General features: G+C 45.7%; 2 protein-coding genes across 6 annotated transcripts; both read right to left on the bottom strand.

Moving 5' to 3' along the window:
* Nucleotides 1-13196: 13196 nt before the first annotated feature.
* TUBGCP6 (tubulin gamma complex component 6) lies at nucleotides 13197-87080 on the bottom strand. 4 transcript variants are annotated; one of them, XM_069764932.1, is made up of 26 exons: nucleotides 86993-87080; nucleotides 82269-83092; nucleotides 78318-78481; nucleotides 77351-77561; nucleotides 76929-77102; nucleotides 71866-71987; nucleotides 68981-69056; nucleotides 63962-64071; nucleotides 61085-61176; nucleotides 60852-60991; nucleotides 60609-60758; nucleotides 55647-55728; nucleotides 55467-55555; nucleotides 55106-55221; nucleotides 49130-49268; nucleotides 48931-49038; nucleotides 47322-48516; nucleotides 41243-41301; nucleotides 39807-39996; nucleotides 35758-35926; nucleotides 35441-35582; nucleotides 33008-33202; nucleotides 32761-32893; nucleotides 30293-30506; nucleotides 19836-20035; nucleotides 13197-13361 (listed from the first exon to the last, which is right to left on the bottom strand). In XM_069764932.1, exons 2-26 carry the CDS (start codon nucleotides 83013-83015, stop codon nucleotides 13270-13272), a joined length of 5109 nt encoding a protein of 1702 aa, XP_069621033.1. In that variant the 5' UTR covers nucleotides 83016-83092; nucleotides 86993-87080; the 3' UTR covers nucleotides 13197-13269. The 4 variants fall into 4 exon arrangements, with proteins under 4 accessions (XP_069621033.1, XP_069621032.1, XP_069621035.1 ...); XM_069764931.1 differs by having other exon boundaries at nucleotides 41243-41316; nucleotides 86993-87071; XM_069764934.1 differs by having other exon boundaries at nucleotides 41243-41298; nucleotides 86993-87071.
* A 16162-nt stretch (nucleotides 87081-103242) lies between these two features.
* Nucleotides 103243-249991, bottom strand: HDAC10 (histone deacetylase 10). 2 transcript variants are annotated; one of them, XM_069764929.1, is made up of 21 exons: nucleotides 249835-249991; nucleotides 239657-239723; nucleotides 239359-239493; nucleotides 236690-236786; nucleotides 234289-234386; nucleotides 232612-232716; nucleotides 226826-226894; nucleotides 185219-185345; nucleotides 183771-183836; nucleotides 183550-183609; nucleotides 183368-183457; nucleotides 178559-178665; nucleotides 177742-177809; nucleotides 161883-162117; nucleotides 160963-161035; nucleotides 156308-156393; nucleotides 145856-145912; nucleotides 144527-144620; nucleotides 138929-139120; nucleotides 133699-133858; nucleotides 103243-103532 (listed from the first exon to the last, which is right to left on the bottom strand). In XM_069764929.1, exons 2-21 carry the CDS (start codon nucleotides 239719-239721, stop codon nucleotides 103525-103527), a joined length of 1992 nt encoding a protein of 663 aa, XP_069621030.1. In that variant the 5' UTR covers nucleotides 239722-239723; nucleotides 249835-249991; the 3' UTR covers nucleotides 103243-103524. The 2 variants fall into 2 exon arrangements, with proteins under 2 accessions (XP_069621030.1, XP_069621031.1); XM_069764930.1 differs by having other exon boundaries at nucleotides 144536-144620.
* Nucleotides 249992-271011: the final 21020 nt, after the last annotated feature.

The following is a 271011-nucleotide window of genomic DNA, read 5'->3' as shown; positions in this document are numbered from 1 at the left end:
TATGTCGCATTTGGAGAGCCCCTGATGTGCCTAAACAGTGGAACCCCCCCCCCACCACCACCAATAACCCCATTTTCGAAACTAGACCTCTCAAGATGTGTGGTGAGCACCTTGAACCCTCAAGGGCTTCACAGAATTTTATAATGGCGAGCTGTGAAATTTAAACACATTTTTCCCACAACAAAGTTATTTTAGCCCCAAATTTTATTTCCACATGGGTAAACAGGAGAAAATGGATGCTAAAATTTGTTGTGCAATAGTTCCTGAGTACACAGATACCCCATATTTGTTGGAAAACAACTGCTTGGGCTTCGGGCTGGGAAGGAAATGACTGCTATTTTGGCTGGAATAGGTTGCGGATACCATGTCACATTTGAAGAGCCTTTGACATGCCAAAACAGCAAAAAAAAAAAACACAGCTGAACCCATTTTGAACACTATACCTCTCAAGGAATTCATCTAGGGGAGTAGTGAGAATTTTCAACCCTCGGGCAATTCACAAACTTGTATACACTAAAATTTTGCTGACACTTTGAGAATCCGAGCCTGCATTGGGTCGCTCGAATAGTGATTGCACAGGGAGAGAAAAAAATAGAATATCTGTTAGTGTAGGGATTTTTTAACCCCTTAGTGACCGAGTCAATTTTTGCAATTCTGACCACTGTAATTTTATAAGGTTATAACTCTGGAACGCTTCAACGGATCCCGCTGATTCTGAGAGTTTTTTTCGTGACATTGTACTTCATGTTAGTGGTAACATTTCTTCGATATTACTTGCGATTATTTATGAAAAAAACGGGAATATGGCAAATTTTTAAAATGTTGCAATTTTCAAACTTTGTATTTTTATGCCCTTAAATCAGAGAGATATGTCACAAAAAATAGTTAATAAATAACATTTCCCACATGTCTACTTTACATCAGCGCAATTTTGGAGTTATAAGGGTTAAAAGTTGACCAGCAATTTCTCATTTTTACAACACTTTTTTTTAGGGACCACATCACATTTGAAGTCATTTTGAGGGGTCTATATGATAGAAAATAACGAAGTGTGACACCATTCTAAAAACTACACCCCTCAAGGTTCTCAAAACCACATTCAAGAAGTTTATTAACCCTTTACGTGCTTCACAGGAACTGAAACAATGTGGAAGGAAAAAATGAACATTTAACTTTTTTTTGCAAACATTTTAATTCAGAACCATTTTTTTTATTTTCACAAGTGTAAAAACAGAAATGTAATCATAAATTTTGTTATGCAATTTCTCCTGAATACACCAATACCCCATATGTGGGGGTAAACCACTGTTTGGGCGCACCGCAGAACTTAGAAGTGAAGGAGCGCCGCTTGACTTTTTCAATGCAGAATTGGCTGGAATTGAGATCGGACGCCATGTCACGTTTAGAGAGCCCCTGATGTGCCTAAACAGTAGAAACCCCCCACAAGTGACACCATTTTGTAAACTAGACCCCTTAAGGAACTTATCTAGTTGTGTGGTGAGCACTTTGAACCCCCAAGAGCTTCACAGAACTTTATAACGTAGAGCCGTAAAAATAAAAAATCGCATTTATTTACACAAAAATGATCTTTTCGCCCACAAATTCTTATTTTCACAAGGGTAACAGGAGAAATTAGACCACAAAAGTTGTTGTGCGATTTCTCCTGAATACGTCGATAGCCCATATGTGAGGGTAAACCACTGTCACCGCAGAGCTTGGAAGTTACTTTTTCAATGTAGAATTGGCAGGAATTGAGATTGGACGCCATGTCGCGTTTGGAGAGCCCCTGATGTGCCTAAACAGTGGAAACCCCCCACAAGTGACACCATTTTGGAAACTAGACCCCTTAAGGAACTTATCTAGATGTGTGGTGAGCACTTTGAACCCCCATGTGCTTCTCAGAAGTTTATAACGTTGAGCCGTGAAAATAAAAAAAAAAAAAAAATCGCATTTTTTCTACAAAAAACAGGATTTTTGGTTGCTTACCGTAAAATCTGTTTCTTGGAGCCTCCATTGGGGGACACCGGAACCATGGGTGTATGCTGCTGCCACTAGGAGGCTGACACTATGCAAATAAAAAAGTTAGCTCCTCCTCTGCAGTGTACACCCCACCGACTGGCATTATACTCTTCAGTTAGTGAGAAAGCAGTAGGAGAAAAGAACAAGGTTGAAAAACCATAAACACAAACTTGAGAACTGTAAACGTAAGAACAGTCATAGAACAGATAACAGAAACATTGGGAGGGAGCTGTGTCCCCCAATGGAGGCTCCAAGAAACAGATTTTACGGTAAGCAACCAAAAATCCTGTTTTCTTTATCGCCTCTCATTGGGGGGACACAGGAACCATGGGACGTCCCAAATCAGTCCCTAGGGCGGGAAAACCAGACTTCCATCAGGTCAGAGGACTCACCACTGCCACCTGCAAGATCCTTCTGCCTAGGCTGGCGTCCGCCGAAGCGTAGGTATGGACCTTGTAAAATTTGACAAATGTGTGGATGGAAGACCAAGTTGCCGCTTTGCAAAGCTGTAGGGCGGAAGCCCTGTGGTGCACCGCCCAGGAGACGCCGACTGCCCGGGTAGAGTGAGCCTTAATCCCAGGAGGGGGCACTCTGTTCTTGACCTGGTAAGCCTCCAAAATTGCCATTCTGATCCAGCGAGCAATAGTCGCTTTAGAAGCCGGTTGGCCTCTGCGCGTGCCATCAGGAGTGACGAAAAAAGAATCCGTCTTCCGGAAAGTGGACGTTCTGTCCAGATAGATCCTCACTGCCCTGACAAGGTCCAGCTTGTTCAACGATCGCTCCAGAGGATGAGTTGGAGCTGGACAAAAGGAAGGTAGAACGATGTCCTCGTTGAGGTGGAAGGTGGAAACCACCTTAGGAAGAAAAGAAGGTGGGGGCCGGAAGACCACCTTGTCCTGGTGAATGACCAAAAACGGAGGACGGCAAGACAGGGCCGCCAACTCGGAAACGCAGCGAATAGACGTGATGGCCACAAGAAAGGTCACCTTCCAAGATAAAACTGATAGAGGAATCTCCCTAAGAGGTTCAAAGGGGGAAACCCTCAGAATGTCCAGTACCAGGTTTAAGTCCCATGCGTCCACAGGGGCCCTGTACGGCGGGACAGCGTGGGCTACTCCTTGAAAGAAGGTCTTAACCTGTGGCCGAGAGGCCAAGGTCTTCTGAAAGAGGATGGAAAGTGCAGAGACCTGACCCTTCAGGGAGCTAAGAGCCAGGCCCGAATCCAGTCCTGCCTGAAGGAAGGCCAAAAGAGAAGGCAGGGAAAAAACCATAGGCGGAACGCGGTTGGATTCGCACCAACAGAAGTAAGCCTTCCAGGTACGGTAGTAGATCCTGGAAGACGAAGGCTTCCGAGCCTGAATCATGGTGTGAATCACCCGGTCCGAAAGGCCGGACGCTCTTAGAACCGCGGTCTCAACAGCCACGCCGTTAAACTGAGCGACCGAAAATTCGGGTGGCAGATCGGACCCTGGGACAGCAGATCGGGCCTGTCTGGAAGGCGCCAGGGAGCGTCCGCGAGAAGGTTGACGAGCTCCACGAACCAAGCTCTCCTGGGCCAATCCGGGGCGATCAGGATTACCGGCACCCCTTCCGCTTTGATCTTCAACAGTTTGGGAAGTAATGGAAGGGGTGGGAACAGGTAGGGCAGCTCGAACTGTGACCAAGGAATGGCCAGAGCATCGACGCCCACTGCGAGAGGATCGCGCGACCTGGAGACGAACTGCGGAACCTTCCTGTTGATTCGAGACGCCGTGAGATCCACGTCCGGAGTCCCCCATCGAAGATAAAACTGATGGAAGACCTCCGGATGCAAGGACCATTCCCCTGCCGCGAGGCCCTCGCGGCTGAGGAAGTCGGCGGCCCAGTTGTCCACGCCGGGGATATGCACCGCGGATATCACCAGAACCGTTGCCTCTGCCCAAAGGAGGATCTTGGATACCTCGGCAAGGGCCAAGGAGCTCCGGGTCCCCCCCTGATGGTTGACATATGCCACAGCCGTGGCGTTGTCCGTCTGGATCCGGACTGTAAGGCCCCTGAGGATCCTTTCCCAGTGGCAGAGGGACAGGAAGATGGCCTGAATTTCGAGGACATTGATTGGCAGAGATGACTCCTGCCACAACCAACGGCCCTGAACCGTCAGGTGGCGAAAAACCGCACCCCAGCCGATCAGGCTGGCGTCCGTTGTCACCACCTGCCAGTGAACTGGAAGGAAGGACCTGCCCTGGGAGATGAGAGGTGACGTCAGCCACCAGTTGAGAGACCGCTTGACCCGAGAAGAGAGTCTGATCGGCCGATCCACGGAGAAGACAGACCTGTCCCACTGAGACAGAATGGCTTGCTGAAGGGGTCGCGAATGAAATTGGGTGAAGGGAATCGCTTCCAGTGTAGCTACCATCCTCCCCAGAACCTTCATGGCCGATCGGAGGGAGGGAGGCCGAGGACCCTGGAGCAAGCGTATGTCCCGGCAAATAGAGAATCTCTTGTCTTTGGGAAGGAAGACTCTGCTCTGACGAGTGTCGAAAAGCATGCCCAGAAAGATGATGCGCTGAGAAGGAATAAGGCAGGACTTCCGGTTGACCAGCCACCCGAAACGGGCTAAGGTGTCGAGAACAATGGACAGGCTTTCGTGAGCCTGAGAAAAGGACGGAGCCTTGATGAGGATGTCATCGAGATATGGAAATAGGACCAGGCCTCTGACTCTCAAGATGGCCATCAGAGCTGCCATGATCTTCGTGAACACCCTTGGAGCGGTTGCGAGACCGAACGGCAGGGCGACGAATTGAAAGTGTTCCCGTTGCACTGCGAAGCGCAGGAAACGGTGATGTCCGGGAAATATCGGGACATGGAGGTAGGCGTCCTGGATATCTATTGAGCATAGAAATTCCTGAGCCTCCATGGAAGCAATTACTGAACGAAGGGATTCATTCCTGAAATGTCCCAGTCGAACTCTCCTGTTCAGCAATTTGAGGTCCAGAATGGGGCGAACCTTGCCGTCTTTTTTCGGTACCACAAAAAGGTTTGAGTAGAAACCAGTGAACCGTTCTTTTTCTGGGACGGGAACGATTAACCCGGATTTGAGCAGAGAAGCGATGGCTGCGAAGAAGCCCGGAACTAGAGCGGGATCTCTTGGAGGACGGGATTGGAAGAAACGATCCCGGGGTCGGGAAGCGAACTCTATCTTGTATCCCGAGGATACAACTTCCTTGACCCAAGCGTCCTCTACTGCGGAAATCCAGACGTCCCTGAAAAGGAGAAGACGGCCGCCCAATCTGGGAGTTGGGCTGGAGTCTTGCCGAGAGTCATGCGGAGGTGGATCTTCCAGTCCTGGGCCTGGAGGATCTACTCTGGGAGTAGCGAGGACGCCAGGACGGAGTGGGCCTAAAGGACACCGCCTTCTTCTCTTGACGTGCCTGTGGCCTCTGGTGCTGCTGGGAAAAGGAGTTTGCCGCAGCGAAGCGATGAAAAGAGCGAAACTGCCGTCTAGGAGGAGGGCGACGAGGCTTAGCCTGGGGGAGAAGAGAACTTGTACCCCCGGTGGCGTCCTTAATGATTTTGGGCCAGCTGGGAACCAAAGAGACGAGAGCCCTGGAAGGGCAGACTAGTGAGGGACTTTATGGAAGACAAGTCCGCCTGCCAGGCCTTGAGCCAAACGGTACGGTGGATGGCAACGGCATTGCTGGAAGCCTGAGCCGCACAAGACGCGACATCCAGGGAGGCGGAGACCAGGTATTCACCAGCGTGTGGTTGGCAAGTTCCGTTAATTGCGCGGGAGGCGCCCCGTCCAGGATACCTCGCCGTAGATCCTTGGCCCATTTTGAGATGGATTTTGAGGCCCAAGTGGAAGCAAAAACTGGACATAGAGCCGCTGAAGCTGCTTCAAAGGCAGATTTCACGAAGGATTCTATAACTCTATCGTTAGAATCCTTCAGAGATGCTCCGCTGGATAGTGGAAGCACCGTGTTGGTGGACAGCCTGGAAACAGGGGGATCCACCGAGGGAGAGACCGTCCAATTGGCGGTAAGTTCTGGAGAAAAGGGATATAACACACCCAGGCGTTTTCCCCTCTGAAAACGTCTGGTCAGATTCTCTCTCTGGACAAGATTTCCTCGAATTCAGGATGAGGAGCGAAAAATTTAGAAGGTGGTTTGGCCCGTCTAAACGAAACCGCCTGATCTGCAGGTTCCGTAGAGGGATCCTTGATGCCACAGGTTTGGTTTATTGCCCCAATGAGATTCTGGACCATCTCCCTCATGGTGGCGATTTGGTGAGGATCCAGCTCCAAAATATCCTCCGAGGGCGCATCAGATAATGCCTCGCCTGACTCGGGAGGAGGATCGGGGGGACACCGACCGCAGGGGAGGGCCGTGTGGCGAGATGGAGCGAGAAGAGGACTCAGACCGACGTTCTTGTCTGGACCTTTTGTGGCTAATCAAGGAGGGCTCAGACGGCGGAAGAGGAAAAGGGGGCGGAGTCCGGAGGCCGGGGCCTAAATTAGAAATAGGTGCCGGAGAAGGCCGCGACATCTGGGGGAAGAAACGGAGCGGCGCGGCAGCTGAGACGCCGCACACCGCGGCAGACGCAAAGCGGTGTGGCGGCCTGCAAGCCGCTGTGCAAAGGTGGGCTGGACGGCCGCATACAGCGGCCGGGGACAGCGCATCTGCAGGGACCCGCAGTGGTGCGGCGGCTTAGCAGAGCTGCCGCACTGAAATTAATGAACGGCCGCTTACAGCGGCCGGAGCCGGACAGCCGCAGGCAGTGCAGCGGCGGAGAAGGCCGCGCTAGTGGCAAGGACGCCGTTGAGAGCGGCCGGGACAGAGTGGGGGGCACAGGGGCAAGGCGGCCGCCGCCACAGAAGCAGTGCGGCGGCTGAAAGAGATGGGGCCCAGCTCGGGAAAGGACCCCTTACCTCTGCCCAGCAGGGAAGGTGACTGCACCTGAAACCCCTAAATAAGGCACCTCCTTTGGGACCGTTAGGGAAAATACTCACCTTAGACATCCCACGCCGGTATTAACCTGGAAGGTATCAGACGTCCAGGGGCTGATAAGACATCTTCGTCTCCGCAACCGACAGGCTCTGGTAGGCGAGTGGGTGGGGGATGGAGCCAGGACCAGACTTCTGAGCACGCTTGTGTGCTAGGATCTTGGTCCTGGAGAGGGATCTATGAGGATACGGGGTGGCAGTACACACCGTACTCATAGTCCGCATTGTGGGAGTACAGGTGTGACTGTTCACCCTGTATCCCTCCGGAAAACCTGAAAAGGAACGACGCACATTGAGGTAGATAAGGGTCTAATGAAAGACCCGTGTCCACCTCCTACTGACACGAAGCTAAACTGGAGTATAATGCCAGTCGGTGGGGTGTACACTGCAGAGGAGGAGCTAACTTTTTTATTTGCATAGTGTCAGCCTCCTAATGGCAGCAGCATACACCCATGGTTCCTGTGTCCCCCAATGAGAGGCGATAAAGAAATGATCTTTTTGCCCCCAAATTTTTATTTTCACAAGGGTAACAGGAGAAATTGCACTACAACTTTTGTGGTCTAATTTCTCCTGAGTACGTCGATACCCAATATGTGGGGGTAAACCACTGTTTGGGCGCACCGCAGAGCTTGGAAGAGAAGGAGTGCCGTTTTACTTTTTCAATGTAGAATTGTCTGGAATTGAGATCGGACGCCATGTCGCGTTTGGAGAGCCCATGATGTGCCTAAACAGTGGAAACCCCCCACAAGTGACCCCATTTTAGAAACTAGACCCCCCATGGAACTTATCTAGATGTGTGGTGAGAACTTTGAATGCCCAAGTGCTTCACAGAAGTTTAGAATGCAGAGTCGTGAAAATAAAAAATATTTTTTTTTTCCACAAAAAAGATATTGTAGCCCTCAAGTTTTTATTTTCACAAGGGTAACAGGAGAAATTGGACCGCAATAGTTGTTGTCCAATTTATCCCGAGTACACTGATGTGCCATATGTGGGGGTAAACCACTGTTTGGGTGCACGGCAGAGCTCAGAAGGGAAGGAGCGCTGTTTTGGAATGCAGAGTTTGATAGAATGGTCTGTGGGCATTATGTTGCGATTGCAGAGCCCCTGATGTACCTAAACAGTAGTATCCCCCCACAAGTGACCCCATTTTGGAAACTAGACCCCCCAAGGAACTTATCTAGATGTGTGGTGAGAACTTTGAATGCCCAAGTGCTTCACAGAAGTTTAGACTGCAGAGTCGTGAAAATAAAAAAAATATTTTTTTTTCCACAAAAAAGATTTTGTAGCCCCCAAGTTTTTATTTTCACAAGGTTAACAGGAGAAATTGGACCCCAAAAGTTGTTGTCCAATTTATCCCGAGTACGCTGATGCCCCATATGTGGGGGTAAACGACTGTTTGGGCGCACGGCAGAGCTCAGAAGGGAGGGAGCACCATTTGACTTTTTGAGCGCAAAATTGGCTGTCGAGTTTGGAGACCCCCTGATGTAACTAAACAGTGGAAACCCCCCAATTCTAGCTCCAACCCTAACCCCAACACACCCCTAACCCTAATCCCAACCCGATCCATAATACTAATCACTAACCCTAACGATTATCACAACCCTTACCCCAAAACAACCCTAATGTCAACCCTAACCATAACCGTAATCAAAACCCTAAATGCAACACACCCCTAATCCTAATCTCAACCCTAACCTCAAACCTAACCCTAATCACAATACACCCCTAATCACAACCCTAACCTTAACCCTAATCCCAAACCTAACCCTAATCCCAAGCGTAACCCTAATGCCAACCCTAACCCTAATACCAACTCTAATCCAAACCCTAACCCCAAATCTAACCCTAACTTTAGCCCCAACCCTAAGGCTACTTTCACACTTGCGTCGTTTGGCATCCGTCGCAATCCGTCGTTTTGGACAAAAAACGGATCCTCCAAATGTGCCCGCAGGATGAGTTTTTTTGCCCATAGACTTGTATTGCCGACGGATCGTGACGGATGGCCACACGTCGCGTCTGTCGTGCACTGGATCAGTTGCGTTTTGGCGGACCGTCGGCACAAAAAACGTTCAATGTAACGTTTTTTTGTACGTCGCGTCCGCCATTTCTGACCGCGCATGCGTGGCCGTAACTCCGCCCCCTCCTCCCCAGGACATAGATTTAGCAGCGGATGCGTTGAAAAACTACATCCGCTGCCCACGTTGTGCACAATTTTCACAACGTGCGTCGGTATGTCGGGCCGACGCATTGTGACGGCCCCGTACCGACGTAAGTGTGAAAGAACCCTAACCCTGAATTTAGCCCCAACCCTAATCCTAAATTTAGCCCCAGCCCTAACCCTAGCTCTAACCCTAATTTTAGCCCCAACTGCTCTTCTCCTGTCGGCCGGCAGATGGCGATAGATTTTCTTTTCCCCGGCAGCCAGGAGGAGCAGCAGGAGGATCCAGGGACACCGGTAAGTATAATAGGGTCCCCGAATCCCCCTATTTCTCTGTCCTCTGATGTGCGATCACATCAGAGGACAGAGAATTACACTTTGATTTTTTTTTTTGCGGTCGCCGGTAAACAGTTAATTACCGGCGATCGCAAAACAGGGGTCGGTAAAACCGACCCCGATCATGTTCTTTGGGGTCTCGGCTACCCCCGGCAGCCGAGACCCCAAAGATTCTCCCGGTGCCGGCCGGCGGGCGCACTGCGCATGCGCCCGCCATTTTGAAGATGGCGGCACCCACGAGGAGCACCGGGGGAGATAGGTGAGTATCGGGGGGCTATCTGGGACCGCTTTTCTCTGTTCTCAGATGTGCTATCACATCGGAGGACAGAGAAATTAAAGAGATCGCGTTTTTTTTTTTTTTGCGATCGCCGGTAAACGGTTAATTACCGGCGATCGCAAATGCGGGGTCGGTAAAAAAAACCCCGAATCATGTTCTCTGGGGTCTCGACTACCCCCGGCAGCCGAGACCCCGGAGAAAATCCAACTCTGGGGGGCGCTATTTACTTTTTCCACAGCGCCGTTAATTAACGGCGCTGTGGTTTAAGTACCCTTAGCGGCCGCCGTTAAAAGGCGTATCGGCGGTCGCTAAGGGGTTAATGCAGGTGTAATAGAAATACGTTTAGATTATGGATGAAATTCACTGTGACTTTGGACCACCCTACTCCAAAGGCGCCCAAGTGGGACACCCTCCCAAAACACATGTATATTAGCAGGACAAACGTCATCAGACCTCATTCCTATTTTGTGAAGAAACTGAGGGGTTCTACACACCCGATGCAATATAACTAACAGTGACTTGCAAATCTGCCTTGTTTATGATACGCTGGAACTTGGCTTTGAAAAGCTTCATTGATACAGTTGTGTGGATTACATGTATTTTCAATGCGTTTCCTCATTTGCATCTTACCTGCGGATTTTCTGCATCTCATACAATTCTCTGAAACAATCTGCCTATAAAACTCAGCATAAATGCAAGCAAAAACCGATAGTTTGGGGATTTAAAACGCACCGCAGGTATATTTAGGCTCCATTAAAAAATGAAAGCGCAGCAGGTCTGAGATTTCTATGAGCCCAATCCACATTGCTGGAGCTAAGTAATGGTGTTTTTTGTGTAGGCAGCATTAGAGCTTAACTTAATGGTGTGTCAGAAACTTGGCGAGGATACTCTTGCTGTTACCCCTAATAATTGCTCTTTTGAAGCTGAAATAAAAATGAAAAAAGTGATACTTGTCGCATTAGCAGGTTTCTGCTAATAACCAAGAAAAATTATCTTTCACAATTGGTGCAGAATCCAACCAGAGGAGCAGCACTTTTAGACCTAATACTATCTAATAGAACTGACAGAATAACAAATCTGCAGGTGGTCGGGCATCTAGGAAATAGCGACCACAATATTGTACAGTTTCACCTGTCTTTCACTAGGGGGACTTGTCAGGGAGTCACAAAAACACTGAACTTTAGGAAGGCAAAGTTTGACCAGCTTAGAGATGCCCTTAATCTGGTAGACTGGGACAATATCCTCAGAAATAAGAATACAGATAATAAATGGGAAATGTTTAAGAACATCCTAAATAGGCAGTGTAAGCGGTTTATACCTTGTGGGAATAAAAGGACTAGAAATAGGAAAAACCCAATGTGGCTAAACAAAGAAGTAAGACAGGCAATTAACAGTAAAAAGAAAGCATTTGCACTACTAAAGCAGGATGGCACCATTGAAGCTCTAAAAAACTATAGGGAGAAAAATACTTTATCTAAAAAACTAATTAAAGCTGCCAAAAAGGAAACAGAGAAGCACATTGCTAAGGAGAGTAAAACTAATCCCAAACGGTTCTTCAACTATATCAATAGTAAAAGAATAAAAACTGAAAATGTAGGCCCCTTAAAAAATAGTGAGGAAAGAATGGTTGTAGATGACGAGGAAAAAGCTAACATATTAAACACCTTCTTCTCCACGGTATTCACGGTGGAAAATGAAATGCTAGGGGAAATCCCAAGAAACAATGAAAACCCTATATTAAGGGTCACCAATCTAACCCAAGAAGAGGTGCGAAACCGGCTAAATAAGATTAAAATAGATAAATCTCCGGGTCCGGATGGCATACACCCACGAGTACTAAGAGAACTAAGTAATGTAATAGATAAACCATTATTTCTTATTTTTAGGGACTCTATAGCAACAGGGTCTGTTCCGCAGGACTGGCGCATAGCAAATGTGGTGCCAATATTCAAAAAGGGCTCTAAAAGTGAACCTGGAAATTATAGGCCAGTAAGTCTAACCTCTATTGTTGGTAAAATATTTGAAGGGTTTCTGAGGGATGTTATTCTGGATTATCTCAATGAGAATAACTGTTTAACTCCATGTCAGCATGGGTTTATGAGAAATCGCTCCTGTCAAACCAATCTAATCAGTTTTTATGAAGAGGTAAGCTATAGGCTGGACCACGGTGAGTCATTGGACGTGGTATATCTCGATTTTTCCAAAGCGTTTGATACCGTGCCGCACAAGAGGCTGGTACACAAAATGAGAATGCTTGGTCTGGGGGAAAATGTGTGTAAATGGGTTAGTAACTGGCTTAGTGATAGAAAGCAGAGGGTGGTTATAAATGGTATAGTCTCTAACTGGGTCGCTGTGACCAGTGGGGTACCGCAGGGGTCAGTATTGGGACCTGTTCTCTTCAACATATTCATTAATGATCTGGTAGAAGGTTTACACAGTAAAATATCGATATTTGCAGATGATACAAAACTATGTAAAGCAGTTAATACAAGAGAAGATAGTATTCTGCTACAGATGGATCTGGATAAGTTGGAAACTTGGGCTGAAAGGTGGCAGATGAGGTTTAACAATGATAAATGTAAGGTTATACACATGGGAAGAAGGAATCAATATCACCATTACACACTGAATGGGAAACCACTGGGTAAATCTGACAGGGAGAAGGACTTGGGGATCCTAGTTAATGATAAACTTACCTGGAGCAGCCAGTGCCAGGCAGCAGCTGCCAAGGCAAACAGGATCATGGGGTGCATTAAAAGAGGTCTGGATACACATGATGAGAGCATTATACTGCCTCTGTACAAATCCCTAGTTAGACCGCACATGGAGTACTGTGTCCAGTTTTGGGCACCGGTGCTCAGGAAGGATATAATGGAACTAGAGAGAGTACAAAGGAGGGCAACAAAATTAATAAAGGGGATGGGAGAACTACAATACCCAGATAGGTTAGCGAAATTAGGATTATTTAGTCTAGAAAAAAGACGACTGAGGGGCGATCTAATAACCATGTATAAGTATATAAGGGGACAATACAAATATCTCGCTGAGGATCTGTTTATACCAAGGAAGGTGACGGGCACAAGGGGGCATTCTTTGCGTCTGGAGGAGAGAAGGTTTTTCCACCAACATAGAAGAGGATTCTTTACTGTTAGGGCAGTGAGAATCTGGAATTGCTTGCCTGAGGAGGTGGTGATGGCGAACTCAGTCGAGGGGTTCAAGAGAGGCCTGGATGTCTTCCTGGAGCAGAACAATATTGTATCATACAATTATTAGGTTCTGTAGAAGGACGTAGATCTGGGTATTTATTATGATGGAATATAGGCTGAACTGGATGGACAAATGTCTTTTTTCGGCCTTATTAACTATGTTACTATGTTATGTAATTGTTCTGACCTGATATGAAGAGATTCAACGAAAACATTAGATTTTATGAAAATCTTAAATCTTTATTTTACATTTATATATTGCACATATTACAGGGAAGCGTCCGTGTTCTACTCACTTCTCTTTATAATAACTATTAAAATTAATCCGCAGTAAGAAGTCTTCCAGATGTGGTTGATAGCCTCGATTTACAAGCTTGGTCACCACTGGAAAACAAAAAGCAAGTTAGCATTGTACCACGGGACCACAAATATTAGCAACAGGTTTTTTCGGTGTGAATAGCCCTCAATTAGTGACTGATTTTGCAGTTTTTTTAACCCCTTCACACTCCATGATTTTTTTTTTTAACAAATGTACTCCATTCCTCCCCCTGTAGTTTTTTTGGTGTATATTTTTGCAGAACATGCAACTTTTTGTTCTAACAAAGTCAGACAAAAATAAAGACCTTTTCAGTAAAATAAATCGAGTGCTCCATCTTGAATGATTTTGCACAAAATATGGATTTTTGTGTGTACTCACCGTAAAATCCTTTTCTCCGAGCCACTCATTGGGGGACACAGGACCATGGGTGTTATGCTGCTGTCACTAGGAGGCTGACACTAAGCTGAGACAAAAAAAGGTTAGCTCCTCCCCTGCAGTATACACCCTCATGCTGGCTTCCAGAGACCCAGTTCAGTGCAAAAGCAGTAGGAGAATAATAATAATATATCAAGTAACATTAGAGTATAACATGTCAAAAAAACAACAGTCAAAAACTGAAAAAGGTAACAAGCCAAATTGGGGGACACAGGACCATGGGACGTCCAAAAGCAGTCCCTGGGAGGGAAACAATACAACCGAATAACTCCGTGTACCATCTGACTACAAATGCGCAACGGCCGCTTGCAGAATATGTCTGCCAAGGGCCGCGTCCGCCGAGGAGTGAATGTGGACATTGTAGTGCTTTGTGAAAGTATGCAGGCTGGACCACGTTGCGGCCTTGCAAACCTGCTCCGCTGTTGCCTGGTGCCGGATGGCCCAGGAAGCACCCATCGACCGAGTGGAGTGTGCCCTAATCCCCGCCGGGATAGGTCTGCCCCTGACCCGATAGGATTCCTGGATAGCAGATCGAATCCATCTGGCTATCGTGGCTTTAGACGCCGCCAAACCCTTTCTGTGACCCTCCGGGAGAACAAAGAGAGAATCCGATTTCCTGAAAGGAGCCGTTCTGGAAATGTACCTCCTAAGGGCCCGTACCACGTCCAGGGTGTGAAGGGCTCTTTCAACCCTGTGTTTTGGCTGCGGGCAAAAAGAAGGAAGAATGATGTCCTCATTAAGGTAAAAAGTTGAGACCACCTTAGGAAGAAAGGCCAGAGATGGGCGAAGGACCACTTTGTCCCGGTGGAAGGCAAGAAAAGGAGCCCGGCAGGACAAAGCGGCCAAATCCGATACTCGTCTGATGGACGTCACAGCTACAAGGAAGGCAACCTTCCAGGAGAGGACAGAAAGTGGAACGTCCTGGAGAGGCTCAAACGGAGGTTCCTGAAGAACCCCCAGGACCAAGTTGAGATCCCAGGTCTCCAACAGCATTCTGTAGGGGGGTACCACATGGGAGACCCCCTGAATGAAAGTCTTGACTTGAAGGTTGGCAGCGATCCTACGTTGGAATAACACGGATAAAGCTGAGATCTGACCTTTGAGGGAACTCAGTGCCAAGCCGGAATCCAAACCGGACTGAAGGAAATCCAAAATACAAGGGATTGAGAAAACGAGTGGAGGACGACCACGGAGTCTGCACCATGAGAAGAAGGCTTTCCAGGTGCGGTGGTAGATAGAAGCGGAAGACGCCTTGCGAGCGCTTATCATGGTGGGTATGACCTGCTGAGAGAAACCAGCTCGGGTTAGAACCCAGGTTTCAACAGCCACGCCGTTAAACGTAGGGCACCTGAGCTCTGGTGGCAGATCGGCCCTTGGTGAAGCAGATCTGGGCGGTCTGGTAACCGCCAGGGGACGTCTGCTACAAGCTGAACGAGCTCCGCGTACCAAGCGCGACGAGGCCAATCCAGAGCGACCAGAATGACCGGAACCCCCTCTGTCTTGATTTTCCGGATCACCTTCGGCAGTAAGGGAAGCGGAGGAAACACGTATGGGAGTTGGAACTGATGCCACGGGGATATCAGCGCGTCCACTCCGATAGCCTGGGGGTCCCGAGAACGAGCGATGAAATTGTGAACCTTGGCATTCAATCTGGACGCCATCAGATCCACGTCCAGGGTCCCCCAGCGAAGGCAGATCTGCTGAAAAATCTCTGGATGGAGTTCCCACTCCCCCGAGGCAAGGCCCTGACGGCTCAGAAACTCCGCCGCCCAGTTTTCGACGCCCGGAATGTGCACCGCGGAAATGGTGGAATGGTTGGCTTCGGCCCAGCGAAGAATGTGGGAGACTTCCTGCATCGCCGCCCTGCTGCGGGTACCCCCTTGGTGGTTTATGTATGCCACCGCTGTGACATTGTCCGATTGGACTCGGATTGAGTGACCCGCGAGCAGGGAGTGAAAGCGTCTCAGGGCGAGGCTGATCGCACGAATCTCCAGGATGTTGATAGGAAGCCTCGCCCCGCACTGTCCAACGACCTTGGGCAGAGTGGTGAAGGAACACCGCACCCCAGCCGAGGAGACTGGAGTCGGTCGTTACCACTAACCAGTGGATCGGGAGAAAAGACTTCCCCTGGAGGAGAGATGGACCCAGGGTCCACCATACAAGAGATTGTCTGATCCGCGGAGACAAAGGGCAAGGACGATCGAGGGAGAAGGGACTCCTGTCCCAGTTGTCCAGCAGAGCCCGTTGTAGGGGGCGGAGGTGGAGTTGAGCAAAGGGGACCGCTTCTATTGCGGCTACCATGTTTCCCAGGATCTTCATGGCGAACCGAATGGGTCGCGGGCGAGGATGGCAGAGCTTCCGGACTCCTTGCTGAAGTTCTTGGGCCTTGGACCGAGGAAGCAAGACCCGTCCCCTTGAGGTGTCCAGGATCATTCCCAGAAAGGAGATCCGACGGGCAGGAACGGGGGAGGACTTGTCCAAGTTGATCAACCAGCCCAGGCGCGAAAGGAGAATCCAAGGTAATGCGGACGCTTGCCTCGCAGGCCTGAAAAGACGGACCCTTGATGATGAGGTCGTCTAAGTAAGGTAGCACGACCACTCCTCGAGAGTGAAGAATGGCCATAACGGCCGCCATGACTTTCGTGAATACCCTGGGCGCCGTGGCAAGATCGAAGGGTAAGGCCGCGAATTGGAAATGGTCCTCTAGGATGGCAAAGCGGAGGAACCTTTGATGTGGCGGGAATATTGGAATGTGAAGATAGGCATCCTTGATGTCTATCGATGCCAGGTATTCCCCTCTCTCCAACGAGGAGATGACCGACCGGAGCGATTCCATCCTGAAGTGCCGAACTTTTACGCACTTGTTCAGGAGCTTCAGGTCCAAAATGGGGCGCACTTTCCCGTCCTTTTTGGGCACGACGAAGAGGTTTGAGTAAAACCTCTCGTGTTCCGGGACCGGAACAATGACCCCGCTCTGGCGGAGGGAACGAATGGCGCAAAGAAGGGCGCGAGACTGAGCCCCCGAATTTGGGAGACGAGAGGGAAAAAACCGAGCTGGAGGGGAGGCAGAGAACTCTATTTTGTAGCCAGACGATACCAGATCCAGATCCCTGACCCATTCGTCGTGGATGACGGAGAGCCAGACGTGCTGAAAAAGAAGTAGGCGTCCGCCTACTTTGGTGGTATCGACTGGAAAAGTTCCCGAGTCATTGTGAAGGGAATCTGGCAGGCCTGGACCCTCTGGTTCTGGGTTGCCTAGGCTTTCCTCGCCAGGACTGATTCGGCCTGAAAGAGGGACGAACGTCTCTGTCTGAGCGAGCGGATCGGTCCGATCTGGAAGAGGCGGCAGGACTGGACCAAGCTGGACTGCTACGAAAGGGCCGAAAGCGAAAATACGGTTGGCGCTGGAAAGCAGCCTTGGGCCTCTGTTGGGGAAGGAACTTGCTCTTTCCCCCTGTAGCGTCAGAAATAAGCTGGTCTAGCTTTTCTCCAAAAAGACGCCCGCTCTGAAAAGGAAGGGAAATCAGAGACTTTTTAGAGGAGGAATCTGCGCGCCACTCTCTGAGCCAAATGGCTCTTCTGATGGTAATGGCGTTTGAAGCCGCCGTTGCTGCACAGTTTGCTGCATCGAGGGATGCGTACATCACATAATCACCAGCCATTGCAATCTGTTTGGCAATGTCCGCCACCTCTGATGGAAGATCCTGCTCCCGAACCGATTTTGCTAGGGCATCTGCCCAGTAAACCATCGCCTTGGCCACCCAAGCTGCGGCGAAGGAGGGAGAAAGGGAAGAACCCGAGGCTTCGTACACTGAGCGAGCTAGGGAATCTAGCTGGCGTTCTGTGGGGTTCTTAATTGAAGCGCCCTCTGGAACGGATAAGAGAGTTTTGGAGGCAAGGCGCGAAACCGGAGGATCTACCAAAGGGGACTCCGTCCAGTCTTTAACGAGATCTGCGGAAAAGGGATACTTCGATTCCAGGGGCTTTTTGCCCGTGAAACGCTTATCCGGACGCTCCCTGTGTCGCCTGACAATATCCAGGAAAGCTGGGTGAAAGGCGAACGTCTTATGAGAACGCTTGGCTCTAGTAAAAGAGACTGAGTGGTCCGGAGCCGAATTAGGGTCATCGTCCACCTTGAGGGCGTGATTGACTGCCTCAATGAGGGAGTCCACTGTAGATCTAAACTCCGGAGCATCCGGGTCTAAGGATACATCAGACTCATATTCAGAGTAGTGAACGCTACGAGCCCCCAAAGAGGGTGAGCGAGAGGTGGAACTGTCAGAAGCTGACTGACGTGGTGAGCGCTCAGGAGAGGTAGTGCGGATCCGTTTTCTGGATGACAGTGCCTCTTTCCGGAGAGAGCGGCCCCTGCTGGCCGACGATTCCCCTGTTACGGAGGGATCTCTTAACACTTGCAAAGGATTGCCCCGCTCCCCAGGCGGGTTCTGAATGGATTTGATGGCATTGGCTAAAAAATCCACGGACTGCGAAAGTGAAGCGACCCACGCGGGGGGACTAGATACGCCAGGGTCGGTGGCGGTGGAGGGCTCCTGGGCACATGGGGCATCGCAGGCTGAGCAGAGGGGGGAACTTTGAGGCCGAGAAAGTGGAGCCTGGCAGGTGGTACACGCAAAAAAAAAGGTCGTATGCACCTTAGAGGATTTTTTAGTCTTTGACTGGGACATGTTGTACACTAATGCAAGATAGACCCCAGGGTCTATAACCTAAGGAAGCGAGGGCAGCGCTGCGGGGGAGAGCTGACATGGTCTCCTTACCCGTGGTCCTGTGTCCCGCAGAGGAAGAGGGAGACGGCAGGTGGAGTAGGCGACAGCCGGCGTGCACAGCGCTGCACGTGGAGGAAGCTGCGGCTGGGAGAGCTGGAGCTGCGGCGTGCAGTGAAGAATCCAAGATGGCCACCGAGATCAGGGGGAGAGATCTCGCACACAGCGAGAAGCGCCAGGACCTGGGGGCGGCGCCGCAAGATGACGCGAAAAAGGGGGCGGAGCCTAACTGGATGCGGCCTGCAGCTGGGCCGAAGCCGGGGACTAAATTTGCGGCTTCGGCCGGCACGCAGCCGCTGAGTAACGAAAGCTATGGGGCCCAGAGAAAGATGTGCCGCTGCTAAAAGGGAGCCCTCCGGACCGCCAAACGCCTGACCGCCCCCCCCTCCGAGGCACTTACCCCGATAGAGGGTAGAACCGAGCCGCGCATGGGGCAGAAGCTGCTGCACCCAAGGATCCTGGTGAGGTGTGCCTGGAGTGAAAAGGACGGTGCAGGGGTTGGGGAGCCTCCATCCACCATCCCCTGAAAGGGGGGTGGAGAGGAACCGTCCACCACCTGCCATCAGCCGCATATTCAGTGGTGATGCAGTGGGGGCTGCACGGACGCCACAACGTAAAGTGCCTCTGATCAGCCAAGGGTAAACCTGGTGGGCAGGGCAAATGTCCGGCAATAGGCCTGGCTGCAGAAGAGGATACGTGGAGGACCTCCATGTGCTCGTCTGTAAGGGGGGTGGGGGAGATCGGTCCCTAGAAAAGGCCCGTCGCCCCCAAAAAACAGCTCAGGCAGTGGCTTCCCACGTCGCAGGAGAGGGTACGGAGAGGAGAACTCCCGTGCTCGCCTGTTGTTGGTTCGGGGAGATCGGAGCCTTGAAAGGTTCCGTCGCCCCATTCGTCCGATAGAAAAAAGGGAAAGGATTAATTCCAGTGTGCCTCCTACAGACACTAAGCTTGAACTGTGTCTCTGGAAGCCAGCATGAGGGTGTATACTGCAGGGGAGGAGCTAACCTTTTTTTGTCTCAGCTTAGTGTCAGCCTCCTAGTGACAGCAGCATAACACCCATGGTCCTGTGTCCCCCAATGTGGCGAAGGAGAAAACAGGAATTAAGAAAAATGCAAATAATAAATAAGGGCCACAATGTGTTTTGTTGTTTTTCTTTTTTGCGAAAACCAAAACCGGAGTTGGATTAAAAAAAAAAAAAAAAAAAAAAAAAGATACGACTCTTCGCTATAAGAATCTTCAATTTAGATGCTGTATGAAACAAGGAAGTCAAACTGCTTGTCAAAGCGAAAAAAAAAACAATGGGGAATAACTACTAAGACTTACCTTCAAATAGAAAATCAGAGTAATACTTGAAGGTGTCATAGGATTGCTGCATAAGTCCATAGTTGGGATGACAGGCCATCTGCTTTTCCTTGTCACACGTCCACGACTGAGATATTAACTGTGTGCGAAATTTCAGAATAAGGCTGAAGATGCTGTGGATGACGTTCATCAATGGGGCAGCTTTCTCGGTCAGCAATCCCCTGCAAAACAAGCAGATGACCAGAATAAACCAGCTTTTGTAATTTGTTGCAGATTTTGCCTAAAAAAAGCTGCCATAACAGAAGTACATTTAAAAAAAAAAAAAAAAAGGGGACTTCTGTGTACTCACCGTAAACTCCTTTTCTCCGAGCCATTCATTGGGGACACAGACCGTGGGTGTATGCTGCTGCCACTAGGAGGTTGACACTAAGTGATACAAAGAAAGTTAGCTCCTCCTCTGCAGTATACACCCTCCTGCTGGCTCTCAGCTAACCAGTTCGGTGCAAAAGCAGTAGGAGATCAATAACAACATATGAGCATATAGCATCTCACATTATATATATATATATATATATATATATATATATATATATATATATATATTAGAGTATAGCATGTCAAATTATAAAACAAGCACAAGCTAATAGGGTGGGAGCTGTGTCCCTCAATGAATGGCTCGGAGGAAAGGATTTTACGGTGAGTACACAAAAATCCCTATTTCTCCTACGCCTCATTGGGGGACACAGACCGTGGGACGTCCCAAAGCAGTCCCTGGGTGGGGACAACATCAGATCAGGTCCTGTGTAACCACTACTTACAAGTGCGACACCGCGGCCTGCAGAGTCCGCCTGCCCAGACTCACATCTGTGAAAGTCTGAGAATTATAGTGCTTCAAGAATGCATGCGGACTGGACAAACCCGCAAGCTTGCAGTCGTGCTGTGCCGACGCCTGGTGCCTAGAATCCAAGAAACCTCGATAGACAGGGAGATAGGCTGACATTAACACAGAAGGATTCCTGGATGGTGTATCAAATCCACCAAGCTAATATGGCCGATGAAACGGCTAAACCGTTCCTGTAACCGTCAGGAAGCAGTCCTCTTACAGTGAGGTAGCCCAAATAAAGTGTCCAACCTTCAGAAGAACGCTGTCCTCGAGACGTACCTACTCAGAGCACTCGCCACGTCCAAAATATGGGGAACCCATTCCGTTACGTGGACTGGTGCCGAAAGAGATGAGGGAAGATCGATGCCCTCATAACTGTGGGAATACAATACCACCTTGGTAACAAGGGACAGGGATGGCTTGAGGGCAACCTTGCCTTGATGGTAACAAGGGAAAAAAATCTGAAAGAACAGAGCGGCTAGCTCAGAAGACTCGTCAGGATGAAGAGATCGCAGAGAAAATAGGGAGAGCTTCCCTGATAGTAAAGTCTGTCCGGATCAAAAGGAGTCTACTGTAAGACTCCCAGGACCATTAAGGTCCCAAAGATCTAACGGTATGCGATAGGGAAGAACCACATGTGAAGACTCCCTGCGAGGAAGTCCATATTTGCAGTTTTGTTGCAATAAGACGGAAAAATACTAGTTCCGCAAATGAGAAAACATGACATGGTCAGTGCGGATCTCCCAGGATCACTGGGGCCCTTCCTGCTTCCGAAAAGATCTCGGAAGTAGTGGAAGAGGGGTTAAGAAAACTGGTACCATGGAAGAACCAGAGAAAGCACTGCGATGACTTTTGGACCTCGAGGCCGAACCATGAACATAGACTACATTGGCGTTCAGAAAAAGAGGAAGGAGCAGCATCCATACCAGGTGAATAGTGTCCAAAACGGTCTTTATTCTGCCATCAGGAAAATACAACGTTTCGGCCAGGTTGGCCTTTGTCAAGTATATACATTGGCGTTCAGTCTGGATGCCATCCAACCTACATCTGGAGCGCTCCAGAGAAGACAGATCTGATGGAAGACTTCTGGGCGAAGTTCCCACTCACATGAGGCGGGACCCTGACGGCGTCCGCCGCCCAGCATTCTACACCTGAGATGTGTAGTGCCGAGATCACCAAATGATAGATCATGGCCCAACAGAAAATGTGAGGTACCTCGGCCATGACGCCTGACCGTGGGTACCTGCTAAATTATTGACGTATGGCACAGACGTGGGATTGTCCGATTGAATCGGATGGGGTGACCCGCCAGAAGGCAGTGGACCTGCTGTAGAACTAGCTGTACTGTTCGGATCCCCAGAATAATGATCATGAGGAGAGGACTGGCATCGGTAGTCACTAATAACCGGGAGAAAGGATCTTCACTAGATGAGGAAGGAGCTCAGAGACTACCCTCTGAAAGCCTGATTGACCTGCAGAAAACGAGAGGAGCGAAGGAAACCGCTTCCATTGTCGTCACCAATTTTCCTCAGAACACTCCTAGCAAATCGAATGGAATGAGAGGATGAGTGAACAAGTGCGCGAGCTCCCTGTTGAAGGGCCAAGGCCTTGTCTCAAGGGAGAATCACCAAACTTCTGGAAGATTCCAGGGTCATCCTCAAAAAAGGATATCTGCTGGGCTGGAAATGAGGAAAAACTTGTCTAAATTTAGCTGCCAGCCCAGGAGAGAGAGGGTATCGCAAGAGATATAGACGACTCAGCGCCGGTCTGAAGGAGCGGCTAGAAAGTCGACCAAATAAGGCAGGACAACCATGCCTCTAGGGTGCAAGAGGAACATGACAGCCCTATAACCCTTGCGAACACTCTGGGTGCGGTAGCAAGGCCGAAGGACAAGGTCGTGATTTGAAAATGCACTTCGCGAAAGGGAAAGCGAAGGAATTTTTGAAGAGGGAAAAAACATAGGAATGTGAAGGTAAGCATCCCGAATGTCGGTGGATGCCAGAAACTCCACCTTTTTCTGTTGAAGTAATGGCTGAGCGGGGGAACTCCATCCGAAGAAGGGGCACCTTGTCAAGCTTGGTAGAAGTTTGAGGTTCAGGGTCGGTCTTACTTTTCGGTCCCCATTTTGGAACCAAGATACCTTAGATCTAGACCGTCCTGGACAACTGATCCACTGCTGGTTGGGTCTATAGGAAATCAAAATAGTTAAGGTCTCTGACCAAGAGACCATTGCTCTAGCAACACATGCGGCGGCTAAGGGAGGGTAACAGGGAAGTGGAAACAGGGAAGTGGAAAGGGATCGTCCGCCTTCTTGCATCATCTGCTAAATAGTGGAGATGCAGAGGGGGTGTTCGGATGCCAAAAAAGGGAGCCTCTGTACATCCACAAAGTTAAGGTCCCTGGGTGGACAGGGCTGGTTGTCCGGCGTTAGGCCTGGCTGTAGAAGAGGATACATGGAGGCGACACTCCATGTGCTCGTCTATTGCTGGTGTGGAGAGATCGGTGTCCTTTGAAAGGACCCGTTGCCCTTAAGAATCAGACCAGGCATGGCATCTCACGTCTTAGGTGGGAATACGTGGAGGGAACAACCCGCGTGTTTGCATATTGGCTAAAAAAGGATACCGCGCTTGCAGAGGTGTCTGTCCAGTGGATCGCTTATCGGGACGCTCCCTGTCCGGGTGAATGGCAGATGCTCTGCGAGGGAGTTTAGTTTCCTCATGAGGGACACTGCGTAATCTGGAGTAGAACCGAAGTCCCCGTCAATCTACAGAGATTGGTTAATGATATAAATAGGCAAATCCATCCTTTTCTGAAGTTCTGGTGATTCGAGAGCCAAGGCAATATCCGATCCATGTTCAGACTTGTTCTCAGCAAATCATTGGTGAGGGATCAGGAAATGAAACTTTCGTTTTTTAGGCGTGTCTACATTTCTAGAATACTTGCGGCCCCTGCTAGCCTGAAGGAAGAGACAATCTACAGTTGTGGCCAAAAGTATTGACACCCCTGCAATTCTGTCAGATAATACTCATTTTCTTCCTGAAAATGATTGCAAACACAAATTCTTTGGTATTATCTTCATTTAATTTGTCTTAAATAAAAAAACACAAAAAGAATTGTCCTAAAGCCAAATTGGATATAATTCCACACCAAACGTGGACAAAAGTATTGGCACTGTTCGAAAAATCATGTGATGCTTCTCTAATTTGTGTAATTAACAGCACCTGTAACTTACCTGTGGCACCTAACAGGTGTTGGCAATAACTAAATCACACTTGCAGCCAGCTGACATGGATTAAAGTTGACTCAACCTCTGTCCTGTGTCCTTGTGTGTACCACATTGTGCATGGAGAAAAGAAAGAAGACCAAAGAACTGTCTGAGGACTTGAGAAACCAAATTGTGAGGAAGCATGAGCAATCTCAAGGCTATAAGTCCATCTCCAAAGACCTGAATGTTCCTGTGTCTACCGTGCGCAGTGTCATCAAGGAGATTAAAGCCCATGGCACTGTGGCTAACCTCCCTAGATGTGGACGGAAAAGAAAAATTGACAAGAGATTTCAACGCAAGATTGTGTGGATGTTGGATAAAGAACCTCGACTAACATCCAAACAAGTTCAAGCTGCCCTGCAGTCTAAGGGTACAACAGTGTCAACCCGTACTATCTGTAGGCATCTGAATGAAAAGGGACTGTATGGTAGGAGACCCAGGAAGACCCCACTTCTTACCCCGAGACATAAAAAAGCCAGGCTGGAGTTTGCCAAAACTTACCTGAAAAAGCCTAAAACATTTTGGAAGACTGTTCTCTGGTCAGATGAGACAAAAGTAGCGCTTTTTGGGCAAAGGCATCAACATAGAGTTTACAGGAGAAAAAAAGAGGCATTCAAAGAAAAGAACATGGTCCCTACAGTCAAACATAGCGGAGGTTCCCTGATGTTTTGGGGTTGTTTTGCTGCCTCTGGCACTGGACTGCTTGACCATGTGCATGGCATTATGAAGTCTGAAGACTACCAACAAATTTTGCAGCATAAGGTAGGGCCCAGTGTGAGAAAGCTGGGTCTCCCTCAGAGGTCATGGGTCTTCCAGCAGGACAATGACCCAAAACACACTTCAAAAAGCACTAGAAAATGGTTTGAGAGAAAGCACTGGAGACTTCTAAGGTGGCCAGCAATGAGTCCAGACCTGAATCCCATAGAACACCTGTGGAGAGATCTAAAAATGGCAGTTTGGAGAAGGCACTATTCAAATATCAGGGACCTGGAGCAGTTTGCCAAAGAAGAATGGTCTAAAACTCCAGCAGAGCATTGTAAGAAACTCATTGATGGTTACCGGAAGCGGTTGGTCGCAGTTATTTTGGCTAAAGGTTGTGCAACCAAGTATTAGGCTGAGGGTGCCAATACTTTTATCTAGCCCATTTTTGGAGTTTTGTGTGAAATGATCAATGTTTTGCTTTTTGCTTCATTCTCTTTTGTGTTGTTTCATTGAAGACAAATTAAATGAAGATAATAATACCAAAGAATTTGTGATTGCAATCATTTTCAGGAAGAAACTGAGTATTATCTGACAAAATTGCAGGGGTGTCAATACTTTTGGCCACAACTGTATATTGGTCCTGCGAGCACTCCGAGCCACAGAGGGTTCACGGAGGTATTCAGTCTCTTGTCAGAGAATCCATGGGTTGCGGCAGTGACGAAACCCACTTAGGGAACTAGGTACTCTGGGATAAGCTGGGATTGGCGGCGGAGGACTCTTGAGCTCATTTAGGGTGACCGGCTTCGGACTGGTCATATGCCCTTAAGACCAGGGAATGCTGGTCATGTTCCCTTAAGACCAGGGAATGCTGGTCATATGCCTTTAAGACCAGGAATACTGGTCATGTGCCTTTAAGACCAGGGAATGCTGGTCCAGGGAATGCTGGTCATATGCCTTTAAGACCAGGTAATACTGGTCATGCGCCTTGAAGACCAGGTAATACTGGTCATGTGCTTTTAAAACCAGGGAATACTGGTCATGTGTCTTTAAGACTAGGGAATACTGGTCATGTGCCTTTAAGACCAGGGAGAAATACTGGTCATGTTAAGTACAGGGGGAAGGAAAGAGTGAAGTACTTCCTTACCCGAATGCAGAGTCGTTTAATATAAGACCATAGCCCCTGTGTGTGTGTGTGCCGGCAGGATGGACCAAGATGGCCACCAGGAGTTGCAGAAGTGGTAAACTCTTGCAGAGAGCAAGAGGCGCCAATTCGGGGGAGGGGCACAGACGTGATGTGGGCGGAGCCTTGTGACGTACATGAATAGGCCCAAGCTGAGGCCTAAATTTCTGCAGCTGGAGTGAGCAATACCAGCGTTGCCGAGGGAAGCGATCGCTCGCGTGCCAGGGAAGAAGCGCCAGAAAAGGTGGGCGGAGCCGCCTTAGCGCGCCATAGTGCGGGCGCGGCTTCCGGAATGCAGCCTACACATCGGCCAAAGCCGGGGGATATATTTTTGCAGCTAGCTGGAGCATTACCTCAGGGAGGTGGGCCACAGGGAAGCTGAGGCTGCCTGTCAGCATGTGAATATTCCACTGCAGAGGCCCATCGCTGACTGGATCCACTCACCATCGGTGCACGTCCCGGCATGGAGCCGCCGCGATGACTGGATTTCACACTCTACTGTTCTTCAGGTATTGCAGCGTGGACGGTGCAGGGATAGAGGGATAAACCTCAATCCATCATCCGTTTGTTAGGGAGGTGGAGAGGAACCGTCCGCCTCCTTGTGCCATCCGCTTTCACAGCGGTGGTGCAGTGGGGGCAGCTCAGACGCCTTAGAGAGGGGCCTCTGTACATCCATGGAGTTCAGTCCCGGGTGGACAGGGCCAGTTGTCCGGCTATAGGCCTGGCTCCAGGAGAGGATACATGGAGGTGACACTCCATGTGGTCGCCTGCTGCTGGTGTGGGGAGATCGGGACCATGAAAGGAACCGTCGCCCCTGAAGTGAGCTCAGGCATGGCTTCCCACGTCGCAGGAGAGGGTACGGGGAGGTATACTCCGCGTTCTCGCCTGTTGATGGTTCGGGGAAGATCGGAACCTTGAAAGGATCCGCCGCCCCCTTCACTCCGGTAATTAAAAATTTACAGAAAAGTAAAGAATAAAATAAAAACATTGGGGTCTGAACCAGACCCATGTGCCTCCTACAGACACTAAGCAAGAACTAGTTAGCTGAGAGCCAGCAGGAGGGTGTATACTGCAGGGGAGGAGCTGAGAGCCAGCAGGAGGGTGTATACTGCAGGGGAGGAGCTGAGAGCCAGCAGGAGGGTGTATACTGCTGCAGGGGAGGAGCCGAGAGCCAGCAGGAGGGTGTATACTGCAGGGGAGGAGCTGAGAGCCAGCAGGAGGGTGTATACTGCAGGGGAGGAGCTGAGAGCCAGCAGGAGGGTGTATACTGCAGGGGAGGAGCTAACTTTCTTTGTATCACTTAGTGTCAGCCTCCTAGTGGCAGCAGCATACACCCACGGTCTGTGTCCCCCAATGAGGAGTAGGAGAAAAAAAAATAGATTCCAGAGAAGGCTGCATATCGTTATATTTCACCATCAGTTTACCAATGCTATTTTGGAAACAAAAAAGTAATGATTTTTTTCAAATTAGTTTCTCTGGGCACTGCTTTCCATGAAATAGCTTTATTAATTAGGCAGCAGGTATATATAGCAAATTTGATAAGATCACCCCATTTATAATTCAGCTGTACCCTAGGTTTATACACATCTTTCTGTATGTTCATATGCACATCCCCCAATATGGGGAATTACAAGAGCAAATTTGTTTTCTATAAGTAATTTTTCAATGGAAAATCTAATATGAATATGTAGAACTTACTAATTTTCTTGAATTAACAAAAGGCATCTTGATCTTATTAGTACTGTCCTAGAAGCTCCACTTCTGGCTTCTGCTTGACATAGGACAGTCTGTCTTATTTACACGCTGCCCCATGTCAAGCAGAAGCCAAAAGTGGAGGTTCTAGGACAGCACTGATAACACCAAAAGCAAACATGTGGAGGGGGAATGGCAGAAAAAGAATAGTTAACTAAATTGGCCAGCCCCCTTTGCACCCAACTCCTTTAACAAGTACAATCTAGAAGTGGATTACTTGATGCCTGGAGATTAGAGCACCTTTACTAATACAAGTCATTAGTAGTTCTGTAGATTTATATTAGGAACACAGTTGAACATAGTTTTTCCATCTTTCATAAATTTGAAAAGATATGGGGTCCATGGCTTGACACCTCTGCTATGCCAAATCCAATTCTTGCATTTGAAACAATGTTTGAGGCCATGGAAAATTTAACATATTATAGATCCTATACATTAATGATCCTAGAGTTTACCAGTCACATTTGATATGAATTAGTCTGTTGGTTATACAGAGTGTCTGAGGGTTTGCATCGTAGGGGCAGAAGATGTCTGAATAGCATTATACAATATTAGGTATGTGTTGGACTGGATTTTGATTAAAATGTCCTTTATCTGTTACATGCAAATTTTGTACGTTCTCAATAAGAATTATCTGCTTTTAAAAAAAAAAAATATATATATATATATATATATATATATATATATATATATATATATATATATATATATATATATATATATATATATATACATACACAGTTAGGGCCAGAAATATTTGGACAGTGACACAAGTTATGTTATTTTAGCTGTTTACAAAAACATGTTCAGAAATACAATTATATATATAATATGGGCTGAAAGTGCACACTCCCAGCTGCAATATGATAGTTTCCACATCCAAATCGGAGAAAGGGTTTAGGAATCATAGCTCTGTAATGCATAACGTCCTCTTTTTCAAGGGACCAAAAGTAATTGGACAATGGACTCTAAGGGCTGCAATTAACTCTGAAGGCGTCTCCCTCGTTAACCTGTAATCAATGAAGTAGTTAAAAGGTCAGGGGTGGATTCCAGGTGTGTGGTTTTGCATTTGGAAGCTGTTGCTGTGAGCAGACAACATGCGGTCAAAGGAACTCTCAATTGAGGTGAAGCAGAACATCCTGAGGCTGAAAAAAAAGAAAAAATCCATCAGAGAGATAGCAGACATGCTTGGAGTAGCAAAATCAACAGTTGGGTACATTCTGAGAAAAAAGGAATTGACTGGTGAGCTTGGGAACTCAAAAAGGCCTGGGCGTCCACGGATGACAACAGTGGTGGATGATCGCCGCATACTTAATTTGGTGAAGAAGAACCCGTTCACAACATCAACTGAAGTCCAGAACACTCTCAGTGAAGTAGGTGTATCTGTCTCTAAGTCAACAGTAAAGAGAAGACTCCATGACAGTAAATACAAAGGGTTCACATCTAGATGCAAACCATTCATCAATACCAAAAATAGACAGGCCAGAGTTAAATTTGCAGAAAAACACCTCAAGAAGCCAGCTCAGTTCTGGAAAAGTATTCTATGGACAGATGAGACAAAGATCAACCTGTACCAGAATGATGGGAAGAAAAAAGTTTGGAGAAGAAAGGGAACGGCACATGATCCAAGGCACACCACATCCTCTGTAAAACATGGTGGAGGCAACGTGATGGCATGGGCATGCATGGCTTTCAATGGCACTGGGTCACTTGTGTTTATTGATGACATAAGAGCAGACAAGAGTAGCCGGATGAATTCTGAAGTGTACCGGGATATACTTTCAGCCCAGATTCAGCCAAATGCTGCAAAGTTGATTGGACGGCGCTTCATAGTACAGATGGACAATGACCCCAAGCATACAGCCAAAGCTACCCAGGAGTTCATGAGTGCCAAAAAGTGGAACATTCTGCAATAACCAAGTCAATCTCCAGATCTAAACCCAATTGAGCATGCATTTCACTTGCTGAAATCCAGACTTAAGACGGAAAGACCCACAAACAAGCAAGACCTGAAGGCTGCGGCTGTAAAGGCCTGGCAAAGCATTAAGAAGGAGGAAACCCAGCGTTTGGTGATGTCCATGGGTTCCAGACTTAAGGCAGTGATTGCCTCCAAAGGATTTGCAACAAAATATTGAAAATAAAAATATTTTGTTTGGGTTATGTTTATTTGTCCAATTACTTTTGACCTCCTAAAATGTGGAGTGTTTGTAAAGAAATGTGTACAATTCCTACATTTTCTATCAGATATTTTTGTTCAACCCTTCAAATTAAACGTTACAATCTGCACTTGAATTCTGTTGTAGAGGTTTCATTTCAAATCCAATGTGGTGGCATGCAGAGCCCAACTCGCGAAAATTGTGTCACTGTCCAAATATTTCTGGCCCTAACTGTGTGTATATATATATATATATATATATATATATATATATATATATATATATATATATATATATATATATATATATATATATATATATATATATATATATATATAATTTAAAAAAATTATATATATATGTGTTTTTCCAACTGAACAATCTCTGAAGTTTACTACTGCTGTGATGCACATAAATCTGACAGATTATATGAAGGCAGATATCACTGTAACCAGATCGTCCTACAAGACAGACGGTTTAGGATTATTTACAGTAATTAGGCTACACGGAACCCTTTCAGTTGATCACATTGGTTACTACCTGAACAGTGCCTTATTGAGGTATTCTGTGTGCGTCTTGCGAATTTCCTCCAGGTTACTGACGGTGTGAAGTTTGTTCTTGAATTCACTCCAAGTGACGTGCAGAATCTGGTTAGCGATGTAACCCTGGATAACCTTCACAAAGTGCTGCATTTCATGGCGGTAAAGCTGAAGCTGCCGATACTGGGAAGAATTAGATGCTTGGTTCACTAGAGCTGTAGACAAAACAAAAATAGCATAGATTAGGAGTCTGCTTACCCATCTCTCACATGTAAAGAGTAACTATTGATTTATGGAAAATAAATAAGACGGTACACATGAAAATATAGCAATCTGAGTCCTTAATATGCAAATCTGTGGTTAATTTGCCTCTGAGCTTTCTGGACGTATGTGTCAAGAATATTAATGAGATGTTTATTCCAACAGAATGGCAGAATCTATAAGACTGGTGTTACTGGATTCTTTTTAAAGAGGTAGTCACGTCTTTTGGTCACTGGTTCCTGCTGCTAAGTGTCGTTCCAAGAGGATATACATTTTCTTTGATAGACCATAGTAGTCAATAGACGACTGTAGCACTATCTGTAAAGATAATCATTTCTAGCCATGAGAACAATTGCACCCCCTTTGCCAGCTGCTCTTTGTCCTCTAAGGCCTCTTGGTCAAGGGGTGCGAGGTAATTATACATATACAAACAGCCCCATTCTATATTGGATCTTAAAGAATTGAATTCCTGACCATAAAAGTCGCTAAACGTTTTGAGTGGAGGAGCTCCTAGTGGGGGCCGAAAAGAGCTCTTGGTTCGGAGACCTAGGCCACTAGAGATAATCAGTGCTGATTGGTAGTGAGTGAAGTAGAGGGGACAGCATTAAAGAAATGAGCCTTTGAGCGCAAGTTCCTCCAGCTCCAGATTGAAAGTGCTACATTTATACACTGGGCAGAAGGACAAACCTTTCTGCAGCAGAGACAACTGTGAGATACTGACATTTAGATATATATTGACAGATGATTTACATGGGAATGAGTAATTCTCAGTCTCCAGTCTCCTCTTACATTGGCCTCCTCATTGGGTCTTCTCTGTTGTCTTCTTGCTGGTCTCTTTCCTATTGAATTACGGACCAGGATTCTACTTGTGCATCTATCCCCAGAAGGGCCGTGGTTTTTAATTATGGACTTGTCTCTGGTGTGTGCTCCGATGCTGAGCCCGCATCTTTCCCCCATATGACAGCGGATTTGATCAGCTGTCATGTGCCTTTAACAGGCGCAGGAGGAGCAGTGCTCAGCCCGTAGCTATTAACCTGTTAATTGCCGCTCAGAACTTGACATGTGTCAGCGGGGCAAGCGTCATTCCACTCTTCCATTGGCGAACACGTAACGTGATCACAAGGCGCTGATTGGTTGTCATGACAACTGGAGGCATGCTGAAGACCCCAGTGTTTGTTATTACAATACTCCTGCGAATGCCAGCTCGCGGCTAGAGTTCATAGAAGTTTGTGATTTTTGCTATACATAGCACAGGTAATAACTGGATGATCGAAGCTTCAAGTCTCCTAGGGGAACTATTAAATAAAGTGGAAAAAAGAAGTTTTCAAAAAATATGAAGAAAAAAAAAAAACAGGTTCGAAACACCCCCTTTTTGCCCCATTGAAAATAAAACAATATTTTTAAAAAGATATTTGGTATCACAGACTTCAGAAATGTTCAATCGATCAAATCAAAATATAAAATAAATGCGGTGCGGTGATGTAACATGTGGTGCCTGGCACCCAATCAGCGCTGGGGTCACTGTCCCCACGGATTGAACATAGAGGAAGTCTGGGCTGCCGCTGATCCATGTGAAGGAAGAGAGAGTGACGCCAGGCACCATGTGTTACAACAGCGCACGAGTGCGGACACCGCTGGAACGGGGCTAACATGAGAGGTGAGTATAGCTTTTTTGTTTTTTATTTTATCAGGGCCAAACATTTAGTTCAAGAAGGGGTTGTCCTAATAATGGACAACCCCGTTAAGACTTCACACTTGGTTAAAAAGGGTACACCAGAACAACTGGTGGATGAACCAGAGCCTTTAATGAGAAAAGGAAAATTGGTCCCAGTAAACACTTGTGTATACGGCTGATTTTCTCATATGAGTGCCATCTGCCGTTTTCATGGATAGTATTTGTACCTATGATATTCTATGGGGCTGTGCACATATTTGGGTCCGTGAAAAAATATCAGACCACACTTGTGTAACAAAGATTTTCAAGGACTGACAGAATGGAGAAGGAAGAATGTTCTAGAACTAAAACACAATCACTCCACAGGGATGGCTGGCCCCTCAGACCGGACATGGATATGAAATTAGTGTACTCACGCATTTTTTTTAACCAAGTACGAAGTCTTAATATTTCTTGCGATAAGATCTGTCTTTTACGATTACTCATGAGCCTGTGCACTTCTCTGAGGGAATTCTGTTTTAATGTCGTTTTACCTGTGCGTTTTAAGTGGAACCAAACATCCCTGAGAGTCCAGACCATGTGTTTCAGTTGTAGGAGAAAAGAGAAAATCTTATTGTACTTGTTGATGCAGTTATCCGTGATGACGATGTTGAGCGGCCAATCAACCTGCAGAAGATGGAAAACATCATTTAATCACTTCATACAAGTTGTAATAGATCATTTCTCTCCAAAGCATATTTATTATCACACCCACCAGGTACAGTATATAGATTATTTTACCTTATATCTTAATTCCAAGCAACTTAACGTATCAGGAGCTGTAGCCGAGAACACTGCTGGGATGTACTTTAGTGCAAAAGAAAGATTGGATGCCAGATGAGAGTCGCCATGTAGGCTGTACTGCAGAGCTTTGTTCAATATGGAATTCAGAACCAAGGGAGTGAACAGCTCGCGGAGGGCCTGACCGGACACCAGCTAGGAAACAAATGGGGCAAGGTCAGCGGACGCTACACACAGGCAGGTAACACGCGCATGCGCTTCTTAGGGCACAGTACATACGTTTCTTATTGGCTTGGTCACGTTACTTTGTAGTCCATGGAAATTTGTACAATAGTGTGAAATACAGTATAGTCACAATGCAGGATCTTTAGTATGTTAAAATCATGGCATACTATAGAATAAGTTAAAAAAACAAAAACATAGTTTTTCTATGCAGTACCTTAAAGAGAATGTCACCAGATTTCAGCTACCTCATCTAAGAGCAGCCTAATGTAGAGAAAGAGACCCTGAATCCAACGATGTGTCACTTAGATTACTGGGTGCAGCGGATCTTAGATTTAGAATGCTGCAGAGCTGAGAACACTGATCCTGCCCACACCAAGCTCTGAAAGGCAGTGAGCTGCTTATCACAGGAGGCGGCTGAGTTTGACTTACAGGCATTGGTTGCTGTAGCTGCTGTAGTCCAAGCAACGGAATTTCGGGGGCCCATACTGGCAACATTTTCAGGCCCCCTTGAGACTCCACCCAGGTTCCACCCCAGCTCCGCCTTCACCCCTCAAACCTTCCATAACCCTACCGCCCATTCTTCTTCTGCACCACATTCTCACCAGTCACACATTAACAGTTCCCATCGAATATTAGATCACATGCATAGTAGCTTTTGTTTTGGCCAAAAAAATGTTTGTAAGCTGCTGCCACAACAAGGAAGACCCTTGGCAGCACCCTACTCTACTCTAACCTATTAAAATTACCTTAACATATCCAATACTCTTTTCAAGTATATTTTTCTTTATTTTTCTTTAACCCCTTAACAACCGCCGATAAGCATTAAAACATTGGCCGCTATGGGACCTCATTCCCTCATTGCAGTTTTAAACTGGTGATAGGGAATAAGAGAATAGCTCCGCACAGAGTTGGAAAATCTCTGAAGTTTCAGGTAGCAGGAGTAGCTGAGACCCTGGAGAACACGATCAGGGCCATTGTTCCCAGTCTCCGATCATGTGATCCCGTTATTCAATGAATAGAGGCGATCATAAAAGTTATTTCTCTCTCCTCTGACACGATATAACATGTCAGAGGAGAAATTATGTCCCCAGGTCCCCCACAGTACCTTGGTACCCCTGGTCCTCGGCCCTCCTCTTCCTTCTCCTGAAGCAAAATGGCAGGAGCATGCGCAGCCGAGATCTGCCTCCCTGCACTTGGCAACCGCAGGGATGGTTCCTATTTGTTGCTGATTTTTTTTATCACTCACATAGGGTCTATCACATTGCTCAAAAATCCAATAATTATTAATTAGGACAGCACTTGGGCTGCGCATCACTGTGCACCCCCTTTGACCAACCACTTTGTGTTGTCCACTTAGATTACTTTTTTTTATTTTAGAATTATTTCTTTCATTCTTTGCAGCTATGGTTAGGCCCCATACACCAGTAATGCCTTGATGGCAGCCCTGCCAGGCAATGACGTTCAGTGTAAGGAAACGACAGCACACAGCCTGACACATCGTTGAATTCTGTGCTTCATGCTGTCCTCAGAATACATAGCACAAACCTGCTGACAGGATGCAGTTTCCATTGAAGAAAAAGAAATTCTAGGAATATTTTCTAGAACAGCATCTTAAAAAGCTAAAATGATGGACTTTGTAACCCTTCCGTGTCACTGATGGACAGCTTTCTCCTGGACTCTGCATAGGCAGAAAACTTCCAATTAGTGGTGGAGGGCAGAGTTAGACACAGCTCAAAAATATTGAGAACTCATAACTAAAAGGAATAGCAGAGCTGCAGCAGATAGAACAATGTTTTCTCAAAACTACAGCAAGAAGCCCAGTAAGTGACACACAACTGGAATCAGTGTGTCTGTCCCTTGGCTATTTTATGCTGTCCTCGAATGGGGGTGCACAAAATCTGAAGACAGAGTGTAACATTCAATTTTGCCAGCATTTTCCAGATGCAATTATGGAGTATTCTATTTAGCACCCTGAGTGTTTGACTTTTAGGCCAGGGTGTAATTGTAACTACATCAAAAGACCCTGAGGCGGATCAGGAAAATCATGGCCCATAGCCAGACTGTGACACTCTGACCTCTGAATTCTGCCTTAGAAAAACACAACTATGACTTTCTCAATTTTATCAAAAAAGAGACAAAAAAAAAACAAAACAACAAAACCTGCATTTTAGGTGCTGAGCGGCAGAAAATCTATGAAAAATGGTTCACCTTTTCAAAGAGCAGATCACTGAGTGACTGGGCAAATTCTCCATCTTCCATTAGCAGGAAATGTCGGATTGCTGCAAAATGTTTTTCCATATTCAGCTCCACAAAATAGTAATCCACCACAGCTTTGTTCACTAGGGAAACACTAGGAACCAATGCAGAGTCAGTGAGCGGTGATCTGGAAACCATCAATAGTTATACAGAACTAGTAAAGCGGCTGGCCACCCAGGACACCATGTCTTGTGTTTCAGGAGGACATTTTAGCACATTTTTAGCCCCAACAATACATCACTGTGACAGGTAGCATGTGCAGAACTGACCTGGATACAATCGGAGCCGTCACAGAATATTTCATCAGCACTGGTAGGGAGAGAAGCTCAATGAGCTGGACGGCTGTCTCGTCAGTAGCGGACTCTATGTCCCGGTCCAGCGGAAAGGAGAACTCTCGTGGCATCACATGGCTGAGCATGTGGGGAACCGGAGGCTTTGCTGGAGGCCCAAAACAAAGTGCATCATGGAAGTAGAAACATTTTATGGAACTTGTATCAAGAGATCGTTATACAAAGGTACGTAAGTCAAGAACGGAGAAGAGTGGGGGAGGGAAAGTAATAGTGGAGAAAAGAGGACACTTTTCAGTGTCTGCAAAGCCTTTTCCCATGGGCAGCACCAAGCTTCAGTCTATGAAATGTCCACAAATGGAAGATCGGGCGATGCAACCCATGCATGAGCAACTCCCATTCATACACACGGTCCATGCTAGCTTCCTGCACAAGATCAACGTTTGCTGCTAATAGGGTCATATACGGTCATCTGTGCTTGCAGAGCTCCAGATCATCTAAGCACCTTGTACATGCCCAATGTTTCAATGGAGGTTGTTAATCAACTTGTTGCATCACATCACACCATCTCCAGTGAGCGGCATGATGTCAGGGGCTTCATACGGACTATAAGGGTGCAGTAAGATGGCTGTATAAATCAGAGAGAGATCGGAACACAATGCGTGGACTGGCTGTCAGCTCTCCCGACCCGAGCGTGACAGCTACATAGAAGTGCATGAAGTTGTCACGCTTGGGTCAGGAGAGCGGGCGGCCAAGTCCACACACTGCGTTGCGATCTCTCTCTGATTTATATGGCCAGTATATATTAGTCAGTTGTAAAGATTCTACCTAAAGATGTCGACCCCAGTAAATAGAACCTGTCAGCTGCACATACCTGTATTCTCCATGAAATAACAATGCTGGATCAGGTCTTTTTACAATTCTACATTGTGCATTTCTTCTGATATTCCCCCAGAAATGTTTGATTAAATTGGCAACTGGGTGTTACCAGCTGAGAGGTGTTGTCCCTACAGTGTCAAAATGGGAAGTGATGGAAGCAGGGGCTAGGGATAGAGCTGCCAAAGGTACGGAACCAGTAGGTACCACTGGGGGATTACCATATGAGTGAGCTTTATTAATGCTATGCGTTTCAGAGCTGATCTAGCTCCTTCTTCATGCATGATATACAGTGAAGGAAATAATTATTTGATCCCGTGGTGATTTTGTAAGTTTGCCCACTGAGAAAGACATGAACAGTCTATAATTTTAAGGGTAGGATAATTTTAACATTGAGAGATAGAATATCAAAAATAAAATCCAGAAAATCACATTGTATAAGTTATATAAATTTATTTGCATTTTGCAGTGAGAAATAAGTATTTGATCCCCTACCAACCATTAAGAGTTCTGGCTCCTACAGACCAGTTAGACCAGGGGTGGGCAATTAATTTTGCCATGGGGCCGCATGAGAAATTGGGATGGTTTTAGAGGGCCGGACTAATATAATTAACTCATTTTTACCCAATAGTATACATATGTCATATGCGATCTTTTCATAAACAAACAGTATGTTAAACTCCCCCTCTCCCCAGTATGTGATATCCCCCACTTTAGGTAGTATTCTCCATGTAGCCTCCAATATGTAGTATCCCTTAATGTAGCCATCCCCTGTAGGTGATCCCCACTGATAGCAATCCCCCTGCCCTGCCACCCCCAGAATGTGATATCCCCCACTTTAGGTAGTATTCTCCATGTAGGTCTAAAGGTACCGTCACACTAAGCGACGCTGCAGCGATACCGACAACGATGTCGATCGCTGCAGCGTCGCTGTTTGGTCGCTGGAGAGCTGTCACACAGACAGCTCTCCAGCGACCAACGATCCCGAAGTCCCCGGGTAACCAGGGTAAACATCGGGTTACTAAGCGCAGGGCCGCGCTTAGTAACCCAATGTTTGCCCTGGTTACCGTTGTAAATGTAAAAAAACAAACACTACATACTTACATTCCCGGTGTCTGGTCATGTCCCTCGCCTTCAGCTTCCCGCACTGACTGAGCGCCGACTGTAAAGTACAGCGGTGACGTCACCGCTGTGCTGTGCTTTACGGCTGGCCGGCGCTCACCAGTCAGTGCGGGAAGCTGACAGCGAGGGACATGACCAGACACCGGGAATGTAAGTATGTAGTGTTTGTTTTTTCACATTTACAACGGTAACCAGGGTAAACATCGGGTTACTAAGCACGGCCCTGTGCTTAGTAACCCTATATTTACCCTGGTTACCAGTGAAGACATCGCTGGATCGGTGTCACACACGCCGATCCAGCGGTGTCAGCGGGAGATCCAGCGACAAAATAAAGTGCTGGACTTTCCCCAGCAACCAACGATCTCCCAGCAGGGGCCTGATCGTTGGTCGCTGTCACACATAACGATTTCATTAACGATATCGTTGCTACGTCACAAATAGCAACGATATTGTTAACGATATCGTTATGTGTGACGGTACCCTAACTGTTAGACGCTCCTAATCAGTTCGTTACCTGCATTAAAGACAGCTGTCTTACTTAGTCACCTTTTTAAACGTCTCCTGTCCACAGACTCATTCAGTCAGACTCTAACCTCTACAACATGGGCAAGACCAAAGAGCTGTCTAAGGCTATCAGGGCCAAGATCATACAACTGCACAAAGCTAGAATGGGCTACAAAAACATACATAAGACGCTGGGTGAGAAGGAGACAACTGTTGGTGCAATAGTAAGAAATACAATTTAACGGTCAATCGACATAGATCTGGGGCACCATGCAAAATGTCACCTCGTGGGGTATCCTTGATCATGAGGCAGGTGAGAGATCAGCCTAAAACTGAACGGGGGGAACTTGTTAATGATCTCAAGGCAGCTGGGACCAGAGTCACCAAGAAAACGATTGGTAACACATTACGCTGTAAAGGTTTAAAATCCTGCAGTGCCCGCAAGGTCCCCCTGCTCAAGAAGACACATGTGCAGGCATGTCTGAAGTTTGCCAATGAACATCTGGATGATTCTGTGAGTGACTGGGAGAAGGTGCTATGGTCAGATGAGTCAAAGATTGAGGTATTTGGCATTAAATCGCCAAGTTTGGAGGAAGAGAAATGCTGCCTATGACACAAAGAACACCATCCCCACTGTCAAGCATGGAGGTGGAAACATTATGTTTTGGGGGTGTTTCTCTGCTAAAGGCACAGGACTACTTCAATGGGAGAATGGATGGAGCTATGTACCGTAAAATGCTGAGTGACAATCTCCTTCCCTCCGCCAGGACATTAAAAATGGGTCATTGCTGGGTCTTCCAGCAAGACAATGACCCAAAACATACATCCAAGGCAACAAAGGAGTGGCTCACAAAGAAGCACATTAAGATCATGGAGTGGCCTAGCCAGTCTCCAGACCTTAATCCCATAGAAAACTTATGGAGGGAGTTGAAGCTTCGAGTTGCCAAACGACAGCCTCAAAATCTTAATGATTTAGAGATGATCTGCAAAGAGTGGATCAAAATTCCTCCTGACACGTGCGAAAACCTCATCATCAACTACAAAAACCGTCTGACTGCTGTGCGTGCCAAAAAGGGTTTTGCCACCAAGTATTAAGTCTTGTTTGCCAGAGGGATCAAATACTTATTTCTCACTGCAAAATGCAAATACATTTATATAATTTATACAATGTAATTTTCTGGATTTTATTTTTTATATTCTATCTCTCAATGTTAAAATTAACCTACCCTTACAATTATAGACTGTTCATGTCTTTGTCAGTGGGCAAAATTACAAAGTCAGCAAGGGATCAAATACTTATTTCCTTCACTGTACATGCCTGAAGAAGGAGCTAGATCAGCTCTGAAACAAGTAGCATTTTAAGAGGAATCACTGACAAACATAATTCAGAGTTATATAACAAAAAAAGCTATGATTCAGTATCAGTAGTTCATGGGGTATATCGGCATATAGCGGGAGGAAAAGCCAAGAGAGCTGGCAGGAAATACGGAAAGTTTGTTGCCGTTTTACACTTTTCTGAAGTAGCTTACACATGATCTCATAGGTATCTTGATATTTTTCAAGGCAATAGCTGTCTGCCAGTGTCTGTAGATAAGTCTGCTGTTTCTTCCAGGCGCCACCATTGATGTCGTCCTCTCCTTCAGGGTGATCATCACTTGCGCCCCCTGTGTTTTCTGTCTCGTCACCAGATACTGCTCCCATACACTGTAGAGAGTCGATCTGAAGAAAACAAAAAACATTTTAACGGTTTACCGTATTTGCAAATTTTGCTGCATGATCCAATTTTTCAGACTTCACACATATTTCAGCATAAAGGACATACAAAAACTGTATCAAAACAGTAACTTGTGAACAGAACTTACAGAGCACAGGCCTAGTATACAGAAAAAAAGCTATGAAAGATTATTCCCTTAAGAACTACACCAACTTTATATTGTGATTTTTTTTTTTTAAATGACAAAATTTCTCTGAGATTAGCGATTTATTGGCTTATTTCCTTATTGACTTCAACTGGGAAAATTATAAGCACCATATTTCTACTAAAACCAACTGATTGGGAACCTTCCCATACAAAGCTCACCTTAAAGGGGATGTCCACTGCTCAGACATCGCCTTCTCAATACCCGTTTTTTCCAGTAGAATACCATTTATGCTCACCTCGGTACTGGCGCTGCCCTGGCAGTATCTATTCTCACTCTTCCCGGACTTGCATGACATTTTTATGTCACACAATCCCTGTGGCTGATTACAGATGCTGGCTTCACTAACCACTCCTTTGGACAAATCAAACATGTTGAGGAATTGAGTGCTGCGGCCTCACTTCCTCCGAATGTCTGATTTGTGAGAAAGAGGGGTGGGGGGGTCAGTAAAGCCAGCTCTAATTGGTCACAGGGATCGTAGGACATAAAAATGTCACGCAAGTCTGGGGAGAGAGAGCCGACACTGCCAAAATGGTTCCGGCATCAGAGGTGAGTATAAGTGTTCTTATTCTACTGGAACAAACAGGGATTGAGAAGGGGTTGTCTGAGCATTGGACATCCCCTTTAATTTACAGAAAACGCTACAATATTTCACTTTTTTGAGGACGTAGGTGATCTTTATAGTCTTTGTGTTGTTTTGTCATTTTCTTACTGAAATTCACCATGTTCCGATCTCACTGCAGGGAGCCAATCGATAGAGGGAGTGATCTCTGTCAATCTGCTTACATGCCATGGTCGCTATGAACTAAGGCATGAAAAGGGTTAATTGAACAGCTGCAGATTGCGGACATCTATCATTCACCATTGCTATGTCTGTGCTGTTTGTTAGAAGTGAAGATTCAGTTTTTTCATGTCCTTATGGAAATCCACTCGTTCTATTAGGATGTGAAAAGGCAGCAGTGTGATGGGAGCTGGTTAATCTGGATAATAACCACCTTACACAATGAGTAAAGAAACCATATCATTCTTAGAGGAGGAGCTCTTACCTGTACATCAGCTTTGGTTTCTGGAGGAAGCGACTTCGTGTCTTCAGATATGTTTTCTGCTATGAGAAACAAATCTGAAATTATTACTATAGAGTACTGAATGTTTCTGCATTACTATGTAGAGGCAAAAAGGATTACTGTACTAGAGAAACAGTGAACAAAAAATGTAAAATATAAAATGAAAAATATCCTGCCAATTCCTCCTACTTTTCTCAGATTCAATTTAATCTCATCTTATATTTAAAACCAAAGGAAAAAAAAATTATATATGTACAATATATCTATATCTCTCATATATATATATATATATATATATATATATATATATATATATATATATATATATATATATATATATATATATACACACACACACACACACACACATATATATATATATATACACACACATATATATACTAGCTGAAGAGCCCGGCGTTGCCTGGGCATAGTAAATATCTGTGGTTAGTTATAGCACCTCACTTCTCTTATTTTCCCATCACGCCTCTCATTTTCCCAATCACATCTTTCATTTTCCCCCTCACATCTCTCATTTTCTCCCTCACTCCTCTCATTTTCTCCCTCACTCCTCTCATTCCCCTCTAACACTTGTCATTTCAACCTCACATCTGTCATTTTCTGATCACTCCACTATTTTTCCTCACTCCTCTCATTTTGCACTCACACCTTTTCATTTTCACCTCACACCTCTCATTTTCACCTCATCACCTCAGTATATACATGTTTGTCATCTCCCTTATATATAGTATACATCTGTATGTCATCTCCTGTATATAGTATATACCTGTATGTCATCTCCCCTGTATATAGTATATACCTGCTGTGTGTCATCTTCCCTATATATAGTATATACCTGAATGTCATCTCCTTCTATATATAGTATATACCTGTATGTCATCTCCTCCTGTATATAGTATATACCTGTGTGTCATCTCCTCCTGCATATAGTATATACTTGCATGTCATCTTCTATATATAGGATATACCTGTATGTCTTCTCCTCCTGTATATAGTATATACCTGTATGTCATCTCCTCCTGTATATAGTATATACCTGTGTGTCATCTCCCCTGTATATAGTATATACCTGTGTGTCATCTCCTCCTGTATTAGACCTCGTTCACACGTTATTTGCTCAGTATTTTTACCTCAGTATTTGTAAGCTAAATTGGCAGCCTGATAAATCCCCAGCCAACAGGAAGCCCTCCCCCTGGCAGTATATATTAGCTCACACATACACATAATAGACAGGTCATGTGACTGACAGCTGCTGTATTTCCTATATGGTGCAATTGTTGTAGTTTGTCTGCTTATTAATCAGATTTTTATTTTTGAAGGATAATACCAGACTTGTGTGTGTTTTAGGGCGAGTTTCGTTTGTCAAGTTGTGTGTGTTGAGTTGCGTGTGGCGACATGCATGTAGCGACTTTTGTGAGATGAGTTTTGTGTAGCAACATGCGTGTAGCAACTTTTTGTGTGTCGAGTTGCATGTGACAGGTTAGTGTAGCAAGTTGTGTGCAGCAAGTTTTGCGCATGGCGAGTTTTGCGCGTTGCGAGTATTATGTGTGGTGCCTTTTGAGTATGTGCAAGTTTTGTGTGAGGCAACTTTTGCATGTGTTGCAACTTTTGTGCATGTGGCAATTTTTCCGCGTGTGCAAGTTTTGCGTGTGGCGAGTTTTTCATGAGGAGAATTTTGCACTTGTGGCAAGTTTTGCAAGAGCCTAGTTTTTGCATGTGGCGAGTTCTGCGCGTGGCGAGTTTTGAGTGGCGACTTTTGTGTTTTGACTTTTATGTGGCGAGGTTGGTGTATTTGTGGTGAAATGTGTGCTGAGGGTAATATGTGTTCAAGCACATGGTAGTGTGTGGCGCATTTTGTGTGTGTTCATATCCCCGTGTGTGGTGAGTATCCCATGTCGAGGCCCCACCTTAGCAACTGTACGGTATATACTCTTTGGCGCCATCGCTCTCATTCTTTAAGTCCCCCTTGTTCACATCTGGCAGCTGTCAATTTGCCTCCTACACTTTTCCTTTCATTTTTTCCCATTATGTAGATAGGGGAAAAATTGTTTGGTGAATTGGAAAGCGCGGGGTTAAAATTTCACCTCAACATAGCCTATGATGCTCTCAGGGACCAGACGTGTGACTGTGCAAAATTTTGTTGCTGTAGCTGCGACGCTTCCAACACTTTTCCTTTCACGTTTTCCCCATTATGTAGATAGGGGCAAAATTGTTTGGTGAATTGGAAAGCGCGGGGTTAATATTTCACCTCACAACATAGCCTATGACGCTCTCGGGGTCCAGACATGTGACTGTGCAAAATTTTGTTGCTGTAGCTGCGACGCTTCCAACACTTTTCCTTTCACTTTTTTCCCCATTATGTAGATAGGGGCAAAATTGTTTGGTGAATTGGAACGCGCGGGGTTAAAATTTCGCCTCACAATATAGCCTATGACGCTCTCGGGGTCCAGACGTGTGACTGTGCAAAATTTTGTGGCTGTAGCTGCGACGGTGCAGATGCCAATCCCAGACATACACACACACACACTCAGCTTTATATAGTAGAGATATATATATATATATATATATATATACACATACACATATATATATACATACACTGTATATACTCGAGTATAAGCCGAGACTTTCAGCCCAAATTTTTGGGCTGAAAGTGCCCCTCTCGGCTTATACTCAAGTCAAGGTGGGTGGCAGGGTCGGCGGGTGAGGGGGAGAGGGCGCTGAGGCATACTTACCTGCTTCCAGCGATCCTGGCGCTCCCCCTGCCGTCCCACGGTCTTCTGTGCTGCAGCTTCTTCCTCTATCAGCGGTCACGTGGGACCGCTCATTAGAGAAATGAATAGGCGGCTCCACCTCCCATAGGGGTGAAGCCGCCTATTCATTTCTCTAATCAGCGGTAACGGTGACCGCTGATAGAGGATGAAGCTGCGGCACCGAAGACAGCTGTGCGGGGGAAGGAGCCGGACGCCAGGACCAGGTAAGTATCGCATATTCACCTGTCCACGTTCCAGCCGCCGGGCGCCGCTCCATCTTCCCGGCGTCTATCAGCGCTCTGACTGTTCAGGTCAGAGGGCGCGATGACGCATATAGTGTGCGCAGCGCCCACTGCCGGATCAGTCAGAGCAGAGAGACGCCGGGACCGGACGCTGGGAGCTGCAAGCAAGAGAGGTGAGTATGTGTTTTTTTTTTTTTTTTTACTGCAGCAGCAGCAGCGACAATGGCAGAGCTTTCTATGGGGAAATATGAACGGTGCAGAGCACTATATGGGGCACAGCTATAGGGCAATAATGAACGGTGCAGAGCACTATATGGGGCACAGCTATGGGGCAATAATGAACGGTGCAGAGCACTATATGGCACAGCTATGGGGAAATATGAACGGTGCAGAGCACTATATGGGGCACAGCTATAGGGCAATAATGAACGGTGCAGAGCACTATATGGGGCACAGCTATAGGGCAATAATGAACGGTGCAGAGCACTATATGGGGCACAGCTATAGGGCAATAATGAACGGTGCAGAGCACTATATGGGGCACAGCTATGGGGAAATAATGAACGGCGCAGAGCACTATATGGGGCAGAGCTATAGGGCAATAATGAACGGTGCAGAGCACTATATGGGGCACAGCTATAGGGCAATAATGAACGGTGCAGAGCATATATGGGGCACAGCTATAGGGCAATAATGAACGGTGCAGAGCACTATATGGGGCACAGCTATAGGGCAATAATGAACGGTGCAGAGCACTATATGGGGCACAGCTATAGGGCTATAATGAACGGTGCAGAGCACTATATGGGGCACAGCTATAGGGCTATAATGAACGGTGCAGAGCACTATATGGGGCACAGCTATAGGGCAATAATGAACGGTGCAGAGCACTATATGGGGCACAGCTATAGGGCAATAATGAACGGTGCAGAGCACTATATGGGGCACAGCTATGGGGAAATAATGAACGGTGCAGTGCACTATATGGGGCAGAGCTATAGGGCAATAATGAACGGTGCAGAGCACTGTATGGGACACAGCTATAGGGCAATAATGAACGGTGCAGAGCACTGTATGGGGCACAGCTATAGGGCAATAATGAACGGTGCAGAGCACTATATGGGGCAGAGCTATAGGGCAATAATGAACGGTGCAGAGCACTATATGGGGCACAGCTATAGGGCAATAATGAACGGTGCAGAGCACTATATGGGGCACAGCTATAGGGCAATAATGAACGGTGCAGAGCACTATATGGGGCACAGCTATAGGGCAATAATGAACGGTGCAGAGCACTATATGGGGCACAGCTATAGGGCAATAATGAACGGTGCAGAGCACTATATGGGGCACAGCTATAGGGCAATAATGAACGGTGCAGAGCATATATGGGGCACAGCTATAGGGCAATAATGAACGGTGCAGAGCACTATATGGGGCACAGCTATAGGGCAATAATGAACGGTGCAGAGCACTATATGGGGCACAGCTATAGGGCTATAATGAACGGTGCAGAGCACTATATGGGGCACAGCTATAGGGCAATAATGAACGGTGCAGAGCACTATATGGGGCACAGCTATAGGGCAATAATGAACGGTGCAGAGCACTATATGGGGCACAGCTATAGGGCAATAATGAACGGTGCAGAGCACTATATGGGGCACAGCTATGGGGAAATAATGAACGGTGCAGAGCACTATATGGGGCAGAGCTATAGGGCAATAATGAACGGTGCAGAGCACTATATGGGGCACAGCTATAGGGCAATAATGAACGGCACAGAGCACTATATGGGGCACAGCTATAGGGCAATAATGAACGGCGCAGAGCACTATATGGGGCAGAGCTATAGGGCAATAATGAACGGCGCAGAGCACTATATGGGGCAGAGCTATAGGGCAATAATGAACGGCGCAGAGCACTATATGGGGCACAGCTATGGGGAAATAATGAACGGTGCAGAGCACTATATGGGGCAATAATGAACAGTGCAGAGCACTATATGGCACAGCTATGGGGAAATAATGAACGGTGCAGAGCACTACATGGCACAGCTATGTGGAAATAATGATCTATTTTTATTATTGAAATTCACCGGTAGCTGCTGCATTTCCACCCTAGGCTTATACTCGAGTCAATAGATTTTCCCAGTTTTTTGTGGCAAAATTAGGGGGGTCAGCTTATACTCGGGTCAGCTTATACTCGAGTATATACGGTATTTTTTTTTCTTTTTTCTGAGTGTCTGGCTGGAAAGGCACTAGCTGAAGCAGAAGCCTCCCTGCTGTGCCCTGCGGAGTGACAGAGGATCACTAAGCCCCACCCACTAAGAAAAGAGGGCGTGGCTTCAGCTAGTCACCGGCTGAAGATGGAATTGATTAACCCCTTTGTTTTCTGCAAGATTTCTATAAAACTTATTGTTTCAGGATCATGAAGAAATTGCTGCAGACTAACAGGGCAGCTAGGTTTCTTATTTTATTTAAAGATTAATTTTTAGGCCACTTAATATATTTGATAGCGTGCTACCATGAACAATAAAATATGTAACTGGCGGCTTTACAACATCTTGCACAGGGAAATTATAAATATATTGTAAAGGGCATTTCTGCCTATTAAAAACTAATCAGCAGGGGTCCAACTACTTGGACACCGTCTGACCTTATACAGAATCTGTCACCCCCTGGAACGTATATAACCTATCACTATTGTGTGACGACACAGCACTTCATTTTAATTATATCAGATGTCCATTTTTAGTAGGCCAGGAGACACAGGCTATTGGCTAAACGTTGACTACTAAATTCATGTGTTTTTCTTCGGTTGGTCAAGAATCAGACTATTGTTCATATGAATATTAACTCTTCTTGTAGGTTGATTTGATGTTTGTGAATTGCTGAATGGCTGCTGGTTACCTCTTATAACCCCAAATTTGCAGAAAGATCCTTTTATGTTAATATTTCAGATTGAGAAGCTGAACATACCTATATGGTGTTGTTATATACTTAATTCTAGATGTAATAGCCAAGTAAGGTATTTAATAATTACCTTCTTTCATGTTTTCTTCATTTTCTTTCCCACTTGGTGGTGTCAATACAGCAGCAGTGTCAGAGGAAACTGTATTTTTAGAAGAAAGACCTTCTGTTTCCGAGGTTTCAGAAGTCAATCTATCACCATACAACACATTCTGAACTGTAGAATCAGAGGAATGGCCGAGTCCTGATTTCAGATGTGGAGACACACTAGTTTCCACGGTGGGAGACCATTCTCCGATTTTAATGCTTGAATGTGAGGCATGGCCAAAAGGACTCCAGCGAGGTTTTGTCTGCTCAGCGTCGGACACGAGCTCTCCAAGTTGTATATGGGATTGTGAAGCATGTCCATGTATATTCGACCTAGGTCGGGAGGATAAAACATCAGACACGTTCTCTCCAAACCTAATATTCACATCAGATACATGGCCATGGTGATTCCACCGGGGTCTAGAAAGTGTGACGTCAGACACATTTTCACCAATCTTGATATTGGCCTGAGATACATGGCCATGGACACTGTGCCTTGGTTTTGAATCCTCTATATCAGAAGTATACTCTCCTACTTTTATATGGCCTTCTGAGACATGGCCATGAATATTCCATCGAGGTGGAGCAGTCTTGATTTCAGACATGTATTCACCAATATTTATGTGGGAATCAGAAGCATGGCCATGTTGGCTAGCTTGCGGTTTGGGCAGAACAGTATCAGGAACATATTCTCCAACTTTGATACTGGCATCTGATGCATGCCCATGGATATTCCAACGCGGCCTTCTAGGTTGTTCATTAGATACATACTCTCCAATCTGAAGGTGTCCCTGAGAGACGTGTGCAAATGCCCCTGGCTTCAAAACTGTGTTAAAGTCATACTCACTTACAGGATTAACACTTGATGCATTTGTAGAGTCCAAGTTTTCTGCGGATTTTGGCAGATCAGAACCTATAACTTGTAAAGCATCGTCAATGTGACCCTGATCTACAGTTAGCAGTGTGTCCTGGCTCACCGTGGATGGTATAGGAAGGAAATCGTCAAATTCCAGAGCAGGTGTGTCCACATTTGTGCCATCTACTGCTTGGTCTGGAGCATTTATGGAGTCTGTTTTCTTTTCAGGGGTTGTAATTACAGTCTTTTGCACACACATAAAACTCTCATGTCTCAGTTTTTCAGTTTTCATATTGCCCGAAGACATATTTTCTAATGCAAGCATCTATAGAACAGAATATATGGATAATTAAAGAAAATACTGTTATTACCACATACACAGTAATACATGAACTGATTCAAGTTAATTACCCGACTTCCTGTTATATGACAAATGAAACAAAGGAAAAATGAAGACAATCTTTTAAAACGTGAACCACTGGAAGTGTCAGTGCTGCTAATACATTCAGTCCCCAGAGATATTCATTATTTCTCAGGGATCGGAGAACCTCGGCTCCTATTATACAACACATCACATATTAAATGTGGCAAAAGGGGGCGTCTCATCAAGTTAATTCCTCTCCCCCTTGAGGTACATGCATGCCACGGAGCAGCAATGTAGATGTACATTTACCATAAAAATGTTCTAAATGTAAAAAAAAAAAAAAAACCCTGACAAATATAAAATTGCATGTCATACCATATTTACTTGATCTTTTAATGGGTTATATGATTCAGGTGCAGGATCAGAGGTTTCGGGAAGTATCTGTTGTGTAGATGAACCCACTGGATTCTGTTCAAGCAATTCCTAAGTGAAGGAGCATAATGAGCATCAAGACACATCAGAGAAAGACTCCTCGGTAGTTTACTAATCCACAATGACAGCAGGAACCAAATACCTGTAAGTGGTTTTCATCATCCACAAAAAATTTCAGGCGAGCAGTCTCTAATTTATGACGCTGCAGCTTCCATAGAGCTCTCTGTTCTTTCCGAGTGGCCTCTTCGGATAATCGACTGTAATGCTGAACCAGTTCTTGTCTGTTATCAAATGAGTAAGAGAACTTTTTTTTTAAAAAAAAATAAGCATTTATTATAATCCAATACAACAGATTCCTTATGCTGAATCCAGCATAATCCTCCTTTTCTTCCTACTTTCTGTTCTGTAATGATCTAGAAAAATTATATACCAACCGGTATGTGAAAAGAAAATAATGCAGCTATAGCAATAGAAAAAAAAACTGGAGATGAACTGGAATATAAGATGGTATGCATGCAGCATGTAGGCGCATGTTCAGACTGGCCACTAAGCAGACAAAACCCGAGATTAAATCAAAATGATGAAAAATACCCAGCAGTAAATAAATAGCAATAGTGTATGAAAACAACAAAGAGACTGAGAGCAGAGCCCAATGTAGCAACAACATGCTGGTGGTTAAGGACAAGAGGGATGTCCTTTTCTTGACCACCAGATATGGTGATGGCAGCACCCCAACCGCTGTATGAGGTTCCTCTACACGGGTTCCCAAACCAGACTGTGTGCTGGGATACAATAATAACAAGAGGGGAGTTGATCTCTCTGACCAAGTCCCCTAGCCCTGCAATGCCATGTAGAAAGTTGTCCTTCCCTTCATAAAACAAAATCTCAGGTGTACCCTGAGGTACTCTCGCACAGTTAGTACATTTTAATTCCGTACCTGGCCCTCTTTCTAGGCAGGTATTGCCTGAATTTTTTGCCTCACCTTGCGGTGTATTAGGCTACTTTCACATTTCCGTCGGTACGGGCCCGTCGCAATGTGTCGGGCCGACGTACGTTGTGAAATAACTGCAAGACGTGGGCAGCGGATGCAGTTTTTCAACGCATCCGCTGCCCATTCTGCAGTCCGGGGTGGAGTGGGCGGAGTTTCGGCCGCGCATGCGCGATCGAAAATGGCAGACGCGTCGCACAAAAAAAGTTACATTGAACTTTTTTTGTGCGTCGCGTCCGCCAAAACACGACGGATGCGACATGTTCCCCTCCGTCGCGATCCGTCGCTAATACAAGTGTATGGGCAAAAAACGCATCCTGCAAGCATATTTGCAGGATCCGGTTTTTGCCCATAACGACGGAGGACAAAAGACGGAAGTGTGGAAGCCTTAGAGACTCATCTACGCAGATGTCCCTTGGGGAATGTACTCTTCAGGAAATTAGTTGCTGAAGTGATCAATGACCAGCCTAACTTTGAAAAGTCGGTCAAAGTTGGAGTCATCTAGGCGTGGACACTGTGTATTATTGTTGTAATTAAAAAAATTGAGAATGGCCTCAAGGCGTGCCTAGGACATAGCCATGTGGAAAACTAAGAGTGTTCTATAAAACACTACAGTCCAGAGCGACTAGGATCACTGGAACTGGAATTCCTTCAGTCTTGATCTTCCTGATGACCCTCGGGAGTAACGGAAGTGGGGGAAACGCATACAGAAGACGAAACTGATGCCATGGAAGGACCAATGCATCCACCCCAACAACCTCTGGATCCTGGGACCGAGCTATGAATTCTGGCACGTTGGCGTTTAATCTTGATGCCATCAGATCCACATCCGAAGTCCCCAGCGGTAACAGATCTCTTGGATGTCCTCCGGATGGAGTGACCACTCTCCTGCGGCGAGACCCTGACAGCTGAGGAAGTTTTCCGCCCAGTTTTCTACGCCCGGAAAATGTGCACTGCTGAGATGACTGAGTGGTTCCTCTTGGCCCAGCGGAGCATGTGGTCCATCTCGCGCGTTGCCGCCCTGCTGCACGAGCCCCCTTAGTGGTTGATATATGCCACAGCCGTGGCGTTGTCCGATTGTACTTAGATGGGACGACCCCCGCCAGGAGGTGAGGGAACCGCCGCAGGGACAACCGAATCACCTGGATTTCCAGCACGTTGATCGGAAGGCGTGATTCTCGAGGTGACCAGCGCCCCTGGGCAGTGTGATGGCAGAAGACAGCTCCCCAGCCGAGAAGACTGGCGTCGGTGGTGACCACCAGCTAATTGGACCGGGAGAAAGGATTTCCCTTGGGTGAAGAAGACCGTAACGTCTACCACCTGAGGCCTGCTTGACCCGCAGAGACAAGCGGAACAACCAGTCCAGGGAGAACAGGTTCCCGTCCCAGGCTGCCAGAAGCGCATGCTGGAGAGGACAGAGGTGTAGCTGGGCGAAGGGAACAGTTTCCATCGCTGCCACCATCTTGCCCAGGAACCCCATGCTGAATCGGATGAAGTGAGGATATAGGTGACAAAGTGCCCGGCTCCCTGTTGAAGGGCTAGGACCTTGTCTCGAGGGAGAATTACCAACCCTCGGGAGGTGTCCATGGTCATTCCTAAAAAGGATATCTGCTGAGCTGAGGATGGGAAGATTTGTTAAGGTTTATCAGCCAGCCCAGGTGAGAAAATGTAACCAAAGTGATACGAATGCACTCCGTGCAGGCTTGGAAAGACGGGCCCCTGATTAGGAGGTTATCTAAGTATGGCAAAATAACCACACAAGAGAGTGCAGAATGAACATGACGGCCGCTATGACCTTTGTGAACACTCTGGGAGCGGTGGCGAGCCCGAAGGGCAAGGCTGTGAACTGGAATTATTCCTTGCAGACAGGGAAGCGCAGGAACTTCTGGTGAGGGAGAAAAATGGAGATAAGCATCTCGGATGTCGTTGAATGCTAGGAACTCCTCCTTCTCCAGCGAGGTGATGATAAAACGGAGGGACTCCATCCTGAAGTGCCGGACTTTGACTTGTTTAGGAGTTTCAGGTCCAGAATGGGCCGCACCATTCCGTCCTTCTTCGGAACCACGAATAGGTTCAAGTAGAACCCCCCGAACCTCTCGTTTTCTGGGACCGGACCAGGTCTGGTTGGTCCTGTATGAAACGTCGGGGCCCTGTCCCCAAGGGGGGAGCGCCCCAATCCAGAAGAGATGGTTGTAGTGGACCAACTGGGATTGCAGCGAAAGGACCAGAAACGTGCCTGATGTTGACAGAGGAAGGGTTGCCTAGTCTTCTGCTGCGGAAGGAATTTACTCTTCTCTCCTGTGGAGTCAGAGATAAGCTTATCCAGCTTCTCTCCAAATAAACGCCTGCTCTGGTAAGGCAACGATGTAAGGGACTTTTTGGACACAGAGTCTGATTTCCATTCCCTGAGCTACAGTGCCCATCTGATGGCGATAGTGTTTGAGGCTGCAAGTGCAGCACAGTTAGCCACATCCAGAGAAGCCTGCACCAAATAGTCTCCGGCCAGAGAGATCCGATTGGCCAGATCCGCTGCCTCGTGGGGAAGGTTACTATCCTGAATGGTTCTGGTCAGGATAACTGCCCAAGAAACTATAGCTTTAGCTACCCACATCGTGGCAAAAGAGGGAGAGAGTGCCGAGCCCGAGGCTTCAAAAACTGAGCGGGCAAGATTCTCTATGTTATGGTCTGTGGGTTCTTTAGTGAAGGATCCATCTGGTAAGGAAAGGAGTGTTTTGGTGGCCTGGTGAGACACAGGTGGATCAACTGGAGGGGATTCGGCCCATTCCTTCGGCAGATCTGATGAAAAAGGGGTATCTCGCCTCAAGAGGTTTCTGACCTGTGAAGCGTTTGTCCGGTCACTCCCTATGCCGCCGAACTATGTCCTGAAACTCAGGATGGTTGGAGAAAACCCTATGAGGGCGTTTGGTCCTCTTGAAGGACACCGTGTGTTCCCAGGCAGAAAAAGAGTCCTCGTCAACCTTCAGAGTCTGGTTGACAGCCTCAATGAGAGATCCGGTGAGTCTAGGTCGAGGAGCACGTCAGACTCACTCAGAGCCCTGGTCGCTGCGAACCCCTGGTGATGGGGAGCGAGAAAAGGAGCTCACAGATGCCGAGGTGCGAGAAGGCCCCAGAGACATGCTATGGGTCCGTTTTCTAGATGCCCGAGTATTTTTTTACTGTGAACGGCCCTTGCTGACCTACGGTTCCCATGAAGTAGAGAAACCCTTTAAGATAGGCAGATGAATGCCCCGACCCGTGGAGGGACTTAATCGTTTTAGCTAGTGAAGCCATGGACTGCAACAGTGACGAAGCCTACTCAGGGCGACTAGGTACACTGGAGTCAGTAGTGGCGGAGGGCTCCTGAGCGCATTCGGGATCACAGGCCTTGCAGAGTGCCGTATTCTGTCCCCATGGCAACGAAGTCTGGCAGGTGACACATGAGATGAAAAACACTGTTTTGTTAGCCTTTCTGGATGTCTTAGAGAGTGACATGGTGTACCCCAGTATGTCCCTGATCCTGCTAATATACCCCAATAGGGGGGCTCGTGGCTACTAAGCCTCAGTGATTATTTCTGAGAGGAGCTAATGGGTGTATCGCAGCTCAGATCTTACCCAGGTCCTGTTGGCCCTGTGAGACGGTCCTCCCGGTGTTTTTTGCTCTTCTGAACAGGCCACTTGAGTAGGAATCCGGCCATAAGATAAGATGTCCGCCAGGAGTCTGCAGGTGTGAGATGCAGCCCAGTGGAGAATCCCCGTGTGCAGTGGGAAGCTGCACGTGTAGAGAGGCGGCCGGTAGGAAAAAAAATGGCCACTGGGATTACCAGAAGGTGGTCTCTCGGAGTGAGAGGCACCAAGCGTGGGCAGAGCCGCAGGCATGACGCAATCAAGCGGGTGGAGTTTCCGGGTTGCGGTCTAGAATAGGCCGAAGCCGGGGCCTAATTTTTTTGGCGCCGTCCGGAGCGCGCCTGGGGAGAGAGGAATCGCCCTGGGGGATAGAGGGTACGGGCTACAGGAGCCCTCCTGCCGATTGTGACCTGGGCCCCCACTTACCCACGGTGCCCGTTGTGAAACCATCAGAGAAGAAGAAGCACAGGGCCTGGATTGTCCTGCCTGCAGGTCAGCTGCTGTAGCGTGGACAGTGCAGGGTGCCCTCCATCCACCCTCCCATTGGTCGCGAGTTGGAGAGGGACCGTCCGCCTCCTTCCATCGCCACTGTTTATCAGTGCTGATGCAGTGGGGGCCCCAAGGACTCCATAAGTGCCTCTGAACATCCTAGGGGTTAACCCCCCCAGGAAGGAACAAGACCGTTGGTTCGGCTGTATTAAGCCTAGCTGCAGAAGGAGGTACATGGAGGCGACGACACTCCATGTTCCCCTCTGTTGATGGTTTGGGGAAAGCGGTGCCCTGAAGAGACCCGTCGCCCCTAAAAGAGAGCTCAGGCATACCATAGTCAACGGTGCAGGAGGGGGTAAGTGGAAACGACACTCCACGTTCCTGCCTGTTGTTGGTTTGGGGAGATCAGAAACCTGAAAGGATCAGTCACCCCCTGTAATACTTGAAAAAGATTAAGAATAAAAAATTGTGGTCTGAAGACCAGACCCATGTGCCTCCTACAGACACTAAGCATGAACTGGTTCGCCTGGAGCCAGTGTGAGGGTGTATACTGCAGAGGAGGAGCTAATCTTTTGGTGTTTACTTAGTGTCAGCCTCCTAGTGGCAGCAGCATAACAGCCATGCTCCTGTGTCCCCCAATGAGGCGAAGGAGAAAGTCGGCTCTTTTACCAATTTGATGAATTATATATTAAAGCTCAACCCCATTTAATTTAATGTGGCTTAATAATTGTTTATTGCATTTTCTAACAGAAATAAGCTTTCTTGATAACATATCTCTGAATTGTGAGTAGTGTAACATGTCTCATCTGTTCTAGAGATTGGCTGAGGACAAGAAAGTGGAAAAGACATTGATCTCATATTTTAAGCATATCCCATCAATATATTATTGGCGCACCAAACCTTGAAAAATAAAACAAGCAAAACCCCGCATTCTGGTGGTAGATAAAAATGACTTGCTAGATGACAGAATTTATACAAAAGCAAAGTATGCACATCAATGGTACAATGAAAGTCTACCTTGCTTTCCATTCTAGTTCCTCTTCCAATGCCTTTAATCTTTTCTCACGATCACGTAGCTCCCGAGCATAGCTGAAGTCATCATCAGTCTCTTCCTGTTTGGCTGCAAGACGTCTCTTTGTTCAAAATTGAAAAGTTGCAATAAATTTTACAAATAATAATGGAATCATTACCAATCTCTAGTTCATGCAGTACATCTCTTTATTTTAGTGATCGCTGGTGGTCACAAGGATGGATGCCCAAAGCACCTGATAACAAATCTATTTAAGTGGTAACAAAACCATGTTAATCTGCTAGGGAGAAAAATGAGGCACGTTATATGATCCTTTCTACAAGAAGCACTGCCGCAAATTAATCTAACCTTTTGATCTTTCTCAAATTGTTCCTTCAGCTTCAGAAACAATTCCCTCTTTCTCGAGTCTGAAGATATTCTCACTGCCATCTGTTGATCTAAAATAAAAGCAGCAAAGTTAAAAAAAAAAAAAGGAAAAAAATAAAAAAATACTAAAAAAAATGGCTTTGATGGGCTCAAGTATCAAACCTTTATAGTCTTCTAGAAGTTTTTCTGATGTTTCACGAGCCTGAATAATTAAGTCCTGCTTTGCAATTTCCGCTTGTAACTCCTACAATACAGCAACATAACTACAATTACTGTAAGTATTCTACATGAAAGCTAAAGTTTAATATTTTTATTTTGAAGCAATACATTTTTATGGTACAAAACCACTCTACAATTTACCACCTTTTAGCTTTTTGGGGTAACACAGTACAAAAGGACAACAATACGCAACATATAGGTTCCCTATTCTAAGACCAGTGCTAGGCCATGAAATGCCCATGTGTAAATTGACTTGCCAAAGATTAATAAATCCAAAGAGTCCACTCAGGGCTGATCACCGACTGTCTGTTGCGCTTGTGACTTGATGTCAGCTTTGTAGCCAATTTATTTCCTTCTTATCTACTATATAATTTGTCTAAGGGTCACTTCCGTCTTTCTGTCCTTCTGTCTGTCTGTCACGTATATTCATTGGTCGCGGCCTCTGTCTGTCATGGAATCCAAGTCGCTGATTGGTCTCGCCAGCTGCCTGTCATGGCTGCCGCGACCAATCAGCGATGGTCACAGTCCGATTAGTCCCTCCCTACTCCCCTGCAGTCGGCGCCCGCTCCATTCTCCCCGCAGTCACCGCTCACAAAGGGTTAATGCCAGCGGTAACGGACCGCGTTATGCCGCGGGCAACTCACTCCGTTACCGCCGCTATTAACCCTGTGTGACCAAGTTTTTACTATCGATGCTGCCTATGCAGCGTCAATAGTAAAAACATCTAATGTTAAAAATTATTTAAAAAAATAAAAAATCATTATATATACTCACCTTCTGGTGCCTTTCCCGCTCCTGGCTACGGTCCGGTGACCGCTCCATGCAAGCGGCAATTCCGGTGGTATGGGAGAAGGACCTGCCATGACGTCACGGTCATGTGACCGCGACGTCATCACAGGCCCTGCGCGACAAGGACCTGCCATGACGTCACGGTCATGTGATCGAACTACAACTGGCCCTTGAAAGGTGAGTATATTTTGTTTGTTTTTTAACCTGTGACTTACGTGGATGGGCAATATACTACGTAGCTGGGCAATATACTACGTGACTGGGCAATATACTACGTGGCTCTGTGCTGTATACTACGTGGCTCTGTGCTGTATACTACGTGACTGGGCAATATAATACGTGGCTGGGCAATATACTACGTGGCTCTGTGCTGTATACTACGTCGCTGTGAAATATACTACGTGGCTGGGCAATATACTACATGGCTGGGCAATATACTACGTGACTGGGCAATATACTACGTGACTGGGAAATATACTACGTGGCTGGGCAATATACTACGTGACTGGGCAATATACTACGTGACTGGGCAATATACTACGTGGCTGGGCAATATACTACGTGGCTGGGCAATATACTACGTGGCTGGGCAATATACTACGTGGCTGGGCAATATACTACGTGGCTGGGCAATATACTACGTGGCTGGGCAATATACTGCATGGCTGGGCAATATACTACGTGGCTGGGAAATATACTACGTGGCTGGGCAATATACTACGTGACTGGGCAATATACTACGTGACTGGGAAATATACTACGTGGCTGGGCAATATACTACGTGGCTGAGCAATATACTACGTGGCTGGGCAATATACTACGTGGCTGGGCAATGTACTACGTGGGCTGGGCAATATACTACATGGCTGGGCAATATACTACGTGGACATGCATATTCTAGAATACCCGATGCGTTAGAATCGGGCCACCATCTAGTTTTATACATAATTTTCTATTGCATTTTTTCATTTTATGCAGGAAGCAGCCAGACCCTTTTTTGTTGGTTGGGTTTACTGGGGTGTCTGTCCTTGTGGGGTGCACTTCTATAGTGCTGGGTAGCCCGCCTGATCTAATAGTATGGGCGTCCTCAATAGGCTGTAAGCCAGACACTGTGCATCACACGTACCTGTTTGACTGGCACCTTATACAAGCCTTATCTGTGTGCATTTTTAATACTACACAGCCACCGCCTCCTTGAATTGGTAGGTTTGTGAGTGGTTGCTCCATCAGGATTTTGCACCTTTGCTGCCCCGTCTTTATCACAGGGGTCTACTGCATCCTGCAAGTGCATTTGTAATCTGACCTGGTGTTGGTAAGGCGGTTTCTTTTCTGTGATGTTTTTTTTACCAAACTGGACTAAGTTAAGGCAAGGACAGTGTGGTTTGTTTCTTTAGAATATTAACCTACACCTGGGAAAATGGTACTTACTGGTAAATGGATTTTCTAGCACCATAGAAAGACAGGATCCAACCCCAAGGACAGGAAACCTATAGCTTTAAAAGCCAGTTCTTATACTTTGCACTGATGAGGGCCAGTAGGCTGAAACACTGTATGCAAATTGAGATTCTGATTTGGCTATCCCAAGTCGTATTGCAATACTCATTAAAGGGTCGATAGTGACTTGTAGGATCGCTACTTCCAACAGGTGGCGCTATAGATAGAGTTTCTTTTCCTCTTCCTCTCCGAAGAGGCAATTTTGCATATAGGAATTTCCTGTTCTTTCTCAATGGTTGAAAGAGTTTTTTGAACTTCGGAACGCTGGTTAGTGGGAACTCATTTTTTGAACCTGTGGCCTTTTCCAAGATTTCAACCAGTCTTGAACCGAAGAGGAACTCACAGTCACATGAGATACCACAGAGCCCGGATTTTGAATGAATATCTGCCATTCAGTTCTTAAGCTAAAAAGCCATTCCGTCCAAGTTCGAAAATGAGCATGTGCGAGCTGCAAGCCTAATTGCATCAGCAGATGTGTCTGCCAGGAAATCTACTGACTTTGCGATAGTTGTGAGGCCTGCAAGCAATAGGTCCCTTGGACACATGTTCCTAATCTGGGATTCTAGTTAAGATCTTGCTGTGCAAGTGGCCGCTGTGTTGGGCTTAAGAGGATGCTACTTCCAATTCCCAGGCCTTCTTTAGAAAACTTTGTGCTCTCCTATCTAAAGGGTCCTTCAAAAGACCTGCATCATCAAAGGGAAGTGCAGCATTGCGGGATACTTTAGAGACTGCAACGTCAATTTTAGTGACCTTATCCCATATCTCTGAGACCTCCGGATCAAAAGGGATATTTCCTTTTAATTTCTCTTGAGATAAAAATGTTCTGGTTTTTTCCATTCTTTCTTAATGTGAGAAGCTTTGTTTTTTGTGGACGAGAAATCATTTATACTTACAAATTTCTAGGGCCCCAAACATTAAGTCTTGCATGGAATTTGGTTCTTTTTTTGGTTTCTTCTACTCTTATCGTTGCTCTAACTGCTTTTACCAGTTTATCTGTTTCTTCCATGGGGAAACAAGGCTTACCCCTGCAATCATATGAGTAGGAGGATGAGATCCCCCTAGTACCCAGTTTTCAACCTCATCTTCTGGGCTAGAGTCTAATATAGTTTCTTCCTTCCAGGAAGATGTGTTGGGCCCATTGAATCCCTTTAATGATTTTTTAATTTTAGCCTTGAACAACAATTTCATACTTTGCATAAAGGAAGGGGATTCCTCAGCAAGAGTTCTTCCATTCAACCTTAGCATAAACTTTCACAATATGCAGATGATAATTTACTTTTATATAGCATACATTCTGTATTAGATTTTCTTCTGGCTTGCGCCTTCCCAGGCCTGTCTTATAATACAATGAGTAGACATACAGGAATTTGGATAAGCTGTGCATGGGAACCCATGGACTCACTCCACCTGACGTGGAAACTACCAAGGTCGGTGGTGCTGCTTCTTCCATAGGCTCTCTTGGCTGGTTGCTGTAATCCATTTTGGAATATTCCTCCACCTAGGATGATTTTGCCTAAGAGGACATGAATTTATACGCCGGGAAACTATAGGTCTCCCTCAAGGACAGGAAACCACTGAAGCACATCGAGAGGCTCTGCCTTTTAACGCTGTAGATTTCCTGTCCTTGGGAGCATATCTTCTCTCACTCCTTAGTGCTGTGGTGGGGATGGGGAAACAACATTTACAGAAAAGTAACAACCTGTAACAACCTTTTAAAAGGGTATTTTATAGGTTCACCATGTCTATCACATTTTATACTGCTTCCGAAAAGCATATTTTTTTGTATTTTATGTTTAATTAATGCCAATAAAATCATTTATTTCATTCGGTCAGATATATATGCAGAACAGAGGCTAGTTGAGGGGGCAGTTTCCTTCTACTGGGCTAATTGTTCTACAAATCAAATTATGTCACTGTCGGTGTGAGTAACAATTTGCAAGAGAAGGCTCAACGCCAGCTGTTTGCAAACCTCACGCATGCGTGCGACTATCATTCTCCCGGGCATGTGTGTATATATACAAATATAAAAAGTGGTGCTGTAAAACAGCCGACCTTACATTGCTCTCCTGATTGTTGTGGACTTTGGCTCCTCCATTGACAGCAGCTTTCACCACTGTGCCCTCCTTGGGCACGCGCAGTGCGCAGATGAAGTCTGGGGAAACTACTCCCAGCTCCATTGCTTGAGACGATGGCAATTGCAAGTGGCACGAGATTTGCATAGAGCCGGTGGCGACCCACAAAGGCGCGATATCATTAGTGGGATTGGTCTGGGGGGTGAACAACCTCCTTGGCAATTATTCCACCGATTTGCAACCCCTTGGCTAAATTAAAAAAACGATTTTAAAGAGGTGAATTAAAACAGAAAATAAAAAGAGAGGGGCTTATTGGAAGCATATAAAAAGTGTAATAATGGGGCGAGCTTATGATTTCACACGTGCTACTGTTGACCATATGACATTATTGAGTATACATTGCTCATAATTACTTTACTAAAAGCCACTCATGGGAAGATATTAAATCTGGTCTGAAGACCTAGAAAAGATCATGCAAAACTTTTTTTTTGAATAGGCTAACAGATTTGAAACTAAATGCAAAAAAAAAAAAATTCCGTTGAATTGTTACCTTCTCCTCTTTACTGATGCTGCTTTGCCGTGCAATTCTCTCCATTCTGGCTATATAGACCGCACAGTCTTTTCGGATTTCCTTTAATTCTTCTAAGGAGAAGGTAACCGATATGCGAGGTACAGGAATACCAGACCAGCAAATGTAATGCTGAAAGAAAAAGCATGTGAAGAAATGCTTCACTTTCTATTTACCTACATCATAAATAAAAAGCCAGTTAATAACGTAGGCATTGGGACACACCTTGGGGCAGCACACTTTCAATAAATTTATAGTTTTCCCACACGTGTAAATTTCATTAGCTAGATGCTTCAAAAAGACTGGCACACAATCTTCCACGTCTTTTGAGATCAAAACATATCCATGGGTCCAATAATGTTTGTCTAAAAGAAATGAAAAAAAAAATATATCAGGGGAAAAACGGACAAGAAAGGAGAATGATAAAAGCAAATACCAGTGGATATAGAATATGATACCTCTAAACCCAAGGAAGTCTTCGTTCACCTGGATCATAAATTCTTTACAAGCATCTCTTAAGACACCAGTGTAGACCCAATCATAGATGAATCTGAAAAAGGCCACAAATTTCTATATTATTGCACCTTATACACACAAGATAGCTACTTTTATGGAAAGGATAAATGCAGAACACTTAAGTACAGTAAAGAGTTTATTGGAATATTTAACAGGCACTGTCTTCTGCTGTTACCAATTCCGCTCCGGTGTAACGTCACCACATTTGTGACTTGCTGACTATACTGTGTGGATTGGAGTTCACTTGTTAAATGTTTCAATGCAAATCTATGTGACTCAGAACAAGACTCTAGGCGTGCTAATATGGCCTGAAGCATCTTCGCACTTGTCACACATCGAGCACATCTGCGATGTCATTGCAAATGCAAAGGAAGCTGCCAGCATCGGATCTTAATGATTTACCCATGTACATTCAGTGTGGCAAAACATGCTTCAGACAACCATTAATAATAACATTTATACATGACAAGGTGTGTAATTGTGTGCATTTCTGCACATGGTGCTCATACCTGATACCGAGTAGATCAAGATAATTTTAATATTTAGTTTCCATTTTTTCATCATTTACATATAATTAACAGGTCTATCCATCCTATGATTTCCAACATGTCATGACTTTTCATTCTCAATGCTGCAATGTCTAGAAACTAGATGAGCACAGCTTCACTGAATGCAAGTGTATTTAGCAAGGTCGAATACAGGCACGCCAGAATGGCCGGAAGTATGCAAATTGCTCCTGACACCTCCACCAGAGAATCCTCACAGCACAAAAGATTCTCTTAAGCCCGGACAACCCCTTTAACAGAAGAGAAGTGGTCAAGAACAGGCAACATATCTACTATAATCTCAGAGAGTAGTATACATTATAGTAGAAATACACTCCAGCTCATAGTTTTCTGATTTTAAAACAGATAGTTTGAAATATAAGCCGAATCAATAAAAAAAAAAAAAATCATTCTTAAAGGAACACTGCCATCAAAATTTGCATGCTCTTAATATAGTGTGATCATCATATTATATAGCACTGTGTACTTACAGTTGCTCTTGTGGCCCTTTAGCATTTAATACTTCTCTTTTCCATTAGGTCTGACATCACATGATTAAAAACTGACTAGCTGAACCCTTCTAAGCTCTAAATAGAAACAGGAGGTCAATTTTCCCTGTAAGATTCAGTCATAAGTCACTGCAAAAGTCCCTGGCAGGGGAAGAAGCAGAGCAGCTGGATCAGGAGTTGCAGAGGGGGATTATAAATGCAGGGACAAGAGACTTCTTGCTTCTACATAGAGTAAAGAAAAGACGAATTAACTAGGAAAAAGAGGGAAAATTAGCAATTGTATGTACACAATATATACATAGTAATTGATATACAATATGATGACTGCAATATATTTCAGCGAAACTGTCATCAGAATTTTGCTAACTAAACTACAGGCATTGTCAGATTGGAGCTATTACACTGATTAAAATGATACTTGTGTTGAACAAATTAGTCTAAGGGTATGTTTCCATGTGGCCTATTTTCAGCTCTTTGGACGCAGCGGACACCTGCCCAGTCCAAAGCGCTGCCGCGTTTTGTACGCAGGTGATTCCGCATGTATTCATTGAACCATGTGGAAATGCCACATCCTATACATAGAACAATGCTATTTATCTTGCGGAGACTGAGCGTCTCCGCAACATAAATAGACATGCTGCGGTCTATAAAGACGTAAGGCGTCCCTGCACACACAGTGGAGATGGGATTTCATAAAATCCCATCCACTATGTTGCAACATCTGGACGCTGCAGACTGGACGCTGCGGCTGTACGCAGCGTCCAATCCGCAGCAAATACTCCACATGGAAACATACCCTTATGGTTCTTGTTTAATCTGTGCTTGCAAATTTCAGTTTATGAGATGCTTGTGCTCCGGGGCTGCCTGTGGAAGGGTCTTTTTTTTGGAGTTCTGGCCTCGTCATCATTCTGGGCTTAAATGACAGGTCACCGAACCTTCAGTGACCTGCCTCCTACTTTAAATACTGCGCATTTCATTTTCCGGTCTTCAAAAAAAAATGAAAAATGTTGCTTCAACAAAATGGCGCAGGAAGTGGCATATGCCCAGTAGCATCTATCGGCAAGCGATGCTCTCAATCTGCACATGCACCACCCACTGTTTCGGTGACCAGTGCAAGAGCGTTGTTATGTTCAGTGGCGATTTCCTCTTCTTGAACGTGCTCCTGCATTGGTTCTTGAAACGCTGTGTCCGGCGCATGTGCAGCAGCATCTATTGGCAAGCGATGCTGTCACTCTGCACATGCGCCACCCACTGTTTCAAGAACCAATGCAGGAGCGCCATTTTGCTGAAGCAGCATTTCTTTTTTTCTGAAGACCAGAATATTAAATGCACAGGGGTAGTATTTAGATTAGGAGGCAGGTCACTGACAGTGACCTGTCATTTAAGCCCAAAATGATGATGATGAGGCCAGAGCACCCAAAAAAAAAGCCCGCCCACAAGCACCTCATTGCCTCAAAATTGAAAATACAGATTAAACAAGAACTATAAGTAGGATTTTTTTTCAACCCTGACATCATATGACAATGCCTGTAGTTTACTTAGCAAAATCCTATTGACATGTTTGAAGTTTGACAAGCAAGAAGATAAAAACTGATGGGAGTGCTTCTTTAATGAATTGGATCATCTTCAAGTCAGGAAATGTGGAATGAGCACTGTAACGTAAATAACCCCAATGTAATACGCAACTTCTCTCTACAGATCCAGCAGACATGTTGGACACGGAAGCCTAGAACCACTGACTTCGTAATATCGAAAAGCTCTTTACCTTGTGTATGGTTCACAACTGGATTTTAAGAGAGATAACAAGACAGTATAATTTTCATTGCTGCTGTTTTCAAGAGCTTCTTTGTAAAGGTAGGATAGCAATTTAACACCCTAAAAAATATAAACAATAAAGAGTAATATAAAAAACTAAACCAAGTTCCATGAAAGTTTCAAAATCACAATCTGTATTAATATAAAAGACATATACAAGAGGATTTTCAGTACTCGCCATATAATCTCTTTCTCGGAGCCTTCATTGGGGAGCACAGGAGACCATGGGGTGTATGCTGCTGCCACTAGGAGGCTGACATTAGGCAAAAAAGTTAGTTTCTCCTCAGCAGGGTACACCCACCAACTGGCACAATGCTAATCAGTTAGTGAGAAATCAGTAGAAGAAGCAAAAAGAAACAACTAAAACAAACCCATAGGCACAAGGGTGAATACGGTGTCCCCCAATGAAGGCTCCAAGAAAGAGATTTAACAGTGAGTACCCCAAATCCTTTTTTCTCTATTGCTTCATTGGGAGACACAGGTGACCATGGGATTTCCTAAAGCCGTTCCAAGGGTGGGGAAAGAAGAACACAAGAAACACCCAGGACGGGTCTAAGCCAAAGTGACTCCTAATAGCAGAACCTTCCTACAGAAGCTTGTATCAGCTGAGGCATAGGAATGCTCTCTGTAGAATGGCAGAGTGGATCCAATGGGCAATTGTGGCCTTGGAGGCAAGAAGACCTCCGCGGTGACCCTCAGGAATCACAAACAGAGTCAGAGCATCTGAAAAATGATGTTCTGGAAAGATAGAGACGTAGAGATCTGACGAGATCCAACTTGTGAAGAGACTACTCCAGAGGGCAAGTTGAAGGAGAGAAAGAGGTCCCTGTTTAGGTGGAAGGGAGAAACCACCTTCGGGAGAAAAGAAGGAACTGGATGCAGCACCACTTTGTCCTGATAGAGGACAAGAAAGGGTAATCAGCAGGATAAAGCCACCGGCTCCGTAACTCGCCAGATGGAGGGGGTCCCCATCAGGAAGGTAACCTTCCAGTAAAGTCAGGAGACAGAAATATCTCAAATAGGCTTAAAGAGGGGACCCTCAAGAGTGTTCAGTACCAGGTTGAGGTCCCAGGGAACCACAGGAGGAAGATTGGGAGAAAGGGAATGAGCGACTCCCTGAAAGAGAGTTTTGACCTGAAAGGGCAAAGACATGAGCCTTTAGGAAGTTGAAACACAGAACATATTCAAGCCCTGACTGAAAAAAGGCCAGGAAGGAAGCGAGAGAGAAGGACATAAGGACTGCCTGGTTGGCTTCGCACCAGCAAAAGAAGGCCTTTCAAAAGCAATGGTAGATGTTAGAGGAAAAGGGCTTCCTCGCTTTGATCATGGTCTGGATAACCTGGTCAGAAAAGCCTACATCTTTCAGGAATGCGGCTTCAACAGCCATGCGTTAAATTGCGAGACTGAATTCTGGTGGAAGAGGGGTACCTGGAAAAGGTCAGAACGACCCGGAAGCTTACATGGGACGTCTGTAATGAGGTTGACCACTTCTGCATACTAAGCTCTTCTGGGCCAGTCAGGAGCCATGATGAAGACTGGTATTCTCTGCACCTTGATGTTCTTGAGAAGCCAGGGAATCAGGGGCATAGGTGGAAAGAGATACGGAAAGTGGAACTGGGACCACGAGAGAATCAGTGCATCAGAGTCAACCTCGAGGGGGGTCGCGAGACCTGGACACGAAGCTAGTAACTTTGTTGTTCATCCTGGATGCCATCAGGTTGACGTCAGACGTATGCCTCACCTTTGACAATTCTGGTTGAAGACAATGGGTTCATGGACCACTCGCCTGAGGAAGTCGGTGGCACAATTGTCCACGTCAGGAATATGGACAACCAATATCTGAGAGACTTCTGACATGACAGATCTGCTTAGAGTTCCGCCACGGTGATTGATGTATGCGATAGCCGTGGCATTCTTGGACTGAATGCACACTGGACAGCCCACTAAGACGTCCTGCCAGTGTCGGAAAGCGAGAAAGATGGTCCTAGAGTTCAAAGATGTTGATTGAGAGGGAGGACTCTCGAGATCTCCAGCAGTCCTGGACCGTGAACTAGTGAAACACTGCTCCAGTTGAGAAGGCTGACGTCTGTAGTCGCGATTTGCGAGTGGAGCGGGAGATAGAATCTCAGAGTCAAACGAGGGGAGAAAGAAGCCACTGTCTTACTTGCAGATTAATGATGGGGCAATCCAAGGAGAACTTTTTGTCCCAGCATGATAGAGTAGCAAGCTGAAGGGAACAAATGTGACTGCCATCTTGCTAAGCATGCTCATGCAGATCCGAAGCACGAAGGGCGATGGGTGTCAGAGAGTGAGAATCACGAGAAGAACGGAGAAGGCCTTTTCTTTGCGGAGAAACACCCTAAAGCGCTCAGTATCAAAAAGTGTAACAAGAAAAATTAGGGAAAAGACGACTTTTCCCTATTGATGAGCCAGACCAGGCGAGACACTGTCAAGAGTCAGTTGCAAACTCTGGCAGCAATCCCTGTCGGGGATGACTAGAATTCCCCTGGGGTGAAGGAAAACCATGATGGTCGCTATGACCTTCGTGAAGACCCTGGGAGCAGGCGCTAGACTGCTTTGGAGAAGTCGAACTCACTTGTTCAGAAGTTTAAAGTCCAAGAAAGGGAGAAAAGAACAATCCTTTTTTGGGACCACAAAAATGTTTGAGTAGAAAGCCGAGAGGCGTTCCTGAGGGGAACAGGAACAATGACACCTGACTGAAGAAGGGAGGTAATTGCTTGGAAGGAAAAAAAAAAAAAAAGGGGAACTAGAGAGGAATCCCTTGGGGGCCAAGACTCGAAAAAGTGATTCCAGGAAAGAGATGAAAATTCTATTTTGTAACCGGTGTAGATGACCTCTCTGACCCATGCATTATCAGCTTAGAGAGCCACACATGGGACAGACAACAGCCCACCCTGGGAGAGTCCACGGGTGGGAGCAACCCATCATGCAGAGGAAAACCTGTTTGACCTGGATAGGAAGGGCTTGCTTTGTCGGCCTGCAGAAAAGAGTTGGCTTAAAAGGAGGGTCTCATCTTCTCCTGCAGTGCAGAACGGTCTCGACGGATGGATAGCCCAGAGGACAAAAATTGGTGCAAAGGAGCAAAACTGCAGGGTGTGTTTTCTGGCAGGGGACTCTTGGGACAGGTGCGCTTCCCTCTGGTAGCATCTGAGATGATTTGGTCTAGTCTGATTCCGAACAGGTAAAGGCCCCAGAAGGGAAGACTGGTAAGGGATTTTTTTGGGGGGGGTCACATCAGCAATCTATGCCTTAAGCCATATGGCTATGTGAATGGCCGCAATGTTCGAATCCAGCACTGAGCAACCTGCAGCATCAAGAGCTGCTGTGAGGTGAGCAATCTGATCAGCAAGACCAGCCAGTTTCTCAGTTGGGGCCCCCAAAAGGATGCCACTAAGCCCAGGCGGAGACTGATTTAGAGACCTAGGTGGAAGTGAAGGTGGGACAGAGTGATGTGCAGACAGCCTCAAAGGCGAACCTGGCTAGTGATTCAATATGTCTGTTGGTAGGGTCTTTGAGCGAGGTGCTGTCAGAAAGGGAAAGAATCATACTTGAGGACAGCCGTGGGACCGTAGAGTCGAGAATGGGAGGCTCAGCCCAAGTTTTGAGCAGTTCGGGAGGGAAAGGATACATGATATCCATCCGTCTTCTTTGAAAATATTTTTCCAGGTACTCCTAACTACTGGCTGCAAAATCTCAAACTCCTTATGGTTTGAAAATACCCGGAGAGGGTATAGTTCCTTGATATTGAGGGTCTGAATGACAGAGAGAATCAGACTGTCCATCATGTCCTGCAACTTGGACAGTTAATCAGAATCAACTTCCAAGTCCAACTCTGAGTGGAGGCCGGATCCCTAAGCTGTATAGAGCTCGGGTGAGGAGTGGGATGCAAAAACCATCCTTGAGGACATGGAGGGAAAACCAGAGGAGGAGAAATGCAATGTGCCATAATGGAGGAAATAAAAGGGTGATTCCGGTCCGTTCAGGGGAACGATCAGAGCCCCACCGTTAGACAGAGACCATGGTCTGGGAAACCTTCGTTAGGTCGGAAACAGATTTTGGTCACTCTGGAGGAGAGGTGCACTCTCTTCTCAGGCAGTGGGGGGCTCCTAGGAGGTCTGTATCATGCTACACCTGTACGAAAAGACAGGGGGCGTGGCCAAGGGTAAACTAGACCCCAGGAAAGCCAGTGCCTGTATTTGAAAACACAGCTGGTGGGAAAACGTGGGAATGGAGCGGCTACCATGACCTTGCCCTTGGGAACTGACTGCCCTGAGAATGATGATCTCCGCATGCTGACAAGTGAGCCTGCTGCCAGTAGTCAGTTCAATAGCAGATGAGCTAAGAAGGCCATATATAGACGCCCTAGGGGTTAGATAGTCTGGGGATGGAAGTACCTGTCCAGTTGCAGTCTCGACTCCTCCTTCACAGAATGGAAGACTGTCTTCAGGTGCCCCGAATCGAGGGGTTACTGAAATTGGTCAGTCTCCACCCCCACCACACACATTTCCGGCACCATCTCGTTCTGGTGGACAATCGGGCTGGTGTTAGGTGGGACACCCTGAGACACTCTAGGTGTTAGGGGTATGGTCCTGCTGTGTAGACACGAGAGGGTACTATGTGGATCAGACCACACTGCTCTCTCGGTTTCTATGTTGGAAACCAGAGTGAACGGTTACACTGCTGCCAGTGGAATCTGAAAAAAATGTAAATGATTAATAAAACACAATAAGCCCTAAAGGTACTAACGGTTCTGGAAGCAGACCCGTGCCTGCCTCCTACTGACACCAAGCTAAAACCAATTAGCTTCATGCCAGTTGGTGGGTGTACCCTGTTGAGGAGAAGCTAACTTTTTTGCATACTGGCAGCAGCATACACCCCATGGTCTCCTGTGTCCCCAATGAAGTGACAGAGAAAAATCAGTAACTAAAAGAAGGGCTATTTCACTCACTGCAGGAAAGGAAGTGCTGCTCCCCCTGGATGATCCTGGGCCCACTGATCCTATGCAGCAAAGTTCTGCTAAATACCTTAGAAAATATAAAAACACATAATTGGTTGACCAGATAAGAAATAAAAAGGGTATGTAAAATGTCCGAGACCACCAGAAATTCCTATGTTCATCTCCATTCCAAATCCATGGAAATACATAACCACAGGGAGGTTTCTGTTTGTTCCAAAGTAAACAACATAGTGAAAATGAAAAACCTTCGGCCAATCTGAAGAACTCTAATAGAGAATACATGGCATCACTTCATTGATTACACTAACTTTAAAAAAGAAAGTGACACTGCGATTTGCATAAAACGTGCCGTTCAGGCGCATTTGCTTGATCACTCTCCTTCCATGTTCCTGTCTAACCTCCTCTGAAAATTTGTATTTGGTCATTACTCTGTATATGTTTTTAAATTGAATGTTCCTGTACTATTTTTGTTATATAAAACCTGCTAGTGAAGCCAATATTAGGTTTAGACTACAGGCATCAACATATGTGCTACCCAGTTTACTGTATTGTTGTGGTTCTGCTCTCTAACATAAAAAAAATTATTAAAAGGGGTTCTTTAGAATGAGTCCACCTCGTCTGTCTGATCTAATACTGGAGATATCAAAGGTGCTGAAGTAAGAAGAGATTGCTCACACTGAAGTCCCCTGGTCTTTCAGGTCCAATACTAGAGGTATGAGGGGTGCTGAGGTGAGGCCGCTCACACTGATGTCCATCCTATCTTTCTGATCTAATACTGGAGATACCAGGGTGCTGAGGTAAGAAGAGGCAGCTAACACTGCTGTACTCCATCATGTCTTTCTGATCGAATACTAGATACCAGAGGTGCTGAACTAAGAAGAGATTGCTCACACTGCTGTCTATCCTATCTTTCAGGTCCAATACTAGAGGTATGAGGGGGGCTGAGGTGAGGCCACTCACACTGATGTCCATCCTATCTTTCAGGTCCAATACTAGAGGTATGAGGGGTGCTGAGGTGAGGCCACTCACACTAATGTCCATCCTATCTTTCTGATCTAATACTGGAGATACCAGAGGTGCTGAAGTAAGAAGAGATTGCTCACACTGAAGTCCCCTGGTCTTTCAGGTCCAATACTAGAGGTATGAGGGGTGCTGAGGTGAGGCCGCTCACACTAATGTCCATCCTATCTTTCTGATCTAATACTGGAGATACCAGGGTGCTGAGGTAAGAAGAGGCAGCTCATGCTGCTGTACTCCATCAAGTCTTTCTGATCGAATACTAGATACCAGAGGTGTTGAAGTAAGAAGAGATTGCTCACACTGAAGTCCCCTGGTCTTTCAGGTCCAATACTAGAGGTATGAGGGGTGCTGAGGTGAGGCCGCTCACACTAATGTCCATCCTATCTTTCTGATCTAATACTGGAGATACCAGGGTGCTGAGGTAAGAAGAGGCAGCTCATGCTGCTGTACTCCATCAAGTCTTTCTGATCGAATACTAGATACCAGAGGTGCTGAAGTAAGAAGAGATTGCTCACACTGAAGTCCCCTGGTCTTTCAGGTCCAATACTAGAGGTATGAGGGGTGCTGAGGTGAGGCCGCTCACACTGATGTCCATCCTGACTTTCTGATCTAATACTGGAGATATCAGGGTGCTGAGGTAAGAAGAGGCAGCTAACACTGCTGTACTCCATCATGTCTTTCTGATCGAATACTAGATACCAGAGGTGCTGAACTAAGAAGAGATTGCTCACACTGCTGTCTATCCTATCTTTCAGGTCCAATACTAGAGGTATGAGGGGTGCTGAGGTGAGGCCACTCACACTAATGTCCATCCTATCTTTCTGATCTAATACTGGAGATACCAGGGTGCTGAGGTAAGAAGAGGCAGCTAACACTGCTGTACTCCATCATGTCTTTCTGATCGAATACTAGATACCAGAGGTGTTGAAGTAAGAAGAGATTGCTCACACTGCTGTCTATCCTATCTTTCAGGTCCAATACTAGAGGTATGAGGGGGGCTGAGGTGAGGCCGCTCACACTAATGTCCATCCTATCTTTCTGATCTAATACTGGAGATACTTGGATGTTGAGGTAAGAAGACGCTGCTAACACTGCTGTCCACCCTGTCATTCTTACTAATACTGGAGATACCAGGGAAGCTGAATTAAGAATAGGCTCTTCATACTGCTGTCCACCTTGTCTTTCTGGTCTAATACAGGGGAGGCCACTCACATTGCTGTCCATCCTGTCTCTCTGATCTAATACTGGAGATACAAGATATCAGGGGTGCTGAGATAAGAGGCTGCTCGCATTGCTGTCCTCCCTGTGTTACTAATCTAATACCGGAGATGCCAGGGATGCTAAGGTAAGAAGCGGTTCACCCTGCTGTCCTCCATGTCTTTCTTATCTAATACTGGATGTAATAAGGGTTAGGAGGTACAAAGTGGCTGCTCCCACTGCTGTTAACCATGTATTTATACTTAACACTTCTGATACCAGCGGTGCTGAGGTAAAAAAAAAATGTCTGCGTTGTCTTTCTGATTGCCAAGTGGCTACTGTGACCTGCAGATAGCTTGCCAGTATGTGGTATAGGTTATCTGCAGGTAACGGCAGCACAGCTTCCTACTTCACAGGCTCACAGACACTTACAATGTTACCATTCGAGGCCAAGTGTCTGACAAAAGTTACAAAACGTCGGCTATTTCAATTTACAATAGTGATTGCTTCCGTATTGTGCTATATTTTTCTCTATTCCTCATAATCCACTATAAAAAACACGAAAATGTTTTTCCTAAACCTCCGTGCTACAAGAACTCATGTGGTTGGAATAATTTGATCAGTCCTTCTGTAGATTTATTATACATATCACTAATCACCTTAACTGGCGTCCAAGCTTTCTGAAAAGGAAGCTGATGGTAAGAAGAGACAGCGTGCTTGGGGTTGATAGAACACATGCCCGGTAATACTGCAAATATTTTCTAAGGCCACTTTTAAAAGCCTGTAAAATGATAGAGACAAATAATTTCAATACATACATAAATTATCATGAAGATGGTAAAAGTATCTCAGTCGCTAAACTTTGCATCACTTGATGATTAAGCTAAAAAGAGTTCCAGGTATAGTTTTTTTTTTTTTTGCTTACATAGAGCAGCTATGCTACTATTAACGTCGGGGTTTCTTTAGATTTGACACCACAGTCCTGCACAGATACTTTTCCTTATCTTGCCTTTACTCTACTTTCATTTGTCTATGCTTTTTATGTAATGGATTTGAGAATAACTGCATACAAATTATGTAATTGGAAGTATTGGGTACCATATTTTTCTGACCATTACATGCACCTAGGTTCTAGATGAGGAAATTAGAAAAAAAAATTGAAGCAAAAAATGTGGTCAATTCTGTACTTAATATCCCCTACCCTGGTATATATGGTCCCCTCATCCCCATTCTGGCATCTATGGCCCTCTCATCCCTACCCCAATATGCATGGACTCCTCATCCCCATCCTGGTATATATGGTCCTCTCATCCCTACCCTGATATGCATGGACTCCTCATCCCCATTCTGGCATCTATGGCCCTCTCATCCCTACCCTGATATGCATGGACTCCTCATCCCCATCCTGGTATATATGGCCCTCTCATCCCTACCCCGATATGCATGGACTCCTCATCCCCATCCTGGTATATATGGTCCCCTCATCCCCATTCTGGCATCTATGGCCCTCTCATCTCTACCCCGATATGCATGGACTCCTCATCCCCATCCTGGTATATATGGTCCCCTCATCCCCATTCTGGCATCTATGGCCCTCTCATCCCTACCCCGATATGCATGGACTCCTCATCCCCATCCTGGCATGCACAGCCCCCCTCATCCCCATCCTGGTATGCACGGCCCCCTCATCCCCATCCTGGCATGTACGGCCCCCTCATCCCCATCCTGGCATGTACGGCCCCCTCATCCCCATCCTGGCATGCACAGCCCCCTCATCCCCATCCTGGTATGCACGGCCCCCTCATGCCCATCCTGGTATACACGGCCCCCTCATCCCAATCCTGGCATGCATGGCACCCTCATCTCCATCCTGGTATGCACGGCCCCCTCATGCCCATCATGGTATACACGGCCCCCTCATCCCCATCCTGGCATGCATGTGCTCCTCATCCCCATCCTGGTATGTACGGCCCCCTCATCCCCATCCTGGCATGCATGACACCCTCATCCTGGTATACATGGCCCCCTCATCCCCATCCTGGTATATATGGTCCCCTCATCCCCATTCTGGCATCTATGGCCCTCTCATCCCTACCCCGATATGCATGGACTCCTCATCCCCATCCTGGCATGCACAGCCCCCCTCATCCCCATCCTGGTATGCACGGCCCCCTCATCCCCATCCTGGCATGTACGGCCCCCTCATCCCCATCCTGGCATGTACGGCCCCCTCATCCCCATCCTGGCATGCACAGCCCCCTCATCCCCATCCTGGTATGCACGGCCCCCTCATGCCCATCCTGGTATACACGGCCCCCTCATCCCAATCCTGGCATGCATGGCACCCTCATCTCCATCCTGGTATGCACGGCCCCCTCATGCCCATCATGGTATACACGGCCCCCTCATCCCCATCCTGGCATGCATGTGCTCCTCATCCCCATCCTGGTATGTACGGCCCCCTCATCCCCATCCTGGCATGCATGACACCCTCATCCTGGTATACATGGCCCCCTCATCCCCATCCTGGTATATATGGTCCCCTCATCCCCATTCTGGCATCTATGGCCCTCTCATCCCTACCCCGATATGCATGGACTCCTCATCCCCATCCTGGCATGCACAGCCCCCCTCATCCCCATCCTGGTATGCACGTCCCCCTCATCCCCATCCTGGCATGCACGGCCCCCTCATCCCCATCCTGGCATGCACAGCCCCCTCATCCCCATCCTGGTATGCACGGCCCCCTCATGCCCATCCTGGTATACACGGCCCCCTCATCCCAATCCTGGCATGCATGGCACCCTCATCTCCATCCTGGTATGCACGGCCCCCTCATGCCCATCATGGTATACACGGCCCCCTCATCCCCATCCTGGCATGCATGACACCCTCATCCTGGTATACATGGCCCCCTCATCCCCATCCTGGTGTTCATGGGCCCCTTAGCCCTATCCTGGTATGCAGGGCCCCATGACAAAAGCTTTAAAAAAATAAAAATAAAAAAAAAAACACACATTACAATTACCTTCCTGCACTCCCTCACTCCCGCAGAGTCTTCTTCCAGTGCCAGCAGCTGCTTTATGCTTCTTAAAGGGACTCTGTCACTTGAATTTGGAGGGAACAATTTTCAGCCATAGGGGCTGGGTTTTCGGGTGTTTGATTCACCCTTTCCTTACCCACTGGCTGCATGCTGGCTGCAATATTGGATTGAAGTTCATTCTCTGTCCTCCGTAGTACATGCCTGCACAAGGCAAAATTGTTCCCTCCAAATTCAGGTGACAGTCCCTTTAACTGTGCATGGCAGGGACGTCATGCACTGCTTACAAGCCGAAGGACAGCTGCCGGAATACTCACTGCTCTCCACGCCGGGACTATGGGCCTGGAGGGCAGCAAATATTTACTGCTCTTTAGTAGCGCGCACAGTGTTAGCCGCTGGCCTTCTGCAGCTGCCGGACCTCCACATGTCACCGCTGCTAAAGGGAATATTCACGGAATTCCACGCATATGGCAGTGGAGAGCATTGAATACTCCCTTTAGTAGCGACACAAGTTAAATTTACAATGAAACCTATGTGAGATATATATTTATTGCAGTGGGTACGGAAAGTATTCATTCAGTATTCAGACCCCTTTAAATTTTTCACTCTGCTTCATTGCAGCCATTTGGTAAATTCAAAAAAGTTCGTTTTTTTTCTCAAGTTCTGCAAGGACTTGCCCTTTTCAGACCTGGGACCAGAGGGTAAGTATGACATATGCATATTCCTGGCCAGTGGGCGCAGCCTCGCTTCTATACACTTGTATGGAGCAAGGCTGCACCCATTAGTTGGCCATGCCCTCTAGTCAGCTATGTCACCCAACGAGGCGCTGCTTTGCTTCATACAAGTGTATAGAAGCAAGGCCGCATCCTCTGGCCAGGTGTATGTACAGGTCCTTCTCAAAAAATTAGCATATAGTGTTAAATTTCATTATTTACCATAATGTAATGATTACAATTAAACTTTCATATATTATAGATTCATTATCCACCAACTGAAATTTGTCAGGTCTTTTATTGTTTTAATACTGATGATTTTGGCATACAACTCCTGATAACCCAAAAAACCTGTCTCAATAAATTAGCATATCAAGAAAAGGTTCTCTAAACGACCTATTACCCTAATCTTCTGAATCAACTAATTAACTCTAAACACATGCAAAAGATACCTGAGGCTTTTATAAACTCCCTGCCTGGTTCATTACTCAAAACCCCCATCATGGGTAAGACTAGCGACCTGACAGATGTCAAGAAGGCCATCATTGACACCCTCAAGCAAGAGGGTAAGACCCAGAAAGAAATTTCTCAACAAATAGGCTGTTCCCAGAGTGCTGTATCAAGGCACCTCAATGGTAAGTCTGTTGGAAGGAAACAATGTGGCAGAAAACGCTGTACAACGAGAAGAGGAGACCGGACCCTGAGGAAGATTGTGGAGAAGGACCGATTCCAGACCTTGGGGAACCTGAGGAAGCAGTGGACTGAGTCTGGTGTGGAAACATCCAGAGCCACCGTGCACAGGCGTGTGCAGGAAATGGGCTACAGGTGCCGCATTCCCCAGGTAAAGCCACTTTTGAGCTACAGAGAAGCAGCACTGGACTGTTGCTAAGTGGTCCCAAGTACTTTTTTCTGATGAAAGCAAATTTTGCATGTCATTCGGAAATCAAGGTGCCAGAGTCTGGAGGAAGACTGGGGAGAAGGAAATGCCAAAATGCCTGAAGTCCAGTGTCAAGTACCCACAGTCAGTGATGGTGTGGGGTGCCATGTCAGCTGCTGGTGTTGGTCCACTGTGTTTCATCAAGGGCAGGGTCAATGCAGCTAGCTATCAGGAGATTTTGGAGCACTTCATGCTTCCATCGGCTGAAATGCTTTATGGAGATGAAGATTTCATTTTTCAGCACGACCTGGCACCTGCTCACAGTGCCAAAACCACTGGTAAATGGTTTACTGACCATGGTATTACTGTGCTCAATTGGCCTGCCAACTCTCCTGACCTGAACCCCATAGAGAATCTGTGGGATATTGTGAAGAGAAAGTTGAGAGACGCAAGACCCAACACTCTGGATGAGCTTAAGGCCGCTATTGAAGCATCCTGGGCCTCCATAACATCTCAGCAGTGTCACAGGCTGATTGCCTCCATGCCATGCCGCATTGAAGCAGTCATTTCTGCCAAAGGATTCCCGACCAAGTATTGAGTGCATAACTGAACATTATTATTTGATGGTTTTTTTGTTTGTTATTAAAAAACACTTTTATTTGATTGGATGGGTGAAATATGCTAATTTATTGAGACAGGTTTTTTGGGTTATCAGGAGTTGTATGCCAAAATCATCAGTATTAAAACAATAAAAGACCTGACAAATTTCAGTTGGTGGATAATGAATCTATAATATATGAAAGTTTAATTGTAATCATTACATTATGGTAAATAATGAAATTTAACACTATATGCTAATTTTTTGAGAAGGACCTGTATAACAAATGCATCAACTCCGGTCCAGGGTCTGAAACTGTTGAATCCCTGCAGTGCTCATAGTGCGTGCGCTGGGGGGATTTATACGTCTGCAGTCGCACAGAGTGACTGCAGACATTGATTTGGACCAGACAACCCCTTTAATAGAACCTTTTTTACTAATATGTTGCTCTTATAAGTCTGGTAGCCAGAAATACCTGCAAGTGACTGCATTACCTGAAACACAAGGCCTTTATTGTGGACGGACTCAAGCCCCCTTTGCAGAGAGAAATTGCTCAGTCTGGTATAGTAAGTGCCGTAGTCTCCCACTTGTGCCAGCAGGTTGCCTATGTTTTCAGGGGACGTCCCAGAGATATAGATGCCCTGCTTAACCATGAAGGTCTGAGTAGACTGAAACAAAGAGAACATATGGTAGTAAATTACACCAATTTTGGTAAGTCATTGTATGTGCCTTGCATCTTGCAGTGTAATGAAGGCGAGTGCAGAAAAAGCCTTTTATCATAATCATCATGGATTTTTCCATTGTATAAAGCCTAATTGGTGCGACTTTCCTTGCAGATTGAGGCCTGAATATCTACAACAGACCTGCCAGAAAGCAGTAGTAACATGTCTACATGCTAACGGGAACACTGATCTACCTGGCTGAAGGAGAATGTCGCAGACACTACTCCAATGAGAACGTTCAGCACATCCTTCACCAGCTCCGGTTCCTTAACCATCACATGTACTGGAGATTGCAAAATTGTATTGCTGAGCATTTGGAGATTCCCCTCAAAAATCGTATACATCTTGTCAAAAGCTTCTCGGCCTGCTTCCGTGACGTAGGGGTCTTCTCTTTTACCTGGAGGACTGAAGCATAAATTTCATGAATCTATTGTAATGTCACAGTTTATTACAGCACTTGGGGGCAAGATAAAGGGAAGCTTGGAAGGAAAGATCAATTTAAAGAACCCTCACCGCCCCTAACATGAATTTTTTAGTGAGTCATTGTATCGGTCATTGAAGACGTTGGCCACTTTTTTTTTTTATATAATCAATAACTATTCCTTATGATAGGCCATCAGAGTTTGATCGATGGTGGTGTGACACCCAGCATCCATCCCCACCCATCCGATATTACGGGTGGCGGGTAGAAGCGCTCAGATGCTGTAGGAACACAGCAGCTCTGTCAAAACTAGAATGGCAGCGTAGAAATGGCGGAGCTGCTGTGTTCCGGCCGGCGCTGGTGACCGCTAAGGTCTCACCACCATCGATCAGATTCTGCTGGCTTATCATGAGGATAGGCTATTGATAAAAAGGTCGTGGCCAATCTCATTCAAATAACTATTCTGGAGCATCTCCACTTATAACGAACATTCTACAGGTATTCCTAATAGAAAATTGTAAAGACACGAATAACTGGCCGTTACAATTCCTCTTGTCAAAAGGGTGTGTCCCATTGTCTGGCTCTGGAAGCACTGATTGGACGGTGGCACAATGTGTAGGGACACACCCCCTTGACTGGGTAGCAAAACGGGAAATCTGACGCAGACCAAAGAGCTGTGGAGTGGGGATTCAGATATCTAATGAGACGGAAAGAAGCTTTCGACACATGACAATGCTTACAATCCTATTCTTTCCCAACAGCGGCGTTTACTGGGCCCATATGTGAGGATGGCCTCCCACACGTCAATTTCAGGTGTCACACTTGGCTCCGACTGAGAATCAGGAGTCATATTTGATGCAGACTGGAACCCTTCATCTTCAGACTGATCGATGCTCTGCGGGACCTAGAGGCAACGACATTGGGACACCACAGATCAATGCACCAAGACTACAGAGCAGGGGTAGAAAGTTCAATGTCTGTGGACACGAAATAATGCCTACAAGGCTCTGTAGGGGCCTCAATCGTAGAAGCAATCGCTGCAGCTATTTATTTTTTTTTAATCCGAACCTCACTCATTACTATGAGGGCCAAAGCTCCTAAACTCACCCTAACTGGAACATCAGAACCCTACTGTGGCCAGACTTCTATCACCATGACCTTAACCTCATCCAAATGGACACTCATGCAGAAAACAAGTTGTTAGTATGGACGTTTTCATTAGGCCTATGGTTGAGAAGTGCTTATGGCAGCCGGGTTGGAGTTTCACGTAGTAACGCATAGAAAAGCCACACAATTTAAAGCAAAAACCTGCTGATAGATTACACATGGAATCTCAGGACAGCATGATGTAGGGGCTGAGACACTGATTTCAGGGATGTGTCACTTATTAGGCTGTGTGTTGCTTCCATACAATGAAGGTTTTATCACCAGGAGATAATCCATACTTGGACCATAGACCACACAAGCTTTGGTCCAACCACGTGCCCATCTGTGATAAGCACCTCACTGTCACTAAACAATGTACAGTGGGGGAAATAAGTATTTGATCCCTTGCTGAATTTGTAAGTTTGCCCACTGACAAAAACATGAGCAGTCTATAATTTTAAGGGTAGGTTAATTTTAACATTGAGAGATAGAATATCAAAAATAAAATAAAATAAAAAAAAAATCACATTGTATAAATTTACTTGCATTTTGCAATGAGAAATAAGTATTTGATCCCTCTGGCAAACAAGACTTAATACTTGGTGGCAAAACCCTTGTTGGCAAGCAAAGCAGTCAGACTTTTTTGTAGGTGATGATGAGGGTTGCGCACATGTCAGAAGGAATTTTGGTCCACTCCTCTTTGCAGATCATCATTAAGATATTGAGGCTGTCGCTTGGCAACTCGGAGCTTCAACTCCCTCCATAGGTTTTCTATGGGATTAAGGTCTGGAGACTGGCTAGGCCACTCCATGACCTTAATGTGCTTCTTTTTGAGCCACTCCGTTGTTGCCTTGGCTGTATGTTTTTGGTCATTGTCTTGCTGCAAGACCCAACCATGACCCATTTTTAAATGTCCTGGCGGAGGGAAGGAGGTTGTCACCAGGATTTTATGGTACATGGCTCCATCCATTCTCCCATTGATGTGGTAAAGTAGTCCTGTGCCCTTAGCAGAGAAACACCCCCAAAACATAATATTTCCACCTCCATGCTTGACAGTGGGGATGGTGTTCTTTGGGTCATAGGCAGCATTTCTCTTCCTCCAAACAAGGGAGTGGAGTTAATGCCAAAGACCTCAATTTTTGTCTCATCTGACCACAGCACCTTCTCCCAGTCACTCACAGAATCATCAAGATGTTCATTGGCAAACTTCAGACAGGCCTGCACATGTGCTTTCTTGAGCAGGGGGAACTTGCGGGCACAGCAGGATTTTAAACCTTTACGGTGTAATGTGTTACCAATGGTAATTAACAAGTTCCCCCGTGTAGTTTTAGGCTGATCTGTCGCCTTCCTCATGATCAAGGATACCCCACGAGGTGAGATTCTGCATGGTGCCCCAGATCGATGTCGATTGACAGTCATATTGTATTTCTTCCATTTTCTTACTATTGCACCAACAGTTATCTCCTCTCCCAGCGTCTTCCTTATGGTTTTGTAGCCCATTCCAGCTTTGTGCAGGTCTATGATCATATCCCTGACATCCTGATAGAGCTCTTTGGTCTTGCCCATGTTGTAGAGGTTAGAGCCTGACTGATTAATATAGTCTGTGGACAGGAGTCTTTTATAAAGGTGACTATGTAAGACAGCTGTCTTTAATGCAGGTAACGAGTTGATTAGTATCGTCTAACTGGTCTGTAAGAACAGATCAAATACTTATTTCTCACTGCAAAATGCAAATAAACTTATATAATTTATACCATGTGATTATCTGGATTTTATTTTTGATATTTTATCTCTCAAATCTTAAAATTAACCTACCCTTAAAATTATAGACTGTTCACGTCTTTGTCAGTGGGCAAACCTACAAAATCAGCAAGGGATCAAATAATTATTTCCCCCACTGTCTATACAAAAAGATACACTATCTGCGACAATAAATCATAATTTATTGATATATTAAAAACAAACGTGACAGGAAAAAAAAAAGGGAATAGGGTGGGAATAAACCTCCAAGTGCAGAAAAAGGTGAAGGCTGGGTCTAGAATAAGAATACAGGTCACAGTGATAATGTCATGCATAGAATGCAATGTATTGGAGACAAAGTTATGTAGCCGTATATAGCAATCTATCAGATTCTGTTTTAAGTGGTATTAAAAGCAGGGGTTCCCAGTATAAAAGTGCTTAGTGCAATGAAGGAATCCAGGGGCAGATAAGGCCTTGTACAGCTGTAATGCAGGTATACATGACAGCATATGCTAATACAACCTGACAGTGATCTCACACGTATATTGCATTGTAAAGTGCCATAGAGAATCAATAAAGTAAAAAATCCATCACCTGAAATGGTTATAGTGACAGGGCAGCTGCACAACCCCCACCCCATTTCGCAAAAGCTTCTTCTGGGTTTTCCCTTCATATTTGTTTTTAATTATTATAATAATATCAATAAATCATGCTTTATTACTTCAGCTGGAATCACTGAGTGACCCGATGTTTACCCTGGTTACCAGTGCTAATGTAAAAAAAAAAAAACACTACATACTTACATTCCGGTGTCTGTCCCCCGGCGCTCTGCTTCTCTGCACTGACTGTGAGCGCCGGCTGGCCGTAAAGCACAGCGGTAACGTCACCGCTGTAATCTGCTTTACGGCTGGCCGGCGCTGACAGTGCAGGGAAGACAGACACCGGAATGTAAGTATGAAGTGTTTGTTTTTTTTTTACATTTACACTGGTAACCAGGGTAAACATCGGGTTACTAAGCGCGGCCCTGCGCTTAGTAACCCGATGTTTACCCTGGTTACCAGTGAAGACATCGCTGAATCGGCGTCACACACGCCGATTCAGCGATGTCTGCGGGAGATCTAGCGACGAAATAAAGTTCTGGACTTTCTGCTCCGACCAACGATGTCCCAGCAGGATCCAAATCGCTGCTGCCTGTCAAACAACGATATCGCTATCCAGGACCCTGCAACATCACGGATCGCTAGCGATATCGTTGTGAAGATGGTCAGTGTGAAGGTACCTTTACATTATGCTGCTCTGAGATTAGGTAGAAAAAACCTGCTGACAGATAACAGTAACTTTAAAGGGAGTAGTCCACAAAAAGATAATACATATAGGTTTATAATAAAGCTCTAGAATGTAATAATATGCTAGGCTGTGGGTGAAAAAATAGCTTAGCCAGCCCCGTTCTCCGTAATTTATACACAGAAGGGGGCTGGCTTAGCTGCTGAAATGTACAGTCAATTATTCCCCTCACACACAAGCTTGCTGATGTTTCGACATATATGACCGCTTCCTCTGGAGTACAGGCCGGAAACTATCGCTAACAAACCCAAAGCTGAAAGCACAAGATCGTGGCACCATTGAAAATATACAATGTATTAAAATGTATTATTAGTATGTTCCTTATAAACACATCAGAAAGTCATCTTTGTGAGAGGCAACCTCTTCAGTATCACTATTTTTAGTGATTGCGTTATTAATTTATCGGTCCTGTCTCGGTGTTTCGAACTACTGACCATGGGAACGTCGGGATACACACATACCTTTATGGCCAACCCGGACAGGTCAGCACTGTCTGGCACTGGAGGCAGGTCCAATTTAATGTCCATATCATTTGTCCGAGTGTGGGCAAGGGCTCCGAACAGCGAAACACGAGTCTCCTTCTCAAACTTGTCAGCAGTTGAAAAGTTCTGGGAAAATCGGCCTATGGCGGGAAGACCAGTGCCTGGCGCAGCCTCCATGATCTGAAGGGTATTGCTGATGGTGCTGCCCATGTCACTCTCTTGGTAAGCCAAGAACGCCCCAATGTCCGCCTCAAATACACTCACGTCATAATAGTCATAGCCCTGATACTGAGGCTTTCTGCCCACGTATTTGTTGTTCCGAAAAAGGTCTCGTTTTGGTGGAAGTATCCGAGGTGGCCCGGTTCCTGCGAGGTCCACCAAGAGCTCTAGTACGGCACACAGGTCTGAGACATGGTCAGGACTGGACTTCTCCACTTGTTCCAGCAGCTCCTCCAGACGTTCTGCCTCTGGAGTCATGCCACCAAGGCGCAGATTAAAGGACAGCATTAGCATTTTATTCTTCACAGGCAATTTGGAGGGTTTCGACTGCAGCTTAAGAGTCTCTTCTTGGTACAGGTGGATAAAGAGAGCGTCGTAGGCCAACCTCTTAAACCGCTCTTTGGTTTTCTTCTTGCTTTGGCTCCTAATTCCCAGACCGGTTTTCCATGGGAATCCTGTCAAGTGCGACTCGCACAGGTCACCGAAGAGCCGAGTGATGCTACTCATCGTGCTGGATCCGCGGCTATTGCTCCGGAAAGGACTCTCCTATCCTTCATGGTCATGGACAGTAGGAATAGAGACATCTGAAACACAAAGCACAACGATATATATATATATATATATATACACAACCACAAAGCTTATAGATGCAGCGAGTTAAACGGCTAGTCCTATCTGTCCTGAAAAAAGGAAAAAACTCTGCTTAATCACGGCAGGGTCCAATTCCAGCGACGCCACCACTGCTATTCCCGGTGGGTCATGTGACACTTGTGTCACGTGACCGCTGCAGCCAATCAGCCAATTAACTATTTCGCCAGAGCAGACGTCATCTCTGATGTAATACTGATGACTTACAGCCAATCGCGTGAGCTATTAGGGACAGCGATGTGGGGGGGGGGTTGCGGATCCGTGGCATTCTGCTCTGATCTGACATTAATGACCTGTCCTCACTGAGGTTTAGCTCCCCAATAGCAGAGGAGTGTAAAAAGAAAAAAAAAAAACTTTTTACATTTTTAGTTATAGTAAACAGAATTTTATTACATATAATAAGGACTTGACTTCCCTGTGGTAGAAAATGTAGGACAAAAGGCGACAAAGTGATTTACTGCAATTGGCTTCTCCAGTAAATGACAATCAGAACCAACTCAGCATTGGTAAGGTTTAACTCTCATTTCAGACAATTGCTAACATGTCATAGTAATGTGTCAGAACGTTAGATAAAGCGTTACTGGGACAAGGCGAACCCTGACATAAGGTGCAGACATCTGACGGATATTGAGAATAGTATGTGTATATAATCTCAGCATCACTAACCAGTTGCTTCTAGCTGTCAGATAACGACAGATACCCTGAGATCGCCCAGCAGGCAGAGTAAGGCCTCATTCACATATTTCATTTTTTCTACATACGAGGAAAACAGACCGATTATTCTAGATACAGTGTCATCTGTAAATGGAGAAATTAAAAAAACTGTTTCTCCACCGACAGTTGGTGAAAGCCAGATCACACTCAGATGTCATCCAAGTGCAGTCTGATTTTTTTCACGGACCCATTGACTCGCATTGTCGATTTTGATCCGACCCTCTGATCAAAACTCGGACACATTTCTGATATATTCCATCGACTGCCTAGTCTGAGGAAAAAGTCGAACATGTGCCCAACTCTATAGACTATCATAGTTACAAGTGCTATCTGTGAAAATCAAGGATCACATCCAGCGACCACACAGGAGGCAGAGTGATGGCGATCACACAGGAGGCAGAGTGATGGAGATCACACGGGAGGCAGAGTGATGGCGATCACACGGGAGGCAGAGTGATGGCGATCACACGGGAGGCAGAGTGATGGCGATCACACGGGAGGCAGAGTGATGGCGATCACACAGGAGGCAGAGTGATGGCGATCACACAGGAGGCAGAGTGATGGAGATCACACAGGAAGCAGAGTGATGGCACAGGAGTGATGGCGATCACACGGGAGGCAGAGTGATGGCACAGGAGTGATGGCGATCACACGGGAGGCAGAGTGATGGCACAGGAGTGATGGCGATCACACGGGAGGCAGAGTGATGGCGATCACACGGGAAGCAGAGTGATGGCGACCACACGGGAGGTAGAGTGATGGCGACCACACGGGAGGCAGAGTGATGGCGATCACACGGGAGGCAGAGTGATGGCGATCACACGGGAGGTAGAGTGATGGCGACCACACGGGAGGCAGAGTGATGGCGATCACACGGGAGGCAGAGTGATGGCGATCACACGGGAGGTAGAGTGATGGCGACCACACGGGAGGTAGAGTGATGGCGACCACACGGGAGGCAGAGTGATGGCGACCACACGGGAGGTAGAGTGATGGCGACCACACGGGAGGTAGAGTGATGGCGACCACACGGGAGGCAGAGTGATGGCGACCACACGGGAGGCAGAGTGATGGCGACCACACGGGAGGCAGAGTGATGGCGACCACACGGGAGGCAGAGTGATGGCGATCACACGGGAGGCAGAGTGATGGCGACCACACGGGAGGGAGAGTGATGGCGATCACACGGGAGGCAGAGTGATGGCGATCACACGGGAGGTAGAGTGATGGCGACCACACGGGAGGTAGAGTGATGGCGACCACACGGGAGGCAGAGTGATGGCGACCACACGGGAGGTAGAGTGATGGCGACCACACGGGAGGTAGAGTGATGGCGATCACACGGGAGGCAGAGTGATGGCGATCACACGGGAGGCAGAGTGATGGCGATCACACGGGAGGTAGAGTGATGGCGACCACACGGGAGGTAGAGTGATGGCGATCACACGGGAGGCAGAGTGATGGCGATCACACGGGAGGCAGAGTGATGGCGATCACACGGGAGGTAGAGTGATGGCGACCACACGGGAGGTAGAGTGATGGCGATCACACGGGAGGCAGAGTGATGGCGATCACACGGGAGGTAGAGTGATGGCGACCACACGGGAGGGAGAGTGATGGCGATCACACGGGAGGCAGAGTGATGGCGATCACACGGGAGGTAGAGTGATGGCGACCACACGGGAGGTAGAGTGATGGCGACCACACGGGAGGCAGAGTGATGGCGACCACACGGGAGGTAGAGTGATGGCGACCACACGGGAGGTAGAGTGATGGCGACCACACGGGAGGCAGAGTGATGGCGACCACACGGGAGGCAGAGTGATGGCGACCACACGGGAGGCAGAGTGATGGCGACCACACGGGAGGCAGAGTGATGGCGATCACACGGGAGGCAGAGTGATGGCGACCACACGGGAGGCAGAGTGATGGCGACCACACGGGAGGCAGAGTGATGGCGACCACACGGGAGGCAGAGTGATGGCGATCACACGGGAGGCAGAGTGATGGCGACCACACGGGAGGCAGAGTGATGGCGATCACACGGGAGGCAGAGTGATGGCGATCACACGGGAGGCAGAGTGATGGAGATCACACGGGAGGCAGAGTGATGGCGACCACACGGGAAGCAGAGTGATGGCGACCACACGGGAGGCAGAGTGATGGCGACCACACGGGAGGCAGAGTGATGGCGATCACACGGGAGGCAGAGTGATGGCGACCACACAGGAAGCAGAGTGATGGCGATCACACGGGAGGCAGAGTGATGGCGACCACACGGGAAGCAGAGTGATGGCGATCACACGGGAGGCAGAGTGATGGCGACCACACAGGAAGCAGAGTGATGGCGACCACACGGGAGGCAGAGTGATGGCGATCACACGGGAGGCAGAGTGATGGAGATCACACGGGAGGCAGAGTGATGGCGATCACACGGGAAGCAGAGTGATGGCGATCACACGGGAGGCAGAGTGATGGCGACCACACGGGAGGCAGAGTGATGGCGATCACACGGGAAGCAGAGTGATGGCGATCACACGGGAGGCAGAGTGATGGCGACCACACGGGAGGCAGAGTGATGGCGATCACACGGGAGGCAGAGTGATGGCGACCACACGGGAGGCAGAGTGATGGCGACCACACGGGAGGCAGAGTGATGGCGACCACACAGGAAGCAGAGTGATGGCGACCACACGGGAGGCAGAGTGATGGCGACCACACGGGAGGCAGAGTGATGGCGACCACACGGGAGGCAGAGTGATGGCGATCACACGGGAGGCAGAGTGATGGCGACCACACAGGAAGCAGAGTGATGGCGACCACACGGGAGGCAGAGTGATGGCGACCACACGGGAGGCAGAGTGATGGCGATCACACGGGAGGCAGAGTGATGGCGATCACACGGGAGGCAGAGTGATGGCGACCACACGGGAGGCAGAGTGATGGCGACCACACGGGAGTCAGGAGCTACAGCCTTGTATTAGAGTCCTGAGGCTGACAGCAGCTCCTATGTTCTGCATGCGGACAGTGATAGTATGCTGTGAGCAGTGGCTGACACCGTACACTGCAGTCCATGTTATGAAGCATGGTCCTGGTGCGGTATTAGCTCACTCCCCTCTCACCGGCACATTTCTCCGGCACCGCCGCTTCCACTGCTTGAGCCGCCGCGCTCCATGTCATTCTACTTCCGGTATCTGTCAGGAAACCAGCAGGGTACATCCGGGAGCAGCAGCCAGTTGCTCGGTAACAGAAGCACCGCCGCCTCTCAGCCAATAGCGCTTTGTTTAGCTGGAATGTTTTGAATGTCACCGGGCGGGAACAGTGACCGCACACAACGTTCCGGCTCCCAGTGACAGCGGGGCGCATGCTCCCCTACATAAGGTGACAGCTGTCGCCTGGGCCCATGATCGCTAACGATCCAGCCGGGTGACTGTGGGATCATACTACACGCTGACAGCTCAGCCATGCCTCCGCTTCCATACATGGGTGGAGTCATAACAAGGGGCGCCCCCCAGCACAAGTACTAACTGCACCGTGCACCCCCTTCTCCCACACACAAAAAGGAAAAAATAATATTTGTCAGTGTCACGTAAGAGCAAATCTCAGGCTAGTGATGAGCGAGCTCGAGTGTTATCGCAGTATCTGGGGCGAGCTCGGGTGTTATCGCAGTATCTGGGGCGAGCTCGGGTGTTATCGCAGTATCTCGGGTGAGCTCGGGTGTTATCGCAGTATCTGGGGCGAGCTCGGGTGTTATCGCAGTGTCTGGGGCGAGCTCGGGTGTTATCGCAGTATCTCGGGCGAGCTCGGGTGTTATCGCAGTGTCTGGGGCGAGCTCGAGTGTTATCGCAGTATCTGGGGCGAGCTCGGGTGTTATCGCAGTGTCTGGGGCGAGCTCGGGTGTTATCGCAGTATCTCGGGTGAGCTCGGGTGTTATCGCAGTGTCTGGGGCGAGCTCGGGTGTTATCGCAGTGTCTGGGGCGAGCTCGGGTGTTATCGCAGTATCTCGGGCGAGCTCGGGTGTTATCGCAGTGTCTGGGGCGAGCTCGAGTGTTATCGCAGTGTCTGGGGCGAGCTCGGGTGTTATCGCAGTGTCTGGGGCGAGCTCGGGTGTTATCGCAGTATCTCGGGCGAGCTCGGGTGTTATCGCAGTATCTGGGGCGAGCTCGGGTGTTATCGCAGTATCTGGGGCGAGCTCGGGTGTTATCGCAGTATCTGGGGCGAGCTCGGGTGTTATCGCAGTATCTGGGGCGAGCTCGGGTGTTATCGCAGTATCTGGGGCGAGCTCGGGTGTTATCGCAGTATCTGGGGCGAGCTCGGGTGTTATGGCAGTATCTGGGGCGAGCTCGGGTGTTATGGCAGTATCTGGGGCGAGCTCGGGTGTTATGGCATTATCTGGGGCGAGCTCGGGTGTTATCGCAGTATGTGGGGCGAGCTCGGGTGTTATCGCAGTATCTGGGGCGAGCTCGGGTGTTATCGCAGTATCTGGAGCGAGCTCGGGTGTTATCGCAGTATCTGGGGCGAGCTCGGGTGTTATCGCAGTATCTGGGGCGAGCTCGGGTGTTATCGCAGTGTCTGGGGCGAGCTCGGGTGTTATCGCAGTGTCTGGGGCGAGCTCGGGTGTTATCGCAGTGTCTGGGGCGAGCTCGGGTGTTATCGCAGTATCTGGGGCGAGCTCGGGTGTTATCGCAGTATCTGGGGCGAGCTCGGGTGTTATCGCAGTGTCTGGGGCGAGCTCGGGTGTTATCGCAGTGTCTGGGGCGAGCTCGGTTGTTATCGCAGTGTCTGGGGCGAGCTCGGGTGTTATCGCAGTATCTCGGGCGAGCTCGGGTGTTATCGCAGTATCTGGGGCGAGCTCGGGTGTTATCGCAGTATCTGGGGCGAGCTCGGGTGTTATCGCAGTATCTGGGGCGAGCTCGGGTGTTATCGCAGTATCTGGGGCGAGCTCGGGTGTTATCGCAGTGTCTGGGGCGAGCTCGGGTGTTATCGCAGTGTCTGGGGCGAGCTCGGGTGTTATCGCAGTATCTGGGGCGAGCTCGGTTGTTATCGCAGTATCTGGGGCGAGCTCGGGTGTTATGGCAGTATCTGGGGCGAGCTCGGGTGTTATCGCAGTATCTGGGGCGAGCTCGGGTGTTATCGCAGTATCTGGGGCGAGCTCGGGTGTTATGGCAGTATCTGGGGCGAGCTCGGGTGTTATCGCAGTATGTGGGGCGAGCTCGGGTGTTATCGCAGTATCTGGGGCGAGCTCGGGTGTTATGGCAGTATCTGGGGCGAGCTCGGGTGTTATCGCAGTGTCTGGGGCGAGCTCGGGTGTTATCGCAGTGTCTGGGGCGAGCTCGGGTGTTATCGCAGTGTCTGGGGCGAGCTCGGGTGTTATCGCAGTATCTGGGGCGAGCTCGGGTGTTATCGCAGTGTCTGGGGCGAGCTCGGGTGTTATCGCAGTATCTGGGGCGAGCTCGGGTGTTATCGCAGTATCTGGGGCGAGCTCGGGTGTTATCGCACTATCTGGGGCGAGCTCGGGTGTTATCGCAGTATCTGGGGCGAGCTCGGGTGTTATCGCAGTGTCTGGGGCGAGCTCGGGTGTTATCGCAGTGTCTGGGGCGAGCTCGGGTGTTATCGCAGTATCTGGGGCGAGCTCGGGTGTTATCGCAGTGTCTGGGGCGAGCTCGGGTGTTATCGCAGTATCTCGGGCGAGCTCGGGTGTTATCGCAGTGTCTGGGGCGAGCTCGAGTGTTATCGCAGTATCTGGGGCGAGCTCGGGTGTTATCGCAGTGTCTGGGGCGAGCTCGGGTGTTATCGCAGTATCTCGGGTGAGCTCGGGTGTTATCGCAGTGTCTGGGGCGAGCTCGGGTGTTATCGCAGTGTCTGGGGCGAGCTCGGGTGTTATCGCAGTATCTCGGGCGAGCTCGGGTGTTATCGCAGTGTCTGGGGCGAGCTCGAGTGTTATCGCAGTGTCTGGGGCGAGCTCGGGTGTTATCGCAGTGTCTGGGGCGAGCTCGGGTGTTATCGCAGTATCTCGGGCGAGCTCGGGTGTTATCGCAGTATCTGGGGCGAGCTCGGGTGTTATCGCAGTATCTGGGGCGAGCTCGGGTGTTATCGCAGTATCTGGGGCGAGCTCGGGTGTTATCGCAGTATCTGGGGCGAGCTCGGGTGTTATCGCAGTATCTGGGGCGAGCTCGGGTGTTATCGCAGTATCTGGGGCGAGCTCGGGTGTTATGGCAGTATCTGGGGCGAGCTCGGGTGTTATGGCAGTATCTGGGGTGAGCTCGGGTGTTATGGCATTATCTGGGGCGAGCTCGGGTGTTATCGCAGTATGTGGGGCGAGCTCGGGTGTTATCGCAGTATCTGGGGCGAGCTCGGGTGTTATCGCAGTATCTGGAGCGAGCTCGGGTGTTATCGCAGTATCTGGGGCGAGCTCAGGTGTTATCGCAGTATCTGGGGCGAGCTCGGGTGTTATCGCAGTGTCTGGGGCGAGCTCGGGTGTTATCGCAGTGTCTGGGGCGAGCTCGGGTGTTATCGCAGTATCTGGGGCGAGCTCGGGTGTTATCGCAGTATCTGGGGCGAGCTCGGGTGTTATCGCAGTATCTGGGGCGAGCTCGGGTGTTATCGCAGTGTCTGGGGCGAGCTCGGGTGTTATCGCAGTGTCTGGGGCGAGCTCGGGTGTTATCGCAGTATCTCGGGCGAGCTCGGGTGTTATCGCAGTATCTGGGGCGAGCTCGGGTGTTATCGCAGTATCTGGGGCGAGCTCGGGTGTTATCGCAGTATCTGGGGCGAGCTCGGGTGTTATCGCAGTATCTGGGGCGAGCTCGGGTGTTATCGCAGTATCTGGGGCGAGCTCGGGTGTTATCGCAGTGTCTGGGGCGAGCTCGGGTGTTATCGCAGTATCTGGGGCGAGCTCGGTTGTTATCGCAGTATCTGGGGCGAGCTCGGGTGTTATGGCAGTATCTGGGGCGAGCTCGGGTGTTATCGCAGTATCTGGGGCGAGCTCGGGTGTTATCGCAGTATCTGGGGCGAGCTCGGGTGTTATGGCAGTATCTGGGGCGAGCTCGGGTGTTATCGCAGTATGTGGGGCGAGCTCGGGTGTTATCGCAGTATCTGGGGCGAGCTCGGGTGTTATCGCAGTATCTGGGGCGAGCTCGGGTGTTATCGCAGTATCTCGGGCGAGCTCGGGTGTTATCGCAGTATCTGGGGCGAGCTCGGGTGTTATCGCAGTATCTGGGGCGAGCTCGGGTGTTATCGCAGTATCTGGGGCGAGCTCGGGTGTTATCGCAGTATCTCGGGCGAGCTCGGGTGTTATCGCAGTATCTCGGGCGAGCTCGGGTGTTATCGCAGTATCTCGGGCGAGCTCGGGTGTTATCGCAGTGTCTGGGGCGAGCTCGGGTGTTATCGCAGTATCTGGGGCGAGCTCGGGTGTTATCGCAGTGTCTGGGGCGAGCTCGGGTGTTATCGCAGTGTCTGGGGCGAGCTCGGGTGTTATCGCAGTGTCTGGGGTGAGCTCGGGTGTTATCGCAGTATCTGGGGCGAGCTCGGGTGTTATCGCAGTGTCTGGGGCGAGCTCGGGTGTTATCGCAGTATCTGGGGCGAGCTCGGGTGTTATCGCAGTATCTGGGGCGAGCTCGGGTGTTATCGCAGTATCTGGGGCGAGCTCGGGTGTTATCGCAGTATCTGGGGCGAGCTCGGGTGTTATCGCAGTGTCTGGGGCGAGCTCGGGTGTTATCGCAGTATCTGGGGCGAGCTCGGGTGTTATCGCAGTATCTGGGGCGAGCTCGGGTGTTATCGCAGTGTCTGGGGCGAGCTCGGGTGTTATCGCAGTATCTGGGGCGAGCTCGGGTGTTATCGCAGTGTCTGGGGCGAGCTCGGGTGTTATCGCAGTATCTGGGGCGAGCTCGGGTGTTATCGCAGTATCTGGGGCGAGCTCGGGTGTTATCGCAGTGTCTGGGGCGAGCTCGGGTGTTATCGCAGTATCTGGGGCGAGCTCGGGTGTTATCGCAGTATCTGGGGCGAGCTCGGGTGTTATCGCAGTGTCTGGGGCGAGCTCGGGTGTTATCGCAGTGTCTGGGGTGAGCTCGGGTGTTATCGCAGTATCTGGGGCGAGCTCGGGTGTTATCGCAGTATCTGGGGCGAGCTCGGGTGTTATCGCAGTGTCTGGGGCGAGCTCGGGTGTTATCGCAGTATCTGGGGCGAGCTCGGGTGTTATCGCAGTATCTGGGGCGAGCTCGGGTGTTATCGCAGTGTCTGGGGCGAGCTCGGGTGTTATCGCAGTATCTGGGGCGAGCTCGGGTGTTATCGCAGTATCTGGGGCGAGCTCGGGTGTTATCGCAGTGTCTGGGGCGAGCTCGGGTGTTATCGCAGTATCTGGGGCGAGCTCGGGTGTTATCGCAGTGTCTGGGGCGAGCTCGGGTGTTATCGCAGTATCTGGGGCGAGCTCGGGTGTTATCGCAGTATCTGGGGCGAGCTCGGGTGTTATCGCAGTATCTGGGGCGAGCTCGGGTGTTATCGCAGTATCTGGGGCGAGCTCGGGTGTTATCGCAGTATCTGGGGCGAGCTCGGGTGTTATGTTCCAGTCCCTGCGCTGCATGTTGTGTGACTGTTAGGTAATGCCCGCAGGTGTGAGGCTTTCTATGTCTAAAGATATACAAAAAAAAAAATGGTGATGTCATTTCTTGTCCAACATCTTAATTTACATACTCCACTGAAGAATAATGTTTACACAGAGATAGATAGATGATAGCAGATAGATTTATCGTATCTATTATCTATAGATATATCTATAGATAGATGATATATTAAGAAAAAAGGAGCGCACTCAGCTATCTTAAGTTGGTGCGGGCTGTACTTGGGAAAACCCAACAACAAGTCCAATATAGAAAAATCAGCCGCACTCTTATGGTATATCTTTGCAAAAATGTGATGTATTTATTCACATGTGTTGAGACAAAATTTTCATATATATACACACACACAGCAGGGAGTATAAACGGAGTAGTAACGTTTCGACCCTGCCTCGGGTCTTTCTCAAACTGCGTTTTCTAGATAGTGTGAAAAATAAGAAGTGTGGTCCCTTTAAGGGCTCCAATTGTTGTGGTGTCAGGTCTTCCTGCTTCTGTGGGCGTGTGTCACACGCATTGTCCCAGAGACTTGTATTAGCGACGGATTGTGATGGATGGCCGCCCGTTTCATCCATCGTGCACTGGCTCCGTCGGAAAATAGCGGTCCATCGTGCGAAGAAAACGTTCATAGAAACGTTTTTTCTGCACGTCGGAAAATCGGTCAGTGACGCATCCTGTGCTGTCTGTCGACGGATATAATGTAAGTCTATGGACGCAGGATCCGTCGCTGACCGTCACACACTGGAATCCAGCGACGGATCCAGTTTTTCCCCTCTGAGCATGCCCGGAAGGATTCTCTCTCTCTCGTCGCCGGACATTTAATTCCCGGATTTGGTGTACGACGCATCAGTCATTACATTGGATCCGTCGCACACGGTTTTCCCTATTTTCATGACGTTTGTTGATACATCATTTTGCTGCACCACGACGGACAGCAGAAAATGCAAGTGTGAAAGTAGCCTAAGGGGTACTTCCATCTGTTTGTATGTCTTTCTGTCTGTAACGGAAATCCCGAATCGCTGATTGGTCACGGCCGGCCGGGCGCAACCAATCAGCGACATGCTTAGTCCGGCCGCGAATTGGCCCCTCCCTACTCTCCTCCAGTCAGTGCCCCCTACCTACTCCCCTCCAGTCAGCACCAGTGTGTCGCGCCATCCCGGACCAACTTTTTACTATTGATGCTGGCTATGCAGCATCAATAGTAAAAAAGATATAGGCCGGCGTCACACATGGCGTAAGACAATACGGTCTGTATATTACGGCCGTAATACGCTGAAAAGTCCCCAAAAAAGTGGTCCGTAGCTCCTCCGTAGGCAGGCTGTGTCAGCGTATTTTGCGCATGGCATCCTCCGTATGTAATCCGTATGGCATCCGTACTGCGTGTTTTTCTCGCAGGCTTGCAAAACCAACACACGGCTATACAAGGGATCCATGTGTCTATATATATATATATATATATACAGTGGGGCAAAAAAGTATTTAGTCAGTCAGCAATAGTGCAAGTTCCACCACTTAAAAAGATGAGAGGCGTCTGTAATTTACATCATAGGTAGACCTCAACTAAGGGAGACAAACTGAGAAAAAAAAATCCAGAAAATCACATTGTCTGTTTTTTTAACAATTTATTTGCATATTATGGTGGAAAATAAGTATTTGGTCAGAAACAAAATTTCATCTCAATACTTTGTAATATATCCTTTGTTGGCAATGACAGAGGTCAAACGTTTTCTGTAAGTCTTCACAAGGTTGCCACACACTGTTGTTGGTATGTTGGCCCATTCCTCCATGCAGATCTCCTCTAGAGCAGTGATGTTTTTGGCTTTTTGCTTGGCAACACGGACTTTCAACTCCCTCCAAAGGTTTTCTATAGGGTTGAGATCCGGAGACTGGCTAGGCCACTCCAGGACCTTGAAATGCTTCTTACGAAGCCACTCCTTCGTTGCCCTGGCGGTGTGCTTTGGATCATTGTCATGTTGAAAGACCCAGCCACGTTTCATCTTCAATGCCCTTGCTGATGTTAGGAGGTTTGCACTCAAAATCTCACGATACATGGCCCCATTCATTCTTTCATGTACCCGGATCAGTCGTCCTGGCCCCTTTGCAGAGAAACAGCCCCAAAGCATGATGTTTCCACCACCATGCTTTACAGTAGGTATGGTGTTTGATGGATGCAATTCAGTATTCTTTTTCCTCCAAACACGACAAGTTGTGTTTCTACCAAACAGTTCCAGTTTGGTTTCATCAGACCATAGGACATTCTCCCAAAACTCCTCTGGATCATCCAAATGCTCTCTAGCAAACTTCAGACAGGCCCGGACATGTACTGGCTTAAGCAGTGGGACACGTCTGGCACTGCAGGATCTGAGTCCATGGTGGCGTAGTGTGTTACTTATGGTAGGCCTTGTTACATTGGTCCCAGCTCTCTGCAGTTCATTCACTAGGTCCCCCCGCGTGGTTCTGGGATTTTTGCTCACCGTTCTTGTGATCATTCTGACCCCACGGGGTGGGATTTTGCGTGGAGCCCCAGATCGAGGGAGATTATCAGTGGTCTTGTATGTCTTCCATTTTCTAATTATTGCTCCCACTGTTGATTTCTTCACTCCAAGCTGGTTGGCTATTGCAGATTCAGTCTTCCCAGCCTGGTGCAGGGCTACAATTTTGTTTCTGGTGTCCTTTGACAGCTCTTTGGTCTTCACCATAGTGGAGTTTGGAGTCAGACTGTTTGAGGGTGTGCACAGGTGTCTTTTTATACTGATAACAAGTTTAAACAGGTGCCATTACTACAAGTAATGAGTGGAGGAAAGAGGAGACTCTTAAAGAAGAAGTTACAGGTCTGTGAGAGCCAGAAATCTTGATTGTTTGTTTCTGACCAAATACTTATTTTCCACCATAATATGCAAATAAATTGTTAAAAAAACAGACAATGTGATTTTCTGGATTTTTTTTTCTCAGTTTGTCTCCCATAGTTGAGGTCTACCTATGATGTAAATTACAGACATCTCTCATCTTTTTAAGTGGTGGAATTTGCACTATTGCTGACTGACTAAATACTTTTTTGCCCCACTGTATATATATATATATATATATATATATATATATATATATATATATGTCATTAGACACATATATGTATATATATTATTACTTCATACAGCGCTAGATAGCTTTAAAGCCGGTAATTCAATTACCGGCTTTTGCTATCTCCTTCCTAAACCCGACATGATATGAGACCTGGTTTACATACAGTAAACCATCTCATATCACCTTTTTTTTGCATATTCCACACTACTGTTAGTAGTGTGTATATGCAAAATTTGGCCGTTCTACTAAATTAAAGGGTTAAATGGCGGAAAAAATTGGTGTGGGCTCCCGCGCAATTTTCTCTGCCAGAGCAGTAAAGCCAGTGACTGAGGGCAGATATTAATAGCCTGGAGAGGGTCCATGGTTATTGCCCCCCCCCCGGCTAAAAACACCTGCCCCCAGCCACCCCAGAGAAGGCACATCTGGAAGATGCGCCTATTCTGGCACTTGGCCACTCTTTTCCCATTCCCGTGTAGCGGTGGGATATGGGGTAATGAAGGGTTATTGCCACCTTGCTATTGTAAGGTGACATTAAGCCAAATTAATAATGGAGAGGCGTCAATTATGACACCTATCCATTATTAATCCAATAGTAGTAAAGGGTTAGAAAACACACATACATTATTAAAAATTATTTTAATGAAAAAATCACAAAGGTTGTTGTAATAATTTATTCTACGCTCAATCCACTCACTGGAGACCCTCGATCTGTAACAAAGTAAAAATAATAAACCAACAATATCCATACCTTCCGAAGATCTGTAATGTCCAACGATGTAAATCCATCTGAAGGGGTTAAAATATTTTGCAGCCACGAGCTTTGCTAATGCAACGTTGTTCGTGGCTGCAAAACCCCGGAGAATGAAGGTAAAGTAGGTCAATGACCTATATTTACCTTCATTTGCGGTGAGGCGCCCTCTGCTGGTTGTCCCTAGATCGTGGGAACTTTCCTAGAAAGCTCCCAGGCTCGAGTTCATATGAGGACAACCAGCAGAGGGCGCCTCTTATGAACTCGAGCCTCGAGCAAAAGCCGGTAATTGAATTACCGGCTTTAAAGCTATCTAGCGCTGTATGAAGTAATAATATATATATACATATATGTGTCTCACCGACATATATATATATATACCTATTCTATGTGTACACATTTATTCTAACTATTCTAATGTAAGCTGTCAGTGTGATTTTACTGTACACCGCACTGAATTACCGGCTTTTCTCTCTAACACCGCTGCGTATTTCTCGCAAGTCACACTGCTGGTCCGTGTGTAATCCGTATTTTTTGGGGCTTCAATAGACTCATTGGCGTTTTTTTGCGCAATACGGTGACAAACGCAGGCCGTAGAAAGCCGTATAATATGGATCAGTAAAATACGGCAGATAGGAGCAGGGGCATAGAGAATAATTGTGCCGTTTGTTTGGCGAGTTTTACGGACTTAGTTTCTGCGCTCTTACGTCCGTAAAACTCGCAAGTGTGACGGCGGCCTAATGTTAAAAATAATAAAAAATCATGCGATTCTGACCTTCCGTCGCCTCCGCAGCTTTCCCTCTCCACCCGATGCACTCGGCAGCTTCCGTTCCCAGAGATGCATTGCGAAATTACCCAGATGACTTAGCGGTCTCTGGCTAAGACCACTAAGTCATCCGGGTAATTTCGCAATGCATCTCTGGGAACGGAAGCTGCCGGCCGCATCGCGAGGAGCGGGACAGCTTCGGTGGATGACGGAAAGTGAGTATATACCTTTTTTATTTTAATTCTTTTTTTCACAGGGATATGGTGCCCACACTGCTGTATACTACGTGGGCTGTGCTATATACTACGTGGCTGTGCTATCTACTGCGTGGGCTGTGCTATATACTATGTGGCTGTGTTATATACTATGTTGGCTGTGCTATATAAATCACTGTGCTATATACCATGTGGCTGTGCTACATACTACGTGTCTGCTATATATGTGGCTGTGCTATCTACTGCATGGGCTGTGCTATATACTACATGGGCTATGCTATATACTATATCATTGTGCTATATACTATGTGGCTGTGCTATATACTACATGGCTGTGCTATCTACTGAATGGGCTGTGCTATATACTATGTGGCTGTGCTATCTCCTGCGTGGACTGTGCTATATACTACGTGGCTGTGCTATCTACTGCGTGGGCTGTGCTATATACTAAGTGGCTGCTATATACTACGTGGCTGTGCTATATATTACGCAGCTGGCCGCGACCAATCAGCGATATTGGCACGGAATTTAACCCCAACACACAGCGCGACGTACATACATACATACATATTCTCAAATACCCAATGCGTTAGAATCGAGCCACCATCTAGTATATATATAATCGTCTAATGGTCTGTTTGTAACGAAAATCCTGCATCGCTGATTGGTCACGGGCGGCTGGCGCGACCAATCAGCGACAGGTGCAGTCCGGCCACAAATTGGCGCGGGATTTAAATCACGCTTCGCTGATTGGTCGTGGCGGGATTTAAACACCACTTCGTAAATAAACTACATACATATTCTAGAATACCCGATGCGTTAGAATCGGGCCACCATCTAGTAGAGCTGTAATAGCAAGGCCGATGTTTATGAATGAGCGTTTAATTAAAACAAAAAAAATGGGAAAAAAATGGCGTGAGCTGCAATTTTCTGCGCCAGAGGGGGAAAGCCGACGGCCAATACTTGTAGCCTGGGAAGGGGGTAATACCCATGGCCCCTCTCTAGGCTATGAATATTTACTGGCTATAAAGATAGGGAGACCCCCCAAAAAAAAAATAAAGTGGGGTCCACCTATATTTTATAGCCAGAAAGGCTATGCAGACAACTGCGGGCTGATATTCATAGCCTAGAGAGGGGCCATGGTTATTGCCCTCCCCTCCCCCGGCTACAAGTACTAGCCACCCCAGAAATGGCGTAATTGTAAGATGCGCCAATTCCGGCACTTAGCCCCTTTCTTCCCACTCCCCTACAGCGGTGGGATATTGGGTAATAAGGGGTTAATGTCTATTGTGCTATTGCAAGGTGACATTAAGCCTGGTTAATAATGGAGAGGCGTCAATAAGATGCCTATCCATTATTGATCCAAGAATAGTGAAAGGGTCAAAAAAAATAAAGACACAGCCAGAAAAAAGTATTTTAATATTCTTAATTTAACCATACTTACCATACTTGATCGCCTGCAAAAAAATTAAAATAAACCGTATACTACCTGTCCGCCGTAATCCAATTAATAACGAATGTCCCACGACGATCTCCCCTATAGAACAGTGACATCGGGTGATGTCACTGCTGTATAGGCCCTCCAGTGACACACTGACAGGAGACAATGGCTCCTACTGTGTATCACTGAGGTTACCTTAGTTCAGGGTCTTACTTTATGGCAAAAGCTGCGTGGGAATTTTCCCACACAGCAGTGCCACAAGTGAGACTAGGGACTATTTCTCACAGGGGCGTAGGAATACAGTGCGGAAGGATACCTTCTGTCATTGTATTCCTGGAGCCCCTGGAGAGCGATCACATCAGCTGATGCTGCTGCTCTCAACGGGAGATCATCGTGGGACACTCATTTTAATTGGATTTCTGCGGATCAGGGAGTATAGTGTTTATTATTTTACTATTTTTTTTACAGATGACAATGGCTTCGGGGATCAAGGTGACAAGGTGATGGTATGTAATCTATGTTTATGTACTGTATGTCTGTACTGTATTTGTATGTCGCATGGTGCATGTCATATGTTGCATGGTACGTTGTATGTCGCATGTTACATGTCGTATGTCGCATGGTACATGCTGTATGTCGCATGGTACATGTTGTATGTCGTATGTTGCGTGTCGAATGCCACATGTGTCACATGTTGTATATCGCATGTCGTATGTCGAGTGTCGCATGTTGTGTGTCGCATGGTGTATGTTGTATGTGCACATGTTAAATATGCTTATTTTGCACATTTATTTAATCAGGACTATTCACCAGGTGCGTTACTCTTAAAGAAAAATTGTCATATTTTCATAAAAAATGTAGTGGTTTATTGAATTGTCCACAGAAAAATCACATTGCAACAAAACATAAAATAGATGAAATAGTTACGAACAGATTGTCCATTTGCTCCTATGAGCGCTTGTTCCTCTTTGTTTCTGAGATGGAGTAGAAGTCATCTTTCTTTCATGGAGTGGAATCATGGCTACCAGCTGTTCATTCCTTGTGTGAGTTCTGTAGTCCATGGAAAATGATGGTGAAGGCAGAAGGTGACCCATCCCCACCTCCTGAGAGAAGTTATTTATTTGTCCCACAGACCACGTGTTCTCTCTATATGGTGTTAACTTATGCTCTGAGCTATATATACATAAATAGCCTTTGTAATGTCAGCAAGAGGCAATGTGTTCAGTACAGAATTGAGAATAAGAATAATTCAGTTAATAATTAATATTTAACAGCACACAGTCTAGACAAGTCTGGCTCTGCTACATCTGGATACCTGACATCCAGATGTAGCAGAGCCTGTAGATGATCACCGTAGATAACGCTCCAGTGATCACCTACACTGCAGCGCTCTCAAAATCAGCTGATCAGCTGATTGTGAGAACCAGACTAGTGACCGGAGATAACTCTCGGTCACATGCACGGCAGTTCTCATGATAAGTTATCGCGAGAACTGCAGTGGACGAGGGACTTCCGGCGGCGGGACAGGTGAGTCGGCAGACATGCGTAGTAAGCTGCATTTACGCAGTTTCTACGCATGTGACTAATCATTAGATGCGATTTTACCGCATCTAATGATTGTCTATGGGTAATTTAGGGTGCGGCGACGGAGTGTCTCTGCATTGTAAACAGACATGCTGCGTTCTGAAAAGACACGCCGCATGTCTGTTTACGAGGGTCTGCCGCCTCCGTGTTTTACCGCATAGTGGAAACAGGATTTCATGAAATCCCCTCCACTATGCAGTAACATCTGGACGCTGCATGTTTGACGCTGTGGCTCTAAGCAGCGTTTCCTGAACGTGGATACACACCCTAATAGCCGGGTATCATGCAGCTGTAGGGACTCACACATAATATAGGATGAAGATACTGGGATAACACCAGAGCGTGCTCACGCATCACTACTCACAGCCTTCTAGCCCTTACAAAGCAATTTTCCTCCTATTAAAGCCCCAGTTCCCATGCATGAGGTGAGGATAGCACTTTCCTGCCCCTCCATAAATTATGATGCCAACATAGCCCCCAGAGTATGATTCCCCCACAGTGAATTCCTCCACATGCACAGTAAAGTGACCCTACATTACCCTCTCCCCACAATCACCCCAACACAACCCTTCATCTAGTGTAATGCACTGTATATAATAGACCCCACAAGCCCTACAAACAGTATAATGTTCTATACAGGGCCAGGACAAGTGGTAGGCACCTGCTTAGGGCGCTGCCTCCTGTCTCCCCAAGGGAGGGCGCACTTTGGGGAAGAAATTGAGATTATTGAATGTGTGGAGCCACCCGACACCTTCCTCTGTCTGCAGTCATTCAGCACAGTGATGGCCGAGACGCAGGCACACCGGAGAGCAGGGTCAGTCACTGACACCCTGCACCCAATTGCATTCGCGTCTATCATATGCAATTACAATTGCTGTGCGCCGCACCGCCAGCAGAGGAGCCGTAATCAGCTCCCAGTACCATCGGGTTCTCCAGCAGAATATAAGCCAATTCTGGCCTGCGCACTGAATGAGATGGCGCACACAGGGGGGACATCAGATGGCGTAACGCCCACTGCTGTGCCAGACAAAAGAAGAGATGGAGGCTGTGCTGGACGATAAACCGGGTAATATTAGGTGAGTATAAGGCCATGTTCACACGATCCTTTTTTTTCATGCGGAATTGCCGCGATTTTCCCGCTGCGGGTCCGCAGCTGTTTTCCATGCAGGGTACATTAAATTGTACCCTATGGAAAACAGGAACTGCTGTGCCCACAATGCGGAAAATCAAAAAAAAAGCCGCGCTGAATAGCTGCGGGAAAAAAGAAGTACCATGTCACTTCTTTTTTCGGAGCCGCAGCGGTTCTGCACCCATTGACCTCCATTGTGAGGTCAAACCCGCAGTAAATCCCGCAGATGAAAAAAATATCTGCGGGTTTTACTGCGGCTTGTGGTGCAGAACCGCTGCAGCAGGAAGTGCGGGGAAGCGGGCGGAAGTGCGTGGGCGGAGTGTGGCTGCCCCCCCGTGCTCCGATCCCGCCCCCCCCCCCCCCCGTGCTCCAATCCCACCGCCCCGTGCTCTGATGCCCCCCCCAGTGCTCCGATGCCCCCCCGTGCCCTAATCTCCCCCCCTTATACTTACCCGGCGTCCCGGTGTCCGTCCGGCCGTCTTCTCCCTGGGCGCCGCCATCTTGCAAAATGGCGGGCGCATGCGCAGTGCTCCCGCCGAATCTGCCGGCCGGCAGATTCGTTCCAAAGTGCATTTTGATCACTGAGATATAATCTATCTCAGTGATCAAAATAAAAAAAAATAGTAAATGACACCCCCCCCCCTTTGTCACCCCCATAGGTAGGGACAATAAAAAAAAAAATTAAGAATTTTTTTTTTTTCCACTAAGGTTAGAATAGGGTTAGGGTTAGGGTTAGGGGTAGGGTTAGGGGTAGGGTTAAGGTTAGGGGTAGGGTTAGGGTATTTTCAGCCATTTTAACCCTAAAAAACTTCCTAGAAAACACAGACTCTGCATAGAAAACTGCATAAAAAAAAGGATCAAAAAAAGGATCAAAAAACGCATCAAAAAAGGACAAAAAAAGGACCTGCGTTTTCTGCCAAGAGCTGCAGTTTTTTAAAAAACAGTCCTGAAAAAAAAAGGATGGAAATCAGGAACGTGTGAACATACCCTAAGGTTTTTTGTTTTGTTTTTTTACATTTTTCTTGTATTATTTTCTTAATGAATTTAGGCTATAAAAAGAGAGGAGGTGGGGACATCATATTATATGGAAGACATTAATGGGGGTTGTGAGGGAAACTATATTAAAAAAAAATATTGAATATCATAAAAAATTGATAGAGTATATTTGCACAATATAAAAAGGAGAACAGGAGTCAAACCAGATAGGTCCAAAGGTTATATGGAAACAGAGAAAAATAGTTAAAAAACCCACGTGTGTAAGCCAGATCTTACTACAAGGTGTTGTATTAACATATGTGACAAAAGACATGCTCAGTATAATAGATCAATGCTAGATAATATGGTCACGGATAGCAAAGGCAATAAAGCAACTGCAGGAGCTCTCCCCTACTGTACCAGTCTGTCAGTTTACATTATATTATGAATGTAACCCTTTACATATGTGAGGCACACTGAAATTAATGGTGCTTTAAGAATAAATAGTTAAATTATGTGAAATGTAAACTATATTACGGCATGTCTATGTATTTCCTGTCCAATGTATAGGATGCGGTGATCCCGCACGGTTCAATAAACACATGCGGAATCACCTGCGTTCAAAAGTCGGCAGCGCTTTGGACGGAGCGGACATGTGCTGCGTCCAAAGTGCTGCCTAATACTGACCGTGGGAACATACCCTAAAAAAAGTTTACAGTCCAATGATTGTTTAGATGCGACCCAAACCTGAGGAGCCCAGCCAATTCTCAGAATAACATCCAACATGCCATTCTGTTGGCAGCACCCCAATGTTATAAGAAAAAGGATGACCAGATAAATCTTTAATATTGCATTCTTGAATACAAAACATGAAGTCTGCAGTATTATTATTATAGTGGCATGGAACAGTATATTAGTAAATTTACTATATTTTGAAACTTTTTCAAACATTTTATCTTTAAGAAAAGTAAAAAATTAAGTATTTGCATCGCTGCCTTTTTCGATTTAATATGATTGCATATTATTTTTGTATCCATTTCTGCATAGCTATAGTCAAAGGTCTTCATTCCCACATCTTCCGCGTGTCTTAACTCATGTGTTCTGTTCTTCTACTTTGCTATTAAATAAGAAACAACAATTAATAATGTACTCTTTACTGCCTTGAGCTACAAGCCATTAATAAATCAGCAATAGTGTTAATTATTAGAGCTTATTTGTAGGCCGATAGAAATCTGAAGTCTAGAAAAACAATTGTATCATCTTCTGCAAAAGATCATATCTTTTAGCAAAAGTTGAAAGTAAAAATCCAGTCCAAATGATTTTTCTGATATGTCAGAGATGCATGTGATTATTAGTGATGAGCAAATAGCATTGTTGCTCGGGTGGTCTCCGAGCATTTGTTAGTGTTCGGAGATTTCGTTTTCGTCACCGCAGCTGCATGATTTACAGCTACTAGCCTGCTTTATTACATGTGAAGGTTCCCTAACAAACAGGCATTCCTCACATGTATTCAGCCTGTCTAGCAGCTGTAAATTATAAAGCTGTAAATCTCCGAGCATTAAGGAATACTCGGAGATCACCCGAGCAATGAGTATACTCACTCATCACTAGTGAGGACTGCTCTTCTACTAGAAATCTTTTCCAAAGTTCTAAGGGTTTGCTCACATCATTATTATGGCCGCGATTGAAAAACAAATACATAAAACCTCAGAATTTATACATTAAGGCTCATTGAAACGATAGTTTTTCATGCACAAGTTATATCACTGTTTTCACGCATACAACTCTTAGCCATTATAGTCCATGGGCTTGTTCACATGTGTGTATTTTTGTAGACCAAGTCAACACAAAATCATGGAGACACGTTTCCTTTTTGTGATCCGTGTCTAAGACCAATCTCACCAATGCCAGTCTATGAATCAGAAAGCCTCAGACAGCACTCGATACCATCTTTGTGCTGCAAGTTTTTCACAGATTATATGATAAAGATTTCTCAACCACCTACTATCTATTTTTTTTGCACGAGAAAACTGGTGAAACTCTACCCAAACTCTGATGGTAACAACTGATACTCCCCAAATTCTGATGAAAAAAAATCAATAAAACTTGGAACTTTTCTAGTGCACAAGAAAAAATAACTAATGTCCGGATAAGGTCTTGGGAGGTCTTTAACTGTGTAGCATGTGTCATTATTATGGTCTGCTATGGTATTGCATACTGTTTTGTGGTAAACTGGCATACTTACAGGTCCTTCTCAAAAAATTAGCATATAGTGTTAAATTTCATTATTTACCATAATGTAATGATTACAATTAAACTTTCATATATTATAGATTCATTATCCACCAACTGAAATTTGTCAGGTCTTTAATTGTTTTAATACTGATGATTTTGGCATACAACTCCTGATAACCCAAAAAACCTGTCTCAATAAATTAGCATATTTCACCCATCCAATCAAATAAAAGTGTTTTTTAATAACAAACAAAAAAACCATCAAATAATAATGTTCAGTTATGCACTCAATACTTGGTCGGGAATCCTTTGGCAGAAATGACTGCTTCAATGCGGCGTGGCATGGAGGCAATCAGCCTGTGACACTGCTGAGATGTTATGGAGGCCCAGGATGCTTCAATAGCGGCCTTAAGCTCATCCAGAGTGTTGGGTCTTGCATCTCTCAACTTTCTCTTCACAATATCCCACAGATTCTCTATGGGGTTCAGGTCAGGAGAGTTGGCAGGCCAATTGAGCACAGTAATACCATGGTCAGTAAACCATTTACCAGTGGTTTTGGCACTGTGAGCAGGTGCCAGGTCGTGCTGAAAAATGAAATCTTCATCTCCATAAAGCATTTCAGCCGATGGAAGCATGAAGTGCTCCAAAATCTCCTGATAGCTAGCTGCATTGACCCTGCCCTTGATGAAACACAGTGGACCAACACCAGCAGCTGACATGGCACCCCACACCATCACTGACTGTGGGTACTTGACACTGGACTTCAGGCATTTTGGCATTTCCTTCTCCCCAGTCTTCCTCCAGACTCTGGCACCTTGATTTCCGAATGACATGCAAAATTTGCTTTCATCAGAAAAAAGTACTTGGGACCACTTAGCAACAGTCCAGTGCTGCTTCTCTGTAGCCCAGGTCAGGCGCCTCTGCCGCTGTTTATGGTTCAAAAGTGGCTTTACCTGGGGAATGCGGCACCTGTAGCCCATTTCCTGCACACGCCTGTGCACGGTGGCTCTGGATGTTTCCACACCAGACTCAGTCCACTGCTTCCTCAGGTTCCCCAAGGTCTGGAATCCGTCCTTCTCCACAATCTTCCTCAGGGTCCGGTCTCCTCTTCTCGTTGTACAGCGTTTTCTGCCACATTGTTTCCTTCCAACAGACTTACCATTGAGGTGCCTTGATACAGCACTCTGGGAACAGCCTATTTGTTGAGAAATTTCTTTCTGGGTCTTACCCTCTTGCTTGAGGGTGTCAATGATGGCCTTCTTGACATCTGTCAGGTCGCTAGTCTTAGGGTACCGTCACACAGTGCAATTTTGATCGCTACGACGGCACGATTCGTGACGTTCGAGCGATATAGTTACGAGATCGCAGTGTCTGACACGCTCCTGCGATCAGGGACCCCGCTGAGAATCGTACGTCGTAGCAGATCGTTTGAAACTTTCTTTCGTCGTCTAGTGTCCCGCTGTGGCGGCATGATTGCATGGTGTAACATATATCGTATACGATGTGCGCATAGTAACCAACGGCTTCTACATCGCACATACGTCATGAAATTATCGCTCCAGCGTCGTAGATTGCAAAGTGTGACAGCAGTCTACGACGCTGGAGCGATATTGTTACGACGCTGGAGCGTCACGGATCGTACCGTCGTAGCGATGAAAATTGCACTGTGTGACGGTACCCTTACCCATGATGGGGGTTTTGAGTAATGAACCAGGCAGGGAGTTTATAAAAGCCTCAGGTATCTTTTGCATGTGTTTAGAGTTAATTAGTTGATTCAGAAGATTAGGGTAATAGGTCGTTTAGAGAACCTTTTCTTGATATGCTAATTTATTGAGACAGGTTTTTTGGGTTATCAGGAGTTGTATGCCAAAATCATCAGTATTAAAACAATAAAAGACCTGACAATTTCAGTTGGTGGATAATGAATCTATAATATATGAAAGTTTAATTGTAATCATTACATTATGGTAAATAATGAAATTTAACACTATATGCTAATTTTTTGAGAAGGACCTGTAACCTGTATGTCAGAAGCCTTTTATAGTGTACACACTAAACAAAACTCACATACAGGATCTGCAGATTCTGTTCACTCTGAAATTAAGGCTTCCATTTGTGATGGAGCCATTTCTAGACCTTAATAGGATCCATCGGGCCTCCACTTTTCCTACTGGGCAGAATAGCTTAGCAGATTATGTAAAGAAGGCAATGCTGACAGATGACACAACATCTCAATGATACTAAATGGTTTCTGTACATTTTGACAGGACACTGACAGAACAGAAAAGCCTTTGTAAGCTGCTTTCCAAATACAAACTCATGGTGCATTCACACTCCATCTTTTTCTGCTGTTTTGTGTGATCGGAAAAAAAAAAGCTAAAAAGAATGAACATATTAATTTGTGGGCAAAAAAAACAAACTTGCAGCCTATATGTCCAGGATTTTGTGCTTCTATTAAATGGTTAATCTTTCAAAAGACGCCAAGCTTTTAAACAAAGTAACATGTCCATTGTTTAGGCGTTATCCATTAGGACGTTGATCAGGGCCGTATTTAGAGTTTCTACTGCCCTAGGCACTTTTCGTGCTGCCTCCCTCATTGGTGAGTATGACTAAGGCTACTTTCACACATAGCGTCGGATTCGGACCATCGCAGTGCGTCGGGCCGAGATTCCGATGCTAGCGTTTGATGCGCCGCACAACGGAGGCAGCGGATGCATTTCTCCGGCGCATCCGCTGCCCCATTGTGAGGTGCGAGGAGGTGGGGGCGGGGTTCCGGCCGCCCATGCGCGGTCGGAAAAAGGTCCGTCGGCAGCAAAAAACGTTACATTTAACGTTTTTTGCTCCCGGCGGTCCGCCACAACACGGCGCAACGTCACACGATGGTTGCGACGTGTCGCAATGCGTCGGTAATGTTACTCTATGGGGCAAAAACGCATCCTGCAAACAACTTTGCAGGATGCGTTTTTTCCCCTAAACGACGACTGCGACGTATTGAAAACAACGCTATGTGAAAGTAGCCTAATGCAGACCCTCTCGGCAGTGACTTAGGCTACTTTCACATCAGTGATTTTTGCCATTCGCGGAAGATCCGGCAGTTTTTCTGCATCTGCCACGTAGCAGATCACTTACGGCAACACTGCGTTCGGCCTCATTCATTCCCTATGGGACTTGCGGACATGTGCAGCACTTGCAACAATGGGGAAAAAAATTGCTAGCAGTGTTTTTTTTGTCTCACCACAAGTGCAAAACCACAAGTGCTGCACATGTCTGCAAGTAGCCATCACTACCTGTCCCTGCACCTTGCTAGCTCATCCCTAACCATCCCTCCCTGACCTAAAACTACACTATAAAGCTTAGAAAAACTATTTATTGCCTGACATATTCCTACGATAATGAGGGCTCCAGGCTACGGCGTAAGTGCATTGTTTTCCCTGTGGAGGGATTCAGGAAGACGGCCGCCACAGGCGGCGCATGTGCAGACTGAGATCGCATCTGGACCAAGATCCCAATCTCCGCCTTTAGTGGCCCACAGCTTTAGAAATATGTCCGGCAGGAAAGAAATGCACTCCACTTAGCTATTAGGCTGCCGTCACACTAGCAGTATTTGGTCAGTATTTTACATCAGTATTTGTAAGCCAAAACCAGGAGTGGAACAATCAGAGGAAAAGTATAATAGAAACATATGCACCACTTCTGCATTTATCACCCACTCCTGGTTTTGGCCACAAATACTGATGTAAAATACTGACCAAATACTGATAGTGTGATGGCAGTACCGTCAGTTACCGCCAACATCGGGCCCGCAGCATTGCACCGCTGTGACACCCCCTCCTCCCATTCAGGGCCCGCTGCATTGTCCCACTTCTACTGCAGACTTCCAGAGGAAGGGACTCGGCCTCCTGTGATTCTGTTTACAAGACAGGAGACCGCTATTACTGGACCGGGGACGCTATTACAGGGCAGGGACATGTGTATACACACACACACACACTGCACAGGGGGGCACAGTATGCACACACACACACTGCACAGGGGGGCACAGTATGCACACACACATATATATATACACTGCACAGGGGGGCACAGTATGCACACACACATATATATACACTGCACAGGGGGGCACAGTATGCACACACACATATATATACACTGCACAGGGGGGCACAGTATGCACACACATATATACACTGCACAGGGGGCACAGTATGCACACACACATATATACACTGCACAGGGGGCATAGTATGCACACACACATATATATATATACACTGCACAGGGGGGCACAGTATGCACACACACATATATACACTGCACAGGGGGCACAGTATGCACACACACATATATACACTGCACAGGGGGGCACAGTATGCACACACACATATATATATATACACTGCACAGGGGGGCATAGTATGCACACACACATATATATACACTGCACAGGGGGCACAGTATGCACACACACATATATATACACTGCACAGGGGGGCACAGTATGCACACACACATATATATATACACTGCACAGGGGGCACAGTATGCACACACACATATATATACACTGCACAGGGGGGCACAGTATGCACACACACATATATATACACTGCACAGGGGGGCATAGTATGCACACACACACACATATATACACTGCACAGGGCGGCACAGTATGCACACACACATATATATATACACTGCACAGGGGGGCATAGTATGCACACACACATATATACAGGTCCTTCTCAAAAAATTAGCATATAGTGTTAAATTTCATTATTTACCATAATGTAATGATTACAATTAAACTTTCATATATTATAGATTCATTATCCACCAACTGAAATTTGTCAGGTCTTTTATTGTTTTAATACTGATGATTTTGGCATACAACTCCTGATAACCCAAAAAACCTGTCTCAATAAATTAGCATATCAAGAAAAGGTTCTCTAAACGACCTATTACCCTAATCTTCTGAATCAACTAATTAACTCTAAACACATGCAAAAGATACCTGAGGCTTTTATAAACTCCCTGCCTGGTTCATTACTCAAAACCCCCATCATGGGTAAGACTAGCGACCTGACAGATGTCAAGAAGGCCATCATTGACACCCTCAAGCAAGAGGGTAAGACCCAGAAAGACATTTCTCAACAAATAGGCTGTTCCCAGAGTGCTGTATCAAGGCACCTCAATGGTAAGTCTGTTGGGAGGAAACAATGTGGCAGAAAACGCTGTACAACGAGAAGAGGAGACCGGACCCTGAGGAAGATTGTGGAGAAGGACCGATTCCAGACCTTGGGGAACCTGAGGAAGCAGTGGACTGAGTCTGGTGTGGAAACATCCAGAGCCACCGTGCACAGGCGTGTGCAGGAAATGGGCTACAGGTGCCGCATTCCCCAGGTAAAGCCACTTTTGAGCTACAGAGAAGCAGCACTGGACTGTTGCTAAGTGGTCCCAAGTACTTTTTTCTGATGAAAGCAAATTTTGCATGTCATTCGGAAATCAAGGTGCCAGAGTCTGGAGGAAGACTGGGGAGAAGGAAATGCCAAAATGCCTGAAGTCCAGTGTCAAGTACCCACAGTCAGTGATGGTGTGGGGTGCCATGTCAGCTGCTGGTGTTGGTCCACTGTGTTTCATCAAGGGCAGGGTCAATGCAGCTAGCTATCAGGAGATTTTGGAGCACTTCATGCTTCCATCGGCTGAAATGCTTTATGGAGATGAAGATTTCATTTTTCAGCACGACCTGGCACCTGCTCACAGTGCCAAAACCACTGGTAAATTGTTTACTGACCATGGTATTACTGTGCTCAATTGGCCTGCCAACTCTCCTGACCTGAACCCCATAGAGAATCTGTGGGATATTGTGAAGAGAAAGTTGAGAGACGCAAGACCCAACACTCTGGATGAGCTTAAGGCCGCTATTGAAGCATCCTGGGCCTCCATAACATCTCAGCAGTGTCACAGGCTGATTGCCTCCATGCCACGCCGCATTGAAGCAGTCATTTCTGCCAAAGGATTCCCGACCAAGTATTGAGTGCATAACTGAACATTATTATTTGTTGGTTTTTTTTGTTTGTTATTAAAAAACACTTTTATTTGATTGGATGGGTGAAATATGCTAATTTATTGAGACAGGTTTTTTGGGTTATCAGGAGTTGTATGCCAAAATCATCAGTATTAAAACAATAAAAGACCTGACAAATTTCAGTTGGTGGATAATGAATCTATAATATATGAAAGTTTAATTGTAATCATTACATTATGGTAAATAATGAAATTTAACACTATATGCTAATTTTTTGAGAAGGACCTGTACACTGCACAGGGGGCACAGTATGCACACACACATATATACACTGCACAGGGAGCATAGTATGCACACACACATATATATATACACTGCACAGGGGGGCACAGTATGCACACACACATATATACACTGCACAGGGGGCACAGTATGCACACACACATATATACACTGCACAGGGGGCATAGTATGCACACACACATATATATATATATACACTGCACAGGGGGGCACAGTATGCACACACACATATATATATACACTGCACAGGGGGGCACAGTATGCACACACACATATATACACTGCACAGGGGGCACAGTATGCACACACACACATATATATACACTGCACAGGGGGGCACAGTATGCACACACACATATATATATACACTGCACAGGGGGGCACAGTATGCACACACACATATATACACTGCACAGGGGGCACAGTATGCACACACACACACATATATACACTGCAGAGGGGGCACAGTATGCACACACACATATATACACTGCACAGGGGGCACAGTATGCACACACACATATATATATATACACTGCACAGGGGGGCACAGTATGCACACACACATATATACACTGCACAGGGGGCACAGTATGCACACACACATATATATATACACTGCACAGGGGGGCACAGTATGCACACACACACATATATATACACTGCACAGGGGGGCATAGTATGCACACACATATATACACTGCACAGGGGGCACAGTATGCACACACACATATATACACTGCACAGGGGGCACAGTATGCACACACACATATATATATACACTGCACAGGGGGGCACAGTATGCACACACACATATATACACTGCACAGGGGGGCACAGTATGCACACACACATATATACACTGCACAGGGGGGCACAGTATGCACACACACATATATATATACACTGCACAGGGGGGCACAGTATGCACACACACATATATATACACTGCACAGGGGGGCACAGTATGCACACACACATATATACACTGCACAGGGGGGCACAGTATGCACACACACATATATACACTGCACAGGGGGGCACAGTATGCACACACACACACATATATATATATATATATATATACACTGCACAGGGGGGCACAGTATGCACACACACACATATATATATATATATACACACTGCACAGGGGGGCACAGTATGCACACACACATATATACACTGCACAGGGGGGCACAGTATGCACACACACATATATATATATATATACACACTGCACAGGGGGGCACAGTATGCACACACACATATATATACACTGCACAGGGGGGCACAGTATGCACACACACACATATATATACACTGCACAGGGGGGCACAGTATGCACACACACACACATATATACACATTGCACAGGGGGGCACAGTATGCACACACACATATATATATATATATATATACACACACACTGCACAGGGGGGCACAGTATGCACACACACATATATACACTGCACAGGGGGGCACAGTATGCACACACACACATATATATATACACACTGCACAGGGGGGCACAGTATGCACACACACATATACAGTGGGGCAAAAAAGTATTTAGTCAGTCAGCAATAGTTCAAGTTCCACCACTTAAAAAGATGAGAGGCGTCTGTAACTTACATCATAGGTAGACCTCAACTATGGGAGACAAAATGAGAAAAAAAAATCCAGAAAACCACATTGTCTGTTTTTTTAACATTTTATTTGCATATTATGGTGGAAAATAAGTATTTGGTCAGAAACAAACAATCAAGATTTCTGGCTCTTACAGACCTGTAACTTCTTCTTTAAGAGTCTCCTCTTTCCTCCACTCATTACCTGTAGTAATGGCACCTGTTTAAACTTGTTATCAGTATAAAAAGACACCTGTGCACACCCTCAAACAGTCTGACTCCAAACTCCACTATGGTGAAGACCAAAGAGCTGTCAAAGGACACCAGAAACAAAATTGTAGCCCTGCACCAGGCTGGGAAGACTGAATCTGCAAAAGCCAACCAGCTTGGAGTGAAGAAATCAACAGTGGGAGCAATAATTAGAAAATGGAAGACATACAAGACCACTGATAATCTCCCTCGATCTGGGGCTCCACGCAAAATCCCACCCGTGGGGTCAGAATGATCACAAGAACGGTGAGCAAAAATCCCAGAACCACGCGGGGGGACCTAGTGAATGAACTGCAGAGAGCTGGGACCAATGTAACAAGGCCTACCATAAGTAACACACTACGCCACCATGGACTCAGATCCTGCAGTGCCAGACGTGTCCCACTGCTTAAGCCAGTACATGTCCGGGCCCGTCTGAAGTTTGCTAGAGAGCATTTGGATGATCCAGAGGAGTTTTGGGAGAATGTCCTATGGTCTGATGAAACCAAACTGGAACTGTTTGGTAGAAACACAACTTGTCGTGTTTGGAGGAAAAAGAATACTGAGTTGCATTCATCAAACACCATACCTAATGTAAAGCATGGTGGTGGAAACATCATGCTTTGGGGCTGTTTCTCTGCAAAGGGGCCAGGATGACTGATCCGGGTACATGAAAGAATGAATGGGGCCATGTATCGTGAGATTTTGAGTGCAAACCTCCTTCCATCAGCAAGGGCATTGAAGATGAAACGTGGCTGGGTCTTTCAACATGACAATGATCCAAAGCACACCGCCAGGGCAACGAACGAGTGGCTTCGTAAGAAGCATTTCAAGGTCCTGGAGTGGCCTAGCCAGTCTCCAGATCTCAACTCTATAGAAAACCTTTGGAGGGAGTTGAAAGTCCGTGTTGCCAAGCGAAAAGCCAGAAACATCACTGCTCTAGAGGAGATCTGCATGGAGGAATGGGCCAACATACCAACAACAGTGTGTGGCAACCTTGTGAAGACTTACAGAAAACGTTTGACCTCTGTCATTGCGAACAAAGGATATATTACAAAGTATTGAGATGAAATTTTGTTTCTGACCAAATACTTATTTTCCACCATAATATGCAAATAAAATGTTAAAAAAAACAGACAATGTGATTTTCTGGATTTTTTTTCTCAGTTTGTCTCCCATAGTTGAGGTCTACCTATGATGTAAATTACAGACCCCTCTCATCTTCTTAAGTGGTGGAACTTGCACTATTGCTGACTGACTAAATACTTTTTTGCCCCACTGTATACACTGCACAGGGGGGCACAGTATGCACACACACACATATATATATATACACACTGCACAGGGGGGCACAGTATGCACACACACACATATATACACTGCACAGGGGGGCACAGTATGCACACACACACATGTATATACACTGCACAGGGGGGCACAGTATGCACACACACATACACTGCACAGGGGGGCACAGTATGCACACATATATATATATACACTGCACAGGGGGGCACAGTATGCACACACACACATGTATATACACTGCACAGGGGGGCACAGTATGCACACACACATACACTGCACAGGGGGGCACAGTATGCATACACATATATATATATATACACTGCACAGGGGGGCACAGTATGCACACACACACATATGCACACACACATATATATACACTGCACAGGGGGGCACAGTATGCACACACACACATGTATATACACTGCACAGGGGGGCACATTATGCACACACACACATGTATATACACTGCACAGGGGGGCACAGTATGCACACACACACATGTATATACACTACACAGGGGGCACAGTATGCACACACACATACACTGCACATACCCATCACAGCAGCCGCTCCTTCCGGCCTCAGCAGGATAACCCCGCAGCAGTGTGCCGCCAGCCGGTAGTCTCGCTCTGGCCCAGTGTTCTCCACTTACCTGTCAGATCCCAGGACCGCACTAGCCAGCTACGATCTGGATCTCCTCCTTCCAGTCAAATGAGTTCGGCAGACATGGGATGCGACTGCCAACACTCAGCCTTTAACCCAGCAAGCAGCCAGAAGCTGGGGGACCGTCCCAGGGGCATCTGCACGCTGCGCCCCGGCCCAGCCCAACCTGCCGGGATCCGAGACCCCCACAGCAGCCAGAAGACAGGTGGGTGGGCGGGCCGACACAGGACTGTCAGGCAGTAACCAAACTTGGCGCCTAAGCGAGGAGGGGGTAGGGCTTACATCGTGACTTATTTCCGCTTCCGGATCCCTGTGCACACTGCACTACGTGACGGCGCTGTATCTGAGACCCCCGCAGCAGCCAGACGAGGGAGGAGGCGGGAGGCCGGACCTGGACTATAAAAAAAAAAAAAAACTTTAAAAAAAAACACCTTGCCTTGCTCAGGTGCCGCCCCCCCCGCATCCTGCCGCCCTAGGCATGTGCCCTCAAGTGCCTAGTGGCAAATACGGCCCTGACGTTGATATATACTTAGTCAACAGGATGGCTAGAAAGATGATGGCAGGGTAGTTACTTTGAGCTTTTCTTTAGTATTCTCGAAAAAAAAATGCTAATATTTTCTTCATTGCTTAACAAAGTTCAAAAAACATCTGGAGAACGCTGGGAAAAACACTCAAAAATGCTGGCAGCAAAAAAACACTGCATAAACGCTGAAGGAGCTAAAAAGACAACAGGTTTGCAATACTGCAGAGAAAAGGCGCATTTCCGTAACCCCTTTCCAACCTTAGGCTGCTTTCACACATCAGTTTTTTGCCATCAGGCTCGATCCAGCGAATTTTGAAAAAAACGGATCCGGCGAATGATGCCACCGGATCCGTTTTTTTTCTCATTGACTTGTATTAGCGACGGATGGCCTCACGTTTCGTCTGTCGTTCGACGGATCCGGTGAAAATTGTCAGTCCAGCGGCCGGAGACAACGCACAGAGGAACGTTTTTTGTGTTTGTCGAAGAAACGGACAGCGACCTTGATCCGTCAAATGATGGAATCCGGCGACAGATTCAATTTTTTTTATACTAAGCATGCGTTTTCCATTCTGGTCTCTCTCTTTCTCTCAGTTTTTCACAATTTGCGACGGATTCGTTTTTTAAAAAATTCGCCGGATTGAGCCTGATGGCAAAAAACTGCTGTCTGAGAGCAGCCTTAGACATATAGGTACATCTAATGTAGCCACACCCTATTTTCTGCAGGCTCCGGCGATGAGCCTGCAACTTTTCCGGCACATGTCAGCTGATTTCATTAGCTGACATGTGCCCTTAACAGCCGCGGGTAATATCGCGATCCACCCGCAGCTGTTAACATGTTAAGTGCCGCTGTCAATCTCTGTCAGCGACACTTAACTTGCTCGAGACGAAGCGCATCACTATACAAACACATAACTGCTGTCCAAAGCTAGCATAGGGTAACAACCTTAGATAACATATTTCCAAAGGCAAATAATCCCTAACTAAAGACTATAAAATATAACTTTTAATTAAATATACTAAAGGAAATGTTTAATTGTTAAAACTCACATTAATCAGTTTAGTATAAAGAGGACACTGTATACTATTACTTGAACTCGCATCTTATAAAGTTGCTCATTGTCCTAACATTGTATTAAATTTCAGGTGTATGGATGAAAGTGCGGCCTCTATCTATAAACCACAACTATTGCCATAACGTAACTTCACTAACTCAAGCTTTCTAAAATTGCTCTAAGCCTCCCCAACACGTTTCGCCAGCATGACTGGCGGAATCAGGGGATTGAGGCTGTAATCACCTCAATCAAACGGATCAAAAAAGGAAATATGTCTGTGATTTTGTGCAATGCAATTTGTTACCTCCTATGGAGACTATTGAAGCAAGTGTAAGGTTAAAAAAAAAAAAAAAAAATGTTTAAAAAATAAAATAAAAGTTTAAATCACCTCCCATTTGCCCCACTCGAAATAAATAAAAAAAATACACATATTTGGCATCGCCGGGTTCAGAATTGCCCGATCTATCAATATATAAAGAATTAATCTGATCGGTAAACAGCGTAAGGAGTAAATAAAAAATAAAAATGCCAGAATGATGTTCTCTTGGTCGCCGCAAAATTGTATTAAAATGCAATAACGAGCGATCAAAACATTGTATCTATTTGAAAATGGTAAAAATATCATCTTGGCGCAAAAAAGGAGATTTTTGTGTACTCACCGTAAAATCTCTTTCTCTTAGCCTCTAATTGGGGGACACGGGACCATGTGTTATGCTGCTGTCCAATAGGAGGCGACACTATGCATAATCTGAAAAAGATTAACTGTGGCTCCTCCTCTGCAGTATACACCCTTGGACAGCGTCAGCCTTCTCCAGTTTTGTGCAAAAGCAGTAGGAGGAACGTAACATGAATAACATAGGCAGGCCTATAAGAAGGCCACTATGTACGAGCTCAAGGAACAATATGAGAACTCAACAGTAACAACAGCCCGAAAAGGGCAAACAGGGTGGGAGCTGTGTCCCCCAATTAGAGGCTAAGAGAAAGAGATTTTACGGTGAGTACACAAAAATCTCCTTTACTCTGTCGCCTCATTGGGGGACACAGGACCATGGGACGTCCTAAAGCAGTCCCTGGGTGAGAAGCAATGGACGAATATATTGTGCAGACAGGCCCCTATACTTAGGGCACTGCCGCCTGCAGGACACATCTACCCAGGCTCGCGTCCGCTGAGGACTGGGTATGAACCCTGTAGTGTTTAGTAAACGTGTGTAGGCTAGTCCAAGTGGCCACCTTACACACCTGTTGTGCCGAAGCCTGGTGCCGAATGGCCCAGGAGGCCCCTACCGCCCGTGTAGAGTGTGCCGTAATACCGGCTGGAAGAGGAGAATTCTTAAGGCGGTAGGCCTCTTGTATGGTGGATTTTATCCACCTGGCAAGGGTAGCTTTGGAAGCTGGCAGACCCTTGTGGCCGCCTTCCGGAAGGAGGAAAAGAGAATCAGACCTCCGGAAGGACGCAATCCTAGACACGTATATACGTAATGCCCTGACAAGGTCAAGCGTAGACGTGCCGGCTACGCCCCCTGTGTACATCTGCTCACCGCCCAGGACCAGGTAATAGTGTTTGGTTTATGCCTTGGTTTACGCTTTATATGGGTGCATTGGCACCTCCCTGGTAATATTCCTGGGGTTGGGTTTTATGGGTTCGGATATGGTATTTGTTGGTAACTCACCTGGTTTCATCTACACATAACATGCCCGATTTTAGTGGACACTGAGGCACGTCTCAGTGATTTTTAGTCCTCTGGGCCCTATTCTATATAGTTATGAACTGCTAACATACGGGCATTATAGTGATCTTGGTATATTCCACTACCTCAGGGCGCTGTGTATAAATACATATTGAGTGTTCCACATTACTTATAGCCATTCCGTCCCTTTGGTGTCTTCTCCCACTACAAACATCTTTTTTAATTAGGGAGTCAGGGCCTGGCCTGCATGTTCTGTTTCCTTATAGGGGAGTACCTGTATTGTGACATTTTCCGTTTCCCCACCTTTGTTCTATTTATGTCCTATTTTGTTTTATAAGATATGTATTTAATAAAGTATTTGCTTTTATCTTTATTATAGCTACCCTTGTTGGTCGTTTTTTCTTGTGGTTTCCACATCCTCTCTGAAGGTCAAGCGTATGCAGAGCCTTCTCTACTCTATGAACCGGGACCGGACAAAGGGATGGTAGTGAAATTTCCTCATTGAGGTGGAAGTTGGACACAACCTTTGGAAGGAAGGATGGTACCGTACGAAGAACTACCTTGTCCTGGTGAAAAGCCAGGAAGGGCCGTCTGCAGGAGAGTGCTGTCAGTTCAGACACCCTGCGTAGTGAGGTGATTGCCACTAGGAAAACCACCTTCTGGGAGAGAAGGCGGAGCGGGACCTCCTTAACCCTGCTGTTCTGTTGGTCAAAAATGACCGACTTTGAACTTCAATATTCTTTAAAATATTCAAGATGCGGCTCTGAAACCCGTGGCCGACCGACCCATCCTCATTTAAGTCAATCAACCACAAGTTTCAGAACCGCATCTTAAACACCCCAAAAAATACCAAAGTTCAAAATAGGTCTCCCCAGACCGAACAGAACAGCAGAGTTAAGGGGTTCGAAGGGTGGTTCCTGCAATGCTGTCAGGACCAGGTTAAGGTCCCACGTTTCTAGTGGTCGTCTGTAGAGGGGAACCAAACGGTAAACTCCCTGAAGGAAAGTCCTTACTTGCGGCTTGGTAGCAATGCGCCTTTGAAAAAGCACTGAGAGGGCTGACACCTGGCTCTTAAGCGAGCCCAGCGACAGCCTGGCCTCCAGACCGGATTGGAGAAAACCAAGTACTTTGGGTAGATAATAAGGGAGTGAGATCTGGCCACGAGATTCGCACCAGGTAAAGAAAGCTTTCCAGGTACGGTAATAAATCTTGGCAGAGGCTGGCTTCCGTGCCCTGATCATGGTTCCAATGACGTTCGGCGAGAGCCCTGCCTGGGTTAGAACCCAGGTCTCAAGGGCCACGCCGTCAAATTGAGAGCCCCTGAGTTCTGGTGGTAGAACAGGCCTTGTGATAGAAGATCGTGGCGGTCGGGGAGACGCCGGGGGCGTCTGCTATAAGTTGTACGATGTCGGCGTACCATGTACGTCTGGGCCAGTCCGGTGCAATTAGGATGGTTGGAACTCCCTGTTGTTTGATCTTCCTCACCACTCTGGATATCAGGGGGAGAGGTGGAAAAATATACAGGAGCTGGAACTGAGTCCAGTCCTGAACCAGAGCGTCTGCTCCGAGCGACCGCGGATCGTGTGTTCTGGCCATGAAGTTGGAGACCTTGGCATTGAAGTGGGATGCCATTAGGTCCACATCTGGGGTTCCCCAGCGGTGACAGATCTGGCGAAAAATTTCGGGATGGAGAGACCACTCTCCCGTGTCTATTCCCTGTCGGCTGAGGAAGTCTGCTTCCCAGTTGTCCACACCCGGAATGTGAACCGCTGAAAGAACCGACCCTGTGTCCTCCGCCCAGCGGAGGATGTGTGACACTTCTCGCATCGCCTGGGTACTGCGGGTCCCCCCTTGGTGATTCACATATGCCACGGCCGTGGCATTGTCCGACTGTATTCTGATGTGAGAGGCTGCCAGTAAGTGCTGGAAGGCCCTCAATGCCAGGAGGATGGCACGAATTTCCAGGATGTTGATGGGCATGGTCGCTTCCACTGGGGACCACTTGCCCTGTGCCCTGTGGTGTAGGTGCACCGCACCCCAACCCGTCAGGCTCGCGTCGGTGGTCAGAACCTTCCATTGACCTGTGAGAAAGGATTTCCCCTTTGCTAGCGAAGTTGGCTTGAGCCACCAGTGCAGGGACCTCCTGGTTGACGACGTTAGCTGGAACTCCCTGTCGAGAGAAAAGGGATTCCTGTCCCAGGACTTAAGAATGGCTAGTTGGAGAGGCCTGAGGTGAAACTGGGCAAATGGGACCGCTTCTATTGCTGCCCCCATCTTGCCGAGGACTCTCATGGCAAACCGGAGAGATCGAGGAGGTTTACGGAGGAGGGTGCGAACTCCTAGGCGGAGAGCCAGTGCCTTGTCCTTGGGAAGGAGCACTAGACCCCTGGAGGTGTTGAATAGCATTCCCAGAAAGGTCAGGGACTGACTCGGGGTTGGTGATGACTTTTGTAGGTTGATTAACCAGCCCATGCGACAGATTATCGGTTGTGATTGAGACGCTGAGCTCGCAGTCCTTGAAGGTGGGGGCCTTGATGAGTAGATCGTCCAAGTATGGAACGACTACTATGCCTCTGGAGTGCAGGACGTCCATGGTGGCTGCCATGACTTTGGTGAACACTCTGGGAGCTGTGGCAAGTCCGAAAGGGAGAGCCACGAATTGGTAGTGGTCCTGGCCTATTGCGAACCTGAGAAACCTCTGATGGGCAGGTGCAATGGGTATATGTAGGTATGCGTCTTGTATGTCTATGGAGGCAAGATATTCTCCGTTCTCCATGGACGCAATGATGGACCGAAGGGACTCCATGCGGAAGTGACGGACACGTACATATTTGCTGAGCTGTTTTAGGTCCAGTATGGGCCGTACGCTGCCTCCTTTCTTGGGAACTACAAACAGATTGGAGTAGAACCCTCGGAAGCGTTCGGTCGTAGGGACCGGTACTATGACTCCTGCTTGAAAAAGCGAGGAGACCGCTTGGTGGTAGGCACGAGCCTTGTCTGGCGGTTTTGGGGGGACAGAGAGGAAGAATCGGTCCGGTGGGTTGGAGGTGAAGTCTATTTTGTATCCGGAAGACACTAGCTCCCTGACCCACCTGTCTTCTGTAATAGGCAGCCAGACTTGATGAAAGAGCAAAAGTCGGCCGCCTACTGGTGTGGTGTCTTCCGGAGTCCGTGAGTCATGATGAGGAGAAAGTCTGAGATTTTCCTCCTCTGGGCTTAGGCTGGCCTGCTTTTGACTGCCAGGTCTTGTCCGACCTTTGCGTCGATCGTGAGTTGTCCCTGCGTGGGGAACGGTTACGATTTTGTGCTGGACGTGAGACGGACCAGCCCAAGGAATTCCGAAAGGATCGGAATAGAGTTTGGTTACGCTTCTTGTAAGCGCGTTTAGGTCTGAGTTGGGGAAGAGAAGTACTCTTACCCCCGGTAGCTTTGGATATCATAGTGTCCAACTGTTCACCGAAAAGTCTCCCACAGAGGTAGGGGAGGTGCGTGAGGGACTTCTTTGAGGCTGCGTCTGCTTTCCATTCCCGTAGCCAGAGGATACGCCGAAGTGTGATGGCGTTTGATGCTATCCCCGCTACTCCCCTTGCTGAATCCAGAGCTGCATGAAGCATGTAGTCTGCTACAACTGCTATTTGAACCGCTTGGTCCAACAGCTCAGGAGCGGATGCTTGGAGAGCTTGTAAATTTTTTGCCCAGGCCAGAATGGCCTTGGCAGCCCAAACTGAGGCGAACGCGGGAGCCAGGGATGCTCCTGCTGCCTCGAAAATTGAACGAGCCATGCGTTCTACCTGCCGGTCTGCTGCATCCCTGAGGGTTGAGCTATCTGGCAGTGAAAGGAGGGTCTGTGCTGCTAGCCTAGAAACTGGGGGGTCCACTTCGGGTGGATCTGTCCATTCCTCGGTGTCCTTTTGTGGGAAGGGGTACCTCGCCTCCAGATATTTGCGATTAGCGAATTTTTTCTCAGGCTGTGAGAGCTGCTTCTTAAGGATCGCCTTAAACTCTGGGTGGTTAGAGAAAACCTTAGGCAGCTTCAGAGGTCCTTCAAAGGAAATCTTATGTTCTGGGGCCTCTGGTGGCGGATCAGAAATGTCCAGCACCCGATGGATGGAAGAGATTATGTCCTCAACTAGTGCTGTATTGCTAGGTGGAATTGGGATCAGGGACCCTTCCGTTTCCCTGTCTGAGTCAGAGTCGCAGATGCCTTCCGAATCCTGTGTATCACTGAGGCGTCCCCTGCTGGGTGAGCTGGGGAGGAGGCCTTCTCTGGTCGGGGACTGCGGAGATCTGCATTGTCTGTCCCTGGAATGGGACAGTCTAGATCAGTGTTTTTCAACCAGTGTGCCGCGGCACACTAGTGTGCCGCGACACATGGTCGGGTGTGCCGCGGGGAACGGGAGTCAGCTGTTCTCTGTGCCGACTGCCAAGCTGACAGCCGGCACAGAGAAGCTGCAGCGCGCCGGCTCCCGGAGATCAATTGTACTCGCAGACATCTACCAGCTGCGAGTACAATTGAGGCTCTGACCGCTGGGTCAGAGCGACGCCAGCAGCGTGATCAAGTCATGTGATCACGCTGCTGACGTCACTATCCGGCGCGCAGGAGAAAGAAGAGACTTGGTGGTAAGTGCTCCTGTGCTGTGGAGCTGAAGACACCGAAGATTCAGCGTGGGGTGGGTTTATGGGGAGTATGTGGGGGGATTTATTAAGTGTGTGGGGGGATTTATTAAGTGTGTGGGGGGATTTATTAAGTGTGTGGGGGGATTTATTAAGTGTGTGGGGGGGATTTATTAAGTGTGTGGGGGGATTTATTAAGTGTGTGGGGGGATTTATTCAGTGTGTGGGGGGATTTATTCAGTGTGTGGGGGGATTTATTCAGTGTGTGGGGGGATTTATTCAGTGTGTGGGGGGGATTTATTCAGTGTGTGGGGGGATTTATTCAGTGTGTGGGGGGGATTTATTCAGTGTGTGGGGGGATTTATTCAGTGTGTGGGGGGATTTATTCAGTGTGTGGGGGGATTTATTCAGTGCGTGGGGGGGATTTATTCAGTGAGTGGGGGGATTTATTCAGTGTGTGTGGGGGGGATTTATTCAGTGTGTGGGGGGGATTTATTCAGTGTGTGGGGGGGATTTATTCAGTGTGTGGGGGGATTTATTCAGTGTGTGGGGGGATTTATTTAGTGCGTGGGGGGGATTTATTCAGTGAGTGGGGGGATTTATTCAGTGTGTGGGGGGGATTTATTCGGTGTGTGGGGGGGATTTATTCAGTGTGGGGGGGATTTATTCAGTGTGGGGGGGATTTATTCAGTGTGTACGTGGGGGGGGGCTGGAATTTATTTAGCATGTGTGGGGCAGGGTTCATTTATTCTGTGGAAGGGGATGGATTTATTCTATCGGAAGGGCAGTGGATATATTCTGTGGGGGTGAGTGGGGAGATGGGGGTGGACACAGTAGCGAGGGGAAAAATGTGTGCTGACAGTACTGGGAGCAACGGTGATGAGATGTGTGAGGACAGTATGGGGAGTCGGGGGAATGTGTGAGGAGGAAATATGGAGAGAGCAAAGGGGTATGTTAGCAGGGGGGGGATGTACAGGAAGAGGCTATTAGAAATGTGTGCAGACAGTATGGGGGGATGAAAGTGTGAGTGGACACATAATAGATACTGAGTAGTGTGAGGGTAACAGCCAGGAGGAGACAGTATGCCAAGTAGGAGGAGTGTAATGAAGGGGCACAGTAGAGAGACTGGGCTCTCTATGAGGGACACCGTATGAAAAGGCAGTGTGAAGTATGGAAAAGAGAGATAGGGTAGTGTGGATGGCATGTACCATAAGAGGGACAGTGAGGGTCATATTATGTGCTGGGAATAAAGTGAGGGGGCAATTATTTACTCAGGGGCTCAGCCTAGGGCAGATATTGTTATTCCGGAGCATTATAATAACACTGCTATCTTTAAGGGTGTTGTGTCGGGATGTGCTGCAGAAGACAGGAGAAGATGGAAGTCTGCAGAAACGAGCTCTGCCGGTGGATGAGAAGAGTCATCATGGCATCTGGACAAGGTGAAGATGAAAAGAAAGAGGCGACTCCACAAACAACGTCATCTATCAGGTACCTGGATGTAAATGTGTTTTTTTTGTGATACTAATTCTCATTTTTATTTGTTAGGAACATTAAAGGGGATGTCCAAGGTTGTGATGAGTCTGCAGTCATACTATGTGACTGCAGACTTCTGAATTCTCACAGTGCGCACTGCTATCATAATTCTCTGATGTTGGTGATTTACATACATGCGGTCACGTGCTGACTAGACATGTGTGGCCTCATTCAATGAAAATGAATTGACTGAGGCCGGACACGTCTAGTTAGAATGTGGCCAGAAGTATCCAAATCACATACTTGTGCTGTCATGACCGTCCACTCTGGCCACCGGCAAGGGAGAATCCTGAAAGTGTGCAGTGCTTGCGCTGTGAGAATTCAGAAGCCTGCAGTCACATAGAATGACTGCAGACTTTCATCTCAAACCTGGACGCACCATTTTGTGCCATTTTGGTTGGTGGTGTGCCTCGAGATTTTTTAAGTATAAAAAGTGTGCCGCGGCTCAAAAAAGGTTGAAAATCACTGGTCTAGATGACCTGGAGCTACGGTGTCTCTCCCTAGAGGGGGATGACTGTGTGCTATTGGATGACGCAGATAGACTTGATCTATGGGTCCGCTTGCGTCCTGACTTAGACGTGGATGTGCCTGGGTCATCTTGTTCCTGAGTCAAGCTCTCCCTTTGCTGGGTAACGGTCATAGCCGAGGCATGACCCTGCAGAGCCTGAAGCAATGTGGAGGTTAGGTTATCTATTGTCACGCCCGCACATACTTACCCGGCTTCTCCCATCCCTCGGCGCGCTCACGATCCTGTCCCGCGCCGCTCTGCCTCCTCCTTCGCCGGCTCTCGGCGTCTGGTCTCTTCGCGCATGCGCGGTCGCGTCTCCCCCGTCGCTGAGCCTTCTGGGAGGTCGCGACCCGGTGGCTCCGCCCCAACATGGCGGCGCCCATCGGGTATTTCTTCCCGGCGTCTTCCTAGGTAAGACGCCTTTGCTTTGTAGGTGCACTGTCTGCCGTCAGTGTCCCTATGCCCTAGGCTCCCCTGTACCAGTGTCTTTTCTCAGCCCAGTCCTTGCTTTGTCACTGTATCCTGCCAGTCCGTGTTCCTGCTGTATCCTCCCAGTCCGTGTTCCTGCTGTATTCTGCCAGTCCGTGTTCCTGCTGTATCCTGCCTGTCCGTGTTCCTGCTGTATTCTGCCAGTCCGTGTTCCTGCTGTATCCTGCCAGTCCGTGTTCCTGCTGTGTCCTGCCAGCCCGTGTTCCTGCTGTATCCTGCCTGTCCGTGTTCCTGCTGTATCCCGCCAGTCCGTGTTCCTGTTGTATCCTGCCGGTCCGTGTTCCTGCTGAGTCCTGCCGTTCCGTGTTCCAGACATTCTTTCAGTTAAGTCTTGTTTTCCTATTATTCCCTGCCATCCTTATAGCCTGTGGTTTCCTTCTTTATTTTGGGTCGTCCCTTTGGCTCTAGCTGTTGTGTCTCCATTCCCCCGAGGTCCTGCTCCTAACACTCCCTGTATAGGGGTGATTCCATCTGGTCCGCTCGACCCCGGGGGCTCTAGAGTCACGACCCAGAGGGTCCACTCTCGGATTTCTGTCCGAATACTTACAGGAAGCAAAGGCCATGGACCCCGCTGGGGCCTCTGCTACGCAAAAAGAGCTACTCTTTTTGCGGGAGAATCAGTCCCGTATGATGTCCTTTATGAAGGCTATGGATTCTCGTTTGTCCACGCTCCAGTCCTCCGATCCTGGCAACGCCGCTCTACTCATTGGCTTACAGCAAGAGTTAGCTCAGCAGCGTGACACCCAGGCCCATATACTTAGTTATATGTCTTCTATTGACGATCGGCTGCTTTCCATCCAGACAGCCGCTTCTACGTCTGCTCCTGCTTCCCACCCTCCACCCCGCTTGGCTAAACCACCTCGGTACAATGGGGATCCTAAGTCCTGCCGAGGATTTCTAAACCAATGCCGTCTTCACTTTGAGCTTCTGCCCCAGCATTACCCGACGGATCGGTCCAAAGTTGCGTTTTTGATTTCCCATCTAGAGGGTGACGCCTTGGCATGGGTTAATCCACTCTGGGAGCGAGACGATCCCCTAGTCTCCCGGTTGTCTGAATTTTTGGAGACTTTCCGTCTTGTCTTTGACGAACCTGGACGACTGGCCTCTACAACTGAAGCCCTATTCTCTCTCCATCAGGGATCGTTATCCGTAGGCCAGTACGCTATTCAGTTCCGCACCCTCTCCTCTGACTTGGGCTGGAACAATGAGGCGTTGGTTTGTGCTTTCTGGCGGGGTCTCTATGGGCGCATAAAGGATGAGTTAGCTGGTCGGGACACCCCTACGGTTTTGGAGGAATTAATTTCCTTAGCGACCCGTATTGACCTTCGGTTCCAAGAACGCGCTCGCGAGCGGAGGTCTCTTCGTCCTTCTTCTGCCACCCGTAAGCCACTCAGTCCACAGCCTAGAACCTCCTCTCAGGCGTCCGCACCGGAACCTATGCAAGTGGACCGTCTTAAAATGTCCGAACAACGTCGTAAAGAGAGGCGCACTCAGGGGTTATGTTTTTACTGCGGAAGTGCTGCTCATTTATTGCGCTCTTGCCCTGAACGTCCGGAAAACTCCTCCGCCTAGGTCAGGTAAGAGAGGCCTCCCTAGGTGTGTGTGATTCCTCTCAACCCCTTACTTTGTCCGTTCTTTTGCATATTGCGGGCAAGGGCGTTTCTCTGGATGCGTATGTGGATTCGGGCGCTGCAGGAAATTTTATTAGGTTGGAAGAGGTTTTGAAATTCTCCGTTCCAGTCAGAACCTTAGAGGCTCCTGTGATTCTAGCATCTGTGGATGGTAAACCTTTACAGGAGACCATTACTCAAGTGACACTTGAGGTGGAACTTCAGGTTGGGGCTCTGCACAAGGAGAGAATTGCATTTTATGTTTTAGCGGGTCTGTCTCATCCTATGCTCTTAGGTCTTCCTTGGTTACGGAGCCACGAGCCCATTTTAGATTGGCGCAATGGTAATATCTTGCGCTGGGGTGAGCTTTGTCGGGAACGTTGTCTGCTGCCGGTGCGTCCTGTGGGATATTCCTCTAATTCTTCTCCTTCTTCTTCCTTTCCCGCCTTACCCTCTGTCTACAGCGCTTTTTCTGATGTCTTCAACAAGAAGGAGGCTGAGGAGCTTCCGCCTCACCGTCTCTATGATTGTCCCATAGATCTCGTACCTGGAACTAACCCGCCCAGGGGCAGAATCTATCCTCTCTCTCCTGCTGAGACTCAAGCTATGTCTGAGTACATTCAAGAAAATCTTGCTAAAGGTTTCATCCGCAAGTCTTCTTCTCCGGCCAGAGCAGGGTTTTTTTTCGTGAAGAAGAAAGACGGTTCCCTCCGTCCCTGCATTGATTATCGAGGCCTAAACAACATCACGGTGAAGAACAAATATCCTCTGCCACTCATTCCGGAACTCTTCGACCGTCTTCGGGGTGCGCAAATCTTTACCAAATTAGATCTACGTGGCGCATACAATCTGGTTCGTATTCGTGCAGGCGATGAGTGGAAGACCGCCTTCAATACTCGTGACGGTCACTACGAATACTTGGTTATGCCGTTTAGTCTCTGCAACGCCCCCGCGGTTTTCCAGGAATTTGTGAACGATGTATTTCGGGATCTTCTCTACTCCTCAGTCGTGGTTTACCTTGACGACATCCTCATCTTCTCTCCGGATCTCTCCACTCACAGGCGAGATGTCCGCCGAGTTCTGCAAAGGCTAAGAGAGTTCGCTAAGATTGAAAAGTGCGTCTTTGAACAGTCCTCTCTTCCCTTCCTTGGGTATATTGTCTCAAGATCTGGCTTAGAGATGGATCCAGAGAAGGTTTCTGCTGTCCTGAATTGGCCTCGTCCTCTTGGAACAAAAGCAATCCAACGTTTTCTTGGCTTTGCCAACTACTATAGACAATTTATTCCTCATTTTTCTTCCATGACCAAGCCTATCTCTGCCCTAGTTCGCAAGGGAGTCAATTCCAGCCTTTGGACCCCTGAGGCTGAAGAGTCTTTTTTGTCCCTTAAACAAAGTTTCGCTACGGCCCCTGTGCTTCATCGTCCTGATGCTAATAGACCGTTTGTCCTTGAGGTCGACGCATCTTCTATTGGAGCTGGAGCAGTACTTTTGCAAAGATCTTCGTCCGGACGTTTGGTGACCTGTGGTTTCTTTTCTAAAACTTTTTCCGCTCCTGAGCGTAACTACTCTATAGGGGATAAGGAGCTATTGGCTATCAAGCTAGCCTTGGAAGAATGGCGTTATCTTCTTGAAGGGTCTCTTCATCCATTCATCATTTACACTGACCACAAGAATCTGGCCTATATTCAGTCTGCCCAAAGACTAAATCCACGACAAGCCAGATGGTCTTTATTCTTCGGACGATTTGAGTTTGAACTTCATTTCCGACCTGGAAATAAGAATGTCAAAGCAGATGCTCTTTCGAGATCCTTTCAACCTCAGGACATGGAGGATTCTCCGGCTCACATCATTGATCCTGCGAGGATCGTCACTCTTGCTCCTCTAAGAGTGATTCCTACTCCTCCTGGCAAGACTCTTGTGGCTAATCAAGACAAGGAGAGAGTTTTACGTTGGGGTCACTCCTCCAAAATTGCAGGACATGTAGGAGTCAAGAAGACACTGTCTCTTATCTCTCGGCACTACTGGTGGCCATCTCTCGTCACCAAATTCATCGCTTCTTGTCCTTCTTGTGATAAAAATAAAGTCCCTAGGCAGCTTCCCTCCGGTCTCCTGCATCCTCTGCCTGTGCCTTCCGTTCCATGGAGTCATATCGCTATGGACTTCATCACTGATCTACCTTCTTCCTTGAATTGCTCTGTCATCTTGGTTGTTGTAGATCGGTTCTCTAAAATGGCTCACTTCATCGCTTTGCCTGGTCTGCCTTCCGCTCCTGAGTTGGCAAAGATCTTTTTACACCAAGTCTTCCGTCTTCATGGTTTTCCACATCATATTGTCTCAGACCGTGGAGTACAATTTACCTCACGTTTTTGGAGAGCTCTCTGCAGTCTATTAAAGGTTAACTTGGACTTCTCTTCCGCCTATCACCCTCAGTCCAATGGACAAGTGGAGCGAGTTAATCAAGTTCTGACTACATATCTGCGACACTTCACCAATGCACACCAAGATGACTGGGTCTCTCTTCTCCCTTGGGCTGAATTCTCTTACAACAATCTTCCCAGCGAGTCTTCCTCCAAATCTCCCTTTTTCGTAGTCTATGGTCAACATCCGAACATTCCTCTTCCTGTTTCTCTTTCCTCGGGGGTACCGGCAGCGGATTTCTTGTCCCGGGAATTCTCTACGATTTGGAATGAGACCAAAGTGGCTCTTGAGAAAGCTAGCCTTAATATGAAAAGGTTTGCTGACAAGAAGCGTTTGGATGCTCCGCCATATTCTCCGGGTGATAAAGTTTGGCTCTCCTCTCGCTATATCAAGCTTAAAATTCCCTCTTACAAACTGGGTCCTCGCTACATTGGTCCTTTTCCTATCTTGAGTCGCATTAATGATGTCTCTTATAAGTTGAAGCTACCTGCCTCTTTGCGCATCCCCAATGCCTTCCATGTGTCTCTTCTTAAACCCGCAGTCTTTAATTGTTTTCACTCCGCTACCTCTTCCTCTCCTCAGCTCTGTACTTCTGATGGAATCTTTAATGTTAAAGATATTCTTGCCAAAAAAGTAGTTAGGGGTAAAACTTATTTTTTGATTGATTGGGAGGGATTTGGCCCTGAGGAGAGGTCCTGGGAGCCCCGAGAGAACATCAACGCTCCCCTTATCATGAAAAGATTCCTTTCTAGCCTTAAAAGGAGGGGGACTAAGGAGGGGGGTACTGTCACGCCCGCACATACTTACCCGGCTTCTCCCATCCCTCGGCGCGCTCACGATCCTGTCCCGCGCCGCTCTGCCTCCTCCTTCGCCGGCTCTCGGCGTCTGGTCTCTTCGCGCATGCGCGGTCGCGTCTCCCCCGTCGCTGAGCCTTCTGGGAGGTCGCGACCCGGTGGCTCCGCCCCAACATGGCGGCGCCCATCGGGTATTTCTTCCCGGCGTCTTCCTAAGTAAGACGCCTTTGCTTTGTAGGTGCACTGTCTGCCGTCAGTGTCCCTATGCCCTAGGCTCCCCTGTACCAGTGTCTTTTCTCAGCCCAGTCCTTGCTTTGTCACTGTATCCTGCCAGTCCGTGTTCCTGCTGTATCCTCCCAGTCCGTGTTCCTGCTGTATTCTGCCAGTCCGTGTTCCTGCTGTATCCTGCCTGTCCGTGTTCCTGCTGTATTCTGCCAGTCCGTGATCCTGCTGTATCCTGCCAGTCCGTGTTCCTGCTGTGTCCTGCCAGCCCGTGTTCCTGCTGTATCCTGCCTGTCCGTGTTCCTGCTGTATCCCGCCAGTCCGTGTTCCTGTTGTATCCTGCCGGTCCGTGTTCCTGCTGATTCCTGCCGTTCCGTGTTCCAGACATTCTTTCAGTTAAGTCTTGTTTTCCTATTATTCCCTGCCATCCTTATAGCCTGTGGTTTCCTTCTTTATTTTGGGTCGTCCCTTTGGCTCTAGCTGTTGTGTCTCCATTCCCCCGAGGTCCTGCTCCTAACACTCCCTGTATAGGGGGTGATTCCATCTGGTCCGCTCGACCCCGGGGGCTCTAGAGTCACGACCCAGAGGGTCCACTCTCGGATTTCTGTCCGAATACTTACATCTATAGACTGCGTCATAGATTGCGATATCTGAGTAGCCCATTCCGACGTGGCATTAGACACCGGGCATTGGCAGGGGCTTCTTGGGGCTCTGACACATTAGTTTGTATGCAGTTCTGGCAATGCGGGTACGTGCTGCCACTGGGGAGAGCGGTCCCGCAGGCTGTGCAGAATGCATAATAGCAGTTCTGCCTGGTTCTCTTGGACCTTGAGCCCGGCATAGTGCACAGAGTGCAGAAGGGCTGCCGGCAGAGGACCTTACAGGGGTAGAGAAAACCTATAGGGGAGCCTTATAGGTAATATGAATTCACAGCTGAGTAAAGAACCCAGCTGTGATTTTACCCCACCAGTGTGCCCCTAGGCCCAGCGCCGAAGATCCACAGTCCTGTGCCCCCCGGAGACTGGCAGCTTGGTCCTGGTCCTACAGACCGGGAGATGCAGAAATCTACAGCAGAAAAATGGCTACTGAGAAAGGAGAGGAAGGAGGAGAAGAGGGCGGAGAGCTGGAAAAAGGTGGCAAGGCTGTGTGAAAACGCGCCCTTTCTGTCTCGATCCACCCCCTTTATGACACTATAGAGTGTCATATTTGTCATCCGGGGGGCGGGGCGGGGGGCGGAGAGGAGGCGGCGGCTTCAGCTAGGCCGAAGCCGGGGCCTAAATTAGATGCCTGATGCCCAGAAGGGCTCCAGGCCGGCGTGAAAGTCCGGGAGAGGGTCGGATCTGAACCGGACCCCCCCGGATTTAAAGGCAGGATGGCGGTGGGGCTATAAGCGGAAGGGGGAGCCTGGTTGGGGTCTCCCTGAGGCAGTAAAGAGCTGATGCTGCCGCAGAGACAGGGGTAAAGGGAGCCCTGTGTCTGTCTGTGCCATGCCTGCCTGCACTCCCCCCGGCCCCAACAGGAGCCCGCAGCTGGGCTGGGGTCCCTGGATGCAGGCGCAGTGTGCTGGCCCATTGCTGGGACCTGTAGAGTGCTGCCTGTACAGGCCCTACCTGAGGTGTCTCAACCTAATACCCCCAGACAGGGATTAGGGAGGGTGCTGTTGTCACACCTTCAGGGGCCTTTATCCTCGCCTCGACCTCAACCCAGAAACCAAAAGGAATTGGGGAAGGAGGGGGGTCTCGACTTCGAACCAGCACCCGAGGGACTGGGGAAGGAGCAACATGGGGAATAGCCATCTCTACTTCAACTGGGCACTCCGTAATAGGGGGCCGAGGAAGGAACCATGCCAGGAGTCTCACAGGAGACCCTCTTTTTTTCATCTGTAATCCCGTCGGAAAAAACGGAGTAAAAAAAAAAAAATCTTTAGGTGTGCCTCCTATGCGACACTAAGCAAAAACTGGAGAAGGCCGACGCCGTCCAGGGGTGTATACTGCAGAGGAGGAGCCACAGTTAATCTTTTTCAGATTATGCATAGTGTCGCCTCCTAGTGGACAGCAGCATAACACATGGTCCTGTGTCCCCCAATGAGGCGACAGAGTAAAATAAGCTCTCACTCAACACCAGACCATGAAAAATGGAGACGCTACGGGTCTTGAAAAATGGCTATTTTTTTATTTTTTAGAAACTTTGGATTTTTTTACCACTTAAATAAGAAAAGAACCTAGACATGCTTGGTGTCTGAACTTATAATGGCCTGGAGAATCATAATGGCAGGTCAGTTTTAGCATTTAGTGAACAATGTGGTAAAAAAACACAATTGTGGAATTGCACTTTTTTTGCCATTTCATCTCACTTGGAATTTTTTCCCTTTTTCCAGTACACTATATGGCAAAACCAATGGTGCTGTTCAAAAGTACAACTCAAAAAAATAAGCCCTCACATGGCCATTTTGATGGAAAAATAAAGATATGGCTCTGGGAAGAAGGGAAGCACGAAGCGGAAACTCAAAAATGGAAAAACCCAATGTTCGCCAAGGGGTTTTCCCACAAACCCATTTAAGAGTTTTCTGCTTCAAATACTGACTTTTAAGCACGAGAGAGAAAAAAAACCCAGTGTGAACATAGCCTTAAAGTGTTTTCATGTTCAGTTTTCAGTAATAGAAATTTCCAAGAAGCAGCAAAACAGTATGCAGTCTATATAGCTGGTGATCCCAAGATTGCAAATCCTATCGGTTTAATCTTCCCACGTTGATCTCTAAGGGTATGTGCACACGTTGCAGATTCCATTGTGGATTTTTCCGCATGGATTCTGCAGAATCCGCAGGTAAAATAACCTACGTTTTACCTGCGGCTTCCCTGCGGGTTTTCTGCGGATTTTGTGCAGATTTCCCCTGCGTTTTTACATCTGCGGATTCCTATTATGGAATAGGTGTAAAACGCTGCGGAATCTGCACAAAGAATTGACGTGCTGCGGAAAATAAACCGATGTGTTTCTTTGTGGAATTTTCCACAGCATGTGCACTGCGGATTTGGTTTTCCATAGGTTTACATGGTACTGTACACTGCATGGAAAACTGCGGCGGATCCGCAGGGCCAAATCCCCAACATGTGCACATAGCTTTACAACTGAAACTCCAGTTGCCAATCTGAGCAATATTGCACATCTGACAATTGCTCCTCATCATCTGATGACAAGCGGCCATTCCACCACTTCCCTACCATGTGTTAATAAATGTGTTCTCAGATGTTCAGCTTAAAGAATAAAAAATATAATATAAATATTGTTTGTTATCTCCTCAAAATCACACTCTACATAAATACATAATAGCCATTTGCTAAAATGCAAAACAATGATGTCCAGCGATTAATGACATCGTCCAGGGGACCTGCTAACTGACATGGTTAGTGATACAGAGACATACCAACACATTGCAGCATTCTCCATGTTGTCTGCATGACAGACAGCTCTTGTGTTAAGCTTTGGGCACCGTCTTTAGCAGGAGCTTTGTAGGGTCCAAAGCACATTGAGGCACACTTCACCAAGACATGACACAGGGCTTCTATGATGTCTTTTTCTGTTTCCTGTTAAAAAGAGAAATTTCGGCAAAAGGAGAGATAAATACAATACAAAATTAAAAGTCATTTTCAAGTAAATCACAAATTAAACTCATTACTGAGCAGGTAATTCACAGATTGAGGAAGGATGCAGACAATCTACAGAGTAATATGAGTGTTATCGTGCAATAGTGATAGACAACTCTCACACCCATCATCCATAAGTGGGTGGATGCTTTGTATTCTAAACGCCCACAGAAGATTTTAACCCCTTAATCCCATATGACGTACTATCCCGTCCAGGTGACCTGGGACTTAATTCCCAGTGACGGGATAGTACGTCATATGCGATCGGCCGCGCTCACGGGGGGAGCGCGGCCGATCGCGGCCGGGTGTCAGCTGCCTATCGCAGCTGACATCCGGCACTATGTGCCAGGAGCGGTCACGGACCGCTCCCGGCACATTAACCCCCGGCACACCGCGATCAAAGATGATCGCGGTGTGCCGGCGGTGCAGGGAAGCATCGCGCAGGGAGGGGGCTCCCTGCGGGCTTCCCTGAGACGATCGGTACACGGTGATGTACTCACCGTGTACCGAGCGTCTTCTCCCTGCAGTCCCCGGATCCAAAATGGCCGAGGGGCTGCATCCGGGTCCTGCAGGGAGCACTTCCGGGTCAGGATCAGGCTGCAGCTGCAGCTCTAATCCTGCCCGGCTGTATGTCAGATCACCGATCTGACAGAGTGCTGTGCACACTGTCAGATCGGTGATCTGTGATGTCCCCCCCTGGGACAAAGTGAAAAAGTAAAAAAAAAAATTTCCACACGTGTAAAAAAAAAAAAAAAAATTCCTAAATAAAGAAGAAAAAAAAAAATATTATTCCCATAAATACATTTCTTTATCTAAAAAAAAAACAAAAAAACAATAAAAGTACACATATTTAGTATTGCCGCGTCCGTAACGACCCGACCTATAAAACTGGCCCACTAGTTAACCCCTTCAGTGAACACCGTAAGGAAAAAAAAAAAAAAACGAGCCAAAAAACAACGCTTTATTATCATAACGCTGAACAAAAAGTGGAATAACACGCGATCAAAAAGACGGCTATAAATAACCATGGTACCTCTGAAAATGTCATCTTGTCCCGCAAAAATCGAGCCGCCATATAGCATCATAACCAAAAAAATAAAAAAGTTATAGTCCTCAGAATAAAGCGATGCCAAAATAATTATTTTTTCTATAAAATAGCTTTTATCGTATAAAAGCGCCAAAACATAAAAAAAATGATATAAATGAGGTATCGCTGTAATCGTACTGACCCGAAGAATAAAACTGCTTCATCAATTTTACCAAACGCGGAACGGTATAAACGCCTCCCCCAAAAGAAGTTCGTGAATAGCTTGTTTTTGGTCATTCTGCCTCACAAAAAATCGGAATAAAAAGCGATGAAAAACTGTCACGTGTCCGAAAATGTAACTGATAAAAACGTCAACTCGTCCCGCAAAAAACAAGACCTCACATGACTCTGTGGACCAAAATATGGAAAAATTATAGGTCTCAAAATGTGGAGACGCAAAAACTTTTTTGCTATAAAAAGCGTCTTTTAGTGTGTGACGGCTGCCAATCATAAAAATCCGATATAAAAAACGCTATAAAAGTAAATCAAACCCTTCATCACCCCCTTAGTTAGGCTAGGTTCACATTGCGTTAATGGTTTAACGCTAACGGACAGCGTTGCACGGCGAAAATGTCACAATTAACGCCGTGCAACGGGTCCCACACCCATTGACAGCAATGTGATTTTCGGGTGTAGCGCATCGCTAGAGCGTGCCATTTTCGGCTCGCGCTAGCAAGGTGCCGTTCTTTTGTGGCGCGCCTCGGACGCTGCTTGCACATTGATATGACTCACATAGGACGCCAGTCACACTGATAAGTGTGGTGCACAGTGTCTGTATGCAACCTATTGATGACGCCCCTTGTATTAACAGGCGGGCTGCCCAGCACTAAAAAAATGCAGCACACAGTGAATGTTTTTGATATTAGTGGTAGGACCCGCAATATTATGGGGACCCTTGGCGTTGGGTTGCGGGCTTACTTTATTTTGGCCAAAATATTAAACCAATACCCCATATAGTGTATGCATTTATCATATGCATGCATTTTTTTGCACTTTATCATATCCTTTTTTTGCAGGATGTGGCCAGGCCTCTTTATGTTGGCTAGGTTTTTCTGGGGCGTCTGTCACTGTGTGCTGCATTTTTTTAGTGCTGGGCAGCCCGCCTGTTAATACAAGGGGCGTCATCAATAGGTTGCATACAGACACTGTGCACCACACTTATCAGTGTGACTGGCGTCCTATGTGAGTCATATCAATGTGCATTTTTTCTGCTAGGCAGCCAACCCCTGCAATGTTTGGTTGGGGTGGCTGTTTTTATCAAGTAGTTTGCACCTGTGCCGCCCCTAGCCTTTATCAGTGGAGGCCTGCTGCATCCTGCTTAGTGTGCATTTGTCATCAGACAGGGTTTTGGGAAGGCCGTATCTCATGGTATGTATTTTTACATCAGGGGCTCTGCAAATGCAACGTGACGCCTGCAGACCAATCCATCTAAGTCTGCATTCCAAATGGCGCTCCTTCCCTTCCGAGCTCTGCCATGCATCCAAACAGTGGTTCCCCCCCACATATGGGGTATCAGCGTACTCAGGACAAATTGGACAACAACTTTTGGGGTCCAATTTATTCTGTTACCCTTGTAAAAATACAAAGCTGGGGGCTAAAAAATCATTTTTGTGAAAAAAAAAAAGAATTTTTATTTTCACGGCTCTGCGTTATAAACTGTAGTGAAACACTTAGGGGTTCAAAGTTCTCACAACACATCTAGATAAGTTCCTTGGGAGGTCTAGTTTCTAATATGGGGTCACTTGTGGGGGGTTTGTACTGTTTGGGTACATCAGGGGCTCTGCAAATGCAACGTGACTCCTGCAGACCAATCCATCTAAGTCTGCATTCCAAATGGCGCTCCTTCCCTTCCGAGCTCTGCCATGCGCCCAAACAGTGGTTCCCCCCCACATATTGGGTATCAGCGTACTCAGGACAAATTGGACAACAACTTTTGGGGTCCAATTTATTCTGTTACCCTTGTGAAAATACAAAACTGGGGGCTAAAAAATAATTTTTGCGAAAAAAAAAAAAATTATTTTAACGGCTCTGCGTTATAAACTGTAGTGAAACACTTGGGGGTTCAAAGCTCTCAAAACACATCTAGATAAGTTCCTTAGGGGGCCTAGTTTCCAAAATGGTGTCACTTGTGGGGGGTTTTAATGTTTAGGCACATCAGGGGCTCTCCAAACCAACATGGCGTCCCATCTTAATTCCAGTCAATTTTGCATTGAAAAGTCAAATGGCGCTCCTTCCCTTCCGAGCTCTGCTATGCGCCCAAAAAGTGGTTTACCCCCACATATGGGGTATCGTCGCACTCAGGACAAATTGCACAACAACTTTTGTGGTCTAATTTCTTCTCTTACCCTTGGGAAAATAAAAAATTGGTGGCGAAAAGATCATTTTTGTGAAAAAATATGATTTTTTATTTTTACGGCTCTGCATTATAAACTTCTGTGAAGCACTTGTTGGGTCAAAGTGCTCACCACACCTCTAGATAAGTTCCTTAAGGGGTCTACTTTCCAAAATGGTGTCACTTGTGGGGATTTCAATGTCTAGGCACATCAGGGGCTCTCCAAACGCAACATGGCATCCCATCTCAATTCCAGTCAATTTTGCATTGAAAAGTAAAATGGCGCTCCTTCCCTTCCGAGCTCTGCCATACACCCAAACAATGGTTTACACCCATATATGGGGTATCAGCGTACTCAGGACAAATTGGACAACAATTTTTGAGGTACAATTTCTTCTCTTACTCTTGGGAAAATAAAAAATTGGGGGCGAAAAGATCATTTTTGTGAAAAAATATGATTTTTTATTTTTACGGCTCTGCATTATAAACTTCTGAGAAGCAATTGGTCGGTCAAATTGGTCACCACACATCTAGATAAGTTCCTTAGGGTGTCTACTTTCCAAAATGGTGTCACTTGTGGGGGGTTTCAATGTTTAGGCACATGAGGGGCTCTCCAAACGCAACATGGCGTCCCATCTCAATTCCTGTCAATTTTGCATTGAAAAGTCAAATGGCGCTCCTTTCCTTCCGAGCTCTGCCATGCGCCCAAACAGTGGTTTACCCCCACATATGGGGTATCAGCGTACTCAGTACAGATTGTACAACAACGTTTGGCATCCATTTTATCCTGTTACCCTTGGTAAAATAAAACAAATTGGAGCTGAAATAAATTTTGTGTGAAAAAAAGTTAAATATTCATTTTTATTTAAACATTCCAAAAATTCCTGTGAAACCCCTGAAGGGTTAATAAACTTCTTGAATGTGGTTTTGAGCACCTTGAGGGGTGCAGTTTTTAGAATAGTGTCACACTTGGGTATTTTCTATCATATAGACCCCTCAAAATGACTTCAAATGAGATGTGGTCCCTAAAAAAAAATGGTGTTGTAAAAATGAGAAATTGCTGGTCAACTTTTAACCCTTATAACTCCCTAACAAAAAAAAATTTTGGTTCCAAAATTATGCTGATGTAAAGTAGACATGTGGGAAATGTTACTTATTAAGTATTTTGCGTGACATATCTCTGTGATTTAAGGGCATAAAAATTTAAAGTTGGAAAATTGCGAAATTTTCAAAATTTTCGCCAAATTTCCGTTTTTTTCACAAATAAACGCAAGTTATATCGAATAAATGTTACCACTAAAATGAAGTACAATATGTCACGAGAAAACAATGTCAGAATCGCCAAGATCCGTTGAAGCGTTCCAGAGTTATAACCTCATAAAGGGACAGTGGTCAGAATTGTAAAAATTGGCCCAGTCATTAACGTGCAAACCACCCTCGGGGCTTAAGGGGTTAAGAAAGTGATGATCAAAATAGTTAGCCTGATGGCCACTTACTATTTGATCAGGGAAAGATTTTAATGTAACCAGCACGACAATGAGGACCAATGATGCAGGTTATGAGCTGCTGAAGTATTCTAGTCTAATCTTACCGATACAACAGCGAGGACAGCACCATCAGCGAGCGCCTGCAGCAGACTGCCAAGCAGGGCAATATCCTTGATACCAATACTCCTGTTGCTTCCAACAGCTAATATAACCAGGTCTGGCTGGTAGGAATAAGCCAGGGGAAGTAGAAATCGGAACAGTGCATAGAAAAAGCTGCTCCCTTCATGTGGACTCAGCTGGAAGAAAACAAGAACAATACTTTACTTCTTATGCATTTTCTCGGTTGGACATTTTTCGCAATAGGTTTTTACTGTATACTGTACTTAATATTCATTGTACAAATTGGAACAACCCATTAAAAACTGTATAAAATATTATACATATCATACACAATGAAATTCAACCTCAAAAAACATTTTCACTCGATGAAAACCTTTGTTCAATTATTTGTGAACACGAAGGCTGCAGAAAAACATTTGCAATGAAGTACAGCCTGGATTGTCATGTCAATACTCATGACCCAGAGAATGAAAACCTGAGAGACCCTGTAAGGAGTTGTATCATATAATCAACCCTTTTAAAAGTGTGTGTGTGTGTGTGTGTGTTATAATCAACCCCTTTAAAAGTGTGTGTTATGTTACACACATTTTATATACACACATACACATTAAATATATACAGTGGGTGAAATAAGTATTGAACATGTCACCAATACGCCTGCTGTATGGAGAAACTAGTCATGTGCATTGCTTAAATGTGATTTTGGCCATTCTTCCACACAAACACTCTTCTGATCCTGAAGGTTCTGTGGACTCCTTCTTTGAACTCTGAGCTTTAGTTCCTGCCATAAATTTTCTATTGGATTCAGGTCATGTGATTGGCTGGGTCGTTCTAGCAGCTTTATTTTCTTTCTCTAAAACCAATTGAGAGTTTGGCTGTGTCTTTGGAATCATTTTCTTGCTGAAATGTCCACCATCCTTTCATCTTCATCATCATGGTACTGTAGATGGCAGCAGATTTTTTATCAAGAATGTCTCTTTACATTTGTCCATTCATCCTTTCGTCAATCATATGAAGTGACCACTCTGCCTCTTGAAGAGAGTGTGGCACTTAAGGATCTCTCAGACAGGTGTATAGAGTCTGTGGCGAGGTCCACTTTTGAGGCAGCAGTTTTTGCCCTTTGTCCAGCCTTTTCTGCTACTTTCCAAGGAAGTAAGGGCATGGGCTAGGCATTTGCGACAAACTTTGTTGGCTGGTTCCCAGGGTCTGGGATTACCAGAGAACGCTGATCTAAGTATCTCTGTTCAGCTGCCTTGGATGCGGCAGAGTGCTCTGCAAAGGCGGCATGTAATTGTGTCACAATTCACTGCATGCTTTGGCTCAAGGTATGTAGGGCAGACTTCGCTTCAAAGAAATCTTTGAGGGGTCTTATTTATTTGGGACCAGGTTAGACAACATAATTTCAAATGCAACAGGCGGTAGAAGCACGCTGCTTCCTCGGTCCAGAGCCAGCCTTCCCTCTTGGAGGCATGGGGTCTTGCAAGAACTTCCCTTATGCCAGTTTCCTGCACAGAACGAGTTGAGTCAGCAGGTTAGACTGAAGGCCTCCCAAGAGCATTACCTTTACAGCGCCACCCCCAGACACCCCCCCTCTTCCCTTCCCTTCCCTGGTGGGTGGCCGCCTCTCCCTTTTTCAGGTGGCATAGATGAGGGCAGTCAGCAATCTTTGAGTCAGGGATGTCATCTCTTTGGGTTACAGAATAGAGAACACTGCTCTATCTAACGATCATCTATTTTGCTCTCGCCCTACTGGGTGGGACTCCCAAATTAAGAGCCAGTTTTGACTCGTGATTGTAACTGTCCCCACTTCAGAGCGCTTTAGGGGGTTAGATTCAAACTTATTCATTATCCCCAAAAAATCAGGGTTGATGCGGCCTATTTTAGATTTAAGGCACATGAACAGATGGGTTCGGCTTTGTCACTTCAGGATTCAATCGCTCGAGTAAGTGGTCGCAACCATGGAAACCGGGGAGTTTCTTTTTTAGTAGATATTTGAGATGCTTATATGTATGTGCCAATTTTTCCAGCCCATCAGCGATTTTTTTGCATTGTGGCCAATCACTTCCACGATCGCTCTTCATATCCTGGAGTGATTTGATTGTATTGTCAACAGGACAGAGTTTGTTTCAGTTCCAACACAGCTATTACGCTTCTGGGACTGGCGCTCAACACCGGTTCAGTCATCAGTATTTCTTCAGGAGGAGAAGAAATCTCTTCAGTGTTCCATCAGGACTTTAAGACTACTGGACACACATTCCCTTCATTTCAAATGAAGCCCCTTGGGACAGATCAATACAGTCTCTGGATCGGCCTGTCAATGTCCCCCTTTGCTGTTGCGAGTCTCTCAAGTGGTGGTTGACATCACCCATTAACTCGGGGTGGCTCTTTTCAGCCTATTAAGTGGCAGGTGCTCAGTACGGATGCCAGCCCTATCTGGCTGAGGAACAATTTCCTGTCACTTGACAGTCCATGGGGTTTTGAGCAGGCACGTGTGCCATCAATGTGCTGAGCTTAGAGCTATCCGTCTGACTCTTTCACATTGGCAGTACCTACTCCAGGGGTTGCCGATCAGAGTTCAATCAGACAATGCTACTGCTGAGGCCTATATCAATCGCCAAGGAGGCACACGAAACCCATCAGCTATGGCGGAAGGCGCAGTGATACTGGAGTGGGCAGAAGGCAAGGTTCCTCTAATCTCTGCAGTTAATATACCAATTGGAGACAACAGACTTTTTATGTTGCCAGTAGCTACCTGCAGGAGTGTGAGCTCTTCACCCAGAAGTGTTCAGGCAGATCTGTCAGTGGTGGGGTACGTTGGATGTAGATCTATTGGCATCCAGCCTGAATCACAAGGTGACAAAATGTGACAAAAGGTCCCAGGACCCCTGGTAATCTATAGTCCCAGTTCACTTTGTCTTACCTATTTTCACCTCTACCACTTCTTCCCAGACTTCTCAAGAAGATCAAGAAAGAGGTTATTTAGTCATTCTCATAGCTCCATACTGAACCTGGTATTTGGACGTGAGCAATTTGCGGGTGCTCAATTTGACGACGTGGCTTTTGAAGCCACGATATTGAAGACAGCAGGTCTGTCTGCATCAGTCGTCCAGACTATGACTAGAGCTCAGAAGCCATCTTCATTGCGAATCTACCATCGTACATGGAGGGCTTATGTTCGCTGGTAGTCAACTAGTCAAGGAAGTGAGTCCAGCTTCAATCCGTACAATCAAATCCTTTGTTTCATGATTAAAATAGATATGGCAACACTACAATATGCCTGGGCGTACAAGGAGGTGAAACTGGATGCGTTTTTAACAACTACTGAGTTCCTAAACTCTGTCTGATGGGGTGAGAGCCAGAAAAGTGAAGCAATCAGTTGATTGGTTCGTTATTTAGCATCTGTGAAGGTCTGGCTCTGAATCCATCACCAGGCAGGCAGTGCATCTGGGCAATTGGGAAACAATCTTGTAAGTGATTATATACAGTGCAGTTTAAAAATGCAATTTAATGTAATTTAATGTCGCCCGGTTTCCCCTCCTTGCACCCCTTTTCCCCAACCATGCCTATGCCTAGGTATATTGTAGTTTTGCCATATCTATTTTAATCATTAAATAATGGATTTTATTTTATGGATTGAAGCTGGACTCACTTCCTTCACAAGCAATACCAACGTCTGGCAGAGACAAAACTTCGGGCTTTACCACAACAGGCACTTAGATGGCTTTCATCATGGGTGAGCTGAATTATTTCGCTGCCAGAGTCAACTAGTACTTCACCTACAGATTTTTTCCTTGCCAATGCGGCTCTCCTTCTTACCGTCCGGATTGTCAGCATGGCTGGAGCTTCACGCCCCTCAAGAGTAAGATGTCCTCACTGGCTATTCTGCAGAGGGATTTAGCATCTATACCCCAGGTTGTAACTAATTTTTACAGGGTGCACACTTTTGCCTCGGCAGATGCAAGGCTTGGTAGGAAGGTACTGCAGGTGGCAGTAGCCAACACTTTCACTTAAGTCCGGGCAGAAGACCAGGCGGTAATGGTATGAGGTTTAATACTATCTCACCCTAGGGACAGCTTTAGGGTGAACCATGGTTCTGTGTCCCCCAATGAACGAGAAAATCTGCTACTCGTATTCTTCATTGGGGGACACAGCTCCCTCCCATGATTGCCTGGTTGGGCGTACAGTTATGTTTCTTCTTGCTTTAATTCTTTTCTCCTCCTATTACTCTCTCACAAAACTAAGGAGGCCTTCTCCAGCAGGCGAGGTATAGTCTGCTGGGGAGGAGCCAATTTTATTTAATTGCAAAAAGTGTCAGCCTCCAGGTGGTAGCAGACTATCACACGGTTCTGTGTCTCCCAAGGAAGACTACGAGAAACACATTTTACAGTGAGAAAAATATTTATATGATCTCAAAATAGTAATCTAAAATGGCCACTAGATGGCATCCAAATGCAAAGGAACACAAAATGCTCAGTAGCCCATGCAAAACCCTTCGGGGCCACGGACACACATCCATACTATGTGATGTGATTGACTATTGGTATTATTTGATGTTTATTATTGTGTCACTGGACCCTATACATACTATGCATTTGGGCGCCATCTAGTGGCCATCTTAGATTACTATTTTGAGATCATATGAATGGATTCTTTCCCCTGTGGATTATTACTAGGTATCAGCCATCTACGTCACTATTGTGTATACATTTTTTTGTCTGCTGCCCAAGTACTTACAACATTTATGTGTCTACCGTGTTGTCACATTTTTTGTGCCCTCACCAATTGACCTGCTACTATTTCTTTTTTTTATTCTTTAATGTATTGTTGCCTATTTACAATTACTTTTTTGACTTACACAGTAAAATCTCATTGTTCTTTAAATAGGCCTCCACATTGTTTCTGTATTCACTTTGGGGTTCATATACTCCATTTTTTGTATTCATGTTCCCCGTACTGCCTTTTGGGATTATGTTCCCTACTTCTTGTACTTTTTAATTCTAGAGGAAGGCTGTAGTAAGGAGGAGAACCGGTCATACCTATTTATTAGAATACACAATCTGGTGTAAAATAATAATTAGTTAGAGCAAACCTGTTACCATGAAAATACAGTCCAATCTGCAGGCACCATGTTATAGAGCAGGGGGCGTTGAGTACATGGATATATAGCTTAGGGATAAAACACTCGGTACAATTGTGTGTTATTCATTTAAGCCCCTGCTCTTCCTGGGATTTAGGGCCCAGTGGGCTGTCCTATCAGTGACTGACAGCTATCTCTGTACACACTTATGCAAATAAAGCTGTCAGTCACTGATAGGACCTCCCACCGGACCAATAATCCCAGAAAGTGCAGCGGTTTAAATGAATAAGGCACAGGTTATACTGAATCTTTTTTCACAAAATTATTTATCAATCTGCTCAGCTACCCTAATCTATATATAAAATGGTGCCTGCAAATTGGCCAGCATTTTTATGGTGACAGGTTCCCTTTAAAAACAAAGGCAAAATGGCCAACCCCTTTAAGTAACATTCTGAAAATGCTCAAGCACTGGTGATAAGTACCACTGCTCGTTTGCCTCTTGTACCTCACTTACTTCCTTCCACTGGAGGAACGTTTGATATGGTGAGCGAGTCTTCTTAGGCATTTTGTCTCCAGAAATTGTTAGGCACAGAGTTTTCCTGCAAGATGTGAAGTCATTTAGCAAATTTCATTCAGCTTACCTGCATTCCTAAGCCTTACTTGTTAACATTGATCGATAACATTTCATTATTAACCCCTTCACGCTGCAGCCAATTTCCATTTTTGGCGTTTTCGTTTTTTCCTCCCTTTCTTCCCAGAGCTATAACTCTTATTTTTCCGTCAACATAGACATACGAGGGCTTGTTTTTTGTGGGGCGAGTTGCACTTTTGAATGACGTCATTCATTTTACCACATACTGTACTCGAAAAAGGGAAAAAAAATTCCAAGCAGGGTGAAATTGTGAAAAAAAAAACAATTCTGACATTATTTTTTGGGAACTGTTTTTACAATGCAGTAGGATTCTCTTCACCAATACGTTTACGGCAATACCAAATATGTCCTTTTTTATTATTTTACTAGTAATAAAAAAAATCAGAAGTCTGGAAAAAAAATTGGGGGGATTCTGTCGCCATTTTCCTAGACCTGTACCATTTTTACTTTTCGCTGCTGGAGCTGTGTGATGGCTGTTTTTTATGCGGGGTGAGACATCGTTTTTATTAGTACTATTTTGGGATAGATTTGCATTTTTAATCGTTTGTTACATCATTTTTTGTAGAATTGCAACAACCAAAAAAAACGTAATTTTGGCGCTCTTGAATTTTTTCTGTTTATGTTGCTTATCGATCGGATTAATTTGTCTTATATTTTGATAGATAGGACCTTTCTGAACTCGCTGATACCATATATCTGTATTTTTTTTTTAATATCTTTACTTTCAAAGAAAAAGGGGGGGGGGTTGATTTGAATTTTTATTTATTTTTCATATTTTTTAAAACTTTTTTTTTTCTTTTACCAGTTGGTGAGCCGTGATCACGTCACTGATGAGCGGAGTCAGTTACTTACGCGCACGTCGATGCACAGTCAGGGATTGCCGCCGGCATTTAACAAGTTAATAATCCACTGGCAATTGTTAGGAGCAGGTCCTGGCTATAATACACAACATCACCTGCCTGGTATTGGGCAGGCTCTCTGTGTGAGCCTGCTCCATACACCCACTTCTGACATGTGCCATACATATAAGGCGGATATCGTGAAAGGGTTACGCAGTTTTTAGATCATGTGTATCAATTAATCAGTTTTTACATAGGTAAAAAAATACCGTACGTATAACAATAACATATGTTTATTACATAACAAAAGGAAAAGCTTAATGACTCTTTCAAGACTACTCACCCATCATTTGATATTTCAGGTTTTATCTCCACATCCCCAATAAGGACACAAAATACCCTGTACATAATAAGAAATAAACAATACAAATAAATCATTGATCTAGTTCTACCCTCCTTCCTACAGAGCCTAAATTCCTTATTTGCATCCAAAGAGTAACTATCCGTTTTATTTTTATTTCATAAATCAATAGTACACATGAAAATAGGAAACTTTGTAATGCGTCTTATCAGAGAAATCAGCTTCTTTCTCATCCTGGACTGATCAGTCATTCTAAAAATTCTCAATTCTGGGGTAAAATCAGTATTCTGTGAAGACATAATTACATACATTATTGAGCTAGCACATAGAATTCTACTAGTAGTAACTGCTATGTAGAAAGGAAGAGGCGAGAGGGTAAGAGGAGCTAGAATCAGAGCTCCTTCCTCCTTCTCACTCCCTACTGCATACAATAGACTCTCATCAGTAATAACAGTCATCTCCTAGCTCACTAATGGGAACGTCTGCCTTCTCTGAATGATCAGTCCAGGAGGAGAAAGAAGCAGATTTATCTGATAAATTACTGAGTTGCTTATTTTCATATATACTATGGGTTTATTAAATAAAAATTAGATCGATGAATACTCTTTAACCCCTTCCGATGTTGGGCGTAATAATACGCCCACGTCGGACTCCCTCCCTTTGATGCGGGCTCTGGCGATGAGACCACATTTTTTCCAGCACATGTCAGCTGTTTTGAACAGCTGACATGTGCCTCTAACACCCGCAGGTGGAATCGCTATCCACCCGTGGCTGTTAAATGCCGCTGTCAATCTCTGACAGCGACATTTAACTCGTGCTTCCGGCAAGCACGCCAAAAATCCCACCCATCGGTGACCCCGTCACATGATCACGGGTCACCGATGGGTTGGCATGACAATCAGAGGTCTCCAGCAGACATCTATGGTTGTCACTGCTGGATTGCTATGAGCGTTGCCCGATGGTCGGCGCTCATAGCAAGTGAGCATTTCAGCTACATACAGGCGATCTGATCATCGCCTCTATGTAGCAGAGAAGATCGGACAAGTGCAGCTTCTAGTCTCCCAGAGAGACTATTGAAGCATGCCAAGAGTAACAAAAAAAAAATGTTTTTTAACCCCTTTTCGTTTTTGTTTTTCGCTCCCCTCCTTCCCAGAGCCATTACTTTTTTATTTTTCCGTCAATATGGCCATGTGAGGGCTTATTTTTTGCGGGACGAGTTGTACTTTTGAACGATTCCATTGGTTTTACCATGTCGTGTAACAGAAATAGGAAAAAAATTCCAAGTGCGATGAAACTGCAAAAAAAAGTGCAATCTCACGCTTTTTTGTTTGGCTTTTTTGCTAGGTTCACTAAATGCTAAAACTGACCTGCCATTATGATTCTAAGGTCATTACGAGTTCATAGACACCAAACATGTCTAGGTTCTCTTTTATCTAAGTGTTAAAAAAAAATTCCAAAGTTTGCTAGAAAAAAAAAAAAACTAAATTGCGCAAGTTTCCGATAACGGTAGCATCTCTAATTTTCGTGATCTGGGGTCGGGTGAAGGCTTAATTTTTGTGTGCCGAGCTGACATTTTTAATGATACCATTTTGATGCAGATACATTCTTTTGATCACCCGTTATTGCGTTTTAATGCAATGTTGCGGCAACCAAAAAAACGTAATTTTGGCGTTTTGATTTTTTTCTCGCTACGCCATTTAGCGATCAGGTAATCCTTTGTTTTTATTGATAGATCGGGCGATTCTGAACGCGGCGATACCAAATATGTGCAGGTTTGATTTTTTTTAATTGTTTTATTTTGATTGGGGCGAAATGGGGGTGATTTGAACTTTTATATATTTTTTTTCATATTTTTAAACACTTCTTTTTTTATTTTGGCATGCTTCAATAGCCTCCATAGGAGGCTAGAAGCATGCACAACTTGATCGATTCTACTACATAGAGGTGAAGCACAGATCACCTCTATGTGGCAGACATGCAGGGTTGCTTTGAACGCCGACCACAAGGTGGCGCTCAAGGCAATCGGCCATCAACAACCATAGAGGTCTCAAGGAGACCTCTGGTTGTTATGGCAATGCACCGATGACCCCCGCTCATGTGACGGGGGTCAGCGGTGCGAGCACTTGCGGCCGAGAGCGCTAGTTAAATGCCGCTGTCAGCGTTTGACAGCGGCATTTAACTAGTTAATGGGCACGGGCAGATCGCGATTCCGCCCGCGCTCATTGCGCGCACATGTCAGCTGTACAAAACAGCTGACATGTCGCGGCTTTGAGGTGGGCTCACCGCCGGAGCCCACCTCAAAGCGGAGGTTCTGCCAGCTGACGGAATAGTACGTCAGCTGGCAGAAAGGGGTTAAAATATTTAATAAAAAAAATATAAAAGTTCAAATCACCCTTTTCGCCCCATTCAAAATAAAACAATAAAAAAATCAAACATACACATATTTGGTATTGCCGCATTCACAATCACCCGATATATCAATATAAAATAAGAATTAACTTGATCGCATAACAGCATAACGAGAAAAAAGTAAACGCCAGAAATACGTTTTTTGGGGTCGCCGCTACATTGCAATAAAATGCAATAATGGGTGATTAAAAGATCGTATCTGCACCAAAATGGTATCAATAAAAACGTCAGCTTGGCATGCAAAGAATAAGCCCTTATCCAGCCCCAAATCATAAACAATTGAAACGCTAAAGGTCTCGGAAAATGGTGCCATTTTTTATTTTAGCAAAGTTTGGATTTTTTTCACCACTTAAAAAAGAACCTAGACATGTTTGGTGTCTATGAACTCGCAATGACCTGGAGAATCATAATAGCAGGTCAGGTTTAGCATTTAGTGAACATGGTAAAAAACAAAACTGTGGGATTGCACTTTTTTTGCAATTACACAGCACTTGGAATTTTTTCCCGTTTTCCAGTACATAATATGTTAAAATCAATTGTGTCCTTCAAAAGTACAACTTGTCCCGCAAAAATATCGATTTTCGTGTTACTCACCGTAAAATCCTTTTCTCCGAGTCGCTCATTGGGGGACACAGGACTATGGGTGTATGCTACTGCCGCCAGGAGGCTGACACTAAGGCTTCTTTCACACTTCCGTCAGTACGGGGCCGTCACGAAGCGTCGGCGCAACGTACCAACGGAAGTGTTTGCTTTCACACTTCCGTCTGCGTTGCCGAGCAGGAAAGATCGTGAGAGCGGTATTTCCTGCTGGGCATGCGCAGTCTGAAACACTGGATGCGACGTACAGAAAAACGCTCCCTTAAACGTTTTTCTGTGACGACGGGCCACCAAAACCCAACGCATCCAGTGCATGACGGACGCGACGTGTGGCTATACGTCGCGATCCGTCGGCAATACAAGTCTATGGGAAAATGCAGGATCCTGCAAATGTTTTTGCAGGATTCTGCATTTTCAAAAATCGACGGATTGTGACATACGCAGAAAGACGGAAGTGTGAAAGAGGCCTAAGTAGACAAAAAAAAATTATCCTCTCCTCCGCAGTATACACCCTGACACTGACCCAGACAGATCCAGTTTGGTGCAAAAGCAGTAGGAGAGAAAAAAAAAAACAGCATTAATGCAAGAACAACATGTCTAGAATAACTCAACTGACAGAAAAAACAATAAAAAAAAATCCAAGAGACTAACAGGGTGGGAGCTGTGTCCCACAATGAGCGACTCGGAGAAAAGGATTTTACAGTGAGAAACACAAAAATCCATATTTCTCCTTTGTCTTATTGGGGGACACAGGACTGTGGGATGTCCCAAAGCAGTCCCAGGGTGGGAAGAAGACTCAACGGAATAAACCCCTAGGCACTTACCGCCTATAGGTGCGCTACCGCAGCCTGAAGAATCCTTCTTCCCAGACTTGCATCAGCAGAGGCCTTAGTATGGATATTATAATGCTTGGAAAAGGTGTGCAGACTGGACCAAGTCGCCGCCTTGCAAACCTGTTCTGCCGATGCCTTGTGCCGAAGCGCCCAGGAAGCCCCTACCGCTCGAGTGAAGTGTGCCCTGATCCCAGCCGGGGCGGCCATGCCCTTGATGCTGTAGGCCTCCTGAATAGTGGATCGTATCCATCTGGCTAAGGTCGATCTTGAGGCTGCGAGTCCCTTCCTATGACCCACCGGAAGAATGAACAACACATCCGTCTGTCGAAAAGATGCAGTTCAAGAAACGTATCTTCTCAGAGTTCTCACTAGGTCCAGCGTATGGAGAGCTTTTTCCACACGGTGCGTTGGTGCCGGACAAAAAGAAGGTAAGACAATGTCCTCGTTGATGTGAAATAAGGAAACTACCTTTGGCAAAAAGGTGCTGGCCTGAGCACCACCTTACCCTAATGGAACTGTAAAAACGGAGCCTGATAGAAGGCCGCCAGTTCTGATACCCGCCTAATGGAGGTTATAGCTACCAAGAACAGAACCGTCCAAGAAAGGTACGTTAAAGAGACGTCTTGGAGAGGCTCAAACGGCGCTTCCTGTAGAGCACTTAAGACCAAATTAAGATTTCAAGCTTCCAGTGGGGCTCTGTAAGGAGGTACCATGTGACAGACTCCCTGCAAGGAAGTTTTTACTTGCAAATTGATAGCGATCTTGCGCTGAAAAAGAACCGACAAGGCTGATATTTGCCTTCTAAGAGCACTTGGTGCGAGTCCTGAATCCAGACCAGCTTGGAGAAATGCTAAAATGTTAGGAATGGAGAACTGTAGAGGAGGAAGACCTCGCTTCCTGCACCGTGAGAGGAAAACTTTCCAGGTGTGATGATAAATACGCGTCGAGACGGACTTCCGGGCGTTAATCATAGTAGAGCCAACTTTTTGGGAAAACCCGGCCTGGGTTAGAATCCAAGATTCAATGGCCAAACCGTCAAACATAGGGCCTCTAAGTTCTGGTGAAATATCGGGCCCTGCGATAGAAGATCTGGTCGCACTGGAAGCCGCCAAGGAATTTCGGCAAACAGCTGTACTAGGTCTGCGTACCATGACCACCGAGGCCAATCTGGAGCGACTAGGATTGCTGGGACTCCCTCTGCCTTGACCTTCCTGACTACGTTTGGGAGCAGCGCCAGAGGGGGAAACAGATATGGGAGACGAAATTGGTTCCAAGATAGGACTAATGCATCTACGGCGATTGCTCGTGGATCTCGATACCGCGTGACGAACCTGGGCACTTTGGCATTCAACCCAGAGGCCATCAGATCCACGTCCGGGGTTCCCCAGTGCTGGCATATCTGTCCACAAATGTTGGGATGAAGAGACTATTCCCCGGATGCAAGACCCTGTCGGCTGAGAAAATCCGCCGCCCAGTTTTCCTTGTCCGGAATGTGAACTGCCGAGATCACCGAGTGGTTTTTCTCGGCCCAGCGGAGGACTTGTTTTACCTCGTGCATGGCTACCCTGCTGCGGGTGCCCCCCTGATGATTTATGTATGCCACAGCCGTGGCATTGTCCGATTGAATTCGGACAGGACGGCCAGCCAGAAAGTGATGAAAGTGCTGCAGGGCCAGCCAAATCGCCCTTATCTCCAACAGATTGATCGGGAAAGATGACTCCCTTGAGGACCAGCGTCCTTGGGCTGTGTGTTGGCAAAACTGCCGTCTGTTGTGACTACCAGCCAATGGGCTGGGGGAAAAGACTTCCCCTGCTGCAGAGAGGAACTCATTGTCCACCATATTAGAGATTGTCTGACCTGGGGAAACAGACGACACTTGAGATTAAGCGAAAATGGGTTCTTGTCCCAGGCTGCCAAAAGCGCATGTTGGAGCGGATGAAGATGGAGTTGCACGAATGGCACTGCTTCTATAGCAGCCAGCCATCCTTCCTAAGACTCATGCAAAACCGGATTGTGTGGGGGCCCGGCTGCCGAAGAACTTTCACTTTCTGCCGGAGGCTCAGAACCTTGTCCTGGGGAAGGACGGTCAAACCTTGAGAGGTGTCGAAGACCATCCCTAGAAAAGAGATTTTCCGAGATGGTACTAGGGATGACTTTTTCAGATTCACGATCCACCCTAGGCAGGACAGAGTATCCAGAGTGATGCTGACATTTTCCTCGCATTCCCAAAAAGTTGATCCCTTGACCAGAAGGTCGTCTAAATATGGCAGGATGACTATGCCCGAGAATGCAGGATGGACACAACTGTTGCCATTACCTTTGTGAACACCCTGGAAGCGGAGGCGAGCCCGAAAGGCAAAGCTGTGAATTGGAAGTGCAGTTCACCAATGGAAAAATGTAAAGATCTTTGATGTGAAGGAAATATGGGGACATGAAGATAGGCATCTTGAATATCTATGGAAGCTAGGAATTCTCCCTTTTCCATAGCTGCAATGACTGAGCGGAGAGACTCCATTCGGAAGTGACGAATGCTGACAAACTTGTTTAAACATTTTAGGTCCAGAATGGGTCTTACAGCCCCATCCTTTTAGGGAACTATGAACAGGTTGGAATAGAACCCCTGAAACCTTTCTTCCCTCGGAACCGGAGCAATGACCCCGTTGAGCTGAAGAGTTTCGACAACCTTGGACAATGCTTGTAAACAGGATTTTTAACTGGGAAGACGGGACGGAAAGTATCGGCTTGGAGGAAGAGTGACAAACTCTATCTTGTACCCTGAGGATACAGTTCTCTTACCCATCTGTCGTGAACGACAGTAAGCCAGGACTGATGAAACAGGAGCAGGCGACCGCCTACTCTGTTGAAAATTACCTGAGAATGCCTCCAGTCATTTGGCCGAAAACAGATGGTACCTAGATCCCCTTGATCTTGGTAGTTGGGATCGCATTCTTGCCAATGGGTTGGCTCTATATGAGACCTGATGATCTCTGTCTTGGTTAGATCGACCTGGAGCGACTGAGCTTGACGCTGTGGTCCACCTAGCGTTACGAAAGGACTTAAACCGTGCCTGAAATTGGCGACGAAATGGCTGTTTAATCTTTTGTTGTTGAAGGAAATTTAATCTTGCTGTTGAAGGAAATTGCTCTTTTCTCCTGTTGTATCAGATATAAGCTGATCCAATTTTGCGCCAAATAGTCGGCCACTCTGACAAGGAAGAGTTGTAAGGGATTTCTTTGAAGTAGAGTCCGCCCGCCAAGTCCTCAACCATAGAGCTCTTCTGATAGAAATTGCATTTGCGGCTGCCAAGGATGCATTGATCAGGTAGCTTCTGGCCAGAGCTATCTGATTTGACATCTCCGTCACCTCTTCTGGTAAATCCCCATCCTGAAGAGCCTTAATCACAGATTCTGACCAAGATATCATGGCTTTGGCTACCCAGGTCGCCGCAAATAACGGCGTGAGGGCTGAGCCTGAGGCCTCAAACCCAGAACGAGCTAGGCTTTCTATGAGCTGATCAGTCGGATCTCTAAGGGTATGTGCACACGTCAGGATTTCTTGCAGAAATTTTCCTGACAAAAACTGGACATTTCTGCCAGAAATCCGCATGCGTTTTTTTCACGTTTTTTGACGCGTTTTTGATGTATTTTTGACGCATTTTTTCCCAAATGCATAGAATTGCGGGAAAAACGCAGAAAATCCGCAAAAATAATGAACATGCTCATTTTTTTACCGCGATGCATCCATGTGCACAAAACATGCAGAATGCATTCTAAATAATAGAATGCATAATATATGCATTTTTAATGAGTTTTTATAGCGTTTTTAGCGCGAAAAAAAACGCAAAAAAACCTGAATGTGTGCACATGGCCTAATAGAGGAGCCATTGGGCAGAAATAACAGCGTGTTAGAGGCTAAACGGGACATGGGGGGGATCCACCGAAGGGGATTCTGCCCACTTTTTACATAGCTCAGGTGCGAAAGGGTATCTTGCACCTAGAGCCTTCTGACCTGAAAAACATCTGTCCGGTCGCTCCATGTGGCGTTGGACTAAATCCTCAAACTCAGGATGAGTAGAAAACACCTAATGAGGTTGCTTGAATTTCTTAAAAGACACCTTATGACCCGAAGTCAAGGTGGCTATGATTTTCTAGGAAAATCCGAGAAAAATATCATTTGCATAATAATTTGGAACACAGTGTAAAACCGTATGAGTCTAAAGGTACCTTCACACTGAACGATATCGCTAGCGATCCGTGACGTTGCAGCGTCCTGGCTAGCGATATCGTTGAGTTTGACACGCAGCAGCGATCAGGATCCTGCTGTGCCATCGTTGGTCGGAGCAGAAAGTCCAGAACTTTATTTCGTCGCTGGACCTCCCGCAGACATCGCTGAATCGGCGTGTGTGACGCCGATTCAGCGATGTCTTCACTGGTAACCAGGGTAAACATCGGGTTACTTAGCGCAGGGCCGCGCTTAGTAACCCGATGTTTACCCTGGTTACCAGTGTAAATGTAAAAAAAACCAAACACTACATACTTACATTCCGGTGTCTGTCGCGTCCCTCGGCGTTCTGCTTCCCTGCACTGTCAGCGCCGGCCAGCCGTAAAGCAGAGCACAGCGGTGACGTCATCGCTGTGCTTTACGGCCAGCTGGCGCTCACAGTCAGTGCAGGAAAGCACAGCGTCGGGGGACAGACACCGGAATGTAAGTATGTAGTGTTTGTTTTTTTTTACATTTACACTGGTTACCAGGGTAAACATCGGGTTACTAAGCGCGGCCCTGCACTTAGTAACCCGATGTTTACCCTGGTTACCAGGGGACTTCGGCATCGTTGGTCGCTGGAGAGCTGTCTGTGTGACAGCTCTCCAGCGACCAAACAGCGACGCTGCAGCGATCAGCATCGTTGTCTTGATCGCTGCAGCGTCGCTAAATGTGACAGTACCTTTAGTCTTTCTAGACATGATGACTCTGCTGCTATAATCTGCACCCTCAGATAAGCTGCTGGATCAAAATAGTGCCGCTGTCAGGCTGGGAGGAGTAGCACTTACCCCAGTCCTGTGTCCCCGTGCATCCCGTGGAGCCGGTTACCGAAACATGCTCCAGGGCTATCCCCCTTAAGTGCAAATCCACCTTAGAGGGTGGATGCGCCCGAAAGGGGGAGGAGTTTCCGGCCTAATCTCATCCAGGGAGAAGGGTCGTTCCCGGAAGTTGACGTGGCCGACAGGGGCAGGACTTCCGCCCGCGGCCTTAGACGCCGGGAACTACAGTAACCGGCCTGCAACAGGCCGAAGCGAGGCCTAAACCCAAAAGGAAACGTGGCCGAAAGAGGCGGGACTTCCTCCCGCGGCCTTGGACGCCGGGGACGAAAAATAAGCAGCGCACGCTGAGGAAGGAGATACCCGGAAAACAGCGCCGGGATCTCTCTGCAGTATGGCACCGCTGCACCAGCCAAAATGAGCCGCGCGACAGAGCAGGAACCCCCCAGCCTCCCAACAAATCCTAAGGTCAGAGAGATGTTATATATATATAAATAAATAAATATATATATATATATATATATATATATATATATATATATATATATATATATATATGAGACGGTGCAGGCACCCAAACTCCGTCAGCCCTTCAGGGGGTGAGGAGAGGGACCGTCTGCCTCTTTTAATCACCACTGTCAGCGCATTGGTGATGAAGTGGAGGCTGCATGGACAGACCATATATTCCTGTACAACCTAGGGTTTCCTTACCTTAGGGTGGTCATGGATTTGTCCGGCAAAAGGTCCCACGTGGCGGGAGAGGATATGTGGAGTTGACACTCCACGTACTCGCCCGTTGTTGGTTTGGGGAGATCGGACCCCTTCAAAAAGGTCCGTCGCCACTGTCTCATCTTCATAAATAAAAGGAAAAAAAAAAGATCTGGGAAAACCCAGAGATGTGCCTCCTACGGACACTAAGCATAAACTGGATCTGTCTGGGTCAGTGTCAGGGTGTATACTGCGGAGGAGGAGCCAATTTTTTTTTTGTCTACTTAGTGTCAGCCTCCTGGCGGCAGTAGCATACACCCACAGTCCTGTGTCTCCCAATGAGGCGAAGGAGAAAACAACCCTCACATGGCCCATGGCTATTTCGACCGAAAAATAGAAAAGTCATGGCTCTGGGGAAAAAGGGGAGCAAAAATCGAAAATGCAAAATGACCTGGGGGTTAAAAGGGTTGTCCACTACCCAGACAACCCTTTTCATTTGCCATATTCCCCCTTATTACAGAAAAAACAGCCTTCACTCAGCTCTGATGTCGCCACCATTCCAACTCTCCCACGGCTCATATGAAATAACATTATGGGAGATGTCCAGCACTAAGACAAGTACATTAGAAATACTCTACTTAAGAAGCTATAGGATAGTTCATCATTATCAGCTCAGTGGAGGACTCCCCATTGATCAGCTGACTGATGGAGCTATGGCCCCCCAGAAATAGAAAGGAGGACAGGTACTAATTTTTAAGTACCGTAAATGATGTATGATCATATGACAGAAGCCAACAAATATATGGCTGCCATTGAAAGTCATAATTCAGCCATCTGAAATGTACAATTACCTCTTGGAGCCCAAATGTAAAGCTTGCTGTATTGCAGCTGCAGCAGAAAGAGATGCATGTGGACATACAGTAATGCAATTCTTTGTCTATGAAATTAAACAGCACAAATATTAAATAAGCATTTATTAACATATATGGTTCAAATTATTTCACTGCAGAGTTAAATAAAACCTTTTATTGTGTAAATGAAAATATTAACCCCTTGAGAATGCTGCCTTGTTTCATTATACTGCTTTTATTTTATTTATTTTATTTTTTTTTACTTCTGATCACTGTCCAAGAGCCATAAATTTATTTTTTCCAGCAACTTAGGGAGGCATGTGTTTAGGCTGGAGGAATTGTGGTTATGAAAGTGACCATACATTTTTACCAAAAATCTTTTTGGTGGCATTGAAAAAAAAATAAAAGACAGCATAACTGCCATTTTTTTGTTTTGTAAAAAAGCTGACATGTTAACTTTGTTCTACAGGTCAGTACTGTTATTGTCTAATCAAATTTATTACAAATTTAATAAAAAAATATATATATATATGAGAGGAGGCTAACACTGTCGCCATATTCTGACAGCCCTAGCTTTTTTTTTTTTTTTTAGGCAAATGAATCATACGATGGTTTGTCCTTGAGAAGTACATGCTGTAGATTATACATTGGAGTGCCGTTGAACCACTTCAGGCTACATATTACATTCTTATCTCTTTATGGGATAAATAGTATGATATTTTGTTCATTTGGATTGTTACAGATTTTTGTTTTTTTATATACATTTCAGGAAAAGGGCGATGATATACAGCTCTGGCAAAAATGAAGAAACCACTGCAAAATGTTCAGTTGGTTTGATTTTTCTCTTTATAGGTGTACTAGCTGAAGAGCCCGGCGTTGCCTGGGCATAGTAAATATCTGTGGTTAGTTATAGCACCTCACTTCTCTTATTTTCCCATAACGCCTCTCATTTTCCCAATCACATCTCTCATTTTCTCCCTCACACCTCTCATTTTCTCCCTCACTCCTCTCATTCCCCCCTAACACTTGTCATTTCGACCTCACATCTGTCATTTTCCGATCACTCCACTATTTTCCCTCACTCCTCTCATTTTGCACTCACACCTTTTCATTTTCACCTCACACCTCTCATTTTCACCTCAGTATATACATGTTTGTCATCTCCCTTATATATAGTATACACCTGTATGTCATCTCCTGTATATAGTATATACCTGTATGTCATCTCCCCTGTATATAGTATATACCTGCTGTGTGTCATCTCCCCTGTATATAGTATATACCTGTATGTCATCTGCTCCTGTATATAGTATATACCTGTGTGTCATCTCCTCCTGTACATAGTATATACCTGTATGCCATCTCCCCTGTATATAGTATATACATGCTGTGTGTCATCTCCCCTGTTTATAGTATATACCTGTATGTCATCTGCTCCTGTATATAGTATATACCTGTGTGTCATCTCCTCCTGTACATAGTATATACCTGTATGTCATCTCCTGTATATAGTATATACCTGTATGTCATCTCCCCTGTATATAGTATATACCTGCTGTGTGTCATCTCCTCCTATATATAGTATATACCTGTATGTCATCTGCTCCTGTATATAGTATATACCTGTGTGTCATCTCCTCCTGTACATAGTATATACCTGTATGCCATCTTCTATATATAGCATATACCTGTATGTCATCTCCTCCTGTATATAGTATATACCTGTAGGTCATCTGCTCCTGTATATAGTATATACCTGTGTGTCATCTCCTCCTGTATATAGTATATACCTGTATGTCATCTCCTCCTGTATATAGTATGTACCTGTATGTCATCTCCTCCTCTATATAGTATATACCTGTGTGTCATCTCTCCTGTGTATAGTATATATCTGTGTGTCATCTCCCCTGTATATAGTATATACCTGTATGCCATCTTCTATATATAGCATATACCTGTATGTCATCTCCTCCTGTATATAGTATATACCTGTAGGTCATCTGCTCCTGTATATAGTATATACCTGTGTGTCATCTCCTCCTGTATATAGTATATACCTGTATGTCATCTTCTCCTGTATATAGTATGTACCTGTATGTCATCTCCTCCTCTATATAGTATATACCTGTGTGTCATCTCTCCTGTGTATAGTATATACCTGTGTGTCATCTCCTCCTGTATTAGACCTCGTTCACACGTTATTTGCTCAGTATTTTTACCTCAGTATTTGTAAGCTAAATTGGCAGCCTGATAAATCCCCAGCCAACAGGAAGCCCTCCCCCTGGCAGTATATATTAGCTCACACATACACATAATAGACAGGTCATGTGACTGACAGCTGCCGTATTTCCTATATGGTACATTTGTTGCTCTTGTAGTTTGTCTGCTTATTAATCAGATTTTTATTTTTGAAGGATAATACCAGACTTGTGTGTGTTTTAGGGCGAGTTTCGTTTGTCAAGTTGTGTGTGTTGAGTTGCGTGTGGCGACATGCATGTAGCGACTTTTGTGAGATGAGTTTTGTGTGGCAACATGCGTGTAGCAACTTTTTGTGTCGGGTTGCATGTGACAGGTTAATGTAGCAAGTTGTGTGCAGCAAGTTTTGCGCATGGCGAGTTTTGTGCGTTGCGAGTTTTATGTGTGGTGCCTTTAGCGTATGTGCAAGTTTTGGGTGAGGCAACTTTTGCATGTGTTGCAACTTTTGTGCATGTGGCAATTTTTCCGAGTGTGCAAGTTTTGCGTGTGGCGAGTTTTCCATGAGGTGAGTTTTGCACATGTGGCGAGTTTTGCGTGAGCCTAGTTTTTGCATGTGGCGAGTTTTGCACGTGGCGAGTTTTGAGCGGCGACTTTTGTGTTTTGACTTTTATGTGGCGAGGTTGGTGTATGTGTGGTGAAATGTGTGCTGAGGGTAATATGTGTTCAAGCACGTGGTAGTGTGTGGCGCATTTTGTGTGTGTGTTCATATTACCGTGTGTGTTGAGTATCCCATGTCGGGGCCCCACCTTAGCAACTGTACGGTATATACTCTTTGGCGCCATCGCTCTCATTCTTTAAGTCCCCCTTGTTCACATCTGGCAGCTGTCAATTTGCCTCCAACACTTTTCCTTTCGCTTTTCCCCATTATGTAGATAGGGGCAAAATTGTTTGGTGAATTGGAAAGCGTGGGGTTAAAATTTCACCTCACAACATAGCCTATGACGCTCTCAGGGTCCAGACGTGTGACTGTGCAAAATTTTGTGGCTGTAGCTGCGACGCCTCCAACACTTTTCCTTTCACTTTTTCTCCATTATGTAGATAGGGGCAAAATTGTTTAGCGAATTGGAAAGCGTGGGGTTAAAATTTCACCTCACAACATAGCCTATGATGCTCTCAGGGTCCAGACATGTGACTGTGCAAAATTTTGTGACTGTAGCTGCGACGCCTCCAACACTTTTCCCTTCACTTTTTCCCCATTATGTAGATAGGGGCAAAATTGTTTGGTGAATTGGAACGCGCGGGGTTAAAATTTCACCTCACAACATAGCCTATGACGCTCTCGGGGTCCAGACGTGTGACTGTGCAAAATTTTGTGGCTCTAGCTGCGACGGTGCAGATGCCAATCCCAGACATACACACATACACACACACACACATTCAGCTTTATATATTAGATTTTTTGAGTAAAATGTTCTTTTATTCAATAAATGTCTGACAACATGTCTCTGAATTTCCAAGCAATACATTTTGCAATTTTTTTTCTGAAAAGGAGAAATGGTCAAAATTTTAAAAATACCAGTGCTTTCAGACCTCAAATAATGGAAAGAAAACAAGTTCATAATCATTTAGAAACAACAATACTAATGTTGTAACTCAGGAAGAGTTCGGAAATCAATATTTTGTGGAATAACCATGATTTTTAATCACAGCTTTCATGCGTCTTGGCATGCTTTCCACCAGTTTTTCACACAAAAATGTAAGCAGTTCTTCTTTGTTTGATGGCTTGTGACTATCCATCATCCTCTTGATTACATTCCAGAGGTTTTCAATGGGGTTCAGGTCTGGAGATTGGGCTGCCTATGACAAGGTTTTTTTGTGGTGGTCTCTTAATTTTTGCCAGAGCTGTATATCTATATTCACATATACACAGTGGCATGTAAAAGTTTGGGGCCCTCTGGTATACGCACAGATAATTATATACACTATACATAAAACAGTTACGATTTGTAATTTCCCTTTATTAGTCCCCTAGGGGATTGGAACCGGAGCTGGATTACAATGCACTACTATACTCTAGCATTACAGCCTATTGTAAAACTAACAATCTCTCATGAAATAGAGCGCCATTCGGGGCTTCACTGGAGTACAAGAAAGCCAATAACATAACATGGGCTGTCAGTAAGCCCCTGGCCCCATCAGCGGGGGAGTACAATACAATACAGTTTATACATCAAGTGCACACATCTGCCGTACATGTAGGGAAGATGCTGACGTTCTCACACAAGCTATCAAGGTAACCCAAAGTCCCTGTGCACACCATAACAGACATTAGGTGGGCATTTTTGAAACCTAGAATCACTTACACCAATGCCTTTCTTCTAATATTAACATGTTATAACACTATATTAGAGCAATGTTTCTTTAACTGTTGAACCCTATGACATTTACTAGAAACTCACCTTTCTGTTCACAAGCTTTTCTACAGCGGGTAACAGTTTAGAGTTTAATACGTTTTCATTCAATTCATCTTGACTGAAAGCACAGACAATAAAAATAAACAAATTAGAAAAAACATAAGTGAAATCAGGAAGAAAATGTAAACAGAATAAAAAAGAAGCAGAGAAAACAAAATACAGAACAGGACGGTCACCATGCGGGCTCCCATTCATGGGCACGAGGCTTGGGTGTCATTCAGATGGCTGTTCTGCCTGTAAGAGTTCTGTGTATTTCACGGAGAGAACACATACCTACACATTACAGAGTATGGGGCTGATTATGTGTGTCCATGATTTTTTGCAGAGCTGAGAGTTCACAAAAATTCCACAGAGACATGCATTTGTGATCCAAGTTACAGATCACAATCACCCACACAAGTCTATGGGTCTATGACAATCATGGACAACAGACCAGATTTTAGTGGGTTGAAGAATCTTTTTTTCGCCTACAAGAATACCACTGATGGTGAAATGGACACACTGATTAAACACTGATGAATATCTGCTCCATGTCTTTCACATACAAGAATAAGACGGACGTCTGAATGAAGCTTTAAAGTGAACCTTAGCATTCATTCTCTATGGGTATGAACTCTGTGCTCAGCAGACCCATAGAGAATGACTGGAGCAATGGCTGACCATGAGCACTGCTGTTTTGTCTTTTAAATGGCAGTGACAAGGAGGAAAACCTAAATTATAATAATGTTTAAATGCTGGCTTACATTTACATAAGCTCTGCATACAAAATTACACATGATGGATTTGGGATTGGGGCAGAGGTGAACTGTGCATCTTTCTGCGGTTTTTATTTTAATAAAGAAATGTGTGGAATTGTTATTTGGCCGCCGTATTTTCAGAAATACAGGGCACAGTCAGACAATTACCTTGTTACATTAGCTGCTTGCTCTGTAGTTCCAGCACCTTCTTCCACTTGCATGCCTTCCAGAAAGTGAAATCTGTTTCCTACAGGAGCTACCACAAGGGTTGTAATCGGAGGTGTCGGGCGCAGGATCTTCTTCATGTGATTTTCCAGCAGCTCATCCACAGCAGATGCATCTGTCTGCAAAGGCTCAGATGGGAACATGCCCTCAGTGCTCATCTCTTCTACTAACCTGGTTTCTTTCAGCAAGAGAAAAATAGTTTTTCACCAATTTAATAAACACAAATATTAGCATATATTTGTAGAATCAATAAACTTAAAGGGGTATTCCCATCTCTAAGCTCCCAACCCAATATGTAGCAAGTGTAATAATATTAGCAATTACCTCCATTTAAAAATGTAGTATAGTTTTTCTGATTCGTTATGTCTCTTTCCTAATGTGCAGGCATTGCAGGACCTTAGGTATCCATGGTTACGCCTACTGATATAATGACAGCTAGTTGCTAGTGGTTGTAACCATGGATGCCTGAGGTCCTGAAATGCCGTCACATGAGGAAAGAGACCTAGCGAATCAGAAACTATACTACATTTCTAATTGGAGGTAATTTCTAATAATGTTATTATCATTTCACCTACTAAATATTGGTATAGGAGCTTGGAGATGTGAATACCCCATGTGAATACCCCATTAACTGTTCAATATCAGTACACTTAGGGAAAAAACAGGATTTTTGGTTGCTTTCAGTAAAATCTGTTTCTTGGAGCCTCCATTGGGGGACACAGGAACCATGGCGTGTATGCTGCTGCCACTAGGAGGCTGACACTATGCAAATAAAAAAGTTAGCTCCTCCTCTGCAGTGTACACCCCACCGACTGGCATTATACTCTTCAGTTAGTGAGAAAGTAGTAGGAGAAAAGAACAAGGTTGAAAAACCATAAACACAAACTTGAGAACTGTAAACGCGAGAACAGTTATCGAACATAAAACAGAAAACATTGGGAGGGAGCTGTGTCCCCCAATGGAGGCTCCAAGAAACCGATTTTACGGTAAGCAACCAAAAATCCTATTTTCTTTATCGCCTCTCATTGGGGGGACACAGGAACCATGGGATGTCCCAAAGCAGTCCCACGAGCGGGAAAACCAGACTTCCATCAGGTCAGAGGACTCACCATTGCCGCCTGCAAGATCCTTCTGCCTAGGCTGGCGTCCGCCGAAGCGTAGGTATGGACCTTGTAAAATTTGGCGAACGTGTGGATGGAAGACCAGGTTGCCGCTTTGCAAAGCTGTAGGGCGGAAGCCCTGTGGTGCACCGCCCAGGAGGCACCGACTGCCCGGGTAGAGTGAGCCTTAATCCCAGGAGGGGGCACTCTGTTCTTGACCCGGTAAGCCTCCAAAATTGCCATTCTGATCCAGCGAGCAATAGTCGCCTTAAAAGCCGGTTGGCCTCTGCGCGTGCCATCAGGAATGATTAAAAAAGAATCCGTCTTCCGGAAAGTGGACGTTCTATCCAGGTAGATCCTCACTGCCCTGACGAGGTCCAGCTTGTTCAACGATCGCTCCAGAGGATGAGTCGGAGCTGGACAAAAGGAAGGTAGAACGATGTCCTCATTGAGGTAGAAGGTGGAAACCACCTTAGGAAGAAAAGAAGGTGGAGGCCGGAAGACCACCTTGTCCTGGTGAATGACCAAGAACGGAGGTCGGCAAGACAGGGCCGCCAACTCGGAAACGCTTTAAATAGAAGTGATGGCCACAAGAAAGGCCACCTTCCAAGATAGAACTGATATGGGAATCTTCCTGAGCGGCTCAAAGGGGGAAACCCTCAGAATGTCCAGTACCAGGTTTAAATCCCATGCATCCACAGGGGCCCTGTATGGCGGGACAGCGTGGGCTACTCCTTGAAGGAAGGTCTTAACCTGTGGCCGAGAAGCTAAAGTCTTCTGAAAGATGATGGAAAGCGCAGAGACCTGGCCCTTCAGGGAGCCAAGAGCCAGGCCCGAATCCAGTCTTGCCTGAAGGAAGGCCAAAATGGAAGGCAGGGAAAAAGACATAGATGAAACGCGGTTGGACTCGCACCAACGGAAGCCTTCCAGGTACGGTAGTAGATCCTAGAAGACGAAGGCTTCCTAGCCTGAATCGTGGTGTGAATAACCCGGTCCGAAAGGCTGGACACTCTTAGAACTGCGGTCTCAACGGCCACGCCGTTAAACTGAGCGACCGAGAATTCGGGTGGCAGATCGGACCCTGAGACAGCAGATCGGGCCTGTCTGGAAGGCGCCAGGGAGTGTCCGCGAGAAGATTGACGAGCTCCGCGAACCAAGCTCTCCTGGGCCAATCCGGGGTGATCAGAATGACCGGCACCCCTTCCGATTTGATGATCTTCAACAGTCTGGGAAGTAATGGAAGGGGTGGGAACAGGTAGGGCAGCATGAACTGTGACCAAGGAATGGCCAGAGCGTCGACGCCCACTGCAAGAGGATCGCGAGACCTGGAGACGAATTGCGGAACCTTCCTGTTCATTCGAGACGCCGTGAGATCCACGTCCGGAGTCCCCCATCGAAGACAAATCTGATGGAAGACCTCCGAATGTAAGGACTATTCCCCTGCCGCGAGTCCCTCGTGGCTGAGGAAGTCGGCGGCCCAGTTGTCCACGCCGGGGATCTTGGGACCCACTGAGACAGAATGGCTTGCTGAAGGGGTCGCGAATAAAATTGGGCGAAGGGAATCGCTTCTAATGTTGCTACCATCCTCCCCAGAACCTTCATGGCCGATCGGAGGGAGGGAGGCCGAGGACTCTGGAGCAAGCGTATATGTCCCGACAAAGGGTGGATCTCTTGTCTTTGGGAAGGAAGACTCTGGTCTGACAAGTGTCGAAGAGCATGCCCAGAAAGATGATGCGCTGAGAAGGAATAAGGCAGGACTTCTTCCGGTTGACCAGCCACCCGAAAACGGGCTAAGGTGTCGAGAACGATGGACAGGCTTTCGTGAGCCTGAGAAAAGGACAGAGCCTTGATGAGGATGTCGTCGAGGTATGGAAATAGGACCAGGCCTCTGACTTTCAAGATGGCCATGAGTGCCGCCATGATCTTCATGAACACCCTTGGAGCGGTTGCGAGACCGAACGGCAGGGCGACTGTTGTGAATTCTGTGGCAGAGTTCACTCCTGTGGTCACAAGTGGTACTTCAGCTGATTCTCTCTGGGATCTTCCGTTTGTCGAGGAAAGTGGTACTGCAGCTTCTGAGTTTCCTCCCTCAGGTGATCTGGTGAGCTCGTTAGCTTCTTCTCTACTTAACTCCACCTGATGCTTTGATCTATGCTTCCTGTCAATGTTTCAGTGTGGGACTTGTTTTTTCCCTGGATCATTCCTGTGGCCTGCTGCTCTGCAAAGCTAAGTTTTGCTTATGTTATTTTGTTGCTATTTTTCTGTCCAGCTTGCTTTATTGGTTTTTCTCGCCTGCTGGAAGCTCTGAGACGCAGAGGGACCACCTCCGTACCGTTAGTCGGTGCGGAGGGTCTTTTTGTCCCCTCTGCGTGGTTTTTTATAGGTTTTTGTGCTGACCGCAAAGTTATCTTCCCTATCCTCGTTCTGCTCAGCTAGTCGGGCCTCTCTTTGCTAAATCTATTTCATCTCTATGTTTGTGTTTTCATCTTACTCACAGTCATTATATGTGGGGGGCTGCCTTTTCCTTTGGGGAATTTTTCTGAGGCAAGGTAGGCTTATTTTTCTATCTTCAGGATTAGCTAGTTTCTCAGGCTGTGACGAGGCGCCTAGGTTCTGGTCAGGAGCGCTCCACGGCTACCTTTAGTGTGGTTTGATAGGCTTAGGGATTGCGGTCTGCAGAGTTCCCACGTCTCAGAGCTCGTTCTATTATTTTGGGTTATTGTCAGTTCACTGTATGTGCTCTGACCTCCATGTCCATTGTGATTCTGAATTGCCTTTCATAACAGTACAGGAAGCCAAAAGTGCTAATGATTCTCAATAGAGGGAAAAAAGAAGTTCTGAGACCATTTTTTTTTCTTTGCACTGTGTTTTGTCTTTTTTTTCCCCTAGACATTTGGGTGGTTCAGGACACAGGTGTAGCAATGGACATTAAAGGTCTGTCTTCATGTGTGGATCAGCTCACGGCAAGAGTTCAAAATATTCAAGATTTTGTGGTCCAGAATTCTTTGCTTGAACCGAGAATTCCTATTCCAGATTTGTTTTTTGGAGATAGAACTAAATTTCTGAGTTTCAAAAATAATTGTAAACTATTTCTGGCTTTGAAACCTCGCTCTTCTGGTGACCCAATTCAACAGGTTAGGATCGTCATTTCTTTTTTGCGCGGCGACCCTCAGGACTGGGCGTTTTCTCTTGCGTCAGGAGATCCTGCATTGAGTAATATCGATGCGTTTTTCCTGGCGCTTGGGTTGCTGTACGATGAGCCTAATTCAGTGGATCAGGCAGAAAAAAATTTGCTGGCTCTTTGTCAGGCACAGGATGAGATAGAGGTATATTGTCAGAAATTTAGAAAGTGGTCAGTGCTCACTCAATGGAATGAATCTGCGCTGGCAACAATATTCAGAAAGGGTCTCTCTGAAGCCCTTAAGGATGTCATGGTGGAATTTCCTATGCCTGCTGGTTTGAATGAGTCTATGTCTTTGGCCATTCAGATCGGTCGACGTTTGCGTGAGCGTAAACCTGTGCACCATTTGGCGGTATTACCTGAGCTTAAACCTGAGCCTATGCAGTGTGATAGGACCTTGACCAGAGTTGAACGGCAAAAACATAGACGTCTGAATGGTCTGTGTTTTTACTGTGGTGATTCCACTCATGCTATCTCTGATTGTCCTAAGCGCACTAAGCGGTTCGCTAGGTCTGCCACCATTGGTACTGTACAGTCAAAATTTCTTCTGTCCGTTACCTTGATCTGCTCTTTGTCATCATATTCTGTCATGGCATTTGTGGATTCAGGCGCTGCCCTGAATTTGATGGACTTGGAATATGCTAAGCGTTGTGGGTTTTTCTTGGAGCCCTTTCAGTGTCCTATTCCATTGAGAGGAATTGATGCTACGCCTTTGGCCAAGAATAAGCCTCAATACTGGACCCAGCTGACCATGTGCATGGCTCCTGCACATCAGGAGGTTATTCGCTTTCTGGTGTTGCATAATCTTCATGATGTGGTCGTGTTGGGGTTGCCATGGCTACAAGCCCATAATCCAGTATTAGATTGGAAATCCATGTCGGTGTCCAGCTGGGGTTGTCAGGGGGTACATGGTGATGTTCCATTTCTGTTAATTTCGTCATCCACTCCTTCTGAGGTCCCAGAGTTCTTGTCTGATTACCGGGATGTATTTGATGAGTCCAATACCCTACCTGTTGTGAATTCTGTGGCTGAGTTCACTTCTGTGGTCACAAGTGGTATTGCAGTCTCTGGGCTTCCTCCCTCAGGTGTTTTGGTGAGCTCGTTGGCTGCCTTGCTATTTAGCTCCACCTGAGTCTGTCTTCCTTGCTCCTTGTCAATGTTCCAGTGTTGGATCTGAGCTACTGCATCTTTCCTTGGGCCTGCTGCTCTGCTAGATAAGTGCTTCTAGTTTGTTTTCTGTTTTTTCTGTCCAGCTTGCTATTAACTTTTGCTGGAAGCTCTGAGAAGCAAAGGGGTGCACCGCCGTGCTGTTAGTTCGGCACGGTGGGTCTTTTTGCCCCTTTGCGTGGTTTTCGTTTTAGGGTTTTTTGTAGACTGCATAGTTCTCTTTGCTATCCTCGCTCTGTCTAGAATATCGGGCCTCACTTTGCTGAATCTATTTCATTCCTACGTTTGTCTTTTCATCTTGCTAACAGTCATTATATGTGGGGGGCTGCCTATTCCTTTGGGGTATTTCTCTGAGGTAAGTCAGGCTTGTATTTCTATCTGCAGGCTAGTCAGCTCCTCAGGCAGTGTCGAGTTGCATAGGTAGTTATAGGCGCAATCCACTGCTGCTTATAGTTGTGTGATAGATCAGGTACTGCAGTCTACAGAGATTCCACGTCTCAGAGCTCGTCCTATTGTTTTTGGTTATTGCCAGATCTCTGTATGTGCGCTGATTACTGCACGCTGTGTTGCCTGATTGCCAGCCATAACACCTACCTCCGCATAGGGATTGTGATTGTGCTATCAATTTGATTCCTGGTAGTAAATTCCCAAAAGGTCGATTGTTTAATTTGTCCGTGCCTGAGCACACCGCTATGCGCAGTTATGTGAAGGAATCCCTGGAGAAGGGGCATATTCGCCCGTCATCGTCGCCATTAGGAGCAGGGTTCTTTTTTGTAGCCAAGAAGGATGGTTCGCTGAGACCTTGTATAGATTACCGCCTTCTTAATAAGATCACGGTTAAATTTCAGTACCCCTTGCCATTGTTATCTGATCTGTTTGCTCGGATTAAGGGGGCTAGTTGGTTCACAAAGATAGATCTTCGTGGTGCGTATAATCTGGTGCGAATTAAGCAAGGTGATGAATGGAAAACTGCATTTAATACGCCCGAGGGTCATTTTGAGTATCTCGTGATGCCGTTCGGACTTGCCAATGCTCCATCAGTGTTTCAGTCCTTTATGCATGACATCTTCCGAGAGTACCTGGATAAATTCCTGATTGTGTACTTGGATGACATTTTGATCTTCTCGGATGATTGGGAGTCTCATGTGAAGCAGGTCAGAACGGTGTTTCAGGTCCTGCGTGCTAATTCTTTGTTTGTGAAGGGATCAAAGTGTCTCTTTGGTGTGCAGAAAGTTTCATTTTTGGGGTTCATCTTTTCCCCTTCTACTATCGAGATGGATCCGGTTAAGGTCCAAGCCATCCATGATTGGACTCAGCCGACATCTCTGAAAAGTCTGCAAAAGTTCCTGGGCTTTGCTAATTTTTATCGTCGCTTCATCTGCAATTTTTCTAGTATTGCTAAACCATTGACCGATTTGACCAAGAAGGGTGCTGATGTGGTCAATTGGTCTTCTGCTGCTGTGGAAGCTTTTCAAGAGTTGAAGCGTCGTTTTTCTTCTGCCCCTGTGTTGTGTCAACCAGATGTTTCTCTTCCGTTCCAGGTCGAGGTTGATGCTTCTGAGATTGGAGCAGGGGCTGTTTTGTCGCAGAGAGGTTCTGGTTGCTCAGTGATGAAGCCATGCGCTTTCTTTTCCAGGAAGTTTTCGCCTGCTGAGCGTAATTATGATGTGGGCAACCGAGAGTTGCTGGCCATGAAGTGGGCATTCGAGGAGTGGCGTCATTGGCTTGAAGGAGCTAAGCATCGCGTGGTGGTATTGACTGATCATAAGAACTTGACTTATCTCGAGTCTGCCAAGCGCTTGAATCCTAGACAAGCTCGTTGGTCGTTGTTTTTTGCCCGTTTTGACTTTGTGATTTCGTACCTTCCGGGCTCTAAAAATGTGAAGGCGGATGCTCTGTCTAGGAGTTTTGTACCCGACTCTCCGGGTTTATCTGAGCCGGCGGGTATCCTCAAGGAAGGAGTAATTGTGTCTGCCATCTCCCCTGATTTGCGGCGGGTGCTGCAAAAATTTCAGGCTAATAAACCTGATCGTTGCCCAGCGGAGAAACTGTTTGTCCCTGATAGGTGGACGAATAGTTATCTCTGAACTTCATTGTTCGGTGTTGGCTGGTCATCCTGGAATCTTTGGTACCAGAGAGTTAGTGGCTAGATCCTTTTGGTGGCCCTCTCTGTCGCGGGATGTGCGTGCTTTTGTGCAGTCCTGTGGGATTTGTGCTCGGGCTAAGCCCTGCTGTTCTCGTGCCAGTGGGTTGCTTTTGCCCTTGCCGGTCCCGAAGAGGCCTTGGACACATATCTCTATGGATTTTATTTCTGACCTTCCCGTTTCTCAAAAGATGTCAGTCATTTGGGTGGTCTGTGATCGCTTTTCTAAGATGGTCCATCTGGTACCCTTGTCTAAATTGCCTTCCTCCTCTGATTTGGTGCCTTTGTTCTTCCAGCATGTGGTTCGTCTGCATGGCATTCCAGAGAATATTGTTTCTGACAGAGGTTCCCAGTTTGTTTCGAGGTTTTGGCGTGCCTTTTGTGGTAGGATGGGCATTGACTTGTCTTTTTCCTCGGCTTTCCATCCTCAGACTAATGGCCAGACCGAGCAAACCAATCAGACCTTGGAAACATATCTGAGGTGCTTTGTTTCTGCTGATCAGGATGACTGGGTGTCCTTTTTGCCTTTGGCTGAGTTCGCCCTTAATAATCGGGCCAGCTCGGCTACCTTGGTTTCACCGTTTTTCTGCAATTCTGGGTTCCATCCTCGTTTCTCTTCTGGACAGGTTGAGTCTTCGGACTGTCCTGGTGTGGATACTGTGGTGGACAGGTTGCAGCAGATTTGGACTCAGGTAGTGGACAATTAGACCTTGTCCCAGGAGAAGGCTCAACTTTTCGCTAATCGCAGACGCCGTGTGGGTCCCCGACTTCGTGTTGGGGATCTGGTTTGGTTATCTTCTCGTCATATTCCTATGAAGGTTTCCTCTCCTAAGTTTAAACCTCGTTTTATTGGTCTGTATAGGATTTCTGAGGTTCTTAATCCTGTGTCTTTTCGTCTGACCCTTCCAGATTCTTTTTCCATACATAACGTATTCCATAGGTCATTGTTGCGGAGATACGTGGCACCTATGGTTCCATCTGTTGAGCCTCCTGCCCCGGTTTTGGTGGAGGGGGAATTGGAGTATATTGTGGAGAAGATTTTGGATTCTCGTGTTTTAAGACGGAAACTCCAGTATCTGGTTAAATGGAAGGGTTATGCTCAGGAGGATAATTCCTGGGTTTTTGCCTCTGATGTCCATGCTCCCGATCTTGTTCGTGCCTTTCATGTGGCTCATCCTGGTCGGCCTGGGGGCTCTGGTGAGGGTTCGGTGACCCCTCCTCAAGGGGGGGTACTGTTGTGAATTCTGTGGCAGAGTTCACTCCTGTGGTCACAAGTGGTACTTCGGCTGATTCTCTCTGGGATCTTCCGTTTGTGGAGGAAAGTGGTACTGCAGCTTCTGAGTTTCCTCCCTCAGGTGATCTGGTGAGCTCGTTAGCTTCTTCTCTACTTAACTCCACCTGATGCTTTGATCTATGCTTCCTGTCAATGTTTCAGTGTGGGACTTGTTTTTTCCCTGGATCATTCCTGTGGCCTGCTGCTCTGCAAAGCTAAGTTTTGCTTATGTTATTTTGTTGCTATTTTTCTGTCCAGCTTGCTTTATTGGTTTTTCTCGCCTGCTGGAAGCTCTGAGACGCAGAGGGACCACCTCCGTACCGTTAGTCGGTGCGGAGGGTCTTTTTGTCCCCTCTGCGTGGTTTTTTATAGGTTTTTGTGCTGACCGCAAAGTTATCTTCCCTATCCTCATTCTGTTCAGCTAGTCGGGCCTCTCTTTGCTAAATCTATTTCATCTCTATGTTTGTGTTTTCATCTTACTCACAGTCATTATATGTGGGGGGCTGCCTTTTCCTTTGGGGAATTTCTCTGAGGCAAGGTAGGCTTATTTTTCTATCTTCAGGATTAGCTAGTTTCTCAGGCTGTGACGAGGCGCCTAGGTTCTGGTCAGGAGCGCTCCACGGCTACCTTTAGTGTGGTTTGATAGGCTTAGGGATTGCGGTCTGCAGAGTTCCCACGTCTCAGAGCTCGTTCTATTATTTTGGGTTATTATCAGTTCACTGTATGTGCTCTGACCTCCATGTCCATTGTGATTCTGAATTGCCTTTCATAACAGGCGACGAACTGAAAATTTTCCCGGAGCACTGCAAAGCGCAGGAATCGGTGATGTCCGGGAAATATCGGGACATGGAGGTAGGCGTCCTGGATGTATATTGAGCACAGAAATTCCTGAGCCTCCATGGAAGCAATTACTGAACGAAGGGATTCCATCCAGAAGTGTCTCAGACGAACTCTCCTGTTCAGCAATTTGAGGTCCAGAATGGGGCGAACCTTGCCGTCTTTTTTCGGTACCACAAAGAGGTTCGAGTAGAAACCTGTGAACCGTTCTTTTTCTGGTAAGGGAACGATTTCCCCGGCTTTGAGAAGAGAAGCGATGACTGTGAAGAAACCCGGGACTAGAGCGGGATCTCTTGGAGGACAGGATTCGAAGAAACGATCCCGGGGTCGTGAAACGAACTCTATCTTGTATCCCGAGGATACAACTTCCCTGACCCATGCGTCCTCTACTGCAGAAATCCAGACGTCCCTGAAAAAGAGAAGACGGCCACCCAACCTGGGAGGTGGGCTGGGGTCTTGCTGAGAGTTATGCCGAGGTGGATCTTCCAGTCCTGGGCCTGGAGGATCTACCCTGAGAGTAGCGAGGACGCCAGGAAGGAGTGGGCCTAAAGCACCGTTGCTGCTGGGAAAAGGAGTTTGACGCCGCGAAGCGACGAAAAGGCCGAAAGGATCGAAACTGCCGTCTAGGAGGAGGGCGACGAGGCTTAGCCTGGGGGAGAAAAGAACTTGTACCCCTGGTGGCGTCCTTAATGATTTGGTCCAGCTGGGAACCAAAGAGATGAGAGCCCTGGAAGGGCAGACTGGTAAAGGACTTTTTGGAAGATAAGTCCGCCTGCCAGGCCTTGAGCCAAACGGTCCGATGGATGGCAACAGCATTTCTGGAAGCCTGAGCCGCACAAGACGCGGCATCCAGGGAGGCGGAGACAAGGTATTCACCAGCGTGGGAAATCTGGTTGGCAAGCTCCGCTAGTTGCACGGGAGGCGCCCCGTCAAGGATACCTCGACGGAGATCTTTGGCTTATTTGGAAATGGATTTTGAGACCCAAGTGGAAGCAAAAGCTGGGAATAGAGCCGCTGCAGCCGCTTCAAACGCTGACTTCGCAAAGGATTCTATAACTGTATCGTTAGAATCCTTCAAAAATGCTCCGCCGGACAGTGGAAGCACCGTGTTGGTGGACAGCCTGGAAACAGGGGGATCCACCGAGGGAGAGACCGTCCAATTGGCGGTAAGTTCTGGAGAAAAGGGATATAACACACCCAGGCGGTTTCCCCTCTGAAAACGTCTGGTCGTGTTCTCTCTCTCTGGACAAGATTTCCTCGAATTCAGGATGAGGAGCAAAAAACTTGGAAGGTGGTTTGGCCCGTCTAAACGAAACCGCCTGATCTGCGGGTTCCGTAGAGGGATCCTTGATGCCACAGGTTTGGTTTATAGCTCCAATGAGATTCTGGATCATATCCCTCATGGTGGCGATTTGGCTAGAATCCAGGTCTGAAATATCCTCCGAGGGCGCATCAGAGAATGCCTCGCCTGACTCAGGGGAGGAGGATCGGGGGGATGCCGACTGCAGGGGAGGGCCGTGTGGCGAGATGGAGCGAGAAGAGGACTCAGACCGACATTCCTGTCTTGACCTTTTGTGGCTTATCAAGGAGGGCTCGGGCGGCGGCTCCTGCGACCCGCTGGCCACTGCGGGGGTCTGCAGGGGTAATCGATCCAGCATGGACACCAGGGTTTGAGACACCCGTGTTAAATCGGCCGATTATGACAGAGAGGAGGCCCAGCCTGGGATGGGGGTATTACTCTCGGGCGGACCGGCCGGGGGATCCTGGGTGGTGGGAACAATCGGGTTGCTGCAGGCCTGACATAGCGGAGAGGGCTGACCTGAGGGAAGTTTGCTGTTACAGGACGAACATGCAAAGTACTTGACTAAGGCAGAAGAAGAAGAAGCAGGAGGACGAGATCGGCCTCCTTTAGAATTAGGCATATTGAGAGGTCCCTGAAGAAATGCCAGCGGGTTAGGGGACAGTGGGGCAGAGGGGGGTGTCAGTCTGCAGTGCAGAGCTACTCACGGCAGACGAAAACGGAATCCGGAGGAAGCTGTCCGGCTTGACGGGATGGACCTCCGGCGAAAAGTAGTCCCTTACGCAGGAGAGGTATGGGCTCCTGCCGCAATCTGGATCAGTGGAAGGACTGTGCTGAACTGCAGACGTGACCGCTGAAATGTGGCGACAGGTGTCTGCAGAGGGAACCTTGTGTTCCAAGATGGTGCCGGTGGGCGGGGAAAAGGCGGGACTTGTGCCCCTGCTGCAGTGAGGTTGTCGGGCAGGAGAAAAGCCCGCCCGACGAAAGAGGAAAAGGGGGCGGAGTCCGGCACCGGAAGTAGGCCCCGGCAGAAGCCGGGGCCTAAATTAGAGATAGGTGCCGGAGAAGGCCGCGGCGTCGGAGGGAGGAAGCAGCGCGGCAGCTGAGAGGCCGCATACAGCGGCAGAGCCAAAGTGGTGTGGCGGCCTGCAAGCCGCCGTGCTAAAGACAGGCTGGACGGCCGCTTACAGCGGCCGGGGAAGCGCAGCTGCAGGGACCCGCACCGATGCGGCGGCTTGGCAGAGCCGCCGCACTGAAGAAAATAATGTGCAGTGCGGCAGACAGAGAAGGCCGCGCTGGTGGCAAGAAGGCCGCTGGTTGTAGAAGTGGTAATCAGTAAGGCAGCCGCGCCGAGAACAGGGGCAAGGAGGACGCAGCCACGGAAGCAGTGCGGCGGCTGAAAGAGATGCGATCCAGCCTGGGAAAGGACCCCTTACCTCTGCCCAGCAGGTAAGGTCACCTGCACCTGAAACCCCATAAATAAGGCACCTCCTTTGAGGATCTGAGTGGACCGTTATGGAAAATACTCACCTTAAACATCCCACGCCGGTACTAACCTGGAAGGTATCAGACGTCCAGGGAGCTGATGGACGTCCTCGTCTCTGCAACCGACAGGCTCTGGTAGGCGAGTGGGTGGGGGACGGATGCAGGACCGGACTTCTAAGCATGCTGGTGTGCTAGGCTCTTGGTCCTGCAGAAGGATCTATGAAGATACGGAGGGGCAGTACACACCGTACTCATAGTCCGAATTGTGGGAGTACAGGTGTGACTGTTCACCCTGTATCCCTCCGGAAAAACCTGAAAAGAAACGACGCACATTGAGGTAGATAAGGGTCTAATGAAAGACCCATGTCCACCTCCTACTGACACTAAGCTAAACTGAAGAGTATAATGCCAGTCGGTGGGGTGTACACTGCAGAGGAAAAGCTAACTTTTTTATTTGCATAGTGTCAGCCTCCTAGTGGCAGCAGCATACACCCATGGTTCCTGTGTCCCCAAATGAGAGGCGATAAAGAAAAGTGAGCAACTAAAACTGAAGATAGCATACACACGTGGCCAAAATTGTTGGTACCCCTCGTTTAATGACAGAAAAACCCACAATGATCACAGAAATAACTTGAATCTGACAAAAAAAATAATAAATAGAAGATCTATGAAACTGAACAAATGAAAGTCAGACATTGCTTTTCAACCATGCTTCCACAGAATTTAAAAAAAAATAAAACTCATGAAATAGGCCTGGACAGAAATGATGGTACCCCTGAAAATTATGTGACAAAAGGGATATGTTAAATCAAGGTGTGTCCACTAACTAGCATCACAGGTGTTTCCAATCTTGGAATCAGTGAGTGGCCTGTATATAGAGCTACAGATACTCACTGTGCTGTTTGGTGACATGGTGTGTATCACACTCAACATGGACCAGAGGAAGCGAAGGAAAGAGTTGTCTCAGGAGATTAGAAAGAAAATTATAGACAAACATGTTAAAGGTAAAAGTTATAAGACCATCTCCAAGCAGCTGGATGTTCCTGTGACTATAGTTGCACATATTATTCAGAAATTTAAGATCCATGGGACTGTAGCCAACCTCCCTGGACGTGGCCGCAGTAGGAAAATTGATGACAAATCAAACAGACGGATAATAGGAATGGTAAGAAGAGTCCAGAAAAACTTCTAAACAGATTAAAGGTGAACTTCAAGCTCAAGGAACATCAGTGTCAGATCGCACCATCCACCATTGTATGAGCCAAAGACGAATTCATGGGAGATGACAAAGGGGGACACCATTGTTGAAAAAAAAGCCAAACTGGAATTTGCCAAACTACATGCTGACAAGCCACAAAGCTTCTGTGAGAATGTCCAATGGACAGATGAGACAAAAATGGAACTTTTTGGCAAGGCACATCAGCTCTATGTTCACAGACGGAAAAATAAAGCATATCAAGAAAATAACACTGTCCCTACTGTGAATCATAGAGGAGGCTCTGTTATATTCTGGGGCTGCTTTGCTGCATCTGGCACAGGGTGTCTAGAATCTGTGCAGGGTACAATGAGATCTCAAGACTATCAAGGGATTCTATAGAAAAATGTTCTGGCCAATGTCAGAAAGCTTGGTCTCAGTCGCAGGTCATGGGTCTTGCAACAGGATAATGAACCAAAGCACACAGCTAAAAACATCCACGAATGGCTAAGAGGAAAATATTAGACTATTCTGAAGTGGCTTTCTATGAGCCCTGACCTAAATCCATCTTTGGAAAGAGCTAAAACATGCCGTCTGGAAAAGGCAACCTTCAAACACAAGACAACTGGAGCAGTTTGCTCTTGAGGAGTGGGACAAAATACCTGTCGAGAGGTGCAGAATTCTCATTGACAGTTACAGGAATCGTTTGATTGCAGTGATTGCCTCAAAAGGGTACCATCATTTCTGTACAGGCCTATTTCATGAGTTTTATTTTTTTTTAAATTATGTGGAAACATGATTGAAAAGCAATATCTGAATTTCATTTGTTCATTTTCATAGATCTTTTATTTATTATTACTTTTGTCAGATTCAAGTTATTTATGTGACCATTGTGGGTTTTCTGTCATTAAACGAGGGGTACCAACAATTTTGACTACGTGTGTAAAAGTTCACATATAGTGATGAGCGAATATACTCGTTACTCGAGATTTCTCGAGCATGCTCGTGGGTCCTCCGAGTATTTTTTAGTGCTTAGAGATTTAGTTTTCCTCACCTCAGCTGAATGATTTACATCTGTTAGCCAGCATAAGTACATGTGGGGATTCCCTAGCATCCAGGCAACCCACACATGTACTTATTCTGGCTATCAGATGTAAATCATTCAGCTGAGGTGAGGAAAACTAAATCTCCGAGCACTAAAAAATACTCAGAGGACCCCTGAGCGTGCTCGAGAAATCTCGAGTAACGAGTATATTCGCTCATCACTATTCACATACAAAGAGGTAAGAATGAATGTGTATGAAATGTGTGTGGGCAACAAAAATGCTTACTGTGGAATCAATCTTAAAGAGAGTAAATGAACAACTCATTGGACATAAAATTGGTGAGAAGAACCATATCAGGGAACACTAAACAGAGAATCTTCATAAGAAGAATCTTAAAATTCCTTCCTTAAAGAATTACTCTAAAGTTTCAAGTTCTGGAGGGCACCCCTGCTTTTTGGGAATGGTACTCCTGAAGACTAACAGTTTGGACCATTGGCATGCTTGCACCATTAGTCCGAACTGTTTTCCGATGCTGCTGCAGTAATAGAGGAGAATAAAGACACTACAGCTTGCCAAATCTTACACTCCAGCGATCCGGATCAGCTTTTAGAACAGTGCTTATAACCGCTATAAATAAAAACTTTTAAGCACTGCCCCATACTCTATCAAGCTGCTGGACGGCAGCAGTGGCCGGTGACCTAGACAATGAGTAACCATAACATTAGAAATCCCTCCATTCTTGAGAATGTAGAGGCTTTCTAATCAGATTAAATTTGCAAAGCTGCTTGTTTCTGCAAGCACTTTACAAGCAACCATGTTAAATATTACTGATGAGGACATAAGCCCTTTATTTTTTTTTGCTCTGTTTTGTCTCAAACTTGACTTAGAACTCTTCTTCAGGTGAATACAACAGATCAGATCAAGTAATAACCACCATTCCTGGTAGTTAAGAAACCAAGCAGTCTAAGTAAATGTAGGATTAGGGACATTTTTATAGAATATGTGTGAATAGAGAAAAGCCAAGCCAGGCTGTATAAGGTAGCTAAGAAGTATAACAAAACCAAAACATAATTACCATCATGCAATAAACACTTCCAGTATGGGGAATGTGCATGCCTTGCATTCTGAATGGACTCTAAAGCACTAGAAAAATGAGACACATTAATGCTCCTGTGTATTTGTGTAAAATGCATAGCAGGAAATCCCAATCACTTAATGAGGTATAGAATTAATTAAAATACAAATATACACTGTAACAAACCTACAACAAAAAAGTGAGTTCATTTGCAGAAACAAAAGCTGTAGCAGGCCATACATTTCCCCTAAAGTGGAAGTAACGCTGCGTGTCAGCCATGTAAAGGGGTATTCTCAAGTTTGTACATTATGTCCTATTCATAAACTGGAGGATACCCCTATAATTAGTGATGAGTGAATAACATTGTTGATCGGGTGATCTCCGAGTATTTGTTAGTGCTCGGAGTTTTTGTTGCCTCAGCTGCATGATTTACGGCTGCTGGACAGCCTGAATACATGTGGGAATTCCCTAACAAACAGGCATTCCTCACATGTATTCAGCCTGTCCAGCAGCCGTAAATCATGCAGCTGCGGCGAGGAAAACGAAATCTCCGAGCACTAACAAATACTCGGAGACCACCCAAGCAAAGAGTACACTCGCTCATCACTACCTATAATGTAATACATATAAATAAATGAGGGGTATAACAGGGCTTGTACAAGGGTGCTGTTGTGAGAGGACAACTCGTTTATTAAATTTGTCATTTACACACAAGTTGACTGTACCCACTGTAAGAAGAGTGCAGAAGGGGAAAAAAGCTGTATTTAAACAGAACAGCCAGATAACACCATGCATTAGAAACAGTGACAAATCATACCTGTAGCACGGAGTCATTTCTCCAGACAACCTGGGCACTGGATCTCCAAGTAACATTCTTACAGTCATGGAAACAGATTCTGACAGGCAGCGTAGGTGGTAGCCACCCTGTTAGGAGAATGATTGTAACTGCATGTTCTACGAACATCACATAAAGCCAAATCAGTAACTATTCCAACATCATACAACATACGGCCAGTGAGATAGGAACTGGGGTCTATCAAGCAGAGCAGTGATTTCAATGCTTTATGAGTCATCTGTATGAATGTATCTGGATGTGGAGCCATTACATGGGTACATTAGGCTAACCGTTCGGGTTTTAAAAGTACATCAGGGCCAATAAGGAAGTGGGGCAACTATTGCACATCTAGGGTGCCAACCTCCACGACAATTCAGGGATAGCATTAGGGATGCAATAGGGCTTTTGTATATTGATAGATACATCCCCTGTAGATAGCAATGCCCATTCCAGATTTTGATATAATACGCTATCAAACCTGATGGGTTACACAAATTCTGATACCTCAATACAAATTGGGCAGTTTTCCCTTTTCAGATTTTGGAGACAAGTTTGTTCTTTTTCTTTTGTGATTATATTTATCACCGATTGTGGTTTAATACTTAATAATAAAAGCAACATTTTAATGGTATACAGTTCTGTGACCCCCTTGCAAAGTGGATATGTATGAATTGGATAATATATTCAGTGATTTGAGATTTGAACCCACACATCCACCTTAAAATAGTACAAGCGCCTATATAACCATACCACTACTTGTGTAAAATGTGCGGATTAACTTAAATCAGTGGAATAAGATAGAATATACTTCTAAAGATAAATGATAAGAAAATACTACTAATGAATACTACTAATCACAGGATCGGCTTCCATTACAGAACGAGTGGCTTAAGTAAACAAATGCAGATCTCGGAACTCAGAAATAACAAATGGGTTTAATAAAACCTAACTAATCAAGTTGGCTCATGATGGAAACATAAGAAGTTAACATGTCCGTTTTGTTACTATGTAAGAAAATAATAAAAAAACAAACCACATGATTCAGTTTGCCTCATCTGGTTCTCTTCTCATACCACAGAACTTTATGCCACCTTAGCAAAGCGCAAGCTATAGTCTACAGCTTGTAAAAAGAGCTGCTAATAACATTCGCCTAGGGATATGTTTGTACATTTGGAGTCAAGAGATAGCTCAAAAGAAATGATCAAAAAATTTAAAAAAAACAATAAGCTTCCTGTCAACAACAATGTCATAATAAAGGAGCCCAGAGGTTTTTACTAAATAACATAGTAACATAGTAACATAGTAACATAGTTAGTAAGGCCGAAAAAAGACATTTGTCCATCCAGTTCAGCCTATATTCCATCATAATAAATCCCCAGATCTACGTCCTTCTACAGAACCTAATTGTATGATACAATATTGTTCTGCTCCAGGAAGACATCCAGGCCTCTCTTGAACCCCTCGACTGAGTTCGCCATCACCACCTCCTCAGGCAAGCAATTCCAGATTCTCACTGCCCTAACAGTAAAGAATCCTCTTCTATGTTGGTGGAAAAACCTTCTCTCCTCCAGACGCAAAGAATGCCCCCTTGTGCCCGTCACCTTCCTTGGTATAAACAGATCCTCAGCGAGATATTTGTATTGTCCCCTTATATACTTATACATGGTTATTAGATCGCCCCTCAGTCGTCTTTTTTCTAGACTAAATAATCCTAATTTCGCTAATCTATCTGGGTATTGTAGTTCTCCCATCCCCTTTATTAATTTTGTTGCCCTCCTTTGTACTCTCTCTAGTTCCATTATATCCTTCCTGAGCACCGGTGCCCAAAACTGGACACAGTACTCCATGTGCGGTCTAACTAGGGATTTGTACAGAGGCAGTATAATGCTCTCATCATGTGTATCCAGACCTCTTTTAATGCACCCCATGATCCTGTTTGCCTTGGCAGCTGCTGCCTGGCACTGGCTGCTCCAGGTAAGTTTATCATTAACTAGCATCTACCAAAAATGTTACCAAGTGTCTCTAATGGTCCCCTAAAGGACCTGACTTTCTAGAAAGTGTGTCCGAACTTTCAGGTTGCTGAGCCCAGCATGCAGAACAAGATCTACATCTTTCAAACTTTTTGCTAGAAAGTCAGGTCCTTAACCCTCCGTCACATACAACTGATCTGACAGGCGCTTCTCTTTTACTTTCATTTCTCCTTCCTCACCAGATTGTGAGGAAACCCCCTCCCTCCAGGTAGTCTCCTGTCTCTTGAAGGTCTGTGAAACCTGATATCACAGTTGGATTTCAGAGCTTCAGGGGAGAGGATATAGCTGCACAGATCTCTCAGGCTCATTGTATGTGAATACGTCACATTCAGTAAGGTTGGTATTTTATGTTTTTATTCATCACAATAGTTTATTTAGCTTGTTTTATGAATGTATAGCACAAAATGTGAGGATATTTCATAGAAATAAAGGAGATTTTATAAAAGAAAGTGTGCTGCTCAGGCATCTACAGTAGTTCCCTAACATATTCCTTCTCTTGCTTCAGATTATCTGCTGAAATGGAGAGGAAAATGTACAATTTATCCAAACAACTTGATGTTGAGGAAGTAACAAACATGCTGTTAGATGATAGAGACCTCACACTGAATGAGGATTTAGGAGAGGAAAGTGAGATTGATTCTCATGATGAGGTGGAAGAATGTGTCCTGGATTCTGAAACAGAGCAAGATGGTGACAGTGGTGAGGATGAAGAAGTTGGATCATATTATATTGGAAAAGATAAAAATACTAAATGGAACAAGAAGCCATTCCAGAAAAAACGTAGGGAACCTTTAAACATTATTACTCACCTTCCTGCAGTAATAGGAACTGCACGTAATGCAAAAACTGCAGTTGAATGCTGGAACAGTATATTTACAGATGACATTCTGGACTCTATTGTCACATATACCAACCAATATATAGACATTATAAAGGACAAGTACATCTGCAACAGAACCATCAAGCCCACAGATGAAATAGAACTGCGTGCTTTTTTTGGATTACTGTACCTTGCAGGAGCTTATAGGGCAAATAGACAAAGTTTGGAGGAACTTTGGGGTAAAGATGGGGATGGAGTTGAAAAATTTAGCCTTGTTATGTCCATAAACAGATTCAAGATTCTAATTCGTTGCCTTCGGTTTGACGACAGAACTACCCGAACCGAACGCAAAACACATGACCGACTTGCTCCAATTCGTGATATATTTCAAAGATTTGTTGTAAACTGTAAACAAACTTATTACCCTGGAGAGAATCTCACTATTGACGAAATGCTCCCTGGTTTTCGTGGTAGATGTGCCTTTCGTCAATATATTCCATCAAAGCCAAACAAATATGGAATAAAAATTTATGCCCTTGTTGATGCCAGTAAGACCTACACTTACAACCTGGAAGTTTATGCAGGAAAACAACCAGAAGGTCCTTACTGTGTGAGCAACAAACCCATTGATGTTGTAAAAAGACTGGCTGAACCCTTATTTGGATCGGGTCGCAATATTACAGCTGACAATTGGTTTACAAGTTGTGATCTGATTGATTATCTGAAAATTCAGAAGCTGTCATATGTGGGAACTGTAAGAAAAAACAAAAGGGAATTGCCGCCACAGTTTGTAAGTGTGAAAGAGAGACAACAGTACAGCAGTATGTTTGCATTCCATAATGGAAAGGCTTTAGTTTCCTATGTACCACATGCCAAAAAAATCGTACTTCTTCTATCAACACTTCATGATGATGCTGCCATCGATCCTGGGACTGGGGCAGAAAAAAACCCGGAGATAATTACATTTTACAATGCCACCAAAGGGGGTGTGGATACAGCAGATCAGATGTGCTCCACTTTCAACGTCAGCAGAAACATCAAACGCTGGCCAATGGTCATATTTTTTGCTATGTTGAATTTGGGTGGTATAAATTCACAAGTAATTTATCTTGAAAACAAGCTTGAACCACTCAGTAGACGATTGTATCTGAAAAAATTGGCCCATGAACTAGTACTTGGAGAGCTACGCAGGAGAAGCGTGAAAACAATCGGTATCCCCTCTCGCCTTCAAGTTCAGCTCAAAAGGTTCCGCCCAGAAGATGATGGTGAAAAGTCACCATCTGCACCACCTCACAAAAGAAGGAGATGCACCACCTGCCAAACGGAAAGCGGAACCAGAAGGCTTTCAAATTATGAATGTCTCAAATGTCATAAAGCAATTTGCCTGACACATGCAAAAATGGTGTGTAATTCTTGCTATTTGCTGTGCAAGTGTGACTTTTCTGGGGAAACCTCAGCATCTACTTCTGATTGAATATGTTTTTAATAGTACTTAAGGTACCTTAAAATTAAGTTTGTGTTCAAAAATTTTCTTTGTACATTTTTTTGAGAGAGTCGAACTGGGGACTATTTGGCGGGAGTTTTGAAAAGTTTGTATTTCATAGTTATTAGTTTTATGTTAAGTAAATGTTTTTTTTGCAACTGATTATGTGTAGTCTCTTTTATTACATCCCTATGAAGGTCACTGATCACTTTTAGAGCACTGAAATTGCAAACATTAGATATTATAGGTATTTTTCCAGCAGGCGCCTGACAGGCACATTGTATGTGAACTCGTTAGTCCGAATATTGTATGTGACAGAGGGTTAAAAGCGGCCATTAGGGACAATTTGCAGCATTTTTGGTAATAGGTGTTATTTAGTAAAACGATCAGACCGTGGCAGCAAGAATATCATTATAGACAGTGGATATTTTACTAAAATGAACAACACAAGAATTTACCTCAAGAATCATGCATAGTTTACCACCAGCAAGATGCATTAACATGTGTGTGAGATGGGCGTAACACTCTGGGGTAGCGCTCATACGTCCCTGCAAATATACAATAGTATTAAAATATTACTCTACAGAAAAGATTCTCAGTAAAAAAATGCAGAAAAAAATATCAGAAAACCAAGTAGTACCTCAGGGTCTCCAATGCCCGAGTCATAGCCGGCAGAGACCAAAACCAGTTCAGGATTAAACTGAAAACAGAAGAAATCTGATTACAGCACTTTTTCAGTGAAGTGCGGTATAAACACACAGACATTACATTATTGTGCCACCATCTCAAGAATCAATAATTGGTTATAATACACGTTCTATCATTGAACTTTATTTTCTTATAGCAACACAAAATAGTTACCTCAAAGGCCAATGGCAGGAGTACATGGAAGAACGCTGCCATATAATCTGCATTACCCATGCCGGTCTAAAAGAAAAATACAGTCAACAAAACAAAGTAACAGAAATGCATGTGATTAAATGCACTATGAAATATACCTATATTAGATATTTGCTTTTTATGTTAATTAAGAATTTACTTATTTGACATTGACTGAATCACATACTAATGAATCACGTCTAATGCAAATTGTGCTTTATTCGTTACAACTAATTTACACTTACAATGGATGACAATTTGTCACTAAGGGTAATTATGAAAGACTTGGCCTAAAGTGCAAAAAAACATCTTCAAACTGGTCAAGGGAATGAGGTAGTGCCCCACAGCTTGGTTGACTGGCACCGCTCACTTCTGCATCTAAAGATGAGCAATGCTGATGATGTCCCTGCAAGGATAATACTTACCGATTTTACACATGTCCTGTCAGGTATGTGCAGCCGTGACATCATCAGGGCTGCTCACCTTCTGATGTGGAAGTTAGTAGCAACGCACAACACTAAATCACCAATCCTATGGATATTTGATGAATGTCAATAGAGGTGAAAACCCAGTTAAAGATGATTTTTCACCAGTTTGAGCATGTTAAAATGGCCACATCACGGAATAATAGCTGCAGAACTGAGTAAAACATCTTTATTATTGTTCAGTTTCTACTCTCGATTACAGAGGTATTAGGTTGTAAAGTTTAAGGTCTAATATACAGGTTAAGTCCAATGGGGTGTGTACTTCTTCCGCTATATGAGGTTGACCAATCATAAGCAGGCAACAACATACAAGGGGAAACAATAAACACCCCTACAATAGCTTAGATTTCACCTGTGTGAGACGTAATGACAGACAGCCTAGTCTTCTCACTGCAGACACATGAATGATTATTAAGTGCTGGGAGTTAAATAAATATTACTAACACATTTCATCTCACAACAGTCATTGTGGAATGAGGAGAGTACAACTGAGCTGACAGTTGCAGATATGATTGTAATGGACAAAGCTCACCTCAGCTGTACTGTTCCTCTCCCACGCTAGCTGCTGGAAGATGATACTACCAGCACTATGTAATCACATACCTCTCTGCAGTGAGATCAGCGAGGAAAGCAAACGGTCATTACATGTCTTATACTAAGAAACCTGATCTAATCTATTGTGTGGGTGTGTACTATTTTCCCCTTGTATGTTACTGCGCCCACTTAGGATTAGCCAAAGTCTTTTAGGGAAAGAAATTCTGGTAGCGCCCAGATTAACTATAACAATTTATAACCTCAACAAGCTAATATCTCCACAATGGAGAGGAAGAATTTAAAAATAAAAAGGCGTTTTCGCAGCTCTGCAGCCACTATTCTCTGATGTGGCCAGTTTAACATGCTAACACTGGTGAAAAGTCCCCTTTAATTAGGTATGGCACTGTGTACCTGGTTCCATGGTAGATTTACATTGAAGCCAGTTCCTCTGCCCTTCCCGACAGAATCAAAGTCTGATTCACGTAGATTTGGCCAGAAAGATCCATGTTCATAGCGATGCCAAGAGAAATATAGAACACTAGCATACAAAAAAAAATCACAAAGAAACTTAATTCACATTGCTGCACAAGAAAATCTATATATTTACTTATATGATCAATGTTGTCAGAGCCATACTTGTTTAATTCAATTTATTTGTATAAAAATATGGTTAATACAGCAGGAGACAGACAAAGGACTAGCAAATCACCTATTTTGTCTTATACTAAGGACTGGATTTATCTGTAATAGATTGATTACAATGCACATGTTCCTTGAAACAACTGTTATGTTGTCATTTCATACTTAGCAAGCAGACTGTCAGTCATGATTAAGCTGATGTGCTCAATCCGGGTCTGGCATTATGCTGACAGCATAGAACCTAAGACTCAGCCTGCAACCAGTCATGACATCCCATTCTCCATATCGCATAGCTTACAATAAGTCATGACATACCATTCTCCATATCGCATAACATACAATAAGTCATGGCATCCTATTCTCCATATCGCATAGCTTACAATAAGTCATGACATCCCATTCTCCATATCGCATAGCTTGCAATAAGTCATGACATCCCATTCTCCATATTGCGGCTATGCAATAAGTCATGACATCCCATTCTCCATATCGCATAGCTACAATAAGTCATGACATCCCATTCTCCATATAGCATAGCTTGCAACAAGTCATGGCATCCCATTCTCCATATCGCATAGCTACAATAAGTCATGACATCCCATTCTCCATATCGCATAGCTACAATAAGTCATGACATACCATTCTCCATATCGCATAACATACAATAAGTCATGGCATCCTATTCTCCATATCGCATAGCTTACAATAAGTCATGACATCCCATTCTCCATATCGCATAGCTTACAATAAGTCATGACATACCATTCTCCATATCGCATAACATACAATAAGTCATGGCATCCTATTCTCCATATCGCATAGCTTACAATAAGTCATGACATCCCATTCTCCATATCGCATAGCTTGCAATAAGTCATGACATCCCATTCTCCATATTGCGGCTATGCAATAAGTCATGACATCCCATTCTCCATATCGCATAGCTACAATAAGTCATGACATCCCATTCTCCATATAGCATAGCTTGCAACAAGTCATGGCATCCCATTCTCCATATCGCATAGCTACAATAAGTCATGACATCCCATTCTCCATATCGCATAGCTACAATAAGTCATGACATCCCATTCTCCATATCGCATAGCTACAATAAGTCATGACATCCCATTCTCCATATAGCATAGCTTGCAACAAGTCATGGCATCCCATTCTCCATATCGCATAGCTACAATAAGTCATGACATCCCATTCTCCATATCGCATAGCTACAATAAGTCATGACATCCCATTCTCCATATCGCATAGCTACAATAAGTCATGACATCCCATTCTCCATATCGCATAACATACAATAAGACATGACATCCCATTCTCAATATCGCATAGCTTACAATTAGTCATGGCATCCTATTCTCCATATAGCATAGCTTACAATAAGTCATGACATCCCATTCTCCATATCGCATAGCTTGCAATAAGTCATGACATCCCATTCTCCATATTGCAGCTATGCAATAAGTCATGACATCCCATTCTCCATATCGCATAGCTACAATAAGTCATGACATCCCATTCTCCAAATAGCATAGCTTGCAACAAGTCATGGCATCCCATTCTCCATATCGCATAGCTACAATAAGTCATAACATCCCATTCTCCATATTGCAGCTATGCAATAAGTCATGACATCCCATTCTCCATATCGCATAGCTACAATAAGTCATGACATCCCATTCTCCATATTGCAGCTATGCAATAAGTCATGACATCCCATTCTTCATATCGCATAGCTACAATAAGTCATGACATCCCATTCTCCATATCGCATAACATACAATAAGACATGACATCCCATTCTCCATATCGCATAGCTTACAATAAGTCATGGCATCCTATTCTCCATATCACATAGCTTACAATAAGTCATGACATCCCATTCTCCATATCGCATAGCTTGCAATAAGTCATGACATCCCATTCTCCATATTGCAGCTATGCAATAAGTCATGACATCCCATTCTCCATATCGCATAGCTACAATAAGTCATGACATCCCATTCTCCATATAGCATAGCTTGCAACAAGTCATGGCATCCCATTCTCCATATCGCATAGCTTGCAACAAGTCATGGCATCCCATTCTTCATATTGCACAAATTGCAATAAGTCATGGCATCCCATTCTCCATATCGCATAGCTACAATAAGTCATGACATCCCATTCTCCATATTGCAGCTATGCAATAAGTCATGACATCCCATTCTCCATATCGCATAGCTACAATAAGTCATGACATCCCATTCTCCATATCGCATAACATACAATAAGACATGACATCCCATTCTCCATATCGCATAGCTTACAATAAGTCATGGCATCCTATTCTCCATATCGCATAGCTTACAATAAGTCATGACATCCCATTCTCCATATCGCATAGCTTGCAATAAGTCATGACATCCCATTCTCCATATTGCAGCTATGCAATAAGTCATGACATCCCATTCTCCATATAGCATAGCTTGCAACAAGTCATGGCATCCCATTCTCCATATCGCATAGCTTGCAACAAGTCATGGCATCCCATTCTTCATATTGCACAAATTGCAATAAGTCATGGCATCCCATTCTCCATATTGCACAAATTGCAATAAGTCATGACATCCCATTCTCCATATCGCATAGCTTGCAATAAGTCATGACTTCCTATTCTCCATATCGCATAGCTTGCAATAAGTCATGACTTCCCATTCTCCATATCGCATAGCTTGCAATAAGTCATGGCATCCCATTCTCCATATCGCATAGCTTGCAACAAGTCATGTCATCCCATTCTCCATATGGCATAGCTTGCAATAAGTCATGGCATCCCATTCTCCATATCGCATAGCTTGCAATAAGTCATGGCATCCCATTCTCCATATTGCACAAATTGCCATAAGTCATGACATCCCATTCTCCATATCGCATAGCTTGCAATTTGTCATGGCATCCCATTCTCCATATCGCATAGCTTGCAATAAGTCATGGCATCCCATACTCCATATTGCACAAATTGCAATAAGTCATGACATCCCATTCTCCATATCGCATAGCCTGCAATAAGTCATGACATCCCATTCTCCATATCGCATAGCTTGCAATAAGTCATGGCATCACATTCTCCATATCGCATAGCTTGCAACAAGTCATGGCATCCCATTCTCCATATTGCACAAATTGCAATAAGTCATGACATCCCATTCCCCATATCGCATAGCTTGCAATAAGTCATGACATCCCATTCCCCATATCGCATAGCTTGCAACAAGTCATGACATCCCATTCTCCATATCGCATAGCCTGCATTAAGTCATGACATCCCATTCCCCATATCGCATAGCTTGCAACAAGTCATGACATCCCATTCTCCATATCGCATAGCTTGCAACATGTCATGTTATCCCATTCTCCATATTGCACAAATTGCAATAAGTCATGACATCCCATTCTCCATATCGCATAGCTTGCAACAAGTCATGGCATCCCATTCTCCATATTGCACAAATTGCAATAAGTCATGACATCCCATTCTCCATATCGCATAGCTTGCAATAAGTCATGGCATCCCATTCCCCATATCGCATAGCTTGCAACAAGTAATGGCATCCCATTCCCCATATCGCATAGCTTGCAATAAGTCATGACATCCCATTCTCCATATCGCATAGCCTGCAATAAGTCATGACATCCCATTCTCCATATTGCACAAATTGCATAAGTCATGACATCCCATTCTCCATATCGCATAGCTTGCAATAAGTCATGGCATCCCATTCCCCATATCGCATAGCTTGCAACAAATCATGGCATCCCATTCTCCATATTGCATAGCTTGCAATAAGTCATGACATCCCATTCTCCATATCGCATAGCTTGCAATAAGTCATGGCATTCCATTCCCCATATCGCATAGCTTGCAACAAGTCATGGCATCCCATTCCCCATATCGCATAGCTTGCAATAAGTCATGACATCCCATTCTCCATATTGCATAGCCTGCAATAAGTCATGACATCCCATTCTCCATATTGCGCAAATTGCGTAAGTCATGACATCCCATTCTACATATCGCATAGCTTGCAATAAGTCATGGCATCCCATTCCCCATATCGCATAGCTTGCAACAAGTCATGGCATCCCATTCTCCATATTGCATAGCTTGCAATAAGTCATGACATCCCATTCTCCATATCGCATAGCTTGCAATAAGTCATGACTTCCTATTCTCCATATCGCATAGCTTGCAATAAGTCATGGCATCCCCTTCTCCATATCGCATAGCTTGCAACAAGTCATGGCATCCCATTCTCCATATTGCACAAATTGGCAATAAGTCATGACATCCCATTCTCCATATCGCATAGCTTGCAACAAGTCATGGCATCCCATTCTCCATATCGCATAGCTTGCAATAAGTCATGGGATCCCATTCTCCATATCGCATAGCTTGCAATAAGTCATGGCATCCCATTCTCCATATTGCACAAATTGCAATAAGTCATGACATCCCATTCTCCATATCGCATAGCTTGCAATAAGTCATGGCATCCCATTCTCCATATCGCATAGCTTGCAACAAGTCATGGCATCCCATTCTCCATATTGCACAAATTGCAATAAGTCATGACATCCCATTCTCCATATCGCATAGCTTGCAATAAGTCATGGCATCCCATTCCCCATATCGCATAGCTTGCAACTAGTCATGGCATCCCATTCCCCATATTGCATAGCTTGCAATAAGTCATGACATCCCATTCTCCATATCGCATAGCTTGCAATAAGTCATGACATCCCATTCTCCATATCGCATAGCCTGCAATAAGTCATGGCATCCCATTCTCCATATTGCACAAATTGCATAAGTCATGACATCCCATTCTCCATATCGCATAGCTTGCAATAAGTCATGGCATCCCATTCCGCATATCGCATAGCTTGCAACAAGTCATGGCATCCCATTCTCCATATCGCATAGCTTGCAACAAGTCATGGCATCCCATTCTCCATATCGCATAGCTTGCAATAAGTCATGGCATCCCATTCTCCATATCGCATAGCTTGCAATAAGTCATGGCATCCCATTCTCCATATTGCACAAATTGCAATAAGTCATGGCATCCCATTCCCCATATCGCATAGCTTGCAATAAGTCATGACATCCCATTCTCCATATCGCATAGCCTGCAATAAGTCATGACATCCCATTCTCCATATTGACCAAATTGCATAAGTCATGACATCCCATTCCCCATATCGCATAGCTTGCAACAAGTCATGGCATCCCATTCTCCATATTGCATAGCTTGCAATAAGTCATGACATCTCATTCTCCATATCGCATAGCTTGCAATAAGTCATGACTTCCTATTCTCCATATCGCATAGCTTGCAATAAGTCATGGCATCCCCTTCTCCATATCGCATAGCTTGCAACAAGTCATGGCATCCTATTCTCCATATTGCACAAATTGCAATAAGTCATGACATCCCATTCTCCATATCGCATAGCTTGCAATAAGTCATGGCATCCCATTCCCCATATCGCATAGCTTGCAACAAATCATGGCATCCCATTCTCCATATTGCATAGCTTGCAATAAGTCATGACATCCCATTCTCCATATCGCATAGCTTGCAATAAGTCATGGCATTCCATTCCCCATATCGCATAGCTTGCAACAAGTCATGGCATCCCATTCCCCATATCGCATAGCTTGCAATAAGTCATGACATCCCATTCTCCATATTGCATAGCCTGCAATAAGTCATGACATCCCATTCTCCATATTGCGCAAATTGCGTAAGTCATGACATCCTATTCTCCATATCGCATAGCTTGCAATAAGTCATGGCATCCCATTCCCCATATCGCATAGCTTGCAACAAGTCATGGCATCCCATTCTCCATACTGCATAGCTTGCAATAAGTCATGACATCCCATTCTCCATATCGCATAGCTTGCAATAAGTCATGACTTCCTATTCTCCATATCGCATAGCTTGCAATAAGTCATGGCATCCCCTTCTCCATATCGCATAGCTTGCAACAAGTCATGGCATCCTATTCTCCATATTGCACAAATTGCAATAAGTCATGACATCCCATTCTCCATATCGCATAGCTTGCAATAAGTCATGGCATCCCATTCTCCATATCGCATAGCCTGCAACAAGTCATGGCATCCCATACTCCATATTGCACAAATTGCAATAAGTCATGACATCCCATTCCCCATATCGCATAGCTTGCAACAAATCATGGCATCCCATACTCCATATTGCACAAATTGCAATAAGTCATGGCATCCCATTCCCCATATCGCATAGCTTGCAACAAGTCATGGCATCCCATTCCCCATATCGCATAGCTTGCAATAAGTCATGACATCCCGTTCTCCATATCGCATAGCCTGCAATAAGTCATGACATCCCATTCTCCATATTGCACAAATTGCATAAGTCATGGCATCCCATTCTCCATATCGCATAGCTTGCAATAAGTCATGGCATCCCATTCTCCATATTGCACAAATTGCAATAAGTCATGGCATCCCATTCCCCATATCGCATAGCTTGCAACAAGTCATGACATCCCATTCTCCATATCGCATAGCCTACAATAAGTCATGACATCCCATTCTCCATATCGCATAGCTTGCAATAAGTCAAGGCACCCCATTCCCCATATTGCATAGCTTGCAACAAGTCATGGCATCCCATTCTCCATATTGCATACCTTGCAATAAGTCATGACATCCCATTTTCCATATCGCATAGCTTGCAACAAGTCATGGCATCCCATACTCCATATTGCACAAATTGCAATAAGTCATGGCATCCCATTCCCCATATCGCATAGCTTGCAACAAGTCATGGCATCCCATTCCCCATATTGCATAGCTTGCAATAAGTCATGACATCCCATTCTCCATATCGCATAGCTTGCAATAAGTCACGGCATCCCATTCTCCATATTGCACAAATTGCAATAAGTCATGACATCCCATTCTCCATATCGCATAGCTTGCAGTAAGTCATGGCATCCCATTCCCCATATCGCATAGCTTGCAACAAGTCATGACATCCCATTCTCCATATCGCATAGCCTGCAATAAGTCATGACATCCCATTCTCCATATCGCATAGCTTGCAATAAGTCATGGCATCCCATACTCCATATTGCACAAATTGCAGTAAGTCATGGCATCCCATTCCCCATATCGCATAGCTTGCAACAAGTCATGGCATCCCATTCCCCATATCGCATAGCCTGCAATAAGTCATGACATCCCATTCTCCATATCGCATAGCTTGCAACAAGTCATGGCATCCCATACTCCATATTGCACAAATTGCAGTAAGTCATGGCATCCGATTCCCCATATCGCATAGCTTGCAACAAGTCATGGCATCCCATTCCCCATATCGCATAGCCTGCAATAAGTCATGACATCCCATTCTCCATATTGCACAAATTGCATAAGTCATGGCATCCCATTCTCCATATCGCATAGCTTGCAATAAGTCATGGCATCCCATTCTCCATATTGCACAAATTGCAATAAGTCATGGCATCCCATTCCCCATATCGCATAGCTTGCAACAAGTCATGACATCCCATTCTCCATATCGCATAGCCTGCAATAAGTCATGACATCCCATTCTCCATATCGCATAGCTTGCAATAAGTCAAGGCATCCCATTCCCCATATTGCATAGCTTGCAACAAGTCATGGCATCCCATTCTCCATATTGCATAGCTTGCAATAAGTCATGACATCCCATTTTCCATATCGCATAGCTTCCAATAAGTCATGACATCCCATTCTCCATATCGCATAGCTTGCAATAAGTCATGGCATCCCATTCTCCATATCGCATAGCTTGCAATAAGTCATGGCATCCCATTCCCCATATCGCATAGCTTGCAATAAGTCATGACATCCCATTCTCCATATCGCATAGCCTGCAATAAGTCATGGCATCCCATTCTCCATATTGCACAAATTGCATAAGTCATGACATCCCATTCTCCATATCGCATAGCTTGCAATAAGTCATGGCATCCCATTCCGCATATCGCATAGCTTGCAACAAGTCATGGCATCCCATTCTCCATATCGCATAGCTTGCAACAAGTCATGGCATCCCATTCTCCATATCGCATAGCTTGCAATAAGTCATGGCATCCCATTCTCCATATTGCACAAATTGCAATAAGTCATGGCATCCCATTCCCCATATCGCATAGCTTGCAATAAGTCATGACATCCCATTCTCCATATCGCATAGCCTGCAATAAGTCATGACATCCCATTCTCCATATTGAACAAATTGCATAAGTCATGACATCCCATTCTCCATATCGCATAGCTTGCAATAAGTCATGGCATCCCATTCCCCATATCGCATAGCTTGCAACAAGTCATGGCATCCCATTCTCCATATTGCATAGCTTGCAATAAGTCATTACATCCCATTCTCCATATCGCATAGCTTGCAATAAGTCATGACTTCCTATTCTCCATATCGCATAGCTTGCAATAAGTCATGGCATCCTATTCTCCATATTGCACAAATTGCAATAAGTCATGACATCCCATTCTCCATATCGCATAGCTTGCAATAAGTCATGGCATCCCATTCTCCATATCGCATAGCTTGCAACAAGTCATGGCATCCCATACTCCATATTGCACAAATTGCAATAAGTCATGACATGCCATTCCCCATATCGCATAGCTTGCAACAAGTCATGGCATCCCATACTCCATATTGCACAAATTGCAATAAGTCATGGCATCCCATTCCCCATATCGTATAGCTTGCAACAAGTCATGTCATCCCATTCCCCATATCGCATAGCTTGCAATAAGTCATGACATCCCGTTCTCCATATCGCATAGCCTGCAATAAGTCATGACATCCCATTCTCCATATTGCACAAATTGCATAAGTCATGACATCCCATTCTCCATATCGCATAGCTTGCAATAAGTCATGGCATCCCATTCTCCATATTGCACAAATTGCAATAAGTCATGACATCCCATTCTCCATATCGCATATCTTGCAATAAGTCATGACATCCCATTCTCCATATCGCATAGCTTGCAACAAGTCATGACATCCCATTCTCCATATCGCATAGCCTGCAATAAGTCATGACATCCCATTCTCCATATCGCATAGCTTGCAATAAGTCAAGGCATCCCATTCCCCATATTGCATAGCTTGCAACAAGTCATGGCATCCCATTCTCCATATTGCATAGCTTGCAATAAGTCATGACATCCCATTCTCCATATCGCATAGCTTGCAATAAGTCATGGCATCCCATTCTCCATATCGCATAGCTTGCAACAAGTCATGGCATCCCATACTCCATATTGCACAAATTGCAATAAGTCATGACATCCCATTCCCCATATCGCGCAGCTTGCAACAAGTCATGGCATCCCATACTCCATATTGCACAAATTGCAATAAGTCATGGCATCCCATTCCCCATATCGCATAGCTTGCAACAAGTCATGGCACCCCATTCCCCATATCGCATAGCTTGCAATAAGTCATGACATCCCATTCTCCATATCGCGTAGCCTGCAATAAGTCATGACATCCCATTCTCCATATCGCATAGCTTGCAATAAGTCATGGCATCCCTTTCCCCATATTGCATAACTTGCAACAAGTCACGGCATCCCATTCTCCATATTGCATAGCTTGCAATAAGTCATGACATCCCATTTTCCATATCGCATAGCTTGCAATAAGTCATGACATCCCATTCTCCATATCGCATAGCTTGCAATAAGTCATGGCATCCCATTCTCCATATCGCATAGCTTGCAACAAGTCATGGCATCCCATACTCCATATTGCACAAATTGCAATAAGTCATGACATCCCATTCCCCATATCGCATAGCTTGCAACAAGTCATGACATCCCATTCTCCATATCGCATAGCTTGCAACAAGTCATGACATCCCATTCTCCATATCGCATAGCTTGCAATAAGTCATGGCATCCCATTCTCCATATTGCACAAATTGCAATAAGTCATGACATCCCATTCTCCATATCGCATAGCTTGCAATAAGTCATGACATCCCATTCTCCATATCGCATAGCTTGCAACAAGTCATGACATCCCATTCTCCATATCGCATAGCCTGCAATAAGTCATGACATCCCATTCTCCATATCGCATAGCTTGCAATAAGTCATGGCATCCCATTCCCCATATCGCATAGCTTGCAACAAGTCATGGCATCCCATTCTCCATATTGCATAGCTTGCAATAAGTCATGACATCCCATTTTCCATATCGCATAGCTTGCAACAAGTCATGGCATCCCATACTCCATATTGCACAAATTGCAATAAGTCATGGCATCCTATTCTCCATATCGCATAGCTTGCAACAAGTCATGGCATCCCATACTCCATATTGCACAAATTGCAATAAGTCATGACATCCCATTCCCCATATCGCATAGCTTGCAACAAGTCATGGCATCCCATACTCCATATTGCACAAATTGCAATAAGTCATGGCATCCCATTCCCCATATCGCATAGCTTGCAACAAGTCATGGCATCCCATTCCCCATATTGCATAGCTTGCAATAAGTCATGACATCCCATTCTCCATATCGCATAGCTTGCAATAAGTCATGGCATCCCATTCTCCATATTGCACAAATTGCAATAAGTCATGACATCCCATTCTCCATATCGCATAGCTTGCAGTAAGTCATGGCATCCCATTCCCCATATCGCATAGCTTGCAACAAGTCATGACATCCCATTCTCCATATCGCATAGCCTGCAATAAGTCATGACATCCCATTCTCCATATCGCATAGCTTGCAATAAGTCATGGCATCCCATTCCCCATATCGCATAGCTTACAATAAGTCATGGCATCCCATTCCCCATATCGCATAGCTTGCAACAAGTCATGGCATCCCATTCTTCATATTGCATAGCTTGCAATAAGTCATGACATCCCATTTTCCATATCGCATAGCTTGCAATAAGTCATGACTTCCTATTCTCCATATCGCATAGCTTGCAACAAGTCATGGCATCCCATTCTCCATATTGCACAAATTGCATAAGTCATGACATCCCATTCTCCATATCGCATAGCTTGCAATAAGTCATGACATCCCATTCCCCATATCGCATAGCTTGCAACAAGTCATGGCATCCCATTCTCCATATTGCACAAATTGCAATAAGTCATGACATCCCATTCTCCATATCGCATAGCTTGCAACAAGTCATGACATCCCATTCTCCATATCGCATAGCTTGCAATAAGTCATGGCATCCCATTCTCCATATTGCACAAATTGCAATAAGTCATGACATCCCATTCTCCATATCGCATAGCTTGCAATAAGTCATGGCATCCCATTCTCCATATCGCATAGCTTGCAATAAGTCATGGCATCCCATTCTCCATATAGCATAGCTTGCAACAAGTCATGGCATCCCATTCTCCATATTGCACAAATTGCAATAAGTCATGAAATCCCATTCTCCCTATCGCATAGCTTGCAATAAGTCATGGCATCCCATTCCCCATATCGCATAGCTTGCAACAAGTCATGGCATCCCATTCCCCATATCGCATAGCTTGCAACAAGTCATGACATCCCATTTTCCATATCGCATAGCCTGTAATAAGTCATGACATCCCATTCTCCATATCACATAGCTTGCAATAAGTCATGGCATCCCATTCTCCATATTGCATAGCTTGCAATAAGTCATGACATCCCATTCTCCATATCGCATAGCTTGCAACAAGTCATGGCATCCCATTCCCCATATCGCATAGCTTGCAACAAGTCATGGCATCCCATTCCCCATATCGCATAGCTTGCAACAAGTCATGGCATCCCATTCCCCATATCGCATAGCTTGCAATAAGTCATGACATCCCATTCTCCACATCGCATAGCTTGCAATAAGTCATGACTTCCTATTCTCCATATCGCATAGCTTGCAATAAGTCATGGCATCCCATTCTCCATATAGCATAGCTTGCAACAAGTCATGGCATCCCATACTCCATATTGCACAAATTGCAATAAGTCATGACATCCCATTCTCCATATCGCATAGCCTGCAATAAGTCATGACATCCCATTCTCCATATCGCATAGCTTGCAATAAGTCATGGCTAAACGTACAAAGAAAGAATATAAGCAACCTAGGGAAAAATAATCAGTTGTGTAACATATAATCCCTTAAAACATCAATTTATTTATATATATATTAAAAAAAACCAATTCCCAGTGGAGAAAAATAATAAATAAACAACAGGATCCAGATGTGCACCTAACCTGTCAAATAGCCCTGCACTTAGCTACTATCCCTACCTACCAGTGGAGGTTGGCACCCTAATAGATCGATTTGGCGCCCCCACTCAACGCCGGCTGACCCAGACTCACCCTGATAAATATCTAGCGAGCTACAGGTGGGAAAACAATAAGCTATTGAAAGAAATGAAGGAAGGGCTGGAGAGATAAACTAAGGTGCACAAAAAAATAAAATAATAAATAACCCCAGTATTGGTATAGCATACAGTAACAAAGCTACTTATGTGTGCTGCATACAAGCCATGGTACCATCACATAAGAGCTATACTCATAGTGTGCCGGCTAAGAAAAAAAACTGGAATAAACAAATATAGCCAGCACTCAAGAGGTTACAGACTACAACAAAAATAATACTGATAACTGGGGTAGGTAAAATATCCTCAGAATAGCCTGATATGGTGTATGTCAGCAGACTGTTAATAACAGACCCTTTTTACACAGCCTGAGATAGTATGTGCCAATAGTATCATGGTAGATGATAGATGGTGTGACATAGCAATCATATGTAGCTGACATGAAAAACAATAATATTGTCACACAGCACAATAGAAAAAATCTATTCCATGTCTAAGCACCAGACTGAAGACAGATCAATATATCAGCAATGCACAGCCTCAGCATATTGGTGTACATGATATACAGGACAGCTAGAGAAGGACATAGGCCAAATCAACTTAGCTGCCAGGTAATCGCCCCAACGCGTTTCCCCGCAAGACGGTTCCTCAGGAGGCAAAGATATCAGGAGGCATATGTAGTGGATGCAGGCGCCATGATGCTTGGGCAGGCCTGAGTAAATCCCACAGGGGGAGGGATTTTATAGTAAAAGATGAGATCCACCGGCCAGTAATGACTCGCCAGTGGAGACCCACCCCCAATTGACAAAACAACACCGGGTACAGATAATCCGATCCATAAATTGGATCGATAATTTAAGAATTGTCCATAAGAGCATGTGGTTCCCTCACCCACGGCTAACCGGATCATAATGTAAGTAAACAGTACATACCATGTCTAATCTATATGGCATCCTCCATATCGGCGTGAGGATACACGTGGCGCGATGGGGGCCGCCATAGTAAGGACTCACCGTGCGAAGCCCGCATGCGCAGACCGCGCGCATAAGCAAGCGCCGGCACCAAAGTGGAACGCACGCTTGGAGCGCACAAGTGTGCATCCATCAGATGAATGAGTGGAGTCGCACCTGCGCAGTGACATAGCCAGAGGGCGCCTGCGCAATGAAATGAGACAGGCAAGGCAGCACAATGCGCACGCGTATGGGACCCACAGTGCCTGCAACCTGAATAAATATATACATAAATTGGGGTATAACAAAAAAGGCCACCATATAATGGCAGCAAATATTTGATATAAACAGTCACGGGTAACATATGCGCCTCCTGCCAATTTAGAAAGAAGGCACGGTGTATTGCTAAGAGACCAAAAGAGCCCCAGAAATAAAAATCTAATATATAAACAGCCGCCAAAACACATAGAGTAACCATATAATCACATGCAGCGGCACGATTAACATTCTATCCAGCATCATATGTTAAACACACCTAAAGATAAACGGAGGACCGTATTGTTGCAGTAATAGGGTTAAATATAGATGTCCATATAGAACTAGTATGAAAGAAACATAGAAAAAATACATAAATAGATAAAGGGAGTTGAACAATAATAAAGATATAGTATAGGGTCAAAATTGACTACTGCATCAAAAACAGTATGCAGAGTATATGGCGGTTCCGACTACGGTTCCCAATATCTTCATTTGCTAGAAACACAGTGCAAGAAAAGGACTAGACAGAATACCAGAGATGCATACTTTATAGGAAACAGGTAAACGTAAGGGATTCGTTCAGGCCTCTCGGGGAGACTGACTGCATGCGAAAAATCCACTCCGCTTCCCGTTTTAGGAGGGCCTTGTCAAAATCTCCACCTCTAATCCTAGGTTGTAGGAGTTCTATCATACAAAAGGTAATCCCATCCAGGTTCCCTCCATGTACTAGGTTGACATGGCGAGCAACTGGAGTGTCCCTCCTATGCCTGATGTCCCCCAGATGTTCTCCAAATCTAGTTCTAAGTTCCCTAGTAGTCTTTCCAATATAATCTAGGGGGCAGGGGCAAGTAATCTTATATACAACTCCAGTGGACTTACAATTGCCAAAGTCCCTAATATCAAAAGTTCTACCAGTAGCAGCACTGGTAAACTGTTTTGTTTGCTTGGCATATTGGCATTTGGAGCAATTACCACACCTAAAGAAACCCAGAGGTTTTCCCTCTAGCCATGTTCCTGTGCCCTGTGGTTTTTGATAGAGGCTATGCACTAGCCTATCCCCAATTGACCTCCCTCTCCTGTAAGTGATACTGGGTGTAGATGGAACAACATCCTTCAGGTATGGATCCGCTCGAAGTATCCCCCAGTGTCTTCTCATGATTTGAAATATTCTTTCAGATTGACTATCAAATGTCCCTATGAGTCTCACGGGGTCAGGAGATATTGTAGAAGTCTCCCTCGTTCTCAACAGCAAGGATCTATCCCTCCCAAGTGCCTCATTATAGGACCTGGCCAAAATGTCCGTGGGGTACCCCCTCTCTCTAAACCTCTGATGTAATTCACTGGCTTGATGTTTAAACGTATCTATATCAGAGCAGTTCCTTCTAATACGAAGAAACTGCCCCCTAGGTATACCACGTTTAAGAGGGGTAGGATGATGGCTCTGCCACTGCAACAGGCTGTTTGTTGCAGTGGGTTTACGGTACGTACATGTACTGATCCCCCCCTTTTCATTTTTGGTGATTTTCAGGTCTAGAAAAGCGATACTCTGTTCCTGAATGTCGGATGTGAACCTCATCCCTATATTGTTGATGTTAATCTCTTCTATAAATTTGTCAAACTCCGCCCCTGGGCCAGACCACAACACTAGAATATCGTCAATGTATCTGGCCCAGAGGCAGATATATGGCTGCCACCACTTCTCTTCCTCAGGAAAAATATGGGTTTCCTCCCACCAGCCCAGGAACAGATTGGCATAAGTGGGGGCACAGGGGCTCCCCATTGCCGTGCCCCTGAGCTGGTGGAAGTACTTCCCATTGAAGATAAAATAATTATGGGAGAGTGTGAAAAGAAGAAGCTGCTTAACAAATAAATTGTGTTCCCCACATTCGACAGCCCTTGTTTTAAGAAAGTGCTCTATAGCTCTCATACCAACATCGTGGGGGATGCTGCTGTAGAGTGCCTCTACATCAATGGAGGCCAATTTCACACAAGGCTCCACAACAACATCCTCCAACATACCCAAAAGATGGAGAGTATCCCTCACGTACGAGGGCAAAGAGAGCACAAAGGGTCTGAGGATCCGGTCTACATATATTCCAACATTTTGAGACATCGAATCAATCCCTGCCACAATAGGGCGGCCTCTAAGTGGGTCCAGACCCTTATGCACTTTTGGGAGGGCATAGAATGTAGGCACAGTGGGACAGGCTGGAACAAGGAAGGTGTACTCACTCTGTGATACAAGTTTCTTTCCTACCGCTGGATTAAGTATACACATAAGATCATCAGTATACACCCGAGTTGGATTCCCTGGTAGTATTTCATATGTTTGACGATCATTGAGAAGTAGGGCACACATTCCCAAATATTTTTTATGATCCATGATGACGAGATTCCCACCCTTGTCAGATGATTTGAAAATTAGATTGGTGTTCCTTTCCAATCTTTTCAAAGCCTCTGACTCACTTGATGTCATATTGTGGTTTCTCTCACCATCATTGTTGGAGATTTTACACAGATCGGCTTCAACTAATTTGACAAAGATGTCAACACTCGTCACGTCGCTTGTTGGCGGCATTTTTTTGCTTCTGTTCTTTAGAGAGGTAAATGGTCCCTCACCTCTATCTCTCTCATTCTCTTGTAAGAGGCCAAACAGAGCATGATACCCCTCCATGTCCTCCTCAGTGAGACCCAGCTCCCTACATCTCTCTCCATCATATTTCTTAAAAAAGAGTTTCCATTTAAGGTTACGTGCAAACAAATTCACGTCCTTAACCCAATTAAAGCAGTTAAAGGCATTAGTAGGGACAAAGTTAAGTCCCTTCTGTAGGACAGCATATTCTTCTCCAGAAAAGAAAAAGGGAGTAAGATTAATAATCTGCCCTTGTACTATTGGGGCCTTCTCCTCAAGTCGTATTTCATGTCTGGTCTGCAATCTAAAAAAGACGACGAGGATGAAGTAGGTAAGGAAGAGGATATCTGTGGTATGGGCCCAAAGGAAGTGCCAAAGGGACCCCTTGCCCCTCTTCCCTTCCCTCCTCTCCCTTTTTGTCTGTGCTGATTTCTGGTCGGATGCCATCTATTACTCGGTGTATTGTTCCGATGTATTATGGAACCTTGTTCTTGTCGCTCCGTGTCCGATGTGTCAATGTCTGATGAAGAGATATCCGTAGTGATCTGTGATTGGTAATCGTAGGCTTTGTTATCCTTAAACTCACCCAGATCCCTAATAAACTGTGAATGTTTCCTTTCTTTCAGCCTATTTTGGAATTTCTCTATAGATGTCTGTAGAAAGTTTTCCCTCCTAGTAAACTCGGAATCAGATTTTTGTTTCTGTGCTTGTTCAATTAGTGTATTCAATTTTTTACTAGATTCTTCAAACAATGATTTTTCTTCTATCAGCAATATTTGCATGAAGCGAATAGAGGAGTCAATAGACTCTTTCGTCCACGCCGCCAACACTGTCGAATTGGCAGTTCGGGGGGAGGGTCTGATATTGATTCTTAATCCCTTGGGCACTATTTTGTTTTTAATATAGTTTTCTAACCCTTTTATCTCCCACCAGGATTTAATGTTATCCTTATAACAAAGATATATATCTTTAAAGAGATTCTGGAGGGAGGGATTATCTGTATTCTGGAGAGAAGTACTACTGGTGGAAAAGACCAAGTTTGCATCCTGTGTCCAAATATCTGTATTAATGGGACCTGAAAGGAAACTCGCCATACCAAAGAATCAAATCTAAACGTACAAAGAAAGAATATAAGCAACCTAGGGAAAAATAATCAGTTGTGTAACATATAATCCCTTAAAACATCAATTTATTTATATATATATTAAAAAAAACCAATTCCCAGTGGAGAAAAATAATAAATAAACAACAGGATCCAGATGTGCACCTAACCTGTCAAGTAGCCCTGCACTTAGCTACTATCCCTACCTACCAGTGGAGGTTGGCACCCTAATAGATCGATTTGGCGCCCCCACTCAACGCCGGCTGACCCAGACTCACCCTGATAAATATCTAGCGAGCTACAGGTGGGAAAACAATAAGCTATTGAAAGAAATGAAGGAAGGGCTGGAGAGATAAACTAAGGTGCACAAAAAAATAAAATAATAAATAACCCCAGTATTGGTATAGCATACAGTAACAAAGCTACTTATGTGTGCTGCATACAAGCCATGGTACCATCACATAAGAGCTATACTCATAGTGTGCCGGCTAAGAAAAAAAACTGGAATAAACAAATATAGCCAGCACTCAAGAGGTTACAGACTACAACAAAAATAATACTGATAACTGGGGTAGGTAAAATATCCTCAGAATAGCCTGATATGGTGTATGTCAGCAGACTGTTAATAACAGACCCTTTTTACACAGCCTGAGATAGTATGTGCCAATAGTATCATGGTAGATGATAGATGGTGTGACATAGCAATCATATGTAGCTGACATGAAAAACAATAATATTGTCACACAGCACAATAGAAAAAATCTATTCCATGTCTAAGCACCAGACTGAAGACAGATCAATATATCAGCAATGCACAGCCTCAGCATATTGGTGTACATGATATACAGGACAGCTAGAGAAGGACATAGGCCAAATCAACTTAGCTGCCAGGTAATCGCCCCAACGCGTTTCCCCGCAAGACGGTTCCTCAGGAGGCAAAGATATCAGGAGGCATATGTAGTGGATGCAGGCGCCATGATGCTTGGGCAGGCCTGAGTAAATCCCACAGGGGGAGGGATTTTATAGTAAAAGATGAGATCCACCGGCCAGTAATGACTCGCCAGTGGAGACCCACCCCCAATTGACAAAACAACACCGGGTACAGATAATCCGATCCATAAATTGGATCGATAATTTAAGAATTGTCCATAAGAGCATGTGGTTCCCTCACCCACGGCTAACCGGATCATAATGTAAGTAAACAGTACATACCATGTCTAATCTATATGGCATCCTCCATATCGGCGTGAGGATACACGTGGCGCGATGGGGGCCGCCATAGTAAGGACTCACCGTGCGAAGCCCGCATGCGCAGACCGCGCGCATAAGCAAGCGCCGGCACCAAAGTGGAACGCACGCTTGGAGCGCACAAGTGTGCATCCATCAGATGAATGAGTGGAGTCGCACCTGCGCAGTGACATAGCCAGAGGGCGCCTGCGCAATGAAATGAGACAGGCAAGGCAGCACAATGCGCACGCGTATGGGACCCACAGTGCCTGCAACCTGAATAAATATATACATAAATTGGGGTATAACAAAAAAGGCCACCATATAATGGCAGCAAATATTTGATATAAACAGTCACGGGTAACATATGCGCCTCCTGCCAATTTAGAAAGAAGGCACGGTGTATTGCTAAGAGACCAAAAGAGCCCCAGAAATAAAAATCTAATATATAAACAGCCGCCAAAACACATAGAGTAACCATATAATCACATGCAGCGGCACGATTAACATTCTATCCAGCATCATATGTTAAACACACCTAAAGATAAACGGAGGACCGTATTGTTGCAGTAATAGGGTTAAATATAGATGTCCATATAGAACTAGTATGAAAGAAACATAGAAAAAATACATAAATAGATAAAGGGAGTTGAACAATAATAAAGATATAGTATAGGGTCAAAACTGACTACTGCATCAAAAACAGTATGCAGAGTATATGGCGGTTCCGACTACGGTTCCCAATATCTTCATTTGCTAGAAACACAGTGCAAGAAAAGGACTAGACAGAATACCAGAGATGCATACTTTATAGGAAACAGGTAAACGTAAGGGATTCGTTCAGGCCTCTCGGGGAGACTGACTGCATGCGAAAAATCCACTCCGCTTCCCGTTTTAGGAGGGCCTTGTCAAAATCTCCACCTCTAATCCTAGGTTGTAGGAGTTCTATCATACAAAAGGTAATCCCATCCAGGTTCCCTCCATGTACTAGGTTGACATGGCGAGCAACTGGAGTGTCCCTCCTATGCCTGATGTCCCCCAGATGTTCTCCAAATCTAGTTCTAAGTTCCCTAGTAGTCTTTCCAATATAATCTAGGGGGCAGGGGCAAGTAATCTTATATACAACTCCAGTGGACTTACAATTGCCAAAGTCCCTAATATCAAAAGTTCTACCAGTAGCAGCACTGGTAAACTGTTTTGTTTGCTTGGCATATTGGCATTTGGAGCAATTACCACACCTAAAGAAACCCAGAGGTTTTCTCTCTAGCCATGTTCCTGTGCCCTGTGGTTTTTGATAGAGGCTATGCACTAGCCTATCCCCAATTGACCTCCCTCTCCTGTAAGTGATACTGGGTGTAGATGGAACAACATCCTTCAGGTATGGATCCGCTCGAAGTATCCCCCAGTGTCTTCTCATGATTTGAAATATTCTTTCAGATTGACTATCAAATGTCCCTATGAGTCTCACGGGGTCAGGAGATATTGTAGAAGTCTCCCTCGTTCTCAACAGCAAGGATCTATCCCTCCCAAGTGCCTCATTATAGGACCTGGCCAAAATGTCCGTGGGGTACCCCCTCTCTCTAAACCTCTGATGTAATTCACTGGCTTGATGTTTAAACGTATCTATATCAGAGCAGTTCCTTCTAATACGAAGAAACTGCCCCCTAGGTATACCACGTTTAAGAGGGGTAGGATGATGGCTCTGCCACTGCAACAGGCTGTTTGTTGCAGTGGGTTTACGGTACGTACATGTACTGATCCCCCCCTTTTCATTTTTGGTGATTTTCAGGTCTAGAAAAGCGATACTCTGTTCCTGAATGTCGGATGTGAACCTCATCCCTATATTGTTGATGTTAATCTCTTCTATAAATTTGTCAAACTCCGCCCCTGGGCCAGACCACAACACTAGAATATCGTCAATGTATCTGGCCCAGAGGCAGATATATGGCTGCCACCACTTCTCTTCCTCAGGAAAAATATGGGTTTCCTCCCACCAGCCCAGGAACAGATTGGCATAAGTGGGGGCACAGGGGCTCCCCATTGCCGTGCCCCTGAGCTGGTGGAAGTACTTCCCATTGAAGATAAAATAATTATGGGAGAGTGTGAAAAGAAGAAGCTGCTTAACAAATAAATTGTGTTCCCCACATTCGACAGCCCTTGTTTTAAGAAAGTGCTCTATAGCTCTCATACCAACATCGTGGGGGATGCTGCTGTAGAGTGCCTCTACATCAATGGAGGCCAATTTCACACAAGGCTCCACAACAACATCCTCCAACATACCCAAAAGATGGAGAGTATCCCTCACGTACGAGGGCAAAGAGAGCACAAAGGGTCTGAGGATCCGGTCTACATATATTCCAACATTTTGAGACATCGAATCAATCCCTGCCACAATAGGGCGGCCTCTAAGTGGGTCCAGACCCTTATGCACTTTTGGGAGGGCATAGAATGTAGGCACAGTGGGACAGGCTGGAACAAGGAAGGTGTACTCACTCTGTGATACAAGTTTCTTTCCTACCGCTGGATTAAGTATACACATAAGATCATCAGTATACACCCGAGTTGGATTCCCTGGTAGTATTTCATATGTTTGACGATCATTGAGAAGTAGGGCACACATTCCCAAATATTTTTTATGATCCATGATGACGAGATTCCCACCCTTGTCAGATGATTTGAAAATTAGATTGGTGTTCCTTTCCAATCTTTTCAAAGCCTCTGACTCACTTGATGTCATATTGTGGTTTCTCTCACCATCATTGTTGGAGATTTTACACAGATCGGCTTCCATATCGCATAGCTTGCAACAAGTCATGGCATCCCATTCCCCATATCGCATAGCTTGCAATAAGTCATGGCATCCCATTCCCCATATCGCATAGCTTGCAACAAGTCATGGCATCCCATTCCCCATATCGCATAGCTTGCAACAAGTCATGGCATCCCATTCTCCATATCGCATAGCTTGCAATAAGTCATGACATCCCATTCTCCATATCGCATAGCTTGCAATAAGTCATGGCATCCCATTCTCCATATCGCATAGCTTGCAACAAGTCATGGCATCCCATTCTCCATATCACATAGCTTGCAACAAGTCATGGCATCCCATTCTCCATATTGCACAAATTGCAATAAGTCATGACATCCCATTCTCCATATCGCATAGCTTGCAATAAGTCATGGCATCCCATTCCCCATATCGCATAGCTTACAACAAGTCATGGCATCCCATTCCCCATATCGCATAGCTTACAACAAGTCATGGCATCCCATTCCCCATATCGCATAGCTTGCAACAAGTCATGGCATCCCATTCCTCATATCGCATAGCTTGCAATAAGTCATGACATCCCATTCTCCATATCGCATAGCTTGCAATAAGTCATGGCATCCCATTCCCCATATCGCATAGCTTGCAACAAGTCATGGCATCCCATTTCCCATATCGCATAGCTTGCAACAAGTCATGACATCCCATTCTCCATATCGCATAGCCTGCAATAAGTCATGGCATCCCATTCTCCATATCGCATAGCTTGCAACAAGTCATGACATCCCATTGTCCATATCGCATAGCCTGCAATAAGTCATGACATCCCATTCTCCATATCGCATAGCCTGCAATAAGTCATGACATCCCATTCTCCATATCACATAGCTTGCAATAAGTCATGGCATCCCATTCTCCATATCGCATAGCTTGCAACAAGTCATGGCATCCCATTCTCCATATTGCACAAATTGCAATAAGTCATGACATCCCATTCTCCATATCGCATAGCTAGCAACAAGTCATGGCATCCCATTCCCCATATCGCATAGCTTGCAACAAGTCATGGCATCCCATTCCCCATATCGCATAGCTTGCAACAAGTCATGGCATCCCATTCCCCATATCGCATAGCTTGCAATAAGTCATGACATCCCATTCTCCATATCGCATAGCTTGCAATAAGTCATGGCATCCCATTCTCCATATCGCATAGCTTGCAACAAGTCATGGCATCCCATTCTCCATATTGCACAAATTGCAATAAGTCATGACATCCCATTCTCCATATCGCATAGCCTGCAATAAGTCATGACATTCCATTCTCCATATCGCATAGCCTGCAATAAGTCATGACATCCCATTCTCCATATCACATAGCTTGCAATAAGTCATGGCATCCCATTCTCCATATCGCATAGCTTGCAACAAGTCATGGCATCCCATTCTCCATATTGCACAAATTGCAATAAGTCATGACATCCCATTCTCCATATCGCATAGCTTGCAACAAGTCATGGCATCCCATTCCCCATATCGCATAGCTTGCAACAAGTCATGGCATCCCATTCCCCATATCGCATAGCTTGCAACAAGTCATGGCATCCCATTCCCCATATCGCATAGCTTGCAATAAGTCATGACATCCCATTCTCCATATCGCATAGCTTGCAATAAGTCATGGCATCCCATTCCCCATATCGCATAGCTTGCAATAAGTCATGACATCCCATTCCCCATATCGCATAGATTGCAATAAGTCATGGCATCCCATTCCCCATATCGCATAGCTTGCAACAAGTCATGACATCCCATTCTCCATATCGCATAGCTTGCAATAAGTCATGTCATCCCATTCCCCATATCGCATAGCTTGCAACAAGTCATGGCATCCCATTCCCCATATCGCATAGCCTGCAATAAGTCATGACATCCCATTCTCCATATCGCATAGCTTGCAATAAGTCATGGCAACCCATTCTCCATATCGCATAGCTTGCAACAAGTCATAGCATCCCATTCTCCATATTGCACAAATTGCAATAAGTCATGACATCCCATTCTCCATATCGCATAGCTTGCAATAAGTCATGGCATCCCATTCCCCATATCGCATAGCTTGCAACAAGTCATGGCATCCCATTCTCCATATCGCATAGCTTGCAATAAGTCATGGCATCCCATTCCCCATATCGCATAGCTTGCAACAAGTCATGGCATCCCATTCTCCATATCGCATACCTTGCAACAAGTCATGACATCCCATTCCCCATATCGCATAGCTTGCAATAAGTCATGGCATCCCATTCCCCATATCGCATAGCTTGCAACAAGTCATGGCATCCCATTCCCCATATCGCATAGCTTGCAACAAGTCATGGCATCCCATTCTCCATATCGCATAGCTTGCAATAAGTCATGACATCCCATTCTCCATATCGCATAGCTTGCAATAAGTCATGGCATCCCATTCTCCATATCGCATAGCTTGCAACAAGTCATGGCATCCCATTCTCCATATCACATAGCTTGCAACAAGTCATGGCATCCCATTCTCCATATTGCACAAATTGCAATAAGTCATGACATCCCATTCTCCATATCGCATAGCTTGCAATAAGTCATGGCATCCCATTCCCCATATCGCATAGCTTACAACAAGTCATGGCATCCCATTCCCCATATCGCATAGCTTACAACAAGTCATGGCATCCCATTCCCCATATCGCATAGCTTGCAACAAGTCATGGCATCCCATTCCTCATATCGCATAGCTTGCAATAAGTCATGACATCCCATTCTCCATATCGCATAGCTTGCAATAAGTCATGGCATCCCATTCCCCATATCGCATAGCTTGCAACAAGTCATGGCATCCCATTTCCCATATCGCATAGCTTGCAACAAGTCATGACATCCCATTCTCCATATCGCATAGCCTGCAATAAGTCATGACATCCCATTCTCCATATCGCATAGCCTGCAATAAGTCATGACATCCCATTCTCCATATCACATAGCTTGCAATAAGTCATGGCATCCCATTCTCCATATCGCATAGCTTGCAACAAGTCATGACATCCCATTCTCCATATCGCATAGCCTGCAATAAGTCATGACATCCCATTCTCCATATCGCATAGCCTGCAATAAGTCATGACATCCCATTCTCCATATCACATAGCTTGCAATAAGTCATGGCATCCCATTCTCCATATCGCATAGCTTGCAACAAATCATGGCATCCCATTCTCCATATTGCACAAATTGCAATAAGTCATGACATCCCATTCTCCATATCGCATAGCTTGCAACAAGTCATGGCATCCCATTCCCCATATCGCATAGCTTGCAACAAGTCATGGCATCCCATTCCCCATATCGCATAGCTTGCAACAAGTCATGGCATCCCATTCCCCATATCGCATAGCTTGCAATAAGTCATGACATCCCATTCTCCATATCGCATAGCTTGCAATAAGTCATGGCATCCCATTCTCCATATCGCATAGCTTGCAACAAGTCATGGCATCCCATTCTCCATATTGCACAAATTGCAATAAGTCATGACATCCCATTCTCCATATCGCATAGCTTGCAATAAGTCATGTCATCCCATTCCCCATATCGCATAGCTTGCAACAAGTCATGGCATCCCATTCCCCATATCGCATAGCCTGCAATAAGTCATGACATCCCATTCTCCATATCACATAGCTTGCAATAAGTCATGGCAACCCATTCTCCATATCGCATAGCTTGCAACAAGTCATGGCATCCCATTCTCCATATTGCACAAATTGCAATAAGTCATGACATCCCATTCTCCATATCGCATAGCTTGCAATAAGTCATGGCATCCCATTCCCCATATCGCATAGCTTGCAACAAGTCATGGCATCCCATTCCCCATATCGCATAGCTTGCAATAAGTCATGACATCCCGTTCTCCATATCGCATAGCCTGCAATAAGTCATGACATCCCATTCTCCATATTGCACAAATTGCATAAGTCATGGCATCCCATTCTCCATATCGCATAGCTTGCAATAAGTCATGGCATCCCATTCTCCATATTGCACAAATTGCAATAAGTCATGGCATCCCATTCCCCATATCGCATAGCTTGCAACAAGTCATGACATCCCATTCTCCATATCGCATAGCCTACAATAAGTCATGACATCCCATTCTCCATATCGCATAGCTTGCAATAAGTCAAGGCACCCCATTCCCCATATTGCATAGCTTGCAACAAGTCATGGCATCCCATTCTCCATATTGCATACCTTGCAATAAGTCATGACATCCCATTTTCCGTATCGCATAGCTTGCAACAAGTCATGGCATCCCATACTCCATATTGCACAAATTGCAATAAGTCATGGCATCCCATTCCCCATATCGCATAGCTTGCAACAAGTCATGGCATCCCATTCCCCATATTGCATAGCTTGCAATAAGTCATGACATCCCATTCTCCATATCGCATAGCTTGCAATAAGTCACGGCATCCCATTCTCCATATTGCACAAATTGCAATAAGTCATGACATCCCATTCTCCATATCGCATAGCTTGCAGTAAGTCATGGCATCCCATTCCCCATATCGCATAGCTTGCAACAAGTCATGACATCCCATTCTCCATATCGCATAGCCTGCAATAAGTCATGACATCCCATTCTCCATATCGCATAGCTTGCAATAAGTCATGGCATCCCATACTCCATATTGCACAAATTGCAGTAAGTCATGGCATCCCATTCCCCATATCGCATAGCTTGCAACAAGTCATGGCATCCCATTCCCCATATCGCATAGCCTGCAATAAGTCATGACATCCCATTCTCCATATCGCATAGCTTGCAACAAGTCATGGCATCCCATACTCCATATTGCACAAATTGCAGTAAGTCATGGCATCCGATTCCCCATATCGCATAGCTTGCAACAAGTCATGGCATCCCATTCCCCATATCGCATAGCCTGCAATAAGTCATGGCATCCCATTCTCCATATCGCATAGCTTGCAACAAGTCATGGCATCCCATTCTCCATATCACATAGCTTGCAACAAGTCATGGCATCCCATTCTCCATATTGCACAAATTGCAATAAGTCATGACATCCCATTCTCCATATCGCATAGCTTGCAATAAGTCATGGCATCCCATTCCCCATATCGCATAGCTTACAACAAGTCATGGCATCCCATTCCCCATATCGCATAGCTTACAACAAGTCATGGCATCCCATTCCCCATATCGCATAGCTTGCAACAAGTCATGGCATCCCATTCCTCATATCGCATAGCTTGCAATAAGTCATGACATCCCATTCTCCATATCGCATAGCTTGCAATAAGTCATGGCATCCCATTCCCCATATCGCATAGCTTGCAACAAGTCATGGCATCCCATTTCCCATATCGCATAGCTTGCAACAAGTCATGACATCCCATTCTCCATATCGCATAGCCTGCAATAAGTCATGACATCCCATTCTCCATATCGCATAGCCTGCAATAAGTCATGACATCCCATTCTCCATATCACATAGCTTGCAATAAGTCATGGCATCCCATTCTCCATATCGCATAGCTTGCAACAAGTCATGACATCCCATTCTCCATATCGCATAGCCTGCAATAAGTCATGACATCCCATTCTCCATATCGCATAGCCTGCAATAAGTCATGACATCCCATTCTCCATATCACATAGCTTGCAATAAGTCATGGCATCCCATTCTCCATATCGCATAGCTTGCAACAAATCATGGCATCCCATTCTCCATATTGCACAAATTGCAATAAGTCATGACATCCCATTCTCCATATCGCATAGCTTGCAACAAGTCATGGCATCCCATTCCCCATATCGCATAGCTTGCAACAAGTCATGGCATCCCATTCCCCATATCGCATAGCTTGCAACAAGTCATGGCATCCCATTCCCCATATCGCATAGCTTGCAATAAGTCATGACATCCCATTCTCCATATCGCATAGCTTGCAATAAGTCATGGCATCCCATTCTCCATATCGCATAGCTTGCAACAAGTCATGGCATCCCATTCTCCATATTGCACAAATTGCAATAAGTCATGACATCCCATTCTCCATATCGCATAGCTTGCAATAAGTCATGTCATCCCATTCCCCATATCGCATAGCTTGCAACAAGTCATGGCATCCCATTCCCCATATCGCATAGCCTGCAATAAGTCATGACATCCCATTCTCCATATCACATAGCTTGCAATAAGTCATGGCAACCCATTCTCCATATTGCATAGCTTGCAACAAGTCATGGCATCCCATTCTCCATATTGCACAAATTGCAATAAGTCATGACATCCCATTCTCCATATCGCATAGCTTGCAATAAGTCATGGCATCCCATTCCCCATATCGCATAGCTTGCAACAAGTCATGGCATCCCATTCCCCATATCGCATAGCTTGCAATAAGTCATGACATCCCGTTCTCCATATCGCATAGCCTGCAATAAGTCATGACATCCCATTCTCCATATTGCACAAATTGCATAAGTCATGGCATCCCATTCTCCATATCGCATAGCTTGCAATAAGTCATGGCATCCCATTCTCCATATTGCACAAATTGCAATAAGTCATGGCATCCCATTCCCCATATCGCATAGCTTGCAACAAGTCATGACATCCCATTCTCCATATCGCATAGCCTACAATAAGTCATGACATCCCATTCTCCATATCGCATAGCTTGCAATAAGTCAAGGCACCCCATTCCCCATATTGCATAGCTTGCAACAAGTCATGGCATCCCATTCTCCATATTGCATACCTTGCAATAAGTCATGACATCCCATTTTCCATATCGCATAGCTTGCAACAAGTCATGGCATCCCATACTCCATATTGCACAAATTGCAATAAGTCATGGCATCCCATTCCCCATATCGCATAGCTTGCAACAAGTCATGGCATCCCATTCCCCATATTGCATAGCTTGCAATAAGTCATGACATCCCATTCTCCATATCGCATAGCTTGCAATAAGTCACGGCATCCCATTCTCCATATTGCACAAATTGCAATAAGTCATGACATCCCATTCTCCATATCGCATAGCTTGCAGTAAGTCATGGCATCCCATTCCCCATATCGCATAGCTTGCAACAAGTCATGACATCCCATTCTCCATATCGCATAGCCTGCAATAAGTCATGACATCCCATTCTCCATATCGCATAGCTTGCAATAAGTCATGGCATCCCATACTCCATATTGCACAAATTGCAGTAAGTCATGGCATCCCATTCCCCATATCGCATAGCTTGCAACAAGTCATGGCATCCCATTCCCCATATCGCATAGCCTGCAATAAGTCATGACATCCCATTCTCCATATCGCATAGCTTGCAACAAGTCATGGCATCCCATACTCCATATTGCACAAATTGCAGTAAGTCATGGCATCCGATTCCCCATATCGCATAGCTTGCAACAAGTCATGGCATCCCATTCCCCATATCGCATAGCCTGCAATAAGTCATGACATCCCATTCTCCATATTGCACAAATTGCATAAGTCATGGCATCCCATTCTCCATATCGCATAGCTTGCAATAAGTCATGGCATCCCATTCTCCATATTGCACAAATTGCAATAAGTCATGGCATCCCATTCCCCATATCGCATAGCTTGCAACAAGTCATGACATCCCATTCTCCATATCGCATAGCCTGCAATAAGTCATGACATCCCATTCTCCATATCGCATAGCTTGCAATAAGTCAAGGCATCCCATTCCCCATATTGCATAGCTTGCAACAAGTCATGGCATCCCATTCTCCATATTGCATAGCTTGCAATAAGTCATGACATCCCATTTTCCATATCGCATAGCTTCCAATAAGTCATGACATCCCATTCTCCATATCGCATAGCTTGCAATAAGTCATGGCATCCCATTCTCCATATCGCATAGCTTGCAATAAGTCATGGCATCCCATTCCCCATATCGCATAGCTTGCAATAAGTCATGACATCCCATTCTCCATATCGCATAGCCTGCAATAAGTCATGGCATCCCATTCTCCATATTGCACAAATTGCATAAGTCATGACATCCCATTCTCCATATCGCATAGCTTGCAATAAGTCATGGCATCCCATTCCGCATATCGCATAGCTTGCAACAAGTCATGGCATCCCATTCTCCATATCGCATAGCTTGCAACAAGTCATGGCATCCCATTCTCCATATCGCATAGCTTGCAATAAGTCATGGCATCCCATTCTCCATATTGCACAAATTGCAATAAGTCATGGCATCCCATTCCCCATATCGCATAGCTTGCAATAAGTCATGACATCCCATTCTCCATATCGCATAGCCTGCAATAAGTCATGACATCCCATTCTCCATATTGAACAAATTGCATAAGTCATGACATCCCATTCTCCATATCGCATAGCTTGCAATAAGTCATGGCATCCCATTCCCCATATCGCATAGCTTGCAACAAGTCATGGCATCCCATTCTCCATATTGCATAGCTTGCAATAAGTCATGACTTCCTATTCTCCATATCGCATAGCTTGCAATAAGTCATGGCATCCCCTTCTCCATATCGCATAGCTTGCAACAAGTCATGACATCCCATTCTCCATATCGCATAGCTTGCAATAAGTCATGACTTCCTATTCTCCATATCGCATAGCTTGCAATAAGTCATGGCATCCCCTTCTCCATATCGCATAGCTTGCAACAAGTCATGGCATCCTATTCTCCATATTGCACAAATTGCAATAAGTCATGACATCCCATTCTCCATATCGCATAGCTTGCAATAAGTCATGGCATCCCATTCTCCATATCGCATAGCTTGCAACAAGTCATGGCATCCCATACTCCATATTGCACAAATTGCAATAAGTCATGACATGCCATTCCCCATATCGCATAGCTTGCAACAAGTCATGGCATCCCATACTCCATATTGCACAAATTGCAATAAGTCATGGCATCCCATTCCCCATATCGTATAGCTTGCAACAAGTCATGTCATCCCATTCCCCATATCGCATAGCTTGCAATAAGTCATGACATCCCGTTCTCCATATCGCATAGCCTGCAATAAGTCATGACATCCCATTCTCCATATTGCACAAATTGCATAAGTCATGACATCCCATTCTCCATATCGCATAGCTTGCAATAAGTCATGGCATCCCATTCTCCATATTGCACAAATTGCAATAAGTCATGACATCCCATTCTCCATATCGCATAGCTTGCAACAAGTCATGACATCCCATTCTCCATATCGCATAGCCTGCAATAAGTCATGACATCCCATTCTCCATATCGCATAGCTTGCAATAAGTCAAGGCATCCCATTCCCCATATTGCATAGCTTGCAACAAGTCATGGCATCCCATTCTCCATATTGCATAGCTTGCAATAAGTCATGACATCCCATTTTCCATATCGCATAGCTTGCAATAAGTCATGACATCCCATTCTCCATATCGCATAGCTTGCAATAAGTCATGGCATCCCATTCTCCATATCGCATAGCTTGCAACAAGTCATGGCATCCCATACTCCATATTGCACAAATTGCAATAAGTCATGACATCCCATTCCCCATATCGCGCAGCTTGCAACAAGTCATGGCATCCCATACTCCATATTGCACAAATTGCAATAAGTCATGGCATCCCATTCCCCATATCGCATAGCTTGCAACAAGTCATGGCACCCCATTCCCCATATCGCATAGCTTGCAATAAGTCATGACATCCCATTCTCCATATCGCATAGCCTGCAATAAGTCATGACATCCCATTCTCCATATCGCATAGCTTGCAATAAGTCATGGCATCCCTTTCCCCATATTGCATAACTTGCAACAAGTCATGGCATCCCATTCTCCATATTGCATAGCTTGCAATAAGTCATGACATCCCATTTTCCATATCGCATAGCTTGCAATAAGTCATGACATCCCATTCTCCATATCGCATAGCTTGCAATAAGTCATGGCATCCCATTCTCCATATCGCATAGCTTGCAACAAGTCATGGCATCCCATACTCCATATTGCACAAATTGCAATAAGTCATGACATCCCATTCCCCATATCGCATAGCTTGCAACAAGTCATGGCATCCCATACTCCATATTGCACAAATTGCAATAAGTCATGGCATCCCATTCCCCATATCGCATAGCTTGCAACAAGTCATGGCATCCCATTCCCCATATCGCATAGCTTGCAATAAGTCATGACATCCCATTCTCCATATCGCATAGCCTGCAATAAGTCATGACATCCCATTCTCCATATTGCATAGCTTGCAATAAGTCATGGCATCCCATTCTCCATATTGCACAAATTGCAATAAGTCATGACATCCCATTCTCCATATCGCATAGCTTGCAATAAGTCATGACATCCCATTCTCCATATCGCATAGCTTGCAACAAGTCATGACATCCCATTCTCCATATCGCATAGCCTGCAATAAGTCATGACATCCCATTCTCCATATCGCATAGCTTGCAATAAGTCATGGCATCCCATTCCCCATATCGCATAGCTTGCAACAAGTCATGGCATCCCATTCTCCATATTGCATAGCTTGCAATAAGTCATGACATCCCATTTTCCATATCGCATAGCTTGCAACAAGTCATGGCATCCCATACTCCATATTGCACAAATTGCAATAAGTCATGGCATCCTATTCTCCATATCGCATAGCTTGCAACAAGTCATGGCATCCCATACTCCATATTGCACAAATTGCAATAAGTCATGACATCCCATTCCCCATATCGCATAGCTTGCAACAAGTCATGGCATCCCATACTCCATATTGCACAAATTGCAATAAGTCATGGCATCCCATTCCCCATATCGCATAGCTTGCAACAAGTCATGGCATCCCATTCCCCATATTGCATAGCTTGCAATAAGTCATGACATCCCATTCTCCATATCGCATAGCTTGCAATAAGTCATGGCATCCCATTCTCCATATTGCACAAATTGCAATAAGTCATGACATCCCATTCTCCATATCGCATAGCTTGCAGTAAGTCATGGCATCCCATTCCCCATATCGCATAGCTTGCAACAAGTCATGGCATCCCATACTCCATATTGCACAAATTGCAATAAGTCATGGCATCCCATTCCCCATATCGCATAGCTTGCAACAAGTCATGGCATCCCATTCCCCATATTGCATAGCTTGCAATAAGTCATGACATCCCATTCTCCATATCGCATAGCTTGCAATAAGTCATGGCATCCCATTCTCCATATTGCACAAAGTGCAATAAGTCATGACATCCCATTCTCCATATCGCATAGCTTGCAGTAAGTCATGGCATCCCATTCCCCATATCGCATAGCTTGCAACAAGTCATGACATCCCATTCTCCATATCGCATAGCCTGCAATAAGTCATGACATCCCATTCTCCATATCGCATAGCTTGCAATAAGTCATGGCATCCCATTCCCCATATCGCATAGCTTACAATAAGTCATGGCATCCCATTCCCCATATCGCATAGCTTGCAACAAGTCATGGCATCCCATTCTTCATATTGCATAGCTTGCAATAAGTCATGACATCCCATTTTCCATATCGCATAGCTTGCAATAAGTCATGACTTCCTATTCTCCATATCGCATAGCTTGCAACAAGTCATGGCATCCCATTCTCCATATTGCACAAATTGCATAAGTCATGACATCCCATTCTCCATATCGCATAGCTTGCAATAAGTCATGACATCCCATTCCCCATATCGCATAGCTTGCAACAAGTCATGGCATCCCATTCTCCATATTGCACAAATTGCAATAAGTCATGACATCCCATTCTCCATATCGCATAGCTTGCAATAAGTCATGGCATCCCATTCTCCATATCGCATAGCTTGCAATAAGTCATGGCATCCCATTCTCCATATAGCATAGCTTGCAACAAGTCATGGCATCCCATTCTCCATATTGCACAAATTGCAATAAGTCATGAAATCCCATTCTCCCTATCGCATAGCTTGCAATAAGTCATGGCATCCCATTCCCCATATCGCATAGCTTGCAACAAGTCATGGCATCCCATTCCCCATATCGCATAGCTTGCAACAAGTCATGACATCCCATTCTCCATATCGCATAGCCTGTAATAAGTCATGACATCCCATTCTCCATATCACATAGCTTGCAATAAGTCATGGCATCCCATTCTCCATATTGCATAGCTTGCAATAAGTCATGACATCCCATTCTCCATATCGCATAGCTTGCAACAAGTCATGGCATCCCATTCCCCATATCGCATAGCTTGCAACAAGTCATGGCATCCCATTCCCCATATCGCATAGCTTGCAACAAGTCATGGCATCCCATTCCCCATATCGCATAGCTTGCAATAAGTCATGACATCCCATTCTCCACATCGCATAGCTTGCAATAAGTCATGACTTCCTATTCTCCATATCGCATAGCTTGCAATAAGTCATGGCATCCCATTCTCCATATCGCATAGCTTGCAACAAGTCATGGCATCCCATACTCCATATTGCACAAATTGCAATAAGTCATGACATCCCATTCTCCATATCGCATAGCCTGCAATAAGTCATGACATCCCATTCTCCATATCGCATAGCTTGCAATAAGTCATGGCATCCCATTCCCCTTATCGCATAGCTTGCAACAAGTCATGGCATCCCATTCCCCATATCGCATAGATTGCAATAAGTCATGGCATCCCATTCCCCATATCGCATAGCTTGCAACAAGTCATGGCATCCCATTCTCCATATCGCATAGCTTGCAATAAGTCATGGCATCCCATTCCCCATATCGCATAGCTTGCAACAAGTCATGGCATCCCATTCTCCATATCGCATACCTTGCAACAAGTCATGACATCCCATTCCCCATATCGCATAGCTTGCAATAAGTCATGGCATCCCATTCCCCATATCGCATAGCTTGCAACAAGTCATGGCATCCCATTCCCCATATCGCATAGCTTGCAACAAGTCATGGCATCCCATTCTCCATATCGCATAGCTTGCAATAAGTCATGACATCCCATTCTCCATATCGCATAGCTTGCAATAAGTCATGGCATCCCATTCTCCATATCGCATAGCTTGCAACAAGTCATGGCATCCCATTCTCCATATCACATAGCTTGCAACAAGTCATGGCATCCCATTCTCCATATTGCACAAATTGCAATAAGTCATGACATCCCATTCTCCATATCGCATAGCTTGCAATAAGTCATGGCATCCCATTCCCCATATCGCATAGCTTACAACAAGTCATGGCATCCCATTCCCCATATCGCATAGCTTACAACAAGTCATGGCATCCCATTCCCCATATCGCATAGCTTGCAACAAGTCATGGCATCCCATTCCTCATATCGCATAGCTTGCAATAAGTCATGACATCCCATTCTCCATATCGCATAGCTTGCAATAAGTCATGGCATCCCATTCCCCATATCGCATAGCTTGCAACAAGTCATGGCATCCCATTTCCCATATCGCATAGCTTGCAACAAGTCATGACATCCCATTCTCCATATCGCATAGCCTGCAATAAGTCATGGCATCCCATTCTCCATATCGCATAGCTTGCAACAAGTCATGACATCCCATTCCCCATATCGCATAGCTTGCAATAAGTCATGGCATCCCATTCCCCATATCGCATAGCTTGCAACAAGTCATGGCATCCCATTCCCCATATCGCATAGCTTGCAACAAGTCATGGCATCCCATTCTCCATATCGCATAGCTTGCAATAAGTCATGACATCCCATTCTCCATATCGCATAGCTTGCAATAAGTCATGGCATCCCATTCTCCATATCGCATAGCTTGCAACAAGTCATGGCATCCCATTCTCCATATCACATAGCTTGCAACAAGTCATGGCATCCCATTCTCCATATTGCACAAATTGCAATAAGTCATGACATCCCATTCTCCATATCGCATAGCTTGCAATAAGTCATGGCATCCCATTCCCCATATCGCATAGCTTACAACAAGTCATGGCATCCCATTCCCCATATCGCATAGCTTACAACAAGTCATGGCATCCCATTCCCCATATCGCATAGCTTGCAACAAGTCATGGCATCCCATTCCTCATATCGCATAGCTTGCAATAAGTCATGACATCCCATTCTCCATATCGCATAGCTTGCAATAAGTCATGGCATCCCATTCCCCATATCGCATAGCTTGCAACAAGTCATGGCATCCCATTTCCCATATCGCATAGCTTGCAACAAGTCATGACATCCCATTCTCCATATCGCATAGCCTGCAATAAGTCATGGCATCCCATTCTCCATATCGCATAGCTTGCAACAAGTCATGACATCCCATTCTCCATATCGCATAGCCTGCAATAAGTCATGACATCCCATTCTCCATATCGCATAGCCTGCAATAAGTCATGACATCCCATTCTCCATATCACATAGCTTGCAATAAGTCATGGCATCCCATTCTCCATATCGCATAGCTTGCAACAAGTCATGGCATCCCATTCTCCATATTGCACAAATTGCAATAAGTCATGACATCCCATTCTCCATATCGCATAGCTTGCAACAAGTCATGGCATCCCATTCCCCATATCGCATAGCTTGCAACAAGTCATGGCATCCCATTCCCCATATCGCATAGCTTGCAACAAGTCATGGCATCCCATTCCCCATATCGCATAGCTTGCAATAAGTCATGACATCCCATTCTCCATATCGCATAGCTTGCAATAAGTCATGGCATCCCATTCTCCATATCGCATAGCTTGCAACAAGTCATGGCATCCCATTCTCCATATTGCACAAATTGCAATAAGTCATGACATCCCATTCTCCATATCGCATAGCCTGCAATAAGTCATGACATTCCATTCTCCATATCGCATAGCCTGCAATAAGTCATGACATCCCATTCTCCATATCACATAGCTTGCAATAAGTCATGGCATCCCATTCTCCATATCGCATAGCTTGCAACAAGTCATGGCATCCCATTCTCCATATTGCACAAATTGCAATAAGTCATGACATCCCATTCTCCATATCGCATAGCTTGCAACAAGTCATGGCATCCCATTCCCCATATCGCATAGCTTGCAACAAGTCATGGCATCCCATTCCCCATATCGCATAGCTTGCAACAAGTCATGGCATCCCATTCCCCATATTGCATAGCTTGCAATAAGTCATGACATCCCATTCTCCATATCGCATAGCTTGCAATAAGTCATGGCATCCCATTCCCCATATCGCATAGCTTGCAATAAGTCATGACATCCCATTCCCCATATCGCATAGATTGCAATAAGTCATGGCATCCCATTCCCCATATCGCATAGCTTGCAACAAGTCATGACATCCCATTCTCCATATCGCATAGCTTGTAATAAGTCATGTCATCCCATTCCCCATATCGCATAGCTTGCAACAAGTCATGGCATCCCATTCCCCATATCGCATAGCCTGCAATAAGTCATGACATCCCATTCTCCATATCGCATAGCTTGCAATAAGTCATGGCAACCCATTCTCCATATCGCATAGCTTGCAACAAGTCATGGCATCCCATTCTCCATATTGCACAAATTGCAATAAGTCATGACATCCCATTCTCCATATCGCATAGCTTGCAATAAGTCATGGCATCCCATTCCCCATATCGCATAGCTTGCAACAAGTCATGGCATCCCATTCTCCATATCGCATAGCTTGCAATAAGTCATGGCATCCCATTCCCCATATCGCATAGCTTGCAACAAGTCATGGCATCCCATTCTCCATATCGCATACCTTGCAACAAGTCATGACATCCCATTCCCCATATCGCATAGCTTGCAATAAGTCATGGCATCCCATTCCCCATATCGCATAGCTTGCAACAAGTCATGGCATCCCATTCCCCATATCGCATAGCTTGCAACAAGTCATGGCATCCCATTCTCCATATCGCATAGCTTGCAATAAGTCATGACATCCCATTCTCCATATCGCATAGCTTGCAATAAGTCATGGCATCCCATTCTCCATATCGCATAGCTTGCAACAAGTCATGGCATCCCATTCTCCATATCACATAGCTTGCAACAAGTCATGGCATCCCATTCTCCATATTGCACAAATTGCAATAAGTCATGACATCCCATTCTCCATATCGCATAGCTTGCAATAAGTCATGGCATCCCATTCCCCATATCGCATAGCTTACAACAAGTCATGGCATCCCATTCCCCATATCGCATAGCTTACAACAAGTCATGGCATCCCATTCCCCATATCGCATAGCTTGCAACAAGTCATGGCATCCCATTCCTCATATCGCATAGCTTGCAATAAGTCATGACATCCCATTCTCCATATCGCATAGCTTGCAATAAGTCATGGCATCCCATTCCCCATATCGCATAGCTTGCAACAAGTCATGGCATCCCATTTCCCATATCGCATAGCTTGCAACAAGTCATGACATCCCATTCTCCATATCGCATAGCCTGCAATAAGTCATGACATCCCATTCTCCATATCGCATAGCCTGCAATAAGTCATGACATCCCATTCTCCATATCACATAGCTTGCAATAAGTCATGGCATCCCATTCTCCATATCGCATAGCTTGCAACAAGTCATGACATCCCATTCTCCATATCGCATAGCCTGCAATAAGTCATGACATCCCATTCTCCATATCGCATAGCCTGCAATAAGTCATGACATCCCATTCTCCATATCACATAGCTTGCAATAAGTCATGGCATCCCATTCTCCATATCGCATAGCTTGCAACAAGTCATGGCATCCCATTCTCCATATTGCACAAATTGCAATAAGTCATGACATCCCATTCTCCATATCGCATAGCTTGCAACAAGTCATGGCATCCCATTCCCCATATCGCATAGCTTGCAACAAGTCATGGCATCCCATTCCCCATATCGCATAGCTTGCAACAAGTCATGGCATCCCATTCCCCATATCGCATAGCTTGCAATAAGTCATGACATCCCATTCTCCATATCGCATAGCTTGCAATAAGTCATGGCATCCCATTCTCCATATCGCATAGCTTGCAACAAGTCATGGCATCCCATTCTCCATATTGCACAAATTGCAATAAGTCATGACATCCCATTCTCCATATCGCATAGCTTGCAATAAGTCATGTCATCCCATTCCCCATATCGCATAGCTTGCAACAAGTCATGGCATCCCATTCCCCATATCGCATAGCCTGCAATAAGTCATGACATCCCATTCTCCATATCGCATAGCTTGCAATAAGTCATGGCAACCCATTCTCCATATCGCATAGCTTGCAACAAGTCATGGCATCCCATTCTCCATATTGCACAAATTGCAATAAGTCATGACATCCCATTCTCCATATCGCATAGCTTGCAATAAGTCATGGCATCCCATTCCCCATATCGCATAGCTTGCAACAAGTCATGGCATCCCATTCCCCATATCGCATAGCTTGCAATAAGTCATGGCATCCCATTCCCCATATCGCATAGCTTGCAACAAGTCATGGCATCCCATTCTCCATATCGCATAGCTTGCAATAAGTCATGACATCCCATTCCCATATCGCATAGTTTGCAATAAGTCATGGCATCCCATTCCCCATATCGCATAGCTTGCAACAAGTCATGGCATCCCATTCTCCATATTGCATAGCTTGCAACAAGTCATGACATCCCATTCTCCATATCGCATAGCCTGCAATAAGTCATGACATCCCATTCTCCATATCGCATAGCTTGCAATAAGTCATGGCATCCCATTCTCCATATCGCATAGCTTGCAACAAGTCATGGCATCCCATTCTCCATATCACATAGCTTGCAACAAGTCATGGCATCCCATTCTCCATATTGCACAAATTGCAATAAGTCATGACATCCCATTCTCCATATCGCATAGCTTGCAATAAGTCATGGCATCCCATTCCCCATATCGTATAGCTTACAACAAGTCATGGCATCCCATTCCCCATATCGCATAGCTTGCAGTAAGTCATGACATCCCATTCTCTATATCGCATAGCTTGCAATAAGTCATGGCATCCCATTCCCCATATCGCACAGTTTGCAATAAGTCATGACATACCATTCTCCATATCGCACAGTTTGCAATAAGTCATGGCATCCCATTCTCCATATCGCATAGCTTGCAACAAGTCATGGCATCCCATTCTCCATATTGCACAAATTGCAATAAGTCATGACATCCCATTCTCTATATCGCATAGCTTGCAATAAGTCATGGCATCCCATTCCCCATATCGCATAGCTTGCAACAAGTCATGGCATCCCATTCCCCATATCGCATAGCTTGCAATAAGTCATGGCATCCCATTCCCCATATCGCATAGCTTGCAACAAGTCATGGCATCCCATTCTCCATATCGCATAGCTTGCAATAAGTCATGACATCCCATTCTCCATATCGCATAGCCTGCAATAAGTCATGACATCCCATTTTCCATATCACATAGCTTGCAATAAGTCATGGCATCCCATTCTCCATATCGCATAGCTTGCAACAAGTCATGGCAGCCCATTCTCCATATTGCACAAATTGCAATAAGTCATGACATCCCATTCTCCATATCGCATAGCTTGCAATAAGTCATGACATCCCATTCTCCATATCGCATAGCTTGCAATAAGTCATGACATCCCATTCTCCATATCGCACAGTTTGCAATAAGTCATGACATCCCATTCTCCATATCGCACAGTTTGCAATAAGTCATGACATCCCACTCTCCATTGCAAAGTGCGGAATTCATCAGATGATTCATCAATGCAGACGTGTGCAAAAAAGAAAGACAGGTCTGCATCCCATCAAAGGAAACAGAATCCGGGCTAGAGACCAATGAAAAGATTGGCAATTTGTTATATTATCCTGTATCACTAATATTTAAAATAATAACCTTTGCATAACAACAAAATTGAGGTTCGGAAAACAACCATGTGAAACAAACACCCGCCTTCACTATGTGTGAATCATGGCGCTCACACCTAGAGGTGGTGTCTCATGTGCCATGGGGATATAAGACACTCACCTTAAAATTGCAAACTCTTATATTTTCGCTATTCATGTAAAAGAGATGCCTGGATATATTTTGGTTTACAAAAAAAAACTATTCAATTTAAATTGACTAATGAAAGGAGAGAACAAGGGTTTAGTTCTTGGTGTAGGATGACCATGTAATATTACCAGTATATCGTATTAGTATTTACAGGATCTCTGCAACCAAGACACTTGGACCAAAATATACACTGTGCAATCAAGGACAAGGCGAGAAAAGAACAGACCATAAAGTCCTAATTCATCAGGATAGGCGACTCAATTATTTTATTAAATCGGGTGACAACAAACATGATCACTAAACAATAACAGACGTAATTAAAACATATTAAAAACAGGGGCGCACGCCCAGAAATAAAGAAGACTAATGCCAAGAGGAAGCGAGGAATTGTGTATAGTAAATAATGGTAGGTCTATATGCAGAAAATAGTAGACATGACACAATACATGTCTCATATGAATGGTATGTACATAATAGTATCATAAGAGACAATATAAATGCATGTAAGGTGATCCCCTTCCCTTCAATGTAAATGGACTGCCCGTCCTTCTTCAGTTCAGGAAACAGGCGCCTGAGATCTGTAATGTATTATCGGGCTAAGAGCCAGGGCAGGCTTCAGAAACAGGGTCTGCGAATGTGAGCAATGTTTGGGGTATCTAACAGTCTTTACCCTTTCATTTGATTGTACATGATTTATACTAAATATATATTTATTATGCACATAATTGGTACACACACACGCAAGCACGCACATATGCATGCAAACCTTGGGTCATCTTCAAAGATGTACTGGATTCCTTGTCCATGGTGAACATCCCAGTCAACAATTAGAATTCTGTACAAAAAAAAACATTTATAAATTATATAGAAATATTAGCAGAAAGCCCGTCCTGGATGGGGACTGTAATAGAAAATGCATCTACTTAAAGGGGTTGTCCATTACTCAGAGAACCCCTTTCTCAATCTGAGTGTTTGCCCCTGTTAGAATAAAAACCCTTATACTTTTATACTTACCTCCTGTGACGGCACTCGCGTTCCTGGGGCTCACGTGAGAGGTTGTCATTTGCGTCACGCCAGCCCCGCGCCCAATCAGCGCTGGTCACTGTCCCCGCCTTCAGCTCTATCGAACATCAACAGGAAGTCAGACAGCGGCTGGCATGGGAGGTGAACACAAGGGTTTTCATCTTATCAGGGGCAAGCACTCAGATGGAGAAGGCGAGGTCAGTAGTGCACAATTCCTCGTCCCAAGACAATGACAGCACTCTATATAAATAAATATCCAGACTCATGGAAACTACATAGTGGAATTACGTATAGTTGTAATGCAAAAGTATTAGCTATTTGGAATACACAAAATACCCAGGTCACATGGAGGTACCTTTGCTTGTTGTCCCAGTGGCCTATTTATTCAAAGTGCAGGTCAGTGCAGCCGGAGCGGCTCTGTGCTACATTGCTGAGGGCAGGGCACAGTGCAGTGATAGGATGGTGCGACCTTCTTCTCTAGCCTTTCCCCCAGCACTTCCCAGTATGAGCTTCATGCAGCAGGACCTGCTGGGCACAGGAGCCAGTGATCCAAGAGGCATGCACGCACCACCCACCATGCCCGTGTTTGGCCAGCAGAAGCCATTTAGCACCGGAGCTAGGCCTGGACCCCCTTGTGCTTGCTAGCACCCACACCATGTTGTACAGCACTTTGATACGGGTGCTGAATGCTTCAGCAACATGTCTGAACAGAAAACAGTGAGCACCGGTTTCCCGGCTTCGTACCATCCACATCACACTACACATCCCTGCTCAGCGATTCAATGTGGACGGTGAATGCAGCAAGGGTGGCTGTCCCCAGGTTAGCTGAGCCAAAAGCACAGGTTAATGTAGCCAGAGCTGTTTTCCGTTACCCTGGAGCAGGGCACAGTGGAGTGAGCATGGATGAGACAGCTTCCTCCTGCGCCCTCTCCTCCGCTGTACACTCTTGTGGAGCGCACAGGACATGCTATGTTATGTTATGTATGTATGTTCTCATACACGGGGGGCCGATTCATCAAGACTGGAATAGTGAACACTCGCAATATGCCAGACTTGCTGGAGTAGAAAGTGCCTGCCGCTGTGACAGACGTGTCAATGTACAAAACGCCATTGCAAAGGTTGCTATCCTGCGTGATGTGAAGGCCATAAGTTTTCCTCCAGTATGACATGTGCTGAGAACAATCCAGTCGCTATATGGGCCTGGCTGTCATGGTGGGTAGGTCAGAGCTGTGCGGGACGTCTACCCACCATATCTCCACCTCCAGGGTGTGACTGGAGGGAGTTAAATATCCAGCCATTTTCTTTCCTCTGTCTGTGTTGCTTGGAGGAAGGAACCCTTCAGACTGAAGCTCATGCGCCGCATGTGTTGTCCCAGAAGGCTGGAGCCATACTGCGAAGGACTTTATATGTACTTTTTGTTTTCATTTGAGCCAGAAAGGCTGTTTTCTGTTAGTAGTTTGCGCTTTATGGTTTATAAAGCAATAACCCACCCAGAGACTTAAACCAAACGTGTTCCGGTGTCTACCTTAGGGACAGCTTCGGACTGGAGCACCTTGGGCCCACCAGAGAAAATCATTCTTGGGGCCCACTATGTAGCTACATAGAAATAAATACAAGACCACCAACTGTGCCGATATAACACGCTAATATCAGGGCATAACATAAGGTAGTATACGTCTTAATGATATAACAGGGGTTGACGCCCACATTTTGGCTCAAACTCAATGATAAGTGTCCCCTGGTGTTTATTAACCACTAGGCCAATGTGTTATAGCCCCAGTGTAGTGGAGGGGATTTTATGACATCTTATCTATACTCTGAAAAAATCCACGGTGTGAATTGACCGATGCAGATTTAACATATTCACCACCGGTTTCATCCTTTGCAATACAAAGAATCAGGTCAGTGGTAAAAGTGCGACATTAAATAGTACTAAATGCAGCAATATCTGCACAATGTCTGTGGGGATATTTCCGCTGTTAGGCTACTTTCACACTAGCGTCAGTACAGGGCCGTCACCATGCATTGGCCCGACGTACCGACGCACATTGTGAAAGAAATGAACAACGGGGGCAGCGGATTAAGTTTTTCAACGCATCCGCTGCCGCATGTGCGGGGAAAATGGCGGACTCGACGCCGAAAAAAGTTACATGTAACTTTTTTTGTGCTGAGGGTCCGCCAAAACACGACGCATCCAGATGCGACGTGTGGCCATATGTCGCAATGCGTCGCTAATGCAAGTCTATCTTGCAAGTTTCTCCAAAACGACGCATTGCGACGTACGTCACACAACGCAAGTGTGAAAGTAGCCTTAATTAGATTTTTGATTTCTGCAGCAAATACATTATGTGAATGCCCCCTCTTCTAGTGGTGAGGTCCTAGATCACTTATATATGACATTGGAGTAATATCGAAAGAGTTTTCCCTCACATCCCCCATACACTTTTTACAGAAATCTCTCTGCCACCTATAAGGCTATAACTTTTTATGAAGGGCCTCATTTTGTTAGTAGTAGGGAAAGAAAAGTTTTAGTCAGTGGTGATAAAGGGGGAGAGAGTCTCAATCAGGCGTCATACAGTGGGAGGTGGTGCAGTCAGGGGTGATACAGAGGAAGGGGGCTCAATCAGGGGTGATACAAGGGGAGGTGGCGCAGTCAGGGGTGATACAGAGGAAGGGGGCTCAATCAGGGGTGATACAAGGGGAGGTGGCGCAGTCAGGGGTGATACAAGGGGAGGTGGCGCAGTCAGAGTGATACAGGGGGAGGTGGCGCAGTCAGGGTGATACAGGGGCAGGTGGTTCAGTCAGGGGTGATACAAGGGGAGGTGGCGCAGTCAGGGGTGATACAAGGACAGGTGGCACAGTCTGGGGTGATACAAGGGGAGGTGGCGCAGTCAGGGTGATACAGGGGGAGGTGGCGCAGTCAGGGTGATACAGGGGGAGGTGGCGCAGTCAGGGTGATACAGGGGGAGGTGGCGCAGTCAGGGTGATACAGTGGGAGTTGGCGCAGGCAGGGTGATACAGGGGGAGGTGGAGCAGGCAGGGTGATACAGGGGGGGAGGTGGAGCAGGCAGGGTGATACAGGGGGAGGTGGAGCAGGCGGGGTGATACAGGGGGAGGTGGCGCAGTCAGGGTGATACAGGGGGAGGTGGCGCAGTCAGGGTAATACAAGGGGAGGTGGCGCAGTCAGGGTGATACAGGGGGAGGTGGCGCAGTCAGGGTGGCACAGGGGGAGGTGGCGCAGTCAGGGTGGCACAGGGGGAGGTGCTGCAGTCAGGGTAATACAGAACGAGGTGGCGCAGCCAGGGGTGATACAGGGGGAGGTGGTGCAGTCAGGGGTGATACAGGTTTAGAGGGGTTCAGTCAGGGTGATTCCGGGGCAAGGGGGTTCAGCAGGGGTGATACGGGGAAGGGGTGCAGTCAGGGGTGATACAGGAGGAGGGGGTGCAGTCAGGGGTAATACAGGGCTAGAGGGGCTCATTCAGGGTGATTACGGGACGAGGGGATTCAGCAGGGGTGATACAGGGGAGGGGGTTAAGTCAGGGGTTGATACAAGGGCTCAGTTAGGGGTCATAAAGAGGGATGTAGCAAAGTCAGGAGTAATACAGGGGCTCAGTCAGGGTGATTTCGGCGGCGAGGGGATTCAGTAGGGGTGATAAGAGGGGAGGGGCGCAGTCAGGGTGATTCAGGAGGGAGGGGGTACAGTCAGGGGTGATATAGAGGGAGGGGGTACAGTCAGGTGGTGATATAGAGGGAGGGGGTGCATTCAGTCAGGAGTGAAGGGAGAGATTAGGTAATGGGGCCCTCATTTATCCCTAAATGACTTAGCCCCTCCCCCTCTATCACCCCAGACTAAAGACCCCCCATTTACAGTTACTTTTAGGCTGGCAGGGGGGCCGTTGTTCAACCTTTGCAGCTGTAGCAGGGAGTCCTCTATCTCCCTCTGCTGCTTACACTGTGGGGGAGGGGAGCGCACATTATGGATGACAGCACTCATTACCTGAGCTTTGCTGTACAGCCGGGGAGATGAGGACACAAACAAAGCTAACACTGATTGGCTGTGCTGTGGCCAATCAGTGTTAGCCTTATCAAGAGCTGCTCCACTCTCCCTGCTTGCACTCTGTTCCTTACAAATAGTGCACCGCAGTCTGCAGCAGCCGAACATGTCAGCCGCATTATCAGTGAGCCGAGAGTAGTGGAGACATCATGCTGGGAGGGGGTCCTGCTCGCAGCTCCTCCCACAGTTAGTCAGAGAGCAGTGCGGGCGTCACTGATAACACGGCTGACATGTTCGGCCGCTGCAGACTGCGGCGCACTATTTGTAAGGAACAGAGCGCTCTTGCATTCTGATTACTTTTTTTGTCACTGCTTTGCCTAGTAAGCCAAAGTGAAATTAATAGTCACCCCTCTCCACGCCCATGAGGGCATGGGGAGCAGTGAATATTCATTTCTCTTTAGCAGTGGGGAAAGGCTTTAGCCGCAGCAGCCGTCTTCTGCTACCTGTCATCCGCTGCTGCTCCGCTGGCACCAGGGGCCCCCATAGCAACTGCCCACTGGCTTGGGGCCCCTGGAGCAGTGGGGGCTCTAGGCAGCTGCTGGCCAGTATGCCAGCAGGTGTCAGTGCCTGGGCCCACCGGAGAATCCTCCGGTGGGCCAGTCTGACCTTGCTTTGGGAGCAGGTAAATGATCAGACCTTTCACACCCCCATACACATCAGATGGTTGGCGGGCTCGACCATCTTTTATATAATGTGTATTGGGGCCTTAAAGGTAACCCGACAGTTGATTCATGCTCCTCAAACCACAAGCAGCATGAATCAGACACTGGCTGTTGCTGCAGACAGGTATGTCTTACTATGAAAGGCTGCGGTGTTTCAGAGAAAACATACTATAAAAGGCGACCTGGGAGTCAAGGGGAGAAGGCAATGCAGAGAGAATCTAATCGGGACTAGCCTCAAACTAGTCATCCAAAACCAACAGTTACTGGTCGGATTTTCAGAGTATGTCTTCTCTGAAAATGTTGCAGTATTTCGGATTAAAACTTATCAGGCTGCAATAACAAAACCAATGTCTGATTCATGCTGCCCATGGTTCAGGGAATATTTAGTGTTTATTTAGTGTTAAAGGGTTGTCAGGTTCCCTTTAACACCTACTTGAGATTTTTATTTCTTACTGTGTAAAACCATGAGGCGTAGCAGTGGGCCTGTTGATGGGTCTAATCAACATAGCTCTGAATGTGAACGTTATTATTAAAGTAATGTGCCATTTTATTATTCATGTGCAAAAGTCTTTTAAAAGTACAAAAAATACCCTTGTCATTATAGGGGCTGTAGCGTGTATAAGTATTCACAAGATAATAGGACCAGCTTTATATTAGTACTTGTCACCTATATGCAGAAAGCAAAGAAGCACACATTTTACATTACAGTACAATAAAAGGGTCCCACTTATATTAATCACATGATGCGTAATAGTCCTGAAATAAATTAGGCTTATCGTAATTTGCCATCTTATGTAACACAATGTGACTCACCTCTGAACGTTGTACTTGCTTTTCGCATATTCTGCAGCGACAGCAACATTATTAAAGACACAAAATCCATTGCTTTCACTTCGCTGACTGTGATGCCCCGGAGGTCTGAAGTATTATTTAAAAAAGAAAAAAACAGTTTGGTACATCCTGAGAAAGAAAGAAAGCACTGGTGAACTCATCAATGCAAAAAGACCTGGGTGCCCACGGAAGACAACAGCGGTGGATGATCGCAGAATAATCTCCATGGTGAAGAGAAACCCCTTCACAACAGCCAACCAAGTGACCAACACTCTCCAGGAGGTAGGCGTATCAATATCCAAATCTACTATAAAGAGAAGACTGCATGAAAGTAAATCCAGAGGGTTCACTGCACGGTGCAAACCACTCATAAGCATCAAGAATAAAAAGGCTAGACTGGACTTTGCTAAAAACATCTAAAAAAGCCAGCACAGTTCTGGAAGAACATTTTTTGGACAGATGAAACCAAGATCAACCTCTACCAGACTGATGGAAAGAGAAAAGTATGGCGAAGGCGAGGTACAGCTCATGATCCAAAGCATACCACATCATCTGTAAAACACGGCGGAGGCAGTGTGATGGCTTGGGCACGCATGGCTGCCAGTGGAACTGGGTCACTAGTGTTTATTGATGATGTGACACAAGACAGAAGCAGTCGAATGAATTCTGAGGTATTTAGAGCCATACTGTGTGCTCAGATCCAGCCAAATGCAGCCAAACTGATTGGTCGCCGTTTCATACTACAGATGGACAATGACCCAAAACATAAAGCCAAAGCAACTCAGGAGTTTACTAAAGCAAAGAAGTGGAATATTCTTGAATGGCCAAGTCAGTCACCTGATCTCAACCCAATTGAGCATGCATTTCACTTGTTAAAGACTAAACTTCAGACAGAAAGGCCCACAAACAAACAGCAACTGAAAACCACCGCAGTGAAGGCCTGGCAGAGCATCAAAAAGGAGGAAACACAGCTTCTGGTGATGTCCATGAGTTCAAGACTTCAGGCAGTCATTGCCAACTAAGGGTTTTCAACAAAGTACTAAAAATGAACATTTTATTTAAAATTATTGAATCTGTCCAATTACTTTTGGTCCCATTAAAAACAGGGTGGCACATGTTAAGGAGCTGAAACTCCTAAACCCTTCATTCAATTTTAATGTGGATACCCTCAAATGAAAGATGAAAGTCTGAACTTCAACTGCATCTGAATTGTTTTGTTTAAAATTCATTGTGGTAATGTCTATATCCAAAATTAGAAAAATGTTGTCTCTGTCCAAATATATATGGACCTAACTGTAAGCCACTGACAGACATGTATGGTGTTAATCAAAAACATATTTTAGTATGGTGGGTGCCATAGAAGAAACGAAGTGAAAGGAAAATGTATTTAAAAAATGTATATTTATTTATAATAATTAAAATATTGATTAGTGCATACAGACAAAAACGGGGGAACGGAAAACCTCCAAATACAGGGAGAGACTTATCCAGCACAAATCCAAAAGATGCTGTAACCCATGATTATTCAGATCTATTAAGATCTGAAGTGACTTCAGCCGGTGCTAAACATAGGACAATGGGAATAATGTATGGTGTAAACACTCTAAGGACGAGTAACACGTCCATTCATTCTACAGAATTGCTGGTAGCCATCATTACCTTATAAGAGCCATTCCATTTAGAGCCTCTCCAGACATCACCGCATCAACAAGCTGCAGTGTGCCACCAAGTGACAGCTTAGCACAGCGGTAAGAATTCTGCAGAAAATTACAGGTTTACAATATAGTAATCACAAGCAGAATGTGCAAGCTTAAAGAAGCCCCCCCATGAAGCTTTTTCTTCATTACATGTGTGTATGTGTGCATGTAATGTAGTGTGTGTGTACGGATATACTCGCCTACAGCCACTTTCTCTATTGTCCAGAATTCTTCTGGTTCTCTTCTCAGTAACATCACCACTCTGCAGACTCTCCGGGTCACACTGAGCTCTGCGTAACCCAGAAGTGACTTTTACAATGTAAGTCTATGGTGCGTTAGAACAAGACTCCATAGGCTTTCACTGAAAAATAAACTTCTGGCTCACACAGAGTACAGAGTGAGCTGGACAGTCTGATGTACGGTGACATCACTGAGAAGAGGAGCAGAACAGAGCTGCATCCAGGGAAAGACCGCAGTAGGTGACTATATTAACATATACTGTACATACTACATTACATACACAGATTTATTAACTAAAAAAACAATCTTCATGGGAGGGATTCTTTAAATAATAATTTACATGAAGAGTCTTAAAAATCCTATTATATGGTACTGTGCTCTCCACTTTAAGATGGCCATATGCAACAGCACGTTTTCATAACATCTCAAATTATCAACATGGCTTCTTTTTAACCAGCGGTTAGCTTGTCGTATTCACAGGTCACATTAAATCTTTGGTAATTGACCAACATCAATGTAAGAGGGAGTCAAGCAAAGCATATCCACTTAAGTGTGTGTGTGTGTGTGTGTGTGTGTGTGTGTGTGTGTGTGTGTGTGTGTGTGTGTGTGTGTGTATAATATACACACACATACATATATGTAAATATGTAGAGAGAGACTAGGTTTGCATATTATGGGTTCATATCTTCAGTATTATTGGATCTATAGTTTAAAAACAGACAAAATATTTAAAAGAAAGATTTACTATTTTTCTCTTTCCTATAACCACTGACAAAAAAGATTGAACAGTACTGAGCAAATAATGGCTTAATGTTTTGTAGATCTAGTTTTATGATATGGTTCAATATCAGAAGCATAAAGTGACGTTAGAACAGGCATTCCAGTGATAAATGGTTATGCTAGGTTTTCCTAGTAAGCATAGCTCTAGCACACCAGCTCACACCATCCTCTCAGTAAGCCCTAAAGGTATGTTCACACAGTTGTTTTTTTTAAAAGAATTTTGGTTGCTGATAAAACCCCACCTAAATCCTACTTCTAAAAGACACAAGATGTTTTGTACGATGTTGTAAAAATGTGGGTTTTGATGCATTTTTTCAGAGAGGATTTTGATGCATTTATATAGGACAGAGTTTTTTGACACGTTTCTGCTGCAAAACTTACCGTAGTCAAAAATACACATTAAAAACTGAAATTAAATCGACAGCAAAAATTACAAATTTTGTGTTTTGTACTGAATATCTGACAAACGATTGACACGTGTTAAAAAAAAAAAAGCATTGAAAAAAGTGACGTACACTAGTGGCACAATTTCTCATTCAAATGAATGAGAAGTTTGTTGTAAGCAGAAACTTCAAAAGGAGCATACCCTAAGGGAATGTGCACATGGCGTTTTATAACGTTGGCGTACCCACTGCGCCTTACTTATAGGAACACGCTTTAGGAAATCAGCAGTGTTTTTCCTGAAGCATTTCCTCTGGTGTTTTAGCGGTGGCCTCGCTGGCAGGGGCAGTTTTTTTGGGTAACTATGCATAAAGCAATATAAAGTAGTAAGCAGATTCCAAATGAAAAACTCCAGAAAAAAGGACCGATCAATTATATTGGCCGCTTCACAGCTTTCAAAGACCGAAGTAGTTAAAAGAAGCTGAAAAAGACGGCACATAAAGCACAAGTCGTTTTAATATTGCTCATTCTTTTTAATATTTATTGAGCGCTTTTTCAGGGAGGTTCTAACCAGAATCAGCCAAAACATACATCGTACCCTAACTCGCTTGCTTAAAATTCACACTGCAGAAAATTTCTCCCACAAAAAAAAGCTGCAAGTCCTACATGAAACATTTCTCCACATTGTTTGAGGACATCATCTCTATGGTGTACTGTATGGCTGGACTCTTTTTGCAGAATTTCTTCAAACACCTCAATGGTATTTCAAATTCTGCCCTGAAATCCACAGAACAAATGTGTTTAAAAAAAAAAAAGCCACCAAACTTACAAAACTTTGAAAGGTCCCTTTGTAGCTAAAAACTGAGAAAAACCTGAACGTCATCCAAGGAAAACACTGATTAGAATACGAAATCTACCCCAAAAGTCAGACAACCTCATAATAGCAGCATTATAGAGCCCACCTGATGAAAGTATGCAGCAATATACTTCTTTGACGTTTCCTTCAATTCACTGACATCCATAGTCTGAGTACTTTTAACTACATCAAGGTATTCGGGACTGAAAGGAAGCAGTGAAGACATCAGTATGGTCAGTACATACAGATGAAGATTCCAATGCAGACTTTAATGATGACTTGTCTCTGGGTGATCAAGTTTTGCTCCAATCGTAACCGCTATTCAATTTAGCGCATCCATTATGCTTATTTTTAAGATCTTTACCATTGGGGCAGTTCTCACAGGCTTCTCTTAGGGTGCATCTTTATGCTACTCTGCATTATTACCTTGTGAGTAACACCCACTTCATAAAGACATTAAAAGTTAGCATATTAGGCACTAAATAAATAGATCCATATATCTGGAACCTAGATGGTGGAACAAACTAAATACACATCCTCTTTAAAGCATACTTGTCATTTCAGGTAACTTTTCAGAAACAGCCATCATGTGCATGTAAGTTTATTCATACATTCTAAATGCTGCAAAGTGGAGCCAATCGGTGCAGATCTGGATCCTGACATCCCCACTGATCACTCAAAATGCTGTTAAAAAGCGCAGATTTACAAAATATAAGAGTGAAAAGCGGTGTATAGGCTCAATAGTAAGTCTATGGGTCCCTACACCACTATGACAGTGTGCACTCCTGCAGGAGCTGTACCCTTTAGAACAGTGTTCTTAAAGGGAACCTGTCACCCCCCTCAGGCGTGTGTAACTAAAAGAGCCACCGTGTGCAGCACAAATGCTGCATTCTGACAAGGTGGCTCTTTAGTTACAAATGCCTGCACATGCTGAAATAAACCCTTATAAAATTTGCCCCCACATACCCTGAATCTGTCCGGGAGGCGGGTCTTTCCTTTCTAATTAGACGCAGCACAGCCGTCACTCCAGAGCTGTGCGCGCCGGGCGCCGCCTCCTCTTGCAGCATTATCGTCCCCGGTGCCTGCTCTGTAAGGTTTTTTTCCGGGCATGCGCAGTTGCGCAGCCCTTTGTACTTATAGCGCAGGCGCCAGGAACTATAATGCAGGAAGAGGAGGCGGCTCTGGAGTGACGGCTGTGCTGCGTCTAATTAGAAAGACCCGCCTCCCAGACGGATTCAGGGTATGTGGGGGCAAATTTTATAAGTGTTTATTTCAGCGTGTGCAGGCATTTGTAACTAAAGAGCCACCTTGTCAGAATGCAGCATCTGTGCTGCACAAGGTGGCTCTTTTAGTTAGGGGGGTGACAGGTTCCCTTTAATGATCGGTGGGGGTCTCTGGACCCAGATCACTTTTGCAGTATTATCCAGAAAACATAAATAAAAAAATGTATATATATATATATATATATATATATATATATATACACACATACTTAAAAATGTGTGTGTGCTGTCAAAGTAATAAGAGCAGATGCCAAGAAAGACAGGCTACTGTATTCTGCATTTTTTTTTACTTTTACAACCATGCACTAATCTAATTGGCTACTCAAAGCCTCAGGACTGGCTTTCAAGTTGCTCAACATTGAAAATGAATGAAAGAACCTAAGTCTTCTATCACAAAAATCAGTTAGCAGTTCCTTTTTTAACACATACACGATAAGGAAGGAATTGCTGCTGCAGGGTTATATGTGCGCATGCATGTTACCATATTTACACAAGACTTATGTCTATGAGTGCAATATGACATGCATACTAGATAGCTGTCAGATCAATGATCGTCTGTCCAACAGCCCTCTCTTGCAGCAGATTAACTCACTAAGCACAAAAGGATTGGGAGTCTGAAATCAGGACATGCTGGATCCTTATCAACCCCCACATGATCTGCTGAAGGAGTGTTGTGAGATCCCCATTCCCACTGAGCTAATATCATTCTAAAGCATATGGGTGCCTTCAGGTCAGACAACTAATCATGTCCACAAGACTGATGTGATTGGTGGACGTGATTGGCTCGGTGTGCTCATCCGCATAATGGATGGATGCAAGAATTACTCACTATTTACAAGTCTGGTCCAGGCTAGTGCAGGCTGCAGTTTTCTGTACACGTAGGCCTCAGATCCGTGTGGAAAACCACCCATATGCACTAGCACGTGCGCTAATGTTGATACATGTGAGGTCTGTTGTACACATAGACTGAAAATTCATTTAAGAGAACTAAACCTAGGGGCACATTTAGATGTCTGTACAAAACAGAGATCAGACCCCAATGCACAGACAGGCCGCGGGTCTCCTGATCCTGACAGCTTCATTCATTTTGAAGAAGTTGTCACGCTCGGGCCGGGAGACCCGCAGCCAGTCCTTGCATAATACAGACGTCTGAATGCAGTGATTAAACCTTATCGAACAGAGAACAGGTGATCATTTTTTTGTTCAAAGGGACACCCCATTCATTTTGTAATCTGCTTTGGAGAAAGAAAGCTGAATTCTAATTGCTCCCTATGGCTAAGAAGACCAGTTTATCTGTTAGCCAGTCTTGATATTTTTTGCATCTATATTACAAGTGAATTGTGCCTTACTAGACAAGTGCCAGAGGCTATAAACAACTTGAATGGCCAATCATTTGAATAGGCACCACATGATACAACCTAACTCTTAATGATGGATAAACCCTTTATTACCTAAAGCTCCAATCAGGTAGAAGTGCCCTGACTGTACAGACCTGTGAACCAGAGTGATCTCTTCCTCCGTAGCCTCTCTGACTGGTAACTGGAGACATCTGCGTACAAGATCATAATCCTGAAGTCTTTTGTAGGAAGAAGACAGTCTCTCCGGCACCTCAATAGCACACTCTGGACTAAAAGATGAGCCAAACAGCACCATCAGCTAGGTTTACATATGCAAAAAGAAATCAATTTAGGCCAAATTCACTGTACAATAAAATGCCAGGTGGCTACTACATTATGTCCAGTTGCTTATATAGCACCAACATATACCAAAGCACTATAAAGAATACTTACTCATCCCAAAGCAGGCGATAGTTCATCATTTCTTCATCATAAACTAGTGCTGTGTCGGACACCATCGCTGAAAAACATAGTTTACATATAATATCAATAGACAATTCATGAGATATACAGTGCCTTGCGAAAGTATTCGGCTCCCTGGAACTTTTCAACCTTTTCCCACATATCATGCTTCAAACATAAAGATACCAAATGTAAATTTTTGGTGAAGAATCAATAACAAGTGGAACACAATTGTGAAGTTGAACAAAATTCATTGGTTATTTTAAATTTTTTGGGAAATTCAAAAACTGAAAAGTGCAATATTATTCTGCCCCTTTACTTTCAGTGCAGCAAACTCACTCCAGAAGTTCATTGTGTATCTCTGAATGATGCAATGTTGTCCTAAATGCCTAATGATGATAAATATAATCCACCTGTGTATAATCAATTCTCCGTATAAATGCACCTGCTCTGTGATAGTCTCAGGGTTCTGTTTGAAGCACAGAGAGCATCATGAAGACCAAGGAACACAACAGGCAGGTCCGTGATACTGTTGTAGAGAAGTTTAAAGCCGGATACAAAATGATTTCCAAAACTTTAAACATCCCAAGGAGCACTGTACAAGCGATCTTAGGCTACGTTCACATAAGCGTTTCCCGACGCAGCGTCAGGAAACGCAGCGGCGACGCATGCGTCATGCGCCCCTATATTTAACATGGGGGACGCATGGACATGCATTGTGCTGCGTTGTGCGACGCATGCGGTTTTTTTGCCGCAAGCGTCGGGCAAAGAAAACGCAACAAGTTGCTTTTTTTTTGCGTCGAAATTTCGGCAAAAAACGATGCATGCGTCGCAAAACGCAGCGTTTTTGCGTGCGTTTTTATTTGCGTTGTGCGTTGCATCGCCGACGCAGCGGCGCACAACGCAAATGTGAACGTAGCCTTATTGAAATGGAAGGAGTATCATACCCACTGCAAATCTACCAAGACCCGGCCGTCCCTCTAAACTTTCATCTCAAACAAAGAGAAGACTGATCAGAGATGCTGCCAAGCGGCCCATGATCACTCTGGATGAACTGCAGAGATCTACAGCTCAGGTGGGACAGTCTGTCCATAGAACAACAATTAGTCGTACACTGCACAAATCTGGCCTTTATGGAAGAGTGGCAAGAAGAAATCCATTTCTCAAAGATATCCATAAAAGGTGTCGTTTAAAGTTTGCAACAAGCCACCTGGGAGACACACCAAACATGTGGAAGAAGGCGCTCTGGTCAGATGAAACCAAAATCAAACTTTTTGGCAACAATGCCAAAGGATATGTTTGGCGTAAAGGTAACACAGCTCATCACCATGAACACTCCATCCCCACTGTCAAACATGGTGGTGGCAGCATCATGGCTTGGGCCTGCTTTTCTTCAGCAGGGACAGGGAAGATGGTTAAAGGGCCACTGTCACCCCCCTCCAGCCGTTATAAACTAAAAGAGCCACCTTGTGCAGCAGTAATGCTGCATTCTAACAAGGTGGCTCTTTTAGTTTTGTGTTCAGGTATTACTAAAATAAAGCAGTTTGAAACTTTGCAAAAATACCTATCTTTGTCCATGGAGGCGGGTCCTCAGCCCCCAGCTTGAACGGTACTCTGCCGTCACTCCAATCTTCAGGGGCTTTCGGCGCCGCCCCCTCCGCACTGTTTTCTTTTCAAATCCGGTGCCGGCGCTGTGTAAATATTTGTGGGGCAGGCGCAGTAAGCTCTGGCGGTCTGACGTCCCAGCCAGGCTTGCAGACTGCGCCTGTGCGGGCAGTGCGGCCACCCACCTCGGTAATCCCTGCCCAGCACTGTGTTATGCACTATGCACAGTGCGGGGCTAGGATTCCTGGGCATGCGCACTGCGTGTGTCAGACTGTCACCCACGTCCCCCGCCTTACAGCCTCTGTCTATTCAGCTGATCGTCCCAGGGATTGCTATGAGGAGGAGGCACGATCAGCTGAATAGACAGAGGCTGTAAGGCGGGGGACGTGGGTGACAGTCTGACACACGCAGTACGCATGCCCAGGAATCCTAGCCCCGCACTGTGCATAGTGCATAACACAGTGCGGGGCAGGGATTACCGAGGTGGGTGGCCGCACTGCCCGCACAGGCGCAGTCTGCAAGCCTGGCTGGGACGTCAGACCGCCAGAGCTTACTGCGCCTGCCCCACAAATATTTACACAGCGCCGGCACCGGATTTGAAAAGAAAACAGTGCGGAGGGGGCGGCACCGAAAGCCCCTGAAGATTGGAGTGACGGCAGAGTACCGTTCAAGCTGGGGGCTGAGGACCCGCCTCCATGGACAAAGATAGGTATTTTTGCAACGTTTCAAACTGCTTTATTTTGGTAATACCTGAACACAAAACTAAAAGAGCCACCTTGTTAGAATGCAGCATTACTGCTGCACAAGGTGGCTCTTTTAGTTTATAACGGCTGGAGGGGGGTGACAGTGGCCCTTTAAGATTGATGGGAAGATGGATGGAGCCAAATACAGGACCATTCTTGAAGAAAACCTGTTAGAGTCTGCAAAAGACCTGAGACTGGGACGGAGATTTGTCTTCCAACAAGACAATGATCCCAAACATAAAGCAAAATCTCCAATGGAATGGTTCACAAATAAATGTATCCAGGTGTTAGAATGGCCAAGCCAAATTCCAGACCTCAATCCAATCGAGGATCTGTGGAAAGAGCTGAAAACTGCTGTTCACAAACGATCTCCATCAAACCTCAATGAGCTTGAGCTGTTTGCCAAGAAAGAATGGGCAAGAATTTCAGTCTCTCGATGTACAAAACTGATACAGACATACCCCAAGCAACTTGCAGCTGTAATCGCAGCAAAAGGTGGCGCAATAAAGTTTTAAGTTAAAGGGGCCGAATAATATTGCACGCCCCACTTTTCAGTTTTTGAATTTCCACAAAAATTTAAAATAACCAATAAATTTTGTTCAACTTCACAATTGTGTTCCACTTGTTGATTCTTCACCAAAAATTTACATTTGGTATCTTTATGTTTGAACCATGATATGTGGGAAAAGGTTGAAAAGTTCCAGGGAGCCAAATAATTTTGCAAGGCACTGTAGCAGCCACATGTTTGGCATCACACTGTAGCGAGGAGAGCCCACTCAATTTTCAGGGGTGAGTATCTCTAAAAGCAAAAGCTGGGCACAACGTATGAGCACCACAATATATTGGGCACGACAATGGCATATTTGCATTTTCACTCTGCAACATCCATTGCTGCTTGTTTCTGGAAAATGTCCAGGGAGTCAAAATCATCACTATGCTTGCAGATAAATTCCCAGAGCGGTATAACAAGGTCAACTGAGGCAGGTTTTTGCTCTTCCGGCTCTTAGGGGCTATGTATATGGAGTCCACAAACTATCCTTCAAAAATATATTTCCAAGGGTCAAATAGCGCTCCTTCCCGCCCGAGTCTCACCATGGCCAAACAGTACTGTACAACCACATATGGAGCAGTGCCACATTCATGAAAAATTGTGTAACATTATGTGACCCCCCTCATATGGAAGGGAGTGTATCAGTGCACCATTATGTGACCCCCCCTCATATGGATATTAGTGCACCATTATGTGACCCCCTCATATGGAAGGGGGTGTATTAGTGCCATTATGTGACCCCCTCATATGGAAGGGGGTGTATTAGTGCACCATTATGTGAGCCTCTCATATGGAAGGGAGTGTATTAGTGCACCATTATGTGACCCCCTCAGATGGAAGGGAGTGTATTAGTGCACCATTATGTGACCCCCTCAGATGGAAGGGAGTGTATTAGTGCACCATTATGTGACCCCCTCAGATGGAAGGGGGTGTATTAGTGCACCATTATGTGACCCCCTCAGATGGAAGGGGGTGTATTAGTGCACCATTATGTGACCCCCTCAGATGGAAGGGGGTGTATTAGTGCACCATTATGTGACCCCCTCAGATGGAAGGCGGTGTATTAGTGCCATTATGTGACCCCCTCATATGGAAGGGAGTGTATTAGTGCACCATTATGTGAGCCTCTCATATGGAAGGGGGTGTATTAGTGCACCATTATGTGACCCCCCTCATATTTATGGGAGCATATTAGTGCACCATTATATGACCCCCCTCATATATGCATACCTCCCTACCGTCCCGGATCCGGGGGACTGTCCCGATTTTGACATTCAGCCCTGCGATCCCGGGCGGGACATTAGTTGTCCCGAACTGGTTGGGACGTGTGTATATCACCCGGTCAGCTCCCTGAGTCCCTGCACCCGCAGAGCAGCCCACCACATATAAGCTGCTCTTTGCGCACAGGACCTGTGATGAAGTCACAGGATGGGAGGAGTCAGGGGTCACATGATTGGGAGGACCTCCGTGTACAGGACTCTGCTGGTTGTCATGGCGCCGGACTAGGATAAGAGTAAGTGTGAGGTCAGGAGGTGTTTACAGTGTGGATGTAGCAGAGCCATGTGTGTACGAGGTGTATGGATCGGAGCAGTGTGTGAAAGGTGTATGGAACGGAGTCGTGTAAGAGGTGTACGGAGCCGTGTGTACGAGGTGTACGGAGCGGAGCAGTGCGTGTACGAGGTGTACGGAGCATAGCCGCGTGTGTACGAGGTGTACGGAGCGGAGCAGCGTGATAGGTGTATGGAGCAGAGTCGTGTGTGTAAGGGTGTACAGAGTGGAGCAATGTGTGTAAGAGGTGTGCGGATCGGAGCAGCGTGTGAAAGGTGTATGGAGCAGAGTCGTGTGTGTACAAGGTGTACGGAGCGGAGCCACGTGTGTACGAGGTGTGCGGAGCAGAGTCGTGTGTGTACAAGGTATACGGAGCGGAGCAGCGTGTGCAATGTGTATGGAGCGGAGCCGTGTGTGTACGAGATGTATGGAGAGGAGCCGTGTGTGTATGAGGTGTACGGAGCGGAGCCGTGTGTGTATGAGGTGTACGGAGCGGAGCCGTGTGTGTGCAAGGTATACGAAGCGGAGCAGCGTGTGCAATGTATATGGAGCGGAGCCATGTGTGTACGAGGTGTACAGAGTGGAGCCGTGTGTGTATGAGGTGTACGGAGCGGAGCCGTGTGTGTACGAGGTGTACGGAGTGGAGCCGCAAGTGCAAGGTGTATGGAGCGCAGTCGTGTGTGTACGAGGTGTACGGAGCCGAGCCGTGTGTGTACGAGGTGTATGGAGTGGAGCCGTGTGTGTATGAGGTGTACGGAGCGGAGCAGTATGTGTGCGAGGTGTATGGATCGGAGCAGCATGTGAAAGGTGTATGGAGCGGAGTCGTGTAAGAGGTGGTTGGAGCCGTGTGTACGAGGTGTACGGAGCACAGCAGTGTGTACTAGGTGTACGGAGCGGAGCAGCGTGTGAAAGGTGTATGGACCAGAGTCGTGTGTGTAAGACATGTACGGAGCGGAGCCATGTGTGTAAGAGGTGTGCGGAGTGGAGCCGTGTGTGTATGAGGTGTGCGGAGCGGAGCTGTGTGTGTACGAGGTGTACGGAGCAGAGCCGCATGTGCAAGGTGTATGGAGCAGAGCCATGTGTGTACGTGGTGTACAGAGTGGAGCCGTGTATACGAGATGTATGGAGAGGAGCCGTGTGTGTATGAGGTGTACGGAGCGGAGCCGTGTGTGTACGAGGTGTACGGAGCGGAGCGTGTGTGTATGAGGTGTACGGAGCGTGTGTACGAGGTGTACGGAGCGTGTGTACGAGGTGTACGGAGCGGAGCGTGTGTGTACGAGGTGTACGGAGCGGAGCCGTGTGTGTACGAGATGTATGGGGAGGAGCCGTGTGTATGGGGAGGAGCCGTGTGTGTATGAGGTGTACGGAGCGGAGCCGTGTGTGTACGAGGTGTACGGAGCGGAGCCGCATGTGCAAGGTGTATGGAGCGGAGTCGTGTGTGTATGAGGTGTATGGAGCGGAGTCGCATGTGTACGGAGCGGAGCCGCATGTGCAAGGTGTATGGAGCGGAGTCGTGTGTGTACAAGGTGTATGGAGCGGAGTCGCAAGTGTATGAGGTGTACGGAGCAGACGCTGGCTGTGTCGGATCAGAGCAGATATTGCTCCTCGCTCTGACACTGACTGGCACAGGAGAAACGGAGAGGTCTTTATCAGTGGCGTATCACAGCTGCAGCGACGTGAGCAGTCAGCGGCGCAGCTGGATGACACCATTCAGCGCCGTGGGAGTGGAAGCTGCCAGCTGCTGCGAGGGAGCGCGGTGAAAGGTGTGTGTGTGTGTGTGTGTAGTGATGGAGAAGGCAATGATGGGGGTGGGGTAACCATGTGTGGCCATTATACTGTACCCAGCATTGTGTGGGGCCATTATACAGTATGGAGCATAATGTGGCCATTAATACAGTATGGAGCATTATGTGTGGCCATTATACAGTATGGGGCACTGTGTGGCTATTATACAGTATGGAGCATCATGTGGAGCCATTATACAGTAAGGAGCATCATGTGTAGCCATTATACAGTATGGAGCATCATGTGTGGCCATTATACAGTACGAAGCATCATGTGGGGCTATTATACAGTATGGAGCATAATGTGGCCATTATACACTATGGAGCATCATGTGTGGCCATTGTACAGTATGGAGCATCATGTGCAGCCATTATACAGAATGGAGCACTGTGTGGCCATTATACAGTATGGAGCACTGTGTGGCCAATATACAGTATGGAGCATCATGTGGAGCCATTATACAGTACGGAGCATCATGTGTGGCCATTATACAGTATGCAGCATCATGTGGGCCCATTATACTGTTTGGAGCATCACGTGGGGCCAGTACACTGTACGCAGCATCATTTGGGGCCATTATAGAGTATGGAGCATTATGTGTGGCCATTATACAGTATGGAGCATCATGTGGGCCCATTATACTGTATGGAGCATCACGTGTGGCCACTACACTGTACGCAGCATCATTTGGGGCCATTATACAGTATGGAGCGTCATGTGTGGCCATTATACAGTATGGAGCATCACTTGGGGCCAGTACACTGTACGCAGCATCATTTGGGGACATTATACAGTATGGAGCATCATGTGTGGCCATTATACAGTATGCAGCATCATGTAGGCCCATTATACTGAATGAAGCATCACGTGGGGCCAGTGCACTGTACGCAGCATCATTTGGGGCCATTATACAGTATGGAGCATCATGTGGGGCCATTATACAGTATGGAGCATCATGTGGGGCCATTATACAGTATGCAGCATCATGTGGGCCTATTATACTGTATGGAGAATCACGTGAGGCCAGTATGCAGCATCATGTAGGCCCATTATACTGTATGGAGCATCACGTGGGGCCAGTGCACTGTACGCAGCATCATTTGGGGCCATTATACAGTATGGAGCATCATGCGTGGCCATTATACAGTATGGAGCATCATGTGGGCCCATTATACTGTATGGAACATCACGTGGGGCCACTACACTGTACGCAGCATCATTTGGGGCCATTATACAGTATGGAGCATCATGTGTGGCCATTATACAGTATGGAGCATCTCTTGGGGCCAGTACACTGTACGCAGCATCATTTGGGGCCATTATACAGTATGGAGCATCATGTGTGGCCATTATACAGTATGCAGCATCATGTAGGCCCATTATACTGTATGGAGTATCACGTGGGGCCAGTGCACTGTACGCAGCATCATTTGGGGCCATTATACAGTACGGAGCATCATGTGTGGCCATTATACAGTATGCAGCATCATGTGGGCCCATTATACTGTTTGGAGCATCACGTGGGGCCAGTACACTGTACGCAGCATCATTTGGGGCCATTATAGAGTATGGAGCATTATGTGTGGCCATTATACAGTATGGAGCATCATGTGGGCCCATTATACTGTATGGAGCATCACGTGTGGCCACTACACTGTACGCAGCATCATTTGGGGCCATTATACAGTATGGAGCGTCATGTGTGGCCATTATACAGTATGGAGCATCACTTGGGGCCAGTACACTGTACGCAGCATCATTTGGGGACATTATACAGTATGGAGCATCATGTGTGGCCATTATACAGTATGCAGCATCATGTAGGCCCATTATACTGAATGAAGCATCACGTGGGGCCAGTGCACTGTACGCAGCATCATTTGGGGCCATTATACAGTATGGAGCATCATGTGGGGCCATTATACAGTATGGAGCATCATGTGGGGCCATTATACAGTATGCAGCATCATGTGGGCCTATTATACTGTATGGAGAATCACGTGAGGCCAGTATGCAGCATCATGTAGGCCCATTATACTGTATGGAGCATCACGTGGGGCCAGTGCACTGTACGCAGCATCATTTGGGGCCATTATACAGTATGGAGCATCATGTGGGGCCATTATACAGTATGGAGCATCATGTGGGGCCATTATACAGTATGCAGCATCATGTGGGCCCATTATACTGTATGGAGAATCACGTGAGGCCAGTATGCAGCATCATGTAGGCCCATTATACTCTATGGAGCATCACGTGGGGCCAGTGCACTGTACGCAGCATCATTTGAGGCCATTATACAGTATGGAGCATCATGTGTGGCCATTATACAATATGGAGCATCATGTGGGCCCATTATACTGTATGGAACATCACGTGGGGCCACTACACTGTACGCAGCATCATTTGGGGCCATTATACAGTATGGAGCGTCATGTGTGGCCATTATACAGTATGGAGCATCTCTTGGGGCCAGTACACTGTACGCAGCATCATTTGGGGCCATTATACAGTATGGAGCATCATGTGTGGCCATTATACAGTATGCAGCATCATGTAGGCCCATTATACTGTATGGAGCATCACGTGGGGCCAGTGCACTGTACGCAGCATCATTTGGGGCCATTATACAGTATGGAGCATCATGTGGGGCCATTATACAGTATGGAGCATCATGTGGGGCCATTATACAGTATGCAGCATCATGTGGGCCCATTATACTGTATGGAGAATCACGTGAGGCCAGTATGCAGCATCATGTAGGCCCATTATACTGTATGGAGCATCACGTGGGGCCAGTGCACTGTACGCAGCATCATTTGGGGCCATTATACAGTATGGAGCATCATGTGTGGCCATTATACAGTATGGAGCATCATGTGGGCCCATTATACTGTATGGAACATCACGTGGGGCCACTACACTGTATGCAGCATCATTTGGGGCCATTATACAGTATGGAGCATCATGTGGGGTCATTATACAGTATGGAGCATCATGTGTGACCATTATACAGTAGGCAGCATCATTTGGGGCCATTATACAGTATGGAGCATCATGTGTGGCCATTATACAGTATGCAGCATCATGTAGGCCCATTATACTGTATGGAGCATCACGTGGGGCCAGTGCACTGTACGCAGCATCATTTGGGGCCATTATACAGTATGGAGCATCATGTGTGGCCATTATACAGTATGGAGCATCATGTGGGCCCATTATACTGTATGGAACATCACGTGGGGCCACTACACTGTATGCAGCATCATTTGGGGCCATTATACAGTATGGACCATCATGTGGGGTCATTATACAGTATGGAGCATCATGTGTGACCATTATACAGTAGGCAGCATCATTTGGGGCCATTATACAGTATGGAGCATCATGTGTGGCCATTATACAGTATGCAGCATCATGTAGGCCCAGTATACTGTATGGAGCATCACGTGGGGCCAGTACACTGTACGCAGCATCATTTGGGGCCATTATACAGTATGGAGCACTGTGTGGCCATATTTCTTTGTTTATAATTATTGTTTACGAAACATTGTTTTCAGAAGTGCTAAATGGGTGTGGTTGGGGCGTGACTAGTTGTGAAATGGGTGTGGTCAGAGGTGTGACTAAAATTTGCCGCGGCACTAACTTTGTCCCTCTTTCCCTTCCTCGAAAGTTGGGAGGTATGTTGCTATTAGATGTCTTGGAAAGCAGGGTGACGGTACTAGTTGTCACTTTTCTTTAAAAAAAGGGAAATCCATAGAAATAGGGTACCTCACGTGCTAATTATCACGTGCTAATCCCATGAGGTAATTGTCCTCATATGTAACTATCCAGTGAGGTCCTGTAGCGGCAGTGAAGCGTGCACAGAGGACCCCATTAGCGCTCCCGCAGACCCCACGTGCCCGGACACCGCGCACCAGCAGCTGCAGGCAACACACCTACTTGTGCGGCGGCGGCGGCGGCGGCGGCGGCGGCAGCGGCGCCTGCTCCCCTCACTGTATGGCGGCAGATGCAGCGTGTGCTGCTCACTGTGGAGGCGCCAGTGTCACATGCGGTGCCGGCTTTCCCACTTGCAGTCTGGTCAGAATCGGCCCCAGTGACACAACCTCCGGCGCAAGAGCTATGACTGCAGTGCAGGAAACTGTACCGTCGCCATTTTGTCGAAGACCATAACACAGGTTTGTCACAAGTCGTCAACAGTCCAGAGAGCAACATTGGCGTCTGTTCTAGCGAAGATGTGGCAGAAACTGACCTGCTTTGGTACATTACTAATGTTACATGTCGAATTCCTTGGATACAAGGATTTGATAAAAAGAAGGCTTTTGTGTCTTGCCAAGATAACAATGGGGGTCTTATAGTAATCCAATGCATTGAATAGTCTTTACACGCTCAGAATTTATTGCAGAAATTTTGCGTTTTTGGTGCGTTTTTTTCCGGACATTTCCCAATGCATTTTAGGCTGTGTGCACACGTTGCGTTTTTTTCGCGGTTTTTCCCGATAAAACGCTATTAAACCGCAAAAAAAACCACATACAATAAGCATCCCATCATTTAGAATGAATTCCGCATGTTTTGTGCACATGATGCGTTTTTTTTCCGCAAAAAAAACGCATCGCGGTAAAAACCGCAGCATGTTCATTAATTTTGCGGGGTTTTTTGAGGATTTCCCACTACAAAATGCATTGGGGAATGTCCGGAAAAAACTGCGGCAAAACCGCATGCAGATTTCCTGCGGATTTCTTGCAGAAAATGTCTGTTTTTTCTCAGGAATTTTCTGCGAGAAATCCTGAATGTGTGCACATAGCCTCATAGTGGGAAATCCTCAAAAAAAAAACGCAAAATTAATCAACATGCTGCATTTTTTATCGTGATGCATTTTTTCGCAGAAAAAAACGCATCATGTGCACAAAACATGCAGAATGCATTCTAAATGATGGGATGCATAATGTATAAAGATGTGATTCATAAAGACCATCATGAACCACGGGGTGTTGGACTCCCCTGATTTATTAACAGGCGCACACCTCTTAATGAATTAGACACATTGGCAAAGTGACGTGCGACGCGCCACAAATCTTACTCCAGTCAGTGAATTCAACTTGTTGCTGTCACATTTTGGCAGAGTTGGGGAAGCCTGAAGTGAAAATGGCAAAAGTTACAAAATTGTTCCGCATCCTCGAGTTCCACAAAGATTTCAGGACTTATCAAAATGTTTTACGCCAGAACAGAGGCGTAGCTAGGGTTTTGGTTCTGGGGTGGGGGGTAAAACTTCTGAGTGGGCCCCTGACAAGGTAACCCTGACTACAACTATGGTGGGTCACCCTAATAGTGGAGGAGAACCTCAGCAGATGACAGCGCTGTTACTAAAAACAAATATATAAAAAACAGTAGTGATATTACCGCCCTATGGTGACCATATAGTGGTAGATACCAGTGCTGCGGATCATATAAGAGATCACAGTACAGCTACAGATAGTGACTTACAGCTGACGTTCATTCTGATGGAATCATTTACTTTTCGAGGCTTCTCCATCTGGTCCAGACCGAAATGACAACTTCTTCCAGCCAGGACTCTGCTGCAGAGAATACAACAAAGACACATTTCACGTCTCACATTTCCAGCACCATCCACATCTATCCCCAACCTGTATAAATTCCTCATCCAGCTGCTATCCTTATGCCGGCGTCACACTACCGTGTTTTACGGACGTAAGAGGGGTGCTGAAAATACGGATTGCATACGGTACAATGCTTCTCTATGCCCCTGCTCCTATCAGCCGTATTTTACTGATCCGTATTATACGGTCTTCTACGGCCGTAGAAAATCGCAGCATGCTGCGTTTGTCACCGTATTGCGCAAAAAATCCGCCAATGAAAGTCTATGGGGGCCAGAAAAATACGGATTACACACGGACCAGCAGTGTGACTTGCGAGAAATACGCAGCGGTGTTAGCGAGAAAAGCCGGCAATTCAGTGCGGTGTACAGTAAAGTCACACTGACAGCTTACAATAGAATAGGTAGAATAAATGTGTGCACATAGAATAGGTATATATAGTGTATATATGTCATTGAGACACATATATGTATATATATTAATATTTCATACAGCGCTAGATAGCTTTAAAGCCGGTAATTCAATTACCGGCTTTTGCTATCTCCTTCCTAAACCCGACATGATATGAGACCTGGTTTACATACAGTAAACCATCTCATATCCCCATTTTTTTTGCATAATGCACACTACTAATGTTAGTAGTGTGTATGTGCAAAATTTGGGCGCTCTAGCTATTAAATTTAAGGGTTAAATGGCAGAAAAAATTGGCGTGGGCTCCCGCGCAATTTTCTCCGCCAGAGTAGTAAAGCCAGTGACTGAGGGCAGATATTAATAGCCTGGAGAGGGTCCACGGTTATTGGCCCCCCCTGGCTAAAAACATCTGCCCCCAGCCACCCCAGAAAAGGCACATCTGGAAGATGCGCCTATTCTGTCACTTGGTCACTCTCTTCCCATTCCTGTGTAGCGGTGGGATATGGGGTAATGAAGGGTTAATGTCACCTTGCTATTGTAAAGTGACATTAAGCCAGATTAATAATGGAGAAGCGTCAATTCTGACACCTATCCATTATTAATCCAATAGCATGAAATGGTTAATAAAAACACACACACATTATTAAAAATTATTTTAATGAAATGAACACAGTTTGTTTGAATATTTTATTGTTCTCTCAATCCACCTGAAGACCCTCGCTCTGTAACAAAGGAAACATAATAAACGAACAATATACATACCTTCCGATGATCTGTAACGTCCCACGATGTAAATCCATCTGAAGGGGTTAAAATATTTTACAGCCAGGAGCTCTGCTATAATGCAGCTGTGCTCGTGGCTGTAAACCCCAGCGAATGAATGTAAAGTAGGTCAATGACCTGTAGTTACCTTCATTCGCGGTGATGCGCCCTCTGCTGGTTGTCCTCATATGAACTCGAGCCTGGGAACTGGTCTGATTTTTTTTTCCCACGCTCAAAGGATATCCAGCAGAGGGCGCATCACCGCGAATGAAGGTAACTACAGGTCATTGACCTACTTTACATTCATTCGCTGGGGTTTACAGCCAAGAGCACAGCTGCATTAAAAAGCACTTTGTGGCACATTATGTATCACAATTAAATAATTACTGCAGCGGGTTTTTTTTTTCTTCACCATTGGAGTGGTGTTACTAATGTAAGTTCCCTGCTTGTAGTAAAGTGTAGTCAACAGGCTCCTTGGCCACTGTGCTCTTAGGAACCTTGAGTACTGCAGAAATTCCGTTGTAACCTTGGCCAGATCTGTGCCTTGCCACAATTCTGTCTGAGCTCCTTTGCCAATTTCTTTGACCTCATGATTCTCATTTGAGGTCTATAGACAGGTGTGTGCCTTTCCAAATCAAGTCCTATCAGTTTAATTAAACACAGCTGGACTCCAAAGAAGGAGTAGAACCATCTCAAGAAGGATCACAAGGACACGGACAGCATGTGACTTAAATATGAGTGTCTGAGCAAAGGGTCTGAATACTTATGACCATGTGATATTTCAGTGTTTCTTTTTTATTAAATGTGCAAAAAATTATACATTTCTGTTTTTTTTCAGTCAAGATGGGGTGCAGAGTGTACATTATTGTGAAAAAAATGAACCTTTTTGAATTTACCAAATGGCTGCAATGAAACAAAGAGTGAAAAATTTAAATGGGTATGAATACTTTCTGTACCCACTGTATGTCATACAGACAGAACCACCGGCGGAAGATTCCTTATAATGAGGCAGATGGAGGCACTGTGGAAGCCGTCTGACCTGTGATCCAGCGGTGTCCGTCTTTTTAGGATTGCATAAAAGTGCAGTCGGCTACAGATTTGTGCACTTCTGAAAAAAAGAACACTGCTGAACAGGGGTCAGACGGAGTCCAGAGTAACTCTGCTGCCTCATTATAGTGAATGGATCCCTCAGGGGTTTCATCTGAATCGCGTCACTGGTATATAATGGCTCTGGAAAAGCAAAATGGTTCCTCGCCCCTCAAAAGAAATTCAGCAAATTCTGCACTCCCAAATCCAAATGACCCCCTCCCCTCTGAGCCCCACAGTGTACCTAAACCACATATAGCATCCACATGTCAGTTCTGATTTCTGAGAGTCTGCCTAACTTACGGGTGCATGTCTCCAGAAGCATGAGTTGGGCATAACGTACTGTTGACTGCAACGTACTGGTCACTACAACGTATTGTTCACTACAGTGGCAGTTAGCAATTTTCACTCGGCAACATCCACTGCTGATTGTTTCTAAAAAATATCCATGGAGTCCATTGCCACTGCAATTGTAGATAAATTCCTGTGAGAATCAGACTGCACTCAGATATCATCTGAGTGCAGTCCTATTGGAATACCTGGGGTGGACCCGCAGATCCACGACAACGAACCTCCCAAGGGTGAGCTGACCAGGTAGACCACCCCCTATACAGGGAGCGTTAGGGGCAGACCCAAGGGAGACTATTGCCACAGAAGCTGGAACCCGGAGACAGGTAGTAGGAAGTACAAGATAGAGAAGCTAGGCGCAGAACGGACAGAGTGAGACAAGATGAAGTACAGTTAGGTAAGAGCTGGGAACCGGTGAGACCAAAGGAGAACTGCGAAGGGGAAGACACAAAGGAAGCGGGACAGGACAGAGACTCCAGACTAACAGAGTACGGAGAGGACACTGGGAGGACTGGACTGGACGAGGAGACAAGGAAGCCTGGGAAGGCAGAGAAGCTGAACTAGCTGGACAGAGCGGAGACTCAGAACAGGCAGTGCAAAGACAATGGTAGGCCTGAAATCCAAAAAGAGAAAAACCGCACCCTATGTCCATACAGCTTCCATTCGCATATTGGCGCAAGTCAATGCCAAGGGGTCCAGCCCGGCTGCAAGTCCATATCCCAGAATAGAAGAAAGACAGCGCCACAACGGTCAGTGATGAAGACCTTACGTGTTTAATCTGCCTCCTGCGGCGACGTTTCGGTACAATAACCTTTATCAAGCTTGATAATGGTAGGCCTGAGTCACAGAAGCACAAATGACAGACAGGCAAGGAGCAGAGGAAGGAATCACCTTATATACATGGAGTGCTGGAGGACTTCCAGGTCACGGTCCTCCAGGATCACAGAGAGGAGATACAGAGCGCCTGCAAATCAGAAAGAGGAAGTGCTGGAGTGGGTGGTGCGCACGCGCACCCAACGAGAACCAGAGAGCAGAGAATGAAGGAAAGGACGCGCGCCTGCAGGAGGAGCGCGCCGCAGCGGGTAAGAATGAGCGGAAGGAGTGGCCGTGACAATTCCCAAAGGGGTTTAATTTCCAAAATGGGGTCACTTGAGGGGGATTCTGGTCTTCTAGCAATTAGGGCCTCTATATATGGAGTCCACAAAATATTCTACGAAAATCTGCACTCCAGGAGGCAAATAGCTCTCCGTTTCCTCCCGAGTCTCTAAATATGGCTAAGTAGTACTGTACAGCCATACATGGGGTATTGCCATGTTCAGTAGAATTTGTGGGACAAATGATGGTGCCATTTTTACCCACTTGTGTGAAAATGTGAAATCTGGGGCTAAAACTAAATTTGGTGGTAAACATGTAGTTACTTTTTCTTCACTTCCCAATGGTATAAGATTCTCTGACACACCCGTGGTATCAATATGATCACTTCACTCCTAGATGAAGTTGTTGTGAAAATTGTAAAATGGGGTCACTTATGAGGGTTCTGCTATCCTGGCAACTCAGGGGCTCTCCCAGTGGGTCATGGCACCCACAAACCATAACAGTAAAATCTGTCCTATAATATGTTGCTCCTTCCCTTCTGACTGAGCTTTGCTCTGTGGCTGAAAAATATTTCCCATTACATGTAGGGTGTTGGTGCACTCAGGAAAAAATGGAACTCAATTTGTTGTAAAAGAAATTTCCTATTAGCCCTTAGAAAAATTAAAAACTTGGGGCTAAAGCAACATTTTAGTGGTAAAAATGTAACTTATTCCTTCTTCACCGCTCAATGGCATAAAATTCTGTGAGGCATGTGGTGTCAATATGATCTCTGCTCCCCTAGATGAATTCATTGGGGAATGTACTTTGTAAAATGAGTTCACATATAGGTGGTTTCTATTGTTCTGGCACCTTAAGTGCTCTGCTAATGTGACATGGCACCCTCAAACCATTCCAGCAAAATCTGAACTCCAATATGATGCCTCTTCCCTTCCCTTCTCAGCTTTGCACTGTGCCTCAAAAGTAGTATTTCTTCACGTATGGGGTATCGGCATACTCAGGACAAAGTGCACAACAAGATGTATGGTGCAATTTCTCCTGTTACCCATTTCTTGAGGGGTCTAGTATCCAAAATGGTCACTTGTGGGAGGTTTCCATTGTTTAGGCACTTCAGGGGCTCTCCAAACGGGACATGATATCCGTTAATAAGTCCATGACATTTTACATTCAAAAAGTCATATGACGCTCCTTCCCTTCCGAGCCCTGTCATTTGCCCAAACAGTAGTTTACTCCCTCATATGGGGTATTGACGTACGTACAGTACAATTTCTCCTCTTGCCCTTATGAAAATGCCATATGACGCTCCTTCCCTTACGAGCCCTGCCGTGCACCCAAATAGTAGTTTTCTCCCTCTTATGGGGTATCAGCATACTCAGGAAAAATTACACTGCAAATTGTATGGCTAAAAAAATATTTGTGGAGAAAATGTGTTTGTGTTTTTTTCACTACTCAACGTTATAAACTTCTGTGAAGCACTTGAGCGTTCAATGTGCTCACCACACATCTAGATCAGTTCCCTGAGGGATCTGGTTTCCAAAATGGTGTCACTTGTGGGGGATTTCCACTGTTTAGGCACAAGAGGGGCTCTCCAAACGTAACATGGTGTCCACTAATTGTTCCAGCAAACTTTTCATTCAAAAAGTCAAATGGCGCTTCTTCCCTTTCGAACTCTGCCGTACGCCCAAACAGTGGTTTTCCCCCACATATGGGGTATCGGCATGCTCGGTAGAAATTGCACCTAGAGTTATGCAGTTTTTAGAATGGTGTCACTTTTTGGTATTTTCTGTGAAGGTACAGATGAATGACCTCGGGGAGACCAAAACATCCAACACCGCGGAGACACCATCACGTGTTTCTCAATGCAGTGATCCAGAACACTGCCCCCATCCCTTATGGGAAATATGTAAATGCATGTAAAGTAAGCTGCGGAGACACCATCACGTGTTTCTCAACGCAAGCAATGAATAGCCAGGCCTTTCCCCGGGAAGGAACAACCACGGGAAGGGCAGCATCCAATAAAGGAAGGTATCCATCCACAGACAGCTGTTTCGGGGTTTTTGCCCCTCATCAGTGTGGAGTAGGAAACTGGCTGCTCCTAATAGCCAGTTTCCTACTCCACACTGATGAGGGTCAAAAACCCCAAAACAGCTGTCTGTGGATGGATACCATGCTTGGCATAGGTGGTTTTCCTTTATTGGATGTTTTCCTTTATTGGATGCTGCCCTTCCCGTGGTTGTTCCTTCCCGGGGAAAGGCCTGGCTATTCATTGCTTGCGTTGAGAAACACGTGATGGTGTCTCCGCAGCTTACTTTACATGCATTTGCATATTTCCCATAAGGGATGGGGGCAGTGCTCTGGAATCACTGCGTTGAGAAACACGTGATGGTGTCTCCGCGGTGTTGGATGTTTTGGTCTCCCCGAGGTCATTCATCTGTACCTTCACAGCCTTTTACTAGGCACTGCTCCTAATAGCCAGTTTCCTACTCCACACTGATGAGGGGCAAAAACCCCGAAACAGCTGTCTGTGGATGGATACCATGCTTGGCATAGGTGGTTTGTTTTCCTTTATTGGATGCTGCCCTTCCCGTGGTTGTTCCTTCCCGGGGAAAGGCCTGGCTATTCATTGCTTGCGTTGAGAAACACGTGATGGTGTCTCCACAGCTTACTTTACATGTTTTTGGTATTTTCTGTCATATAGACCCCTCAAAGTCACTTCAAATGTTGTGTGGCCTCTAAGAAAATGGTTTTCTAAATTTTGTTGGAAAAAGAGATCAACTTTTATCCCTTAGAACTTCCTGACAAAAAAAAGTATTTAAAAATTGTGCTGATGTAAAATAGAGATGTGGGAAATGTTATTTATTAACTATTTTGTGTGACACATCTGTCTGATTTAAGGGCATAACAATTCAAAGTTTGAAAATTGCAATATTTTCAAAATTTTTGCTAAATTTCAGTTTCAGAAATTTACCACTATCATGAAGTACAATGTGTCACGAAAAAACAGTCTCAGAAACAGTGGGATCCGTTGAAGCCTTTCAGAGTTATTACCTCATAAATTGACACAGGTCAGAATTGTAAAAATTGGTCATTAAAGTCATTAAAAGGAACATGTCAGCAGGATTGTACACAGTAACCTACAGACAGTGTCAGGTCGGCGCCGTTATGATTAAAATGATACCTTCTTTAATGAAATCCGTCCTGTGGCTGTTTAATATTTATTTTCAGTTTTGAGTTAGTGATATGCTCGTGCTCCGGGGCAGCCTGTGGGGGGGGTCTTCATGTGGTGCTCTGATTAGGTGTTCATAATGCAGACTGCTGACAGGTCACTGATCCCTGAAAAAAAAACCTTCTGCAGGCAGGTGCCAGTCGTGGTATCTGCTCTGCAGCAGAATCGCATATTTGATAGCAGCTCTCAGAGATCTCCGAGATCTGCTACTGAGCAGGCGCGACATCTTTGAGTAGGAATTTTTTTTTCACGCCACCTGCGCAATAGTAGCTATCAGATTTCTATACCTACCGATAGGCACAGCAGGCACCATTTTCAAATAGATTTTTTTTTTCACTTGCTGAATAACATCAAGCACAGTTATTACTTGGACACTAAGGCTATGTGCACACATTCTGGATTTTGCGTGTTTTTTTCGCTATAAAAACGCGATAAAACCGTGAAAAAAAACGCATCATATTAATAAAATGCAAACCACATTTTTTTGTGCACATGTTGCTTTTTTCCGCGAAAAAAAAAACGCATCGCAGTAAAAAACGCAGCATGTTCATTAATTTTGCGGATTTTTTGTGGATTTCCCGCTATTTAATGCATAAGAGAAGCTCCGGAAAAAAAAAAAAACGCGAAACATCCGCACAAAAAAATGCGAGAAAACCGCACGCTGATTTTCTGCAGTAAAAGTCCGGTTTTGTTCATGAGATTTCTGCAAAGAATCCTGACGTGTGCACATAGCCTAAACATGCAATTATGCTCCTAAGGGAAGGAGCACCATTTGACTTTTTGAATGCAAAATTTGCTGGAACAATTGATGGATGCCATGTTGCGTTTGGAGAGCCTCTGATGTGGCTAAACAGTGAAAATCCCCAACAAGTGACACCATTTTGGAAACCAGACCCCTCAGGGAATTCATTCATCTAGATGTGTTGTGAGGGCATTGAACCTCCAGGTGCTTCACAGAAGTTTATAATGTTGAGCCGTAAAATTAAAAAAACATAAAAATCAAATTTTCCCTGCAAATATGTTTTTAGTCCAAAGGTCCATGAAAATAATAATAATCACATTTTCCTCACAAAAATGTTACTTTAGCCACAAATTTTCCATTTTCAAAATGGTAACAGGAGAGGTTGCATCATTCTGTTTATAGAGCAATTACTCCTGAACACGACAATATCGAATATGAGGGAGAAAACTACTGTTTGGAAGCACGGCATGGCTCGGAAGGGAAGGAGTGTCATATGACTTTTTGAATGTAAAATTTTGTGGAATCATTAGCGGACTTCATGTCCCATTTGGAGAGCCCCTGATGTGCCTAAACAGTGGAAACCCCCCATAGGTGACCCCATTTTGGGAACTAGACCTCTCAAGGAATGTATTTACAGGCATTGTTATCACCTTGAACCCTCAGGTGCTTCACAGAAGTTTATAATGTTGAGCCGTGAAAATAATAAAATCACATTTTCCTCACAAAAATGTTGTTTTATTTCCAAGTTTTTAATTTTTCTAAGGGCTAATAGGAATTATTTGCACTAAACTGAGGTCCATTTTTTTCTTGAGTGCGCAGATAACCTTCATGTAATCAGGAAATATTTTTCAGGCACAGTGGAAAGCTCAAAATACAAGGAGCGCCAGATTTTACTGTTATGGTTTGCATGTGCTATAACCCACTGTTAGAGCCCATGAGGTGTCCGAACAGCAGAACCCCCCCCATAAGTGACCTCAATGTACAAACTACACCTCTCAATGTATTCATCTAGGGGTGCAGTGCAGGGCCGGTGTTAGGGGCAGGCAGACCAGGCAGCCGACTAGGGCCCCCGCTCCTCCTGGGGCCCTCAGCCAGTGGCGTGCTGCTAATAGCGACACACCACGCATCTGCTATGGGGCCCCTGAGAAAGAGGGGTGCTGCGCCACCCCCATCACGCATTCAACTTATCAGCACAGTTGAAAGCAATTATGGAGGAGAGAGCGTCATGTGATGCTTCCTCTCCCATCACTCCCTCTCTGCCTGTGACTCAGCGTGTGCCAGCGGTGGAGCGGATGAGACGCTCTGCAAAAGCCAGAGCAACAGGGAGCAAGGAGGAGAGGTAAGTATTGTTTATTTGTGTATGTGTGTCTACTGCATGATACTGTGTGGGGGGGAAACTGCACTATACTGTAGATACAAAGGATTTTTCCGGCACAGAAGGCCTTTTCTTAAAAAATTTCTTTATTCAGACATCTTCATCAGTAAAAACTGTACATACGGGGGGACCACCAACGCCTGTTTCAGACCCGCTAAAAATGGTACTTTCCCAAAGGCATTTAACGGGTCCGAAATACGTCAGGCGTTGGAGGTTCCCCCGTATGTACTGTTTTGACTGATGAAGATGTCTGAATAAAGAAAATTATTTTTTAAGAAAAGGACTCCTGTGCCGGAACAATCCTTTGTATCTTCATGTGCTTATACGTGGTAGTCAGCCACTAAATTCCAGGCACGGACGGTCTCTAGCATATTCTGGTGAGCAACTATCCTCCTTCCCCTTACTTTAATTTGGTATTGCACTATACTGTGTTGTGTGTGTGCCGGCTGCACTGTACTGTTTGTGGGAGGACTGCTTTAGACTGTGTGTGGAGGCTGCACTATTCACACAAGTGCATATCAACTCAGTGTCCGCTTCACATAAGTGCAGTGTCCACTTCACATAAGTGCATATAATATTGGTGTCCATTTCATAGCACTACATACTACACGGCTTTAGATTACAGTCCCTAAACACGCTGGACCTCCCTTTGTCTAATTACTGTGGGCGACTGCAGCTCCATGTCAATGTCTCTACTCACAGCTTTACTCATTTAGTTTGCACTGTACATGATATACTTTAAATTCTAGTCCCTAAACACCCCAGTCTTCCTCAGACCAGTTTCCGTGGGTGACTACACCACCTTGTTAATGTCTCTTTACTCACGCAGCCATACACAGTCCTTGATATACTCTGGATCGCAGCCGGGAACCATATCCTCCTGTTTGCAGCCGTTAAGCATGCTAGTTCTTCCTTCGGGCACAGAACATCCACCTCCGAGACCAGTCACCATGGACGTCAGTACCAGTTTGTATGCTGTGGGTGCCAGGCCTATTGGCTCCGCTCACAAGCCATGCTCTGCAGCACCAACTGCTTTGCACAGTAACACGCACCAACTCACTCTGGCCCTGACACTGGACCTGACACAGTCTTGACCTGACACCCCCCTACACTATACTGCAGGGCTTTTAACATAGAAACCTGTGGTCTTCAGCCACATGGAAAACCTGGGCCGGAAATTAAATGGACTGCACCACTGACATACTACAGTCAGTTTCAAAACACAATATCCTGCAGCAGGTTTTCCCTACATCTGTATTAGACACTAACATGTCCAAGACTAATACTTATTTTTATCATGTTTTTAATCTACATTGCAGTCACAGCTACGCTCGGACTGCTATGTACTCCTATATCCTTCATACGCCTCCGTGCATAACATGGGGAGGATACAGAGAAACCCCTACTTGTGACATCGGTCACTGCTTCATCATTGCAATCACAGCTACACCTGCACTGGCAATGCCTCTCCATGCCCTCCATACGCCTCCGTGCGCATCCTGGGGAGTACAAATAGCGACTCCTACCTGTGACACAGGTCACTGCCTCACATATTCCCCCTGTTCATACCTGTGCGGTTGAACACTTGTCACCCCATATGGACCTGAGAGAGGGCATCCGCATGACCCTGTGACATCCCCGCCCAACACTGCACTAAAACCAAAGTAGTGACTGGAACCATCTATCGGCACATTCATCCCTCCCCTTTGTGTTTCTCCTTCATACTTCATTACGGGACCACATACTTCTGATTAACTGTAGATTTGGGCCAGTTTTGGGTGGTCTCGACCTTGTTTATTTTGGGTTCACTAACCCCACAGCTCATCCTGTCACCTAAGTACCTGCCTTCGGGCCTCTGGTACCGTTTCCTCTGTACGCTTACCCGTGCCTACCTCACGCTGAAACGTCTCGGTCTGCTCTGTTAACTCAAAGCATACATCTGTATTACATTGCACCCGAACCTGATTCTCCTGACACTGCTGTCTAGCAAGCGCTCTATCTATTTTACCCTGACCCCCTGCCTCATCCTTGGCCGGTGCCAGAGGGTTCCTCGTGCATTTGTCTCCAGTTGCCTCTGCCAGCACACACTCCCGGTTCTTCCCGGCGTTCTTTTTAAACCTGCCATTTTAACACCTCTGCGTGGGACCCTGGAACTGAGCTGTCCCGAACTTACCACGGGACACCTCCAGCTCGAGGTTCAGTGGGGTCTCCACGACCTCTACCGCTACAACCTCTAGGGGAAGCCTATCGGGGTTACACTCTGTCCCTAAGTTGGCGACCCCTGTGGCAGATATCCCTGATTCTGGATCTTCGGGTTCTGCACCCAAAACATTTTCAGCCTCTCCTGCCAATACTTCTAGGGGCAGCCTATTGGGATTACACTCTGACCATAGGTTGGCGACCCCCTATGGCAAGTATCTCTGACTCGACACCTTCGGGTTCTACACCCGGCATAACCTTTCCCGTGAGAGGGTTGACCCTGGTCTCCCACATGGACCAGAGTAGGGGCAAATCTCTTCCCAACACAGCCCCATATGGAAGGGTCTTCACTACTTCCACCACATGTTTAATGTCCCGACATGCTGTAAAAAAAAATTCACCTCCACGGTCGGGTACTCCCAGATTTCCCCATGGATATCCATCACCGTCCTTTGAGATTGTCCCCAGCAACAAGGGACGATGTAACAAAGTCACTACGCTCCCCAAGTCCAGGGAGCCTCTGTTTGACACCCGTTCATGAGTACCTGGCACAGCTGGGGTACGCTGTTGGCGTAACAGACTGGCTGGGCGTACATAGCCACATGGCGGGTATACCCGCAGTCCATGGGTTTCGACCTCAGAGGCCAGTTGATAGCCCCATGTCCAGACCCTTTACACTGTCAACACTTACTGAACACGTGCTGATCGCCCCTCTTAGGCTGGTTTTAGACTTGCGTTTCTGTGCGCTGCGGATGGCAGTGTACTTCCTCCTTGCTTCCTCCGTGAGGCTCTGCCTACTGCTGGCTGTGTCCAGCTGAAGGCAGCTGAACGTGGAGAGGTAGAGCACCGAGTAATGAGCAGCAGCAGGGAGTCCAGAAGCAAACAGGCAGAAGCTCAGGAGCCAACAGCAACAAAATACTCAGGCAAGGAGGATCTCCTGACCTGGACTAAAATAGCAGGACAGGCAGGAAGTTCTTAAGCCGGGCGCAGTACCAGACTCCATCTTGTACAAAGGCAAAACAGGCTCCAAGGAACATCCTTACATTACTCCCACCTTAGAAGCGGCCACAGGACGATCCAGGATTAGGTTTCCCAGGATATTTCTGATGGAACAAAGCAATCTTTTGAGGAGCACAGATATTACTTACAGGCTCCCAAGAATTCTCAGAAGAATATCCCTGCCACTTAATGAGCTACTGCAGCTCATTCCTACGGATCCTAGAGTCCAGAATCTTCTCCATGACAAATTGCTCTTGTCCGTCCACCAACACAGGCTAAGGAGGAGGCGTAATATGACCCTCAAAAGTATTTGGAGACACTTACTTTAATAAGGAGACATGAAACACTGGATGTACCTTCATGGTCCTTGGTAACTTCAGATGACAGACAACGGAACTCATGATCCCCAAGATCTTGAATTGGCCGATGAACTTTTGTCCCAGCTTCTGTGACAGATCATTCAAATTAAAATTTTTCATGGATAACCACAGAGTCCCCTACCTTGAACATAGGTGCTGTCCTTCTAAACCTATCGGCAGATCTTTTATTTCTCCTGTGCAGTAGATAGTGATTCCTTCAGCGTTTCCAGGTTCTGTTTCATCGCCGCCAACCTCATGTACTGCAGGCACCGGTGCATCGATCTGGGAAGAATACAGGGATGATAACCCAGGTTGGCAAAGAAGGGTGTTACCATAGTAGTTGCACTCTGAGTTGTTGTAACAAAACTCTGAAAGAGGAAGCAACTCCAACCAGTCGTCCTGCGAATGACTGATATAGCAACGAAGATACTGTTCCAGAGTCTGATTAGTCTGCTCCGTCTGACCATTAGTCTGAGGATGATACGCAGAAGACAGACAAACATTAACACCAAGCGCAGAACAGAATCCCTTTCAGAATCTGGACGTAAACTGCACTCCCCAATCAGAGATGACTTCATCCGGAACTCCATGCAGCCGGAATACATTCTGAATGATCAGATCTACCGTCTCCTTGGCTGAGGGAAAACCAGTACAAGGAACAAAGTGGGCAGCTTTAGTAAGGCAAACTATTACCCCCAGGATACAATTCTTTCCCCCAGAGGTGGGCAATTCCACTATAAAGTCCATAGAAATAGACCCCAAGGGCGAGAGGAAACGGGGGAGTGGTTGCAACAATCCAGTAGGTGATTCACGAGGAGTCTTAAAGCATGCACATACCTCACAAGAGAGAACGTAGCTCTTCATGTCCTTCAGACAGGTAGGCCACCAAAAGAAATGGCTCAGGAACTCCTGTGTCTTCTGTACCCCTCGATAACCAACCAACTTGGAGTCATGGACAAACTCGAGGACCTGCAGACTTACGACCTCTGGAACATATGAACGTCGATCCCTGACCCACAAAACGTTCTTGAGAACTAAGTCCACATCATCAGTTGGGTTAGCGAGAAACGGGTCTGCAGCATAGGCCTCCTTAATAGTTTTCAATAAGTCCTTATGCTGCACCACTCCGACAAAGTTGGCATCCGATAAAATGGTCTTGGACGGGGTCCCAGGTACGGAATCCGTGGCATAGATTCGGGACAAAGCATCCGCTTTCCCATTTAGTCTAGACTGAGATTAATAAACCCACGAAATTTGTAGCGGTCCCCATTAAATCTAAATGGCGGTAACTTGGGAAGGCTAGTTGGTAGTGGCTGCCCTGGAGGTGGAGGCACCCGTGCTGTTATTTGATTACTTACATCCTGACGCACCTGCCCGAAATGGGCCTCCCAGTTATCAAGCTTCTTTTGCAGAGCCTCTATGTCCCCTTGTAAAGAGTTGATCATAGAGAACAACTGATCCAACTTTGTCTCAGTCGACATTATCCCAGCAGATTCCTCACTTGGCCTGAGTATCCTGTAACAATTATGTGACGTGGCGGCATAATGGTTATTGCAGGCTGTAGGCTTTCCTGAAGAGATGGGTTTTCAGGTTCCGTCTGAAGGATCCGAGGGTGGTGGATAATCGGACGTGTTGAGGCGTGGAATTCCAGAGGATGGGGGATATTCGGGAGAAATCTTGGAGGCGGTTGTGTGAGGAACGAATAAGTTTGGAGGAGAGAAGGAGGTCTTGGGAGGATCAAAGATTACGTGAGGGAAGATAGTGGGAGATTAGTTCAGAGATATAGGGAGGGGACAGGTTGTGGATGGCTTTGTAGATCAGTGTTAGTAGTTTGAACTGGATTCGTTGGGGAATTGGGAGCCAGTGGAGGGATTTGCAGAGGGGTGAAGCAGGGGAGTAGCGAGGAGAGAGGTGGATTAGCCGAGTAGCAGAGTTGAGGACAGACTGGAGTGGTGCAAGGGAGTTAGCGGGGAGGCCACAGAGGAGGGTGTTGCAGTAATCGAGACGGGAGATGATGAGGGCATGCACAAGAGTTTTAGTAGATTGCGGGCTGAGGAAGGGACAGATTCTGGCGATATTTTTGAGTTAGAGGCGACAGGAGGTGGCAAGGGTTTGGACGTGCGGTTTGAAGGACAGGGCAGAATCGAGAGTTACCCTGATGCAACGGATTTCAGGTGCGGGAGATAGCGTGATGCCGTTTACTATAATAGATAGTTCAGGTAGGGGAGATACATGAGATGGGGGAAAGATGATGAGTTCGGTTTTGTCTACATTGAGTTTTAGGAAGCGAGAGGTGAAGAAGGAGGATATGTCTGACAGACACTCCGGGATTCTGGACAGAAGAGAGGCGACATCTAAGCCAGAGAGGTAGATCTGAGTGTTGTCCGCATATAGGTGGTACTGGAAGCTATGGGACTTTATGAGTTGTCCTAGGCCAAGGGTATAGATGGAAAAAAGTAGGGGCCCTAGGACAGAGCCTTGAGGAACTCCAACAGAGAGAGGGCGGGATGAGGTTGTAGTGTGGGAGTGAGAAACACTAAATGTGCGGTCGGAAAGGTATGAGGCAATCCAGGACAGGGCAAGGCCTTTGATGCCGAGGGAAGAAAGAATCTGTAGCCGAAGGTGGTGGTCGACTGTGTCGAAAGCCAAGGACAGATCAAGAAGGAGGAGGATGGAGAACTGTCTGTTGGCTGTGAGTAAGTCATTAGTAATTTTGGTCAGAGCAGTTTCGGTGGAGTGGTGGGGGCGGAAGCCAGATTGGAGGTTGTCAAGGAGAGAGTTAGATGAGAGGTGGGAAGAAAGTTGAGTATGGACATGCTGCTCAAGGAGTTTGGAAGCAAACGGGAGCAGTGATATGGGGCGATAGCTGGGCATAGCGGTTGGGTCAAGGTTAGCTTTTTTGAGGATGGGTGTGATGGTGGCGTGTTTGAAGGCAGAGGGGAAAGTACCAGAAGATAGCGATAGGTTGAAGAGATGGGTTAGAGTTGGAATGAGCGTGTTAGTGAGGTTGGGGAGCAAGTGGGAAGGGATGTGGTCAAGTGCACAGGTGGTGAGGTGTGATTTGGAAAGGAGGCGAGTAAGTTCTCCTTCAGTGATGTTGGAGAGGGAAGTTATTGGGGAAGGGCAGAGGTCTGGTATATGGAGTGGTTGGGGTGGTGAAAAAGTAAAAGTTTGCCTTGTTTGGTCGATCTTGTTTTTGAAGTAGGTGGCAAAGTCCTCAGAAGAGATTAGGGGAGTTGGAGGTGGCAGTGGTGGGCGTAACCCTTTTCTCATGTACAGCACCATGGAATTAATGGTGCTATATAAATAAATACCGTATATACTCGAGTATAAGCCAACCTGAGTATTTGCCGACCCCCCCTAATTTTGCCACAAAAAACTGGGAAAACTTAATGACTCGAGTATAAGCCTAGGGTGGGAAATGCAGCAGCTACCGGTAAATGTCAAAAGTAAAAATAGATACCAATAAAAGTAAAATTAATTGAGACATCAGTAGGTTAAGTGTTTTTGAATATCCATATTGAATCAGGAGCCCCATATAATGCTCCATAAAGTTTATGATGGCCCCATAAGATGCTCCATATTAAAATATGCCCCATATAATCCTGCATAAAGGTTAAAGGGAACCTGTCCCCCCGTTTTTTCAATATGAGCTAAAAATAGCGTTAAATAGGGCCTGAGCTGTGCTGTACAATAGTGCTTTTATTGTCCCCTGTTTCCCCACCTTTGCTGCCAAAATACCTTAGTAAAGTCGCCGTTTTCGTCTGTCAATCACGCTGGTCTGGTCAAATGGGCATTGTTAAATCACTGTTTCTTCCCCCACTTCTCGGCGTGTCTGAGGTAACTCGATCTGTGAATTGCACAGATCGCGCTCTTTTTTTTTTGCAGTTGCGCAGTGAATTCGGCTCTTGCGCCTGCGCATTATGCTTTGCCCAACTGTGGGCATAGCATACAGCACATCCCCGCGCATGCAGTGCTCCATAAAGACACTTACCCCCTTTGCTGTTGCTGTGATAAAAAAGTGCCCCCGGCACTTTCAATTTTCACCTGACTTCGTTCCGGCACCGCTCCATCTTGAGCACTGACGTTGAGGCAGAGGGCGCGCACTAACCACGTCACCGTGCCCTCTGACCTGAGCGTCACTGCAGAAGACGCTGAAGAGACAGCGGCGGTTGGAACGAGGAGCAGGTGAATATCGCACAGCGCTCCCCTCCCCGTTATACTCACCTGCTCCTGTCGCTGTGAAGTCCCTGCTTCCCCGGTGCTGCTGCTTCTTCCTCTATTGAGCAGTCACTGTTACCGCTCATTACAGTAATGAATATGCGGCTCCACCCTTATAGTATATTCATTACTGTAATGAGTCGTACCATGTGACCGCTCAGTACAGGAAGAAGCTGGCGGCGCCGGGGAAAAGACGCGCCAGGAGCAGGTGAGTATAATTAGACAGCCTCGCTCCCCCTCCCCTGCCGACCCCTGGGTATGACTCGAGTATATGCCGAGAGGGGGACTTTCAGCCCCCAAAAATGGGCTGAAAATCTCAGCTTATATTCGAGTATATACGGTAATAATAATATAGAGAGAAACTCGGGAGGAACAGAGCATTATTTGTCTCCTGGAGCAGATATTTGCCTAGAAGAGTTTGTGGACTCCACATACAGAGCCCCTAATTGCTAGAAGAGCAGAATCCCCCCTCTTGTGACCCCATTTTATAAACTATACCCCTTGAGGAGTTTATATACAGGTGTAGTGCAATTTTTGACTCCATGGGTATTTTCCAGAAATAAGCAGCAATGAATGTTGCCAAGTGAAATTTGCAAACTGCCATTGTATTGACCAGTACACTGTAGTGACTAGTACTTTGCAGTCACCAGTACGTTATGCCTAGCCTGGGCTTCTGGAGACATGCTCCCGTAAGTTAGGCGGTTTCTTGTCGCTTCAGAAATGCCAAACATAGATGCTATATGTGGTTTAGGTAAACTGGAACTGGAGGAAAGACTAAGGCTATGTGCACACGTATAACGGTCCACTGCGGATTTTTCCGCAGCGGATTGTCACCAAAGCACAAACATGATTAAAAACAACAATGATGATAACACCCCCATCCATGTACAATAATACATCTATGTGACCCTAGGACATGATACCATAGCAACATAGGCACTCATAATAGAAGTGCAATATGCATGAATAATGTAAAGAAACACCAAAAAGTTATCATAAGGTCATAACAATCCAGCCATAAATAATAAAATAACAATCAAGTCAATACAGTTGGCTGAGTGCACATACCATGGACCCTAGAATGTGGGCGTCCCCACAGTGTAAGCTCGGTGTCTGAGAAAGATAAAGCAATTGTCCAAAGAAGGGGGGGTCACATAATGTGACAGGAAGCCATCCTAAATCCCTCATGCACGCAAAATAGCACTATACAAATTGGAACAAGAGAGCAGAAAAAACGTATTATAGTGGACAAAGTTATTATCCAATATTAAATACCTGTGATGTCAACTAGTTATGCTGCGCTGCAAAAGAATCAGGTGGTAATTACAGGGCAGAGCCCATGTAAATAGCTAGAGAGTCCCTAGGACAATAGAGAAAATGGGAGCCCCTGGATGAAGGGAAGATGTATGGAGTGGAAAGATGGGAGTGCTTATAGACAAAGTACCTGAACATAAAGGCAAAGGGGTCACCTAATAAGATGGAACATGATATGCTGTAGGATGCCAAGGGTATAAAATGCAAATATTGATAGACAACCACAAATGAGCAAGAAATAAATAAAAATGGAAAAAGGAAAAAAAAATGCGTGAATGAATATATATGCGAAGAATGAATGCAAAAATAAATGGGTAAATAAAGACAACAATGGATGAATAAATAATAAAATAATAAGATAATGAATATATGGACAAATTTATTAGCGAGTGAGTATCAAAGCATGTACAAAGGAAAATTAGATAAGAGAGTGTGGATGACAAAATAAACATTGACATGGCAAATATGCCATAGAAAATATTGAGAAATAAGGAAGGGGAAATTGCTACATGTTAGAAAAAGTCATGAAAACCTGAAAAACCAGACATCAATCATATAAGTTGCAAAAAAGACCAAAATCCATTTATTAAGTGAAGACATGCCGCGAATGGTAAACACAGAATAAGGTTATTAGTTAGTTCCTGGTCTCTAAGAATAAGGGACCAAGTAGCATGTCAGATATTAAAGGGTGTTTTTTCCCCCTTCCTCTTTCCTCCCCTTCTCCTTCACTTACTTCCTTCTTCCCTTTTTCTTTCCTTCTTTCCTTTCCCCTCCCTCTCTCTTTCTCTTTTCTCTTCTCGCTCCCTTCCTGCATGCCACCAATATACAGTCAATGAAGATAATAATACCAAATAATTTGTGTTTGCAATCATTTTCAGGAAGAAAATGAGTATTATCTGACAGAATTGCAGGGGTGTCAATACTTTTGGCCATGACTGTACACTGAGAAAACCACAAATTAATGTTCCTGGTGATCCCACAAATAATCATTGAGCCCCCCAAAAAAGTCAGAGGGCGAGGATCCGGATGGAGTGAAGTGCAATACGAGTAATGTGCTGCGCACAATCCATGAGCTAGTGACAGGATAAATACTGCTGGTAAAGTAAAAGAGTATGTAAACTGTGGAAGGGAGGAAGCATTTGGATTTCGGAGTGCAGAATTTGCTGAATTTCTTTTGGAGTGTTATAGAGCCTTTTTGCTTTTCCAGAGCCTTTGTGCTACCAGTAACGTGGAAGCCCACTATATTTCTGTTAACAGATGACAGACCTGAGTGGGGACTTGCTTTTTTGTGAATTGAGTTGAAGCTTTTGTTGGAAACATTTTATATAGCATTTGGGATCACATTTATCTGGCGCACTTACTTTGG

This window comes from Ranitomeya imitator, chromosome 4 (assembly GCF_032444005.1).
Source record: "Ranitomeya imitator isolate aRanImi1 chromosome 4, aRanImi1.pri, whole genome shotgun sequence".
NCBI lineage: Eukaryota > Metazoa > Chordata > Amphibia > Anura > Dendrobatidae > Ranitomeya > Ranitomeya imitator.
Note: the sequence above shows the minus strand (reverse complement) of the source record. Positions and strands in the feature narration are given on the sequence as shown.

What these genes read in the sequence shown, in the direction of transcription:
- HDAC10 (XM_069764929.1), bottom strand. Translation starts at nt 239,721, where the DNA reads ATGGTGTCCGACACAGCACTAGTTTATGATGAAGAAATGATGAACTAT. An exon ending in AATGGAATGGCTCTTATAAG is followed by an intron (nt 232,717 to 234,288) that starts GTAATGATGGCT and finishes ATAATACTTCAG; the next exon opens with ACCTCCGGGGCATCACAGTC. An exon ending in TTACATTTGGGCTCCAAGAG is followed by an intron (nt 145,913 to 156,307) that starts GTAATTGTACAT and finishes TATTATGTACAG; the next exon opens with GGTATTTTGTGTCCTTATTG.
- TUBGCP6 (XM_069764931.1), bottom strand. Translation starts at nt 83,015, where the DNA reads ATGAGTAGCATCACTCGGCTCTTCGGTGACCTGTGCGAGTCGCACTTG. An exon ending in GCATCAGTAAAGAGGAGAAG is followed by an intron (nt 55,729 to 60,608) that starts GTAACAATTCAA and finishes GCTGTATTGTAG; the next exon opens with GAGTTACAAGCGGAAATTGC. An exon ending in ACTTCTAGAAGACTATAAAG is followed by an intron (nt 55,556 to 55,646) that starts GTTTGATACTTG and finishes CTTTTATTTTAG; the next exon opens with ATCAACAGATGGCAGTGAGA.